Here is a 206618-nt window from a genome sequence, read left to right on the forward strand (position 1 = left end):
TCTGGATTATCCATCTAATTTTATAGGTGTGGACATGCCTTGCTTGTGATGATACCTATGTGCTGGTCATAGGACATATCCTCTGCTATACTAACACCAAGGAATTTAAAGCTATTGTCCCTCTCCACCTCTGTTCGCTTAGTGAGAACTGATTCATTGTCCCTGTAGTTAATCATCTCTTTGGTTTTGCTGATGATGTTGTGTAAGAGATTGCTGAGGCACCATTCAACCAGATTGTTACAAGGATCACCCCAGTAATAATAATTAGTGAGACGCAGAGAATCTGTATTTCCTAACAAATGAATTCTATTGTGTTAACTAAAAAGCACGTGGCTTCACAAACTAACTATGTGTGTAAACCCCGCTGGAAGCCCTGACCCTCCATGAACAGTCAATGAACAGAAAAGGTATTACCCTGGAAAGGAGTCTACGCTGGCCAGGTGTTTCTGGTGGTCCTGATCTCCACGTGTCTTTGGGTCCTCCATATGTTTGGAGTCTGGTCGGTGAAGAGCTATTGCCCCGATGTAATTGGAGCTCCTGACTCTTATAGTGTTCCTTATTAGTTGAACAGGTGTATCTCCATCCCATTGGCTCAAGGTCACCTAACCAACCTGGGTTACCACCTTACTAGTTCTAGTCCAGGGATACAATCAACATTGTTTCATGGTTCTGCCCACCCCAGCCTTGTGTATTTATGTCTTTCAACTCTGACAGGTCCAAACCAGTTAAATGAGGAGACTCAGTCAGAGTTTAATGAGATTACAGATTGCTTCTTTTGTAGTTCTGGCATTCATCAAATCCACTAATTGTAGACTGTAGTTTCTTCTGGCCAATATCTCACTCCTCTTGATTCAAAGATACTTACCTTAGAATCATTATCCTCTTCTCATTCAGTGGAATGCCACGGAACCCCAGTAGGTGTGCAACACATACGTTCTATAAATAATATTAACATTTACTTACTGAATTCACACAACGTTATACTGACAATCATCTCTGCTGTTTCATGAAAGCATTATCCTCTTTTTTCCATTATTTCAGCCTTCCATCTTCTCCGTTGACATACATTGAGCAATGCAATTATCAGGGTACATAAATTAGTATTAAGCAGTATGCAATACTATTCTCACCCAAGGATGTTTGTTCCCCAATTCCAAAACTTACTCCAAAAGCCTGAGTTACTCAGTATTTCATTTGCCTTACCAGCGTGTGTTTTAATAACTTGAGTGTGTTTTGTCCACTGATGGATTTTCTCCCTTGCCTCCGCCACAGCATGTGTCCAATCTGCAGACAAGTGAGGAATTGCTGGCAACTCAGTAACAACATAGTCCCATGTTTATTGATCTGTATCCGTGAGTTAGAAATGGAAGTTCTCCATCATTACTGTGTCACCTGCTGGCTGAGGCAAGGTTCATCTTCCAGTGGCCAGATCTAAAGTCACATTCCCTATGGCAATATTGTGACTTTCCAAAGGGCATTGTTTCCATCCCTTGGTATAACGTGGCTACTGTTGCTATATAATATCTGTCCCACCAATTCATATTGTACGAAAGACTGATTATTCACAGGCAGAATAGACAATGAACAATTCTCATAGGTACTGAAACCACAATTTGTAAGTGTCTGCTTTGTCATTTCTTCTGGACAAGACCAGTGGTCTCCCACTTGATGGCATCTCGATAGATCTATCCCTTTCCCAGTACCACTCGTAACAATGTATGTTGGTGGATTACTTGAGGAAATCCATGTATTCTCATGATATTTACTAACATTGTGAACCCTTTTCAAAGGGTAGGTTGAATTATTTCCATGTCAGGGAATGAATACTGCTTTGCATTAAAACCTTCCTTTACCATCATCACAGGTACCCAGTACTCTAATGGTTATTGTAAAACTTCTAAAATGACACAATGGCACCCTTTCTTGAACCCATTCTTTTAGATGCTCATCTCAAACCCAATTTGGTACTTGATGTGCATCAAGTTGTCATAAATTAGTGCCAATCATGTCAAGCAACCGACTACACAATGTAGCAAAGATCTCAGTTTTCTGCATTTCCTTAGACATGACATCTATGCAGTCAATAATCAATTTTGTTGTTATCTCCCTCCTGTATGCCAATTCAACACCACCTTTGATTCAGCCAAGCACAATGATGTCATCAGCAAGTTTTAAGTACTATATTGGGGCTGTACTTGGTCACAGAAAAGTAAATAGAACAGGGGGGCTAAGCACACAACCCTGTGGTGCATCTGTGCTGATGGTGACTGTGGAGGAGATGTTTCCAATCCATACTAACTGGGGTCTGCCAGGCAGGAAATCGAGGATCCAGTTGCACAGGGAGGTACCGAGGCCCAGGTCTTGGAGGTTAGTGATGATCTTCAAGGGGATGATAGTATTGAATGTTGAGCTGTAGTCAGTGAAGGGCATCCTGATTTACACATCTTCATTGTCCAGCTGTTGCAGAGTTGAGTGAAGAGCCAATGAAATAGCACCTGCTATTGACCTGTTGTGCTGTCGGCAAATGCAATTTGGAGTTGTGAATGGACATGGGTGCTGTAGATTTATCAACAGACATCCTAAGCTGAAGGCTGGAGATGAAGCAAGCGGTTGGACTGAATGCAGTGTCCTGAGGAAGTCCAACAATGTGCCTGAGTCTGCAGTGTCTGGCCTCCAATACACAGGTAAGTCTGGTGCCAGATTTGCTTCCACTCACTGGATAAATTTTCTTATAGCTTTTGTTTTACTGCATAACTGTACCTAGCAGAAATATGACAGCTTCTTTCACTCTTTCATAATTTATCCAGGAAAAGAGTACCAATAAATCAGTTCAAATGTTCTTTCTGTCATTGCAAGTCATGCTTATAATTCAACTTAAACCCTCTTCACTCAATCAGCATAAGGTTTATTATCACTGACATATGGCATGAAATCTGTTGTTTTGCAGTAGCAGTACAGCGCAAAGAATTAAAAATCTATAAATTAGAAAAATAGTGCAAAGAAGGAATAATGAAGTGTTTATGTAATCTGATGGTGGTGCAGAAAATGATGTTCCTAAATCATTATTTAATGGATCTTGAGGTTCCTGTACCACCTCTTTGATGGTGTATTAAGAGGCCATGATCTAGATAAAAAGGGTCCTTAATGATAGATGCCTCTTTCTTAAGGCATCTTGAAAATGTCCTCAGTGGTGGGATTCCAAGTCAATATGTGGAAAGTTAAAATCACCTACTATAACAATGTTATGTTTCTTGCAAAAGTCTGTGATCTCTTTACAAACTTGTTTCTCTAAATCCTTAGGATTGTTGGGTGGTCTGAGATATAGCTCCATTAATGTGGCCATATGTTTCTTATTTCTCAGTTCCACCCATAACGCCTGACTAGTCAAGTTCTCCAGTCTGTCCTGACAGAGCACTACCGTGACATTTTCCCTGACTGGTAACGCCACCCCTCCTCCTTTAATCCCTCCTGCTCTGTCTTGTCTAAAACAATAGAACCCCAGAATTGAGTTGCCAGTCCTGCCTCTCCTACAACCAAGTCTCACTAATAGCTATAACATCATAATTCCAGGTTTTGATCCATGCTCTGAGTTCTTCTACCTTTCCTACTACACTTCTTGCTTTGAAATATACACAGCTTAAGACACTAGTCACACTATGCTCAATCTTTTGGTTCCTGACTTTGAGGTTTTACCAACATCTGCCTCCACGCACTGTTCTGGTACTCCTGTTCCCATCCCCCTGCAACTCTAGTTTAAACCTCATTAGGCTATTAGTACCCCTCCAGTTCAGGTGCAAACCCTCCCTTCTGTACAGGTCTCATCTTCCCTGGGAGAGAACCCACTAATCCAAAAATCTTATGCCCTCCCTCCTACACCAACTCCTTAGCCACGTATTAAACTTTATAATCTTCCAAGCTCTGCCTCACCAGCACATGGCATGGGTAGCAATCCTGAGATCACAACCCTGGAGGTCCTGCCACTTAACTTAGCACTTAACTCCCTATGCAGAACCTCATCACTCATCCCTCCCATATCATTGGTACCTACATGGACCACAGCCTGTGGCTGCTCACTCTCCCGCTTAAGAATACTGAGGACTCAATCTGAGATGGCCCTGACCCTGACAGTAGGGAGACAATGTACTTGCCAAGAATCTCATTCTCATCCACAGAACCTCCTGTCCATCCCTAATTAATGAATCGCCTATCACCACAGTGTGCCAGAGATCCGACCATTGTGACTTTCCTCTGTTAGGACCCCCACCTTCCCGACAGTATCCAAAGTGATATACCTGTTGTTGAGGGGGCAGTATTTATAATTACATCAACGTGCTGGATCTAGAATTCATCCTTTGAGACATTGACACCCAGGAATTTAAAGCTGCTCATCCTTTCCACCACTGACTCTTCAATGAGGACTTGTGTTTGGTTGTCCAGCTTCCCCTTCTTGTAGTCCACAGTCAGTTCCATGGTCTTGCTGACATTGAATGTAAGGATGTTGTTGCATTACCTTTCTTGCAGCTGATCTGCTTCACTCCTTCTCGTCACTGCCTGAGATTCTACTGTAAATAGTGATGCTATGGATGGTGTTTGTGCTGTGCTTAGCCACATAGTAATGAGTGTAGAAAGAGTAGAGCAGTGGGCTTAGCATGCATCCTTGAGGTGCCCTGTGTTGATAGCAAGGAGAAGGTGTTATTACCCATCTGCATTTAGTAAATTTTGGGACACTTTATTTGAAGGTAGTTTAGCAACTATGACTGATTATACTATTGAACTAGTATCTAGAGTTTATTTTCACTTAAGCAGCTGGGGGATTTAGATTGGAGTGATTAAATAAATCTGGAATAAAATATCAGTGATGAAGCTGCTAAACTGTCATTAAAAACTTATAAATGTCATTCATAAAAGGAAATTGACATCCTTACCTGATCTAGCGTAATGTGTATGTGACTGCAATAAGTTGATTCTTAACGGCCTTCTGAATTGGCTGTGCAAACCACTTAGTTCAAGGGTTTGATAACAATTCTAGTTTAACCCATCCCATCCTCCACGGTTTTTACACTGCCCAGTAGACACTTTAAGCCACCTTTTATACATGTGGTTTTTATTTATTTATGCACATTTTATTCCATATCCATCCTTTAATCTCTCATTTTATTCATTTTATGTATATATAATTTATTCTTCATAACGGCTAAATTTTTTTTCTGTTGTTCCAAGTCACGACCTGACCAACACACCTCAGTAAATTCCTAATACATGTAAATGTATATGATGAATAAAGTTGATCCTTGATTTTAAAAAAAAAGCGGGTCTACTAAACCCCAGCGATTGAGATACATACAGTCCCTATAAAAAATATTCACACCCTTGTAATTTTTCATAGACAATAGACAATAGGTGCAGAAGTAGACCATTCGGCCTTTCGAGCCTGCACCGCCATTTTGAGATCATGGCTGATCATCTACTATCAATACCCGGTTCCTGCCTTGTCCCCATATCCCTTGATTCCCCTATCCATAAGATACCTATCTAGCTCCTTCTTGAAAGCATCCAGAGAATTGGCCTCCACTACCTTCCGAGGCAGTGCATTCCAGACCTCCACAACTCTCTGGGAGAAGAAGTTTTTCCTTAACTCTGTCCTAAATGACCTACCCCTTATTCTCAAACCATGCCCTCTGGTACTGGACTCTCCCAGCATCTGGAACATATTTCCTGCCTCTATCTTGTCCAATCCCTTAATAATCTTATATGTTTCAATCAGATCCCCTCTCAATCTCCTTAATTCCAGTGTGTACAAGCCCAGTCTCTCTAACCTCTCTGCGTAAGACAGTCCAGACATCCCAGGAATTAACCTCGTGAATCTATGCTGCACTTCCTCTACAGCCAGGATGTCCTTCCTTAACCCTGGAGACCAAAACTGTACACAATACTCCAGGTGTGGTCTCACCAGGGCTCTGTACAAATGCAAGAGGATTTTCTTGCTCTTGTACTCAATTCCCTTTGTAATAAAGGCCAACATTCTACTAGCCTTCTTAACTGCCTGCCACACTTGCTCATTCACCTTCAGTGACTGATGAACAAGGACTCCTAGATCTCTTTGTATTTCTCCCTTACCTAACTCTACACCGTTCAGATAATAATCTGCCTTCCTGTTCATACTCCCAAAGTGGATAACCTCACACTTATTCACATTAAACGTCATCTGCCAAGTATCTGCCCACTCACCCAGCCTATTCAAGTCACCCTGAATTCTCCTAACACCCTCATCACATGTCACACTACTATCCAGCTTAGTATCATCAGCAAATTTGCTGATGTTATTCTCAATGCCTTCATCTAAGTCATTGACATATATGGTAAACAGCTGTGGTCCCAATACCGAGCCCTGTGGCACCCCACTAGTCACCACCTGCCATTCCGAGAAACACCCATTCACCGCTACCCTTTGCTTTCTATCTGCCAACCAGTTTTCTATCCATGTCAATGTCTTCCCCCCGATGCCCTGAGCTTTGATTTTACCCAACTATCTCCTATGTGGGACCTTATCAAATGCCTTCTGAAAATCGAGGTACACTACATCCACTGGATCTCCCCTGTCTAACTTCCTGGTTACATCCTCGAAAAACTCCAACAGATTAGTCAAGCATGATTTACCCTTGGTAAATCCATGCTGGCTCGGCCCAATCCTATCACTGCTATCTAGATATGCCACTAATCTAGATATGATCTAGATTTCATCCTTAATAATGGACTCTAGCATCTTCCCCACCACCGATGTCAGGCTGACAGGTTGATAGTTCTCTGTTTTCTCCCTCCCTCCTTTCTTAAAAAGTGGGATAATATTAGCCATTCTCCAATCCTCAGGAACTGATCCTGAATCTAAGGAACATTGGAAAATGATTACCAATGCATCCGCAATTTCCAGGGCCACCTAGGCCATCCAGGGTACCCTAGGATGCAGACCATCTGGACCTGGGGATTTGTCAGCCTTCAGTCCCATCAGTCTACTCATCACCGTTTCCTTCCTAATGTCAATCTGTTTCATTTCCTCTGTTACCCTATGTCCTTGGCCCATCCATACATCTGGGAGATTGCTTGTGTCTTCCTTAGTGAAAACAGATCTAAAGTACTCATTAAATTCTTCTGCCATTTCTCTGTTTCCCATAACAATTTCACCCAATTCATTCTTCAAGGGCCCAACATTGTTCTTAACTATCTTCTTTCTCTTCACATACCTAAAAAAGCTTTTGCTATCTTCCTTTATATTCCTGGCTAGCTTGCGTTTGTACCTCATTTTTTCTCCCCGTATTGCCTTTTTAGCTAAGTTCTGTTGTTCCTTAAAAACTTCCCAATCATCTGTCCTCCCACTCACCTTAGCTCTGTCATGCTTCCTTTTTTTTAATGCTATGCAATCTCTGACTTCCTTTGTCAACCACAGTGGCCCCTTTCCCCCCTTTGAATCCTTCCTTCTCTGGGGGATGAACTGATTTTGCACCTTGTGCATTATTCCCAAGAATACCTGCCATTGCTGTTCCACTCTCTTTTCTGCTAGGCTATCTGTCCAGTCAACTTTGGCCAGCTCCTCCCTCATGGCTCCATAGTTTCCCCTGTTCAACTGCAACACTGACACCTCTGAGCTGCCCTTATCCTTCTCAAATTGCAGATAAAAACTTATCATATTATGATCACTACCTCCTAATGGCTCCTTTACTGCAAGATCGCTTATCAAATCCTGTTCATTACATAACACTAAATCCAGAATAGTCTTGTCCCTGGTCGGCTCTTGTACAAGCTGTTCCAAGAATGCGTCCCGTAGGCACTCTACAAACTCCCTATCCTGTGGTCCAGCACCAACCTGATTCTCCCAGTTCACCTGCATGTTGAAATTCCCCATAACTACTGCGACATTTTGCCACATGCCAATGTTAACTCCCTATTCAACTTGCATCCAATATCCATGCTACTGTTTGGTGGCCTGTAGACAACACCCATTTGGGTCCTTTTGCCCTTACTGTTCCTCAGTTCTATTGACACAGACCCTACTTCTCCTGACCCTATGTCCCCCCTTGCAAAGGACTGGATCTCATTCCTCACCAACAGGGCCACCCCACCCCCTCTGCCCACATTTCTGTCCCTACGATAGCACGTATACCCTTGTACATTCATTTCCCAGGTCTGATCTTCCTGCAGCCATGTCTCCGTTATCCCAACAACATCATAGTTACCCATTCGCACCTGAGCCTCAAGCTCATCCGCCTTATTTCTGACACTTAGTGCATTCAGGTATAGAATTTTTAGCCCATTTCTCCTCTCTCTGTTTGAATCGCTGCCTATAGCTCCCCGAACACCCATCGGGCTATACGCCCCTAGAATTTTGTTGTCCTTCCTAAATTTACTTATTCTTTCAACACATTTAACTTCATGTTCCGTCAGACCATCCCTCTGTACATGTGTCCTCCTTATCACTTGTTCCGCCTCACCTTTCTCTGCTACACACTTAATATTCCAGAACCGTGTAGTCCCCAACTGTCCTTTATTCTTCCTCTCGCTATCCTCTCTCACATTCTGGATCCCTGCCCCCTGCAAATTTAGTTTAAACCCCCCCCCCCCCCAAGAAGCACTAGCAAACTTCCCTGCAAGAATGTTTTCATGTTATATTGTTTTACAACATTGAATCACAGTGGATTTAATTTGGCTTTTCTTGACACAGATCAACAGAGAAAGACTCTTCAGTGTCAAAGTGAAAACATCTACAAAGTGATCTAAATTAATTACAAATATTAAACAAAATAATTGATTGCAGAAGTATTCACTCCCTTTAACATGACACACTAAGTCACCACTGGTGCAGCCAATTGGTTTCAGAAGTCACATAATTAGTTAAATGGAGATCACCTGTGTGCAGTCGCAGTGTTTCAATTGATTGTAGTAAAAATACACCAGAATCTGGAAGGTCTAATTGCTGGAGAGTCAGTATCCTGGCAAAAACTACACCATGAAATCAAAAGAACACTCCAAGCAACCCTGGAAAAAGGTTATTGAAAAGCACAAGTCAGGAGATGGATACAAGAAAATTTCCAAGTCACTGAGTATCCCTTGGTGTAGGGTTATGTCAATTATCAAGAAATGGAAAGAATATGGCACTGCTGTAAATCTGCCAGCTTTTTATAAGCACTATATCTCAAATGTGTTTATATTTTTAAAAAACCTACAAAATCCACATTACCTTATTCAAGAACAGCAGTTTCCATCTAGACTGGATTACAGCAGTGGTTCCCAACCTGGGTCCACAGTCTCATTGTTAATGGTTTGGTCCATGGCATAAAAATGGTTGGGAACCTCTGGATTATAGGAACAAAAGTCTTCTTAGATTAGTTGTATATGAAATATTTGTATCATTCCTTTACCCTTATTTGCAATAAGTGTTTTATGTCATTATATAAGGAATGGTACAAACATTTCATATACATGCAACGCCACCTTATTGTGGGAAGGATGTGGAATCTATAGGGAGGATGCAGCAGAGACTTACCAGGACACTGCCTGGATTAGAGAGCATATTTTATGAGGATAGGTTGAGTGAGTTAGGGCTTTATCTTTGGAGCGAAGGAGGGTGATAGAGGTGCACAAGCTAATAAGAGGCATAAATAGAGTGGAAAGCCAGAGACTTTTTCCTCGTGTGGAAGTGGCTAATACAAGGGGGCACAATTTTAAGGTGATTGGAGGAAAGTTTGGGGGGGGGATGTTAGAGGTAGTTTTTCTAACACACAAAAAAACTAGTAACTGGGTGGAACACTGCTTTGGTGGTTGGTGGTAGAGGTAGATACTGTACATTAGGGATCTCTTGGGTAGGTGTGTGAGTGAAAGAAAACTAGAGGGATATATGGGAAAGAAGTGTTAGATTGTCCTAGAATAGCTTAAAAGGTTGGCACAACATTGTGATCCGAGAGGCCTGTGTTTTTTGTTCTAAAATAACGTGCAGAGCTCCAATGGGCTCCTGTGTTTTATCAGGTCTAGGATCTAAAGACGGGTTAACACACCATGAATGTTTTCTGATGAGAAGTTTTGTAACAAGACTGCTGCTGTTGGCTTTAGCAGCATAAAAATGCTTGTAAAACTGTGAGATCAGAGAAGCAATTATAACTAAAATCAACTAAATTTAATGGAAAGAAAGATTCGCAAATATATAACTGAAAATAGATCTAATACCGCTCGTGTTAGATAGTGCCAGAACTTGAAATTATTTCGACATAAATATGTCAGCACAATCGTTTCTAGTAATAGCCAGATGGTGGCGCCATATCCTCAAGTTTCAAGCCTGCAGAATGCTGGCGTTTTCGAAGAAATTTTTTCTGCCTTCATCGTGAGATTAAACAGAAGAACAAATACATCAGCAAGAGAATGTGAAGTGAGTAAACACAGACAGCACTGCAAGCATACCCTGCCTAAACTCTGGAGCAATTCTGTTGCATAAAAAGTGCTTCCACAGTCTAAATTAAGTTTGCCCAATTGGTCTCCACTTTCTCTGCAGGGAAGCCAATTCCAAACACTTTGAAGAGGCTCAGACAAGGTTTATTTTTAGCTCTCGATAACCAAGAAGCTCCATACTTTTAGTCATTTTTTAGACCAATGACAGGTTTCATAGCTCCATGTGTAGAAGGCTGAACCTGGACACAGACTCAGAAGATCGAGTCAGTCCTAACAGATCCCGTACCCAGGCAGACGAGGACGTGTCAAGTCCTACCTGGGATCTTCATCCACTTCGATTGGATTATCGTGTTCAGTTCTGGTTGCCTCATTACATGTAGGATGTGGAAGCTTTAGAGAGGGTGCTGAGGAGATTTACCAGTATTCTGCCTGGATTGGAGACTACGTCTTATGAGGATAGGTTAAGTGAGCTAGGATTTCTCTCTTTGGAGAAAAGGAGGATGAGAGGTGACTTGGTAGAGGTGTATAAGATAGTAAGAGGCATAGATAGAGTGGACATTCTTGTGGGCATCCAGAGTAGATACAAAGAAATACAATGGAATCAATTAAAAGTTATACACATAGATGGGCAGACAACCAATATGCAAACGAAGACAAACTTTTCGAACATTAAATAAATAGCTAATATGAACATAATTTATGCTTGTATTCCCTCAACTGACATGGTGGGATTTGAATTCATGGTCGAGAACTTTTGCATACTGGGCTAACCACCCAATCACCACGTTAAATGAACCCACATGCTTCCCAGAAGACACCACAGGCTGTACCTTTAAATGGTATCCTCAGGATTCCTAGAAGTTATTGGCAAGTCTACAGCTGGAGCTGTTAGCAGGGAGTGCAGCCAAATAGGATGGAACTGGGGCTGTGAGCAAAGCAAATGGAAAGGAGACAAACATATCCAGACCAGATGTTGAGTGCCACGGTCTTAGCACACTGTTTTCAGGTACAGTGACATCCTATAGGGGCTTCAATCGTTATAGAAGTGTAGAGATCCCTGTGGAGCAGAAGGGCATGGATCTACATTGACTGATTCAGGTTTCTTCAAACATATTCACTGCCCTGATGCATTTCTGTGAATAAGGATCAAGTTGCCTTAAAACTCTAATCATCCTGCTGGGACCTGCAGTTTGAAGCCAGTACATGTTGTGCCTTCTTCTGCCCTTTGGTGTCATTGACCCTCCCACAACCCTACTACCCTACTTCCCCCCCCCCCCCCCCCACCCCAGCTCTCTTTTACTGTTTTGTATTTCTGTATGGAAATGTCAGAATATGGACTGATAAGGGAAAAAAGTGTTTGAAAATCAAGATGCAGATTTATCATGTGTACATCGAAACACATATGTGCTAACTGGCACAACCTAAGAATGTGCTGGGAACAGCCCACGAATGTTTTGCCACACATTCTAGTGCCAATATAGCATGCCCACGATGCTCGGCAGAACACAGCAAGCCACAAAATGATGACAGCAAAACAAGCCCTGTTCCTCCCTCCGTCCCCAGGACAAGGCTGCTTTCAGCCTCCAACCTCCAGCAGTCTCGGCTTCAAACTCACAGACACTGGGCCTTCCAGTTCCCAGCAGACTTGCAGAGATTCACAAACTTGGACTCCAGCCAACAAGCCTCGAATTCCAGGCTTCCAATTCGACCTTCAATCCTCAACATCGATCCCAGAACCTGCCAATCTTTGGAACACTAGGCCTCAAACTCCAGACTCACCAGTGACAGGATCCCCAACACTAGGCCTCAAATTCTGGTTAAAACCCAGCTCAAAACCCATCGTCTACTGGGCTGCTATGATCCCTATCCTCCTGAATGCTACTGAGTTGTATGTGACTGTAGAAAACATCTCAAACCACTGGGCAAACACCAGCAAGGGACTGGACAAAATCCTCCCAATTCACTGGCAGGATATGCAAACCAATATCAAACCTCACTACTAGACTAGCATCACCAACAAAAAGGTTCTAATCACACTCAGTTGTCTGCACATCTTCGACAACAGATGTTCCCCTAAACAGACACCACAAGCTCCATGGTGTCAAGATTCCAATATTCTTCTCAAAGCCACCTTTTTTGCGAACACCTTCTTAGCGTGTTCTCGAAGCTTCCTTTAAAAAGTGTAAGATCCCCACCAATCGCAGGAGTCCTGGCACATTGATATTCAAAATGCTGAAGCAGCCGTGGAGTTCTACTGAAAACTTCAGAGTGGAAACCCAATTGTAAATGGCAGAAGCAGCACCCCACCTACAAACTGCACACCGACCTGCTACTTCAAGCACCTCCCACTCTATTTATTAGCAGCACATTACTGTAGCGGTTAGCTCAAATCTTTACGGCGCCAATGATACAAGGTTCAATTCCCGTTGTTGTCTATAAGGAGTTTGTGCGTTCTCCCTGTGACCTCCAGGTGTTCCGGTTTCCTCCCACATTCCAGAGACATATGGATTGCTGAGGGTTAGTAAGTTGGCACTGGAAGTCTGGCAACAATTGCAGGCTGTCCCCAGCACATCCTCAAATTGTGTTGGTCGTTGATTTCGATGTGCATGTGACAAGTAAAGCTGAACGATCTTCTTTAGCAGCATGCAAGATCCTTCAGTCATCTTAAAACCCACAGAAATGGAGTGGGAGAAAGTCTTCTTCAACACCAAGGGATGATATAAGAAGAAGAGAAGCCTAAGAAATGTACTGACAAAGGTGTAATCCAGATGTAGTGATGTTGTCTCTTGGAGAGACAAGAGACAGCAGACACTGGAAGATGGAGGAACAAACAATTCTGCAGGTTAAGCGCCTTCTATATAAAAAAAAAAATTTTTGTCTCCGATCAGAAACCCTGCAGCCATGTTTGGTTTTTAAACCTGAAATGTTGACAAATTGTTTTCCTTCCACAGGTACTGCTTGACCCACTGAATTCCCCCCCCCCCCCCAGATAGTTCAATGCTTCAGGTAGTATAATCTTAGATTGTCTGCCAGTTGCAAAATTCCCAAGTTTCCTTTTCATTGAAGTTATTTCATTATTGTTGTTTTAAAAGGTCAAAATCAGAACATCAGTAGATTCACACATTATGGTCTCTCTTTCCTTGCCTTCAGCTTTTATTTGTGGAATAAAGGGACTGAGCAAATGCCTTTTGTTTCTCATAATGACTATTTTCTGAAATGATTAATTGGCAATATTGCGTTACCATCACATGTTTTGATGCAGATTTCATTGTCACTCTGCAAACCACCTGAAGAAGGCTTTCCCACATCAGAATCAGGTTTAATATCACTCGTAAATGTCATGAAATTTGTTGTTTTGCGGCTACAGTACATTGCAATACATTAAAAAACTATAAATTACAATAAGAACCATAATAAAAAATAGGTAGTGCAAAAAAAAAACAGGAGAAAAAAATACTGAGCAAGTGTTCATTGTCTATTCAGAAATCTGATGGTGGAGGGGAAGAAGCTGTTCCTGCAACGTTCAGTGTGTGTCTTCAAGCTCCTGTAGCTCCTCACTGATGGTAGCAAAGAGAAGATGGCATGTCCTGGTTCGTGGGTGTGCTTAATAATGGATGTCACCTTTTGAAGGTTTCCTGGTTACTGGGGACGTTAGTGCCCATGCTGGAATTGGCTGAGTTTACAACTTTCCGCAACTTTGTCCAATCCTGTGCGGTGGCCCCTCCATACTAGACGGTGATGCAGCCAGTTAGAGTGCTCTCCACGGTACATCTGTAGAAATTTACGAATGTCTTTGGTGACGTATCAAATCTCCTCAAACTCCTAATGAAATATAGCCGCTGTAGTGCCTTCTTTGTAATTGCATCAATATGTTGGGGCCAGGATAGATCCTGAGAGATGTTGACACCCAGGAACTTGAACATTAACAAGACATCATAGTGCATTGCTGCCTGCAGAATTCCAGAGCTCTGGCATTTTTCCCAACACTATCCATCGTCTGACTGCTTCTTGTGAGGCTCAATCAATAAAATTGGAAAACCTTTATAATTTGGATCCATTTGCTCAACTTTCCAATAGATTCCTAACAGGAAGTATGAAAACAGAACTAGAATATATTTGTTCATTACTTTGCCATTTCCCATTCCCCTATTATACATGCAGTGGTCACTTTACCTCCTGTACCTAATAAACTGGCCACTGAGTGTACGTCTGTGGTTTTCTGCTGCACTTCGGCATGCTGTGCATTCAGAGTTGCTTTTCTGCATACCGCTGGCTGTAAGGCGTGGTTATTTGAGATACTGTCATCGTCTTGTTGGCTTGAACCAGTCTAACCATTCTCCTCTGACCTCTCTCATTAACGAGGTGTTTTTTGGCCCACAGAGCTGCCGCTCACTGGATGGTTTTTGTGTCTCATACCATTCTCTGTAAACTCTGCAGACTGTTGTGCATGAAAATCCCAGAAGATGAGTTTCTGAGATTATCAAACCACCCATTCTGACACCATCAAGTCACTTAGATCACATTTCTTCCCCTTTATGATATTTGGTCTGAACAACAACTGAACCTCTTGACCACATATGCATGCTTTTATGCATTGAGTTGCTGCCACATGACTGGCTGATTAGAAATTTGTATTAATGAGCAGGTGTACCTACCACTGCGAGTAAATTTCCTGTTGATTCAGATTATAGAGAATCTACATTTGACTTCACTATTTTGTTTTCTTGCTGTTTCCATGCTATAACAGTCAATGACTTAAACTTCCCTGGTCGGATTTGAATTAGTTTCTGCAAATCAATAGTCTTAGTGTCTTAACGTGGATCAGGAACTTAACTAATCACTATGCTATATTATAATAACCATAAGACGTAAGAACAGAATCAAGCCATTGGGTACATCAACTATGCTATTCCTTCATGGCTGATTTATCATCCATTCTAACCCCGTTCTTCTGCCTTCTCCTCGTAATTGATGCTCTTACTAATCAAAAACCTACCAACTTCTGCTTAAAATATACCCGATGACTTGTCTTCCACAGCCATCTGTGGCAATAAAGTCCATAGCCTTACCACCCTATATGGCTAAAATACCTCCACGTCTCTGTTCTAAAGGGACCTTCTTCTAATCTGAGGCTGTGCTCTGGTACTGAACTCTCCTGCTATTGGAGGCATCCTCTCCACTTTCACTCAATCGAGGGCTTTCAAGATATATGCGATGAGCTTCAATAAGGTACCCCCTCATTCTTCTAAACTCCGCCAAGTACACGCTCAGAGCTGTCAAGTGCTCCTCATACATTAACCCTTTCATTCCCGTGATAATTCTTGTGAACCTCTGGCGGACCCTCCCCAATACCAGCACATATGTTCAAGTTGCTAGGTGAGTTGTCCTTATTAAGAAATTAAATAGACTTTAATTTTTAGAAGTAAAAGAAGGCAAGAAATTGGAATAATTAAACATGCAATTAGATGCTTAAGTGTGCTGCAGGTTTCAAAAGGCTGAAATTTGACACTTTATGCCTGTGCTATTCCAGATTTCCTTTGAGAGGCTTCTGGTCATCCATCAGGGGGTAGATTTGGCAGAGAAACACATACAAAATGCTGGAGGAGCTCAGCAGGTCAGGCAGCACCTACGGAGGGGAATAAACAGTCAATGTTTTGGATGAAGACTCTTCATCAGAACTGGAAAAGAAGGGAGAAAGATGTCAGAATAAGAGGTGCTGGTGGGAAAGAACTACAAGATGGATGGAGATAGGTAGTAGGAGGGGTGGATGAAGTGAGAAGGTAGGAAGGGATAGGTGGAAAAGGTAAAGGGCTGAAGAAGAAGAAGGAATCTGATAGGAGAGGAGAGTGGACCATGGGAGAAAGGGAAGGAGGAGGGACACCACACTGAGAGGAGAAGAGAAGGGGTTGGGGGTGGGGGAGACATTGCCAGATGTTTTGTAGCCACTGATCCACAGTGTCATGTCTTCCGGCAAGATGGCAGCATGTTTGATCCCACCAACTTCCATGGGGTCAACCAAAGGTGCTATTGTCTTTTTTTAAAAACATATTTTTCACGCTTGCAAGACTCAGCTGGACATTCAGAACTTAAAGTACTGCAGGTCTACCCCTGCTCCCCATCAGTGAGTTGCTCGTCGACAGAAAAACTGAAGGAGCTGGACTCGGTGCAGGTCGTGCTGCTTCCTGCGTCGGAGGAGTTGGTGCATGGACGCGGTGTGCAGCTCTAAGAGCAAGTCATCATCTTGAGGGCTATCCTTGGAATTGCACAACTCTGCTGGACATTGTTAATGTTGGATGCAGCAGGTCCAGTTCACTGATTTATTGGCGGATGGCACGGGGGAGTTGCGTAGCCTTGTTCATAGCAAGAACCAGGCCTCAGGCCGCAGTGCCTCCTGTTTACAGCTGCCCGGGAGAGAGGTGTTGGAGTCGGTGCTCTGACCCAGAGGCGGTGTGGCATGGTGTCCACGTGGCTCCCCAGTGTTCACTTGGCAGGAGACAAGACAAATTGCATTGGTCTGCAGATTGCTGCAGTATTCATGGACTCAGGGCCTTGGACTATATTTTTTCTGTGGTACTGTATTTTACTAATGTATCATATGTGCTTGCTATCTTTATTATGCCTTGTGCTGTGTGTCAATATCAGTACTGTGTTTTGCATCTTAGCCCCGGAGTAACAGAGTTTCATTTGGCTGCATTCATGTATGGTTGAATGACAATTAAATGATGTGGAACGGGGACACTTCTTTTTCCCTTATTGGGGGGGAGAGAGAGAGCCGGTGGTATGTCGAATTACCGGGTGAACGAGTAGTCTTTGGGGTACTGCGAGTCTGTGTCTTTATTGATGCTTTGCTGCACACTTGAGTGCTCGGTGGGAGCGCTGATGCTTTTTTGCTGGGGGGGAGGGGGATTGTTGCCTTGCTGCTGCTTGTGTGTGGGAGGGGGGAGCTGGGGGAGGCTTTGGGGTCTAATGTTTAACTGTCATTCATTCATTCTTTGGGATACTCCAGTTTTCGTGGACGTTTGTGAACAGAAAGAATTTCAGGATGTATATTGTATACATTTCTCTGACATTAAATGTATCTATTGAACATAGGAACGTAGAAAACCTACAGCGCAATGCAGGCCCTTCGGCCTACAAATTTGTGCCGAACATGTCCCTACCTTAGAAATTACTAGGCTTACCTATAGCCCTCTATTTTTCTTAGCTCCATGTACCTATCCAAAAGTCTCTTAAAAGACCCTATCGTATCCACCTCCACCACCATTACCGGCAGCCCATTCCACGCACTCACCACTCTCTGAGTAAAAACTTACTCCTGACATCTCCTGTACCTACTCCCCAGCACCTTAAACCTGTGTCCTTTTGTGGCAACCATTTCAGCCCTGGGAAAAAGCCTCAAGTTCAAGTTGAATTTGACTTCAGGAGATTTAGGTCATTGAGAGAAAATGAGTGAGTAAAGCAGATTTTATTTTTGGCACGATGTTTCAGAATTACTCCACTGTTTATGTAGTGCAGGGGAGGAAAAACAAGTCATTAACAACATTCCACAAGATAGGTAAATCGTCAAACACCGACAATAAATCAATACCGTATGGTGAAGGAACAATTCCTGTCAGATTATTCCTTCCATATGGTTTCCGTCAATGATAGCTCAATGGCATTCTTAGATAATACTCTGGAACATTTGACAGAGCCCAGTGAGAGAATGAAGTCGAGAGCTAACAGCAAAACTTCCAACCTAGAGACTGACGTTGCTGTGTTTGCACAGTGATGCCTGACAGTATAATCCTTTTATCCTGGAGTCCAACCACAAGCTAATTCTGCTGCTAAAATTGACATTAGCATAAGTACTTGTTCTGTGGTCAGTTGAGATGCCCACTCTGTGATAATCCTGACCTGCGGAACATTCATCAGAACAGGATTTATTTTTGTTGAACTGCCCATTGAACAAAAGTGAGCCATTAGAGATCAAAATACTCTCTGGCTCAATTTCCAGTTTATGTTGTACAGTATTAACTGATCTCTTGGCTAAGACATTGGCAGCAATACTGAAATTAACCTGAGAAGCTAGAGTTGGCAAAAGATCCATTCTGATACAAACAGACAAAGTGTGTTACCTAAAATGGTTGAACTTGTCATTGAGCCCAGAGGGTGCAACGTATCTCCATATTCAACTCCTCACCTGGATTACCAATATAATTCTACCATTCACGATTCAAATCATCTTCTTCTTGGGCCTTTAGCTCCCATTGGTGCAGAGGCCATTGATGACCTGCCATCTGCATCGTCCAAAGTCGATGATATAGTTGGAGTTCATCGATGTCTCTGCTGTCCGTTGCATCCGCTGTACAGGAGATTGGCCTATACAGCTTCTCCAGAGCCCTGTTGGCCGGCTTTGGCTGTTTCCACCTCTCTCGATGGAGATGTAGGGTTGGACTTTGAGAAGCACAATTCAAATCAGTTCTGTGTTCTCAATCGGCGCACACAAAATGCTGGAGGAGCTCAGCAGGTCAGGCAGCATCAACGGAGAGGAGTAATGAACCCACGATTCGGGCCGAGACCCTTCATTAGTGTTCTCAAGTCACTGTTTGCATTAGACCCTAATCCATGCTTAATGCCAACCAACAGCACATGCACACTATTGATCTTATCAGCACCTGCAGTTTTGTCTTTGATCTTCATTTGCTCTTGGCTATCGATCTGGAAGGATAACCACAATGCTACATTAACCCTGTGTTACATGTCCAAGAAATGTTCCGCTTATGAAAAACAATAGCTATCCCCAAAAAAACTGCACGTGCATCAAAGCAGATGCACCATCAGAATCATGGAGTTATGCCTCAACTGGTTATGCTGATCAAGATTCCAATCTGAGCTAGTCCCACTTGCCTGTGTTTGGCCCATCTCCATCTAAACCTTTGCAGTACATGTACCAGTCCAAGTACCTTTTAAATGTTGTTAATGTACCTGCCTCAACCACTTGCTCTGGCAGCTCATTCCATGTACCAACCACCCTTCTGGGTGAAAAAGTGACACTTCAGAATTCTATTAAATCTCTGTCCTCTGCCTTTAGTTCTCAGTGAGTACAGCTAGTCCGTCACAGGCAAAGCAACCCTGAGCACTTTTATAAGGAGCGCTGTCAAAAGAAAGCAACATCTATCATCAAGGTCTCCCGTCACTCAGGCCATGCTCTCTTCTCACTGCTATCATTGGGCCAAGGGTACAGGAGCCTTAGGATTCCACACTGCTAGGTTCAGGAACAGTTATTACCCTACAACCACCAGGTCCTGAACCAGCATGGATAATTTCACTCGCCTCAATGATGAACTGAATTCACAACCTACAAACTCACTTTCAAGGACTGCATCTCAGTATTATTTGTTTCATTGTTTTATTATTCGCACGATTTGTCTTCTTTTGCACATTGGTTGTCAGTTTTTCATAAATTCAATTGTATTTCTTTATTTTCTTGTAAATGTCTGAAAAAAAATTCTTAAGGTAGTATACGGTGACAGATATGTACTTTGATAATGAATTTACTCTGAATTTTGATTCCTCAACCTGAGGAAAGAAATTGTGTGCCTTCACCCTATCTACACCCTCATAGATATATACATCTATAAGATCACTCTCATTCTCCTTTGCTCCAAAGAAAACAGTCCCAACCTGCTCAACCTCTCTCAATACCCCAATCCTTTGCATCATGTCAAGATCCTCATAAGTCCCTTCTGCACTCTCTCCAGTTTTCCTCAGCGCCTTTCCTATACCAGCATGACTGAAACTGAACATAATATTCCAAGTGTGACCCCACCAATGTCTTGTACAACTGCAACGTAACATCTCAATTTTGGCAGGACAAGGGTCTCCGCCTGAAACGTCGACTGTACTTTTCTCCATAGATGCTGCCTGGCCTGCTGAGTTCCTCCAGCATCTACAGATTGTCTCTTGTTTGTGATCTCAATTTCTATAATCAAGTTCTTCACTAATGAAAGCAAGTGTGTAGGAAACTCTCTCACCACCCTGTCTACTTGTGACACCACTTTCAGAGGAACAGGTGCATGTACTTCTAGGTATCTCTGTTCTAAGCACTCCCTAGGGTGCTACCATTCACCGTGAAAGTCCTACCCTCATTTACCTTCTCAAAGTGGAAAACCTGAATTAAAAATCATTTGCCGTTCCTCAGCCCACTTACAAAGCCGATCAGGATTTCTCTGTATATCGCAATGACTATCTTCACTTATTTTCATGTCATCTACAAACATGCTAACCGTCCTTCCAGTTACATTGATTTGATTTATTGAGAGCACAATTGAAAGAATGACTTGTCATCCCTGAAATTAGTTATCTCTCTCTAACTCAGATTCAGTTTTAAATCCAATTCAATATTACTGCCAATGTATATAACATATTGGTGGCAGTATTATCCAAGAAGGGCTGCCAAAATAATTGTGTTTAGCTTTGGACACCTTTGACAATCATAAAATTGTTAAATATACTTGGTGGCTACTTCATTAAATATTTCCTGTACCTAATAAATGGCCACTGGGTGTATGTTCGTGGTCTTCTGTTGCTGTAGCCCACCCACTTCAAGGTTTGATGTGCTGTGCATTCAGAGATGATCTTCTGCACACCGCTATTGTAATCCACATTTATTTGAGTTACTGTTGCCTTCCTGTCAGCTTCAACCAATCTGGCCGTTCTCCTTTGACCTCACTCATTAACTAGACATTTTTGCCCACAGCAGATGTGTTTTTTTTTGCTTTTTTAGAAACTGTTGTGTGTGAAAACTGCAGGACATCAGCAGTTTCTGAGATATTCAAACCACCCTGCCTGCACCACAATCATCCCATAGCCTAAGTCACTTAGATCACATTTCTTCCCTGTCCATGTATTTGGTCTGAACAACAACTTTGACCATGTCTGCATGCTTTTGTATGTTGAGTAACTGCCAGATGATTAGCTGATTAGATAATTGCATTAATGAGCAGGTGTACCTAATAAAGTGGCCACTGAGTGTCTATTACTAATGTTTCAGTGTCAGTGTGTGAGCTGCTTGGAATTTTCATGCCAATCTTCTGATGTGAAGAAAAATCAAGGTTAATATAACTAACTTTTATACAAAATGTTTTTTTTCATTGGATGATGTTTTTAGGAAAAAATTATCCTCATTTTTGTAATTTTCTCCCTATTTTTCTTTGTTCATTTCATCTGAATTCTACTGTTTAGCATGATCACTGAGGTTAAAGATTCCAAGGCCCCTGAAACCAAGTACTTCCTAAGCATAAATCTTCTTTAGCCTTCTATTCCCTGCTGAAAATATAGTTTAGATTCCCAAACTTGTTGGGTTCCTGTTAACAAAAAATAGCACTGTAGATATATGATGGGTTAATCTACATCTCCAAGAAAGGAAGAAAGCCAAGAGGAGATCTATACATGTACATTCTTGTGATAGTAGTGTAGTGTGATTACTCCAGTTGAGTATGATGTTCTCCTGAGGGGTTGTTTTCCAAGACGTTAGGGTGGATTCCCTGAATAGAGAAGGGAGAATGCCTGTGTATGACTTTGTTTAATGTGGGGAACCTGATGCACAGACACGGTCCTTGACAGATCAGGATCAGGGTCCAGTGGCATGGACTGCAAAACAACTGGGGACCCTTCACTGCTGCAGCTTTCCTCCATCTTCACTACCATTGTGATGTGTCATCATCTTCTGCCAATTCCACCGCTGAGGTCTTGGTTGGATCACTCTTTGTCTGAAACCTCACCCTTGACCTTACCACCATGGACCCTTCCATGAGCTAAGTGCCAGGTGGCATCACTCTCAGAGGATCTCACAAGCTTCTCCACTATCTCAAGGTGAAGATCCTTGGAGGAGGATTCCTGGCTCAACTTGCAGTTACACTTGATAAATAAATATGAATGAAGATGAATTTACTTCCCTATTTCTAAACTCCAACCCTCTCACAATAAATGCCATTATCCCCCCTAACCACCTGCCTGCTAACTTTTATACTTCATCAAAGGAAAATCCACAAAACTCTGTAATTCACTCTACAGCAATTTTTCTCTACTTAAATAATAGTCTGCCATCAGATTGTTCTCACTAAAGTAGAGAAGCCTCACACTTTCCCACATTAAACTCCAAAGTGTGACTATGATTTCACTGGCCCAAAGGAAGGTGCTTGACTTTGTTTTGAGAAAACAACTTTGCTTTCTGTATTAATGAACATAATGTAGGAATCAGCTCCTGAGTGTTGCAGTCACTGACAGGATATGATTCTGCAAGGTAGTCCCCTCTAATGAAAGAAAAAATGAAATGTTCACACATACTAAAAACCTGAGTTTAGTCACCCCGCCACTTTCTATGTAAAAATCATACCTTAGAACATTTCTTGGCAAATTTTTCTATCAAAGTGGTTTGCCATTTCCTTCTTCTGGGCAGTGTCTTTACAAGATGGGTGACCCCAGCCATTATCAATACCCTTCAGAGATTGTCTGCCTGGTGTCAGTGGTCACATAACCAGGACTTGTGATATACACCAGCTCATACCACCATCCACCGCCTGCTCCAATGACTTCACGTGCCCTTGATCAGGGGCAAAGCAGGTGCCACACCTTGCCCAAGGGTGACCTGCAGGCTCGCGGAGGGAAGAAGAACATTACACCACCTTCGGTGAAGACTTCTCTCCATCCCACCACCCAATTATAACGTTTGGTAATATGGAAAAAATTATTTTCAGGCAAACATTGAAAATGCTACAAAATCTCTTGAGCACTTTTTTTTTAGGCATTAGGTTCGGATTTATTTCAAGATTCAAGATTGTTTATTGCTACAAGAGTAAAGGAGAAGAAATGATTGTTATTCTGGATCTGATGCCGCATAAAAAAATAAGCATAAAGAGCACAACAAAAACACCCACATTAAATATAAATATGAAAGCATTCCTATAAAACCCAAAGTACGACTAACTGTTATATACGTAGAGTAATTGCATGGAATTCTATTTGTATGACTTAATATGTTGCAACACAACAGGCACCGGAGTCATAAATATTCTAAATTAAATTTCTATGAGTAAAGAGTTTGAATATTTTAATAAACAAGGAACAGTGGGGTTGGGGCACCTGAAAGCCATAAGACCATAAGAAATATGAGCAGAATTAGGCTATTTGGCCCATTGAGTCTGTTTTGCCATTCCAACAAGGCTGTTTTAAATCCCTCAGTCTCGTTCTCCTGCCTTCTCCCTGTAACCATTGATGCCACTTACTAATCAAGAACCTATTAACCTCTGCTTTAAATATACCGAATAACTTGGCCTCCACAGCTGTCTGTGGCAATGAATTGCACAGTTTCACCATCCTCTGGCTGAAGAAATTCCTCCTCATCTCTGTCCTACAGAGACATCCTTCTATTCTGAGGCTGTGCCCTCTGGTCCTAGATGCCCCCACTATAGGAAATGCTCTCTCCACATCCACTCCAACTAGATCTTACAATATTTGACAGGATTCAATGAGATCCACCCCCCCCCCCCAAACTCCAGTGAGTACAGGCATAGAGCCATCAAACGCTCATCATACATTAACCCTTTCGTTCCTGGAATCATTCTCGTGATTGTCCTACAGGCCCTGATTTGAAAGATCACATTTTTCACCACTGATAAATCTCTTATCACAATTGTCATCCATGGAGGAGTTACATTTTCATTCATTTTTCTTTGATGCCACGCTTGGCTTTCCAAATGTTCATAGACTATCAGCCTATTCCATTCGTGCGTGGGATACAGCAGTCAGTGATGTGACTGACAGATGGTGTATAATATCAGAGGTACAAATGCATTGAGGGAATGGGGTGAAAGTCAAAAAGAGTTTTTGATTGCAAAGAAGAAAATGATTTTTTTTCAAAGAATTAACTTACAAGGTCAATAAATTTCTCATCATATAAGTCAGTGGTAATAAATCTCATTGTGGTTCTGAACTACTCCGTGATTGTTACTGGTATTGATTCCAATTTAACAATTCCAATTCAATAATTCAAGAACAGCTTCTTATCCTCTGTCATCAGATTTCTTAATGGTCCATGAACTTCATTATTTCTGCTTTCTTTGCACTATTTGTTTTTGTAATTTGTAGTAATTTTATGTCTTTACTGCTGCTGCAAAACAGCAAACTTCACCTCATGTACTGTAAGTCAGTGATAATAAACCTGGCTCTGATTTAGTTGTTTTATAGAGTCTGAAAGATGATTCATCATGAGTATTTTTTTAACAATCTAAAAATACACTATTTTGTCAAACACTTAAAAAAACAGAAAACAACAATGAACACATCTAAAAGGAGAAAATAAGAATATTGCAGCCTTTTCTGCATGGTATAAATTGAGCAAGAAGTATGTGTCATGATATTACTAAGGATGGTTTACTTAACTGATATAGATAGACTTGTAAGATTTCTGACAAACTTTGCTTGAAACCCTACTTGCTGAGCAATTTCAGTATTCTAATTCTGTACACCTTACCTCTGGGAATGTAAAGGTAGTTGTTTTGACTTGTTAAATCAGTGTTTGGTGTACAACATTTACTACTAGCTGTAGTGAGTATAAGGAGGTCACATGAGGTTGCATGAAAGGGAGTGTCTCTCTACGGTAGCCAAAAAAACGATGCATATTTTAGAGCATAATTCACTTCTGGAAGCTGTTACATAGAATTACAGCATGGAAATGTGTCATTAGACTCAACATGTTGGCATTTCTGCTTCATATGACCCTCCTCCCACTTTGCAACAACCTACTCAATTTACATAAACCATTACTTTCTCTTTATCTCATTACCTCTACGGCACTCTGTGCAGAGTCTATCTATGTTCTATCTACCCTTAGGAATAGCATTTCTCCTGATTCTTTATACATGGGCATGGCTTCCATTTTTAGATGACTCCTATCTTCTCTATGTCTACCATAAGACCATAAGATATAGGAGCAGAATTAGGCCATTTGACCCATCAAGTCTGCTCCACCATTCCATTATGGCTGATTTATTAGCCCTTTCAATCCCATTCCCCTGCCTTCTTCCCATAACCATTAACACCTTTACTAATCAAGAACCTATCAGCCTCCACTTCAAATATACCCAATGACAGCCGTCTGTGGCAATGAATTCCATCAATTCACCACCCTCTGGCTAATCAAATCGAATCCGATTCATAACATTGACCTTCTCGGCCTTACCTAAGAGAAAATGTCTTCTGACTGCTCATCCTTCCCAACAAATACAACCTCTCATTTGTTGCATCGGTCTCAGAAGTTAACTTCTGCTTCTTCTCCAGGGCCTTATGGTTAGAAGCTCATCTAATATCTTGACTATTAAAAGATTAAAAGATGATTAACATATGGTCATTAAAAGATGATCAACATATGGTCAATTGGTCAATGTTGCTTGTGGGGAAGTAATTATTGCGTGACCAGCCAATTCATCCTTAGCAAGTACAGTTCCAACACTCATTTGGGTTTGGGGCCTTGGCTGTGGATGGTTGGTGTCTCTCAGCAGCAACTAATAACATGGAATGATAAGAATTGAGGTTCCAGAATGGAACTGGAGGGTATATCAAAAAATCAGACAGTGCAGGAAGTATGATAATACCCTTCTGAGCTTAGATTGAACTATTAAATTAGTGATATACCTACAGGAAAGATATCAAGAAGAATACAGAGATAACTTACAAGGACTTGAAGACCTGAGTTACTGAGAAAGACTGAATAACTTATGATTTTATTCCCTGGAGCCCAGGAAAATGAGGAGCGATTTGATAGACGTATGCTAAATTATGAGTGGTATAGATAGGATGAGTGCAAGTAGGCTTTTTCCACTGAGGTTGAGTGATACTAGAACTAGAGGTCATTTGTTAAGGGTGAAAGGTGAAGTGTTTAAGGGGAACATTAGGGGTCATTTCTTCTTCAGAGGGTGGAATGAGCTGCCAGCAGAAGTGGCAAATGTGGGTTCAATTTCAACATGTAAGAGAAATCAAGGTGTGGGGACTATGCAGAATAAATACTTCGGCACAGAGCAGATGGGCCAGATGGTGTACTGTATGGATACTGTGCTGTAGTGTTCTACTAATAACTCCAGTCCTCTCCAGTATGCCAATTAAGAATGATGAGGTTACCTGTCAAACCAGTCATCTTTCATGCATGCAATGCTGTCTCGAACAACCCTAACCTTACATAGAGATAGATCCGCACAGAAATTTTAAATGGTCATTTGGGAAATTCTATTTCAGTATTTTGTTCTCTCAGCTTGAGTCTCAAATTTCTGGTTGTGTATGGGACATGTACATTGAAGCACCGAAAGATGCAGTGAGATGCGTTATTTGCATCAACAGCCATCACAGTCCGAGGATTGCACTGTGGGCAGCCCGCAAGTGTCACCGTGCAACATAACATGCCTACATTTCACCAGCCGTACTAACCCCTACTTTTTACTGAAATGTGTGACCGAACCAGAGCACCCAGAGGAAACCCACGGGGAGAACATTACAGACAGCAGCAGGAGCTGAACCCCGATGGCTCATGCTGAAATACATTATGCTACTGTGCAACACCGGCCCTAACCCTGAGTAAGTATCATGTCTTGAAAGTGGTTATCACTGACACATCAGATAGCAGCAGCAAATTATGTAAAATCAAGGCCCTACCCATCACTTTACAGCCTCCACCATACCCGCAAGAGAATCTGCACAAGCTGGAAATCAAGACTAACACACACACATACACACACAAAATGCTGGAGGAACTCAGCATGTCAGGCAACAGCTATGGAGAAGAATAAACAGTCAACGTTTCAAGTCGAGACCCTTCATCAGGACTCAGCCTCCATCACTCTCCATCTTTCCTTCCCCCCATCTGACTTCACCTGCCTGTCAACCCCCTCCTCACCAATCACCCGCTAGATCCTGCACCACCCCTCCCCCTCACTTCTTTTTAATTGGACATCTCCCCTCTACCTGGACCTGAAACATGCTCTGCTTATTTCCCTCCATGCCTAATGCCTCATACTCCAGCAGCTCATTTTATTTTTAATGCCAGATTCCAGTATCTGCAGTCTTTTATGTGTCTCTATGGAAATTAAGTGAATGGTTTGATTCACAAGGCCAGTTGTTATTTTGCCAAACGACAATATAAATTTGAAAATAAAGTCTGGAAATGCTTGGGTCCGACAGCTTCTGTAGAGAAGCCGTTTATGACCTTTGGAACAGTGAAAGGATAGAATTCAAGGCAACACACACAAGATGCTGGAGGAACCCAGCAGGACCGGCAGCATCTGTGGAAAAGAGTACAGTCAACATTTCAAGCCAAGACCCTTCAGCAGGACTGGAGAAAAAAAGTTGAGGAGTAGATTTAAAAGGTGTGGGGGGGGGGGAGGAGAGAGAGAAAAACACAATGTGACAGGTGAAATTGGGGGGGGGGAGGGATGAAGTAAAGAGCTGGAAAGTTGATTGGTGAAAGAGGTACAAGTGGGGTGAGGATCTGTTAGCAGGGGACAGAAGGCCACGGAAGAGGGAAAAGGTGGGAGGAGCACCAGAGGGAGGTGATGGGCAGGTAAGGGAGAGAGGGAATAGATAGAAATCAAGTTTGAGCCACACTGGAGGAACTCAGCAGGCCAGGCTGCATTAAACAGACAACCTTTTGAGTGGAGACCCTTCATTAGGACTGGAAAGGAAGGGAGAAGAAACCAGAATAAGAAGATACGGTGAAGGGAAGGAGTACAAGCTGGCAGGTGATAGGTGGATGGGGAGTGAGAGGTGATAGGTAGAAAAGGTTAAGAGTTGAAGAAAGAGGAACCTGATAGGAGAGGAGAGTGGACAATGGGAGAAAGGGAAGGTGGGGCACCAGGGGAAGGTGATAGGCAGAAGAGAAGGACTAAGAAGGGAACAGAAAAAGAGTGAAGGAGAAGGGAAAGGAATTACCAGAAGTGTGAGAAATCGATAGTCATGCTGTCAAAATCAAACTTGCGTTTTGGTTGTAGATAAGTGGGTGAGGAGAAAAAGGAAATGTCCGTGATAGGTCGGAGACCAAGAGAGACTGAATGATGTGAAAGGTAGTGTGGCCACTGGAGAGGCAAAGGTTCGTTCAGTGCATGTGATCTGACTGAGGTGTAAATATAAGGAAATCATTTTCAAAGGAGAGAGGGAGGGAGAGAGAAGACATACTGGATCTGTGGGTTTACTAGAAAAACTTTTATCAGAATTCCAAACCAATTACCTCTTTCACATCCCCATCCCAATGGTACTGCAATGTTTTCAAACCTCTCCCTCTTTCATTGACTGAATTGAATTGAAATGAATGAATGATCTTTATTGTCATTATACAGAGGTAAAATGAAACTCTGTTTAGCTTCCTCTCAGGCAATTAGATAAAGCGGTAGATAAAAACAAACAGTAAAAAAAATTAAAAAACAGTATTTAATATATAAGTAGCAGAAAATAAGTTACAGCAGCACCAGAATGTCACAGTAATGCACAAAGTGCCGTTGGTGCAAGTATTTGAGTCCTTGTGTGTGCTCACAGTTTCAGTCATTGTTCTGTGGGAGTGGTGTGATGGAGGCCACAGCTCTGGGGTAGAAGCTGTTCCTCAGTCTATTTGTTCTGGATTTTTTCATCCCTTGTCACACACACACACACACACTTTATCACTTAACTTTGCTTTTTGTATTACTGTGGTTTCCTCCACTGTACCTCATACAATTCTTTTGCTTTGCACACCTTGTTCTATTTATTTTCATGGTGTACTGTACACACTCACACACATATACACACAGTGGATTCTGGTTAATTGGGGAAACTGTTTATTTGGGAAACTCTTAAAGAACAAAAACTGTTCAAGGAAATAGCCGGGATTCCCTTCATTTATTTGGGACACTATGCCATTTAATTGGGGCAGGAGACCATAGAACAGTTTCTAACTAGCATCAGCCACGTGCACTTGTGTGGTCTTTAGACACTACACAGTGCTTAGAGCAATCAGTTTTAAAATAGTATCAGTTGTACATGTTTGTGTTCAAAAAGCAGTGAGTTTTGTCACTGATAGTTGATGAGAAATAAGTAGTAGATAATTCAGAATAGTTTTATTCACCATAGTTTCAAGTATTCAGGCTTGGAGATGCCAGAAATGGCTGGGAGTGAAAATGAAATGATTTCACTTCTTCAGCACATTAGGAATTATGGAAGTATTAGCAATGATCTTGAATGTTACAATGAAAATGAAGATTTGGAGGATGCAATCATCTGAAATATTTAATTGAAGTCCACAAGTAGTTACACAGTTAAATGGGAAGTTGTCTTTTTTATGGCTTTTAACTATTTCCATGAAACTATGGTTAACAGGGGCACGCACTTAATTGGGCTAAAATGCACTGGGCCTGATCTGTCCCAATTAACCAGAATCCACTGATATATATCTCCACCAGGTTCCGCTCCTGTACCTAATGCACATACAGCATGGTGCAAAAGCCTTAGGCACATATACAGTATAAAGCTAGGGTGTCTCAGACTTTTCCACAGTCCTGTATTTCCACAGTCAATGGGCAGCAGAGAGCGAGTTTGTAAATCTGGCAGGGGCAAAGGATGTTGAGAATGATGAGGGTGGAGTGCCACAGTAGGGGTGTGGGACAGGTGACACAAAAGGACTGCCAGGGGCAGGGATTGTACTGGTACGAGCACACCTAGCACTGAGACACCAGGGCAAGTCGTTTTGTTCCAAACGGTTGGTTTATTGATCAATACAGAATGTCTCTTTGGTGCTTCCTGCTCCCTCCCCCTCTCCCCAAGCTCAGTCCACAAGAGAGACCCCTATCAAACCCAGGTTTAACATCACTCGCATGTCATGATTTTTTTTTACAGTGCAATACATAAAATTATTACAGAACTGTGCAAGAGTCTCAGGCACCCTACCTATATGTATGTGCCTAAGATTTTTGCACAATACTGTCTATAAATATACATTCATGGCCACTTTATTAGGATGGGCTACGGCAGCAAAAGACCACACTGGGTCTTACCCCTGTACCTGCGGGTATGTGTGTGTGTATGCGCGCACACACACATTATATATACGTAGACACATATATACTGTGTGTGTATACACACACACAAATACTGTATATACAGTATAGTACATATATTTGTCCGTGTATGTGTGTATAGAAATTTCATGTTAGCAAGGAATTCCATTGTATCCTAAACGACCCAAAACGCCGCTGATACTGGAAATTGATACAAAAACGGAATGCTAGAGATACCTATCAAATCAGACAGCCGCTACAGAAGGAGACAAACAATGTTACAATTTGACGTTCTTGCTTTAAGTCTAGTAGTTCCTACGCAAACAGTTGAGCGTGTTCACTGTGAAGCTCAATTTTCGATTTACGCCATCACCGTGGCAAGATTTTGGTTTCTCGGTAACTCTCTTTCAGCTGAGGGAGCTTTGGAATTTCCGGAAGCGGATGAAATAATCCTCGCCACTCATTGAACCCAGGGTTCTTCCTGGGGCGAACCATATTTGGATGCAAAACAGGGCATTTTTGCTCAAACCTGCGATCTGACTCACCGCAAACTATAATTTATCGCAATCACTCCCCTTTAAGAATCAGTCGTGCCTGGCCCTTTGCCATATTTAGATATTGTGAAGTGCGCGTTGATCGCGGGCGCGCGTTTCGCGGGGTAGGAATGATTATTACGTTGGTGGAAATGTTTCTCCTCTTTCTAAACATCCCATACTACAGCGACTAAACGCGGGGAAGTGGAGTTTGAGACATCTGGTTTAAAATCATCTCTTTCGTTCTGAGCTCTCTCCTTTTGTAATCATGTATTTAGTACAACTCACATCACATATATGAAAAATACACCGTGGCGTGGAGCAGCCGAGCAAATCGAGGAAGCCGGGAAAACTTGGAACTCGATTGTACAAGCCGACCCGTAATTGCCCGTGGTCGCACGCCAGACCCAGAACCCGCCCCTTTAAATATCACGCGTCCGGCTTCACCCAAGCCCCGCCCTCACCACGTTGTTCCGTTTCTGTTTTGTCAAACACAATTTTTACTCTCTTCCGCAACCTCTGTCTCCTGATCACCACACCCTCCCTAGTCCGAGTCGCCACCATTTTGTACTTTTCCTGCAAAAACATTGTACCTAGCGTTGTAATCCCCGCGCACAAACCAGCCTCCAACCGCACGTAGACCTGTGGCACCGAGGGAGTAACGCGCCGATCGCAGAAATTACACTTTAAAAAACGCTACAATAAAATCTACAATAAACATCTAGCGAAAGATTTCACTGGAAATCATAAAGGCTCGCAATCTTTCTGTAGTCTCGTTGACCGTGCGGCTTGATTTTAATGGAAACCTCCCCCAGATTAACGCGGATGGGCGTCCATGTGAAAATACTACTGTTAAGCTTTCTCCAGCCCGATTGGTGTGACTGTCAGGGCGGATCAAGTCAGATGCAAATGAGCAGTGCGATCAGCGCTGTGCTGGTTGTTTGCAAAGACTGGTGAATTTCCACCGAACGCTGCAGCTCAATTGGATAAATTATAGCCTCGGGATTGTTATATAGTGTTCGATTGTGGAATTCGACCGTGGATTGTTTCCATGTGGAGTTGCAACCCGATTCTATGAAAAGAGGCGCCAGCAGCCAAGGAGCTTTTGTGTTGAATCGGAATTGTACTGAAACATCGCCCGCCTGGCAGGAAGATCTGGGACGTGGTTTGCATCGGACTGTTAGTGGGCAGTGTTACCGCTTGTTGTGATTGCTGGATTTTGGGGCTGTGTACTGCGCCATCTTGAGACTTTCCCCCCCACCCCCCTCTTTTCCCTCCCTCCCCCCTCCCTCCCTCATCTGGAAGATTCCGGGGGCTTAAAGGATATTTCGTTGTCCTCTTGATTTGGTCTATTGGGCCTGTTTAAGGCAACCAAATTAAAACTTAACGCATTTGCCCCCCCCCCCGTGCTGGTGTCTCACTGCAAGAAAAGAAAAATCGCCCAGTGTTTTTTTTCAAGTGATTGATAGGATCGAGTATGAGTATCGAAACACTGCTGGAAGCTGCGAGGTTTTTGGAAATGCAGGCGCAACAACAGAAAACACGTGGTAAGAGAGCGCGTGGATGTAACATTTCTCTCTCCTCTGACCAATGCGGATGCTTGTCTCTTGCACTGACTCGAGCCCAGACAATCCATCTAGCCTTTCGTGTATTGCACGAGCCTCTTTAAGTGTAGCAGCCTGAATGTTACATTTTATTGTTACAAATGATAATGCTGTTACAATTTGAAATAATGTTTCTGAGACTGCAGAACACATTTAAAAATCATTTTATACGATATGTAGCCGTTGCAGTAAAAACCCTAATCGAGATAAATTACTACTCGATATTATTTAAGGAATCGTTGCATACGACTGGCAAATGTATTTTTACGTGCAAGACCGCATATATTAAAATTGACACGTGGAAATGTTCTGATGTTGGGTAACGCCGATAAACCCAAGTACTACAAAACAGCAATTTGCAATGTGTGTTTGAGGATTTTTTCTCTGAGACAGGGCGGAGACAGGCGTGCAAAAATACTGTAGTCTGTTTGCATAATGACGCATGGTGGTGAGGGGAGGAGGATGTCATTCGGTAGTCTTTTTTTATTGTCGCTGCGATGTTCCTCTGTCGTGATTTTTTTTTGGTTAGGAAGCGGGATGGTGTGTGATTGTTGGCACGACGGAGGGCGCGGAGTTGTAAGATGCACCGTGGTCGGCGGTGCCGCAGCTCCGGAGCCCCGTCTCCACGAGCTTTTGTTAATAATAGTATCAGTGGTGACGTGTCTGACTCCGCCCACTACCACGTGCGCCGGGGCAAGCCTGTCTCTAGTAAATTTCAGGCCAGTTACCCGTTCAGAGCCCAGTCTGACGATTAGTTATTTACATGTGGCGGTAGCATTCGTTCCAACCGCCGATTGATTCTGTTTAAGGACCCTCCCTCCCTCTCCCGGCATTTAAACGCGCTGCCATCTTCTGTAAAATTCCAGCTTTCTGTCATTACAATTACATTTCCCTTCTCCGGGAGGGGAATGATTAGACTGGTCAAATCTCTTTCCAGCTGGATTTTGCGAATGCCACTCCACCCCAAAATAAATAAAATCGGTTACAATCTAATCCCGTAAAAGCCAAATTGGAATTATTAATGAATGCTATAAAATTGTACGTAATTCCTCTTGGAAGGGATGGGTATGCAGTGGTAACGTGCTCCCTGCTTGTCTTTGAAGTCAATTCATGGATTTTTTTCCCTCTTAAACTGAATGCACGGAGGTTCCTGCCTCCTGTAACATCAAAAACTGGGAGTGATTTCTCCCCCTTTTTTTATTCTAAGTAGTCGTCTTCTTATTGACAGCAGTTTTTTCGATTATAGTAGTTTTCCAGATCTGGTGGATGATGACGAAGGGGCCATTGAGCCTAAATTAGGTTCAATATTTTGGTATGTGACACACACACACACACACACACACACACACACACACACACACACACACACACACACACACACACACACACACACACACACACACACACACACACACACACACACACACACCTACACCTACACCTACACCTACACGGTCAGGCAGCATCTACAGAGAGGGATAGAGAGTCAATGTTTCAGGCTGAGATCCTTTATCAGGACTGAAAGGAAGGGAGGAGAAGGGGGGGGAGGAAGGAGTTCAAGCTGGAAGATGATAAGGTGAAAGCAGGTGAGGGGAAAGGTAGGTGGTTAGGAGAGGGAGGGATGAAGCAAAAGTGTTGCCCCCTTCTTCCCCTCCACCCCTCCTCCCCCCAGTTGACTATGCTTGTAGTGTTAACAAGCAGGGGTCAAAAACTGAGTTACTGTAGGGTATAGTACCAGAGCAAAGATCTCGGACTGTGATCTAGAGATCTGGGGCAACCAACTGGCAAATGTTAGTTCAAACCCGATGGGGGGGGGGGGGTAGAAATATCAAATGATTAAACAAATCTGGAATAAAAATATGGTTTTAGTAATAGTTATTGAAGCTATGACAACTGACTGGTTCACTAATTAGTGGAAACTAATTGTCGGTGTCTTTCAGGCATGTTATTGATATCAATGCATTCAATTCTACAGTAATGTGGTTGATTTAGTGGGTTCCTTAAATAGCCGCCAAGTCACTTACCTCTGGCAATTCAGGAGAATCAATTGATGCTGGCCTTAACTGCAACTCCTAAATGTGACAAGTATAAAAGAATTTTCTCTTGTCATTTTTGAAAAGATTAAAGAGATCAACTTTCGTCATCACATGTACATCAAAACATACAAGGGGACGTGCTGTTTGCCTCAGTGACTAGCACAGAAAAGATGTGCGGTAGGGTAGTGGTTGGCACTTAGCTTTACTGTATCAGCGATCTGGGTTCAAATCCTGCCGCTGTCTGTAAGGAGTTTGTACGTTCTCCCCTGCCATTCATCTGGGCGCTCCCGTCTCCTCCCACGTTCCAAAGACGTACCGGTTGATAGGTCGTTGTAAGTTGTCCTGTGATTAGGCTAGGGTTAAATTTGGGGTTGGTGGGTGGCAAGGTTCAAAGGGGAGGGAGGGCCTGTTCCGCGCTGTTTCTCAGTAAATAAATAGACGTGGCGGGGCCAGCGTTCAGCCTTTCCACGCTTCCGGTGCCAACGTAGCATGCTCATAACTTACTCGCACTAGCTCGTACGTCTTTGGACTGTAGGAGGAAACCAGAGCACCCGGAGGAAACCCACATAGTCACAGGGGGAGCTTGCAAACTCCTTACAGACAGTGGCAGGAATTGGACTCTGATTGCCGGTGCTGTAAAATACTGAGCTAACTGCTCAGTGAAAGGTACTGTCCTTAAAGAAGGAAACGTGAAGTGGAATCAGTGTTAACTTGCTCTCTTTACTGGCCATTATCAGTGAGGAGCTCGATTGGAGAAATGGTCAGTCAAAGTTTATTTATTTACTGAGGGATACAGAGTGGAACGGGCCCTTTCAGCCCAATGAGCCACACCGCGCTGTACCCACTTATTTTAACACTCACATAATCCCAGGATAATTTACAATGACCAATTAACCTACTAGCCCCTACGTCTTTGGAATGTGGGAGGGAACAGGAGCACCCGGGGGAATCCCATGTGAGTCATGGGGAGACTATGCATGCTCCTTACAGGTGGCACCGGAATGCCCCAAGATGTTAGCGCACTGTGCTCACTGCTACGCTCCCATGGCGTTACTTTCACATGGCTGAAGATACAGTGAAACACTTAGATTTGCATGCCATCATATGTCAAATGTAAGTAAAATTGAGGTAGTACAAAAGGGAAAACAATAACAGACTGCAGAATAGTGTGTTACAGTTATGGAGAAAATGCGGTACAGGCAGACAAGGCCACAGTAAGGTAGATTGAGAGAATAAGAGTTTGTCTTTTAACAGTAGGGTGGGTGACGGCCTTGACCCTGGTGGTGTACGTTTTCTAGTCTCTTGTATGCTCTGCCTGATGGAAGCGGGTAGGGGAGAGATGGGATGGGTCTTTCATTATCTTGGTTGAGGTAGCAGGAGGTGTAGACAGTCCATGGATGGGAGGGCTGGTTTTCCTGATAGACTGAGCTATGTCCACAACCCCTTGCAATTACTTTGGTCTTGGGTAGAGCAGTTATCCTATCAAGCTGTGTACTGTACCTGGGCAGAATGTTTTCAGTGGCACCATCTGAAAAATGGTGAGGGTCAATGGGGACGTACTGAATTTTCTTAGTTTTCTAAAGAAGTAAAGGCGTTCATGTGCTTTCTTGGCCGTAGGATCTGTGTGGTTGCAACAGGGTACAGGTATCTGTGTGCTTTCTTGGCCATAGCGTCTATGTGGTTGTGCCAGGACTAGCTGTTGGTGATACTTACACCCCGACACTCTTTGTACCATCAGTATATACAGAAGTGCTCTGCTTCCTTAAGTTAGTAATGATCATGTCTTCAATTTTGCTGACTGTGAGGGGAGGGCTGCTGCTTTGCTACCATGCCACTCTGCTTTCTACCTCCTCCCTATACTCCGTCTCAACATCGTTTGAGATCCAGCTCGCTACGGTGGTGTCATTGCAAACTTGTACGTGGAGTTAGAGCACAATCTGGCCACATTTTGTGAGAGCATGGGGCAAAGAGTAAGAGGCCGAGGGTGCACCAGTGAAATGTGTGGTTTTGCAGATGCGTTTGGGGTCAGTCTGCAGGTGCCGCCACGTTTCTGGTGCCAACAAAGCATGCCCGCAACTCACTACTCCTAACCCTAATCCGTGCATGTTTGGAGTGTGGGAGGGAACCGGAACACCCAGCGAAAACACACGCCGTCACAGGGAGAATGTACAAACTCCTTACAGACAGCGGTGGGAATTGAACCCTGATTTGAAGCTGACACTTTAAAGCACTGGGCTAACTGTTACTCTACTGTCCTGTCCTGGCTGGGGTCTGCTGGTCAAGAAGTTGAGGGTCCTGCTGCGAAGTAAAGTGTTGAGCCTTCTGTCGAGGAGTTAGGGGGTGGAGAGTGATGATTGTTTTGCATAAACATTTCAACCATGATAAACATCTATCTGACAAAGAATACTTCAGCTCCAAAGAGTGAAAGAAGAAATAAGTTTCGAAAACAGCTACTTCCCCCAAGCTGTCAGGCTGATCAACACCTTCACCCATTAGCCTGACCCACAGGCTTTCCACCACCACCACGTACACATCACCGAGTAGCATTTACATTCAGTCTATAGATACTTGTTCATTGCCTTTTGTAGGATTACTTTCAGATTTTTAAAATTATAGTCTTTACACTTATTGTGTTTTATGTACTGCATTGGATCTGGAGTAACAATCGTGTGCTGAAGAATGACAATCAACAATCTTGAACCTTGCAGAGCATTCTTGCCATGTAATAGAGGATATGAAACACAGCCTACTTGCTGCCTGACTGGATGTTACTTTGACACAAGCCAGGGCCTGGTCAACCCCGGCTGGGTCGCCTGGGTGAGAGGTCCCTGATGTTGAGAGACCCAAACACACCCGATGACCCCAGGCTACATCACTGGCGATGTGCCCCGGTGCACCTTGGGGTGTATCTCAACATCATAACCAAAACAATGCTGACTGTCGACTTATATGAAATATTGTCGACTTGCAAGAGATTAATGGCACGTTGTGGGAGACTGGCTGTGGTGTTTTTTTACAGTGCTAACTCTGATGTACTGGTTGCTTGTGTAGAGTTGTACAGTATTGGAAACAGGCCATTCGGCCCCACCCATTCATGTTAACTGTGTTGTCCAGTGAGCTAGTCCCATTTGCACGTGTTTGACCTGTGGTACTCTAAACCTCTCCCATCCATGCACTTACTTAGATGGCTCATAACTGTCACCTAAATACCCGTCTCAACCACTATTTCTGGCTGCTCATTCCAAATTCGCATCTCCCTTTGCTGCCTCTGTTTCCATTTTAAATCACTTTCCTTTGATCTTAAACCTACGTCCTCTTGTTTCTGTCACTCACTGGGGCTGAAGATCACTATGTGCTCTCACCCTGTCTATACCCCTCATGACCTTATATACCTCTAGTGGGTCACGCCTCAATCCCCTACGTGACAGGCAATAAAGACCGGGTCCACACAACCTCTCCTTATAAACCAAGCCCCCAAGTCCAAGGCAAATCTTGTCTGCATTCTTTCTGGTCTAATGGAATGTTTCCTATATTCAGGTGACCAAAGCCTTACATGAAAAGGAATTGTGCTGGAAATATTTGTTAGATTATGGGGGTTATGACCCAAGAAAAAAAAATGGCTGGAGTTGCTTAGCACTTTAGTGTAAGGGTGTTTATTAGGTGTCTCAAAATCAATTTCACAAAAATTAGTGAAAATACTGCAAAGAAAACTGCCAATATTTGCAAAAAAGGCACCTACCAGAAAACACAATGATAGCTCTGTACTATTTTGTTCAGTGTGAACTCTGGCAGTGCTGATCTCTCACTCCTCCCGAGGGCATAGAGCCCTGTTTCATTAGGCACAGGACATACAATTTTTAATACCCGCAAAGTTAACTTAAAAATACACACAAATTAGAACATGGTGCACCCCAGGATGTAGATAAAATCATATTACAAAATAAATGGAAGAATCTACCTAAATACACAGTATACAAACAATATACAGTCGGCCCTCCTTATCCGCGAGGGATTGGTTCCAGGATCCCTCACGGATACCAAAAAAGTGCTGGAAGAGCACTTCCGGGTTTTCTCGATTCGCGGTTGGTTGAATTTGTGGATGCGGAATTCGCGGATAAGGAGGGCCGACTGTACACACATCTCCATTGCTGAAGAAATGGAATATTCTGTGTGTGGTGGGAAAGACACCAGAAAGCCAATCCGATCGCATTGGCTCAGTTTAGGACCCATATCTGGGGAAGACATTGAATTGTGTGCAATCAGTGCAGTGATGTGTGTCTGTGTCCCACAACCTGAGGACCTGAAGGATGTTGCTGCTGACCGTCCATTAAACTTGGCCACGGCTGTGTAGGGAAAGGGTTCATACTCTGCAGCTGGAAAGAACAACCAGAAGAGAGCCAGGAGAAATGCACCCATGGTTACAGTCACTACCACATATACATGTCCCATCTGCGATAGAACTCGTGGGTCCAGGATAGGACTGTATAGTCATCAAAGATCTCACCGTTAAAGGAGTGGACATTGTCATCGGATTCCAGTGGACATCTGAAGAAGAAGTAAAGAATGCGTTTACTGCAAGTTTTCCATCATAATATTCAAGGCCCAATAGCAAAGAGAGGGAAGCGACAAGTTCAAGGTGATGTATTTTCGAAGGTCAACAAACGTAAAATAAAGGTAGGGCAACAGAGCAACAGGCACAATAATGCATATTGCTAACACTGAAAGTAAAATGGCACTTTTGAAGCAAAGGTGTGATATACATCCAGTGGCTACTCTCTTAGGTAGACCTGTACTCATTGCTCATTAATGCAATCGGCCAAGAGTTTATTGAGAATGGTGTGTGAATGGTTTACTCCCTACATAAATCTGTCAAAGGTTCTTTTAATTAATTTCTTTTGTTTGCTTTGCAAGGTGTAAAGTATTCCTTAAATCTCCTTTGGTCAAGATACAGATTTCTTAGAGTGAGATGCTGTCTGGTTAGAATGAGAATAGGTGGAGGCTATTGGAACCTTGAATTTGCTCTTTCATCCATTAGATCAAGGTAGACCATGGATTCCATCTACCTCCCCCGAAACCGGAGATTTTCAGAAATGCTTTCCAGGGCGGATATTTTTGAAAAATTTATTGCTGCTTGAGCAGATCAGTGTGGACGGGGTAACCGGAGAAATCTGAAAACGCTGACAGATGGCAGCGCGCTATTTCATTGTTTTCTTGAACGCAACCTAACAATTTCAGAACAGACGGCAACGAGACTGAAGCCAGAAGAGTTAGAAATGTACTCACCAAATACTTTGACCCATAACTTACTGAATAAATAAGTATACTGTACTCACTTTGCCCTGTTTTCTGTCCTTGCTCGTATGAAGGTGGCTTACCTATTTATGCAAGTACTTCTTTAACAGTAGATGTGTAACAGCCGAATGTAACATTGTATGGAAATACAAGATAATACAGATGCAGACATGTTTTACACATTTAACAAGGTGCTTTATTAATACAACAGAGTTAGTCATTTTTTCAATGTTCGTCTTCAGCCGGGTCAATCACTCTGTGAACTCCCTGTCGGGTGCCGCCGTACACTCCAGTATTTGTTTTTTTCAGTTTTACGTTCTGCACTAGAGCCAACAGCCGTTTTAAGTTTTTCTAGTCTGTAACTACACAAACACGCACTTTTACGGCGAGATTCGACACCAAACATGTCGCTTGTTTTCGGTAGATGTATCCTGCGCATGCGCAGCAGGAGGAGATTCGCTGAAATCTCCGTTTCAGTGTGGATAGAAATATTTTCAAAAACGCATAGTGTGGACGCCTATAGTTTTTACGCGAAACCGACGTTTTCAAAATTATCCAGTCTAGTGTGGATGTAGCCTAATCGTGCTCCTGTTTTGGAGGGAAGAGTGTGGGGGTGGGGGGCACACTCTATTGAGAGGAAAAAGACTCCATCCTGTCAATAGCTCACAGAAATTTGCAACTCATCACTTTGGCTGGTGTGAAACACACTGTTTTGATTCACATCCTCTGAGAACGAGAGCTGACTATCTCCACATTCTCCCTCTCCCCCTCACCGCCCCTCCCCCCCACTGCCCGTCTCCCTCACCACCCTTCTCCCCCTCAATAGACCCCTCCCCTCTCCCACTCACTGTCTCTCTCTCTCTCTCTCTCTCTCTCTCTCTCTCTCTCTCTCTCTCTCTCTCTCTCTCACACTTGTTTGAAAATTAGAAATTACCTGAGTGAAGGAGCAAACTGGTGGCAGAGGAAATAAATGAGTTTTTTGTCATCAGAACACCATGTTGCAGTTTTCTGTCTCCTCATTGAACGATCTGATATGACTCATTGACAAGTTGCGATTGTACACATCTCCTTTGATGTAGGAAAGTGTAATCGGCAGGGGCAAGTGGAAAATAGAGGTTGTGCCCTAGGCACTGTTAGAAGGAATAATCAAAAACAATTGAGTAAAGGATTTGAGTCTTGAAGGAATGAGTTTATGAACTGGTTGGGTTTTTGGTCAGGAGTTCCAAGCCACGGGCCGTTGTTGGTTAAAGGCTTAGCAGCCAGAGGTGAGAGCTTCTTGACAGCCAGTGGAACAGATGAGTATGCAGAGATGATAGCAATGGACAAAACTATAAAGGTAAATCCGTTACAGATTTAATATAGGACATGAGAAATCCAAATTCAGTATTCCTTTCTCAGATTTAGGCCCAGATTTGTGACCACTTGTTATCTGTGACATGTACGTTGCAACATGCAGTGAAATGCTTTATTTGTGTCAATGAAAACGCAATCTGCCGATTGTGCTAAGGGCAGCTGGCAAGTGTCGCCACATTTCTGACATACCCGCAGCTCACTAACCCTCATCCGTACATCTTTGGAATGTGCGAGGAAACTGGGGAACCCGCGTGGTCACAGGGAGAAGGTACAAACTAAAAGCGACAGGAATTGAACCCCAATTGGTGATCACTGCTATATGTTTTAAAAAAAAGTTTAAAAAATTTTTATTCTTTCATACAAGTGGTTACGGCAATACTTTCACCAATTGGGGTTGAAAATCTGAGCACTCCGAGTTAAATGAAGAAATGTCATGGTTTAACTAGGAGCACTAACACTTTTCCTATGATGTCAGTTTTTAAAAAAAATTTTTCTATACAGTATTCAAAACTAAAAGAAGTTGAATGTGGGAGGTAGAAATTTATTCTTTATGCTAATAACTTGGTTTGGGTTTCTTGTTGAATCCTGTTGTTATCTGTTGAGCCATTTGGTTTATTTGCAGAGCAGTGGAAACATTATTTTGCATCTTGAGCTGCGAGTGACCTTTAGCCATGCTTTACTCACAAGTTGATGTATGGGTGATAATGCTCTGGTTTACAGCCAAGTGGGGATATTTTATGGCGTTTTATTTGCTCTGTGAAAGAGAGGCAACCAAGTCAGCACTGTGACATGTTGCCACCACAGTCAGCAGTTGCTTCATCCATTCTATCTTAGTCCAGTCGGGAAACACAATGTCTGTAAAAGTCCAGGTCAAAGTAAGTACATTATCAATCTACATATAGATTGAGAGGCCACTTTGTTAGGTACAGGAGTGGAACTTGGTGTGGTCTTCTTTTGTTGTAGCCCATCCGCTTCAAGGTACGACGTGTTGTGTATTCAGAGATGCTCTTCTGCACCCCACTGTTGTAACGTGTGGTTATTTGAGTTACTGTCACCTTCCTGTCAGCTTAACAGTTTGGCCGTTCTCCTCTGACCTCTCTCATTAACGAGACATTTTCACCCACAGAACTGCCACTCACTGGATGTTTTTTGTTTCTCGCGCCATTCCCTGGAACCACGAGAGACTGTTGTGTGTGAAAGTTCCATGCAGAGGGATCCCCGCTCTCCACTGTCGTCTGGTGATGGGAAGTGGGATTGGGAATGTCCCCAGGCTCAGCCATGAGGTCACGCACTGTCGACTGTCTTGTCGCTGTCTGCGACGTTTATTCAGCGGCGGTCTGAAGTGTGCACAGGGGAACAGTTCACCACAGGTCATCGCTCCCTAAAAGGGAATTAAGCTCATAGATGACAGTGAATGAATGAATCACTTGTATTACACCGAGCTTCAAAAACACATCCCCAATCTCTACATCCAGCTCTCTTGTTGGGGAGTTTCTCATGCAGGTAGCTGGGGAAGAGATGGCAGCTGATACAAAGAGTCTTAATTTCACAGGGGTGAGGAAGGGGAAATTAGCCGTGGCTGCTGATCTTTCTTGCTGGCCATTAAGCATCAATGACCTGGAATGTTAGCTCTTTTACCTCTTCCCACTGATGTGCCCTGACGAGCTGAGTATTTCTAGTATTTTCTATTTTTATTTTGGGCTTCCAGCATGCGTAGCTCTTCGCAGTTGCCTGCCAGGAATCCAAAAATCAGCTACGATATAAACTGATCTGAAAGCCAATGTTTACTGAAGTGGTAATTAGACAGCCACCTCTGCTTTGGAGAGATCTCAAGCTAGGAGCCAGAGCTGTCCTAACTGATGCATTATGATAAAGCGATATACAAAAATGAACACTCCCACCTCATTCCTGCCATTGATTTTTTCCCCCAGCACCGTGGCTGGTCTGTGATCCTGATCCACTTTCACTTGCTGGTACATTTTCATCCAGTGACAGGCATGTTACAAGCTCCTCATATTTAATTGTAAGGTAGGTCTGGCACTGCATGACGTGGCCAATGGTCACGTCATGATTAAAGGATTGCCTCTTCAACCTTGCACATGGTTTTAACTGGCTCATAACCCATTGAAGACTAACCCAGCTGAGAGATGCAAATGGAGGTGAACACTGTGCCAGTCTCCTAATTCCTGATGAAGGGTTTCAGCCCGAAGTGTCGACTGTTTATTCCTCTTCGTGTATGCTGCCTGACCTGCTGAGTTCCTCCAGCATTTTGTGTGCATTGCTCTGGGTTTCCAGCGTCTGCAGAATCTGTGTTTGTGCTGTGCCAACCTTTCCAACATAGATGGAGGCAGTCAGAAGAAAAGTAATTCAAATCTGGTGCAAAAGTAGAGAGAGAAAAAACCGAAAATGCACTGGGCAAGGAGAGGAATAAACGGTACAAAATGTACTTTTTGTACTTGTTTTGACTGAGCTGTCTTGCATTTTATTTTCAGCAATATGTTGCTTGTGGCTTATGGAGGGGAAGCAGGTGCTGTTAAAGTTCAGAGGACCTCTGCCCATCTGATAACCAGTGAAGAAAAGCTGCAGATACGGAAAGGAATTTGGAAAGTTCAGTTTTTGCAGTGCAGGAGCTTTCCTGGGATTGAGTTTCAGGTGGAGGGGAGAGGGAGCTTTACTCGTCATTTAGCCTGTGGACAGGAGGGGACTGAAACCAATACTGCACAGTAGAAGTGTGATTGAGATTCCCCTTCTCATTTGAGGTACCCCTCATTCACAGAAATAGAAGAATCATAGTCTGAATGAATACTATCATGTTCTTGTTTCCGCTGTCTGAACAGACGTGAAAGTTCAAAGTAAATTTATTATCAGAGTATGTGTATGTTGCCACACACTGCCCTGAGATTCATTTTCTTGCAGGCATTCACTGTAGATGCAAAGAAACTATGAAACTATGAACAGTGAAAAACTATGCACAGATGACCACTGTGAAATACAAAAAAAGCAAACAATAGTACTAAATAAATAATAATGTTGCGATCATGAGTTTTAGAGTCCTTGAAGGTAGGTTGTGGAACCAGTTCAGAGTTGAGGTGGGTGAAATTACCCATGCTGGTTCAGGAGCTTGATGGATGTAAGGTGATAACTTTCTGAACCTGGTGGAATAGTTACATGGATACTGAAGTATGCAACTATTTGTAGGCTGAGTAATTTTGTTTTTCTGTTTCTGAGCATTTCACCTTCTTTGGTGGTGGTGGGGGGAGTGGGGTCTTTGCACCATGTCCTAAATGTACGATGAATACACTGTGGAAGGTCAGAAGTATTTCAAAACAAAAGGACAGGCATTTGAGGTGAGACGGGGAAAGTTTGAAGTGAATGTGTGTGGTATTTTTGTTTCAACACGGAGAGTGGTAGGTGTCTGTAGTGGTGGAAACACAAGTGACACAGCAGTGTGGTGGCTAGCGTGACGCTTCACACTGCCAACGAACTGGGTTCGATTCCCGCTGCTCTCTGTAAGGGGTTTGTACATTCTCCTTTAACGTCTACCGGATGATGCTGAGGGTGTTCTACGAGGCTGTGGTGGCCAGTGCTATCATGTTTGCTGTTGTGTGCTGGGGCAGCAGGCTGAGGGTAGCAGACACCAACAGAATCAACAAACTCATTCGTAAGACCAGTGATGTTGTGGGGGTGGAACTGGACTCTCTGATGGTGGTGTCTGAAAAGAGGATGCTGTCCAAGTTGCATGCCATCTTGGACAATGACTCACATCCACTCCATAATGTACTGGTTAGGCACAGGAGTACATTCAGTCGGAGACTCATTCCACCGAGATGCAACACTGAGCGTCATAGGAAGTCATTCCTGCCTGTGGCCATCAAATTTTACAACTCCTCCCTCGGAGTGTCAGACACCCTGAGCCATTAGGCTGGTCCTGGACTTATTTCCACTTGGCATGATTAACTTATTTTTATTTAATTATTTATGGTTTTATATTGCTATATTTCTTCACTATTCTTGTGGTTGGTGTGGCTGTAACGAAACCCAATTTCCCTGGGGATCAATAAAGTATGTCTGTCTGTCTCCCCATGACCGCATGGGTTTCAACAGGTGTTCCAGTTCCCTCTCCCATTCCAAAGTTGTATGGGTTATGGTTAGTAAACTGTGGGTATGCTATGTTGGGCTCTGGAAACGTAGGGACATTTGGGAACTGATCCCAGCATGTTTTCGGACTGTGTTGGTCATCAGCGCAAGTGACGCATTCCACCGTTTGTTTCAATCTACAGGTGATAAACTGAGCTAGCATTTCTTGCCTTTCTGTAGGTGCGTACAAGAGGCTGTTAGACATAAAGGAAATAGAGGGGAAGGATCATGAAGAGAATTAGGTTGGTTTGGCATTGCGTCAGTGCAGATGCAAGTAAGGGCCTGTACCAGTGCACTTCTGTTCCGTGTTCCAAGACCTGTCGGTAACTTGGTTTCTAACTGTCACATGTACGAGGTAGAGTGAAAAACTTGCTTTACATACCATCCATACAGATCAATTCGTCACAATGGCGCGTTGAGGTGGTACGAGGCAAAGCTGTACCAGAATGCATAATGGTGACACAGTCCAGACAAAGTGAAGCGCTGGTGAAAAATGTCTGCAGGTACCCCCGCCAGCTGATCTGCGCAGGATCGAAGGATGTGGCGCGGGGCACCATCTGGACCAGTTGCTTTCTGAGGGTTCACTCTCCGGAAGACTGATCTTACATCTGCGATAGTAACTGTGGGTTCAGGTGCACTGGAGACTGGTGGGCTGGGTGGTGACACTCTGCTCAAATTAACTACAGGACTGTTCCGGGTTCTTTAGTACAGACGTTCCCCTTGGGGCTCGAATAGTACCGAGTGTATACTCTGTCTATGTGAACTCCACGTTTATTTGTGCACTAGACTTGCATTATCAACCCAGTTCAAGTGCAACTTGTAATTGTCAGATCATTATAAAAAGTAGGACATGCTGGTTTCTTCTGTCAACTTGCAAACACCTGCTAAATTACAAACTGACAGCAATTCCTCTCCAAACAACCTCCAGATGAGCTGCCTTCAGTAATGAAATGTTACAGGTACAGAACTCTTTAGGCACAGTTTTATTTATCATAGAGGTATCTGCATACATTCCCAACCAGCCAGCAAGCAATTTGTCTGTGAGCCATCCCTGGAAGGAGAAAGGAGTGATTTTATGCACAAAACTTATATCTGATTATTCTCCACTCACTCTATTTTGATGGTGAAATCAACAAGGATCCCTTAGAAGGTATTTTGTGTGTGTTGCCCCAAATCAGAGGTTCCCAGCCTTTTTTATGCCATGGACCCCTACCATTAACCAAGGGGTCAGTGGACACCAGGTTGGGAAGTCCTGCTCCATATAAATGGCGCAGCAGGTTTTTCAGGGACAGATGGCCGACTCCTGCTCTTAAGTTTTATGTTACCTTGTCACATTAAATTCCCCGTTACATAATGCATTTGAACTGAAGCATGATGGCAGAATATAGTATTAACAGTAAGACTCTTGGCAGTGTGGAGGATCAGAGGGATCTTGGGTTCCGAGTCCAAAGGATGCTCAAAGCAGCTACGCAGGTGGACTCTGTGGTTAAGAAAGCATACGGTGCATTGGCTTTCATCAATCGTTTAGGAGTTTAGGAGCCGAGAGGTAATGTTGCAGCTATATAGGACCGTGGTCAGACCCCACTTGGAGTGCTGTGCTCAATTCTGGTCGCCTCTCTACAGGAAGGGCATGGAAACCATAGAAAGGGTGCAGAGGAGATTTACAAGGATGTTGCCTGGATTGGGGAGCATGGCTTATGAGGATAGGTTGAGTGAACTTGCCCTTTTCTCCTTGGAGCGACGGAGGATGAGAGGTGACCTGATAGAGGTGTATAAGATGATGAGAGGCGTTGATCGTGTGGATAGTCAGAGGCTTTTTCCCAGGGCTGAAATGGCTAGCATGAGAGGGCACAGTTTTAAGGTGCTTGGAAGTAGGAACAGAGGAGACGTTAGGGGTAAGTTTTTTTACTCAGAGAGTGGTGAGTGCGTGGAATGGGCTGCCGGCAACGGTGGTGGACGCGGAAGCAGTAGTTTCTTTTAAGAGACTCCTGGACAGATATATGGACAGAAAAATAGCAGGTTTTGGGTAACCCTAGGTAATTTTTCAGGTAAGGACAAGTTTGGCACAGCTTTGTGGGCCGAAGGACCTGTATTGTGCTGTAGGCTTTCTATGTTTCTATGAAGCATTACGCTACCTTTCCATTAATAACTGCCATAAGATTTCTTCCTCTTGAGGAAGCCTGGCAAATTCAAAGTTCAAAGTACATGTACAACCTGAGATTTGTTTTCTTACAGGAAATACAATAGAATTCTGTGAGAAACTACATCAACAGGCAAAGACTGACAATCAACCAATGTAGTCAAACTGTACAAATAAAGTAATACCGAGAACAAGAGTTGTAAAGGGTCTCTGAAAGTAAGCCTGTAGTTGTAGAATCAGTTACACTACTAATTCTTCTATAAAGCCATTGAGAAATCACAAGGAAGGCCAGAGAGTCACTTTGGGGGTTTCCAGTGGTTGGCAGCAGAAAAGATTGTGAAGCAAATTGTACTCTAATCCTGTGACACCAGTGTTGGGTTTAAATTGAAAGCAAACTCAGATTGAGAGCAGTAAGTGAAAAACGGAAGTTATCCTGCATCACTGTTCACTCTCTAAAACACCCGATGGGCTACAGAGTGCTTTGGACGCCCTGAGATCATGTAGGGTGTGTTATTCTTTATAGGTGAAAGATTGACCTCATAGTTTGCCCTTTTTTGGGGAACTTTTGGAACTAAATTCAAGTTAATGAGTGGAGCTTGTGGATTAAGAACAAAAATGGGGAAGTTGGTGCTTCAGTCTGAATGTCAGAATAACAGTGGCATAAACAATGCTACAGACACGAATGTAACCACATTGCCTTTCAGTTTCAGTCACATTGTCAGCTCTGTTCATGAAAAATGCCCAGAGCCATCCATGAGGTTTGATAAAACTTTTTTGAACCCACTCAAATGAGTCTGTTCACCGTCCTCAGAAGCTCAGTTTACAAAGGGGAAAAGGCCTTTTTTCATCATCAGTTACATAAATTTAAAAAAAAGCTATTTTGCTGGTAGTAGACTTCTTAGTCATGTTTGTTCTCGGCTTGATTTTCTAAGTAAGAGAAACCTGGGAAAGTGCCCGGGCTCATCTTGTAGCATATCATCAAAGTTCCAAAGAGAATTAAAACAAGAAGCTGAGGTTATGTGAGTCTAGGCAGGAACTTTAAGACTGTCCATTTTGAAGAAGAAGAATTTACTTCAATAGCATATCATATCCTTTGAATAATGTAAAGAACTTTAAATCCTTTGAATTACTTTTATATACGATATGTAATTAGGGGCCACTTTATTAGGTACACCTGTACACCAGCTTGTTAATGCAAATATCTAATCAGCCAATCATGTAGCAGCAACTCAATGCATAAAAGCATGCAGACATGGTCAAGAGGTTCAGTTGTTGTTCAGAGCAAACACCAGAATAGGGAAGAAATGTGATCTAAGTGACTTTGACCGTGGAACGATTGTAGGTGCCAGAAGGGGTGGTTTGCGTATTTCAGGAACTGCTGATCTCCTGGGATTTTCGCACACAACAGTCTCTAAAGTTGACAGAGAATGGTGCAAAAACCATCCAGTGAGCAGCAGTTTTGTGAGTGAAAGTGCCTTGTTAATGAGAGATGTCAGAGGAGAATGGCCAGACTGGTTCAAGCTGACAGGAAGGCAACTGTAACTCATAGATAACCACGTGTTATGATAGTTATGTGCAGAAGAGCATCTCTGGATGCACACCATGTCAAATCTTGAAGCAGATGGACTACAGCAGCAGAAGACCATGAACATACACTCCATGGCCACATTACTAGGTACAGGAGGTACCTAATAGAGTAGCCACTACATGTATACGTCGATGTAGTCCGACTATAATCTTTAGATTGACTGAAGGGTTAATACTGGACTCCTGGAAAAGTGTGTCTTTTCCTGGATTCCAAAACTGGCCTGGGTTCCTCTACATCCTCCAGGGAGGCTAGATGGGGCGTCGGTTGAATGGCATATCTGAAAGTCAGCATCACTAGGGGTGTATGACATTCCCCACCTCCCTCCCATTCAGCTCCGCAGTATTAGCCTGCACCTTGATGCTTAACTGGGGCTCGGGCTACAGCCTTATGATTTCCAGCACACTCCGTCGATGCTGGAGCAGAGTGGTGGAAGCTGAGGGGATGGAATCAGTGACCGCTAGAGTCAGACCGTCAATTGCGACCAACTGCGGATGCCACAGGAATAAACAGCTCACTCTGCTGTTTAAAGATCCAGGTTAAACAAAGATGGATTAAATCAAAAGATTCCTTATTTGATGGCTAGACTAGAGAGCCAATCTAAGTTATTACACATTTAAGCTTTTTAAGTCTGAAAGTAGGACATATATTCCATTACAATCTAAGCTCAAGTGAAGATGCATTCAGGTCAAAGTATTTACCTAATACCCAGGATAATCTACTTGAGAGTGTACCTAATATGATTTGTATTCATGTTTCCCTAATTATTTTGAAGAAGAAGGGTATTGTTATATCAACACTGCTATTCAGTTGCTTGATAGTAGGGCTTGGTCATTGTTGAACTTATGACTCAGAACATTCTATGAATACAATGCCAATTTAGCCAGCAAAAAAAGGGTTTAAAGATTAGGAAGATAAACTACAGCAGCTTCTCCTGGTAACAGAAGGATAATTATCTTTAGGCAAAGGGTAGTGATTGAAAGATGGTGATGTATATTATGCCTGTAAAATTATTGTCTCTCCAGAGAAGACAGCCCAAGTTTGCCCATCGTCTCATGTTTTCAGGTGGCATCTTGGTAAACTTCTGTGCCCTTTCCAAACCTCTACTTCCTTCCTGTAATGAGGTGACCAGAATTGCACTTGTGGTATAGGCACAGTGCCTTGCGTTGACTGCTGACTGAATTGACAGAGCAGATTTATTTCAGTTCTGAGTCTTATTGATGGACATCGTAACTGTGGTTTGAATGCATTTGCCCCCATTTTCGAGATTCAGAGTAAGTTTATTATCAAAGAACATGCATGAGGCATTGAGAGAGGTTGAGCAGGTTAGAACTTTTTCTCTTTGGAGCTTAGGGGAACGAGGGTGATCTTCTAGAGATGCCGATATCTATGGGGCATAGCTAGGGTGAAAGTGCACCATCCTTTTCCTAGGGTTGAGAGTAAATTTATTATCGAAATACATATATGTCACCATATACAACCCTGTGATTCATTTTCCTGCAGGTTATTTACAGGAAAATAAAGAAATACAATAGAACTTGTGGAAAAAAAACTATACAGAAATAAAGACTAACAAGCAACCAGTGTGGCTCTGGTGCAAAATGGGGACCTCACCATCCAGGCCATGGTCCCTTCTCGCTGCTGCCATCGGGAAGGAAGTACAGGAGCCTTAGGCCCCACACCACCAAGTTCAGGACAGTTATTACCCTTCAGCCATCAGGCTACTGAGCCAGTATGGATAACTGCACTCACCTCAACACTTAACTGATTCCACAACCTGTAGAGTCACCATCAAGGACTCTACAACTCATGCTCCCTGCTGTATCTCTCGAGCTTTGTACTTGCACATTGTCTCCTTTTGCAAACTGATTATTTGTTGGACTTTGTGTGTAGATTTTATTCATTGATTCTATTGTGTTTCTTTGTTGTACTGTAAATACCTGCAAGAAAATATCTGGTGATATTTACATATTTTGATAACAAATTTACTTTGAACTTTGATTATCTTTGGTCAACTGATGCTAATTTTCATGTTTTACTTTTATTGATCTGGTAGACTTAGGCCATTCAGCCCACCGAATGTTCCGCCATTCAATCCTAGCTGATTTTTATTTTATTTCCACCCCATTCTCCCCACAAACCCCTAAGCGTTAGTCCTCTTATCAAAGTCATCTTGTGTCTTTGATTTGCAGATGACCGTGAGACACGGGACAGCCTCCTGTCGGAGAGAGAGCCAGAGCGCGGCAAAGTCAACCATGAGGTCAAGCCCGAGCTGCAAGCTGCCCCCACGCTCCTGGTGCAGAAGCCATTACCGCCTCCAGCCTCCGCCGCCACCACAGTCGTCGTGTCGCACGTGGTCAGCCCCTCGCTAGCCCCGTCCCCCCTCCCGCCGCAGGCCGCGCAGCACCACCAGCCGGCACGGAGCCCCACCGGCAACGCCAGAGAGGTTTCGCCCAGCCCACCTGTGCTTCATCCCTCTCCGATGCCTGCCTTCCCTGACCCCCACCCCGGTCCAGCGGTGGTGAACAGTGCTCCCCAGCAGCTCCCAGGATCTGTACTGGCAATCCCACCACATCATCTCATCCAGCAGTCGTCCCTGCCACAGCAGCCAGGTGGGCTTAAGTCGAGCCCCCTGGATGACGGAAAGCCTCACGATCAAAAGCGAAGACCTGGGGGGTAAGTGGCGACGATTCTATAGAGTATCTCATCCATTGCCACTTTCCTCTCCTACCGATCTTTCCGCTTAACCGACACCAAACTTTAAACACTAACCTGGCTTGCTAGCAGCTAATTTCCAACAGTTTATGGGTGGAGGATGAAATGGAGAGTATTATAGGTTATCCCCACTGGATTCTGTTCCTCAGAATCGTTTGTAAGGTGAACTGTACGTAAGTCAGAATTGAACACAATCGGTGCATGGGAGAGGATCAGGGAAAGAATGATGGAAGAGCTCGCATGCACTGGGTGAGATGGCCCTGCTCACTCAGCAAGTGAGAGAGACTGTTCAGGTTCTCACTCTGCCTCCATCTAGCAGGGTCCCGATGAAGAGTCTCAGCCTGAAACGTCAACTGTTTTACTCTTTTCCATATATATATATAGAGAGAGAGAGAGAGAGAGAGAGTGTGTGTGTGTGTGCTTTTTTTCCTTGGATTTCCAGCATCTGCAGATTTTTCTCTTGTTCCCGATTGTTTTGGTTCAAAATTCAAAGTAAAATTTATTATCCGAGTACATACATGTCACCACATACAACCCTGAGGTTCTTTTTCCTGCGGGAATACTTAGCAAATCTAAAGAAATGTAACTGTAAACAAGATCAATGAAAGAGCAGGAGTGCAGAAGACGACAAACTGTGCAAACGCAAATATGAATAAATAGCAATAAGTAACAAGAGCATGAATTAACATGATAAAGAATCCTTAAAGTGAGATCATTGGCTATGGGAACATCTCAATAGATGAGTGGAACTGTCCTCTTCTGTTCAACAGCCTGATGGTTGCGGGATAGTAACTGTTCTTGAATCTGGTGGTGCAAGTCCTGCGGTTCTTGTATCTTCTGTCTGATGGTAACAGCGGGAAAAGAGCACGGCCTGGGTGGTGAGGATATTTGATGGTGGTGGGTGGGTGAGGAGGCAAGGCATGTAGAAAGAAGGTAAAAGATGCCTGCAGACCTGCAGCAGAGGGCAAATCCAGCCCCCATCCATCCCACCGGTCTCCCAAACGCTCCATCGTATGTAAAGTGTGTCCATAAATTGGACTTTTTGTAGCCGGGTGCCAGACCATTGTAGGTCTGAACAAGGCGCAAATCTTACAGTAGTCTGAGAAGTTTTAACTGGATGCCCTTTTCTGGTGTAGTGACATCATCAGAATCTCTGGAGTCATACGTTTAATGATGGAACCGTAGCACAATGATTAGCACAGTGCTCTATGGCACCAGTGTCAGGGTTCAATTCCCGCTACTGTTTATGAAGAGTTTGTGTATTCTCACTGTGATCGTGTGGGTTTCCTTCGGGTGTCCCAGATTCCCCCCACATTCCAAAGACGTACTGGTTAGGTTCGTAGGTTGTGGACGTGCTACGTTGACACAGGAAGCGTGGCCTCACGTGCGGACTGCCCCCAGCATATCCTCGGACTGCGTTGGTCAGTAATGCAAACGATGCATTTCTCTGAATGTCTTGATGCTCAGTGGATGTGTGGCAAATAAATTTAAATTATCTTTGATCTGTTTATCTGTCTCGAGTATAATGTATTGTTTTTGAAATTAGACCCAGGTGACTTCCATGTTCTAGCAGTTGGGGCAACAGAAATTTGCCCTTATGGAGCAATAAATCACTGTCAAAATGTCTGGCATACAAAATAAAGTTCTTCTCTTGTTCTTCTTCTTGAGCCCCATCACCCCTGTGGCAAGACCACTGACAGTAGCTCGCCAGAATTCTCTGTCCTGGGCCAGTCTATTGAGTTGTTCCCCAGGTGTAGCCCGTCTCCAAGGTGTATCCTTCCTCTCTCAGGGATGAGGTCTTTGGCGCTTCTGTTGGCATCTCTGTAGCACTGTGTTTTTATGGGATGGGGTTACTAGCTCCATACCCAACCCTCCTCATTTCGCAGCCGTGCTTGGGACCATCCATGGCGGAGTTAATAAAAACGTCCTCTTACAAAATTTATGTGGGGGAGAAAACACGCATAAGTAACAACCACAGCATTACATCTTTTTTCATTTCTTGACACGTGCAGAAAACATTGCTTTACGTTGCAGTGAATTGTGCTAGGGCCCACTTTCTAGGAATGCGACCCCCTGTAGCATGGGTAGGTGAGGTTCCCCTGTGTGGGAGGTTGATATTTCCTGGTTTGGTTTCACTGTAGTTGTGTTGGTGATGGCAGCAGTGTGGGTAGGTCTAGATTCAGATTCAAATTCATTTATCGCATGTAGAAAGTACATTTATTTTCAAAGTACGTATACATTATACCATCTTGAGCTTTGTCTCCAAACAGACCATAGAACCATAGAACATTACAGCACAGAAACAGGCCTTTTGGTCCTTCTTAACTGTGCCGAACCATTTTTCTGTCTAGTCCCACTGACCTGCACCTGGGCCATATCCCTCCAAACCCTTCCCATCCATATACCTGTCCAAGTTTTTCTTAAATGTCAAAAGTGAGCCCGCATTCACCACTTCATCTGGCAGCTCATTCCACACTCCCACCACTCTCTGCATGAAGAAGCCCCCCCCTAATGTTCCCTTTAAACTTTTCCCCCTTCACCCTTAACCCATGACCTTTTTTTCCTCTCCTGGCCTCAGTGGAAGAAGCCTGCTTGCATTCACTCTATCTATACCCATCATAAATTTATATACCTCCATCAAATCTCCCCTCATTCTTCTACGCTCCAGGGAATAAAGTCTTAACCTATTCAACCTTTCTCTGTAACTCAGTTTCTCAAGTCCCAGCAACTTCCTTGTAAACCTTCTCCGCACTCTTTCAACCTTATTAATATCCTTCCTGTAATTAGGTGACCAAAACTGCACACAATACTCCAAATTCGGTCTCACCAATGTCTTATACAACCTCACCATTACATTCCAACTCTTATGCTCAATACTTTGATTTATAAAGGCCAACGTACCAAAAGCTCTCTTTACGACCCTATATACCTGTGACGTCACTTTCAGGGAATTATGTATCTGTACTCCCAGATCCCTCTGTTCTACTGCACTTCTCAGTGTCCTTGTATGTTCTACTTCAGTTTGACCTTCCAAAGTGCAATACCTCACACTTGTCCTAATTAAACTCCATCTGCCATTTTTCAGTCCATTCCTCCAACTGGTCCAAATCCCTCTGCAAGCTTTGAAAACCTTCCTCACTGTCCACTACACTTCCAATATTTGTATAATAAGCAAATTTGCTGATCCAATTTACCACATTATCATCCAGATCATTGATATAGATGACAAATAACAATGGACCCAGCACTGATCCCTGTGGCACACCACTAGTCACAGGCCTCCACTCAGAGTAGCAATCCTCCACTACCACTCTCTGGCTTCTTCCATTGAGCCAATGTCTAATCCAATTTACTACCTCTCCATGTATACCTAGTGACTGAATCTTCCTAACCAACCTCCCGTGCGGGACCTTGTCAAAGGCCTTACTGAAGTCCATGTATACAACATCCACTGCCTTCTCTTCATCCATTTTCCTGGTAACTTCCTCGAAAAACTCTAATAGATTGATTAAACATGACCTATCACGCACAAAGCCATGCTGAGTTTTCTAATGAGTCCCTGTCTATCCAAATACTTGTAGATCTTATCTCTTAGTATTCCTTCCAATAATTTACCTACTATCAATGTCAAACTTACCAGCCTATAATTTCCCAGCTTAATTTTTGAGACTTTTTTTAAACAACGGAACTACATGAGCTATCCTCCAATCCTCCGGCACCTGACCTGTGGATATCAACATTTTAAATATTTCTTCCAGGGCCCCTGCAATTTCAACACTAGTTTCCTTCAAGGTCCGAGGGAATACCCTGTCAGGTCCTGGGGATTTATCTACTCTGATTTGCCTCAAGGCAGCAAGCAACTCCTCCTCTTTAATCTCTATAAGTTCCATGACCTCCCTACTTGTTTGCCTTGTTTCCATAGACTCCATTCCAGTTTCCTTAGTAAATATAGATGCAAAAAACCCATTTAATATCTCTCCCACTTCTTTTGGTTCCATAGATAGCCGACCACTCTGATCTTCAAGAGGACCAATTTTATCCCTTACTATCCTTTTGCTCTTAACATACCTGTTAGGATTATCCTTCACCCTGACTGTCAAAGCAACCTCATGTCTTCTTTTAGCCCTCCTGATTTCTTTCTTAAGTATTTTCTTACTCTTTTTATACTCCTCAAGCATCTTATTTCCTCCCTGTTGCCTATATATGTTATACATCTCTCTCTTCTTCTTCATCAGAGTTCCAATATCCCTCAAGAATCAAGGTTCCTTATTCTTATTCATTTTGCCTTTAACCCTGACAGGAACATACAAACTCTGCACACTCAAGATTTCTCCTTTTGAAGGCCTCCCACTTACCAATCACATCCTTGCCAGAGAACAACCTGTCCCAAGCTATGCTTTTTAGATCCTTTCTCATTTCTTCAAATTTGGCCTTTTTCCAGTTTAGAACTTCAACCCGAGGACCAAATCTATCTTTATCCATGATCAAGTTGAAACTAATGACGTTATGATCACTGGAACCAAAGTGTTCCCCTACACCAGGGGTCAGCAACCTTTACCACTGAAAGAGCCACTTGGACCCGTTTCCCACAGAAAAGAAAACACTGGGAGCCGCAAAACCCGTTTGACATTTAAAATGAAATAACACTGCATACAACGTTTTGTTTTGCCTTTATGCTATGTATAAACAAACTATAATGTGTTGCATTTATGAAATTGATGAACTCCTGCAGAGAAAACGAAATTACATTTCTGCATGCAACAAAAACATGTTGACCTCCGAAAAAAGACGTTGGGTTGAAGGTTACTTTTAAGTAAAATACTCAACGTCTATTTGAGTCCTTCTTGTATTTATGAAAAACGCCAAACTTAAATTTGCCGCCAGCAGCAAACCAAAAATAACGTCAGCCAGCTGTCAACCTGAAAAATAAAAGGACTATTTCACTGAACAATGAAAGCATATGAATATACGTAAAATAATAGGCAATTAAAATATTTATCATCCTTGTTCAGGTTGACTCACACCTGACAATGCAGTCGTATTCAGTAGGGATGGATCGATGCTTAGGGGAGTGACCAGGAAGGATAATGTGTTTTTTTCCTCTCTGAACTCACAGAAGCGTTTCCCAAACGATGTTTGCATTGCGATGATTGCCCAATGTAAATACTCCGAATTTATCATGTCGTGACCTTTTTTGAACTCTCTCAAATTGGGGAAGTGAGACAATGTGCCTTTCTGTAAATCTCTGGCAAGCAACGTCAACTTGCGCTCGAATGCCAAAACATCCTCCAACATGTGCAGGGCTGTACGTCCTTACCCCGTTGAAGAGCTGTGTTCAGCGTGTTCAGGTGCGCTGTTATGTCTACCATGAAGTGTAGCTTTTCCAGCCACTCTGGCTGTTCCAGCTCAGGAAAGGTGAGCCCTTTGCTGCCCAGGAAAGTTTTCACTTCTTCCAGACACGCGACAAAGCGTTTCAGCACCTCCCCTCTGGACAGCCAGCGATAAAAACACGTTGTAGCGGTTGCTACACGCAGTCAGTAAACTGCAGTCAAAGATAGCTTTATTCGAACTAAACAGCCTTGCTTTTAAGCCTCCTTCAACCCGCCCCCCATGGGCGCGGATGCTGCAAAAGACACGTACTCACAAACCCCCGTAGGCTATCTCCCTTAGCCTGAACGCTGGCTAATTGTGAGCCGGTTCGGATGTGTCAGGAAATGGGTCGCCACAAAGTCTTATTTAGATTGTACAAGATCACCATAATCTTCAAATTTAGATTTACATTTCAAAAACTAACAAACTAACATAAAATACATTTTAATTAAATACTGACCATGTAGCGGTGTGCTACACGCAGCGCTAAAATTACGACACGGAGTCGGTAACTGCAGTCGAAGGAAAAAACTTTATTCGAAATCTTCAGCCTCACTTTTAAGCCTCCCTCAACCTGCCCCCCATGGCGCAGAGGCTCCAAAGCTCTGTGCTCGCAAACCCCCGTAGGCTATCTAATTGTGAGTCGGTTCGGATGTGCCAGGAAAAGGGTCGCCACAACCAATTATTTCCCAAAGCAACAGGGAGCCGCAGCACAGACGTAAAAGAGCCACATGCGGCTCCGGAGCCGCGGGTTGCCGACCCCCGCCCTACACACACCTCTGTCACCTGCCCTAACTCATTTCCTAATAGGAGATCTAATATTGCATCCTCCCTAGTTGGTACATCTATATATTGATTTAGAAAACTTTTCTGAACACATTTCACGAACTCTAACCCATCTAGACCTTTAACAGTATGGGAGTTCCAATCAATGTGTGGAAAATTAAAATCCCCTACAATCACAACTGCAGTTTAAACAAAGAACTTGCAGTCTCCTGCAGTTGTCTGTTATCTCTCTGCAGATTTGCTTCTTCAATTCTCGCTGACTATTGGGTGGTCTATAATACAACCATGTTAATGTGGTCAAACCTTTCCTGTTTCTCAGCTCCACTGATATGGCCTCAGTAGTAAAGCCCTCTAATTTGTCCTGCCGAAGCAATATATTCCCTGACTAGCAAAGACATCCATGAAATAAAGAAACCCCGAAGATCCCTTAATAAAAAAGACCACCCAGCATCCAATGTGCAGAGAAAAAAAACACATCATGCTCACAAAAACACATTAAGAAAAATAAAATAATCTGTAAAAAAAAAGACTGTCAAGCACCCAATGTGCAGAGAGAAATAAACACGTTATGTAGACAAAAACCACAAGTAAATAGCGTTCTGAACTGAAGCTCGCAAAGAGAGTCCCACAGTTCGGCATAGGTCAGCGCAGAGCCCAGTAAACCCCGCAGAGCAGCGCTCTGAACCGGCCCATCCCTCGCCTCGGCGACCTGATACCCTGACCTTTTCAATCTGGTCCAGTGCCTGAATCGATGTCCAAGCGTCAGGTTCAAACGCCTCGCCGTACTCTGACCCCCCCCACCGCCTCAATTCGGCCTGTAACCGACCTCTCCGTTAGGGCCCTGCGCCCAGGCAGACATCAAAACGTACAGTGAGGTGCATCACTTGCACTAACAACCAATGCACCCAAGGGTTGTGCCGGGGGGGGGGGGGGGGAGCAGCCCGCAAGTGTCACCACGCTTTCCAGTGCCAGTTAAGCAAGTTCTTTGTTTAAGCTACTTATTGGAATGGGCAGACTGGAGGATGACTTTTCAAGTAGACAGCTTGTGTCTCCTTTCTCTACAGTTTGCAGTTTTTCCACAAACCCCTCAGTTACTGTTGGGTTCCACGGCATAAAAAAATGGGAATCCCTGGTTTAGAAGAATAGGAAGTGATCTCATCAAAGGTTCCAGAATTCTTCAACAGGGTAGATAGATGCAGGGAGGGTGTTTCCCTTTGCTGAGGAGACTGGAACCTGAGGTTTTAGTCCCAGAATAAGAGAGCACTTTAGACCGAGGTGATGAGACGCCTCTTCACAGGAGAATAAACTTTGGAACCCTCTCCCCAGGCGACCACTGTGATTGATCAGATATCTGGACGTAAAGGAATCCAGAGACGTGATGACCATGGGGGAAAATGGTGCTAAGGTGGATCAGCCAAGCTGAAAGGGCCAGTTGTCCTACTCATTATCACCACTTGTGTACATTCTGACGACAAGGGAACTTCCCCACTGCAGCATTTATCCAGGAAATTTAAGGCTCAGTGTTTGCCTAACTTGTAGAAAAGCAGGGTGACACAATTCTGTATTGTTGTGTTGTTATTGTGTTATTTTACACATATATTAAAGGGGTGGCAGGGTGGATTTACATCTCTACCAAAGGAGGTGTGAGGCACTCCTTCCCTCCACTAGCCTGCAGGTCACCCTTGGGCAAGGTGTAGCACCTGCTTAGACCCCCATCAGGGTCACGTGAAGCCTCGGGAGCAGGTGGTGGATGGTCGTATGAGCAGCCGGTGCATAATCACAAACCCTGGTTATGCAACCACTGACACCAGGCAGACAGTCTCTGATGGATATTGATAATGGCTGGGGTCACCCATCTTGTAAGGACACTGCCCAGAAGAAGGCAATGGTAGAAACATTTGCCAAGAGCAATCATGGTCATGGAAAGACCATGATCACCCATATCATATGACATGGCACAGAACGAACAAACGATGTAAAAGCAAGAATGTGGCTAGATACATTGAGGAGTCAAGAAATGGAAAAGCAAGCATAATACTCTATGTGTCAATTGTTAAAATTAACCCATTCTAGTCATATATTCTGTCAATTATCTTATACCAACCCAGGTACAGTGGCATTGTAGTTAGTGTCAAATTCCAAAAAGAAAACTAATGGATGCTGGAAATCTGAAATGTTCAGCATGTCATCAATGGGGCAAGAAGCAGAATTAATGTTTCAAGTCAAACACCTCTCCAACTGAGCAATTCCAACATTTTCTGTTTTGATTATAGTTGTTAAGTAACAGGGCTAGCACTTCAAAGCGCAAACACGAGGAAATCTGAAGATGCTGGAAATTCAAGCAACACACACACAAAATGCTGATGGAGTGCTGCCTGGCCTGCTGTGTTTCACCAGCATTTTGTGTGTGTTGCTAGCATTTCAAAGGCTGGGACTGATGATGGACCATACATTTAAATGCAGAGAATGAAATAAATCTAAATGAGGAAGCAAGTTTCCATAAGGCATAGGAGCAGAATTAGGCCATTTGGCCCTTTGGGTCTGTGCCACCATTCAATCATGGATGATCCTTTCTTGCCCCCCCCCCCCCCCACAAGCCCCATTCCCTGGCCTTCTCCCCATAACCTTTGCTGCCTTGTCCAATCAAGGACATATCAAGCTCTGCCTTAAATACAGTCAACAACCTGGCCTCCACAACTGCCTGTGGTACACCACCCCTGGCTAAAGAAATTTCTCTATTTTTGTTTTAAATGGCCACCCCTCTATCCTAAGGTTCTACTCTCTTGTCCTTGACTCTCTCACCATGGGAAACATCCTTTCCACATCTACTCTGTCTAGGCCTTTCAGCATTCAAAAGACATCAATGAAATCTCCCCTCATCCTTCTAAATTCCAACAAGTACAGACCCAGAGCTGTCAAATGCTCCTCGTATGAGAAACCTTTCATTTCCGGAATCCCTCTTGTGAAGCTCCTCTGAACCCTCTCCAATGCCAGCGCATCTTTTATTAGATGAGGGGTCCAAAACTGTTCACAATACTCAAGGTGAGGCCTCACCGGTGCCTCATAAAGCCTCAGCATCTCATCCCTGCTGTTGTATTCTTGATCTCTTGAAATGAATGCTAACATTGTATTTGCCTTCCTCACCACCGACTCTACCTGCAGGTTAACTTTTTGGGTGTTCTAATAGTTTCATGTTTCTATTAGATTGGTAGTGATGGAGTGGGGGGAGAGCAGCTGCTCTACTTGTTTTAGCCTAAGAGCCTTCAGACTCACCAGTCTGACTGAGTATTGATCCTCTGAAATGGCCCAGCAGGTAAAACTCCATCTTTAAACTGAGCGTTACCTGCTGGGTAATTATCTGATCAGCCAATCGTGACAGCAACTCAGTGCGTTAAAGCATGCAGACATGGTCAAGGGGTTCTGTTGTTCAGGCCAAACATCAGAATGGGGAAGAAATGTGGCCTAAGTGACTTTGACCATGGAATGATTGTTGGTGCCAGGCCGGGTGGTTTGAGGATACTGCTGATTTTCACCACAACAGTATCTAGTGTTTACAGAGAATGGTGTGAAAAAAAAACAGCCAGTGAGTGGCAGTTCAGTGGACAAAAATGCCTTTTTAATGACAGAGGTCAGAGGAGAATGGCCAGACTGGTTCAAGTGGACAGGAAGGTGGCAGTCACTCAAATGACCATGTATTACAACAGTGCTGTGCAGAAGAGCATCTCTGAAAGCACAACACATTGAACCTAGAAGTAACTGAGCTACAGCAACAGAAGATCAGGAACATACACTCTGAGGCCACTTTATTAGGTGAAGCAGGTACATAATGAAGTGGCCACTGAGTGTATAGTACATTCATTCATTGAGTCAATCCAGTATTAACCCCATAATTTTCTTTCATTAGGAAAGAAAGCCCAAAATAACCTTTTATATTAAAGTCGGTCGGTTATATAATGATGATGAGGATTAAAGATCTGCTTTGTAGTCTTGGTCGCAATTAAATCTTTGACAGCTTTGAGTATAAATAGCTGCAGGCTGCTTTAATGCTACATCTTAATAAATTAAAATGAGAAGGTTTAAGCTGTAGTTTGATCAAAGCCAGTATCCTGCCAATTGCTCCAAGTCAGGAGTATTTCTGAATGTGTGGAATTCCTCTGTCTGTTTTCAGTCCAGAAAACCTTGTCGTTTTTTGATGTCTTCTGAGAAAGGGGTTAACCCTTACACATACTGTCAAGATGAAGCCACACTCAGGTTGGAGGAACAACACCTTATATACCACCTGGGTAGCCTCCAACCTGATGGCATGAACATTGACTTCTCTAACTTCTGTTAATGCCCCTCCTCCCATTCTTACCCCATTCCTGACATATTTAGTTGTTCGTTTTTTTTCTCTCTCTCTCTGCCCATCACTCTGCCTGTTCTCCATCTCCCTCTGGTGCTCCCCTCCCCCTTTCTTTCTCCCTAGGCCTCCTGTCCCATGATTCTTTCCCTTCTCCAGCTCTATACAGAGCTTTCGCCGATCACCTTTCCAGCTCTTAGCTTCATCCCACCCCCTCTGGTCTTCTATTATTTCGCATTTCCCCCTCTCCCTCCTACTTTCAAATCTCTTACTATCTTTCCTTTCAGTTAGTCCTGACGAAGGGTCTCGGCCCAAAACGTTGACAGTGCTTCTCCCTATAGATGCTGCCTGGCCTGCTGTGTTCCACCAGCATTTTGTGTGTGTTGTTGGGAATTCCTTTTTTTTGAGTAAAGCTCACATTTTGAGTGACTTCTGCAGAGTCTAACAGTGATTTTGTTAAATGCCATAACAAAATGTTCTGGATATCCAGGAATTTAAACCATCAGCCACATGTATATATTTTTAAAAAATCTCCATTCTTCTGAATTAGTTTTTGTGTCTCTGGCAGGAAGGGTAGTGTTAGACCTTGGCCGACAGATATTTCAAGCAATTTGTTGCAAGAAGGTTTCTTCAGTCTAATGAAAGACCCTCTACCTGTTGAAGCAAATATGGATCTTAATTCACAAACAAGAGAAAATCTGCAGATGCGGGAAATCCAAGCAACACACACAAGATGCTGGAGCAACTCAGCAGACCAGACAGCATCATAGATGCCATGGACCAATACCATTAAACAAGGGGTCCGTGGACCTCCAGTTTGGAAGCCCCTGCTTTAGAGTCTTTGCATAATACAGCATGTGCCTTTTGGCATATTTTGTCCAGGCCAGTCAAGATGCCCATCAAAACCAGTCCCAATTGCCCACCTTTGGTCCATGTTCCTCTAAACCTTTCTCATCCATGTACTTGTCTGAATATCTTTTAAATATTATTATTGCAAAGCACAGTACAGGTCCTTCAGCCCATGATGCTGTGCTGACCAATATAAACCTACTTCACGCTCAGTCTAACTCTTCCCTCCTACACAGCCCACAACCTGTAATTTTCCTTACATCCACTTGCCTAAGAATCTTTTGAATGCCCCTGTTGTTTTAGCCACCACCACTGTCACCAGCAGTGCAGTCAGACACCAAAATGCCATCTCTGACGTTTCTTCTAAACCTTCCTCCACTCGCCAGATGTCATCTGGTGTTGGCCACTGTGGCCCAGCAGCCTGTTCCCTTTATCTATGCCTCTCATTATCTTAAACACCTCTTTCAAATCTGTCAACTCATTCTCCCATTGGCTCCAAACGTGTTTAGATTATAAGGTTCTAAACTTCATTGGAGCAATTTTATTGCCATATGTTTCTGGGTCCCAATTTTATCGTTGAGCCAGGTCCTGGACTATTGTGTGCAGTCACTTTGGTGACCGATGCATGGAACGTTTGTTGTTGCCTGTCTGTAAAGAACCACTTCTCTGCCTGGCACAGTGCATTGGGTGAACCCATATTTCACAAAGTAGTGATGTATTGTGTTTTTACAAAGGTTTATTCACCCTCAATACACTATTCAATAAATCTGGGCTTCAGACACTATTGGCAGTTTCAAATTAAAATTTGATTATAACTCTCAGAACACTTTTCTCAGAAATCCACCCTTGTATGGATAGAGCCTGCATGCTTCTTCTCTTAGGGCCCCTGGGCACGAATGTAACCGTGGACAAGAAGCAGGCAAGCAGCTCGGGTAGCACCTTTGACTACCCACCATCCGGACCCATAACTGGCCAGTTTGGCCAAGTGATTCACTGGTCTCAGCATGAAGCAATTCAACAAAGAACCGACAAGGCCAGTAACTTACATAGTTTACTTGAATGTTCCACTAGTCAGTGAACTCTTCAGAATTTTTTTGTTTTAAAGCGACACATCGATATTCCTTTTCTATTCTTAATTAGGCTAGTTTATTTTTAACATATTGTCTGGAAGGTTTAGCTCTAAGTACACCCTCAGAAACAGAATCTCAGGGTTGTTTGTGGTGGCATGTATGTACTCTGGTAATAAATTTTGCTTTGAACTTTGAGTTAATGTCAGTAATTACTGATGAACTATGGATCTATTTAAGCCCTGCTGGAAATAAACTGGCAGTTCCAAGTTGCTATCAAAGAGAGAGAGTGTGTGTGTGTGTGTGTGTGTGTGTGTGTGTGTGTGTGTGTGTGTGTGTGTGTGTGTGTGTGTGTGTGTGTGTGTGTGTGTGTGTGTGTGTGTGTGTGTGTGTACACATTCCCGAGATTCATTTTTTGTGGGCATTCTCAATAACCATAGAATAATAACCATCAGACAATCAATGAAAAACCGCTCCAACTTGGGGGTTCAACCAGTGTGCAAAAGACAACAAACTGTGCAAATACAAAAATAAAGAAATAGTAACAATAAATAAATAAGCAATAAATATCAAGAGCATGAGATGAAGAGTCCTTGAAAGTGAGTCTGTCAGCTGTGGGAAAATCTCAGTGATGGGGCAAGTGAAGTTGAGTGAAGATATCCCTTTGGTTCGAGAGCCTGATACTTGAGGGGTAATAACTGTTTCTGAACCTGGTGGTGTGAGTGCTGAGGCTTCTGTATCTTCTTCCTGAGGGCAGAAGAGAGAAGAGAGTCTGTCCTGGGTGATGCTGCTTCCCCAAGACAGCATTTTATGTAGGCAGGCTCAATGGTAGAGAGGGCTTTATCCATGATGGACTGGGCTGTATCCACTACATGTTGTAGGCTTTTCCATAGTAGGGCACTGGCGTTTCCACACCAGGCTGTAACGCAGTCAGCCAATATGCTCTTCACTACACATCTATAGAAGTTCGTCGAAGTTTTAGATGACAGGCTGAGACTTCGTAAACTCCTAAGGAAGCAGAGATGTTGCTGCGCTTTCCTTGTAATGGCTGGATCCAGGACAGGTCTTCTGAAATAATAACACAGGAATTTAAAGTTGTTGACCCTCTCCACCTCCGATGAGGACTGAGCTCTGGTTCCCTTCTCCAGGAGTCAATCATCAGCTCCTTGGTCTTGCTGACATTCTGTTAATATTTGAGAATCAAAACTGAATCTGATGAATATCTACCATCATCTTTCAAAAGACAACTGTTCCAGTCACTCTAAATCTGAAAGGAAGACACCTTACTTTCCTGACATCAATTACGTTAGCCCAGTAAGTTCAGATTCTGAACTTTTACCTTGGGGATTAATTTCTGGTCACATTTATGGAGGAGCCAGGTCTTTACAAAAGCAAAGGTCCCAGACACAATGCAGTGGGCAGCTGACGAGCTGTTCTGTTCATTACTGTGCCTTGCCAGTAAAGAAGTCTCCTGTGAAGTCAGTGTTTCATTTGTGTTGGAAGTCAGATAACGATGAATACTAATATAAAGTCTGCAGATTAAAGTGAGAAAGACAGGTAACATGGGCATCCTCACTCAGTTACTTCCCTTTTCTGTCAATTTTTCTCCCCGTTGGTTGTGCCTTTTTTATACTAATTCCAACATTGACATTGATGGCTCTTAACACTTTCCTCATGACTTGGAGAAACTAACAAATTTTTCATGTTTTCCTTTTCACTTCTTGCCTAAAAAACATCAGATCTAACTGTTTTGTGGAGTGCCTTGCAATATATTCGGGTATGAGTATATACCTAATGGCCACTGAGTGTACGTTCAAGGTCTTCTGCTGCTGTAGCCCATCCACTTCAAGGTTCAATGTGTTGTGCATTCAGAGATGCTTTTCTGCACACCACCGTTGTATTGTGTTGTTATTTGAGTTACTGTCGCCTTCCTGTCAACTTGGACCAGTCTGGCTATTCCCCTCTGACCTCTCTTATTAACGAGGCGTTTTCACCCACGGAACTGCCGCTCACTGGATTTTTGTTTTTTGCACCATTCTGTGTGAACTTCAGAGACTGTTGTGCCTGAAAGTCATGGGTCAGCAGTTTCTGAGATACTCAGGTCACCCCGTCTGGCACCAACACCATTCCACAGTCAAAATCACTTAGATCTTTCCAAGTCTGATGTTTGGTCTCATTGACAAGGCATTTTTGCCCACCGAACTGCCAGACACTAGATGATATTTGCTATTTGCACCATTCTCTATAAACTCTAGAATCACATCTGAGGAATTCATTGCCATGGATGGCTGTGGAGGCCAAGTCACTGGGTATATTTAAAGCAGTGGTTGGTAGATTCTTGATTAGTTAGGACGACAAAGGTTACAGGGAGAAGTCAGGAGGATTGGATTGGGAGGGGAAATAAATCAGCCGTGATTGAGTGGCGGAGCTGATTCGATGGACCAAATGGCCAAATTCTGCTCCTTTGCCTTACAGTCTTATGAACCTTAGTCTGCAAGGTGCTAATAGAGCTAAAAATAACTTCAGAAAAAAACTACAAACTGGGGATTCCTCAAGATTATTATTATCCAGCATCAGGTTGGTCATAATGTAACCCATAATCAAATTGGTGATAAAGATTTGTTGACTTGGAATATTTGTAAAAACAAGTACAGTGGTGGGAGGGGGTGAGGCAGGGGGCTCCCAGTACTCGTGGAGTGGCACCTTGATGTGACTCATCGAGTTTAATGGATAGGGTTAAGATAATGAGGATACGGAGGGCACTCGGTTTTGAAACCAGTGGAGAGATAATCTGCAGCACCCAATGTTGATGTCAAAGTCTTCAGACTGGAATAGATTTTGCAGGAAATATGGAAGGGTGTCAGCCAATTCACAGGCCACGCAGAGAGTGAGAGTGATTGAAATGCAGAATACACCATCTCAGTGGGTTCTTGGAACTGTTGTAAATGAACGTGAAAATGACAGTGCGACTTTACACTTTGTCTCATTACATTGATTTTTGTGAAGTTTACTTGACTGACCAGAACGATATGTGAACAATTCATTTTTTTAAAATTTCAGGGCAGGGACGCGGGAAGTCCACAACAAACTGGAGAAGAATAGGTAAGTACTGTCTGATATCGGTGTTCTGTCTGGATGAAAGATGGAGGAAGTGGCTTTTTTAAAGCAGCTAGAGTTTAATCTGTTTCCTTTGCATTCCTTGGTTCACAGGCGTGCTCATTTAAAAGAATGTTTTGAAACATTGAAAAAGAACATTTCCAATCTGGACGATAAGAAAACATCAAACCTAAGCGTTTTGCGGAGTGCCTTGCGATATATTCAGGTATGAGAAAGATTTTAGTAACTTTTACAGAGCTTCAAAGGAACTTGAACATTCAGACTGCTGTGTCTCATTGTATTTTGTAATGTTGTGGCATTTCTGTGGAAAGTATTTCGGAAAAAGCAGTTATATTTGTGGCTAATACAATTTTCTTTGGGAAGGTTTATTTAAAACTTTCCATTTTCTGATTTCTAAAATTTAATGGTCTGGTTGAGGCTGCATTAATTTTATTCTATTACTCTAGAAAAGAAACTTTGTTTTGGAAAGTACGTGATTAAATGAAACTCCTCAGTCTCTGTGATAAATAGATGATATTGTAGCGGTGTGCTACACGCAGTGCTGAAATAACGACACGTAGTCGATGAGCTGCAGTTGCAAAAGAGATTTATTCGAACTTTGCAGCCTTGCTTTAAAGCCTTCCTGATCCCGCCCTCCCCGGGCAGGAATGCTGTAGGGGGCGAGTATTCACAGTCCCGTCCTGCGCGCGGGCTTTACCCCTTGCTGGTGAAGCAGACTTGGCGCCCTTTTTGGGACCGGCCTCTATGCCGGCGCGCGCCGATTTGTGAGCCGGTTCAAGTTGTGATGGATTCTAGGTGTGGGCTGGCAACTGGGCTTCACCCAGAGAGAACGTTTGAAAGGTCTCGGCGTGGACCAGTCTCTTCCTTAGCAGGTCGACCAGTAGGCTGTGAGTCCGCAAGAAGTCCGTGCCCAGGAGTGGTTGGGCTACGGCAGCCAGTGTGAAGTCCCACGTGAATCGGCTGGAGCCAAACTGTAGCTGCACCGTACGGGTGCCGTAGGTCCTTACTGTGCTGTTGTTCACGGCCCTCAGCGTGGGACCCGGTGCCCTGTTGCAGGTGTAACTCGTCGGAGGTAAGACACAGATCTTGGCTCCGGTGTCGACCAAAAAGCGGCGTCCCGACCGCTTGTCCCACACATACAGGAGGCTATCAAGATGGCCAGCCACCATAGCCATCAGTGGCGGCTGGCCTTGGCGTTTCCCGGGAACTCGCAGGGCAGGCTACAGCCGTGGGCTTCTGCGCCCCACCGCTAGTGGTAGAAGCACCATTGTTCGTTGGTCTCCTCACCCCTCCCTCTGGGGTTAGTGGGCTCTGCTGCTGGGCCTGGTCTGGTCTGCTGCTGGGAGCGTGGCCTGGTGATCTATGTGATGGACGCCCCACTCTCCTTCTTGGCTTTCCACAGCAAGCCTGCCCGAGCTGCCACCTTCCAGGGGTCGCTGAAATCTGCGTCGGACAGCAACAGGCGTATGTCCTCGGGCAGCTGCTCCAGGAATGCCTGCTCAGACATGAGGCAGGGCTTGTGTCCTCTGGCCAGGGACAGCATCTCGTTCATCAAAGCCGATGGAGGTCTGTCCCCCAAACCATCCAGGTGCAGTAAGCAGGCAGCCCGCTCGCACTGTGAGAGTCCGAAAATCCTTATGAGCAAGGCTTTGAATTCCGTGTATTTGCCGTCCGCTGGGGGAGACTGTATGAACTCCTCAACCTGGGCCTGGTCGAGGGAGCTCACCACGTAGTAGTAACGTGTGTCCTCTGAGGTTATCTGCCGAACATGGAATTGGGCTTCTGCTTGCTGGAACAATAGGTGAGGTCGCAGCATCCAGAAGCTTGGCAGTTTTAATGAAACTGCATGAACAGATGCAGCGTCGTTCATCTTCGGCCCAAATATTGTTTGGACCGTCGGGGTCACCAATTGTAGCGATGTGCTACACGCAGCCCTGAAATCACGACACGGAGTCGATGAGCTGCAGTTGCAAAAGAGATTTATTCAAACTTCGCGGCCTTGCTTTAAAGCCTTCCTGATCCCGCCCTCCCCGGGCGGGAATGCTGTAGAGGGCACGTATTCACTGTCCCGTCCTGCGCGCGGGCTTTTCCGCTTGCTGGTGAAGCAGACTTGGGGCCCTTTTTGGGACTGGCCTCAATGCCAGCGCGTGCCGATTTGTGAGCTGGTTCGAGTGCGCTGGGAAGTGGGTCACCACAATATTACAATTTTTCCAGAAAGTAACTCAATGGCATCCATGCAGGATTTGAATTAAAGCCGAGACAGTTTTCAACATGACCAAGTAAAGTATTGGAGTTAAGCTCCAGGAAATCAATAACAGGAATATCAGGAAGTAAACGTGTGTAAGGTGTTACTCAAAGTTAATGAGGTTATATAGTCATATTATGAAGAGTTGAGATGACTAAGTGTGCTCTTAATAAGTCTGTCATTGTATTGCAAATTTTAAACTTGAAGGTCAGTAAGATTTTTAGTGAGAAAGGCACAAAGGTTAGCATGGCTGTAATGGGCCGAAGGGCCTGTTTCTGTGAGTCTACTATGTTAGGATGATGTTGCTGTTTCCAAACCTGGTATCCACTTCATTTCCTGGCAGAGCTGGTGGTAGAGACTGAAATATTAGGGACATTTAAAAAAAAACTCTTAGAGACATAGATGGAAGAAAAATGGAGGGCTATGTTGGAGGGAGAGGTTAGATTGATCTTAGAGCAGATTAAAAGGTCTGCACAAGATTGCGGGCTGAATGGACTGCACTGTGCTGTAATGTTCTATGTTCATACATGTATTCACCACTTGCCCTTCAAATGGAACTAGAACCATATAATTAGCTAAATAATATATGTATCTGAAACGATATAGTCAATTATTTACACATATATGCAGTTTAAGTTCAAATGGTCATCTTGATCTTAACTTCAGAAGAGTTTTTAACTTTAGTTTTGCAACCAACATAGCATATAGCCCACCCTAACATGGGGTGCTGTATATTTAATATTTGAGTAATCTTGTGTGTAAGCATTCTTGTTTGTTTAAATTATTCATTAGGAATTATATGTAGAAATACATGAATTGCAGAAGTCATCATGCTGTCGTGTGATACGTGCCCGCTTGCTTAAAGTAAACATTTTGTACTCCTGTGTCTTCCTTTTAATTAGTTTAATGTTTTGAAGTTACAAAATATCACCGAGGTTATCTCCTCGAGAGGTTGTAGGGAGGGTAGGAGGCCAGCTATTTTGTCAGAATCAGGTTTATTATCACTGCATTACATGAGGTAAAGTTCATTGTTTTGCAGCAGCAATACAGTATAAAGGCATAAAATTAATATGAATTCTAAGATAAATAGTTCACGATAGAAGAACAACAAGATACTGTTCATGGAATCTGATGGTTGGGGAAGGAGGCTGTCTAGGCTCCTCTGCCTCCTCCTTGATGATAGTAATGAGGAGACAGGCAAGTAAACATTTCTACTTTATCATTTCTGTCATTATCAACATGAATGTTATTCAGAGTAAACTCCTCACCTCCTGTTTTAAGGCACAGATTAAATCCCCTTATAAACAAACTCCTTACAGACAGTGGTGGGAATCGAACCTGGGTCGCTAACCACTACCCTACTGTGCTTCCCCCCCCCCCCCCACTGTACACTGTATACATTATCTTCCTTGTAGAAAAACAAATAAAACTTCTTTCATGTATAGACTGCCCCTGTACATTTGTTGATTGGCCTTTCATCCATTTTGGTTAGTCTCATGTCCCTCCTGTCTGTAGTGAGCCCCAGAGGAATGGATTTAGCCACTCTCAAATTGGCTTCCAGAAGACACCTTCAGAAATGCCCAAATTTTAAAAGAAGGAAGAGAGTCCAATGTTGATTGTGAGAATTAAAGCTTATCCGTACTAAGGGATCTAGAGAATTGACCACAAGATTATTGTCATGGTAACTGTTTAGTTGGTAGCACTGTTGACTCTTATTAAGAAGATGGTGCTTTCAAGTCCTACAGAGGAGAGTTGGACACCATTTTTTATTGCCACAAAAAGGGCCACTTTATCTCTAGTGCAGTACAGAGGAAAGATGCACTCTCAGAAATGTTACCTTGTAGTTGGGATGTTAACCTAATATCATCCATTCAGAAGGATACTAATGTCAAAGGACAAGGAATTTGTTACCCTGCATCCACATATGACCCTGCTTCAAGCCAAAGAAAACAGACTAAGCTGTTGTCACACGAGTGAATCTGCAGATGCTGGAAATAAATAAAAACACAAAATGCTGGCAGAACTCAGCAGGCCAGACAGCATCTATGGGACGAGGTAGTTGATGCACCATCAATAACTCTTGGAGATGGGAGGCAAACAATAGGCTTTCATTAGCTGCAACCACGACCACAACATCTTGGAGACTGAGGGAGGAGCAGTGCCTCCAATCGCCTTTATACAGGGGTCTGTGGGAGGAGCCACAGGAGCAGTCAGCAGAGGGGCGTCTCCAGACAGGTATACACATAGTTTACCACAGTAGTGACAACGTTTCGGGCCGAAACCCTTCATCACTCCTGAAATGTCGTCACTACCTCCTCCCATAGATGCTGTCTGGCCTGCTGAGTTCTGCCAGCATTTTGTGTTTTTATTAAGCTGTTGTCATGTTGTGCTTTCTGTAAGCAAATTGGCTGCAGTGTTTTCCACATTACTGCAGCTCCTACAGTTGACAGTTTATGAGGGGAAAATGTTTCTGGACATCCTGAAAGTTACATGAAACATGTTGTAGAACTGCAAGTCTTCCTTTCCTTCAAGATCATTGTTTTCTTGTGCTGAGGTAACTGAGGGTTGGGGATGTGGGAAGGCAGTAATTCACAGCATCAAATCACTCATTTCTCTAAGCTTCTAAGAGGAGGAAAATTTTCTAAGGAGTCCTGCATTATTGTTACATAAGTGAGATAAATTGCCCAATAATACATAGTTCGGAAATGAATGGTCCATTTCATCAACTTAAACATTAAAAGAATGCACTGGCATTTAGAAAGTATCTATCCTCCGTCTTGGGATACCCCGAGTGTTTAGCAGTCACTACAGTACTTCTTGAATAAGTAATTGGTTTCTTATTATCGCGTGTACCAAAGTACAGTGAAAAATTGTACTCTTGTCTTATATAAAGAATGTATTATTTTAAGTTGATCCAATACTACTTTGGATCATGTTGTATTAGAAGTAGCTCCACTTTTTTTGACTTTTTATGATTCTTCATTATGAGCAACTTTATGTTGTTCTTAGAATAATTTGCATCTTGAACGGTGTAATGTTTTCTAATGCCTCGGTGTGTAATTTCCTTTTTTGCTGTTTATCCTTTGCTGTTCTTTTAATTAAATATTAAAATCTTCTAATGCAGATAAATTGGGTTTTAATTTTGAACTACAATAAGTCCCAAATTATCACAGAAATCTAAAATGGAAATGATTTTTTCACATTTCCCATCGAAGAACTGTCAACTGGTCATTCATTTTGCGCCATGTCGTATGACATGGTTGATCATGGTCCTTCCATGACCATGATTGTTTTTGGCAAATTTTTTCTACAGAAGTGGTTTGTCATTGCCTTCTTCTGGGCAGTGTCTTTACAAGACGGGTGATCCCAGATATTATCAATACTCTTCAGAGATTGTCTGCCTGGCGTCAGTGATCGCATAACCAGGACTTGTGATGTGCACCAGCTGCTCAGGCGACCATCCACCACCTACTCACGTGGCTTCACATGACCCCGATCAAAGGACTAAAGCAGGTGCTACACCTTGCCCTAGGGTGACCTGCAGGCTAGTGGAGGGAAGGAGCACCTTCCCTCCTTTGGTAGAGACGTATCCCCACCCTGCCGCCGTATTGCAGTAGCTGCTGTTATGTAAGCACAATGTGACAAACCTACAATAAAACAACAACTATTGTAATTTCTTTGTAATATTTCCTCACATTTTCTTTTGTAATCGGTGTTTTATTTGAAATCCTGAAATACTATTTCACTTTAATTTCTGATGTCATTACCGTAACTCACAATAATTTTAGCTCGTCTCAGTGGTAACTTTGTTGACTTAGAAGCTTTTGTGTTCTGACAGCACTTTGGGGCATCGGTATGTAATCTAGACACATTGTTGAAGGTGTCTATGATGTTACCTGTGCTTCCTTCTGCACATATTTGGCCTGACTTGCAGAGGGAGTATTTTTGGCACTCTCTCATTTTATTTGCCTTCTCTTGTCCTCCACAAATGATGTGCTGAGAATCATCAAAATGTGCGGGATTGGGATCAGAGGTGAGAGATTTAAAAGGTTAAAAGGGCATCACGGGCAGCTTCATTCGAAGGACATACTTTAGAAAGTGCAGGCAGAAACGGTGGTTGAGGTTGGTATGTTAACATTATTTTGAAAGTCTATCATGGACAGGAGAGGTGTCATAGAGAGGAGGGGGCTGTTGTAGAGAGGAGGGGAGGGGTGTCGTAGAGAGGAGGGGGGTGTTGTAGAGAGGAGGGGAGGGGTGTCATAGAGAGGAGGGGGGTGTTGTAGAGAGGAGGGGAGGGTTGTCGTAGAGAGGAGGGGAGTGGTGTCTTTGAGAGGAGAGCAGCGGTTTCATGGAGAGGAGTGGTGTCATAGAGAGGAGGGGAGAGGTGTCATGGGCAGGAGGGGAGAGGTTTCATGGAGGGGAGGGGAGACGTGTCATAGAGAGAAGGGGAGAGGCTTCACGGGAAGGAGGGGAGAGATTTCATGGAGAGCAGAAGAGAAGTTTCGTGGACGAGACAGGAGAGGAGAGCTTTATGGTCAGAAGTAGTTTTGAGGGCTATGGGTCAAACAGGGACAGATGGGACTAGCTCACTGGGCAATACAGTTGGCATTGACAAGATGGGCCAAAGGGCCTGTTTCCATGATCTATGACTCTGAGAATAAATTCTTTCTTTTACTTGGTTATTGTGCAGTGTAACTTTATAGTGTTATTATCCTTTATCTGCTTTACAATCTTCAGGTGCCTGACACGTCATTGTGAATCATGCTAGTCAGACTACAGATTGTAACTGTGCTGGCGAGTGGTGTTATGAGGGTTAAGAGGTATGATCGTGCTGATAATTGTATGCTGACTGGGAGATGATCAGGAGTGGTTCTGCAAGAGTTTGAAGCAGATCTTAATAAAGTGTGCTTGGTCTTGCTTCAGAGCAAGTCACAAGTTTAAGTAATTTTTCAAATTAATAGTTATCTCTTAAAACCATGAAAAGTGCAATTTAGATTTTAATTTGTACACTTTGGGATACACGTATAGCTATGACATAGAAACATAGAAAAACGACAGCACAATACAGGCCCTTCGGTCCACAAGCTGTTCCAAACATGTACTTTAGAAATCATCTAGTGTTACCCATAGCCCTCTATTTTTCTAAGCTTCATGTACCTGTATAGTCTCTTAAAAGACCCAATAGTATCAGCCTCCACCACCGTCGCCCAATCCACACACTCACCACTCTCTGCATAAAAATCTTACCCCTAACATCTCCTCTGTACCCACTTCCAAGCTCCTTAAAACTATGCCCTCTCGTGCTAGCCATTTCAGCCCTGGGAAAAAGTCTCTGACTATCCACATGATCACTGCTTCTCAACATCTTATACACCTCTATCAGGTCACCTCTCATCCTCCATCGCTCCAAGGAGAAAAGGCCAAGTTTACTCAACCTTTTCTCATAAGGCATGCTCCCCAATCCAGGCACCATCCTTGTAAAACTCCTCTGCACCCTTTCTATACTTTCCACATTCCACTTCCCCTTACTGCCCTCAAGCTGAGGAGCTTGCTAATCATTTTCAGTCTCTGTCATGTGTATGTGTGGAGTCACATATGAACCAGTTAACCCTGCCTAATGGACATGAATGAACCACATATGTTCTTAATGAAAATCTGAGGGTCTTTGCTTATACAGTGGATTCTGGTTAATTGGGCCTTTGGTTAATTGGGACAGCCACTTATTTGGGACAAAGAACAAAAACTAATGGAGAAAATAGCCGGGATTCCCTGATTTTATTTGGGGCAACATACTACTTAATTGCTCGATACGTCAGCACGATAAACTGCCAGAATGGTGAACCACGTTCTCAAAGCGATTGAGGAAAATCTACTGATATTTTCAACTGCCGATGAAGTGAGGGCAAAGGATAACCTTTTAGAGGCAGTACAATTTGTCATTAATAGTTGATGAGAAATGAGCAACAAGACAATTCAGAGCAACGCAAACTAAGTGCTGTAGGAACTCAACAGCTCAGGCAGCATCTACAGCATTTTGTGTGTGTTTCTTTGGACTTGCGGCATCTGCAGAATCTCTAGTGTTTTATGACAATTCAGAACTGTTCAAGCATTCAGTCTAGGAGATGCCAGAAACAGCTGGGCGTGAAAGTGAAACAATTTCACTACTTCAACAACTTCGCAACTACGAAGAATTTGAGGGTATCAGACATCATCTTAAATGTTACAATGAAAATGAAGATATGGAGGATTCAATCATCGAAGCATTATATCAAAACACCAAAGCAGGATATAGAAAGATGAGAAAAGTGATGAAGATAACACATCTGAACTTGAGCTAGTGACTGCTCAGGATGCCAGGAAATTTATTGTTGGTTTTCAACACTACTTCATGTAGGAAGGCAATGAAAGTAGTCTATTACAGTCAATCAAAAGAATGTGGCAACATACACTGAATTAATTCCTCCGTCAATAACTAATAGGAACCAATGCATAGTTTTATAGTACTGTTGTATTATTGGTATTGCTTTAATTTGTTCTATATTTCATTTAATTACATCAATTATTCAGCTAAGCAATAGTTTGTGTGTTTTTATTAATACATCTGATTTGCTTTAAGTACTGTATGTACAGTAGTAGTTTGTTCCTTATCCAGTGTTAGATGGGCCAGTACTCACTGGAGTTTAGAAGAATAAGGAGGTATCTCATTGAAACTTATCAAATATTGAAAGGCCTAGATAGATTGATGTGGCGAGGATATTTCCAGTAGTGTAGGAGTCCAGGACCAGAGAGAACAGTCTCAGAAACAAGGCTATTTCTTTAGAACAGAAATGAGGAGGAACTTGCTTAACCAGACAATGGTGAATCTGTGGAATTCATTGCCATGGACAGCTGTGGAGGCCAAGTTATTGGGTATATTTAAAATGGAGGTTGTTAGTTCTTGATTAATAAGGGCATCAAAGGTTATGGGGAGAAGGCAAGAGAATGGAGCTGAGAGAGATGATAAATCAGCCATGATGGAATGGCCTAGCTTTGCTCCTATGTCTTATGCAGAGACTGTTGCAAAAAGGGGGCTGATTGCATTTCAGCACAGTTATTCCATGGGTAACTGGCAGCTTTCAAACTGCATGCCCTTGGATTTTGTTTCTGTTTGTGTTTTCAATAGGACTTGGCATATTTCCTGGGATGCCTCAAGTTAGATCGAAATGGAATTTTAAAAAAAAGTGATTCCTTTTTTTTCTCATCTTCTCTTTGTCCAACCCCTTCCCCCACTAGATAAAATTTGTGTTTCAGGTTAGCTTGATCTCCTACCTTTTAACTCTTCAAATTAATTCAATTTGTTCACAGATCGGTTTGTTGGCAGACAGACAGCACAAATTTACAGATTCTGGATAAATTTCATGATTGCTACAAATCCCTTTTAACATGCCAGTCTTTTGACTCCTTTGCAGTATCAAGACTGAACATTGGGTACAATATTATTATATAGAAAGAACTTCCATTTGTAGTTCTGTTCATGCTTCCGAGGGTTGCAAGTGTGTTAAAGCCAATGAACTAATTAATGGAAGTGTGGCCATGGTTGTGTTGATAGGAACACAGAAAACCATTTCAGAAACTGAATCAGAATAAGGGTTTAATATTACCGGTATATGCTGTGAAATTTGGTGTTTTGTGGCTGCAGTAAATTGTAATATTTAGTAATAAAAACTTATAAATTACAAGAAGAAATATATATTAGAAAGTAGTGCAAAACAAGAGTAAAATAAATAGTTCATTGCCCATTCAGAAATCTGATGGTGGAACATTCCTAAAAAGTAGAGTGTGTGTCTTCCGGGTCCTATAACTCTTCCTTGAATGTCAAGTCGTCACTTTTTATTGTCATTTCGACCATAACTGCTGGTACAGTGCATAGTAAAAATGAGACAATGTTTTTCAGGACCATGGTGTTGCATGACACAGTACAAAAACTAGACTGAACTACATTTTAAAAAAAACACTAGAGAAAGCTACACTAGACTATAGACCTACACAGGACTGCATAAAGTGCACAAAAACAGTGCAGGCATTACCATAAATAATAAACAGGACAATAAGATGTATCAAGGGCATGCCTTGGGTGATGGGAGTCAATGATAAATAGTGCCTTTTGAGGCACCACCTTTTGATGACTCAAAAAGGGCCTTTCATTGCTTTGTGATAAACTGTGTTTATGATGTGCCTGAGTGATTTAACAATTAGGCATGACTGCAAGACAGTTCTGTGGAATCCTTTTCCTTCCAGCTAAGAAGCCAGGTGAGACCTTGGCTAAATATCTCATTTGAAAGACTATGTAGAACATCCTTAGATCTGCACTAATGCTTAAGTCTTTGGATAGAACTCAATGCTACAAACTTTGGACTTGGACTCTGTCTAAGCTGTGGTCCCGTAAAGTCAGAGTGACATTGCACTGTCTCAGTCAACAAATGCCACTATAACCTTGTCCTAGCCATTGTGCCGTGCAGTCATACAAGAGGCTGCAAGAATGGCTGTATGACAGACTCTATCTGAATGTTCTTCCCGGAGATTTAATTTCATTTTTAGGGCAGCAACCAATCTGTGGGTGTGGGACAGAGTTCAATTCAGTTTTGAATTGCAGTAAAAGTTGGATTAATGTCAAAATTTAAAAAAAAATTGGGTTAGTATTAATCTTTACAGCAATTTAGCCTACTGTTATATAACATTAGCAACACGCTGCTGTCTTTAAGGAGTTTGTACATTCTCCCTGTGGTCACGTGGGTTGTCTCTAGCTCCTCTGGCTTTGTCCCACGTTGCAAAGACATACAGGTAGGATTAGGGAGTTGGGGACATGCTTTGTTGGACCCAGAAGCACGGTGACACTTCCTGGACGCCCAACACAATCCCTCACTGATTTGATTTGAAGCAAACAGCGCAATTCACTGTAAGCTTCAATGTACAAGGAACAAATAAAGCCAATCTGTTTGTCAACACAGAAACAGCCATGTTCTGCATTTAAGGTGCTTGTGATGATGGTTTTATTTCTGTTTACACCAGACATTTAGACAGAAAACAGTTCTGGACAAGCATTGAACTACAAATCTCTCTCATTGCACAAGAATGAAATTTTTATTCTCTTTTTTTTTTGATTCTTTTGTTTATTAGACAGTTTGTTTGTGTGTTATTAACTTAATTGATTTGGGTCTTGATACGTCTCTGCAGCTAATTCATTCTGTTGAACACCAGCTCGTCAAATCCCCTGATTTTGGTATTGCTAATTTCAATGGCCTGGGTCTCATTCTGAGGAATTTCTTATCCAATCTCATCACTGTCCTGTCTCCATTTTCACACGGACCTGCACATACGCACACATGCATGTGCATGTCTTTTTTTTTCATGTCTTTTTGACTTGGTGTTTACTTCCTCTTTAACATTTCAAAACCATTTCAGAATGCATTTCTGTCGCTATATTTTAAAATGATCTCTGTTGTTCTTTAGATTGAAAATTAAAGCATCCCCTGGCTTTTCAGTTGGCAGAATACAGACTCGGAAGTGCAGATTAGTCTGCTGGCATACTGGCTGCACTCTGTAGAGCAGTGTGAACAGCACTCTCTGAGGCATTAGATTTTGAATAAGAGTAACTTCAACCTCTGCGACATATAATGTGGAATGTGCTTCTGAAGTCGAGTGCAGTTCTGACTGCTCCAAACTCCAGTTCAAGCCTAGGTGTGTGTTATTGTCCTGGCTGCCCCAACAACCTCCGGTCCACACTCCATTCAGCTTTCACCTTTTTCTGGTGGGGACTATGGGGCTTCTGCAGCAGAATCTTTGGCCAACCGTCACACGGGGGACATAGAAACTATCGTGAAGAATCTACGGGAGACGCAAGAGACAGCTGATGCTGGAATCTGGAGCAACAAACAGTCGGCTGTAGAGACTCAGTGGGTCAAGCAGCGTCTGTGAGGGGAGGGTGAAGGAATTGTCAACACTTTGAGTCAAACAGTCCTGATGCAGAGAGTCAACATAGAGTCATAGAGCATTACAGCACAAAAGCAGGCCCATCTAGTCCATGTCAAATCATTAATCTGCCTAGTTCCGTTGACTTGCACCCACACCATAGTTCTCCAAACCCCTCACATCAGCATATCCATCCAAATGTTGACATCAACCCCGTATCCGCCACCTGCGCTGGCAGCTTGTTCCACACTCTCACCACCCTCTGAGTGAAGAAGTTCCCCTTTAAACATTTCACCTTTCACCCTTAACTCTTGACCTCAAGTCGTGCTGCTTGGCCCACTGAGTTCCTCTAACAGGTTGTTTGTCACTGAGCAAAGATTCTTCTGTCAGCTCGGTGGAAATGAGCTAAGTCAGCACTGGCTCAGGGTCGAATGTGAGACTTTCCAAGGCTCTACAGCTGCAGCATAAACTTGCTGAATCATTTAGAAAGTTGCGTTATGGAAAGAGACCAGTATCTGTTGAAAATGCTGCTATTTCTAGTCAGGATGTTGCTGTGTTTTGCAGCAACGACCAGCATTAGTTTACAACCTTACTTCCAGATTGCTTCCATCAGGCAGTGTGGGTGTAGAACTATGTGCAAAAACATGATCACCGTGTACGATAACAACTGTATTTTCCTTTTGTGTGTGGCTCTGCTAAATGAGGGACTGATTTCTTGTAAACAGCATATAATATAGGTATGTACTAACTTTCTTTTATATAAAAAATTGATTCAATTGGATCCAGAGAATAAAATAAAGTTAGGTCAACAAGAGTTCTTCCTATACCCCCAACCCCCAAAAAAAAAGACACACACACACACTCTCTCTCTCCCCCTCTCCCTCTCCCTCTCCCCCCTCTCCTCTCTCTCACTCTCCCCTCTCTCTCTCCCCCTCCCTCTCCCGCTCTCTCTCTGTCCCTCCCTCTCTCTCTCTTTCTCCCTCCCTCCCTCCCTCCCTCCCTCCCATAATAACTTTATTTATATATTACCTTTCATACATTAAGATAGCCTGGCCAGTGGTGTAGTGGCATCCACACCAGACTTCGAGCCAAATGGTCCCAGGTTCGAATCCAGCCAGCACACTTTCCATCCGTGCTGGGTTGAGCATTGAGCTCTCAACTCAGCCTGGTAAAAAACAAAGGTGCTAAAAGAAATAGCAAAGTTTCTGCCCAGTGCACCGCAGGACAGGGAGAGGAACAACAACAAATCATTAAGATGCAAGCTCAAAGGGCTTGACATAGATTATAAGGACGAATCAATAGTCTTAAAAGTACGAGACAAAATTAAATTAAAAATCATAAGTAAATACAAACATTATACTGAATAAATTGTAACCAAATATACCAAATTATATAAATGTAATCAACATCTCCAGGCAATAAGTAATCCAAATTTTTTTTAGAAGTAGGTTTTTAGAAGTGTTTTGAAATATTTCACAATACTAGTCTGGCATATCACAGTCGGTCAAATATTCCAGGATTTTGGTGCATAAGAGCAAAAGGCTGCATCACCAGTTCTTATATACTGGGACCTAGGAACACTAAGCAAATCAGTATTCATGGATCAAAGATTACAATTAAAGATATAAGGGAATAGACGCCCCAAAACATGTTGCCTTCTGATCACGAGGTGAGGTCATTTGAATAGATAGCACTGTAGAGTAGCTGTTAGCAAAATGCTATTACAGCACCAGTAACCTGGGTTCAATTCCAGCACTGTCTTTAAGGAGTCTGTACATTCTCCCTGTGACCACGTGGGTTTCCAGCTTCCTCCCACATTCAAAATCAGGCGGGTTAGGGTTAGTAAGTTGTGGGGTCAGCCTGCAAGTGGAAGCATGCCAACCGCCTCCAGGCTGACCCCAGCGCAATCCCAGAATGTGCTGGTCATTGGCACAAACAATGCATTTCACTTTATGCTTCAATGTACTGTAGATGTGGAACTCTATCTTTCTTAAAAAATTTTATTTTATTATTGAGGTACAGCGTGGAATAGGCCCCTTGAGCCATCCCCTTTCAGCAATCCCCCGATTTATTCCTAGCGTTGGAAGAACCCAGGGGGAAACGCATGCGGTCACAAGAAGAACATTATAACGGGGTCGTCTGTAGTGTAAAGCATTGTGCTAACCAGTACACTACCATGCCGCCTGGCAAATTTGTGGAGTATCATGCCAAGTACACCCACAAGTTTTGTGTATATCAATAGATGTCACTTCTGGATCATTTGGTGCACTCAAGTGTCCAATCTCTTTGAAGCTCGTCTCAAGTCTTGAATCACATGATGGCCTGGACATTGGAACTAATTAAGCATAATTAGGAATCATTCTTGGGACATTTGGCCCTGGAGAGGATTCTAATAACAGCTGGTTTATGAATTTGGTGGGCTTTGTGGAGATCAGGCTGATGGTATCTCTCCATTAGGTCTAAACAGAAAGCCAGGGAGTTTGGTCTTCATAGTCGGGAGTTTGAGTTGAAGAGCTGTGGGGTAATATTCTAAGACCCTGGTTAGTCCACACGTGGAGTAGTGTGTGCATTTCTGGTCACATCAGTATAGGAAGCACGTGGAAGCTTTAGAGAGGGTGTTGTTGAGTTCCTCTCCAAGTCTTGTGGCACATCAGGCAGCAACAGGCCAAAGGTGTTGACCCTTAAGCCTGTGTTGGCCTACGGAGACAGCGACAATTTCATCATTGATTAGACTCCTTCACTGGGAAACTTGGGCAATGTCTCTGTCTTCCAGTACCTCACAGAACAGTACTACGCAGTAGAGGCCCTTCAGCCCACGATGTTTTACCCTACTCCAAGATCAATCTAATAGCTCCCTTCCTCATAGCCCTCCATTTTTCTTTCATCCATGTGTCCATCTAAGAGTCTCTTAAATCTCCCTAATGTATCTGCCTCTATCATCAACTCTGGCAGTGTCTTCCACCTACCACTCTGTGTAAAAACAAAATCTACCGTCTATAATTTTCACCAGTCATCTTAAAATTATGCCCCTCTTATTAGCCATTTCCATCCTGGGAAAATGTGTCTGGCTGTCCACTCTATATCCCTTATCATTTTGTACACCTCTATCAAGTTACCTCTCATCCTTCATTGTTCCAAAGAGAAAAGCCCTAACTCTCACAATCTGTCCTTTAAGACATGTTCTTTAATGCAGGTAGCATCCTGGTAAATCTCCCCTGCACCCTCTCTAAACAGCTGGTGTAGTGTCCTTGCATACTTACCATCTGCTAGGTTGAGCATCAAGCTAGCAACTTGGGCCTTGTAAAAACGGACAAATGCTAAAGGTTGCTGCCTGATGTGCCACAAGACTTGGAGAAGAACTCAACAACGCCCTCTCTAAAGCTTCCACGTGCTTCCTATACTGATGTGACCAGAAATGCACACACTACTCCACGTGTGGACTAACCAGGGTCTTAGAATATTACCCCACAGCTCTTGCACTCAAACTCCCGACTAATGAAGGCCAACACTCCATGCACAACCTTAACCACCCTTTCTGCTTTGAGGGATTGATGAACATGGTCTTGTTCTGGATCTTTTATTCTTAAGAGTGTGGTTTCTATAGAAAGTACAGCCTGCCAAAGGAACTTCTTTTGCAAATTTTGTGCTTAAGGCCTGCTGTCTCTCATGGTATTGAAACTTGTCTGATATAACCTAATTGCCAACCAGAATTGTGTTGTGTTTTTCTGAACAAAAAGCGGTGCACTGCTGGAACCTGGTGTCTGTGCTGAAGCAAGTGTACTTTTGCAGTAAGCACTGTAAGTAATATTTAGAGTGCACAACTTTGTTACTGGAGTGATGACGGTGCTCTTTTAGTTAGAAAGAAATAGATGTAAAATAGGAAATAAACTGTCTCTGGAGAGTGCAGACAACAGAGCTTATTAAGGCAATTGCTTCTTTTGTGTCTTCGGGCCAGTTTTGAAAGTCGTGCCGAGTGGGGGTTGGTGCTCAGGGTACGGACTCGCGTTCCAGAGCTCGGTGAAAGTGAATTATTGATTGTTGGTGCAGCTGTGGGGACAGCCTTTTGTTTAGCCATGATTTCAGCCCCCTTTGTGCTTTAACTGTGTCAACCAGATTAACAGAGGAGGATTCTTCCAGTGGGTACTCAAATTTGCAACTTAATAGGTGAAAGTCAAACATGAAGATCTGCACATTAGCTCAAGCAAGATAAGAAAGGGGGTTGTTATCCAGGGGGAATGCTTTTCTCCCCAGATGCAACAAATGTTTTTGTTTTAACAAAAAAATTAATTGCTGTTTTACAGTATTGCACAAATACCTCTCAATATATTAGAAAAATGCACAATTATTATGTTAAATCAGCGATTCAGTTAAGCAATATTTTTGTTAAGAGGTTCAACATGGTAACAGGCCCTTTGGGACCAATGAGCTGGCTATTGACACTCGTGTGACCAATTGATCTATGAAACTGTCTGCCTTTGGAATTTGTGAGGAAACCGGAGTGCCCAGAGGAAAACCATGCAGTCACAGGGAGAACGTACAAACCCCTTACCGACAGCGGTAGGAATTGAACCCAGGTGGCTGCTGCTGTAACCCTTTGCGCTGACCATTACACTGCTGCGCTAACCAAACAGTTGGCAGATGATGATTTGAAAGCATTAATTCTGCCCCTGCTATGATCTTCTTCTTAATACAACTCCGTTTTCATGCTTAAAACATCCCCATGTAATAGTGCTTGAAAAGGGTTGTGTAGCAGTTAGCATCACACCATTAGTGCCCCAGCGACCCAGGTGTGAGTGCACTGCTGTCTGTAAGCAGTTTTTATGTTATCCCTGTGAATGTGTGGCTTTCCTTGAGTATCCTCCCCACTCCAGTGATGTACCAATGAGGTTGATTGGTCACATGGAGAGTAATTAGGTGGGCCTGGACTTTTTAGGCTGGAAGGGCGCGTAACCGTGCTGTATCTCTAAATTTAAAAAAATATAACAATTAATAACATCCCTTCCTGAAGCAGAAAAAATTGAGTGATGGGGAAATCTCTCATTTGCCATTCCCCAACCCTTGCTTTAAAATCTGCGCGCACTTACAAATATTCACAACATTGACCTGTTTTTACTGACTAAATGGTCTTCATTAAGTTCTACAGGGATCGTTTCTTTTTACGTTGTATGCCAATGGCTTGGATGACGGAATTGAAGGAAGCTGCAGACAATATGAAGAAAGATAGGTGGAGGGATTGGTTGTGTCGAGCAAACAGGGAGGCTGCAGAAGGTCTTGGGCAGATTGGGCAAAGAATACAGTGTCTGGAAGTGTGTGGTCATGCACTTTGGTAGAAGGAATGAAAGCGTAGAGCACTTTCTAAATGGGAGGAAATTCAGAAATCCGAGGTGCAAAAAAGACTTGCGAGTCCTTGTGCAGGATTCCCTGAAGGTTAATGTGAGATTGAGTCTGGTGAGGAAGGCAAATGCAATGTCAGCAACACACACAAAATGCTGGAGGAACTCAACAGGCCAAACAGCATCTATGGAAAAAAGTACAGTCAACGTTTTGGGCTGAGACCACTTGGCAGGGATCTTGAGAGGGCTAGAATGTAAAAGTAAAGATGTAATGCCAAGGCTTTATAAGGCATTGATCAGACTGTACTTGGGGTATTGTGAGCAGTTTTGGGCCCCTTATTTAAGAAAGGATCTGCAGACATTGGAGAGGGTTCAGAGGAGGTTCACAAGAATGATTCTGGGAATGAGAGAGTTACTATATGAAGAGTGTTTGACGGCTCTGGGCCTGTACTCACTGGAATTTAGAAGAGTGAGGTGGGAATCTCATTGAAACCTATTGAATGTTGAAAGGCCTAGGTGGAATGGATGTGGAGAGAATGTTTCAGAAAGTAGTGGAATCTAGGACAATAGGGCACAATCTCAGAAATGAGGGACTTACATTTAGAACGGAGATGAGGAGGAATTTCTTTAGCCAGAGAGTGGAGAATCTGTGGAAATCGTTGTCACAGATGGCAGTGGAGGCCATGTCACTGGGTATATTTAAGGCGGAGGTTGATATGTTCCTCATTAGTCAAGGCATGAAAGGTTACAGGGAGAGGGTAGGAGAATGGAATTCAGAGGGAACTGGTGCAGCAGACTCAGTGTGCAGAATGTCTTAATACGGTTTCTATGTCTTATGGCCTTATTGGAAGAATCCACCCATCATATACACATTCAGAGCATTTTGGACCTTTCCCCAATTTTAAATTGGGCGCAGTTGTTGAAATAAATATTTAATGAGAACAAGGTTACTTTTAGTGCAATGTCATTTTATTTGTGTTATTTTTGGCAAAGGAGCACCTTAGACTTTAATTATTTGGCAAGTGTAAAGAGCCAGTACACATACTTGTCAACTGATCTCGGGAAGCTAGGGCAATGTGTTTGTTGTTAAGTCAAAGAACATTATTTCATGATTATAATGCTCCTTTATAATTTGGTACTGTTATTTTTTTTAAATTTTGCACCTGTTAGCCCTTCTTACAACTTACTTTTACCTTTGTTCTGAATACAGGAAGAGATTGGCATTGAATGGTTTGTACCTAAGTGTGAGTAGTGCAACTGGCTTGGTGGGTACTGATGTTGCCTGAGTCAAACTGGTCAAAGTTCAAAGTAAGTTTAGTATCAAAGTACGTATATGTCACCGTATACTTCCTTGAGATTCATTTTCTTGCAGGCATTTATAGGAAAATAAATACAGTAGAATTTATGGGAACTGTAAAGACTGACAAATAATGTAAAAAAGAAGACAAATCATGCAAATAATAAATAAATAGTTAATACTGAGAACATGAGTTGGAGGTCTGTTCGAGTCTGTAAGTTGAGCATTGAAGGTGTAACCTGTGATCTGTGATTCCTGGGGTGGTCTGAAGTTGGAGGGCCGATACCTGTGAGTTTTAGAGCCTTGGGGCTATGGACAGGAGGACTGGAGGGAGTCTGTCCTGGGTTGGAGGCCTGTCTGTGAGGGAGGGGGTGGATGGGAAAGCAGCTTGCTTTCCTGCTTTTCTCTGTTGTTCAAGTCAAGTTTATTGTCATTTCGACCATAAACTGCTGGTACCGTACACAGTGAAAATGAAACAACGTTCCTCTGGGACCCTGGTGCTACATGAAACAACACAAAACTACACTAGACTATGTGAGACGGCACAAGGCTACACTAGACTACGTAAAACAACATAAAAACTGCACTAGACTGCAGTCCTGCACAGGACTACATAAAGTGCCCAAAACAGTGCAGGGCAATACAATAATTAATAAACAAGACAGGCACAGTAGAGGACAAATTACAATATAATAATAAAAGATGTAGATGTCAGTCTAGACTCTGAGTATTGAGAGTCTGATGATGGCTTGGGGGGAAGAAATGGGAGCCAGAATGCTTTGGTACCTTTTGCCAGATGGCAGGAGGGAGAAGAGTTTGTGTGAGGAGTGCATGGGGTCCTTCACAATACAGTTAGCTTTGCAGGTGCAGCGTGTAGTGTAAATGTCTGTTATGGTGGGTTGAGAGACCCCGATGATCTTCTCAGCTGGCCTCACTATCTGCTGCAGGGTCTTGCAATCCGAGACGGTGCAATTCCCGAACCAGGCAGTGATGCAGCTGCTCAGGATGCTCTCAATACATCCTTTGTAGAATGTTGTTGCTGAGCGTTGTGGGCGTGCTGTGTTGGCACCGGGATGTGTGGAGACACTTGAGGGCTTCCCCCAGTACATCCTTGGGTGTGCTGCTTGTTAATGCAAATAGCACATTTCACCGCGCGTTTCGACAGGCATTTGATAAATTAATCTGAATTGCTGAGGTCCACTGATATCTCCTGTCCTTCCCAGATGACCGTGCATTCGTGAGCTCTATGCTTCTGTGTTTTGGAACTTTACTGGGGGCACCATCCACTCCTGAGGGCTTGCTGTTCTCTTAATTGGCGCATGGCCTCTTCAGCTTACCTCAGTCAGGAAAGGCAGTGAAGTCTGTTGTGCTCGGGAATAAAGAATGAGTCGCAATTGAAATTTTTGAATATTTTCTTCTATTCTTGGCTCTACGTGGGGTGTGGTTTTGTATTACAGCTGGTTTTGACAGCTGCACCATTAACTACTGATTAGAAAGAACTCAGGCTGAGAACCGCATGAAGATGTAAAAGTGAAGTGAATTTACCAGCTGATTAATTTTCAGGCTAACAAATTCCCTGATCCCAATGTGCAATGATCCCAGAACGGCTACTCTCTTCTTGAAATGGATTGTGTAGGGTTTAAGATGTGGGCTTAGAACTATTATTGTGTAATGTGGGCAGCGCCCTGGTGTAGCTGTCAGTGCTAGTGACCCAGGTTCAGTTCCGCTGTTGAGTGCAATTCTCCCCGTGACTGTGTGGCTTTCCTCCTGGTGCTCCGGTGTCCTCCTACAGTCGGAAGATGTACAGGTTGGTAGGTTGATAGGTCACATGGGTGTGATTGGCCTGTAACCTTGCTGTATCTCCAAATAAATACGCTGAAAAAGCCTTTGCATTTTGACAATTGTGATCTTAAACTCCTGCAGAAACTGGAAATACTCAACAAGTCACACAGCATCAGTGAGGTAAACAATTAACATTTCAGATCCACGGACCTGAAACATTAGCACTTTATTCCTGTTCACCGCCTGACTTGTTGAATGCTTTGAATACTTCTTGTTCTTGATGTTGTGAATTTGGAATTGCCTGCAACTGAGTGTCCCCGATTCTGTTTCTCAGCAGCGCGATTACTGATTGGCTGCTTCCAATAAAAGTCACTCATGTCACTGCACTAACACAAAATGTTCTTGGATTGGGTTATATAATAAAGTTCATTGTCCTGAGACTTGCCAAATGCCGCTGGAGTTTCCCGACATCTCTGATACAAAAATAACCCCCTGGATGCTGTGTTAAAGGGCTTGTGGAGATTGTAGCTAATTGCTTATTTTCTCTCTCAGACTCCAAGTGTGTATTGTTACTGTTGCAGAGAATAGCTCCATTGTAGACCGCATCTACTTTCTTATACTCCAGTCAGTCAGAAAATGGTTAGGCTGCGACATCCAAACAGAAAAACACCCGAGTATAAATTTAGTACGCATTCCAGACTAGAGACGAAGCGCAAAATTATCTTTTGGGGAAGTAAAGCGTTCTTTATTTTTTGTTTGTTCCTTCTGTAATTGCCAACGAGACTGGTTTTGAGATCAAACAAAATGTTTTTTTAAGAGAAGGTTGGGTTTCCAAAGTTCAAATTCTGAAGGTAAATATAGATTTTAAAAACAGAGGGGGCAGATATTCCCTGAATTCTTTTGCACGCGTCAACTAAAATAAAGACAAAAAGATAAGTATTCTACCCGCACAGTAGATGTTTTAAAATGCATTTGTCACGCACGCGATGGAGAAGTAGGCAGGCGGGGGCGGTCGGGTTCCAGCCCTTCCCTTCCCTGGATCACGGCTAAATCTACCGCCATTTTGTTCCTTAATATCAGCGTGGAGCAATGCAGTTATTTTTCATCTCCCTTTGCAAAGTTGACTTCAAAATTGACAAAACCGAGCTCCAAAAAATGTTCGAAGCAATAACCTGTACGGCGTTTTAATTGTTATGAGGAAGGGCTTCCCTGGATTGGTAAATAATGCAGCTTTCGGGGTTGGGGGGGAGTATCCACGATGCAGATGGGTTTAATCTGTGGACTGACTGCTGGTGGCCCTGCCGACCTGAGAGTTGCGCAGCGCGAACCCCAGCTGGAGCCTCCGCCACGTGAACACCGAGCACATGGCTACTCCGGGCCCGTGACGTCACTGGCCCCGCCCCGCCCCGCCCACGTGACCCGCCGCTCCAGCTGGCTCGCCGCTGACACGTCGCCCGCCCGGACCCGTCCCGGTTCCGGGTTTGCTTCGGTTATGCACTGGGCTCTCCAGCGCTGCACTTTCGGGCGTCGCTGTTATTTCTCCCCCCCCCCCCAGTTTACAATGCATCATTTACGAATGAATTACACTTGCTGAGAGCGCGCTTGCAAGCTGCTTCCTGGCGGAATCACTTTCACAGAGTTTTATTTCCCTGCTTCTGTCTTCCCCCTCCAGTGACGCTTGCTTGTCCGGGGATTTCCACCACTTTTTCACCAGACTCGTGACTCCCTTTTCTACCTCTTGAGCGCCCTTTCTCCCATACGGCTATTTCTCGCTTTCAAATTCAGATTTTAGATGTCAAGTCAAGTCACTTTTATTGTCATTTCGACCATAACTGCTGCTACAGTGCATAGTAAAAATGACACAACGGTTTTTCAGGACCATGGTGTGATATGACACAGTACTAAAACTAGACTGAACTGCATAAAAAACAGCACAGAAAAAACTACACTAGACTACAGACCTACCCAGGACTGCATAAAGTGCACAAAACAGTGCAGGCAGTACAATAAATAATAGACATGACAATATGGCAGTAAAGTGTCAGTCCAGGCTCTGGGTATTGAGGAGTCTGATAGCTCGGAGGAAGAAACTGTTACATAGTATGGTCGTGAGCGGCCAAATGTATTTATTAACCTGAGGATGTGCTGGGAGGAGATGTGAAAACATGACGTCTGGCATTGCAGTGCCAACATAGGTGCCCATCATGTTCACAGAACAACAGCAATGAAGCAACAATAGCTGGACAGGTCCTTTCACCCCCCCCCCACCATCCCACCCATACATACAGACAGTCCCCTAACCTCAGGACAGACCACCTCCAGACCTCCAGCCCTCAATGGGCTTGCACAATTGCATTATTGGGCCTCTGACTTTCCCAGTAGGCCTGCAGACCCAGGGTCTCCACTGTTGTGCCTCGACATCTGGACTTTCGAGATGCTGATTATGAGGACCCCAACCTTCAGGCCTCAAACCCTGGTCTTGCCGACTGGTGTAGCTAAGGGACCACCGGCCTTTTGTGCCTCCTGCCCTCACAGAACTCCTATCTTGGGACCTGCTGAGGGGAGGGGTTTCCCAGCCCTCATCCTTATCCACAGTGCTCACCGGATGTCCTCCATCATAGGTCCATGTCACTGGCCTTTGAGCACGGAGCAGAGGCCTAGGCTCCTACCTGGCCTCTAACTCCCCCATCCCCCCCCCCCCATAATCCCATACCTAAACCCCAACCTCAGCCCCAACTCCCCTCTTTGGCCCCAAAACCATTCTACAAACCTAAACAATTGAGCCACAGTTACAACGGAGGCCGCGGCTCACCGTCTTATTGACGTGATTGAAGGCTGTCCTCGCCTTGTTTGGTGTTTGCTATGTGAGTGTGCCAGTGCATCACAGATGGATGATGGTGGTAAGGGTTCAGTCAGAGCCCCAATGTGGGAGGGGAGGATGGAGGTTTAAGCCTGAGTCACATGTAAGACTCGTGGTGATGGTGGTACATTGAAGGGTACCCTTCCCTTGCCTAACTCACATCTCCCCAAACACACGCTATACTCCCAGTTGAAGGGAGGTCAGCAAGCCCCTGGTGGGCAAAGGGAACACTTTAAAGATAACATCAAAATCAGTTTGAAGGAGTTCAACATTGCATATAAAAACTGGGAGGACATCGCACCCAGTGGATGCACCTATTCAAGAGGGAGCTGGGTTACATGACAGCGATCACGCTGTGCCACTGAGAACAAGTGGTAGTTGTGAAAGGAGAGACTGAACAATTAAAAGACCCGACCACGAACCACAGTCAGCACTTACTCTTGCCCTCACCGCACCAGAGTATGTGGATCCTGGACTGGCCTCTACAGACACCTGAGGACCTGCCAATAGACAACCCCCAAGGAGAACATCGTACCAATTGGAGTTATTATACGAATACAACCCTTCTCCAGATTTGACTGAACTGACTGTTCAGTGAAATCCAACTTTGAGATGCTCAAAGCGTTAAGCATAGTTGCTCAAAGTAGAAGTGATATTTTCATGGTGCATTGCTTAGCCCCCGCTGTCATGTAGTAGAGACGAACGCAATGGGAGGGGTGCGGCAATGTAGCAGTTAGTGTAATGCTATTACAGCACCAGCGACCCGGATTCATTTCCCACCACTGCCCGTAAGGAGTTTGTACATTCTCCCTGCGACCACGTGGCTTTCTTCTGGGCTGTCCAATTTCCTCCAAACTCCAAAGACTTTTGGGTTAATACGCTAGTTGGTCACATGGGTATAATTGGACTCGCTGGACTGGAACGACTCATTACAGTGCTGTCTCTCTAAAAACGTAAAAAATGACAACCATCAGTCTGCAGCTTAAAATACTATTTTAAAGTTATCTAAACACAACAGCCGGGAAAGAAGTGTCAAAAAGGAAGTGTCAAGAAATAAATGTATTTAGTTGTAATTAACCACAGGCGCTTGAAGAGTTTATTTTTTATGTTTAATGGTGTTCAGAGAATTCTGAAACTTACTGCTTTGTTTCACACGATGATCAAAACTTGTTCAAGTAAACTTCATTATCAGGGTCCATGCGCGTCACCACATACAGCCCTGAGATTCTTTTTCTGTAGGTGTACTCAACAAATCTATAGAACAGTAAACTGTAAACATTAAGAACTGTAATCTGTAAACAAGCTTTGCAAATGCAGATGTAAATAACAATAAATGCCGAGCTTGAAATAATAATATAACAGAGGCCTTAAATGGGTGTAGTTATCCTGTTTTATTCAAGAGCCTGATGGTTGAAGGGTAGTAACTGTTCTGGTGCCTAGTGGTGCGAGTCCTGAGGCTCCTGTACCTTTTACCTGATGGCAGGAGTGAGAAAAGACCATGACTTGGGTGGTGACGATCTGCTTTTCTACGGCCCCTATCCGGGAATAGTGTATGTTTTGGGCCAAGACCCTTCATCAAGACTGGTGATGGGTCCCGTTGAAAGCTGACGGCCCACAACATCACCTCTTTGTTCCTCTCCATAGATGCTGCCTGATTGGCTGAGCTCCTCCAGCATTTTGTATGCGTCTTTTACGTGTTATTGTACCCACCCCTACCACTTCCATATACAGCTCATCCCCTTACCCACCACACTGTGAAGAATTCACCCCTCAGGTCTCTTTCCACTCTCATCGTAAATCTACACCGTCTGGTTTTTGGTTCCTATTTCCTAGGAAATTCATTCTATGTCTATTTTAGGCATTTTGCAGTATGTGAAATGAAGTATGGGATTCATAAAATGAGTAGGAATTGAAACGCCATAAGCTAACTAAACAAGGTTATGTTGGTTAACTTTAAAAGAATTTACATGCAATAATTTGGGGAAATGAAAATACACACATGATAAAACAGCTGATGAGTCAGAGAAGTTTTGTCAGCATAATGTGAAATTCTCACCTACACATTAGGCAATGAAGCTTGTCATTTTTTGAGATCAAAACTGCAGATGCTGCAAATCTGAAACAAAATCAGAAAATGTCCGATATACTCTGCAGGATCTGCTACGCCTGTGGAAACAGAAACAAGGGTCAATATGGCAGGTTGGCAAGGGACAAAGGGAGGATGGGGAAGGGGTATGCCTCTGACTGGATGACTGTGGAGGTCAGTTGTCATCTGATCAGTCAGTGAATGGGAGCAGTTAGAGAGCGAAAACGTAGCTAAGAGAGTCTGGCATTTGCAAAATGCAGAGTGGGAAGGTGTACCTTGAAAATCAGGATGGCCGTGTCCTCCACTACCAGAAGAAGGGAAACTACAACAAGTTGAGCTCAGATGGATGCCTGATGCAGACTGGAAAACCAAGTTAGAGCATAAGACACAGAATATAGAGAGCGTTGGTCCATGATGTTTTAAACCTTTTCTGAGATCTATCCAACCTTTCCCTCCCTATTATTATTTCGATCCGTGCACCTATCTAAGAATCTCTTGTATTCTCATAGGACATGCTCTCTAATCCAGGCAGCATCAACCTCCTCAACACCCTCTCTAAAGGTTCCGCGTTCTTTCTATAATGAGGTGATTAGAACTGAGCACGATATTCCAGTTCTGGTCTAGCCAGGGTTTTATAGAGCTACAACACTGCCTTACAGCTCTTGAGCTCAATCCCCTGACTAATGAAAGATGATGCACCGTACGCCTCTTAACCACCTTATCAACTTGCACAGCAGCTTTGAGAGATCTGGAACATGGACCCAAATATCAATAAGAGTGTGAGAAATAGGAGCAGGACGAGCCATCTGGCCTGTCAAGTCTGCTCCGCCATTCAATAAGATCATGGCTGATCTGGCCATGGACTCATCTCCACCTACCTGCCTTTTCCCCACAACCCATAATTCCCCTACTGTGCAAAAATCTATCCAACCTTGAATTAAATATATTTACTGAGGTGGCCTCTACTGCTTCATTGGAGCTTCATCCCTCTGTTCCAAAAGAAAATTTGCTAAGAATCTTGTCATTAACCCTGCATACTCTGCCTTCAAATTTGACCTTTCAGATAGAACTCCACTTGGTCATTTCTCAGCCCAGCTCTGCATCCTGACAATGTCCCTTATGACCGATGACTACTTTCTACACTATCCAAAGCAGTGCCAGTCTTCCTGTGATCAACTTCAGATGAAATTGTTGAGTTCTGTGTGAGTACAGGAGGCAACACCAATGCAGTTGTCAGTTTACCTGAAAAAGAGTTCAGGGGCCTGGCCTGGGTAGGACTGAAATGAATATTACCTCACATATCCCACCAAGAGAGAGTAATGTGTAATGTGGGGCCCACGTGAAGACCCAAAGGTATACCTCTGATCCTGAGGAAGCAAGTGGAGTTGTTGAATGTGAGAACATGTTCAACCTGGCGAACGAGTACATTGGTGGAGAGGAACTGGTTGTGCCTGTACTCAAGGAAAAAGCAGAAGGCCCTGAGGCCTGCTTGCCATCATGGTAGAGATGAGTCTGTTGGGACCAGGGAACTGGGAGACAGTAAATGCGGTGGAGGGTATTGGAGGTGTCATGGTCACAAATGGGAAGGGGACTGGACCAGAAGACAAAGGGTAGAGATAAGATGGAAAGAAATCAAGAGCATGGTGAATCAGTGGGTCTGAGTGTGGATTTAGGCCAGGAGATAGAATTGGGCCATGTGGAGCAGGTTCATTTTGTGACTGAAAGCTGTTGAGGAAATTAGGTGCATGGCTGTCTGGATGATCATGGCCTGACAGTCTATGGTGGGACCATAATCTAAAGAATGGTATGAAGAGGTGACTCAGAACTGTACATTGAGCCCCTAAGAGATAGAGATCAGGTTGGCAGACCACAGCAGCAACATTTATATAAGCAGATTTGATATGATATTTTCCATTTTACCTTCTCTATCTAGTTTTGGGAGTGGAGACCATATCCAGCCTGACCTGCCAGGCTTGTCCTCATGCTCTGCATTTTGCAACATCAGACATCCCACCTCTCCCGGAAGTTCCGGGAGTCTTCCGCATATTGATAGCGGTTCCCTGACGCCCGCAAATTATATACAATATGTGATTGGAGAGGGAGCATCCTGATTGGTCTCTCTTCGTGCTAAGTAGACCTATCAGTTTTCTCTGTGGGCGGGCTTGACAGTCGACCTCAAAAATAATGACAGTGTTGCTCGCTGCGCTGTTTGCAACAGTGACTTTTCTATTGCCCATGGTGGGTTAAATGTTGAGGTGAGTTTAACAGGTGCCATTCGTTCATTAGCATAGCTAACATTATTTAAACTAGCTGGCTAGCTGCTAAGGAGCTACTCTACTGATGTCCTACGTGATGAGGCCAAACTCCCTGTAGACTTGCTTAAATTTGTAATAGAATAAAAAAAGACTCCCATGATAATATTTATATCATGAATATAAATATCCATGATAAGTATATTTTATCATGTACTTATGATAAAATATATAAGTACATATTTTAATGTCACATTTTCTGTATATACCCAACTTGGTTTACAGATTAGACAAAATCACTAAACAAAGTATTACTTATACACTTGGAGGTCGACCGGAGGGGGGGGGAGATATGGGGCTGCGAGGGGCAGGGGTGCTACCTCCCTGAAATGAGTTTTTGCAGGGTGGGATGTCTGCAACACCCACATTTTTACCTCCTTTCTTTTGCCCCCAACTGCTCCCATTGGCTAAACAACCTTGACTGCAATGTATTCCTGGTTTTGTCCTATCAGAGACAGCCCTTGCTTGCCCACTCTCCCAACAGTTGACATCTTGCTTTTGTCTCATTTACAGTTCTGAAGTAAGGTCTCCAATCTGAAATCTCCATTTATTTTTATATTTATTTAGAGGTACAGCATGGTAACAGGCCCAATTATACCTGTGTGTCCAATTAACCTACTGACCCACACATCAAAGTAGCAGGAAACTGGAGCACCTGGAGGAAACCCACGTGGCAATAGGGAGAACATACAAACTCCTTACAGGCAGTGGCTGGAATTGAACCCAGGTTGCTGGTGCTGTCGTAGCATTACATTAACCGCTGCAATGCAGTGCCACCCAAATGTTAACTGTTTCTCCTTCCACAGATGCATCCTGACTTGCTGAGAGCTTGCAGCATTTTCTGCTTTGGTGTTACCTTGCAGGGAGAATAGTTCGTCCCAGTTTTTGAAGTTCTGGAGAAGTTGCAGCAGTGTGCGTCATGGGTTCAAGGGGGTGGGAAATCGGCATTTCCACTTTTAGCTCTGTACATACAGGCTCCAGCAGTTGTGGTTACGTTTACAATCTGATAGTGGATGCTGACGCTAGCACACAAATCAGCAAAACCTGGATCAAGGGAACAGTTCACCAACGAGTTCCATTCTGAGTATTCACTGGAATGTTTATAATGTTATACAATAGGAAAAGTGCATTAAATGGACTATTAGTTTTCTCACTGGATTTATTGTCCAGATTCTTGCTTGTTTTCTTTTTGCACAATCAAATAATATTTCTAATTCTAACTGGTTCCCACTGGTGGAGGAAGGCGTTTTTACTATAGATTGTGGATTAAGTAACAGTACCTATAAGTTGTGGTTGCCATTACATCAGTCTTCGAGCAGAGTAATATTTCCAGAACTGGTATTACTCAACAACAGGGTGTTAGTTAGTTGACCCTGCATTACTTAAGGCAAGCAGAGGAATCAGAATCAGGTTTATTATCACCGGCATGTGACCTGAAATTTGTCAGCTTAGCAGCAGCAGCAGCAGTTCAACACAATGCATAATATAGAAGAGGAAAAAAACAAATAAAATAAAAAAAATAATAATACTAATAATAAGTAAATCAATTACAGTATGTGTATATTGAATAGATTTAAAAAACGTGCAAAAACAAAAATATTGTATATTAAAAAAAAGTGAGGTAGTGTCCAAGGATTCAATGTCCATTTAGGAATCGGATGGCAGAGAGGAAGAAGCTGTTCCTGAATCGCTGAGTGTGTGGCTTCAGGCTTCTGTACTTCCTACCTGATGGTAACAGTGAGAAAAGGGCATGCCCTGGGTGCTGGAGGTCCTTAATATTGGACGCTGCCTTTCTGAGACACCGCTCCCTGAAGATGTCCTGGGTGCTTTGTAGGCTAGTACCCAAGATGGAGCTGACTAGATTTACAACCCTCTGCTGCTTCTTTTGGTTTGTGATAGGCTATCACGGAGCGACCTGTGGCACACATGCAAATTCGCAACTTTCCTTTTTCTCACGCCTTGCCTCCCAACACCTCTCAATCTAAAAAAAATGATTGTAGTTGGTTCTCCCTTCATGTTGTGACTAGTCACCTGAGAGTGCTGCCTCTCTGTTCTTCTTTAAGTTAATGCTGTGTGATGATGCTTTGAGGTGGCAGGGTAATGTAGTGGTCAGGACAGTTGCTGTACAGTGCCTGCAATCACCGATTGGGGTTCGATTCCCATAGCTGGTAAAAGCAAACTGTGCAAATACAAAAAGAAAGAAAAAATATATACCAATAAATAAATAAGCAATAAATATTGAGAATATGAGATGAAGAGACATTGAAAGTGAGTCCATAGGTTGTGGGAACAGTTCAGTGAAGTAGAGTGAAGTTATCCCCTCTGGTTCCTGCCACATTCCAAGACGTACAGTTATGGTTGGGGTTGGTAAGTGTGGGTGTGCTGTGTGGACACCGGAGGAATGACAGGCCTTCCATAATCCTCGCTGATGAGATTTGACACTAGCAACGCATTTCACGCTATGTTCCAATGCGCATGTGACAAATAAAGCTAATCTTTATCTTTGCCTTCCCTTTGGATGCAGGTTAGGTGTGGATTTAAGGCCTCACTGAAGGTGCCAGCCTGCACCAAGTGACCAGAGAGGGGTTTGAAGCCTCAAGCTTCTGACTCAGAGCCCACCTGTAAACCAAGCTGACTCCAAATGATCTACAACATACTCCCAGTAGCCACTTTATTAGTGAAACCACCCCCTCCCTCCCCCACCCGGTTTCTTTGGGCTGCGTAGATCTAGGGAATACACACTCAGTCCCGCCCCAAACCCCAGTTTACCCTGTTACAACTCAGGGCCAACAGACAGCACACTGCATATGATTAAAGGAATTATACTTATAAATCTTAACTGAACTAAAAAGGGTTAGTAAAGAAAAGGAAGCAAAAACCAAGATGGGCCCATTATAATTAAACAGTCAAATGTGCACAAGCTGGAGCTCAGCTTCTGACAGACATATTCTCCGATCCTCAGTCGATGTCGGCACCCTTGCTCCTTCGAATTACAGTCCCCCACTGGGTCAAATCCTATGACCACTTCTCTCCAGCATCTTCTCTCTTCATCTTTCGCTGAACAAAGGATCCCAGCTCACTCCAGTGTCAGGCACTTAACTTAAAAACCTTCTCTCATGATTGGATGGCTCACACTCCAAAGCACCCATTATCATTAGCCATAACCCAAATACTGCTTCTACAGAAAGACCATTACATTGGCAGGGAAACCTTTTCCAGAGTGTTACGTTAGGTACACCTGTACCCATGCTTGTTAATGTAAATATCTAATCAGCCAATCATGTGGCAGCAACTCTATGCATAAAGCATGCAGACATGGTCAAGGGGTTCAGCTGTTGTTCAGGCCAAACATCAGAATGGGGAAGAAATGTGATCTAACAGACTTTGACTGTGGAATGATTGTTGGTGCCAGACAGGGTAGATTGAGTATCTCAGAAACTGCTGATCTCCTGGGGTTTTCACTGACAACAGTCTCCACAGTTTACAAAGGACAGTGCAAAAACAAAAAAAAAATTCTAGTGAGCAGCAGTATGTGGGTGAAAGTGCCTTGTCAGTGAGAGAGGTCAGAGGAGAACGGCCAGGGGTTAAAGCGGACAGGAAGACTCAAATAGCCACACGCTAAAACAGTGGTGCGCAGAAGAGCATCTCTGAATGCAAAACAAATCAAGCCCGGAAGTGGATGGGCCACAGCAGCAAGGGACTGTGATCATACACTCAGTATTAGGAGGTGTCTAATAAAGTGAGATGACCGAGTGTATATTGAAAAGCAGAGAGCCGCCTGTGCCCTCTCACCATCACTGATACTGCAAACAATCATACCTGTTGCGTTGCTAGTGTTGAGGTGCAAGAACATTGGTGGCTTTAATGGCCTCCTTTGACGTCTTCTTGGGAGGTGCGTTTTTGTTGTTTTGAGTAATTACCCAGCTGTAATCTCCGGGAGCAGTTCAAGTGATGTAATGAGTCACTTGCACGTTGGCTCTTCCTGGCCGTGGTCGATTATTGTCAGGATATCACTTCCAAGCAATCAATTAATTATTGTTGATGAGTTTGCGAGAGGAGATTCGGGTGAAATCTTTAATTCTGCAACTCTTGCTCTCACTGCTTGAGGACTGACTAACGTTTTAAAAAGTATTTTGCAGGAGGTGACAGGGTAATTTTATTTTGATCTTACACAGGAGGAGGCTGAAGATTGCTGGGTTTGGTCATTGGTACAGACTGTGCTGGCTAAGTAATTTATTAATGTGACAGGAATATTCCAAGGGCTGTTAGTTACTTAAGAAATACAGAGCAAATCATGAGTCCTGATGAAGGGACCTGGCCTGAAACATCAGCTGTTAATCCCCCTCTTTAGATGTTGTCTGATCCGCTGAGTTCCTCCAGCACATTGTGTGTGTTAATACAGAGCAAAGCCATGTGGTTGCTGGATATACAAAATAAAATGTGAAATGCAGAAAGGCAGTATCCATGGAGAGAGAAAAATCACTCTTCCTAGTTGTTGATCTTTCATCAGAACTAAAGTCTTGTCCGGGTGTATCTAGAAAGGGCAACTTTCATCAGAACTAAATACTTGTCCGGGTGTATCTAGACAGGGGAAGTTAAACTGGGGCTCAAGGACACAAAAGTCCTTAAATGTTTCACTTGTACGTCATTGAGTTGCAGTTTTCTCTATATGCTCCAGCGGATGCCTCTGCATGCGTGTGTGTGTGTGTGTTGATGCTTGTGCGGCTAAGCACAGCTCCAGTGCCATATTCAAGTTTGCTGATGACTCCGCTGTCTGGGCCGAATCAAAGGTGGTGATGGATCAGCAGTAAGGAAGGAGCTTGAAAATCTGGCTGAGTGGTGCCACAACAAGGCCAACGAGCAGATTATTGACCTCAGGAGGAGGAGAAGCCAGAAGTCCATGAGCCAGTCCTCACTGGAGGATCGGAGGTGCAGAGAGTCAGCAACTTCAAATTCCTCAGTGTTATTATTTCAGAGGACTTGTCCCGGGCCCAGCATATAAGTGCAATTACAAAGAAAGCACAGCGGCACCTCTATTTTCCTTAGGAGTTTGTGGAGATTCAACATGACATCTGAAATTATGGCAAATTTCTATAGTAGTGTAGTGAAAAGTATATTGACTGGTTGCATCATAGCTTGGAATGGAAAATCCTACAACTCGTAGTGGATATGGGCCAGCCCATCACCGGTAAAACCCTTCCCACCACTGGGCTCCTCTACACAAAACGCTGTCTCAAGAAAGCAGCATCCATTATTAGGGACCTACATCACCCAGGGTGCGCTGTCTTCTTGCTGCTGTCATCAGGAAGAGGTACATGAGCCTCAGGACTCACACCACCAAGTTCAGGAACAGTTACTAGCCCTCAACCATCAGGCTCTTGAGCCAGAGGGGATAACTTCAGTCAGCTTCACTGGCCCCCATCACTGAACTCTTCCCACAACTAATGGACTCACTTTCATGGACTCTTTGTCTCATGTACTCGATATTCACTGCTTATTTATTTTTTATTATTTCTTCCTTTTTGATTTGTACAGTTTGTTGTCTCTTGCACACACTGATTGAGCACCCAAGTTGGTGCGGTCTTTCATTGATACTGTTATGGTTATTATTCAATTATGGATTTGTTGAGTGTTCCCTCAAGAAAATGAATCTTGTTTATGTGGACATATATGTACTTTGGTGATACACTTACTTTGAACTCTGAACTTTGTATAAGTTACAGTGACTGCTAAAGTGATGAGGCTTGTTCATCCGCTTTAATATACCCAGTGACTTGGCCTCCACAGCCATATGTGGCAATGAATTCCACAGATCCACCACTCTCAAGCCAAAGCAATTCCTCCTCTTCTCAGTTCAAAAGCAACGTCCTTGTATGCTGCAGCTGTGCCCTTGGTTCTAGACTCCGTCGTGATAGGAAACATCCTCTCCGTGGAGCCTTTGGAGAGGAAGCAGAAGAGGGTTACCAGGATGCTGTCCAGATTAGAGGGCCTGTGATATATGGAGGGGTTGGACAAACTTGGGCTGTTTTCTCTGGAGCAGAGGAGACTGAGGGGATTTTTGATTGAGGTTTATAAGATTATGAGTGGGAAAAATAGACAACCAGTATCTTGAACACAGGGTTACATGTCCTCATTTACCACAAGGTATAGTCATAGCACTTCTATAGATGTGTGGTGGAAAATGTGCTGACTGGCTGCATTATAGCCGGGTATGGGGACACCAATACCTTTGACTGGAAAATCCTACAGTAAGTAGTGGATTTGCCCCAGTACATCGTGGGGAAAACCCTCCCAACCATTGAGCACATCTACTTGAAATGTTGCCATAGAAAAGCAGCATCCATCATTAAAGATCCTTACCTCCCAGGCCTTGCTCCTTTCTCACTGCTGCCATCAGGTAGAAGGTATGGGACGCGCACTACCAGGTTCAAGAACAGTTAACCTTCAACCATCAGTCTCTTGAACAAAAGGGGATAGCTACACTCATTTAAGGACTCTGTTATATTGTTATTTATTATGATTTATTTATATCTGCATTTGCACAGTTCATTTACAGATTAGTTCCTGATGTTTACAGTTTACAGTTACTGTTCTGGAGATTTGATAAGCATACCCGCAGAAAAAATAATCTCAGGGTTGTATTTTGTGACATGTCTGTACTTTGATAATGAATTTTATGTTGAACTTTGAAGCATGAGATGTTCTCTCCACATGTAAACAACCAGCACAAAGTGGCATGAGGTGCCAACCATAATAACTTTTAAGCTTTAGCTGCTAGTTAGTAAGTTATTGGAGCTAATTTTCCCTCTAAATGCCGCATACTTGTTCAATAACCCCCACTGTACTGTGTAGCTTCCATGGAAACTAAATCTTTTTAAGCAGTGGAGCTGGGATTGAGCATAGTTTACTGAGTTGGTCAGTCCACAATTTATATGGAGCGGGCTTGGAGTGATCTCAGTTTGTACGATTCATTAATTCAAGTCAAGTCAAGTTTATGGTCATTTCGCCCATAAAGTGCTGGGGCAGTACACAGTCAAAACAAAACAACATTCCTGCAGGACTGTTAATTGTGGCCGTTGATTTTGTTTTGTACATGGAGCAGCGTTCCAGCGCCGTGGCCCAGATGTAGATGGAACCGGCTGACTGCTTGCTGCCACTCATTGGCCACGTTGCCCTCATCGTGATTGGGCGTTGTCGTGTCAACATCACATAGTCCAGTTCACCTTTCCTCACTATTTATCACGCCATGAGCTCAAAGAGGAAATGAAGTGAAAGGGGTTCAAAAATATGACGCATCAAATGTTGAAGAAACTGACAGAAGTGTTGGCTTTAGTACCGAAAATGGCACTGTTGATTGGTTTTCTCCAAACACAAAAGATTGTGCAGATGCTGGAAATCCAGAGGAACAAACACAAAATGCTGGAGGAACTCAGCAGGTCAGTCAGCATCTATGGAGGGGAATGGGCAAGCTCAGAAATGGTCAGTCCAGGTAAAGGGTCTTGACCTGAAGCATTGACATTTCTCTCCATAGATGCAGCCTAACCCACTAGGTTCCTCCAGTGATTTGTGTGTCCCGATTAGCTGATGGCCCAATTAACAGAATCCACTGCGTATAAGTTAGTGCAAATAAAAGAGCAAAATTATGAGGTAGTGTTTATGGGTTCATGGATCATTCAGAAATCTGATGGCAGAGGGGAAGAAGATGTTCCTAAAATGATGAGTGTGTGCCTTCATCCTCCTGTCCCTCCTCTCTGATGGTAGTAATGGTAAAAGTCAGAACAATACAGCACAGAAGTGGGCCCTTCGGCCCATCTAGTCCATGCTGAAACCATTTAAACTGCAGATAAGAGTGCATATCTGGGGTAGTGAGGATTCTTAATGATGGATGTTGCCTTCTTGAGGCATCACCTTTTGAACATTTCCCCATTATTGAGGGTGATAGTGCCCGTGCTGGAGCTGTCTGAGTTTATAACCCTCTGCAGTCTTTTCTCATCCCGTGTGTTGTCCCCTCCATACCAGACAGCGATGTAACCAATCAGAATGTTCTCCACAGTACATCCATAGACATTTGCTTGAGTCTTTGGTGACTTACCAAATCTCCACAAACTTCTAATGAAATGTAGGCACAGGTGTGCCTTGTTCGTGATTAAATCAGTATGTTGGGCCCAGTTGCTGCCTTTGTCGTCCATGTTGCACGGTAGTTAGTGCTGCTGCCACAGTGGGGTCAGTTTGCATGTTCTCCCCGAGACCGTGTAGATGTCACTTGGTGCGTGCCAAGGACCTGATGGGGTTGGTGGGTTAATTGCCACTCTTACCCTTGATGTAGGTGAAGGGTAGAAGGATACTTACTGTCCATCATGCTGCTAGTGTTAAGGGCAGCAGTGAAGGTCCTCTATGTCTGGTCAACACACGCAGGCCAGGCAACAGTTTGGGCCGAGACCCTTTGGCAGGACAGGAGAAAAAAGATGAGTGGATTTAAAAGGTGGGGGAAGGGAGGGAGAAACACGAGGTGATAGGTGAAGTTGAGAGGGGGAAGAGTGAAGTAAAGAGCTGGGAGGTTGATTGGTGAGAGAGATATAGAGTGGAAGAAGGGGAAATCTGATAGGAGAGGACAGAGGGGTATTGAAGAAGGTAAAAGGGGGAGGAGCACCAGAGGGAAGCGATGGGCAGGCAATGAGATTAGGTGAGAGGGGGCAAAGGGGATGGGAAATGGTGACGGGGGGCATTATCAGAAGTTCAAGAAATCGATGTTCATTCCATCAGGTTGGAGGCTACCCAGACAGAATATAAGGTGTTGTTCCTCCAACCTGAGGGTGGCTCGTCGTGACAGTAGGCGAGGCCGTGGATAGACACAGAATGGGAAGTGGAATTAAAATGGCTGGCCACTGGGAGATCCCTCTTCTTCTGGCGGACAGAGCGTAGGTGCTCAGCAAAGCGGTCTCCCAATCTACGTCGGGTCTCACTGATATACAGGAGGCCACACCAGGAGCACCAGACACCATATACGATCCCAACAAGTTCACAGGTGAAGTGTTGCCTCACCTGGAAGGGCTGTTTGGGGCCCTGAGTGGTAGTGAGGGAGGAGGTATAGGGCAGGTGTAGCACTTGTTCCACTTGCAAGGATAAATACCAGGAGTTAACTCAGTGGGGAGGGACGGATGGACAAGGAGGTCTCTTGGGGAGCGATCCCTGCGGAAAGCTGGAAGTGGGGTGGGGGAATGGCACGCTTAGTGGTGGGATACCATTGGAGGTGGCGGAAGTTACGGAGAGTTATGTGCTGGACGCAGAGGCCGGTGAGATGGTAGGTGAGGACAGGAGGAACTCTATCTCTGGTAGGGTGGTTGGAGGATGGGGTGAGAGCAGACATGCGTGAAATGGAAGAGATGCAGTTGAGGGCAGCGTTGATGGTGGAGGAAGTGTTCAGGGCTTCATTCATTGTATCAGTAGCTCCTTCTTGGTTTTCACTGCTGTCATTCATCCATGTTCCTGTGGAGACCCAGGATTACCGTCACACGCAGATGTAGAAGGATTCTCCATTGCTGTTTCCATAACAATTTTGTTATAGCATTCAGGCTTGTTAGCCCTGAGCGGAACCCCCAAACCTGGAGGACTGGTGGACCACTGTCAGTATGACCTCTAACCTTCGACCTGTTTGGTATGGGTGACCCTTCCAAGAACAAAAGCATAGATCCCTGACTCCAGCCAGCGTAGCTCTCTGGGTCATTGAGGTTCACAAGCCTCCAAACCACAAAATGGTTGTGGCCCTCTTCGAGGGGTAGGGGGATAAATAGTGAGTTTATGGGTATGTGAGAAAGAACAGGTAATAGGGGAGTAAGTTAGAGAATTAGATTGATGGGATAGGTCTGAGAGCTGTCATTGACTCCAAGGGCCAAATGGCCACGTCCTATATCACAGCGATATAAGAGTACGAGAAGGCTACAATTTTGGGAAATAGTGTATGTCACTACTCCAGTGATAACACCTTGTGGTTAAATTGATGAGAAGAGAATTTGACTGCGAAATGGTTCCACTGGACATAATACGGCAATATTCAGTGAAATGTTTTCATGGTATTCATGTACCATTAAGGAACTTTATCTTTGTCCATTCTGAGGAATGTTGTTGTACAATATTTGCCCACAAAGCAGCAGAAGAAAGGAGCCTGTGCATAACTTTGAGGTGTTCGAAAATTATTAAGCCTCACGTGCTCACTGATTTTTCTTTCTTCAATAAATCACATTTTTTTCCCCCTCTCTGTATTTTCCCTCCTATTCGTAATGAGTTGATTTGTTGCTGGGTGATGAGGTCTCTGACAAGTTACCCAAGGAAGATTTATTAGTCTGAGCTTTGACACTGTGCCAGCAGATACCACAGCTGTTTGCCTACAGTGCTGTCACCCTGTTAGTAAGTTTTTTGCTCAGTGAGATGTAGCAAGTACGCTACTTAACTTCCTCCTCTCCTGGACACCCATAGTTCAGATCAAACAGCAGATCTGGCCTGGGACGTTCCTACCTTTATGTTGAAGTTGTATGGGAATTCATAGAACAGTAAATGGCTCAGCATGGTCTAGATGGGCCAAAGAGCCTGTCTGCTGTTCTAATGACTCTAGTACAGTACACTAGAGCCCCTTCAACCCACAATGTTGTGTTGACCTTTTAGACTACTCCAAGATTAATCTAACCCTTTCCTCCTGCCTAGTTGTCCATTTTTCTTCCATCCATGTGCCTATTTAAGAACCTCTTAAGTGTTTCTGTTGTGGTAGTTAATGGGTAAATCCAATGCAACCAGTTAGCCACTGCCACATGGGAGTTCACAACATACTGTGCAAACAGCGGTATGCAGAAAGTTCAGTTGAACAGCCTGCATGCTGCCATCCTGGTGTGCTCTGCACCCTCCCCCAACATCAAACATAGAAACATAGAAAATAGGTGCAGGAGTAGGCCATTCAGCCCTTCAAGCCTGCACCACCATTCAGTATGATCATGGCTGATCATCCAACTCAGAACCCTGTACCTGCTTTCTCTCCATACCCCCTGATCCCTTTAGCCACAAGGGCCATATCTAACTTCCTCTTAAATATAGCCAATGAACTGGCCTCAACTGTTTCCTGTGGCAGAGAATTCCACAGATTCACCACTCTCTGTGTGAAGAAGTTTTTCCTCATCTTGGTCCTAAAAAGTTTCCCCTTTATCCTTAAACTGTGAGTCCTCGTTCTGGACTTCCCCAACATCAGAAACAATCTTCCTGCATCTAGCCTGTCCAATCCCTTTAGAATTTTATACGTTTCAATAAGATCCCCCCTCAATCTTCTAAATTCCAGTGAGTATAAGCCTAGTCGATCCAGTCTTTCTTCATATGAAAGTCCTGCCATCTCAGGAATCAATCTGGTGAACCTTCTCTGTACTCCCTCTATGGCAAGAATGTCTTTCCTCAGATTAGGGGACCAAAACTGCACACAATATTCTAGGTGCGGTCTCACTAAGGCCTTGTAGAACTGCAGTAGAATCTCCCTGCTCCTGTACTCAAATCCTTTTGCTATGAATGCCAACATACCATTTGCCTTTTTCACTGCCTGCTGTACCTGCATGCCCACCTTCAATGACTGGTGTACAATGACACCCAGGTCTCGTTACATCTCCCCTTTTCCTAATCGACCAACGTTCAGATAATAATCTGTTTTCCTGTTCTTGCAACCAAAGTGGATAACTTCACATTTATCCACATTAAATCGCATCTGCCATGAATTTGCCCACTCACCTAACCTATCCAAGTCACCCTGCATCCTCTTAGCATCCTCCTCACAGCTAACACCGCCGCCCAGCTTCGTGTCATCTGCAAACTTGGAGATGCTGCATTTAATTCCCTCGTCTAAATCATTAATATATATTGTAAACAACTGGGGTCCCAGCACTGAGACTTGTGGTACCCCACTAGTCACTGCCTGCCATTCTGAAAAGTTCCCATTAACTCCCACTCTTTGCTTCCTGTCTGCCAACCAATTCTCTATCCACATCAATACCATACCCCCAATACCGTGTGCTTTAAGTTTGCACACTAATCTCCTGTGTGGGACCTTGTCAAAAGCCTTTCACCTCTTTCCAAATGTGCTGTTATCACATCTTTGATAACCAACTCTAGCATTTTCCCCACCACCGATGTCAGACTAACTGGTCTATAATTCCCCGGTTTCTCTCTCCCTCCTTTTTTTAAAAGTGGGGTTACATTAGCCACCCTCCAATCCTCAGGAACTAATCCAGAAACTAAGGGGTTTTGAAAAATTATCACTAATGCATCCACTATTTCTTGGGCTACTTCCTTAAGCACTCTGGGATGCAGACCATCTGGCCCTGGGGATTTATCTGCCTTTAATCCCTTCAATTTACCTAACACCACTTCCCTACTAACATGTATTTCCCTCAGTTCCTCCATCTCACTAGACCCTCGGTCCCTTACTATTTCCGGAAGATTATTTATGTCCTCCTTAGTGAAGACAGAACCAAAGTATTCAATTGGTCTGCCATGTCTTTGTTCCCTATGATCAATTCACCTGTTTCTGACTGTAAAGGACCTACGCTTGTCTTGACCAATCTTTTTCTTTTCACATATCTATAAAAGCTTTTACAGTCAGTTTTTATGTTCCCTGCCAGCTTTCTCTCATAATCTTTTTTCCCTTTCCTAATTAAGCCCTTTGTCCTCCTCTGCTGGTCTCTGAATTTCTCCCAGTCCTCAGGTGTGCCGCTTCTTTTTGCTAATTTATATGTTTCTTCTTTGGACTTGATACTATCCCTAATTTCCCTTGTCAGCCACAGGTGCACTACCTTCCCTGGTTTATTCTTTTGCCAAACTGGGATGAACAATTGTTGTAGTTCATCCATGCAATCTTTAAATGTTTGCCATTGCATATCCACCGTCAACCCTTTAAGTATCATTTGCCAGTCTATCTTAGCTAATTCACGTCTCATACCTTCAAAGTTACCCTTCTTTAAGTTCAGAACCTTGGTTTCTGAATTAACTATGGCACTCTCCATCTTAATGAAGAATTCAACGATATTGTGGTTACTCGTACCCAAGGGGCCTCGCACGACAAGATTGCTAACTAACCCTTCCTCATTGCTCAGTACCCAATCTAGAATGGCCGGCTCTCTAGTTGGTTCCTCGACATGTTGGTTCAGAAAACCATCCCGCATACATTTCAAGAAATCCTCTTCTTCAGCACCCTTACCAATTTGGTTCACCCAATCTATATGTAGATTGAAGTCACTCATTATAACTACTGTTCCTTTATTGCACACATTTCTAATTTCCTGTTTAATGCCATCCCCAACCTCACTACTACTGTTAGGTGGCCTGTACACAACTCCCACCAGCGTTTTCTGCCCCTTAGTGTTATGCAGCTCTACCCATATCGATTCCACATCCTCCAGGCTAATGTCCTTCCTTTCTATTGCGTTAATCTGCTCTCTAACCAGCAATGCTACCCCACCTCCTTTTCTTTCCTGTCTATCCCTCCTGAATATTGAATATCCCTGGATGTTGAGCTCCCATCCTTGGTCACCCTGGAGCCATGTCTCTGTGATCCCAACTATATCATATTCATTAATAATTATCTGCACATTCAATTCATCCACCTTGTTATGAATGCTCCTCGCATTGACACACAAAGCCTTCAGGCTTGTTTTTACAACACTCTTAGCCCTTATACAATTATGTTGAAAAGTGTCTCTTTTTGCTTTTTGCCCTGGATTTGCCTGCCTGCCACTTTTGCTTTTCACCTTATTACGTTTTGCTTCTAACCTCATTTTACACCCCTCTGTCTCTCTGCACTTGTTCCCATCCCCCTGCCACATTAGTTTAAAGCCTCCTGAACAGCAGTAGCAAACGTTCCCCCTAGGACATTGGTTCCAGTCCAGCCCAGGTGCAGACCATCCTGTTTACACCGGTCCCACCTCCCCCAGAACTGATTCCATTGCCCCAGAAATTTGAATCCCTCCCCTTGCACCATTTTTCAAGCCACGTATTCATCTGAAATATCCTCCTATTTCTACTCTGATTAGCACGTGGAACTGGTAGTAATCCAGAGATTATTACCTTTGTGGTCCTACTTTTTAGTTTATCTCCTAACTCCCTAAATTCATCTTGTAGGACCTCATCCCGTTTTCTTACCTATATCGTTGGTACCTATGTGCACCACGACCACAGGCTATTCACCCTCCCATTCCAGAATGTCCTGCAGCCACTCAGAGACATCCTTGACCCTTGCAGCAGGGAGGCAACATACCATCCTGGAGTCTCGTTTGCGGCCGCAGAAATGCCTATCTATTCCCCTTACAATCGAATCCCCTATCACTATAACTCTCCCACTCCTTTTCCTTCCCTCCTGTGCTGCAGAGCCACCCATGGTGCAATGAACTTGGCTGCTGCTGCCTTCCCCTGATGAGACATCTCCCCCAACAGTATCCAAAACAGTATATCTGTTTAGGAGGGAGATGACCTCAGGGGACTCCTGCACTACCTGCCTACTGCTACGCTGTCTAGTGGCCACCCCTTCCCTTTCTGCCTGTGTAGCCTTTACCTGCGGTGTGGCCAACTCACTGAATGTGCTATTCACGACTTTCTCAGCATCGCGGATGCTCCAGAATGAATCGAATCGCAGCTCCAAATGCTCAATGCGCTCTGCCAGAAGCTGCAGTTGGACACACTTCCTGCACACATAGTCGTCAGAGACACTGGAAGTATCCCTGATTTCCCACATGCTGCAGGATGAACAAACCACGGGGCCGATCTCAGCTGCCATAACCTACCCAATACTTGCCTCAACTTTTGAAACTTTCTCCTTTGAAAGGAACTTACCCGGCCTCACCTCACTTGGAGTGAAGCTCGTCCTCAGCCTCTTCTCGTCGAAGCCTCTCGAGTCAAAGCCTGAAATCTCCACTCCCTCACTGGCCTGCTCACTCACTGGCCGCTCTGCTTGAGCTTCCCCTCTATTTATTTGTTTGAGATTTTCAAACTGCTAGGTCACCTGACCTTGATTGCCCAATCAGCTGCTTTCTGCTGAATCTGAGCTATTCAAATCTTGATTGTCTTGATTGCACAGTCCAACTGCCAGAATCTCTCAAGTCAAAGCCTCAAATCTCCACTCACTCACTCACTCACTGGCCACTTCCCCACAAACGCTACGTCTGGTATGGAGGGGCTACTGCACAGGATCAAAAGTAGCTGCATAAGGTTGTAAATCTAGTCGGCTCTCATCTTGGGTACAAGCCTACAAAGTATGCAGGACGTCTTTAGGGAATGGTGGCTGAGAAAGGCAGTGCCCTTTATTAAGGACACCCAGCACCCAGAGCATGCCCTTTTTTCACTGTTACCATCAGGTAGAAGGTACAGAAGTCTGAAGGCACACACTCAGCGATTCAGGAACAGCTTCTTCCCCTCTGCCACCCAATTCCCAAATGGACATTGAATCTTTGAACACTACCTCACTTTTTTAAATATACAGTATTTCTGTTTTTGTACATTTCTTAAAATCTATTCAATATACGTAATTGATTTAATTGTTTATTTGTTATTATTATTTTAATTTTATTTTTTTCTCTCTGCTAGATTATATATTGCATTGAACTGCTGCTGCTAAGTTAACAAATTTCAGATCACATGCCGGTGATAATAAACCTCATTCTGATTCTGATTTTAAGTTTGCAATGCATCTGCCTCAGCCACCACCCCTGGCAGCATGCTTCATGCTCCCATTTATGTTCGCTGCATTAAAACTCAGGAATTGAGGAAGAAAGTGATTTCGCAATCAGTTTGAGCATTGCTCCTTTAGTGGGAAGATACAATAAGTGGCCACAGAAGCATGCAAAATATGAGTGCATAGTGCAGAGGTCGGCAACCTGCGGCTCCGGAGCCGCATGTGGCTCTTTCATCTCTGTGATGCGGCTCCCCGTGGTTTGTTAGTTTTTGAAATGTAATTCGAAATTTGAAGATTATGGTGATCTTGTACAATCTAAAAACTTTGTGGAGACCCCATTTCCCGGCACATCCGAACCGGCTCACAATTAGCCACCATTCCGGCTAAGGGAGATAGCCTATGGGGGTTTGTGAGTACGTGTCTTTTGGAGCATCTGCGCCCACGGGGACGGGTTGAGGGAGGCTTTAAATCAAGGCTGTTTAGTTCGAATAAAGTTACCTTTGACTGCAGTGTCTTTATTTTAGCGCTGCGTGTAGCACACCGCTACAACGTGTTTTTTATCGCTATTAATATACATCACCACTGCCAATGCCTGACACCCGCCAGTGCGCGCTTTCTTTTAATTCTTCGATCCAAGGTAGGCTAACTATGGAGTAACCTTCAACCCAACGTCTTTTTTTCGGAGTTCAAAATGTTTTTGTTGCATGCAGAAATGTAATTTCGTTTTCTCTGCAGGAGTTCATCAATTTCATAAATGCAACACATTATAGTTTGTTTATACATAGCATAAAGGCAAAAAAACCCGTTGTATGCAGTGTTATTTCATTTTAAATATCAAACGGGTTTTGTGGCTCCCAGTGTTTTCTGTGGGAAATGGGTCCATATTGGCTCTTTCAGTGGTAAACGTTGCCGACCCCTGGCATAGTGTATCCAACATAAAAACAGAAAATGATGGAAACACCCAGCAGATTAAACAGCATCTGTATAAAGTGAAGCAGAGTTAATGTTTCTGATCCAAGCTCCTTTTGTCAGTACTGGAGAAAAGAAAACAAGTTAGTTTTAATATGCAGTGAGAATGGGTTGGAATGGTAGACAAAGGGTAGACACTCTGATGAAGTGAAACCAAGGCTACCTTGGGGATAAGTTGTAGAAGTCATCTGGTTGATTGAACACAAGAGACTTGTAAATAAGATATGGATGCATGGAGTTGGAGGAAGTGTATTGGCATGGATAGTGGATTGGCTAGCCAATAGAAGGCAGAGAGCTGGTATAAATGGGTGTTTCTCCAGTTGGCTGTCGGTGGTGAGTGGGGTGCCGCAGGGCTGGGCCTGTAGCTGTTTACCATTTACACTGATGATTTGGAAGAGGGGACTGAGTGTAGTGTAGCAAAATTTGCTGATGGCACTTAACTGAGTGGAAAACAAATTGTGCAGAGGATGTGGAGAGTCTGCAGAGGGATAGAGATAGGCTAAGTGAGTGGGCCAAGGTCTGGCAGACGGAATACAACGTTGGTAAATACGAGATCATCCACTTTGGAAGGAATAATAGAAGAGCAGATTATTATTTAAATGGTGAAAGATTGCAGCATACTGTTGTGCAGAGGGACTTGGGAGTGCTTGTTCATGAATCACAAAAAGTTGGCTTACAGGTGCAACAGGTTATTAAGAAGGCAAACAGAATGTTGGCTTTCATTGCTAGAGGGATTGAATTCGAGAGCAGGGAGGTCATGCTGCAACTAACACAGGGTACTGGTGAGGCTGCACCTGGAATACTTTGTGCAGTTCTGGTCTCCATACTGGAAGGATGTACTGGCTTTGGAGGCGTTGCTGAGGAGGTTCTCCAGGTTGATTCCAGAGATGAAGGGGTTAACCTATGTGGAGAGATTGAGTCACCTGGGACTATACTCTCTGGAATTCAGAAGAATGAGAGGGGATCTTATAGAAACACAAAATTTTGAAAGGGGATAGATAAGGCAGAAATAGGAAAGTTGTTTCCATTGGTGAGTGAAACAGGGGGCTCACTAGGGGACATTGCCTCAAGATTCAGGGGAGAAGATTTCGGACGGAAATGAGGAGAAACGATTTTTCCCAGGGAAGCAGTTGAGGCTTCTTCACTAAATATTTTTAAGATACAGTTAGATAGATTTTTACATAGTAGGGGAATTAAGGGTTATGGGGAAAAGGCGGGTAGATGGAGCTAAGTTGATGGACAGATCAGCCATGATCTTATTAAATGGCGGGGCAGGCTTGATGGGCCGGATGGCTCCTCCTGCTCTGATTTCTTATGTTCTTATGTTAAAGGGGGAAATTAGGAGAATTTGTGCTGGAATGTATTATGTGGATTTAATCAAATCTCTGGCCTCTAATCAAGCCTGCAGTCTAGATGAACATTCGTTGTCGCCCTGTCAACAGATTAGAACATGGAACAGTACTGAACAGGAACAGGCCCTTCAGCCCACAGAGTTGTGACACAGACAGACAGACTTTATTGATCCTGAGGGAAATTGGGTTTTGTTACAGTTGGACCAACCAAGAATAGTGTAGAAATATAGCAATATAAAACCATAAATAATTAAATAATAATAAGTAAATTATGCCAAGTGGAAACCATCTAAACCATAAATCAAACACCCCCCCCAGAAAAACTAATCCCTCCTACCTACACAATGTCCGTATCCCTCCATCTTCCTCACATTCTTGTGCATATCCAAATGTCTCTTAAAAACCCTCTCTTGTATTTGCCTCTACCAACATACCAGGCAGCACATTCCAGCAGTCCACCACTCTCGGAGTACAAACCCTCACATCCCCCTCTCACCTTTAATGCCCTCTGGAACTAGACATTTCCGCCCTGGGAAAACGATACTCACTGTCTGTCTATGCCTGTCCTAATCTTATAAACCTCTATCAGATCTCCCCTCGGCCTCCACCACTCCAGAGAAAACAACCCAAGTTTGTCCAGCCTCTCGTTGTAGTGAATGCCCTCTAATCCAGGCAGCATCCTGGTAAACCTCTTCTGCTCTCCTTAAAGCCTCAACATCCTTCCTATAGTAGGGTGACCAAAATTGTATTCCCTCTAATTCAATCATATTTATACTTAACTCTCTTCCACGATTACACTTGGAACCATGGAGCTGCACGGCCCACCTCCTCTGTGCCGAATGTTATTCTCTTTGACCTGCACTTGGACCTTAGCCCTCCGTACCTTTCCCATCCACTTAACTACCCAGGGGTCTCTTAAACATTGCATTCGATCCCACATCTACCTCTTCTAATGGCAGCTCCATAAAATAAGGCTTTGTTTTACTTGGTGATGTCGTTATAATCACTGATCGTATTGCAGCTGAGGGCTGGTCCTGTCAGGGGTGTTTGATGGCTCGGGGCTATTCTCTCTGGAGTTTAGAAGAATGAGGGGGCACGGGAATCTCATTGAAACCTATCAAATATTGAAAAGCCTAGAGAGAGTAGGCGCAAAGAGGTTCTTTCCTATAATGGGAGAATCTAGGACCAGGAGGCACAGCCTTAGAATACAAGGACGCCACTTTAGAACAGAGAAGAGGAGGAATTTCTTTAGTAAGGGGTAGTGAATCTGTTGAATTCATTGCCACAGGCAGCTGGTGAGGCCAAGTCATTAGGATATTTAAAATGGAAGCTGATAGGTTCTTGATTAGTTAGGGTATCAAAGATTAGGGGGAGAAGGCAGGAGAATGGAGTTGGGAAGGAAGATAAATCAGCCGTAGTGGAATGGTGGAGCAGACTTGGTGTGTTGAATGCCCTAATTTAGTTCCTGTATCTCATTAGAAAAATGCCTTCTTTTCATGCAATAACATTGATTGTGTTATTGCAAGATAAGAAGAAATATTTTTTAAATAAATATTCCTCCTGATGCTACAATCAGTCATCTGGTAAGCTCATTTTTAATGAAGTGGAGTAAGTGGGGTCTTGGCAATAAAGTGTGGGTGTGCATAAGCTACTTTGTAGAAATTTTTTAAACACAGCTGTAGAGAACAAGGAGTCAGAGACGTCTCTCGTTAATGAACTATGGAAAATGACGAGACAGTTCCCAATGAGGCCAGGAAGGAAATCTGGAATTCCACGCGTGTGGAGCAGCTTGTGTTTTCAAGCGAGAAGTATCAAAAGCCAGGTTTGCAAGGCAAGTGCACATTAAACTGTTGATCGGACTACTACTTTATCACACTGACAGATTTTAACATTTTAGGAGCATTTAACTTGGAAATAATTTGCAAATTCGTGGTAGTATGAGGGGTATTTTTTTTAGTGTCCATTATTCAATCTCATTTCAATTTACACTTGAGCCCATTTTTAATGTGGTGGACTGATCCTATTTAAGGAGGAATCTCCTGGCATTGGGGACAGTTCAAGGAATGTCCAATGGACATTGGTAGTACAAAATACTGTACGGCCAGTTCATTAGCTCATTGACAGGGGAGCTACAGGCCCTCATACCGCAGCGTCACTTGTTGCAGCCATCCAGGGGAGATGGTTCCAGAGGCGGTGTGGGAGGGGACAAAGGTGCGCGGTTGGGGGCTCACCTTGGCAGGCAGGCTCTCACCATTGGCGCTGCTCTCCAAGGTTCACTCCCTGGAAGACTAGCTGGACTGCCTTCAATCTGCAACTGACCCAGCGTGAGGTGAGGGACTGCTGCAACATGGCTCCATGCTCCATGCACCATCAATCTTCAGGTCATGCCACTCAGGGACCTGTGCTAATATAATTCTGTGACTGTATGTGCTGGTTAGTAATTATATGTGCTGTGTTTCACTGCATGTATTGTACGTTGTACCTTGACCCCGGATGAATGGTATTTCTTTCAACTGTGTACAGATGAATGACAATAAACTTGAAATTGATTTCTGGATGAAGGAGTTATCATATGAGGATCAGTTGAGAGATAGACCATAAGATATAGGAGCAGAATTAGGCCATTCAGCCCATTGAGTCTGCTCCACCATTCCAACATGGCTGATTTATTATCCCTCTCAACCCCATTCTCCTGCCTTCTTCCCTTAACCTTGACCCCTTACTAATCAAGAACCTATCAACCTTTGCTTTACATCTGTATCTTGTATCAGTTTGTATCTGTACTCACTGCTGTTTAGTGAGATCTTTCTGAAGCATAACTCTTCCAACTGAGCTTGACAAGATAAAGGATGAGAATATACTCCCTTTCCTCCCACCATGGTTTGTATAATTATGCCTTCTTTACTAAATTATCACTATCCACTCAGTCTGAAATCCCAGGGCCCAAGGAAACTTGTTTTGAATGTGGTTTTGTGCACAGAAACTGGGAAAAGGAGGGAGGAGGTTGAAAACCAATGTTTTGTTCATTCATATTGTTTCATACTGGCAGCTTGCCACATTAACTCCCTCCTGTGGGAGGGGTAAGTCCTCCAGCCATGCAGGTCACATAGTGGCATCTGCCTGTTTTTGACTTGTCTCTTGAATCAGAATTGGACTCGGGTTTCGACCAACTCTCAGCTTGTTTGCGGGAACGCGAACTGGTGGTACAGAAACATGATCCGTTCTCACTGATCTCGGTAGAAGAGGACACCGCGGAGGTTCTGGTGCAGGCAAACACGAAGCAGGCACGAGAGTTTTTGGAAGCGTGGTTCTCTTCTGATAAACCCGTAAACAAACATTTTGAAATAGATGCCATCTGTGAACCCCTAAGAGCCAAAGAAACGCAAACCAATAGAATTCAAAGGTCAGCTGAAGGGGTAGCCAAACAGGACCGAGGCAAGCAAACAGGGGCCTGAGTAAACACAAGCACTCCGAGAGAAAAACACCAACAGCTATACACTGAGAATGTCCATTGACTGGTGATGAAAAGTCTGAAGGCTAATTGCCAAGATTGGCAAATGTCACCACATCAATCATTGACATACGTTGTGAAATTTGTTGTTTTGCAGCAGCAGCACAGTGTGACACGTAATTAAAAAAAACTTTGAGTTGCAATAAGAAATACATATATTTAAATTAAATAACTAGTGCAAAAAGAGAGGGAAGTATACTGAGCTAGTGTACATGGGTTCATTGTCCATTCAAAAATCTGATGGCAGAGGGGAAGAAGCTGTTCCTAAAACACTGAGTGTGTGTCTTCAGGCTTCTCGCTGATGGTAGTAATGAGAAGAGGGCATGTCCTGGGTGATGGAGGTCATTAATGCCACCTTTTTGAGGCATCGCCTTTTGAAGATATCCTTGTTGCTGGGTGAGTTGACAACTTTCTGCAGGTTTATCCGATCCCGTTAAACATACCGGACTTCACAATGCAGGACGGGGTGGGAGGTGATGGGAATCTTGACCTTTTGTCGTGCAAAAGAGTGAACAACAGTTGTACTGGGTGGCAGAAACTTCCACCACCTCTAAAAAGTAGCTGGTAGAGGCCTTCAAAAGCCCAAATCCACATGGCGCCAAACCACTGGGAGGTGTGAGTTACCTAAATGGCCAGCATGGATGGGATGAGAAGAAGCGGAACACACTGTGCATAATTATTTGTGATCTTATAGCCATTGTATTTCATCTCCAGTCTTCAAGAAAAGTGACTGAATTACCGACAGTAACTGGAACCCTGTCTGATGATTCACCTCGTCCCTTAGAGTAGAGACCAATTAAGACCATAAGACATAGGAGCAAAATCAGCCAAGTCTGCTCTATATGTGATCATGGCCAAATTAATATCCCTCTCAACCCCATTCCCCATTTGACACCCTTGCTAACCAAGAACCTATCGACCTCCACTTTAAATACCCTTGATGACTTGGCTTCCACAGCTGTCTGTGCTGGTTAATTCCACAGATTTACCATCATCTGGTTGAAGAAATTCCTCCTTATCTCTATTCTAAAGGGACGTCCTACTATTTTGAGACTGTGTCCGCTGGTCCTAGACTCCCCCACTATAGGAAACATCCTCTCCACGTCCACTCTACCTGTGTCCTCTGGTCCTAGACTCCCCTACTTTCGGAAACATCCTCTCCACGTCCACTCTAACTGTGTCCTCTGGTCCTAGACTCCTCCACTATAGGAAACATCCTCTCCACATCCACTCTATCTGTGTCCTCTCGTCCTAGACTCCTCCACTATAGGAAACATCCTCTCCACGTCCACTCTATCTGTGTCCTCTGGTCCTAGACTCCTCCACTATAGGAAACATCCTCTCCACGTCCACTCTATCTGTGTCCTCTGGTCCTAGACTCCTCCACTATAGGAAACATCCTCTCCACGTCCACTCTATCTGTGTCCTCTGGTCATAGACTCCCCCACTATAGGAAACATCCTCTCCACGTCCACTCTATCTGTGTCCTCTGGTCCTAGACTCATCCACTATAGGAAACATCCTCTCCACGTCCACTCTATCTGTGTCCTCTGGTCCTAGACTCCCCCACTATAGGAAACATCCTCTCCACGTCCACTCTATCAGTGTCCTCTGGTCCTAGACTCACCCTCTATAGGAAACATCCTCTCCACGTCCACTCTATCAGTGTCCTGTGGTCCTAGACTCCTCCACTATAGGAAACATCCTCTCCACATCCACTCTATCTGTGTCCTCTGGTCCTAGACTCCCCCACTATAGGAAACATCCTCTCCACGTCCACTCTATCTGTGTCCTCTGGTCCTAGACTCCTCCACTATAGGAAACATCCTCTCCACGTCCACTCTATCTGTGTCCTCTGGTCCTAGACTCCTCCACTATAGGAAACATCCTCTCCACGTCCACTCTATCTGTGTCCTCTGGTCCTAGACTCCCCCACTATAGGAAACATCCTCTCCACATCCACTCTATCTGTGTCCTCTGGTCCTAGACTCCCCCACTATAGGAAACATCCTCTCCACATCCACTCTATCTGTGTCCTCTGGTCCTAGACTCACCCACTATAGGAAACATCCTCTCCACATCCACTCTATCAGTGTCCTCTAGTCCTAGACTCACCCACTATAGGAAACATCCTCTCCACGTCCACTCTATCAGTGTCCTCTGGTCCTAGACTCCCCCGCTATAGGACACATCCTCTCCACATCCACTCTATCTGTGTCCTCTGGTCCTAGACTCATCCACTATAGGAAACATCCTCTCCACGTCCACTCTATCTGTGTCCTCTGGTCCTAGACTCCCCCACTATAGGAAACATCCTCTCCACGTCCACTCTATCAGTGTCCTCTGGTCCTAGACTCACCCTCTATAGGAAACATCCTCTCCACGTCCACTCTATCAGTGTCCTCTGGTCCTAGACTCACCCACTATAGGAAACATCCTCTCCACGTCCACTCTATCAGTGTCCTCTGGTCCTAGACTCACCCACTATAGGAAACATCCTCTCCACGTCCACTCTATCAGTGTCCTCTGGTCCTAGACTCCCCCACTATAGGAAACATCCTCTCCACGTCCACTCTATCAGTGTCCTCTGGTCCTAGACTCCCCCACTAAAGGAAACATCCTCTCCACGTCCACTCTATCTGTGTCCTCTGGTCCTAGACTCCCCCACTATAGGAAACATCCTCTCCACGTCCACTCTATCTGTGAACTCTGGTCCTAGACTCCCCCACTATAGGAAACATCCTCTCCACGTCCACTCTACCTGTGTCCTCTGGTCCTAGACTCCCCCACTATAGGAAACATCCTCTCCACGTCCACTCTACCTGTGTCCTCTGGTCCTAGACTCCCCCACTATAGGAAACATCCTCTCCACGTCCACTCTACCTGTGTCCTCTGGTCCTAGACTCTCCCACTATAGGAAACATCCTCTCCACGTCCACTCTACCTGTGTCCTCTGGTCCTAGACTCCCCCACTATAGGAAACATCCTCTCCACGTCCACTCTACCTGTGTCCTCTGGTCCTAGACTCCCCCACTATAGGAAACATCCTCTCCACGTCCACTCTACCTGTGTCCTCTGGTCCTAGACTCCCCCACTATAGGAAACATCCTCTCCACGTCCACTCTACCTGTGTCCTCTGGTCCTAGACTCCCCCACTATAGGAAACATCCTCTCCACGTCCACTCTATCTGTGTCCTCTGGTCCTAGACTCATCCACTATAGGAAACATCCTCTCCACGTCCACTCTATCTGTGTCCTCTGGTCCTAGACTCCCCCACTATAGGAAACATCCTCTCCACGTCCACTCTATCAGTGTCCTCTGGTCCTAGACTCACCCTCTATAGGAAACATCCTCTCCACGTCCACTCTATCAGTGTCCTCTGGTCCTAGACTCACCCACTATAGGAAACATCCTCTCCACGTCCACTCTATCAGTGTCCTCTGGTCCTAGACTCACCCACTATAGGAAACATCCTCTCCACGTCCACTCTATCAGTGTCCTCTGGTCCTAGACTCCCCCACTATAGGAAACATCCTCTCCACGTCCACTCTATCAGTGTCCTCTGGTCCTAGACTCCCCCACTATAGGAAACATCCTCTCCACGTCCACTCTATCTGTGTCCTCTGGTCCTAGACTCCCCCACTATAGGAAACATCCTCTCCACATCCACTCTATCTGTGAACTCTGGTCCTAGACTCCCCCACTATAGGAAACATCCTCTCCACATCCACTCTACCTGTGTCCTCTGGTCCTAGACTCCCCCACTATAGGAAACATCCTCTCCACGTCCACTCTACCTGTGTCCTCTGGTCCTAGACTCCCCCACTATAGGAAACATCCTCTCCATGTCCACTCTACCTGTGTCCTCTGGTCCTAGACTCCCCCACTATAGGAAACATCCTCTCCACGTCCACTCTACCTGTGTCCTCTGGTCCTAGACTCCCCCACTATAGGAAACATCCTCTCCACGTCAACTCTACCTGTGTCCTCTGGTCCTAGACTCCCCCACTATAGGAAACATCCTCTCCACGTCCACTCTACCTGTGTCCTCTGGTCCTAGACTCACCCACTATAGGAAACATCCTCTCCACGTCCACTCTATCTGTGTCCTCTGGTCCTAGACTCACCCACTATAGGAAACATCCTCTCCACGTCCACTCTATCTGTGTCCTCTGGCCCTAGACTCCCCCACTATAGGAAACATCCTCTCCACGTCCACTCTACCTGTGTCCTCTGGTCCTAGACTCCCCCACTATAGGAAACATCCTCTCCACGTCCACTCTATCTGTGTCCTCTGGTCCTAGACTCCCCCACTATAGGAAACATCCTCTCCACATCCACTCTACCTGTGTCCTCTGGTCCTAGACTCCCCCACTATAGGAAACATCCTCTCCACATCCACTCTACCTGTGTCCTCTGGTCCTAGACTCACCCACTATAGGAAACATCCTCTCCACATCCACTCTACCTGTGTCCTCTGGTCCTAGACTCCCCCACTATAGGAAACATCCTCTCCACATCCACTCTATCTGTGTCCTCTGGTCCTAGACTCCCCCACTATAGGAAACATCCTCTCCACGTCCACTCTACCTGTGTCCTCTGGTCCTAGACTGCCCCACTATAGGAAACATCCTCTCCACATCCACTCTATCTGTGCCCTCTGGTCCTAGACTCACCCACTATAGGAAACATCCTCTCCACGTCCACTCTATCAGTATTCGAAAGGTTTATTCTTCATTCTTCTAAACTCCCGTGGGTACAGGCCCAAAGCCATCAAATGCTCCTCATACATTAACCCTTTAATTCCAGGGATTATTCTCATTCAGGTGTAGCATCTCAGCAGTGGACACAGTCTAGAACAACTAGTTACACATTGAAAGTGAATTAAACCTGGACTTCTGGGGCTTTACCATTGTCACTGGTTGCTTATTTCAAAGGCCTGTTATAGGTGATTTACTGTACATCCTTGTTTTTGTTTCTTCCCTACCACATTGAATATCCTGTGGTTCCAAGTTGTGTCAACACATCTCCGCCTAAAATCAAAATTGAAAACAAAAAGTTTTCATTTTATTAACTAGACAGAGATTGTGCCTTTGTTCTATTTATTGTTTTGTTTGAACAAGCTGACTATAACATAGTGTGAATTGCTTGGGGATGAATTAGCTGCACTGCCATCCAATTGGAACATCAACTCACAGATAGGGTGGGGAATTTGACACGTTGCTAGGAGCATGCCGGGGTGCCTGTTACTCTCGCGCGCTCTCTCTCTCTCTCTCTCTCTCTCTCCCTCTTTCACACTGTATCTCTCACTCTCCCTCTCCTGTCTTTCTCTCTCTCTCTCTTTCTCTGTTCTGCTCTCACTCTTTCTTTCTCTCTGTCTCTCTCGCGCTTTTTGCTCTCTGCAGCTGAAGTTGAAACCCCGATGTGGTTGCTGTGGTGTGAGAACACTGTGCTGCTGTGTAATATACTTTTTTTTTGTCTTCGGTCTCTCTCTAATTCGCACCTTCCTCCTCTTGCTTTCGCTTTGCACACTGCCTGTGACGTACAATGTTAACCTTCTCTTCGTGGATAAGCTCAGGCATGCAGCTAACTGCCAGCCAGCCACAGAGTGCTTGGCAACTGCCTGCCACCAGGCAGTATACAATAGTGTTTCCCTTGCACCCTCAGAGAAGAGAGCTGCATTATATCAGTTCAGAAGCCCCCGATAGGGCCTCTCGCATTACTGTACTTCCCCCACCCCTCAGAGAGAGACAAAAATTCTATGGTCTAGCAAGTTCCAGGACGGTGTGAAGAATTAACGGCTGATTGTATTTAAATATAGTATAAATCCCAAATTACAAGAATTGTTAATGAAATATGGCCTAGTTCTAAATGCAGTCATTATAAAGCCTGACAGATTGTAACTGCATTCTGCCTTTTGAATTTTTTTTTTGTTTTTTTTAAAAATATGGTTTGAAGCAGGATTTTTAGATGTGGCTGCTCTTTTTAAGTGTCTCACATTTTGTCGCCTCTATTAAATTTCTTCTCAAGTGTATAAACATCAGACTTGCAATATAAATTTTTGATGATCTGGTCAGTCGCTCTTTGCAACTGATTAGTATTGCAATTGAGTTTGCTTTCAAGAGAGAGAAAAATTAATTTGCAAACTTGAAAGCAGCGAATTCCCTCCCTACAATTTCACAGGCAATTAGTTTTGGGTTTTTCTTTTGCATCTTCTGCAATCAGAGTGGCAGAGTCTCGCTCGAACTGGAAGGTGGAATTATCTCACGCTGTTGCTGTCATATTCAATCAGCGAGACCTTGGCGTGTGGCTCCATCGCCGCAGCTACATCATAACATCACTGTGCTGTTGCCATGGTGACGGGTGCAGATGGATGCATGTACTTTAATGGGAGGAGACAGGATGAAATAGGTGCTTTCACAGTTAGATGTTCCTTTGTCAGTCCTGGTGGAAAGAAGAATCACAAGTGGGTACATTGCGAGCTGTAATTTGGTTTTAACGATTTTGTAAGTGGTTGAGCACTCTGAGCTACATGCCTCATTCAACACGTCTAGACTAGAAACTTCGTGGCTCAGTCATGATTGTCACCTGTGGCTGAAAGGTGGCAGTATCAACTTTCGAGACCGACAGTTGCAGATTATGTTCTCTCCATGGTACGAAAACCTAGGCTGGCCATTGCAATGTCTTTTAGATGAGACATTTCAGAGATTACCAGCCACTGTTATGTCAATGACCAACACCATTAAGCAAGGGCTTCGTGGACCCCAGGTTGGGAGACCCGTTAGATCAAGATCTTCCCTCCCAAACTTGGGTGAGTGATCCTGTGTTAGTTAACAGAAGAGCAAGGACTTCTTCGAAGTGTTGTGGTAAATGCTGGTTGAAGGATTAGACCAAAAGTATCACTATCTTGTCAGCAAAGTTAGCTGCCATATTTCCTTCTTTGCATCAGTAATTACACTAAATCCTCTAACCTGATGGCATGAACATTGATTTCTCAAACTTCTGGTAATGGGCCCCCCCCCCTCCCCTTCACTATTCCCGATTCCTGTTTCCCTTTTTCACCTAATCTCCTTACCTGCCTATCACCTCCCTCTGGTGCTCCTCCTCCTCCCCTTTCTTCCATGGTCTCCTTCAGCCCTTCACCTCTTTCACCAATCAATTTCACCCCCCTCCCCCTCTCCCATTTCCATGACCATGTTGTCCACTTGTCCACGCAGACCGCATTGCCCAGCAAGCTAGTCCCATCTGCTTAATTTGGCCTTTAGATTTCTCCTGTCCACGTACCTGTCTACGTGGCTTTTAAATGAGCTGGATTCGACCACTATTTCTGGCAGCTCGGTTCAAACAAGCACCACCCTTTGTGTGAAGAAGCTGCCCTTGTGTCACATTTAAATCTCTCACCTCTGGTCTTGTTTTTAGCACCCCCGCCCTGGGGAAGAACTCTCTGCGCTCTCACCCTACCCATGTCCCTCATGATCTTACTCAGGATTCAAGAGAGTTCATCATTCTTCAGGGCACAAGTGTAAAGAAATACAAAATGATTGCTAATCCGGATCCAGTGCAGCATCTAAAAGAACACAGTAAGCATAAAAACATATTTAATATGAAGGCAATCCTATAAAACACAATGCACAAGCAACTTTTGAGTGTAGCCACTCAAAAGTTGACAGGTTGTACATAAGTGATTCTAGGTGCAGGAGTACCTGAACATCTGATAACTCTTGACAGGAAATGAGAGAGTGAGTGACAAGGTGACTCTTGGCAAGAGGAAATCTTCGAGGTAGCAGCAGGGCAGTGAAGATCTGAGCAGTGGAGCATAAGCATAAAGTGTCAGAGTGTGGCCACTTGTTCCTCTGTCATCCCAAATTCCAGGGAATATAGTCTTAGTCTATAAAACCCCTCTGTGTAAATCAGGCTCCAAAGTCTGTGTATCAGGTTAGGAAATGTTCTGCATGTTCTCTAGTTTACAAGAAGCTACAAGAAGGGTCAGAGCCGTCTCTATTTCCTGAGGAGACTGAGGTCCTTTAACATCTGCCGGACGATTCTGAGGATGTTCTACGAGTCTGTGGTGGCCAGTGCTATCATGTTTGCTGTTGTGTGCTGGGGCAGCAGGCTGAGGGTAGCAGACACCAACAGAATCAACAAACTCATTCGTAAGGCCAATGATGTTGTGAGGGTGTAATTGGACTCTCTGACAGTGGTGTCTGAAAAGAGGATGCTGTCGAAGTTGCATGCCATCTTGAACAATGTCTCCCATCCACTCCATAAGGTACTGGTTAGGCACAGGAATACATTCAGCCAGAGACTCATTCCACCGAGATGTAACACTGAGCATCATAGGAAGTCATTCCTGCCTGTGGCCATCAAACGTTACAACTCCTCCTTCGGAATGTCAGACACCCTGAGCCAATAGGCTGGTCCTGGACTAATTTCCACTTGGCATAATTTACTTATTATTTAATTATTTATACTTTTTATACTGCTATATTTCTTCACTATTCTTGGTTGGTGCGACTGTAACGAAACCCAGTTTCCCTCGGGATCAATAAAGTATGGCTGTCTGTCTGTTTAATAGCATCTTTTCTATAATTGAGTGAAATAAACTATGCATCCCGGGGTGTGATGAAAGCTGCAAGAACGTTAGCCAGTTTTGGTCAGGCTGGTGCTAAGGATTCCTCGTTTGGCTTCCAAGATTCTACGCCTGAAAATGAGGAAGCGGTTACGTTCGCACTGGCCAGCTCCAACGTTGTGTCCAGCAGCTCAGATAGGATGTCTATTCTGCCAACTCTTGTCAGGTCAGTGTAGAGCTGAAGTCCAGCCTTGTGTAGGGAGGCAGAGGGCGACAGATGCATGCATAGTTTGCACTGCGCTGTGTGTGAATGAGGTGGGCAGGAAAATAAAAACCACTCATAGAAAGACTGCATAAAGGCTTCCTTCATTTGACGGTGAATTGTATTTGTTTTTTTAAAATTCCGCCTATTCTAAGGCTCTTTAAATTGAAGCCAGTGCTTTTAAATGAGAACAATTTTCCTGGAGCTTTTAGTTAAAACATTGTAATTGGTATATTAATATAATAATGCTTTTTAATTAAATAATTTAAGCCGTTTTATGTTAAGAAGAATGTAATGGATGATTTTTCTTCTTGGGCCCTTTGCTCCCAGTAGAGAATTGGCCTTCAAAGATCTCGTATTTCCGTCGTTGTTATAAAGTCGATGGTGTGGTTGGAGTTCATCAGTGTTTCTGTAATCCATTGCATCTGCTGTACAGGGGATTGGCCTGTACAGCTTCATCAGAGCCCTGTTGGCCAGCCTTATCGACCTCCACCTCTCCTGACGGGGACTTTGAGAGGCAATGGCTTAGGATGAGCTCCCAGGATTGAGGAACAACAGTTGGAGGGTCTGTTAATGCACTATGCATACAGTGGTGCGTTACTGAGTATGCCATGCAGTGAAGCCTGGTGCAAACCCTTGCCTTTTTCCCCTGCAGATGCAAATGCAACAATGAACACCTCCCCCCCCCAACCAATCACCTCGGGGTTAGAGCAAGGGGTTTACCTGCTCAGTACTCCTTTGCTGGTGGTTCCCAATAGCCGTCCCCTGTACACCCAGGTCCGATAGTATCATGCACCTGTAGCATTGTGGTGCGTGCTGTCGGCTTCCCCCTCATAAGCGAACTTGTTACCAGGGAGAAACCTGTGAGGCGAGCAGAGTGGGCCAGGTATACCTGAGAGTGCTCTGAGCACCGTAAAGGAGTTGTGGAGTCATGCAGCATAGAAGCAGACCCTTCTGGTCCATGCCGGCCAAGAGGGTCCCACTGGATTGCAATTGGTCCACATCCTTCCCAACCTGGGATCTGCGGACCCCTCCGTTAATGGTAAAGGTCCACGGTGGAAATCCTGTTCTAAACCCTTGCTGTCCATGTACCTGACTAAGTACCTTCTGACTGTTCTTAATGTACAGCACCTGCCTCAACCACCTCCTCTGACAGCTCATCCCACACGCTGGGTGGGAAAGAAAATCCCCTCAGCTTCCTATTAAATCACCTTAAACCTTTTGCCCTGAGTTTCTTGATTCCCCCCAGCCCAAGGAAAAAGAATGTGTACATTCAGTCTGTCAGTGCCCTGCAGGTCAGCACTAAGCAGGGTAGCAGTTCCGCTGTTCCTCACTTGCGGTGGTCCCTTTACACTGGAGGTACACCTCAGCTGAGTGATTACCTCGAAATCACGCTCAGGGTAGCCAAAGAGGAACTTCCCTTAACTTTCAAGATCTGTAGTTCTTCATAAGTGTTTTTTAAGAATTGTAATCTCTGATGCCAGAAGTAAAAACAGCGGCCATTTGTACACACCAAGATTCCATAACCAGTAAAAAAAATTTACGAGAAACAGATGCCAGCATAATTTGTTTAATTATTGACCAGAGAGCCAAGGAATTTCATTTGCTTCTCCTTAAATGGTGCCTTGTAATTTCTTTTAAATATATTCACCTGTGGGACAGGTTTGATTAAGCAAACAGGCCTCTTTAACACGCCAGTTTTGAAGCTACACAGCAGATCTTCACTGCTGGTGATAGCTTGGGTGTGGCCCCAAGTGCTCTTATTTAGTAACAATTTCCTTGCAATTAATATTGCAATGACTCAAGTATATCAGTGTCTTGTTTCTGTTTTTTTTAACCAGTTGTATGAAAAGGGAATCGGACACCATTCTCAAAGAGTTTTGAATAGGTTATCGAATTGCCAAAAACGTTGTTAGTGTTTCCTTGGTGAACTTTGGGGGCTGAGGAAGAGGGACTGAATCAGAATTAGAATTTATTTAAATCTTACATCCACCCCACAACATGAGGGAGTAAAAATCTTTGCGTTATGACGCCGTTGCAATGTACAGTCGTGTACATTTAAAAGCCTAATGGCTTGTAGAAAGACAGTGTCCCATAGCCTGTTGGTCCTGGCTTTAATGCTGTGGTAGCATTTGCCAGACGGAAGCAACCAGAACAGTTTGTGGTTGGGTTGACTGGTGCCCCCGATGATCTTCCAGGCTTCCTTTCTGTACCTGCTGCTATAAATGTCCTCAGAGGAGGGAAGTTCACGTCCACAGATGCGCTGGGCTGTCCGTACCACTCTGCAGTGCCCAGCGATCAAGGTTGGTGCAGTTCCCGTACCAGGCGGTGATACAGCCAGTCGGGATGTGCTCAGTTGTGCCCCTGTAGCAGATCTTGGGGATTTGAGGTCTCATGCTGAACTTCTTCAGATGCCTGAGGTGGAAGAGACGCTGTTGTGCTTTTTTTTTTGCCACACAGTCTGTGGGTACAGTCCAGGTGAGATCATCGGTCATGTGTGTACCGAGGAACTTGAAACTACTCAACCTCTCAACTGCAATCCCATTGACATTGATCAGGCCAAGCATGTCTCTGCTCCGTAAAAGGAATTTAAAAGACTCTCCTACCGCCCCAGCTACTTGGCAGTGTAGAGGTTAGCTTGACACTATTACAGCTCAGAGCTTCAGAGTCCGGAGTTCAGTTCAGGTGTGGCCTGTAAACCGTGACAGTGTGGGTTTCCTCTGCGTGCTCTGATTTACTCCCACATACCAAAGATATGCTGTTAGTAGGTTAATTGGTCATTGTAAATTGTCCTGTGCTTAAGTGTGGTGAAATAGATGTGTTGCTGGGCGGTGTGGCTTGTTGGGGCTGGAAGGCCTTGTTCCTTGCTGTATCTCTAAATAAGTAAATAGATAGATAGATAAATGAATGAGTGCTTAATAAATAAAAACCTTTGATAATTGACATGTGGGAAGTGTTCATATGACAATTTATTGTAATAATCTTTGACTCAAATAAGTAATCAGTATATGCCTGGCACAAAATTGTACACTATTCTGTGTAGGCAGTAAAGCATTCAGTAATTATCTGATTATCCTACCAGTTCTGCTGGTTTAGCTGCAGTGGTAATATTAGGCAACAATTCAAAGTCAATGTAAATTTATTATCAACGTACGTAACGTCACCATATACTGCTCTGAGATTAATTTTCTTGCAGCCATTTACTGGAAAATAAAGAAATACAATAGAATATGTGAAAACTATTCTCCAACTGCTCCCGTGGAAGGGGGGGGGGCTCAGCAGGTGCTAAACCTTGCCCAAGGGTGTCCTGCAGGTTAGCAGAGGGAAGGAGCACAGTGCGCCTCCTTTGGTAGAGATGTATCTCTACCCTGCCACCAAACTGGATATTTAGGTATTTGGATAGACAGGAACTTATTAGGGATGGTCAACATGGGTTTGTGCGTAACAGGTCATGTCTGACCAATCTTGTAGAGCTTCTCGAGAAGTTCCTAGGAAAACTGATGAAGGCAATGCAGTGGATGTTGTCTACATGGACTTTAGCAAGGCCTTTGACAAGGTCCTGCATGGGAGCGGGTTCAAGGAGTGGTTGGAGATGGTTGCCGCTCTGACTAGAGGCTCATGACTGGTGTGTGCTGCAGGGATCGGTGCCGGGTCCATTGTTGTTTGTCATCTATATCGGTGACCTCAATGATAACGTGGTAAACCGGATTGGCAAATTTGCAATGACATCAAGTTTGGGGAAGTTTGGACAGTGAGGAAGACTTATCAAAGCTTGCAGTGGGATCTGGAGCAGCTGGTGAAATGGGGTGAAAGATGGTAGATGTAATCTAATGCAGACATGTGTAATGGATGCTTGGAATGCGCAGTCGAGGGTGGTAATAGAGCCAGATCCGTTAGGGTCATTTAACAGACTCTTGGATAGGCACATGGATGAAAGAAAAATGGGCCATGTGGGAGAGAAGAGTTAGGTTGATCTTGGAGTAGGTTAAAAGGTCAGCACAACATTGTGGGCTGAAGGGCCTGTACTGTGCTGTACAGTTCGATATTCTGCATTCTTTGCACCACTGAGGCTAATTTTAGTTTTTAAAAAATTGGTCAAAATAGACTGAGAAGAAAGGATATTTGGTTGCAAAGGTGCCATTTATTTTAACTTAACAACTTGTACGTGCCGTGATTTTTAAAAAAAAGTAATATGCAACTTCAGATTTGCATATTTTAAATTAAGATATTTGCTGAGCCCACGGAGTGTACTTATCCACTGAGTCATTGAGGTAAGAAGTAAGAAACATGTCCATGTGTGGGAGACTGAGTCACACAGAATAGAAGGTCTCAGATACCCTGGTCTGCCCCGAGTTGAAATCAATTCATTTGGACGTAAGTATCGATTTCAAGCTTGATCTATAGTCATACAACACCGAAACAGAACCATCATCCCACTGATTCCATGCCAAGCAGCAGGCGTATTGTACTGAAAACCAGAATGATGCCTCATCATTAATTATAGTTGTCTAAACATGCTGATTTTGCAGCAACTTAACAATCATGGATAGCGGTTTATGTTTGCATTTGTACAGCATTGTTCATAAACATGATTGCTCCAAGATCCCCGAAGGTTAGCTTGCAGGTTAAGTCTATGGTAAGGAGAACAAATGCAACGTTAACACTCATTATGAGAGGACGAGAATATGAAAGCGAGGATGTAATACCGAGGCTTTATAAGGCACTGGTCAGACCACACTTGGAGTACTGTGAGTAGTTTTGGGCCCCTTATCTAAGAAAAGATGTGCTGGCGTTGAAGAGGGTCCAGAGGAGGTTCTTGAGAATGATTCTGGGAATGAAACGGTTAATGTATGAGGAGCGTTTGATGCCTCTGGGCCTATACTCACTGGAGTTTATAAGAAGTGGGGGGGGGGGGAACCTCATTGAATCCTAGTGAATATTGAAAGGCCAAGATAAAATGGATGTGCAGAGAAAGATTCCTATGGTGGGAGAGTGTAGGACCAGAGGGTACAGCCTCAGAATAGACGGTTATGTGTTTAGAACAGCTATTGGTTAAAGAATTTCCTCTTAGAGGGTAGTGAACCTGTGGAATTCATTGCCACAGACATCTGTGGATACAAGTCACTGGATATAGTTAAAGCTGAGGTTGATAGGTTCTTGATTAGTCAAGGTGTCAAAGATTATGAGGAGAAGACAGGAGAATGGGGATGAGAGGGAGAATAAATCAAACATGGTGGAATGTCAGAGCAGACTTGATGGGCCGAACGTCTTAATTCTGCTCCTCTCATAGTTAAAGATACTTCACAGTCAATAGGTTGCTTTTGAAATCCACTTGCTCTTGAAAGAGGAATTAAAACGAGGAAATATTTCACCAAGTTTACACACTATATTGTCCAGACGACTTGTTTCAGTGACACACCAACAGTAAATGCTGGAACTACTCAGCAGGTCAAGCCCTTCTCATGATAACTGACTGAGGGAAAGATTTTACCCAGGCCACTCCTCTAATCGTCCTGAATAACATACCATTGTTTATCTATATCTGAGACTGCGGATAAGTTCTTGGCTTAATATTTCAGTTGGCTGCTCTGACAATGCAGCACTGCTCTGCTCCACCAATATCCCAGCATGACCATCTGCTTAAATCTCTGGCACGGGGCTTGAACTCAACCTTCTGACCCCTGCTGACGCCTGAAATGAGGCAAGTTATCTGCAATGGTCTTTTGCGCTCGCCAAAATTTATCAACGCACTGCAGCTCGAGTAATTGACCAGGTGCCACAATGCCTGTAATGGAGACACCAGAGACTGTAGTTGCTGTAACCTGGAGGGGAAAAGCAAACAGGAAGTCGAGCAGTGTCACTTGGGGCGATGGTGGGGAGCAGAAGGCATTGTCAGTGTTTTAGATCAAGACATTCCATCCATCATTTTTAGTTTGCTCCTATAGATATAATTGATAGATACAGCACTTGTCTAATGGTAGCCTGATGCGATTCTTTCAAGCAAGTGGTCCACCCCTTTGAGAAGATGATGGTTGAACCACCATCCCAGACTGCTGCGGTCCTTCCCGTGATGGAACGCTGCCGTCAGTGAAGTATTTCCCAACAGTTTAAACCCTGCAGATAACAAAATACCTCCATGTCAGAATGGTGTACGACTTGGAGTGTGGCCGTTGGATGGTGATGTTTCTATACATCAGGATGTGCACTTAAACGGTGTCTTGAAGATGCAGAACACTAAGTTATAACTATTCAATAAAAATTGTATTTATACAGAACTGTACTAAAATCTTAGAGACATAAGAAAATTCTATAAAGTGAAGATGTTTTCAAAAATAATGAAATGGAAAGTTTCTATCAAAAAATTATGATACATGGATTCGAGAGATGCTTGCCCTTGAGGAAGTACAGGGCATCTTCTTGATGGTACACAGTTAGCCACTGTTTGATAATGATGGAGCCTGGTGGGATCTCTTCTGAAAGTCCACCCATTATAATACACCGAAAAAAAGAGACATTACATTCAAATCAAGTCAAGTCACTTTTATTGTCATTTTGACCATAACTGCTGGTACAGTACATAGTAAAAATGAGACAATGTTTTTCAGGACCATGGTGTTACATGACACAGTACAAAAACTAGACTGAACTACATTAAAAAAAAATGCAGAGAAAACTACACTGGACTACAGACCTACACAGGACTGCGTAAAGTGCGCAAGAACAGTGCAGGCATTACAATAAATAATAAACAGGGCAAGGTGTCAGACCAGGCTCTGGGTATTGAGCAGTCTCATAGTTTGGGGGAAGAAACTGTTACATAGACTGGTCGTGAGAGCCCGAATGCTTTGGAGCCTTTTCCCAGACGGCAGGAGGGAGAAGAGATTGCATGAGGGGTGCCTGGGGTCCTTCATAATGCTGTTTGCTTTGCGGATGCAGCGTGTAGTGTAAATGTCCGTGATGATGGGAAGAGAGACCCCGATGATCTTCTCAACTGACCTCGCTATCCGCTGCAGGGCCTTGCGATCCGAGATGGAGCAATTTCCAAACCAGACAGCGATGCAGCTCAGGATGCTTTTCTTATTCTGCCATCTTCCCCTTCCTTTCCAATCCTGAAGAAAGGTCTTGGCCCAAAACTTCAACAGTTTATTCATTTCCTGCTGAGTTCCTCCAGCATTTTGCATTTGTTGATTTAAATGGGGGGATACAGTAGCTTATTGATTAGCATAATGCTATTACAACGCCAGTGACCTGGGTTCAATTCCTGCCTCTGGGTGTAAAGAGTTTATACTTTCTCCCCGTAACCACATAGGTTTCCTCTGGGTGTTCCAGTTTCCTCCTACGGAGAGCTTAGTAGGTTGGTTGATCACATGGGTACAATTGGACAGCATTGGCCCAATAGAATTTCATGTTCCTACTGTTCCCAAAGTGAATTATAATCAGTAAAATACATCCATGGTGTTGTCTCATTCTGTCTCTTGAAATAAGGATGACTTGTTCCTCTCCAAGGTGAGTGGTTTTTGAAATGGGTAATGAGGCCAGTGTAGAAAATGTAGACTCCTCCACAGATGGGACAGTTGAAGGGTTGGGTAGCTTGTAGCATGGTCCAGTCCTCCGACAATTCCCTCCCTGTACTTTCAGTGAGGGATTTGAAGTTGTCAACACCATCCTGACTTGACGATGTCATATCAGAGGACTGGTCCTGAGGTCCGTATGGAAATCCCATCACAAAAAATACGCAACAGCGCTTCTACTTTCTTCGAAGCAGGCGTAGATTTGGCATATCACCTAAGTCCTTCTACAGAGGCACCTGACTCGACCAGGAATGGAAATTCTACAGAAGGTGGTCGATACTGCCCACGCAAAGCTCTCCACACCACTGGGCACATTTACAAGGAGTCAGCGTCCATTGCCAAGAACCCGTATCATCCAGGCCAAGTGCACTTTTTGCTACTACCATTGGTTACAGGAGCCTTAGGTCCCACACAGTCAAGTTCAGAAACTGTTACTACCCTACAACTATCAGGCTCCTGAACCAGTGTGGATAACTTCACTCACCACTATGCTGAAGTGGCTCCACAACCTATAGACTCGCTTTCAAGAACCCTAAGTATTATGTATTTGTTTTTTAAAAATTATTGTATTTCCACAATTTGCCTTCTTTAGCACATTGATTGTCAGTCTTGTTACGTATAGTTTTTCATAAATTCCACTGTATTTCTGTAAATTCTTGCAAGGAAAAGGAATCTCAAGGTAGATGGTGACGTATATGTATGTCAATAGTTAAGTTACTTTGATTTTCAAGATTTAAGATTGTTGAATGTCATTTCTAGGACACAAGTGTAAAGGGAGAACAAAATAATTGATGCAACACAAGACACCCCCCCAACAAACGATTAAGAAAACAATAATAATTTAAAAAAACACAATAAATATGAGTACTTGAGATAGTTTATATACATAGATTGACTTATGCCCATAAAGCAATGCTAGGCACAGGAGTTTTGTCTGTACAAAAGGTGACTCTAACAGCAAGTGATGAAGTAGTGGTGATTGGGAGTGTGGTGGGGTGGGTCAGTGGGTGAAGATGTTGATCAGCCTTATAACTTGGGGAAAGTAACTGTTTTTGAGTCTGGTGGTCCTGGTGTGAATGCTACATAATCTTCTTCTTGATGGGAGTGAGACAAACAATCCATGAGCCGGGTGCAGTGGGAGCCTTCATGGCATTACTGGCCCTTTTCTGGCACCTTTCTGTATATGCATCCTGCCCCTGATGGTTGCTGGGCTGGTGCCAGTGATGCATTTGACAATTTTGACTACAAGTTGTCGAGCCTTCCTGTCCGTCATAGTCCAGTTGTTTGAGTTTGACTTAACTTTGACTGCACCTTCTCCACCTTGAGAGGTCATGGTCCAGTGCAGATGCACATTTCTTCGGTCTATGACTACAACTTGAATCTTTTTAAAGTGTAATTACCTTCTTAAAATAAAAGTAACCCCACAGGTAGCACCCTTTGATGATCTGTTGCCAGGCAATGCCTTGAGAACTGATTTAACATACACAAAATACTGGAAGAACTCAGCAGATCAGGCAGCATCTATAAAGAGGAATGAGCAGTCGATGTTTTTGGCTGAGAACCTTTAATAGGACTGGAAAGAAAAAGTGGGGAAGCTGGAGTAAGAAGGGGGGGGAAGGGGATGCAGTACAACCCATGTAGCATTGGAAAGCTTCGGGAATCACAGAGAGGGAGCAGCGAGAGAAGGCCTCACTGAACTCCCATCAAAGAGAAGATTTAAACATCTTCAGATGGGCATTCCTTACAGAAGATACCTTACAGATTAGTTGTTAACCATTGTGAGTCTGTAAGTTAGAAAATAGATAATGTGGGAGGGCTCAAGTGCCATTTGGCATTCAAAATCAAAGTAAGTTTACTATCGAAGTACATATATGTCACAATATACTACCATGGGATTTTTGCCGGCATTCACTGTAGAATAAAGATATATAACAGAATCAATGAAAAACAACACACAAAGACTGACAAACTATCAATGAGCAAAGGACAAACTGTAAATACTGTACAGATATAAATAATAACAAATAATAATCATTATTAAGACTTGGAGACGTCCTGCTGGAAACAAAGAGGTTCCTCATGGCATTGCAGGAGCAGGTGGTTAACACAAAAATTTATCAAAAATAAAAGACTAAAAAGTACAAGATGCTAAATGCAGAAAATGCCAAGAGAAACCAGAAACAGTCCAGCACATTACAGGATACATCAACGATTTAGATAAAGGCATTGAGAATAACATCAGCAAGTTTGCTGATGATACTAAACTGGGTGGCAGTGTGACATGTGATGAGGGTGTTAGGAGAATTCAGGGTGACTTGGATAGGTTGGGTGAGTGGGCAGATACTTGGCAGATGATGTTTAATGTGAATAAGTGTGAGGTTATCCACTTTGGGAGTAAGAACAGGAAGGCAGATTATTATCTGAATGGTGTAGAGTTAGGTAAGGGAGAAATACAAAGAGATCTAGGAGTCCTTGTTTATCAGTCACTGAAGGTGAATGAGCAAGTGCAGCAGGCAGTGAAGAAGGCTAATGGAATGTTGGCCTTTATTACAAAGAGAATTGAGTACAAGAGCAAGGAAATCCTTCTGCATTTGTACAGGGCCCTGGTGAGACCACACCTGGAGTATTGTGTACAGTTTTGGTCTCCAGGGTTAAGGAAGGACATCCTGGCTGTAGAGGAAGTGCAGCGTAGATTCACAAGGTTAATTCCTGGGATGTCCGGACTGTCTTACGCAGAGAGGTTAGAGAGACTGGGCTTGTACACGCTGGAATTAAGGAGATTGAGAGGGGATCTGATTGCAACATATAAGATTATTAAGGGATTGGACAAGATAGAAGCAGGAAATATGTTCCAGATGCTGGGAGAGTCCAGTACCAGTGGGCATGGTTTGAGAATAAGGGGTAGGTCATTTAGGACAGAGTTAAGGAAAAACTTCTTCTCCCAGAGAGTTGTGGGGGTCTGAAATGCACTGCCTCAGAAGGCAGTGGAGGCCAATTCTCTGGATGCTTTCAAGAAGGAGCTAGATAGGTATCTTATGAATAGGGGAATCAAGGGATATGGGGACAAAGCAGGAACCAGGTATTGATAATAGATGATCAGCCATGATCTGAAAATGGTGGTGCAGGCTCGAAGGGCCGAATGGTCTACTTCTGCACCTATTGTCTATTGATCCTGCAGCGGTTTAACTCAATGTGATTACTTACACAGACACAATCAAGAGGTAAACGTTATTCACAAAATCTTGCTTTAAAACACAACCTCATAAAAGACACCATACTTTAGTATCAATACAATCCTGAACCAGTTTTAGAGTCAGAGTCATACAAATTATATTATGACCGATCCGTTATTTCAGATAGGACGATCTTCAATAACCATCCAGATATAATAATACAGGATAAACAAGCAAGATCAACTTGCTTAACAGCTAAACCCATTCCAAACACACACAACATCCAGAAATCAGTCAGTGAAAAACACCGAAAATATACTGAATTAAAAGGAAATTGAAATGAACATGAACAAGGTATACATTGTCCCAATAGTAATATCTACAACTGGTATCATCCCTAAGTCACTACACAATTGCATTAAACAATTAGGCCGACACAGCAGTATCTTTGTAAATCTCCAGCAAGCCACTAAACGCTACTGGAATAATCTGAAAGTTTCTATCAATTGAGAAATGAGTATGCCTGGCTATGCCTGAACCTCAGGTTTTACCAGCTTGAGCTGAGAAAAAAACTCAAAATTAATAATAAATAAGTAAATAAATAATACTGAGAACATGAAATGTAGAATCCTCGAAAGTGAGTCCATAGGTTGTGGAATCAGTTCAGAGTTGAGGTGAGTGCAGTTATCCATACTGGTTCAGGAGTCTGATGGTTGTAGGGTAATAACTGTTCCTGATCCTGGTGGTGTGAGACTTAAGGCATCTCCTTCCCAATGGCAGCAGCAAGAAGTGAGCATGGACTAGTTGGTGGGGGTCCTTGATGATGGATGCTGTTTTCTTGTGGCAGTGCTCCTGATTGATGTGCTCAGTGGTGGGGAGGGTTTTTCCTGTGATGGACTGGGCTGCATCTCACTATTTTTGAATTTGGGCATTGGTATTTCCATTCCCGGCCATGGTGCAACCAGACAGGATATTCTCCACTGTATGTTGTTTGTCAAGGTTTAAATGACATGCTGAATCTGTGCAAACTTCTCAGTAAGTGTAGGCATCGCCGTGCCTTCTTTCTAATGGCACTTACATGCTGGTCCAAGTATAGATCCTTTGAAATGATAACGCCAAGGAATTTAAAGTTATTGACTCTTTCCACCTCTGATATCTGAAGGAGCGCTCGCTCCCTCCTTGCTCTTTAACCTCTGGGGATTTCCATTAGGCAATTCTTTGGCTCTATAGATGTTGCAATGATAGACAAAGCATAAAATTATGGGATGGGGAGGGAACAGTTGGCTAACCTGAAAATCATCCGGTAGGGAAAGAAAGTGGGAAAGGATGATATGAGCTGATAATGTTGATGAAAAGCAGAAAGGCAGAGAGGGAGGTTTCCTCATTTACCCAGAGTAGCACAACAGGCTGAGATAAATATGCAGTCATTGCTTTGTTTTTGGCTGGAGTGCAAGAATGCTGCAAATGGAAGCTTGTGCTCTGACAGTGCGTCATGATTCAAATGCGAAAATGGGATCACTGCCAGTGGCAACTTTACAAGCTACACAGCGGGTAGGCAGCTAAACCCAGAGCATTACTTCAGGTTCACCTAAGTTCCAGGATTGCAGAAGACCATGGGGTCATGGAAGTGTATTGCATAGAAGAGGCCGCTTGGCCCATTGTGCTTGTAATTGCCAGGTAATTGCGCTGGAATTCCCAGCTCATGATCTGCAGGGGTTTTGTTTTGGGTTATAGTGCACCAAATGTCCATCCTGCCACTTTTTAAATGTGACAGAGGTCTTCCATCAGCCTCCCAAGAAGTGAGTTCCAGACCTCCACCACTCATAGAGTCATAGAGCTCTACTGTACAGAAGCAGGCCTTTCAGCCCATCTAGTACTTGCTGTTTTGCCCAGTCCCATCGATCCACAGCCCTCCATATCCCTCTTATCCATGCGCCTGTCCAAACATTTAAAGCTGTATCTACCACTTCGATCTAGCAGCTTGTTCCCACACTCACACCACCTTCTGAGAGAAGTATCCCCTCAGAATCCCATTAAATATTTCTCCTTTCATCTTTAACTCATGATCTTTAGTTCTAGTCTCATCCCACCCAGGAAGAAAGAAATCCCTCAAATATTCACCCTATACCACTCATGATTTTGTATATCTCTTTAAGATCTTCTCTCATTCTCCTACGCTCCAGGGAATAAAGTCCTAACCTATTCAGCCCTTATCTATAACTCTGGTCCCCAAGTCCTTTTATAAATCTGCTGCTGTGAGAAATAGGTTCTTTATCTCGACCAGGTTATTGCTTTGCGCACTTTGACTAAAACGTCCCTCTAACGAGGACAACCCCAGTCAAGCCAATCTTTTTACAAGTATAATTCTTCAGACTCGGCATTGTAAATCTTTTCTCAACCTCTCCAATCTTGTTGCATCTTTTTTGTAAAGCAGTGACCGGAACTGTACACAGTACACTGGCTTAGCATAGCTGGTGTTTTGTAACATTCTGGCAAGACTCCCCCCTGCTTTTGTATTCCACGCGTTGATAGCAAAGGAAAACATGCTGAGAGTCTTTTAAATCATACCTGCCCTACTGCATTCAGGAACACACTGTTCCTGTACACTGGCCATTATCCTTGTACATATTGTGCAGTCGGTTGCCTACTTTGCCAGAAAGTGTTTTTCCTCACAATGAGTAGCCATGGAGGAATGCTGGAAGGAAGGTTTGAAGGCAGGACACTGTTCTGAATATTCCTTTAAATTGTTACTTTTTTTTCAAGGTTCAGGATTCAAGATTGTTTAATGTCATTTCCCGTACACAGGTATAAAGGAGAACAAAATAATTGTTATTCCGAATTCGATGCAGCACAAAAAACACAATAAGATAAAGAATAATAAAAGCAATAAACATAAATACATAAGATAACTTAAATATGTGCATTGATTGTGTGTCCATAAAATGACACTAGGTACAGTAGAGTCCAAACGAAGGTGACTGAAAAGAAATGATAAAGTGTTGGTGGTGTGTTGTGTGGAGGAGCACATTAGTGGCTGGAGGTGTTGGTCAGTCTTACTGCTTGGGGAAAGTAACTCTTTTTGAGTCTGGTGGTCCTGGCGTGGATCGTACATAGCCTCCTCCCTGATGGGAGTGGGACAAACAGTCCCATGAGTTGGGTGGGGTGGGGTTGGGGGGGGGGGTTGGAATCTTTTATGATGGCACTGGCCCTTTTCTGTTTGACATCTTTAACATTGTCCTGAGTTTAAACATTGAGTTTTGCACAGCTCAGTTCTCTGAAATTAAATATTATGTTCGGTCTTATAGAGTATATTTTAGCAAGGTCATTGTTTGATCAGGACCTCTATCCAAAGACAAAGCTGTATCTAGGAATGGATCATGGGACTGTAGTGTGTAGTTTGTGACTGTGTATCCACCCTGATCACTGGGGATTTGGAATAGATTATTTGGAATAGATTATAGAGTGGAAGCACTCTTTCCAGCAAATATCAAAGGATTTTTTTTTGTTTCATAGGAAGGTTGACATGTACTGGATGGAATTTCATTAACTAACTGTCAATTACATCACACACTCTGATTTGCAAATAGATAAAATGCCTTTTTCCTCTTGCTGTCAGATATCATCTTTCTGTTTTGGTATTTACATCTATAAACCTCACTCAAAGGTCACTTTATTAGATTGTTGTTCCTTTCCGCTTTGTGGGTGCAGCCTTGCCATTTCTTTAGCATTTTGACTGTTTTTTACGAGGCCGAGTTGCTAGCTCGACGCTCGACCCAGCACGGATGGAAAGCGTGCAAGGAGCTCGCCGGACTCGAACCTGGGACTACTCACCTTGAAGTCCATTGCGGATGCCGTCACAGCACCAGCCAGCTAACTTCAGTAGGTACAGGAGGAGAACTCAGTGTGGTCTTCTGTTGCTGCGGCACCTCACTTCAAGGTTTGACGTGCTGTGCATTCAGAGATGTTCTTTTGCTCACCACTGTTGTAACATGGTTATTTGAGTTACTGTCACATTCCTGTCAGCTTGAACAAGTCTGGCTATTCTCCTCTGACCTCCCTCATTAACAAGGCAATTTCGCCCACAGAGTTACCACTCACTCTAGAGACAGTTGTTTGTGAAAACCCCAAGAGGTCGGCAGTTTCTGAGATACTCTAACCACCCTGTCTGGCACCAACAATCAGTCCATGGTCAAAGTCACTTAGATTCTGACGCTTGGTCTGAACAACAACTGAACCTCTTGACCATGCCTGCATGCTTTTATGCATTGATGTGCTGCCACATGATTGGCTGATCAGATATTTGCGTTACGTGTAGGTGTACAATGCCTAATAATCAGCGACTGTAGATTCCGTTTAATGGATTTTCTTTTACCCTTCGATCCTAAAACTTCACCGGGCTCTTGAGCAGCAAGTACCCCTCCTTGGAGGGGAATGAACAGTTGATGTTTTGGGCCAGTACCCTTCATCCGGACCTGATGAAGGGTCTCAGCTTGAAACATTGACCGTTTATTCCCATCCATAGAGGCGGCCTGACCCGCTGAGTTCCTCCAGCATTTAGTGTGTGTTGCTTTGGATTCTCAGCATCTGACAAATCACTTGTATTTGTAAGCATCTCGTCTTCCTGACTCCGACAGTGGTTTACTACACCATACTTCGGACTTTTTAAAGAAAATTTAAAAAAAAAACACAGGTGCTAGTAATCTGAAATAAAAACACAGAATGCTGAAAAATAGGAAGTCAATTGAGAAAAAGCGGAGTGGACATTTCAGGTTCATAAACAGAAGAGGTTCTGCAGATGCTGGAAATCCAGCGTAACACGCACAAGATGCTGGAGGAGTTCTGCAGGTCGGGCAGCATCGATGGAAATGAGCGCACAGTCAGCATGTTGGGCTGAGACCCTTCATCAGGCCTGGAAAGAAAGGAGTCAGAAACTAGAATAAGAAGGTGGGGGAGGGGGGGTGAGAAGAGGTGACAAAGTGAAGCCAGGGTGGGTGGGGGAGAGGAGGGGGCGATGAAGTAAGAGGCTGGGAGGTGATGGTTGGAAAGGGCAAAGGGCTGCAGAGGAAGGAATCCAATAGGAGGGGAGAGTGGGCCATGGGAGAAAGGGAAGGAGGAGGGGACCAGAGGGAGGTGATGGGCGGGTGAGGAGAAGAGAAGGGGTAAGAGGGGGAGCCAGAGGGAGATGATAGACAGGTGAGGAGAGACCAGTGGGGAATAGAAGAAGAGGGAAGGGGGAAGGGAAGAACATTTTCGGAAGTTGGAGAAATCAATGTTCATGCCATCAGGTTGGAAACTACCTAGAAAGGGAGAAAGAAGCCAGCAAAAGAAGAATAAGAAATAGCATTTCAGGCTGCAGGCCCTTAGACAGAGTTGGGAGTGAGTGAAAACAAGTTAGTTTTCACTGTTACTGCTTAAAGCTAACTCAGTTTATCTCTTTCCCAACTCTAAAGCAGAGCTGGGACTTTTCTCTTTGGAGCGTAGAAGAATGAGAGGGGACTTTATAGAGGTCTACAAGATTATGAGAAGCATAGATAGGGTGGATAGTCAGTGCCTGTTTCCCAGGGCACCAATAGCAAACACCAGAGGGCATATGTACAAAATTAAGGGAGGGAAGTTTAGGGGAGATGTCAGGGGTAAGTTTTTTATACAGAGGATTCTGAATGCCTGGAATGACTTGCCAGGGTTGGTGGTGGAGGCTAAAACATTAGGGGTACTTAAGAGCCTCTTGGACAGGCACATGGATGAAAGAAAAATGGAGGGTTATGGGGTAGTATGGGTTTAGTACTTTTTTTATGGATTATATGGATCGGCACAACATGGAGGGCTGAAGGGCCTGTACTGTGCTGTAGTGTTCTATGGTAAAGACATCTTTGACCTGGACCATTAACTCAGATTCTCTATCCAGAGATGGTGACTGACCTGCTGAGCATTTCCAACCTTTCCTGTTTTTAATTCCATCTTTTAAGCCATGGAAGTCCTTGACATTGATTCCAAACGCCTACCTCCTGTTGTTCCTCTTCCAGAGGAAGAGATGTGACCGCTGGTGTTACCAAGCTCTTCTTCAGTTGCACATTTTACTTCCTCTGTCTTCACTTTAATGTGGCAATTCACGGATGCATGTTAAGTATTTGAAGAGGGGAAAAATTGCTCAAGAAGAGAAGAAAATAGGAGATTAGGCCCCTCAAGCATGCCAGGCCATTCAGTGTGACTATGGCCGATCTGCCCAGGCCTCAGCCTCTGAGACAACCCCCCTCATGGCATTATCGCGTCAATCAATAAACTGGGGGATAACTTATAGCAACGACTTTACTATTATATAGCACTTTATTAAAGCGAAGTGCTGAGAAATAGAGGAAGTTTGTTTTGTTTATTCAGAGATACATACAGAAACAGGCCCTTCCAGGCCAACAAGCCCATGCTACCCATGTGACCAATTGGTCTACAAACCCGAATGCCTTTTGAACGTGGGAGGAAACCGGACCACCTGGATCAGACCCGTAGAGTCACGAAGTGAGGATGCAAACTCCGTACAGATGGAGGAGGGAATTGAACCGGGGTCGTTGGCGCTATGATAGGGTTATGCTAACCACTTTGCTACTGTGCCACCCCATTTCTACATCCTCTTTAAATATTTACACTGATCTCGCCTTCACATCTGCCAAGGGTGAAGGATTCCAAAAGTTCACTACCTGCAGTTCTGTGGGACAAGTACAGAATCAAAGAATCAAAGTCAAGTATGTGGTCGTATCCACAAGTACAGTATACCCATCAGCTGTGAAGCAAAAAAAGCACAACAGCATCTCTTCTGCCTCAGGTGACTGAAGAAGTTTGGCATGAGCCCCCAAATCCTCAAGACCTTTTACAGGGGCACCACTGAGAGCATCTTGAGAGTATCACCGCCTGGTATGGGAACTGCACCAGCCTTGATCGTTGGGCGCTGTTGAGAGAGTGGGACGGGCAGCCCACTGCATCTGTGGACATCTGTGTCCTTCCACTGAGGACATTTGCAGCAGCAGGTGCAGAAAGAAGACTTGAGAGACCATCGGGGATACCGGTCACTCCAACCACAAACTGTTCAGCTGCTTCCATCTGGCAGACCCTACTGCAGCATTACAGCCAGGACTGACAGGCTACGAGACAGCTTCCTCCACCAGGCCACCAGATTTATAAATTCACATGTCTGTTCATCGCGATGGAGAGATAACTCAAAGATATTTACTCCCTCACATTGTGGGATGGATGTAACATTTAAATCAATTCAATTCCAATGCAGTGAAAAGCTTATTTGCGGCCGCATCACAGGCACAATATTCACAAGACAAAAAACATAGATTATATACTCTATTTTTACAGCTGGAACAAAGAGCCGAAGCCCATTGTAATGCAAAGTGTTGCTCTACCGAGACAGTGATTGGGATTATGCAGGTTGCTGCAAGAACCAAATGGTTGAAGGGAAGTAACTGCTGGAAGTAACCTGGTGGTGTGGGACTTTGGGCTTCTGTACCTCCTACCCTTCGGTATGGACTGGATGTTTGATGGATGTTGTCTTCCACAAGTGAGCATGGCTAGTAGTAAAGAGGCAGCATAGACACAGGAGAAGCCAATTGGCCTCGTTCCTTAGCTACGGTGCAGTGATTAATTAGCTACGGCACATTATAATCTTGAAGATGACCTAGGCCCCTCCACCTCCTGATGTGAGATGGAGAATAAATTGGGGTGATAAGGCTGTGTAAACCGGACAGAGTTATTAAATATTCAACCCTGTATTTGGGTTATGTATGGAATTTTTCTTTGGAGGAAGTGAGCTCACTCTTGCTTTTGAAACCTCTAGTAACTGTAGATGAATAGGGTGCTTTACAGATGAAAGCAGTCTTTTCAGGAATTTCAAACCATGCTGACTTTGTGCTCGTGACTAAGTGGGAGAGGAAGGGCTGTCTGTATGAAATTAATGAACCCATCAACCTTTCAATTCTTATTACATGAAATCAAAGCCAGTACCTGCCACTTGGCCCATAAATCTCCCATACAGGTTAAAACTTGTTTCACTAATCTAAGATCAAACCAAGAAACATCAGAACATCTTGAAAGTTGTTTTGATTAAAACTCCTCAAAAGAAGGCAGCTGTGTTGTTTATTAATTCAGGATGTTTAATCTGAAAGCTGAAATGAAGAGGGAGAGCTAATTTTTCGCCAGGGTGTAAGTTATGATGTTACAGTAGAGCTGTGGTGTCTAACAGCATCCAAAACCTGCCACAAAGTTCAAGCATTCTGAACTCCATCTGCAACCCGAGAAGGTGCTGAACTAACGCTCCAGACAATAATGATTTTCTGTTAACTTGCAGATTTGTTTGTGCTACAGAGAACCATTCAAACGGCAGCACTTCGATAACCACGGTTATAGAATTTGCAGAGGTAGCCTAGGAAACCTTTACAAGTGTTAGCCTTGCATTGAATTGCACTGTTCTGCCTAATTGCCATGGTCTTTCATCTACTTCTTCCTCTCTCCCAATTCAAAAGACTTTGCGGCCCAGCCACGCCGTACATAGAGACGGGAAGGTTATGTAGCATTACCCTATTACAGTGACAGCAACCTGGATTCAATTCCTGCTGCCGTCTGTAAGGAGTTTGTACATCTTCCCTGTGACCGTGGGTTTCCTCCGGGTGCTCCGGTTTCTCCTGCATTCCAAAGACATACAGGTTAGTAGGTTAATTGGTCACATGGGTGTAACTGGGCGGCGTGGACTTCTTGGCTTGTTACCATGCTGTATCTCTTAAAAATAAATAAATTTTTACTTCACCTTCCTTGATTTGAGTAGAAGAAACAAGAGAATCTGCAGATGCTGGAAATCCAGAGCAACACACACAAAATGCTGGAAGACCTCAGCGGGTCAGGCAGCGTCCATGAATGCATGGGCTTCAGTTGGTTTGGATTACTCAACTCTGGTTCATGGAGCTAAATTGCAAACAGGCTTGCCTGTCAGAGACTGTGCTTGTGAATGACCTGACCTGAGTAGTTCCCCAGCCATCTCTGGTTGGGTCTGAGTGCACTATCTAATCCACAACCTTGCCCTCTGACCTGCCTGTGTATGTGATATCATACGTTCTGCCTGTGACCACTGGGCACTCTGGGTTCCTCCCACGTTCCAGAGACATATGGGTCAGGGCGTGTAAACTGTGGGTGGAAGCATGGCAAAAACTTAGGGGGGGGTGCTGTTCGCAGTACAATCTTCAGAATGTGTTGATCATTGATGCAAATGACGCACTTCTTGATGTGCATGTGACAAAGCTAATCTTAATCTTTTAGGTGACTTTGAGTAAATATTGGCTACAACACCAGGGATAACCCCCTTGTCCTGCTTTGAGGCAATGTTTTCAAGATGGTTCATACTGAGAGAGCAAAAGCAAGTTTCACTTTAGCATGAGAAGGATGCCTCCAGTCAGACTACACCGCACTAAGGGGTCAGATCTTCCTGAGAGGTGAGGATCTTAGCAACCGTGTCTGTCACCTAGTATGCACTGTGATTTAAAATAAGTTCAAGTTTATTGTCATTCCGCCGCACACATCTATACAGCTAAATGAAATAATATTCCCTCTAATTTATTTTTAAACAGCTGCGCGAAACAATCATTTCCGTGGGCAAGAAATCTTTACATGGCCTACAAGCTGCGTGGCACTTTAAAAGTTAGTTTATATGAAAGAAAATTCCAGCTGCGCAGCAACAAAGGCTACGTGCGTGGGAGCATTTCAGCTACCGCGTGGCCACGCACCCGCGCAGCTTAGACAGAAGTGTCTGAGACCAAGGTGCAAAGCGCAGTACATATATCACAAACAGCACATAAAATAATATTAACACAATAATTATTCTTTATTCTTTGGAGTGTAGAAGTTTGAGGGGGGACTTGATAGAGGTACTTAAAATTATGAAGGGGATAGATAGAGTTGACGTGGATAGGCTTTTTCCATTGAGAGTAGGGGAGATTCAAACAAGAGGACATGAGTTGAGAGTTAGGGGGCAAAAGTTTAGGGGTAACACGAGGGGGGATTTCTTTACTCAGAGAGGTGTGGAATAGCTGTGTGAAATGAGCTTCCAGTAGAAGTGGTAGAGGCAGTTTCGATATTGCCATTTAAAGTAAAATTGGATAGTTGTATGGACAGGAAAGGAATAGAGGGTTATGGGCTGAGTGCAGGTAGGTGGAACTAGGTGAGAGTAAGCATTCGGCACAGACTAGAAGGGCTGAAATGGTCTGTTTCCATGCTGTAATTGTTATATGGTTATATAATATTAACAGATAATTAAAAATTTTGCAGGTGTACTGACATAAAGTAGATTTATGACATATATTTAAATAAACAGCTACTGGCTAGTTGTATATTTAACTACATCGTATGTATCTGTTGGCCCGGTCGTAAGTAGTAATGTGAACCGGATGGCAGCAGAATGGTCAAAACCTTATGCTTGAAGACAATTGTTATGTTTGATTTGAAGATAGAGGTGTTTTTTTGTAAAAAGCCAAGTGGAGATTTTGCTGCTTTGTATCTCACTGTACAGACAACCTCAGGGTGATGCGTGCCAATATTGCAGCATTTGTGGTGATTGCACGTTAATATCATTCAACATGAAACATTTATGACCACAAGGAGCCCTACTCCCAGCAATTTGTACTCGGCAGCTTTCATTAGCTGCCGTTTCCAAATGAGATTTGCAGGAAAATCTCTGAGAAATTTCTTTCTGATATCTAATGGCAGTCATCCTCCATTATGCAGTTGTACTGTTTGCCAATTGATAAACGGGAGTCAGTTGAAGATTGTGGTCTTGTGGATAACAATGATTCAGTGCATTGTTGGTCTTTGCTGTTTTCAATCATTGCCTGAAGCATTTTGTAGTTAGCAAAACTGAAAATGACTGTGTGTAATTTACTGTGACCTGCCTTTGTAGATTAACAGAATCTTCTATTTACAATGTTAAACTGAAGCTAACGGTAATACGTGACAATCAGATGGGGCCATTCCTGCTGTAATCTCATACCACTTTTAAGGAGACTGTTGCAAGAAACCTTTATTACTTTAGGCAGAAGTTCCACTCTGTTCAATATTAATGGAAATTTTTGTGTGGTTTTATTGAGCTGTGGTGCTTTTGTACATTTTTTCAAAATTGAATTGACATAATTTGGTCAAAATTGTTGAAATGTTGCTGAAATTGCTTATTTTAAAAGAGAATCAATATTTTTTCTGTAATTTGTTGTATCATTGCAGATAAAGGTTTCTATAAAAAGCATCAGGTTGAAAGTTTAGGTTTCGGTTTCACTGTCTCTATATTGGACGTGGTAGTGCTGATTCCTATCTGAATGCTGTAGATGTTAGGGTCTACCAAGCTAGTAGCTTACTAGCATAATAATCAAGATGTTGACTTTCATACAGATGCTGATTAAGTGTCTCAGCCTGAAACGTTCACTGTTTGCTCCCCTCCATTGATGCTGCCTGGCCTGCTGAGTTCCTCCAGCATTTTGTGTGTGTGTTGCTTTGGTTTTCCAGCACCTGCAGTATCTCTTGGTTCTTCTACAGATGGTGCTGACTTTATTGCACCCTGTGATTTCACTCTGCCTCCATTACAACATTTTAAGTCACCGGCCTTGTGAGAAAGAGCAAGCTACAGGGGAAAGAAGTGCCGAATCAGATTGATGGGAATGCTGTGAGAGCTAGCAGATACTTACTGGGCAGAATGGCCATGAATGATAAAGAATGGTGAATGTAATTTGTAATTGTTTGTTTTTGTCGCATGTACAGAGTAGCAGTTTTGCATGTCATCTAGACAGATCATTTCCTATATCAATATGTTGAGGTAGTACAAGGGAAAAGCAATGTCAGAATGCAGAATGTAGCATTACAGTTACTGAGAAAGTGCAGAGCAGGCAGACAAATAAAGATGCAAGGACGAGGTAGATGGTGAGGTCAAGCGGTCTGTTTAATACTCTTTTATCAGTGGGATAGAAGCTGTCCTTAAGCCTGGTGGTACGTGCTTCAATGCAATTGTATCTTCTGCCCAGATGGGAGGGGGGGCGGGGGGGGGGAGAGAGAATTGCCATGTTTTGTAACTTCCACACATTAAAGTAATTCAAAGGATAACACGGGAGTCCGAAACGCGGGTCTAACTTCAAGCTTGCTTTAAGCGAGGCGTGCACGTATCATGTGGCGTGTGCAATTCACGTATTTGTACCTGTGAATTATTTAAACGGACAAGAATGCTTAATTCTTGGAGGTTTTGCATCTCAATCTCAGGCGTTTGGTGGAGCCAGAGGTTGTCTTTCCGAGACTTGAGTAGCCGACAGAACTGGAGGGCTGCAGAAGTAATCCACACAGAAGATTACTCAAATATTACTGAAATATCAAACGCACAGCAGGACTGTCTGTGCTGGGTGGGGCATTTGATCATGTTGGCTGCTTTTCTGAGGCAGCGGGACGTGTAGACAGAATCCGTGGCACAGGGGGTGGTTTCCGTGATGTGCTGAGCGTGTCCACAACAAACCTGCAGCTTCTTGCAGTCCTGTGCAGCGAAGTTGAGAAGCCAAATGGGACGCGAAGGGCACTTTACTCTTAACACTTTGATGCCCTAAGATTTTCTATAATCTGTCAGCACTTGGCACTTATATTGACGTGCGATTATTGCTCGGTTTAATTAGTTGTCTTAGCTGCTGGGGAATCCTGTCCATGAAAGAGTCTGTACTGAAAGGACACTTGATTTTGAGATATCCTTGAACTTCTTTCTTCGATTTTCATATCTGCCTGTCACAGAGAATCCTCTCTTCAGTAAGAACCATGCATCCTTTGTGTATTTATCACGGAAATTTATATGAATCCTTTTTTGGACCAAAATTTCTCCTGTGTCTTTGTGAAGCATCTTCTCAAAGTGCTAAAGTCCTTGTGGTGAAGATGCTTTCACAAAGCATGACCTTCGGATACTGAGCTGTTCATACAGCAGTCACAGACTTGCTACAGAGAAACTCCTTTGCACCAACGGTAGCATAGTGGTTAGTGCAACGGCCTACAGTGCTAGTTGTAAGATCAGGGTTGGATTCTTCCCACCTGTTGAAGTTATTTGGCGGAATGCCTCAACGCCAGAACAGCTCAGCAAGAAACATGAACTCCCTTGGTTAGTAGTAGGGTCGCCCTCCCTGTCAGATCCTTCAGACTACACTCAACATTTCTGCTGTGAAGGTGGGGAAACTTTTATAGATGTGTGGTGAAGTGTATATATTGACTGGTTGCCGTGTGATCTCGTATGGAAACACCAATGCCCTTGAACGGAAAAGCGTACGTGAAGTAGTGGATACGGCCCAGTTGATCGCAGGAGAAGACCTCCCCACCATTGATCACATCTACACAGAGCTTAGTTGCAGGAAGGCAACGTCCATCATCAGGGACATCCACCACCCAGGCCAAGGGTTCTGGCACAAAACGTCGACTGTACTCTTTTCCTGGCCTGCTGAGTTCCTCCAGCGTTTTGTAACGAGACCCTTCGTCAGTCCTGCTCCTTTCAACGGATGCTGCCCGACCTGCTGAGTTCATCCAGCTTGTTTGTCCGTGTTGATTTGACCACAGCATCTGCAGTGTACTTTGTGTTTAGCATTTTGTAAGTGTGTTGCCCACCCAGGCCATCCTCTCTTCTCACAGCTGCCAACCAGAAGAGTACAGGAGCCTCAGGACTCACACCACCAGGTTCAGCAACAGTTATTACCCCCCTACCATCAGGCTCTTGAGCCAAAGGGGATAACTTCACTCAACTTCACTTGCCCCATCATTGAAATGTTTCCACCACCAATGGACTCACTTTCAAGGACTCTTCATCTCATGTTCTCAATATCTATTGCTTATTTATTCATTATTATTATTTACGTTTCTCTTCTATATTTGCAGTTTGTTGTCTTTTACAAACTGGTTGTCTGTCCTCTTGAGTGTGGTCTTTCATTGAATCTATTATGGTTCTTGGATTTACTGAGTATTTCTGCACAAGAAAATGAATCACAGGGTTGTATATGGTGCCAACTATGTACTTTGTAATATGTTTACTTTGAACTGGTTGTCCATCTCTTATGGTATGTATTATGATTAAAATCTACACTTAGTGGCCACTTTACTAAGTACCTGCTCGATAATGCAAATGTCTAATCAGCCAATCACATGGCAGCAACTCAGTGCATAAAAGCATGCAGACATGGTCAAGAGGCTCAGCTGTTGTTTAATCATAATGCATACAGGAATAATTATTACCCCTCAACCATCAGGCTCTTGAACCAAAGGGGATAACTTCATTCACCCCATCCCTGAACTGTTCACACACCCGGACTCACTTTCAAAGACTCTTCATCTCATGTTCTCGATATTTATTGTCTATTTATTCATTATGTTACGTATTCAGGGAACAATAAATATATGAGTTAGGCAAGGGTTTATATAATAAATAACACGTTTATTAAACATTGAAAACAAACCCCCCAAAAGTAAACAAACACTAACGTAACCGGAAACAACTGCTGTGCGGCAGCTTAAACAGTTCTTAAAGCGATGTTGCAAAAACAGTTCTTTAAAGTAGTATTGCCAAAAGTTCAAAAATGCTCTCAGTCCATTCAAGGGAGAGACTTTTTAAGACGATTTAAATTCTCTTTCACGTCGTTTTGCTTCGATCCCCGACGTCGAACTTTTCCCACAAAGAATTTACGAAACAAAACAAAACGGCTTAAAGGCTTTCCTTTATCACACTATCCTCAATCTTCTGCTATCCCGCAGAGATTAGCACGAGAACAGTCAACGAATTCCTTCCAAATAAGGATTAAACAAGGTCGAACCCGTTTCACCTTCGTAAATCGATTCTCCTCGATCTTTAACTCCTGAACTCCGATCTTCACTCTCCACTGATCCTCAACTAGCAGTATTGTAAAGAAACTGCTGGCAATGACCTTTTAAACTTTAGGCATTAGATAAAACTTCATCTTTCAACTAAACTGCGTCATAACATTAAATCACGCAGTGGCATGAAGTCAACATGGCAAATCCAGCCACGAACTGCCCCTCCTCACAGGGTGGGGTCTTCCTTTTATAACCTGTAAAAAAAAAAGCTGTCACATGATCTCTACTGACGGGAAAATGACATCACTCCACCATCACAAGACCATTACCTCAAGTCCAGTATAGCTTCAACCCCAGTCACGTGACAAGGGTACCACTGTCATGTCACGAGTACGTGACAATTATTATTTGTACTTTTGTGTCTGTTGTCTTTTTCCCATTGGTTGTTTTGCACATCTGTCCTGTTGGGTACCACTTTCATTGATTCTATTATGACCAAACATCAGAAGAGTGAAGAAATTTGATCTAAGTGACTTTGACCGTGGAATGATTGTTGGTGCCAGACAGGATGATTTGAGTATCTCAGAAACTGATGAACTCCTGGGATTTTCATGCACAACAGTTTACAGAGAATGGTGCGAGGAACAGAAATCATCCAGTGACCGGCAATTCTGTGGGTGTGAGCGCCTTATTAATGAGAGAGGTAAGAGGAGAATGGCCAGACTGGTTCAAGATGACAGGAAGACGACAGTAACCAAGTAAGCATTCGTTACAACAGTGGTGTTAGCTGGCCGGTGGTGTAGTGGCTGGGTTGAGCATCAAGCTAGCAACTCTGTATCGTAAAAACAGTCAAATGCTGTGGCAATGGCACAAGTGCCGCCCATTGTGCCACAAGGCGTGAAAAAGAGCCAAGAGTGATGTGTAGAAGAGCATCTCTGAACGCAGAGCAAGTCGAACCCTGAAGTGAGTGGGTTACAGCAGCAGAAGAGCACCAACATATAGACAGTGCCACTTTATTAGAGACAGGTGTGGCCATGGAGTGCATCTCGGAAGTATAAAAATAAAAGAGCCGTTCACATTGTAAACAGTGGAGCAGCAGCACGAAAAGGCCAACTCAAGCTGTCTCTCACAGCGCTCTGCAGACGGTCTGACAAACTGCTATCATACGCTGCTCTGCTGTTTGCACACTTGAAGGAGTAATCTATGCCCACTTCAAACATCATACTTCTGAAGGCTGAGATTGCTTCATCTCCCTTTGGATGGTAGAATGGAGGATATCAAAGGAAGCAGAAGGGACAAAGTGTTCAGTTTTGTTATCTAGACTGCCATGTATTAAAATTGTAGTGACACCATTACCTTCCTATCCTCTCCCCTTAATCCATTGACTCTTTTTAAAAGCGACCGTAACTCCAGCAGCTTCTGGTTTGGAGAATTCTAAATCTCAACAATTGCAAATGGCTGTATTCCTCCATGGGTCCGGGATTGGCTAAAGAATTGAATTGCATTTAAGTAGCACCTTTCCTGTGCTTTTCTCAGCTTCCCAAAGCTCCCGTCAGCAAGGACCCCCAACATCCAGGCCATGCTCTCTTCCCGCTGCTGCCATCAGGGAGTTAGTACAAGAGCCTGAGGTTCCAGGTCACCAGGTTCAGGAACAGTTGTTACCCCTCAATCATCAGGCTCCTGAACTAGTGTGAGTAAATTCACTCGCCTCAACTCTCAGCTGAATTCCAGATTCTGTGGACTCACTTTCAAGGACTCTACATGTCCTCAATATTATTTATTACTTATTTATCTATTATTATTATTATTATTATTATTATTTTACTTTTTGTATTTGCGCAGCTTGTTGTCTTTTGCACATTGGTTGTTTATCCATCTTTGTGGGGTGTAGTTTTTCGTTGATCCATTGTGTTTCTTTGTATTTATTATGAATGCCCACAAGAAAATGAATCTCAAGGTAGGGATATGGTGATACATATGTACTTTGATAATAAACTTACTTTGACTTTGAAAGCAGTTTACAGAGAGTGGAGTGTTTCTGAAGCATATTTACCACTGTAATGTAGTAAATGTAACAGCAAATGCACACTGCAAGCTCCCACAGAGAGCAATGTGATAGAAATCAAATAAAGTTTTCAGTTATGTTGATTATAAGGGTATGTTTCTAGGTTCACACTATAGATATAATTTGAAGGGTTTATTAAGTATCGTTGTCTCCTTGGGGTTGAAAAACTAGAATAATAATGAAAGACAAACACAGAGATTTGTGCATTAGTTTCTTCACCCCAGTGTTCATAAAACACTGAAATAGGCCATTCAGCCCAACTGTTCCATGCTGTCTGAGATTCCCATTTAAAATAGTCCTATTAATTTCCCTGCTAGGTCAATTTCCCTGTAAATCTTTCCTTATTCATGTACTTGTCCAAGTATCTTTTAAATGTTAATGACCCTGTTTCAAGCAATTCCTCTGGCAACTCATTCTATATACTGGCCACTCTCTAGGACTAAAGGTTACCATTAAATCTCAGACTCCTTTGAAATCTCTCCCCTCTCACTTTAAACTCATGGCCTCTATTTCTTGATTCCCCAACCCTGGAGAAAAAGCCCCAGGAGAATTCCCCAACCCTGTCGTAATCTGGAACTCTGAATATAATAATGAAAGTGCTTTGTGGTCCCAATGAACATTGTTTCATTTGGTTGTATATATGACAGTAAACTTCAACTTGAATCTGAAAGTCCAAAGTCATCCATGCCAGGGAAATTAATTTGTTGCAGTCTGTCAAACTGTGGTAAATCCCGTTAATTTCCACACATGGGGCATACAACATTATTAGTAACTTAACAATTAAAACGTCAGCATTTATGTGATGAATTGTTTTAAGTCCCAAGCTTCACTCAGCACAACAGACTTGCACTTCAAAGTTACATTACTAGAGATGAAGTTGTTCAGGATGTTTTGAAAGGGATGTGAAAGGTGCTATACAAGTGGAAACCTTGTGTGTTTTTGTCAATAAAATAATTGTGTGTTTTGGGAGTGCAGGGAATCTGATACTTTCAGCGCCAGGCTCTTATTTCTGAATGACACAGCAAGAACTACTTCACAAAGAGATTATATGATTCATATCGAAGGTTGATTGTTCTCCTTCGCTCCCTGGTGGTACTGAAAAGAAATGGCTTCTTCCACTTCAATTCACAATCTTTTTATCACTGCCAAAGATGCCATTGATCCCAGAGTTGGCAGCAAAACCTGTGTCTTAAAAAGAGTCTCTTATCCTGTATTGACAGGGAAGAGGCACCATCGGAGGTTGAATTTTGTCCAAAAGCTCTAGTCACAGAGGGTATTTGAAGGAGGACAAGTAGAGGGCAGCTGTAAACTGGTCAAACTTGGTGTTAAAAACATGCACTTAGTGAGCACAATATTAAGTACTGAGTGTATCTAATAAAGTGGCAACTGAGTGTATGTTCATGGTCTTCTGCACACCACTGTTGTAACGTGTTACAGTCACCTTCCTCTCAGCTTGAACCAGTCTGGCCATTCTCCTCTGACCCCTCTCATTAACAAGGTGTTTTCACCCACAGAATAGCTGCTCACTGGATTTTTTTTGGGTTTTTTTTTTTGCACCATTCTCTGTAAACTCCAGAGACTGTCGTGTGTGAAAATCCCAGGAGATGAGCAGCTTTTGAGATACTCAAACCAACCTGTTGGGCACCAACAATCATTCCATGGTCAGAGTCACTTAGATCACAGTTCTTCCCCATTCTGAACAACAACTAAACTTCCAGACCGTGCCTCCAAAAGACGGTGTCCATCATTAAGGACCATCATCACCCAGGACATGCCCTCTTCTCATTGCTACTGGTAGAAGATGGATGCGCCTGAAGGCACACGTTCAACAATCCAGGAATAGCTTCTATCCCCTTGCCATCAGACTTCTGAATAGACATTGAGCCCATGAACACAACCTCACTACTTTTTTATCTCTCTTTTTGCAGTCTCTTTTTAGTTTAACTTTTTAACTGCATATATAATTGACAGATTGTACTATTATACAGTCTTGATGGCATATTGTGCAAAATCTGCTGAGTGTAAATACAAGTTTTCAAGTTTTCTGCAAAACAGTTGACGCAGTTCACTCATGCTGGTATGTGATTAACTGATTAACTATAAATCTGCTGGAGACTTCGAAAATAGTAAATGCAGTTTCAGAGCTTCCCTGGAATCCTTGAAAGTATTGTGAGACTTCTTAATAACCAGGAACTTTCCATTACTGTGCAGTGAAAGATGTTCCAAAAAATATGGGGCTCCTCTGTTTTAAACAGCCGAGTCTGTGCAGTTTGTCCACACAATTGACCTGGTATTGGCAGGACATCCCCAGCCTTTTATGATACGAGATGTCTGAGCGTGCACAAAACATTTCAGGAAGTCATTCTGCCAGAAGTTCAAAATTAGGATCAGGTTAATTTTCACTGACATACACTCACATAATTCTTACTTTCCTAAGTTATTGTGTGTTACGTGTACAACAGTACTTTACACCCTGGTCCAGAGAAACGTCTCATTTAGTGGTATACATGACAGTAAACTTGATGTGATGATACATCATGAAGTTTATTATTTTTCAACAGCAGAACAGTGCAATACATAAAATTTACTATAAATTACATATTTATATATATATATATATATAAAAGAGCAAAAAGAGAACAAAATAGTGAGGTAGTGTTCATGGGTTCCAAGGACTGTTCAGAAATCTGATGACAGAGGGGAAGAAGCTCCTCCTAGAACATTGAGTGTGGGTCTTCAGGTCCCGGCACCTGCTCCTTGATGGTTGTAATGAGCAGGTTTAGAGGGCTGATTTAGCTGGTCTTGGTCAGATCACCAGTGTTTCTTTTTGCTAACTGCAGCTATGGAGTGTGTTGTGACTGTGTGCAGAGGTCTGGTGAGATGTGGGTTGGCTGGTGTTAACCCAAATGATTATTGAGACCGTCTGGCCTATGAATGAACAAGTTATGTAACAAGGAAATAGGCCATTTGGCCCAACTCGGTCATGCTGACCACTGTGCCTGCCTAAGCTAGACCGTTTTTGGCTCCTGTCCTCTAAACCTTTCCTGTAGGTTTAATAATAGCTACATGTGAAAAGTTGCTACGGACTCCCTGCCAATTACTGTGGATCAGTGTACACATAGATGTCAGTTCCTTAACTTCCCAGCAGCTGTGAATCCTGGAAGAATATTCCTTAAAAAGAGTTTGTAATTAGCCACGCAAATGCTCGTTGATGAAAATTAATTTCTGCCGGCAAACATATTGGAATTGTAACCAACTGGGATGAGTGTATAACTTTGCTATTGAAGGAGATTATGTCTTCATGTTCTCCATGCGATTGGGTCTCAGATGTTGCCTGGCAACATTAGTGAATGAACATTATGTTTAATTTAATTATAATTGCTCCCAAAACGCAAAGTTAATTTATTATTAAAGTACATGCTGTATGTTCACTATATACAACCCTGAGATCTGTTTTCTTGCAGGCGTACACAGTAAAGAAACACAATAGAATCAGTGAAAGACTGCACCCAACAGGATGAACAGGCAAGCAATGTGCAAAAGACAACAAACTGTGCACATACTGGAGAAAAATAAATAATAATAAGTAATAAATTAATAAGCAACAAATATCAAGAACACAAGATGAAGAGTCGTTGAAAGTGAGTCCATAGGTTGTGGGAACAGTTCAGTGTTGAGGTGGGTGAAGTTACCCACTCTGGTTCAGGAGCCTGATGGTTGAGGGCTAATAACTGTCCCCGAACCTGATAGTAGGGTCCTGAGAGAGTCCTGCACCTTCTATCCTGATGTCAGCAATAAGAAGAGAGCGTGGCCTGGATGGTGGGAGCCCTTGACGATGGATGCTGCTTTCCTGAGATGTCGCTCTATGTAGATGTGCTCAGTCGTGGGGAGGGCTTTACCCGTGATGGACTGGGCGGCGTCCACTACCTTTTGTAGGCTTTTCCGTTCAAGGTCATCAGTGTTTCCATACCAAGCCACGGTGCGACAAATCAGTATGCTCTCCACCACACATCTATAGAAGTTTTTCAAAGTTTTAGATATCATGCTGAATCTTGGCAAACTTGTAAGGAAGTAGAGCCGGCTGCCATGCTTTCTTTGTAATAGCACTTATGTATTTACAGATTCTCTGAAATGGTAACACTGAATAATTTAAAGTTGCAGATCCTCTCCACCTCTGATCCCCCAGTGAGGATTTGCTCATGAACCTCTGATTTTCTCTTCGTGAAGTCAATAATCAGCTCCTCGGTCGCGCTGATATTTGTACCCCACCAACCTCCATAACTTCCGCCACCTCCAATGGGATCCCGCTGCCAAACGCACCTTTCCCTCCCCCCCCCCCCCCCACACTTTCTGCTTTCTGCAGGGATTGCTCCCTACACGACTACCTTGTCCATTCATCTTTCTCCACTGATCTCCCTCCTGGCACTTATCCTTGCAAGCGGAACAAGTGCTACACCTGCCCCTATACCTCCACCCTCACTACCATTCGGAGCCCCAAAACGGAACTTCCAGCTGAGGTGACACTTCACCTGTGAGTCTGTTGGGGTCGTATACTATGTCGGGTGCTCCTGGTGTGGTCTCCTGTATATCTGTGAGACCCGACATAGATTGGGAGACTACTTCGCTGAGCACCTATATGTTGTCTGCCAGAAGTGGGACCTCCCAGTGGCCACCCATTTTAATTCCACTTCCCATTCCCATTCTAGTATGTCTATCCATGGCCTCCTCCACTGTCGCGATGAGGCCACACTTAGGTTGGAGGAACAACACCTTATATACCGTTTGGGTAGCCCCAACCTGATAGCATGAATGTCGATTTCTCAAAATTCTGGTAGTGCCCCCCTCCCCCCTTCACCATTCCCCATCTCCTTTTCCCTCTCTCACCTTATCTCCTTGAACACCCATTACCTCCCTCTGGTGCTCCTCCCCCCTTTTCTTTCTTCCATGGCCTTCTGTCCTGTCCTATCAGATTTCCCCTTTTCGAGCCCTGTATCTCTTTCACCAATCAACTTCCCAGCTCTTCACTTCATCCCTCCCCCTCGCAGTTTTGCCCATCACCTGGTGTTTCTCTCTCCCCTCCTCCACCTTTTAAATCAATTCATCATCTTTTTTTCCTTCAGTCCTGCCGAAGGCTCTTGGCACTAAAAGTTGACTGTGCTCTTTTCCATCGATGCTGCCTGGCGTGTTGAGTCCCTCCAGCACTTTGTGTGTGTTGCTCGGATTTCCAGCTTCTGCAGATTTTCTCTTGTTTTTGTTGAGTAAGAGATTGTTGTCGTGGCACCCCTTAGCCAGATTTTCATTTTCCCTCCTAAATGCTAAATGCCGTGGAATCGGTTCAGCATTGAGGTGGGTGGTTCAGAAGTCTGATGTTTGAAGGGTAATAGTTGTCCCTGAACCCGGTGGTGCGGGCCCAAGTTAAAGCGATGGGTTGATGTCTGATGCTACTGGTAGGACATAGTGCCAATACCTCACCCCCATGTCCGAGAGGTTGGTTACAATGTGAGACCTGCTAAGTCTTTTTTTAATAGGCACCATTGGGTGAGAAAGATCTGAGGCCACTGCAGCCACTTTTGAGAGTCACGTGTTGTCTTTTAGGGCCTGTTGTGCTCAGCCAGTAACAACTTGGACTTCAACCCAGAGTAAATTGGTTGTGAGGTGATGTCATGACAATGCAATGCCACCTAATCAATCAGCCACTCTGTACATTTTTATGTGTGTGATGTGCATGTGTGTATACACACACACACACACACACACACACACACACGCACATATATATATGTATGTGTATGTGTGTGTGTGTATATATATATAAAATATGGGCAGGGTGCATGTCACTCTGCCAGGGACATGATGCTTGGCACTTAACGGTGGCATCTTGAAGGCATTTTGAAGGCAAGCTGCTTGTTCTGAATAGGAATGCCACTTACTTGTGAGACCTGGCCGTGCATGTGGATGGTAAGTAGCCCGTTCTCCCAGTTGTACTGGGGAGCTGATAGAGAAAATTGATAAAAGGAATTGTGAGAGAAGATCTAGTGTACTGCTGGACAAAAACAATGCAGGGGCGTGTGTACTATAGCAGGGAGAAGTCCATATTTTTATGAAAAACAATTCTTGTTGTTTTTCTAACAAGTTGAGTTCTTAGTATGACAAAGTTATCAGGCTTTTGAATTGCACTGTGATTAGCCTTGGAACTGGGAAGATCAGATAAGCTCAGTCAGACATCCTCTGAAAAAATACTGAAGTTTCATAGACTGTGACTCAGAATTCTGTCTTTCCAAGCAGCCTCTCTCAGGATGTTCTTCAGAGGCACCTGTATGTCCAGTGGTTGCTGTGCAATTGCACACGTGTGACCAATTAACCTCCCAACCCGTATGTCTTCGAAATGTGGGACGAAACCAGAGCACCCGGAGGAAACCCACACTGTCACAGGGAGAACGTACAAACTCCTTACAGACAGTGGCGGGAATCGAACCTGGGTTGTAGATTCTCTAATAGCATTATACCAGCTGCTACTATGCCACCTGTTGATGAAATTAAAAGTAAACCACCTGAAAGTGCTGAGTACTCCCGTTCTATTGAACATCTGTTAATGCTGTCCCTGTCGGAAGTGGGTTTGTTTGTAGATCCACAAGGAAAAGTAAGTTTGGGAGGTTGTTTGCCCATCCTGGTACAGGAATCTAGATGTTTTTGACATGCACTTCTTATCATTTTAATTTATGTGATGTGGAGGATTTACTCCAGCATGAGATCATGAAACTGTGACCTTTGCAAGTTGTAATAAACCACAAAAAGACAGCAGGCTTACACCAGCAGTTTTAACAGAGGGCAGATGGTTGAGTCATGTCACATGATACCAATGGCAAGAGGTCAGAATTACCAACTTTGCAAAAATTTGGAAAAATTAGTCAGCTGCATCATGGGTTCTAGCCTCTGCAGTATCCCAGATTATCTTCAAGGAGCTTCAGAAATGCGGTATCCATTATTAAGGACCTCCACTACCCAAGACATGCCCTCTTCTCTTTGTTACCGTCAGGTAGGAGGTACAGAAGCCTGAAGGCACACTCTCAGTGATTCAGCAACAGCTCCTTCCCCTCTGCCATCCGATTCCTAAATGGACAATGAACCCATGAACACTCATTAATTTTTTTATTTCTGTTTTTGCACTAATTATTTAATTTTTACTATTGATTATATTTTTACTGCAATTGACTTTTTAAATATATTTCTGTTTTTACATTATTTTTAATTTAATATACATATTTATACTTATTGTAATTGGTTTATTTTTTTCTACATTATTATGTAGTTCATTGTACTGCTGCCACTGCGTTAACAAATTTCACGATGTATGCCGTTGATATTAAACCTAATTCTGATTCTGAATAACCAAGCAGCTGTTGGGGGAAAAAAGTCGACAATGATCTGGAAGTTTGTTGATCTCTTGAAGACACTGAACTCAGTTTCTGAGCTGTGAGTCATTGGTTGCCATGCTATTGAGCAGAACAATGCCTGGTCACCTTGTATAACCCCGCAAAGAGCAAACAGCCATAAATTATGAAGTCACAGAGAAAATAAGGCATTAATTGTGTTAAGATGGCTGTAGCCAGTAGGGAAGCATCTCATTTCACTGGGGCGGCATGCTAATGTAGCTGTTGGCGCGATGCTGTTACTGCTCGGGGCGTAGAATTTGGAGTTCAATTCTGGCTCTGTCTGTAAGGAGTTTGTACCAATGACCACGTGGGTTTCCTTCACGTGCTCCTGTTTCTCCCACAACCTAAAGAGGAACTGGTTGCTAGGTTAATTGGTCATTGTAAGTTGTCCTGCGATTAGGCTTGGGTTAAATAGTTGGGCTGCTGCGGTTGTAGCTCATTTGTCTGGAAGGGCCTGGTCCACATTGTATCTCTAAGTAAATAAAAAGTAAATAAATATCCCAGTTTTGAATTTTTTTCTTTTCGCCTTCTTGAGATACAGAGCAGAAAAGGCTCTTCCGGCCCTTCAAGCTGCCCCACCCTACAACCCCCGATTTAATCCTAACCTAATCACAGGACAATTTACAACGACCAATTAACCCACCAACCAGTGGGATGATGTGGGAGGAGACCAATACGGTCACGGGGAGAGTGCCCAAACTCCTTACAGGCAGCGGCGGGAATTGAACCTGGGTCGCTGGTACTGTAAAGCGTGCTAACCAGTACACTACCATAATTTGTTTTTACGTTTCTTTGGTGGCATCAGAATCAGAATTATTACCGGCATGTGACATGAAATTTGTTAACTTAGCAGCAGCAGTTCAATGCAATACATAATCTAGCAGGGTGGAAAAAATAATAAATACAATAAAAATAATAATAAATAAACAAGTAAATCAATTACAGTATATGTGTATTGAATAGATTTTTAAAACGTGCAAAACCGTAAAGAAATGTGAGGTAGTGTCGGAATCGCTTGGCAGAGGGGAAGAAGCTGTCCCCATGGTTGGAATTGTGCACAGTGCCTTTAGTAACCACCCTTCTGAAGTGTCTGACCCCTTTTTCCTGTCGGCATTTCGGCTCACCTAATGGTTGGAGACTACAAAATTAAAGGATTTTTTTTCCTCTGTTGCTCCCGGAGCTCAGGATTACACTGAATAACAGGATGGGTCTGAGGAGCAGGATTTGTTACAGCAGCAGAATATTGCCTGCCTCTGTTTAGATTGACGCAGCAGCAACCAAGATAAATGGTTATTAGCTGAAACTTGAAAGGAGTATGTCTGCGTAAAAGCACTTAATTAGCAGGCTGGACTGGCTGAGAGGCCGGTTTTCAGAGATGTTGTAAACATGCAGTGGTCTCTGTCTCCTTGAATGCAGCTAGTAACTGCATAACATTCTTCAGCTAAAGGACTTCCTCTTGGACAGGAGGCAGGCTGCAGATTAAGCCTGGTCACGCAATGTTGATTTGCAGGCAGCCTGCCTCTGTGACAGGAGGTAAATTCTCAAGTAATTGAAGGCTTTGTGCTTTTTTTTCCCCCTCCTCTGACCTGATCCCTGGTTCAGTTAAAATGAAGATACAATCTTTGGTTGTGGCAGTTCAATCAGAAGCTGAGTAAATTAATTTACTTGAGGGTAATTAATTAATTCTCTGATGCTGGTGGGAGGGGATTGGGGGAGAATCGCAAACTAGATTACCCTGCTTTAACATGTTGTCCTTAATAGGCACAGCAGCCTCTTTTCAAATGCTCAAGGGCACAGTGAGCTTGGTGCTATTTTCCCTGTTCATCCCATTTTCCAAAAAATGTCCTCACTTTTACTGTGACCCTGACAAACGTTGCACAAAGGCACAAGATTCTGGAATCAAAATCAATCGGAGCCATGACTGTCAGCCATTTATAATTAAGGTGGCACAGGTTTATCATCATAACGAGAAGAAATTTGGCCATTGGGTCCCTCAGACCTCTCTTGCCCTCGTTGCCATTTATTCATTAGGTGTTATTCAGAGATGTAGTGTGGAGGCAGAACAGGTCCTTCCAGCTTGACGAGCTGAGCTGCCCAGCGACATACCTATTTAAACCTAGCCTAATCACTGGGCAATTTACAAAACCCAATTAACCCACTAACCAGTACGTCTTTGGAATGTGGGAGGAAACCGGAGCACCTGGAGGCAGCCCAGGCATATCATGGGGAGAATGTACAAACTCCTTACAGATGGTGCCAGAATTGAACTAACTCTGACACCCTGAGCATTAAGAATGTGGGGCTAACCGTTACACTACTGTGGCGCCCTTGGTTGATCGGATTTTGTCCTTAACTATACTACCCTGTTCTATATCCACAATCTTTGCTTATACTGCAAAAATATATCTACCTCCACATGTATCCTGCTCAGTAAACAGCATATAGAGCCCTCTAGGGCTGAGAATTTAAATATTCACAGCTTTCTGAGATGAGAAATTCTTCCTTATGTAATTCAGCCTGGCCGACAGAAGAATTATCCCCACAGTAGCCTGTAACGTCTTCTCTGAATTTTATTTTTCGTTGTAGTCACCTCTTACGTTCTGGATCTATACAGTGCACAGGTTCAATCTGCTGATCACTCGTCACAGGCAGCCCATTCATCCCAGGAACCTTTACTACACCACATCCAATCCAGTGAACCTTCAGTACACTGCATCCGAGACAATTATACACTTCCTAAATAAGCAGATCAGAACTGGTCACACCAAATCCCTGTGTGGTTGTAGTAAGGGTTTTGTACTCTTACTCTGCTCAGTGTCTGATAAATGCTGACACTCTGTTTGCTGATTTTATTATTTTCTAAAGCTTCTTGCTTGCTGCTGTTCTAATAATTTTCTCTTCTAAGGCAGCACGGTAGGGTAGTGCTCAGCACAACACTTTACAGTACAGGCGACCCCGGTTCAATTCCCACTGCTGCCTGTAAGGAGTTTGTATGTTCTCCCCGTGACCGCGTGGGTTTCCTCCGTGTGCTCCAGTTTCCTCCCGCAGTCCAAAGACATACCAGTTGGTAGGTTGATTGGTCATTGTAAATTATCCTGTGATTAGGCTGGGGCAGTCATCCCACCCTGCAAAAACTCATTTCAGGGAGGGAGCACCATCAATTTGCGGGAGACTCCCGGGAGAGGTGGGATGTCTGCAGTAGAGTAGCTCCTTAGCAGCTGGCCAGCTAGTTCAAATAACGTTAGCTATGCTAATGAACAAAACTCACCTCAACATGTCTTTTACATTTTAACCCACTATGGGCAGTAGAAAAGTCACTGTTGCAAACAGTGCAGCGAGCAACACTATCATTATTTTTGACCCCTATTAGGCAGGAGTACACTTTAGTGTAGTCTGGGGTGAAGTGCATTTTATATTTTCTTTTTTTTGGAACACGCTGCCATGTCGCGCGCACGCGCTCTCTCTCTCTCTCCCCCTCCCTCTCCCCCTCTCTCTCTCTCCCTCTCCTCCTCCCTCTCTCTCTCCCTCCCTCTCCCCTCTCCCTCCCTCTCCCCCTCCCTCTCCCCCTCCCTCTCCCTCTCCCCTCCCTCTCTCCCTCTCTCCCTCTCTCTCTCTCCCTCCCTCTCTCCCTCTCTCTCTCCCCCCTCCCCCTCCCTTTCCCTCCCTCTCTCCCTCTCTCTCTCTCTCCCCCTCTCCCCTTCTCTCTCCCTCTGTCTCTCTCTCTCACAAAAATCGATTTCTGGGATATTGTATATAATTCACGGGCGTCAGGGAGCCGCTATCGATATGCGGGAGACTCCCGGAACTTCCAGGAGAGGTGGGATGTCTGCTAGGGTTAAATCGAGAGTTGCTCAGCAGCGTGGCTCAAAGGGCTGGAAGGGCCTATTTAACGTCGTATCCCAATAAATAATTAAGTTGGACAGTCTCACACTTCACCATATTATACATATGCATTTGCTAATTTTATGTTCACTCCCTTAATATGGGTCTTCCCCAGTGTGTTGACCCCCGACTTATAGAATGTAGCACAGCTCAGAACAGGCCCTTCGGCCCATGATGTTGTACTGACCTTATAACTTACTCTAAGATCAATCTAACCCATCCCTCTTACATAGACATCCTTATTTTTTCATGTACAACTCATTGATAAGCACGTGCTTTGGAGACTGGCGGGACAAATTTGCAGGTTGCTATGGAGCTGTAGGCATCTTTTGTCGTATGGGAATTTGGTGTGTGGCCACACTTCTGATCGGATTACTAACAGTTCACAGAAATGGAACTCTGCAGTAACTTTGGGAAGGACCTGTCTGTGTCTACCCTCTAATTAGTTATTTAAATGAATTCATCGTTTTGAATATGCGCTTCCTTTGGATATTCGGTTTGTTCTTGCAGTGAGGAGGGAATCCACTCCACGTTTGTCCTTACGCTAGTGTGAAACTTAGTGTCTATATCTTAGTCCTACAAACACAAATTTAAATACAAGAGATTCTGCAAATTTTGGAAGTCCAGAGGAAATAACACAAAATACTAGAGGGATTCAGCAGCTCAGGCAGCATCGATGCAGACGAACAAACGGTCAATGTTTCGGAGTGAGGCCCTTCATCAGAACTGGAAAGGGAGAGGTTAGAAGCAAGAATGAGAAGGCAGGATGAGGGGCAGGAGTACATGCTGGCAGGTGATAGGTGAAGCCAGGTGATGGGTCAAGTCCGTTGGTGAGTGGAAGTGAGAAACTGGGAGGTGATAGGTTGAAGAGGTAAAGAGTTGAAGAAGAAGAGATGGAATTTAATGCAGACAAGTGTGAGGTTTTGCATTTGGGTAGGACTAAACAGGGTAGGTCTTACACAGTGAATGGTAGGAGTGTGGTAGAACAAAGTGATCTGGGAATACAGGTCCCATAATTTGTTGAAAGTGGTGTCACAGATAGATAGGGTCATAAAGAAAGGTTTTGGCACATTGGCCTTCATAAATCAATCTATTGCATACAGGACATGTAATGCTATCTTGAAGTTGTGTAAGGCATTGGTGAGGTCTAATTTGGAGTATTATGTGGAGTTTTGCTCACCTACCTTAAGGAAAGATGTAAATAAGATTTAAAGTGTAAAGAGAAAATTTACAAGGATGTTGCCAAGTCTGGAGGATTTAAGTTATAAGGAAAGATTGAATAGGTTAGGACCATATTTCTTAGAACGTAGAAGATTGAGGGGAGCTTTGATAGACATATACAAAATTATGAAGGTATACATAGTGTAAATGCAAGCAGGCTTTTTCCACTGAGGTTGGGTGGGACTGCAGCCAGAGGTCATGGGTTAAGGGCAAAAGGTGAAAAACTTAAGGTGAATATGAGGGGAAGCTTTTTTTACTCAGATGGTCATGAGAGGGGTGGAATGAGCTGCCAGCACAAGTGGTGCATGTGAGCATGATTCTATCATTCAAGAGAAGTTTGGATAGGCATGTGGATGGCAGGGGTGTGGAGGGCTATGGTCTTGGTGCAGGTTGCTGGATGTAGGCAGTTTAAGTGACTTTGACATGGACTAGATGGACTGAAGGGTCTGTTTCTGTGCTGTAATTCTCTATGACTCTCAGGGATCTGATAGGAAAGTGGAAATTGGGAGAACAGGAAGGAGGAGGCACACCAGAGGGAGGTGGTGGGCAGGTGAGGGATATTTGTTGTTGAAATGTGGGTGTTGTAATCTCCTCACGTGCATGTCGTAGGACAGTTGTACATCTTTATAGAGGTAGTTCATATGTAAGGCAGAACAGTTAACCTCTGTACAAACCGAGCCATTGTGCTACAGCCGCAGACTGAATCAGTGCTATGTTGTGACACAACACGAACCTTCTGCCCGATAGGTTTGCAGTGTGAAACAGCCAAGCATTAGTTCTTAACGTCCCCTCTGCAGCAGCATGGACACACCCTGCCACAAAGCCGTCCACACCTGCAGTTCCAATTTGTCCATTTACCACATTTGGCGCTTCAGCTAAAGACTTCTTCCTCTCCTTTGAGCCATCTAATATCACCATCACTTCAGTTTGCCTAATCCCTCTCTTCTCAGCTTTTTACACTCCTGTCTCCTCCCCCAGTCCCATTCCTTGCCTCGCTTTCACCATCTCTTCCTTAGAAGAGATCAGGGACAGGCTGCCCTCGATCCCAGAGGTACATACTTCCGGGCATTTCTATCTTCTGCCTGCTGGGACAGGAGAGAAGAGGTGGATTGTGCTGGCTTCTTTCCCGAGGCAGAGAGGTGTAGAGTCCACAGAGAAGAGGCTGGAAGCAAGACCCACTTGTTAGCTAAGCACTTCTGTACAATACAGTAATCAAAAGACACACTTGGTCCAGAACAGATAGACACAGCAGATTCTACGAAAGGCATTATTGAATCATTTGGGTTTATATGACAAACATATTGTTATTTTTAAGGATCGCATTTAAGGATTCAGTTTTTCAGCATCCCTGGTTGGATTTGAACATGCTCACCTGCTCCAAATAGACATATATGGCAGTGAGAGAGCATTGCCAGAAGAAGCTTTCATCTCAATCAGACTGTAGCTGGACTCTCCATTTGTCCTCTAATATGAATGTCAGTGATCCCAGGACATTAGCTGAAGAAGTATAGCACTTATCCCCAGTGTTTTAACAAGAGTTTATCCTCCAGTCATTATTTCTGAAACAATAACTGGTTAAAAAAGGATCTAGTGCTGTCCCAGCGTATAGGATGAATGAACTCTTCTCGGGCTTCCAGTCAGGTACGGTTATCGATTTTAACCAACGTTTCGATGATAAGCTCCGCCATCTTCATCAAGGATGATGCCTGGGCATGTCTAGTGTGGTGGTTTTTATACCTCTAGTAAACACAAAAGTACACTGCAGATGCTGTGGTCAAAGCAACACGTACAACACGCTGGAGGAACTCAGCAGGTCGGGCAGCATCCGTGGAAACAAGCAGTCAACGTTTCGGGCCGAGACCCTTTGTTTCCACTGATGCTGCCCGACCTGCTGAGTTCCTCCAGCGTGTTGTACGTGTATTTATACCCCTGTGGCCTGTCCCTTATGATTGGCTAGTCCTCATCCAGTTAGGTTTCCACTGTCCCACTTTGTTAACAATCGAATTCCAGTTCTTACTTAGAGGGAGACCTTTGTCTTTGTTAAAATTATTTTCCTCTAGTTTTACTTCAGTGTGTCTTCCACCAAGCAGACCTAAAAGCCATTTGTTGTTGTTGTTCAGTCGTTACGTAGAGTCCAACTCTTCATGACCTCATGGACTCCTGCACACCAAGCCTTCTTGTTGGGAACCACCTCCCTAAGATTCCCCAAGGTCATCACCTGAATAATATTATCTATCCATCGTAGCTTCTGTCGCTTCTCCTTCCTATCCCTTCTGTTTTAGCCAACAAAAGCCATAATACCTGGTTATTATAATGATGTACACCGCCATCCACTCTAACCTGGAGCACTTGGCAAACATCAGCATTAGAAGAATGCAACTTCTGGGAAGGGTGCGCTGGGGACTGTGCACATGCTTCTGTCTACATCGGTGGTGTTGAGGTTGAGAGGGCTGTGAGAGGTGTGAACATCACCAACAGTCTGCCCTGATCCACCACAGCCAGGAAAGTTCACCGACACCTCTATTTCCTCAAGAGGTTGAAGAACTACAGCACATTTCCACTGATGCAGCATAGAAAGCATTGTGTCTGGACGCACGACGCCTCGGTGCGGCAACTGTCCTACACCTTTACCGCAAGAAACTGCAGAGAGTTGTGGACACAGCTCTGCACATCACACGACCCAGCCTCCTCCTCCGTGATCTCTGTCTACACTTCTCCTCAGTAAAGCAGCCAGAATAATCAAAGAGCCCTCCCATCCATGGCAACCTCTCTTCTCCCTCCTCCCATCGGGCAGAAGGTACAAAAGACTGACAGCACGTATCACCAGGCTCAAAGACGGGTTCTGTCCCACTGTTATCAGCTTCTTGAACGATAAGATGGAGTCTTGGCCTCACAATTATGATGTTGCAGTTTGTCACTTTCTCAGTAGCTTTTACACTTTATTCTGCATTGTTATTGTTTTATTCCAGCTCAATGTGCTGCGTCATGATTTGATCAGTATGCAAGACACTAGCTTTTCACCGTACCTTGGTGATGTGACAATAATAAACTAATTCCAATGCCTACTGCGGTGAATGGGATCAGTGCAGGTTGGCAAAAGGGCTAGGATTGACGCAGTGGGCCGAAGCGCTCACTTCTGTGCTGTGTGACTCTGTGATTCTAAGGCTACTGGCAAGCGAATGTCTTCCTTTCACTCTGGACAGATTGGAGGCCGGAGTCCCTGAGAAACGTCCCCCAGTGGGATCTTCACTACTTTTGTTCTCTTTCTCCCCCAAGACCTTTGCAGAATGAAATCTAAAATAGAGGGCCATATTTTAGGCAGGGTGTGTTATAAAACAGACTGCTTCATTGTTGATGGTGGAATTGTCTGTATTTTTGCTGGAGGTCAGATTTGGAGCAACTCTGCGGGTTGAGCAGCATCTGCGGGATGAAAGGAGCAGTCAGTGCTTCGGGTCAAAACCATGCACTTGGAGTTCCGGGTGGGACAGTAGTGTGGGGGCTAGCGTGACGATTTACCGTGCCGGCGATCACTGATCCGTGTTCAATCCCTGTGTGTTCTCCTTGTGACTGCGTGGGTTTCCCCCAGGTGCTCTGGTTTCGATCGACACTCTGAAGACGTACGGGTTAGGATCAGTGAGTTGTGGGCCAGCTCGGCTGGCATTGGAAGCATGACAACACTTGTGGGCTGCCCCCCCCCCCAGCAGATCCTCAGACTGTGCTGGACATTGACGCAAACAGCACATTTCACTCTATGCTTCGATGTACATGGGACAAATAAATCTAGTCTTTAAATCTCTGTAGCTGGACAATACGAGCTGAAACAAGGAGCAATGATTCACTGCAAGGAATTCCCTTGATGTGTGCAAAGTTCCTTGTAGAGTCCAGTATGTTGCCCCCACAGTTTGTATTCCAGAACCGTCTGCCCCTTCAATCTGGAGGCCTGGTGTGCCTATAACTTTCTGACCCCAGAAGCAAGCCTGGTACCTTTGCAAAGTGCAGCCACTGACTGTACACACTTTCTGGTTAAATAGTGCAGACAGTATAATCGACCTTTCCCAGACGAGGCTGAAAACCCTTTTAGCGCTCAGCATTAGATTTCTGATTGAGGATGGCATGGCAACCGAGAACGGCAGTGGGTCGCGGTGTGTTTCTGAGAACCAAGGAGTATTGATTAGCGCCATGGCAACATTTTTGTTTCCCCAAAGCCGGGCTCTTGAAAACAAAGTGCATAGGTGGAACGGTAGCTTTTTAAAGCAGGCGGCTCATACTGCTGTCCGCAGCTCAGTAACTAACAACTTGTTCTTCTGGGCTTGGGGGGGAGGGGGGTTTGTGGAGGAAATGGTTGTGGGAGGGGGGGCAAACAGTCCGTGAGCAGGGTGTGTGGGATCCTTCATGATGTTACTGGCCCTTTTCCGGCACTTTTGTGTATACATGTCCTTGATGGTGGGTAGGCTGGTGCCAGTGATGCATTCTACCTGTTGTATAGCCTTCTTGTCTACTGCCATGCAGTTTCCATATCAGACAGTGATGTGGCTTGTTAGGGTGCTCTCTCCTGCGAGTTTGTGGAAGGACGCGAGTATTGCTGTGCGTTGCTTGGCTCTCTTCAGCACCTCAGAAATTAAAGGCACGGTGAGCTTTCTTAAGACTGTGTAGGTTGTGTTCTGGGACCGTGAGAGGTTGTGTGTGGTGTCCGCTCTCAGGAGCTTGGAACTGCTCTCAGTTTCCACTGCTGTGCCGCTGACGTAAAGAGGGGTACGAGTGGTACGAGTTCTCCTGAAGTCGATAACCATCTCCTTTGTCTTGTTGACGTTAAAGAAGAGGTTATTTGCCCGGTACCAGGCCTCGGGTTCTTCTGCCTCCTCTCTGTAGGCTCTCTGGTCGTCGTTGGTGATGTGTCGTGTCATCGGCAAACTTGACCATGTGGTTGCCTGAGTGTTTGGCCATGAGCAGGGCGCACAGCAATAGGCTCAGCACACAGCCCTGGGGGTCGGGAAGGAAGGAGCGATTGTGCACCCTGACTGACTGAGGTCTGTTGGTTAGGAAGTCCAACACCCAGAGTATTTAGACTGTGGAGGAGGAGGTCATTCACCAAGGTCTGTGTTGAATGCCGAACTGAAATCCAGAAACAGCGTTCTGACATCGTGTCGTCGTTTTCTAGGGGTGTCAGGGCCAGGCGAATGGCAGCTGAAGTAGAGCAGTTCTGTTGGTAAGCATGTTGATGAGTGACCAGTGTGACAGGAATGTGTTCAAAGCACTTCCTGAAGATTGGTGTCAATGCCAAGGGGTAGTAGTCATTTACTTGTGAAGGCAGAGAGCTCTTTGGCACAGGGATATGATGGCGGCTGATATGACGCAGTCTAGCGGAAGTATGCATACCAATGGACGGACGACAGGAGACTGCAGACGCTGGAATCTGGAATGAAAAAGAAACATTGTTGGAGGTACTCGGGTCAGACAGAGTCTGTGGAGGGAAGTGGACAGTCAATCTTTTGGGTTGAGAGCATGTACAAAATGCTGGCAAGGAATAGAGTCAACTTTTCGGGTCTCGGAAAAGGAGTCTCGGCCCAAAACATCGACTGTATCGTCATTTCCGTAGACGTTGCCTGACCTGCTGAGTTCCTGTGTGTGTGTGTGTGTGTGCGTGTGAGAGAGAGACTCTCTGGATTTCCAGCACCTCATGTTCCTAACATAGAGGGAAGGCAGCCAACATAAAGAGGTGAGGGAAAGGGGCTGGAGCAAAAGCTGGCAGGCGATGGGTGCATCTGGGTGAGGAGCAGTGATAGGCAGGTAGAGAAGGGGAGAGTGGAAATAGCCATAGAGGCTGGAGGGGGAGAGTGGTGGGAGGGGGCAACAGAGGTCTGCAGGTGATGGAATCCAATAGACAATCAATAGCAGTTTCCTAGGGCCTGCATTGTACACTACATTTGTACAACATGGCATGCATTACATTAAGGATAAAATTTCCAGCATTTGCCAATTAATCGTTCTCACTAAGCTGTCACAATGTTTCCTGAGCATCGTTTTATTCTGAAGTACTGTGTTGCCACTGTTACTGCAATCCAAATGATCCCTAGTCCACAAATTAGTTATCCACAGAAGACTTTAATAAACCAGAGATTAAGATTTAAAATCAAAATCCCACCGTTGTGAATTATGAAATTGAATTTAATAAAACTGGTAATGAATTGTTTGGCTTCTGAAGAATGACCATGAGAGCCGCTGGGATGTTTAATTGTATGACTGGGCTATGATAGCATAATAGCCTGGATTGTCCCAGAGGCATGAGGTTTGATTCCAGTCACGAGTGGTGAAGTGTAACTATATAATTAAATAAATCAGGAATGAAAAGCTAATATCAATACTGGGGACCATGAGACGACCAGAATATCACTAATAGTTGGTAGAGTTGATTAGTGTCTTTAAGGGAAGAAAATTTACCATTTTTACTTGATGAGGTCTCTGTGTTGTTGGACAATCCAAGGTTGTCGATTTTTATTGGTCTGCGAGATGGGCCAATCAGCTGGGAGAGTGAGTGCCAGCCTTGCTGTGAGGTCAACAAGGCTGTAATAAATAATTCTGCGAATGACCCATCAATGTTATTTGTATGTCTGCCTGAATGCCTTTTAAACACTCACTGGCTTTCCTCTGACAGCCTGTGTTAAAATAAAACTATGCTCTCTTATTTTTGATGCCACAACCATGGGATAAAATTTTAAATACTGATACAGGTTCAAGGACAGTTGGACAGGTACATGGATAACTCTCTTATCAGATTCCTTCTTCTCCAACACTTTTCCCACCCACCTGGCTTCACCAATCACCTTCCAGCTAGCCTCCTTCCCCTCCCCCCCACCTACTTATTCTGGCATCTTCCCCCTTCCTTCTCAGCCCTGAAGAAAAGTCTCGGCCTGAAATGCCGATTGCTTATTCATTTCCGTAAACACTGCCTGACCTGCTGAGCTCCTCCAGCATTTTGTGTGTGGTGCTTTGGATTTTCTCATGTTTAAGGTATTTAATTTATTTATTTTTGTGTTTGCACAGTTTGTTGTATGCCCAGTTAGTGCAGTCATTATGGTTTTGTATTTACTGTATATGCCCACAAGATGACTCTCAGGGCTTTATACGGTGACAATTATGAACTTGGATAATAAATTTACTTTGAAACATGAGTTAATGGGGCTAGCTTAGATGGGCATCTTGGTCAGCATGGACTAGTTGGGCTGAAGGGCTTGTTTCTAAGGAAGAATGAGCATAAAACAGAACAGTACAGCATAATACAGGCCATTTGGCCCACAATATTGTGCCAACTTTCCAGCTTACTCCAGCATCAGTCCAACCCTTCACTCCTACATAGCCCTCTATTTTTCTATCATCCATGTGCCCATCAAAGAGTATCTTAAATGCCCACAATGTATCTGCCTCAATTACTACTCCCGGTAGGGCATTCAATGTATCCAACACACTCTTGTGTAAAGAAACTTACCCCTGAAATCACCTTAAAATTATGCCCCCTCATGCTATCCATTTCTGTCTGGGGAAAAAGTGTCTGGATGTCCACTCTGTCTGTGCCTGTATCTTGTACGCCACTATCAAGTCACCTCTCATCCTCCTTTGCTCCAAAGAGACAAACCCTTGCTCCCTCAACCTATCCTCATGAGATATAATCCAGATAGCATTCTGAAGGTAGGGAGGTACAGTTTCTTGCCTAAACTTAGGTCCCACTCAACGTCATTGAAACACTGCTGGATTGCTGTTTACCGAAATTTACTTTTTCTAAATATACTGGTGGCTATTCTGTGACGTATCTCCCAGCCTGTGGAGTGCACTGGCAGGCCAAGCAAAGGTGCTACAGTAGTGGAAGTCTGGCTTTCTTGTCAGAGGCCCCATGGGCACATCCGGTGTTGTGAGAAGCTAAATCTGAAACGAGGGAAGATGTACGGTTCCTCCTATCGTCAGTCTGGAGAACCCACCAAGCCAGTAAGGTGACATTCTTGTGAAGAACCAGGACTCACTACCTTGTACCGTGAAGTAGGTGCGCTTTCTGTGTTCAAAGTGCAGCAGCGTGCTTGGGTGACAAAGGACATCGGCAACCCAGGCCTCCGCCCTGCACTCGAAGGCCAGCGAGCCAGAGGCATGAGGGCCAGCCAGTAGGCATGCCTGGAGCTCAGCCTCGGAGGCTGGGGTCTTACCAGCGTCAATTCCCGAAGATCGGAGACCAAAGGTTGATCGGACGTCTGGAAGTTGAAGCCCAAACGCCCTGGAGGTGGAGGACTGTCCATGTGTGTGGGAGGAAAGAGGCGTGTTTTGTTGCTTGCTGTGTCCTGTTTTGTTGCTTGCTGTGTCGCTCTGCCGGGCGTTGCGAGCGTGCTGCGCTGGAGTCAATTGTCTATACGCGGTGACTCTTGCGGGCGGCCCCCAGCGCATCCCTAGGCTGTGTTGGGCATTGACGCCAGCAGCACACATTTCACAGTATTTTTCTATGCACACATGATAAATAAATCTCTATCTGAATCTGATTTTCCTAGTTTGTTCAGGTCATGGTTTTCCTAAGGACACTCAAACTCACATTGGCACCATGCCCAGACAGTAGATATATGTGTGCACGGTGCCCCAGTGATTTCCTCGTTTCTGGCTTTGTGTGTAAGTTTATCTTCTGGCAACCCTCTCAGTAACAGTCCACCGTGGAACATCGGGGCAGCCAAGGGCAGAAAGGAACCTATACCCCCACTGGGGAAACTGTTGTACCTAGGCAGTATTACAGTTGGCAAACGCAGCTTCTCTTCACTGGCCTCGCGTATGTGCCAGTGCAGGAATGGATGTTGTAGTAATGCGTGCAGGCTTGCTGGGGGAGTGTAAAGTCATCGTGCACTGGCAGCTGGCCAAGTGGTTTCCTGTAAGAGCCGATCTGAACGGCTGCCACATGTGCTGTAAGCTCTCGCAGCCCGTGGGAGGGAGTGGAGGGGAGGAACTCCAGTCATTACTCTGTGTGTCATATTGAAAGTGCAAGAGATTCTTGGCGTCTCATGGACCGGGACGAGGGCCAGAGCAACTTAAGAAAAAAGGAAATGCTGCCTATCGGAAGGACCTTACTGTCACTTTGTGCTTTGGCTTAAATTTTCTCTTCCTAGCCAGAGTGGATATAGGGAGTCTAGGATCTGAGGGCACAGCTACAGAATAAAGGGACGCCCATTTGGAACTAAAATGAGGAGCAGTTTCTTCAGCCACAGGATGTTGAATCTGTGAAATTCCTGCCGCAGAGGGCTATGGAGGTCATGTCACTGGGTATATTTAAGACAGAGGTTCTTTGGTTTAAGACCGGTAAGGGAGTTGGGGTTTACAGGGAGAATGGAGTTGAATTTTTTAAAAATTAGCCATGATTAAAGGATGGGCTTGATGGGCCAAATGGCCTGGTTCTGCTCTTAAATCTTACAGTCTTCCTTTCATAATATCAATTCCCACATATTGTCCTTTTTACTTCCTCTCCATAGTGCTCTCGCCTGTTGTTGACAGGAAATCTGCTGATACTTGGTACCTCGGACAAGTAACTGCTGCGTGAAGGCTGGGCGGTGACTCTTGTTGACCTGGCCGCGTACGTACGCTTGTCGGCACACTGCAGTGAAAGCAAAACAGCTGTTTTCCCAACGACCGCGCGACACTGGAGGGCGGAGCACGGATTAACTCTTCGAGAGCAGCCATTTGTTCCCAGCCCCCCAAAAAAAACCTATTTTGATTTAAGACCCAAGAAGTGCAGGTGGTGGAGATCTGAAATAAAAGCAAAAGTTCTTGGAGGTGCTCAGTGGGTCAGGTGGCATCTGCGGAGACAGAAACAGTTAATGCTTCAGGGCTTTGTCTCTAATCAATATGTCAACTATAAAGTGAGTGCCAGGTTCTCCCTGCCCTGTCTTGAAAGTTAATTTATATACTTAGGTTACGGGCATTACTAACAAGGCTGGCGTTTATTTGCAGGCACTGAGAACCCCTTGAACATTACTTGCTCTGGCAATTCTGAGGAATTTAAGGGACAACCCGGAGCAAGTGTGGAAGGTCTGTTGGCAGATTTGCTTCCCAGGGAGACACTAATGTTTGGATTTTTTTTGTAATGACCGTCGACTATCACTACGATTTTTTTCATTGCAGGTCTCTTTAGCTTATGGAGTTTATATTTTAAACTCTCGCGTGAGTCAAAAAGCAAAGCCAGTAGATACCAGCCCATCCCAAAGCGGTGCAAAATCTAAATCAATAGAAGCACAGGCATTAGCAGAGAGCTTTGATAGAACCCATATCCTGAATGTTATTAAATACTTATTTATTGTATTTGCACAGTTTGTCATCTCTTGCGCGTTGGTTTTATTTATTAGGTGATAAAGCACAGGGGTGACCCTTCTGGCCCTTTGAGCCACACCCCCCCAACAACCCAACTTACCCTAACCTACGCACGGGACAGTTAATCTACCCGATGCGTCTTTGGACCGCAGGAGGAAACCGGAGCATCCGGGAAAACCCAAACGTCCCGTAGGAAGGGACCCCTTACGGGGGATGCGAGGACTGAACTGCGAACTCCAGTGCCCCCAGCTGCAATAGCGTCGTGCTAACACTGTGCTACCATTGCAGTCAGTTTTGTCCGACTTTGTTTGTGTGTAGTTTTTTCCCATTGATTCAATTGTGTTTCTTTGTACGTACTGTGAATGCCTGCAAGAAAATTAATCTCAGGGTTGTGTATGGTGGCATACATCTACTTGGATAATAAATTTACCTTTAACTTTGAAACAAGATGGCACAACAAGCAATAGCCTGTTCTACAACATAAGGAAAAGCAGCAGAAGCGGGTCTGTTAAGCTCCTTAAATCCTCTGTGTCATTCACCAAGATTATGATTGATCTGATCTTTGCTACATTCATTCCCCAGGCTGACACCCATTTCTCACTGTCAAAAAAAAACATTCATCTGTATAGCCTTAACTTATTGAACAAGTCAGCTCCCATAGTTCTCTGGCAGGAGGGAATTTCAGCTGGTTGCTGCCCTGTAAGAAATACTTTATCGTCTCATTCTTAAGCAGCTGACCCCTTGAATTGAGATCACCTCCCATCATCTGCCCTGTGAGACCCTTAGATTGGAAATACCTCCCATTCGTCCAAACCCCAGAGTCTCAAACGCTATGGGCTGCAAGTAAGTTTTTCATTGCACCTGTGCATGCACGTACTTGTGCATATGACAATAAACTCGACATGAGTGCAGGCCGTGTCTAAAGATTAGCTTTATTTGTTACATGGGCCTGGAAACGTACAGTGAAATGCAAAGTTTCTTGTGCCAACGACCAACACAGTTCAAGGATTGTGCAGGGGGGAACCAGCAAGTGTGGTCACCCCTCTGGTGACAACATCGGGTGCCATTCATTGGAGATGGGGAGGGAGGGGGTGTATCACACATTTTTCTCTAGATCAGGGCTTCCCGACCTGGATCCATGTAATCCTTGCTGAAAGGTTTTGGTCCATGGCATCATAAAGCTTGGGAGCTCCTGCTCTAGATAGTGTTAAGAAACCTTTAGGGTTTTTGTGTACAAGCAATACCTTAACTTAATATTTCATCCAAATTGTTGTAGCAACTGTTGCTTACTTCTTCTTGCAGAAACATGGCTCCAAGGCAACATTGATCATCAGGTTATGTCACACTCAGGAACTTGTGCTAATATTATTATTTTGTGACTGCGTGTGCAATAGTAACAATATATATTATGTACGACTGTAAGTACCGTGTTTTGCACCACGGCCCTAGAGGAACAGTGCTTTGTTTAGCTGTTTGAATGGCAATTAAACCTGAACTTGCCAATAGAGATCCGTCTGTCAGTGAAATATCTGCTGAAGGGTTGGACTCACAACTTTGTGTCTCTGGAACATGATTGGCTGAACCTTATGATGATCTGTTCTCTTGAAGAGGTGGTTACACTTGGTAGTGTGTGGTCTCCAGCTTGGATTGGGGGGGGGGGGGATGCATTAATTATCATCACTACCATTGGGGGGGCAGTGTAACAATTTAATGTACCCATTCTTCAGTTGATTGAAACAGCGTCTACCCCTTGGCTAATTCACTTGCTCAATTAGTGAGAAGACCATAAGACATAGGAGCAGAGTTGGGTCCATTTATTTTCCCTCTCAACCCCATTCTCCTGCCTTCTCCCCGTAACCTTTGACACACATGCTAACCAAGAACCCACCAACCTCCACTGTAAATATACCCTTTATATAGAGCTTACCTCTCTTCAGTTGTTTGGTATGAGTCCAAACCCTGGTGCTTCTCATTGGTCCAGAAATTCTGTTACTCATACACTGAAGCACTATGTAGCTGAATCTCCACCACTCAATGGCCCATCTCCCTCTGTGTGTGACTTTTGTTCCCAGTTGTTCTTCGTCTTTGATCTGCTAAAGGTTCCACTGCTGAGTTTAGTTCACAAGCTGATCCTTCTCCGGGCCCACTTTGTGACTGTGTGCCGTGTGACCCGTGTGAAAGCACGCAGTATATTTGCATAGGATGGCGGTCTGCAGAGTATATATGCGCGGGCCTTGCAAGTAAATGATTGTCATCTGCTCTCTTAAAGACCAAAGGATTAAAAAAACATTGATCCCTGGCACCTCTCAGCCCACAGGAGGATTGCACACATATGTGGTGTCTTTCATGTTCTTTCAGGCTGTTGAAATCCTTTAGAACTCCAGTTGCTGTTGTATATTGGAAATGTCATTTAATGTCATTCAGATTTAGTTATCACATGTACTTTGAAGTATGCAGTGAAATGCTCATTTGTGTTAACAACAATCACACCTAACTGTAGGCAGGGGTTGCCAAGTACTCCAAGATAGCTTGTCCACGATGCTCAGTGAACACCAAACACAAGCATCAAATCGTTAACTGCAAAACAAGCCGCTTTTCTCCCTCCTGCCTTGCGCCTAACCAACCCACACAGGTAGGTCTCCTGTCTCCAGGCGTGAGCCATTGCGATTCGAATCGGCCTTCAGTGAGAGGCCCCGGACTAGCTGATGACAGCACCCCGAATTCCAGGCTCAAACTCCCAGCGTGCCAACTGACCGGCCCTCATTCCTCCTGCTCGCACAGACATCCGATGCCAGGAATGCACACAAATTGCTGGAGGAACTCAGCAGGCCAGGCACAAAGCGTCGACTGTACTCTTTTCCTAGATGCTGCCTGGCCTGCTGAGTTTCTCCAGCATTTTGCACGTGCTGCTGGGATTTCCAGCATTGGCAGACTTTCTCTTGTTTGTGTCCTGATCCCAGGACTCACCGATCTGGGACTGCCCGACATCCATTGATCTCCTTTGTCATCAGTCCATGCATTCCTTTGAATAAAGACACCTGGTGTGATAACAAAGCAAGGTGTCCTACCACGGAGTCAAAATTTCAGGTTATATTAAACCAATTTCTGCTTTCCCAGGCTTATATCACAGCCTTGAAATTGCCTTGTGTATCTTGCAGGTCTAAAATATATCCTCTCCTCGTTAGAAGAGCAGTTAATTTTGTTTCAGTGCCTACTCTGCTGCTCTCAAGTGTTTCTTTGGCATCATTACACCACATGAACTTCTACATTGTATGAAGTTGATCCTCATGAAGTTCAAAGTTCAAAGCACATTTTTGTTTTATTGAGATACCGCAAAGGGCCCTTCGAGCTGCGTCACGCAGCACCCCCTGATTTAACGCTGGCCTAATCACAGGAGAGTTTACAATAACCAATGAAGCTACCACGCTGGCCAGTGGTGTAGTGGCATCCTCACGGAACTTCGAGGCGAGTGGTCCCCGGTTCGAATCCAGCCACTGCATCATTTCAATGAATCTGAACCTGAAAATAATTCTTTAGAATCAGCATTTGGAACTGCATAGAAGTTATCCTAGTTTCAAATTAGTTCCACTCTCCTTCCTGGTCTTTCTTTCAAGTATAAATCCATTATTTGGTGAAAAGTTGTCATTGAATCTGCTTTCACTCTTTCTAGTTCTTAGACAATTCCCCCAGGATCGAAGGAGTCTTGCTTCCACTCTGGTTTAATCAGTCCTGGGATGAAGAACAAGTAATTTGCAATGTTGTGTGCACCTCCTGACATTTGCACTGAGCTTCTATGTCCTCCCAAGTTGCCGACTTTAATTTTTCAGTATGCTCCTTCTCCGCTTGGGTCAGTGGTGGGCCAGGGATTCCCAGGAGGCTGAGGGGATGTGCTTTTTTTTCCCACAGGGAAGCTTTGAGCCTTTTCTTCCACTCGTCTAATAACACCTTTCAGTGACCAGGCTTGGAATAGAGTGCACATTTTGGGGGTGTGTTTTTGGGCACTCTCGGAGGCAAAGGGGAATGCAGGTGCTGGGATCTGAGCAAGAAAGAATATATTGGAGGAAAAGCTGCCACCATAATCAAAGACCTCATCCACCCCAGACATTGTCTCTTCTTGTCTCTCTCATTGGGCAGGAAATATAAAACCCAAAATTACATATCGCCAGGCTCAAGAACTGCTTCTAGCCTGCTGTTGTATAAAGACCATCAAATGGAATTCTTGTAGGATAACAAGCACACACCAAAGTTCCTAAGGCAGCACCTTCCAGACTCTCGACCACTATCATCTGGAAGGATGAGAACAGCAGATACCTGGGAACACCACCACTTGGAAATCCCCCTTCAAGTCACTCACCAACCTGACTTCGAAACATATCGCCGTTCCTTCATTGTCGCTGGGTCAAAATCATGGAATTCCCTCCCTAACAGCACTGTGGGTGTACCTGCACCTCAGGGACTGCAGCGGTTCATGAAGGCAGCTCATCGCCACCTCCTGAAGGGCAACTAGAGATGGGCAATAAATGCTGGCATAACTGGCAATGCCCACATCCTGTAAGAGAATAAATAAAAAGAAAATAAGATGATCCCTTGACCTCATCATCGACCTCATCATTGTCTTGAACCCTACTGTCTACCGAAGCTGCACTTTCTCTGTAACACTCCCTTGATGCAGAGATGTGTGTAAAATGATCTGCGTGGATGGCGTCAAATAAAAGCTCTTCACTGTACCTTGCTGCACGCGACAGTAATAGACCAAAGACCAAGTCCCAGTACAACAGAAACAACTGTACACTGAATCCATCGGAGTGGCCATCTGTGAGATATCTGTGGGTGGTAGGGTTAGCGCAACAATTTACAGCAGCCAAGGGTAAGTTCTGGATTCAATTCCTGCTGCTGTCTAAGAGAGTTTCTATGCTCTCCCCGTGACCATGTGGGTTTCCTCAGGGTGCTCCAGTTTCCTCCCACGTTCCAAAGACGTACCAGTTGGGGTTGGTGAGCTAAGTTGGTACCGGAAACGTGTCGACACTTGCAGGCTGTCCTAGCACATCCTTGAACTGTGCTGGTCGTTGACGCAAACACTGCATTTCACTGTACGTTTCGATGTACACGTGATAAATAAATTCTAATCTCTTAAAAACTTGAATGTCAAGTGGGTCCTCCTTGCATTCTACATTTGCAAATAGGTTTTGTCTTTCCATGAATGAACAGATAGCCAAACAGTAGTGGTTCCATTTGACATGTGTGTAGCCCTATAACCATGGTGAGGCTTGAACGTATTTATTCCTGGTGCAAACTGTATTTCTCATCATAAGCACTATGTTGAGCCAAGTCACTTGCATGAAAGGGACTATAATGGATGTTTGCAAAAACTCACAAAAGTAGGTGCTTATTTTTACAGTCACTTCTTAGTTTTAAGGAATAAATAGCTAATACTTCCCCTTGGCCGCTTTAAACACCATCTCCACTCTTCGCAAACTAAGCCCTGATACAGTGGGAGCTCTCCTCGCTGTTCAATCAGTTTTTGCATGTGCCATTGTGTGTATTAGTAAGTGGGGGAATCAGTCACCTTTGGCTTTCTTTAGAAGGATCTTATGCACTTTTTGTATATAGTGAAAGCTACTCTATGTAATACAAAACCATCGCACGTGTCCCCAGTGACACCACGTTCAAGAACTTCTGATATCTCTCAACCAGCAGGCTCTTGAACCAAAGGGGATAACCTCACTCAACTTCTCTTGCCCCATCATTGAAATATTCCCACTACCTATGGACTCGCTTTTAAGGACTCTTCATCTCATTTTCTCGATATTTATTTATTTTTTTATTATTCCTTCTTTTTGTATTTGCATAGTTTGTTGTCTTCTGTGCACTGGTTGTATGCCCAAGTTGGTGCTGTCTTTCATTGATTCTATTATGGATTTATTGAGTGTGCTTGCAAGAAAATTAATGTCAGGGTTGTATATGGTGACATATATGTACGTACGTTGAACTTTTGCACCTTAAATTACGCCAACTAGACCAAGAATACATGACACAATCCCAGGACAACAGAGTGGGTGAATAAGGATACCAGTAAATTGTAAGGGGGAGCAAACTGGCCAAGACTCCCCTTCCATTTGCATCAGGTTACTGCCGCTGGGGAGAATTGAGTGCTGCGAGATATGCACAATGGTGCTTATCTTTGAGACTGTCCAAAACTGAGCCACAAGGAAGCTGTAACTGGGAATTATACAAGTTTTCACACAACCAACCTCCAGGAGAGAGCATCCAGGAGATTCCCAGAGAATCTCACACTCTCCTGATATAATGCTTTATACTTCTTCAACACAAAGATAACAAACAGATTCGATTGCTGAGATCGCCTCCTTTAACATCTTGAATACAGTGGATTGTGGTTAATTGGGCCATCAGTTAATCAGAGCAGTCACTTCTTTGGGACACTATCTTGGTTAATTGGGACAGGAGATTGTCATCAAACAGGTTCTAACTAGCATCAGTCGTGCATCAGCCATTTGATGCTACACTGTGCTGAGAGCGAAGAGTTTTTAAATAGTGCCAGTTGCATGTGTTTTTGTTTGAAAAGCAGTGATTGTTGTCACTGATAGTGGTGAGAAATAAATAATAAGACAATTCAGAACTGTTTTGCTCACTGCAATTACAAGCATTCTGGCTTGGAGATGCCAGAAATGGCCAAGAATGAACAGGAAATGATTTCACTACTTCATCAAGTTAGGACCTTCGAAGAATTTGAAGGAATTGACAATCTCCTTGAATGTTACAATGAAAATGAAGATTTGGAGGATGCAGTCATCGATAGCATTATATGAAGGCAGTCCATTATCTACACTAGGTGTCTGTGCTGATATTGTTCATTGTGTACAGTGGATGCATTCCTCTGTCAACAACTACCAGAAATTAATACAGTTTTATGGTATTCTAGTACTATTGGTAGTTTAGTCATTTGTTCTGTATTTTATTTAATTACCTAATTTGTTACTCAGTTTTATACCTTTCTAACTATTTTCATGAAACTTTGACTGATTGAGGTAGCCGTTTAAGTGGACCAAAATGGACTGCTCCCGATGTGGCCCAATTAATCTGAATTCACTGTATTGTCAGGTACACTTACAGAATTACTTATCTACAATGGTAGCACATCCCAACTAGTAGAACCCCTTTGAATATTCTGTTTCAAAAGCCTCTGAGTACAAATTCCACACATCGAGAATATATCTCTTGTGTTACAGTGGTGAATTATGGCTCCATGAATATATAATTAACCAGATGATTAAGTGACAAAATGGATCTGTCTGAACTGTAGCTTCTGTGGCAGGGATACACCTTTAACTATATACTAACAGCAGGAACATTCATCTATTGTCTTTCATAGAGTTCTGGAATACTATGGCACAGAAACAGGCCCTTTGGCCCATCTTGTCCGTACTGAAATATGCTGCCAGGTAGTTTCAATGGGACAGTATCAGAATATCCCACAGCCAATGATTGGGTTCATTAGCCATAAAGTATTGGTTGACAATTAAATTGTGTGCTGGTTTTATTTCTTGAAGTCGGGTTCTCATTTTTATTAATGCATAATTATGTTACCCATGATGTCGTAACTCCAGACTTATCTCTAACAGTCTTTGTCAATTCAAATTGCCGTCAAATTTCCTGCAGAAAATGGTGATTACACTTCTAAATTACATCATTGTTTGGATGTCCTTTGGATGTCCAGAGGTCATGAAAGATATTTACTAAATACAAGGCCATCGTTGTCTGTCCGATCCATTTGCTGTGGTAATTCTCCTGTGTCCAATGGCTATTATTCACAGTCCCACTGGTGTTTGTGTCAGTCTCCACAGGACCCTAAAGCCCAATCTGGCTGCCAGGTTGCACCAACCAATGGGAGGCCAACGAGGAGTAGTTCTTTCTCTCACACTGTGCAAAAGGCATCTGTTTACATTTTTGCTGCATCCTGGTATTGCTGGTTACCCAAACACCACCCTAAACTCTCATTCCTTCCAACAGCATCAAGTGTGTATATTTACACCACATTTGCCTCCCTGGACTACTTCAGCAGCATCTACCAAACCCACAGGTTCAAAGATCAAGCAGATAGATGCGTGAAAACACCATCCACTGTAGGTGGCCCTCCAAGCTGCCTGCCAACTTGACTTGGAAAATGCATCATAAGGACTGCAGCAATGTGTCAAGGAATATGAGCCTCCTTGTAGAAGGCCAACATCCCATTGGCTCCTGGTAACCTTTGGCCCTTGACCCTCAAAATGGAGGAGAAGAATTCAGGATGGTATCAGTGTCAAAGTCAAACTAAACTTATCATCAAAGTACTTAAATTTCACCATATGCTACCTTGAGTTTCATTTTCTTGCAGGGATTTACTGGAAAATAAATAATTACAGTAGAGTTTAAGAAAAACTATACATAAAGATTGACAACCAATGTGTGAAAGAAGACAAATTGTGCAAATAAAAAAACAATACTGAGAACATGAGTTGTAAAGAGTCCTCGAAAGTGAGTCCATAGGTTGTGAAATAACTTCATTGTTGAGTTGAGTGACGTTATCCACACTAGTTCAAGAGCCTGATGATTGAAAGGTAATAACTGCTTCTGAACCTGGTGGTATGTGATCCAAGGCTCTTGTACCTCCCACCAGATGTTAGAAGAGAGAAGCAAGCATGGCCTGGATGGTAGAGGTCCTTAATGATGGATGCTGCTTTCTTGGGGCAATGCCCCATGTACAGTGCCTATAAACAGTGTTTCATGTTTTCATGTTTTATTGTTTTACAATATTAAATCAGAATGTATTTAATTTGGCTTTTTTGACACTGATCAACAGAAAAGATGCTTTCATGTCAAAATGAAAACAGATCTCTACAAAGTGATCCAAATTAATTACAAATATAAAACACAAAATAGTTGGTTGCATAAGTATTCATTCAAGTCAGTATTTAGTAGATGCACATTTGGTAGCAATTATAGCCTTGAATCTGTGTGGATAGGTCTCTATCAGCTTTGCACATTTGGACACTGCAACTTTTCCCCATTCTTCTTTACAAAACTGCTCAAGCTCTGTCAGAATGCATGGGGATCGTGAGTGAACAGCCTTTTCAAGTCCAGCCACAAATTCTCAATTGGATTGAGGTCTGGACTCTGACTTGGCCACTCCAGGACATTAACTTTGTTGTTTTTAAGCCTTCCTGTGTAGCTTTGGCTTTTTGCTTGGGGTCATTGTCTTGCAGGAAAACAAATCTCCCAAGTCACAGTTCTCTTGCAGACTGCATCAGGTTTTCCTCCAGGATTTCCCTGTATTTTGCTGCATTCATTTTACCCTCTACCTTCACAAGCCTTCCAGGGCCTGCTGCAGTGAAGCATCCCCACAGCGTGATGCAGTCACCACCGTGCTTCCCTCCTGGTGGCCTCTCTCACTAGTCCCCTTCTGGCATGGTCACTTAGCTTTTGAGCATGGCCTGCTCTAGGCAGATTTACTGCTGTGTCATATTCTTTCCGTTCTTGATGATTGACTTAACTGCACTCTGAGGGATATTCAGTGACTTGGAAATTTTCTTGTATCCATCTCCTGATCCGTGCTTTTCAATAACCTTTTCACGGAGTTGCTTGGAGTGTTTTTTTTTGTCTCAGGATACTGACTCACCAGCCCTTGGACATTCCAGAATTAGTTATGATTTTACCACAATCAATTGAAAAGCCTTAACTGCACGTGCTGATCTCTATTTAACTAGTTATGTGACACTTAAAACCAATTGGCTGCACCAGTGATGATTTGGTGTGTCATATTAAAGGCGGTGAGTACTTATGCAATCAATTATTTTATGTTTTATAGAAAGAAAGAAGAAATTGCCTTTCAATTCACGAGAGAGCATAGGCCATCAACTTTTTTGCTATTGATGTTTCTGTAGCAGGCAATTTCTTTTTTTACGAGGTTGAGTTGCTAGCTCAACGCTCAACCCGGTACGAAAGGAAAGTGTGCACGGGAGCCGGCTGGATTCGAACTAGGGACCTTCCACCCCAAAGTCCAGCGCTGATGCCACTATGCCACCAGCCGGCACTTTATGTTTTATATTTATAATTAATTTAGATCACTTTGTAGAGATCTGTTTTCACCTTGACATGGAAGAGTTTTTATCTGTTAATTAGTGTCAAAAAAACACAAATTAAATCCACAGTGATTCAATGTTATAAAGCAATAAAGCATGAAAACTTCCGGGGGGGGGGGGTGAATACTTTTTATAGGCACTGTAGGTGTGCTCATTGGAGGGGAGGGCTTTGCCTGTGATGGACTGGGCTGCATCCACCACTTTCTGTAGACTTTTCTGTCCCTGGGCATTGGTATTTCTATATCAGGCCGTGATGCAACCAGTTAGGATACTCTCCCCTATGCATCTATAGAAGTTTGTCAAAGTTTTAAATGTTATGCCAAATCTATGCAAACTTCTTAGAAGGGGAGCTGTTGTACCTTCTTTGTAATGCCAATTTTGTGCTGGTCCCTGGACAGATCAAGCATCTCAAGATCACACAAGGCCCTGAATAAGTGCCAGGGGGGAGTTCAACTCTTGCTCGTTAGGCACCTCTAGTAGAAGAACGTCGTTCCCACATTAGTCTCGTCAGTCACCTTTGACTTCACAAAGCTGTACTGAGTTCAAGCCATCTTCATCCAGAGGCACCATGAAGAGATAAAGTTGAAGCAAGATTTTCTTACGTTTGTTCTCTGACACCCTTGAAATTGGATTGGAGGTGAACCGGAATCAGGTTTAATATCACTGACGTACAGCGTGAACTGTGTTGTTTCGTGACAGCAGCACGGCACACTTCATTAAATAAAAACTACTGTAAGTTATAGTAGGAAATATATAACTAAAAAAGAGAGCAAAATAGTGACGTGTCATAAACACGAGGAAGTCTGCAGATGCTGGAAATCCAAAGCAACTCACACAGAATGTCACTCAGCAGGTCAGGCAGCATCTGTGGAAACATTTCAGTCCGAGACCCTGATGTCCTGAAGAGAATTAGTGACGTGACGTTCATGGGTTCAGAATGTTGAGGGCAGTGTGGGCTTGGAAGTCAGCCTGTATTTGTGGGCCCAGAGGGATGGGGAGCATAGGGGATGTTGTTACGTTGCTTGTGTTTTGTTTAACTTAGCTGTGTTTTGTGTTGTCCTGCCGAGCTTTGTGAACATGCTATTTTGATGCCAGAGTGCCTGATCTGAACCCCCAGCACATCCTGAGCTGTGTTGGTTGTTAATGCAAACAATGCATTTCACTGTACGTTTCCATGTACTTGTGATAATTAAATCTGGATCTGAGTGTGTGCTTTCAGGCTCCTGTACCTCCTCCCTGACGGTAGTAATGAGAAAAGGGCATGTCCTAGGTGGTGAGGGTCATTAATGATAGCTGCTGCCTCTTGAGGCGTCACCTTTGAAACGTTGGGATTGCATGGTCTGTATTTAATACAAGAAGCTGTCAGAATGAGAATAGTATGAAGGGCAGCTAAATGAGCACCGTGTGCTGGTATTGAAGTGGTGTATGTATATTATCAGTTGTTATATAATTTTCAAAAACAGTAGATCGCATCTCCTTTAGCTGAGATTAAATTGACAGCACACAGAGTGAGCATGCAAAGTGACACCAATCCATAACAGCAGCAAGAATAATTGGACAAGCAAATGAGCTGTGTGGGGTCAGAGGAGCAGGGTCCAGTTACAAGGCTTAGTCTGTCACCTCTTTCTGTTATCAACCCAGTTGGAAATGGAAATGTTGTAATTGATGATGAGTCAACTGTATTCATTGCTTTGTATGGATGACATAACTGTTCATTTTGAAGGAATTTGCTGAAGGGAACCTAACCATGTTCAGTTGTGGGTTCATCAACCAGCAGTGGGTTGGTAACTCAGTAGGAAGTATAGGAATTGGAATACGCAATTAGGAATTGATCCAATCACGTACACGATTAGGAATTAATCCAGTCACGTACACGAATAGGAATTGATCCAATCACGTATGCGATTAGGAATTGGTCCAATCACGTACATAATTAGGAATTGGTCCAGTCACATACATGATTAGGAATTGGTCCAATCACATACACAATTAGGAATTGGTCCAGTCACGTACATGATTAGGAATTGGTCCAATCACATACACAATTAGGAATTGGTCCAGTCACGTACATGATTAGGAATTGGTCCAGTCACGTACACGATTAGGAATTGGTCCAGTCATGTACACAATTAGGAATTGGTCCAGTCACGTACATGATTAGGAATTGGTCCAGTCACGTACATGATTGGGAATTAATCCAGTCACGTACACGATTAGGAATTGATCCAATCACGTATGCGATTAGGAATTGGTCCAGTCATGTACATGATTAGGAATTGGTCCAGTCATGTACACAATTAGGAATTGGTCCAATCACGTGCATGATTAGGAATTGGTCCAATCACGTGCATGATTAGGAATTGGTCCAGTCGTGTACACAATTAGGAATTGGTCCAATCACGTACATGATTTGGAATTGGTCCAGTCATGTACACGATTAGGAATTGGTCCAATCACATACGTGATTAGGAATTGGTCCAGCCACATACACGATTGAACTAATTCCTGTACTCCCCTCTCTCACCTAACTCCGTCTTTCTGAAAATCATAGTGGAGAGGAAAGGTTTAGATTGGGGGGGTCCTCAAGGTTTTTTTATGCCGTGGGCCCCTACCATTAACCAAGGGGTGCGTGGACCGCAGATTGAAAGTCCCTAGTTTAGAGGGTATATGGGGCAGGCAAATTGGAGAAGATTTGATGGGCATCTTGTCAATATGGATGAGTTGCACCAAGAGACTCATTTAAGAAATCAGAATCAGGTTTATTATCACTGGCATATGTTGTGAAATGTGTTGTTTTGTGGCAGCTGTACAGTGCAGGACTTAAAAATTACTACTAAGTTACAATAAAAAGTGAAATAAATAGTGTAAAAGAGGGATAGCGATTCAGTGTTCATGAGTTGGTTACGGACAATTCAGAAAGCCATTGCAGTAGGGAAGAAGCTGTTCCTGAAGCATCTCCAGGCTCCAGTACCCCCTCCCTGGTGGTACTAACGTCCTGGGTGGTGAGGGTGATCAATGATGAATGCCATCTTCCTTCCGTATGTTTTATTCTGTGAACACAAGAAAGTCGGCGGATGCTGGAAATCCAAAGCAACACACACACAATGCTGGAGGAACTCAGCAGGCCGGGCAGCATCTACGGAAATGAATGAGTAGTCAATGATGCTAGAATGAAAAGGTGGAGGGAGGGGAATCTATTCATTTCCGTAGATGATGCCTGACCTGAGGAATTCCTCCAGCGTTTTGTGTGTTTTATTCTATGACTCAATGCTGTTAGGCTGCACCAACCCTCGCCCCACTGTGAAGTCTTATTGTGCTCATGTACAAGTGTTTGAAAATGAATGGCTTTTATCCTTCCTGTCTGCTGTTGGCTTTATCGATTCAGATATAACCAGAGTTTGAATCTTTCTGTTCTTGTTTTTTTTTGGGGGGGGGGGATGTGGTTTGGTTTATTCTTGAAGATTAGCAGCAAAACCAGGAATTTTGTTTGTTCAATGGATGATCAAGATGCATTGACTTTCAGGCTCCAGGAAGCACAATTTAATTGGAATTGTAGAAACAAACACACACTTCTGACTTTACCTTTAATTAAGTCTCATACAGTTGCAAACATATTTTAGTCTTTCACCCAATTTCTAGCCGAACTCTTTCTCTTCATTGTCAAAGATTGATAACATTGGCCAGTTGTTTCATGTATTTAATGTTTCAGTACTGTTTGAGTAATATTGTAAATGTATTGTTTGATTAAGCATTCTTCTTAATTTAAATAATTAATTCATAATTTTCATTATTTAATTAAATAAGTGAATTGCGTATGTGATATGTGTGTGCCTCACTTAAAGTGAACACAAAATTAGACTTGCATTTCGACTCTTGTCTTCTCCTTTCAATTAGTGTAATGTTTTGGAGTTAAAAAACATAACAGGTTGTCTGGACACTCTGAAATGTGTGCATGGCAGTCTTAAAACAAAATGCAAATTCCACATAATTGACATTTATAGTCAGTACTGTGTTTTACTGCTGGGGTAACACAAAATCCAATTTAAACTTTGGAAGGATACAGAGTTCTTTAGATTGTTGCTCATCAGTTAAAATGGAAAATTTAAGCCCTGGGTGTAATCCAGGTTTTCTCGCCGTCCTTGTACTGAGGGAGCGTTTCTCATTCTTTCAGACTAGGCCCACGTCCCATTTCTCTCAGCCCGGAGAGGCTAATGCCGCCGGCACACTGGAGTGATGAGTTCAGGTAGAGAAAAGCCACCTTCATTTGAACCCATCTCACCAGTCCTTGGCTTGTTCCATCTTGAATAAGCACATCGTGTGACCCTTCTTATCTGATTTGCTTCTAGACTTTAAAAAGGAAAGAGAAGGAATATGAGCACGAGATGGAGCGCCTTGCAAGAGAGAAGATTGCCTACCAGCACCAATTAGCAGAATTGAAGAAGGAACTAAGCCAACGGATGGACATTCTTGAAATTGATCGCATCCTCCACCAAACTGTGCAACTGGAGGACGACCAGGGTTCTACCTCAACCGCGTCCGGTAAGACACGGGTAAAGGGACGAAATATCACAGCAGGCATTTGGTGTGGCCTGCTGGGTCAACACTCAGCCCGCAAAGCTGTGATAATAGGCTTTGCTTCCAAGTTCCCGCAGTCGTACGGGGCAATTTCATTACAACCAATTAGCTGGCAGAACAAGAATGAAATCTGGAAATCGTAAATGAGTATGGAAGGTTCTGCAGATCAAGTAGTTTCTGAGGGAAAAGATGCAGTTGGCATTTCAAATCCTGGGCCTGAAATGGTAATTCTGCTTCTCTTTCCACACATGCTGCCTGACCTGTTGATTGTTTATTTACTAGTTTCTGAGTCTTGGTTTAAGGAGAGGCAGTACAAGTAGCCTCACCCCCAGCCACCTATCTTCCCCTCACCTGCCAACTTATACACCTTCCCCTTTCTCCACTTCGTTTTCTGGCTTCTGCCTCCTTCTGTTCCAGTCCTGATGAAGGGTCTCGGCCCGAAACGTCGACTGTTTATCCCTCTCCCTAAGTGAGCTCCTCAGGCATTTTGTGTGTATTGCTGTACAAGCAGATCGGATGGCAAAGAAGAGATGCAGCATGCTTGCCTTCATTGTTTGGGGGCATTGAATATCAATACTGGGAAGTAAGATTGCTGTTGTTGAAAGCTTTAGTCGGGCTGCATTTGGAAATGCTACGTGCAAATCTGGTTGCCACACTGCAGAGGAGATGTGGAGGCTTTGGAGAGGAGACAGAAAAGGTCCACCATGATGTTGTCTGGATTGGAGGGTATCAGTTACTGTATAAGGTTGTTACAGCCAGGGGATGGTAGTTTGGACAAGCTCCCACTACCTATTAAATGCTCCCAATGGCGTGCGCCTCAAATAGCCTCTGATAACCAAGTCCAGGTCCTGGCCTTCATGTGTGGCTTAGCAACTTAGCCCAGCGGAACCATTTCTACTGACAGGAGAAGGGCCAAAGGTGGGCTTTTGGCACCTTAAAACCGGTTGCTTTGGGCAGATGGGGCTTGTCAGCTGTAGTTAGCAACTCATCTAGGAGAAGGAAAACTCTGATCTCAAGCCTCCACTGACCTGTGGCTATACCCACTCATGGGGAAGGCTTTGGGAGTGAACCACAAAGAAAAAATCCGGAGTGAGAGTCCCTAAGGCAGCCCTACATCGAGTTCCACGCTGTCTGGCAATTCTGTGATGCTGCTGGTACCAAACTGTAGCAGTCTCTGCCCTTCTTTGGGTTCATCAGATGTGTGGGGGAGGGGGCCTTGCTACATGGGCAACAGCTTGTTCTCCATATCGCACTGGCCTGGCTTGTGTATCTAGGCAGCTAGGACACAACATCCACGATCGACTTGACTGACGGAGGCCTACGGATAAAGCTCAGCGACTTTCTCTGGAGTGTCAGAGTCTGAACGGTGACCTGAATGAAGTATATGAGATTATGATAGCTCTCGATAGGTAGGTACTCAGAATCTTGTTCCAGGTTTGGAAATGTCAAATACTAGAGGCCGTAAGTTTAAGTTAAGAGGGGAAAGATTTCAGTGGGATCTAAGAGCCAAGTTTTATCATGCAGAGGGTGGTGGGTCTATGGGATGAGTTGCAGAGGAAGTGTTAGAGTTGGCTGTGGTTGCAGTGTTTAAGTGACAAGTACATCGATGGGAAAGATTTCAAACGGGTTCCCAACCTGGGGTCCACAGACCCCTGGGTTAATGGTAGGGGTCCAGGGCATGAAAAGGGGTGGGCACCCTGGTTTAGATGGATATGGGCTAAATGCGGGCAAATTAAGTCTCAGGGATCAGGAATCGAATTTATTCACCATATGCATTTACATGTATGAGGAATTTGCCAGGGTGCATTGGTCAGGGTGTGACATACAACAAAAAATCCACATTCAACGATTATGAAGAAGATTAAAAAAATACAAGTTTAAGACAGGAATATGGAATAAAATGTGCATAAATACATAACTGTCAGCAATACTAGGTATTTATAATGTCAACAGCATTATAAAAGTGGTTTCAAGTGTTTACACAGCAGTGTAACAATGGAGTGTAAGAGATGGAGGGGTCTAACTGGAATAGTTGATTAGATTAACTGGGGAAAGAATCTTTTGAGGTGGCATTCAGTTTTTGCTTTAATAGCTCTGTAGTGTTTTCCAGAAGGGAGCTTTTGGAAAAGGTAGCTTGCAGGGTGGTTTTTTCCTGCCTGATTCTTTGCCCTGGACACATACCAGTCCTGCACTGATGGTCAACTGCTGCCAAAAACCTTTTCTGCTGAGTTGACAGCTCGCTGTAGTTTTCATAAATTGTGAGAGGATGCTGCCTCAAGCCAGACGTCAAGGGATGATTACAAATTTCACGACATATGCCCACGATATTGATGTGCCGATGCTCTCTATGAAGGCAGTGTAGACTTGCACCAATAGGTTCTGGGGAAGATGGAACTTTGCCAACCTTGGTTGACATGGATGAGTTGGACCGAGGGCCCTTTTGCCACACTCTATAACTCTAAGTGCTATTTCCATGAGGGTGCAACATTAAATTCAACATTTTCAGATTACCAGCCTTTCCTATTTATAGTAGACTTGGCCAAGCTGTAGCAGTCATTGTCCATGGGAACTGCCTGACCAACTGAGTATTTTTAGCATTCCCATTTAGATTTCCTGTGCTTTGTATCACACTCTCGTTGCCAAGCAACACACACACACACACACACACACACACACACACACAAAATGCTGGTGGAACTCAGTAGGGCAGGCAGCATCTATAGAAGGAGATAAACAGTCGACGTTTCTGGCTGAGACCCTTCATCGGGTCTCTGGCTACCTATCTCTGGCTCTCATAATTTTAATTTCTTCTATCGGGTCACCTCTCAGCACCTGGCACTCCAGAGGAAATTATTCAAGTTCGTCCAACCTTTCCTTGTAGCTGATGCTCTGTAATCCGGGTAATGTCATGGTGAAGCTTTGTTGTCACCTCTCCATAGCTATAGTGTGGCAACAAGATTTGCACGCAGTACTCCAAATGTGGCCAGGCGGAAGGTTTATGTAGCTGCAGTCTTACTTCCTAATGTTAATACTCAATACCCCCAAGCGCTGAAGGCAAGCTTGGCATTATTTCTTCTTTACCACCTTGAATACTTCTCCTTCCTCTTTTCTGCCAGCTCTTCCTGCCTGTATCTCCCCCAGGCAGTTCAGCTATGACTAAGAACCCATCGCCACCTTCTGTCAGCCCCATCATCACTTTTGTGCATCACTCGGCCTCAAGGTCTCCACCCTATTACAGACATCCCCTTTGTTCTCTACACAACACCCTCTGCATATTTGATTTCTGACATTCAGGTGCAAGGCCATCAACCCAAAACATTAATTTTATTTTTCTGTCCACAGATGCTGAGGGTTTCCAGCATTTTCTGTTTCTACCTGATTTCTAGCATTGGTATACTTCCACTTTCAATTACAGGTAGTAGGATTGAAAAGGGCCTTTCGGCCCACTGGGTCTGTGCTAACCATTGAGCACCCATCTATTCGCCGTTTTACTCTCCGCCCCCGCCCACTTCCCCATCAACTGCCTGTGGATCCTACCACTTACTTACAAACTAGGGATAATATTCAGGAATCAGTTAACCTTCCCTCTTGCATTGTCTTTGGGACTGGGGGAGGAAACCAGAGCATTTGGAGGAGACACACATATTCACAGGGTCACCAGTGCTGTGTGAGGTGGTAACTAGACTCACTGCACCACTGAACCTGTTGTGAATGCAATTAGATTCTGTCTCTTCTGAGGAGCAATGAAGATTATTTAAATTTAAAGAAGCACTTGTCGAGTTTGTTAGAAAGGTGGCAGGGGCCAGAACTGGCCAGGTTCATGTAAGTATACGAAGCTAATTGCCTCCTATTTTTTTATTGGCATGATGTGCCTTTTGTGAAGATTGTCATGACAACCAGCTTGGATGACTTGGAAACAGCGGAAGATTTTTAAATGAGTATTCCTGAAGGTTATTTATTAATGTATTGTGCTGCAATTGTGCAGTTCCTTATTTGCTAACAGGGTGTGGAATTTTTTTATATCTCTTTTATTATGGAAGGGATGACTGTATGAAATGTATACGCATTGCCTTTTGTATTAAGCATTCGGTTGTACTATTATCAGCTTGGTGTCTTGCAGGTATTTATTATAAAATCTTGGAAATGATTTATAATTTCTTATAATTCACATCCTTCCCTTAACCTCTAGTTTCCCTGATGTGTGAGTGATGTCCACAATTCTCAGCAATTTCTTGCTTCTTTGGGCAAAGCAGTTGCCATATCAAGCTGTGAAAATGAATTATAATTCATTATAATTTAATCGTATAATTCGTATGAATTAAGAATTATAGGAATTTATCTTGTAAAATTTCTATATTAGGAATTTCAATAAACAATGAATATGCAATATTTCCATAAAAAGAAATATTCAATGAACAAAAAATGAATTATGGAATTTTTGATTTCTAATCGGGATTTTAAAATTCCATAATTAATTTTTTTTTTAAATTAGTAACTGTATACTGGATCTTAAAAAATTATTTCTCCTTTCCTTTCATTAAGGAAAATATTTGTTGTTTATTGACATACAGTGCAGAACTGGCCCTTCCAGCCACTTTACCCAGCAGTCCCCCAATTTAACCAAAGCCTAATCACGGGACAATTTACAATGACCAGTTAACCTACTAACCTTTGCATCTTTGGACTGTGGGAGGAAACTGGCGCACCGGGAGGAAACCCCAAGGGAGAATATTCAAACTCCTTACAGGCAGCGGTGGGAATTGAACCCAGGTCGCTGGTACTGTAAATTGTTGTGTTAACCACTTTTCGCTACCTTGCCACCCTGTAATTGCGTTATCAGTATTTTAGTCCTCACGCCTGTTCATTCATTCAGTGAGATCCCGATTGATAGACGGTTAGCTCTATCTTCCTATTCCTCCCCTCCCCCCCTTTTTCCTTGATACCTTTCGATTGTACAAAAGAATTTATCACCTGCGGATTTCAAATTAACAATCCTACCTTTCATTGGGTGTCCCAAAATTCCTGCCGCATTACGTGAGTGGATATCAGAACCTAGGTACCTGTGCCAGGCTCAGGGAGACCGTACTCTGTTTGCTGGGTGTGGGTTGGCTTGTGTGTATCTGGTGCTCAGAGTAGATCATGTTTTATTGAGAAAGCTCAGTACCAGATCAGAATGCTAAATAGCATATTCAAAATGCTCATATTCATAGTGTTGAACAGGTCATGTCAGGAAATGATTTTTAAGCCCTTGGGTTGAAGTCAGGTTAAGATTGGCTAAGGTCATATTGGGTTGGTTGGTAGACTCTACTGCCTATATTGCAAGAAAAGGTGTGATAGAAGAAATATGAGACAGGGGAAATAATTTCCCTCATATTTCTCATTGGATATGTCCTTGCAGCGTAAAAGGAGATTTTGGAAAGATTGTTTGGTTTCCATGACATGCTGAGCGATGTTCGGAAATCTCAGCAATTTCTTGCTGCCTTGGGCAAAGCAGTTGCTGTGCCAAGCTGTGATGCATCCAGATAGGATGTTTTCTGCGGTGCATCGATAAAAATTAGCAAGGGTCAGCAGGGACGTGCCTGCATGAGAATGACACAGTGTGAGGCCTTTAGGCTCAGTTGATTCCTACTAATCCCATGAATCGGTACAACCTGCTCTCTCCCCCACTCCCACCAATAAACCTACCATCACATCCTTGTGACGTGGGAGGAAACCTGGGCACTGGGAGGGGAACCCTCGCTGTCACAGGAAGAACGTACCTACAGACAACATGTGAAGTCAGGATTGAAATGCAGACGCCTGGAGTTGTGAGACCACAGCACCATCTGCTGTACCCCTTTTATATATTGTGTATGTTAATTATTAAGATTCTCTGTGCCTGGTTCAACAGCACATCAGACCAATTCCTGCAGGCAAATTGGATGGAAGTTTCCATTGGAAATGTTTGAGAAGGGATGAGAGGGACACCGAGTTATAACACAAAAACAGACCCTTTGGCCCAGCTCATCCATGTCTTCGTCTAAATGCCTTTTAAACATTATAATTGCTTTAGCTGGCAGCTTGTTGCATACACACACCGCCTTCTGTGTGATGTGGTGGCCCTCTTTTTCATCTGTATTTACCCCTCAACACCTCTCATCCTTTACAACCTTTGCAGAGGAAGCTCCTCCAGAGAAACCAACCCTGAGTTCATTCATTCATAATGTGCCCTGATGTCGGGTAGTCATGGTCTTGACCAAGAAAGTTCTTGGCAATTTTTTTTTTACAGAAGTGGTTTGCCAATTCCTTCTTCTGGGCGGTGTCTTTACAAGATGGGTGGCCCCAGCCATTGTCAATACTCTTCAGAGTCTGGTGTCAGAGGTCGCATAACCAGGACTTGTGACATGCACCGGCTGCTCAAACGACCATCCGCCACCTGCTCCCATGGTTTCATGTCACCTCGACTGAGTGGGCTAAGCAGGTGCTCCACCTTGTCCGAGGGTGACCTGCAGGCTAGCAGAGGGAAGGAGCACCTTACACCTCCTTTGGTAGAAGCGTATCTCCACCCCGCCACCGACAAGCTCTGAGGGGAGGGTGTGAAAACTGGTGAGGCTTCTGATCTGTAGCCAACAGCCCCCATTGCTTTAAATCTGGTTGGTGCATCCACAAGTTGACTAGGAGAATGGCACACCACAAACACACGTGGTCCTGTGTAGTTATCACGTGTGTGTGGGGAGCTTTCTTTTTAAAATAAAATTGGCTGAGGGGACGTCCCATCATCAGGAGTGCTTAAAATTGATAGCTTATTTTTTTCCTTTAAAAATGATTGTTTTAACTTTTTCTTTCATCCATTTCAGAGGGTGAAGATAATGTCACTGATGATATCGAAGACACAAGGCCCATGAACACTCTGACAAGAACATCACACCATGAGCTACTCAAGGCCAGCTCCTCTGCTGGCGCCCACCAGCCGTCACTGCTACCCCAGTGTGTGTCTATCCCTCATCAGAAGCAACCTCAGGCCCAGGCACAGCTGCAGGTCCAACCACAGGCTTTGATTCCGCCTCAGACGATAGTACCAGCACAGACTCACCTCGTGACCGCATCGGCGCTGCAGCCGACGGTCATCGCCCACGCCGCGCCCGCCTCCCATGCCTCGGTGATCCACACGGCCGTCAACCACGCCAGTCAGGCGAAGCATGTCGCCCACATCGTGCCGGCCACCAGCAGCTCCATGCAGCTGACCACCGCCGCTCAGCCCATCGGGCATATCACTGTGCACCCTGCCTCCTTAGGCCATGTGGCCCACCTGGGGCGGCAGCTGCCCCCCATGTATCCACAGCCGATGACAGTCAACCAGCCGGTCGTGAGCCATTTGACGCACACCATCACCCACCAGCAAGTGAACGGCACCGCACCCGTTGGCCAGCAGACCGTTGTGACAAAGCAGTCGGTGGGTCCCCAGGTCGTACACCAGCAGATAGTTGGCCAGACCGTCCTGAACCCAGTCACCATGGTAACCATGCCATCTTTCCCTGTGAGCACTTTGAAGCTGGCCTGAACCTGGAGGAGCAGCAGGCCTCGAAGAAGCAGGAATTTCAATCTGAGAGAGAAAAGACAAACACCACACATTTTCCGTGTTACTGCAGTACATTCCTGACGGCATGGGTGTGGGTGGGGAAAAAAATCGATCGGAGATGGATGGTGTAGTCCAAGTGTCAAACGTCACCAGACTGGCACAGTACAAGCTGCTGATCAGAGGAGTCTGATTAACAGCTGTCCTTGGCAGCCTTCCTGTATGTACATGTGAGTGTGTGTGTGTGTGTGTGTGTGTGTGTGTGTGTGTGTGTGTGTGTATACATGGGTGTGTGATTTGATCGTGAATTTACAGAAAGATGTTAGTAAAACTTCTGTGTTCTTTTTCCTCCCTTCCCTGCAACTCAACTCCCTTCTCTCCAGAAATAAAATCTGGGTAGACGTCACCGTGATTGGACGAGGCATTGAAATGGAGAAAGGGAAGGTGGTGGGGGGGGGGGTTGGGGGGGGTAGTTGTACGAAGGAGGCCTTAGTGGAGTTGAGCTTCACTGGATAGGGTTGGTACACAAGGTATCAATAGCAAGAAGATGTTAATTCTTCCCAATTAGGTGCCTGTGTGTGTGCGTGTGTCTGTGTGTACGGAGTGAAATGCATGGCCTGGTATAGTTGTGGGGCAGGCCCAGACGTGTCGCAGGTCAGAGACCAAACCAGGGTCCGTGCCCCCCAGCTTCCTGAATTTATTTTTAAAGTTACTTTGTGAGGACCAATTAAAAAAAATTGTTGCAGTGTTTGCTTTAAGTGCACCTTCTGGAAAATTGACTGCAACGATGGCAACAAGCAAACCCACCCAGAATCTGTTAAAAGCCCTGGGCCACATGACTAGACGCTGGCTGGGGGGGGGGTAGGGGGGGAGGGAGACAAAGTTAATCATATTGTTACAGTCCTGTTGTAGCTGTGTCTGTAGGACTGAGTGGCTTCCTAAGCTTAAAGTGAGTTTGTGTCAATGAACTGTTTAAGGCTGGCATCATTACTGTGTGTGTTATAAATGCAGTGTCTGTCATATGGGGAACTTTTTATTTAAAAAAAAATCAACTTTTTTTTTGCAATAAAGATTTCTGCTTTCTTTGATTTAGGCCCAGAATTAGGGTCTGATTTGACTAAAGCCCAATAAATGAACTATCATTGACCCTTGCCCAACGATTCTTTCTGAGGATTCTGCAGTGATGAAGCCATCATGTTTAAGTATTGTGGGGTGTGCTTTACCAAGGGCGTTCAGGTAAATAAAATCCTGTAACTATACTGGAGAGCTTTGTACCCGTACTTCGATTTATGTCATTCACACGAAACATAACCCTAAGTTTAAAGTGAATATGTTATATGTAGACGTCTCAGGTAATTTCATGAATTTCTCGGATTAATTTTTTTAAATCATGGTGAAAATACTCGGAAGTGATCTGCTGTGCACTAATCTCATCGAGGGTCGCAGTGCAGCAGTTTAAAACCAGAGCCTGTCTCCTCAAAGTTGATCGTCACAGGATTCTGAATCGGGAGCTGACGATACTCGGTACATTCCAGTGCTGCTGATTTGCTTGCACAGGAGGGATCATGCTGCTGTTGAGGAAAGTTGACGTGGAAGATCTGTCACTGCTGTATTCTAGTGATCAGTTTTCTTGGTGCTAGCCCCGGCCCAGATGCCAGGGTTTTTGTTCCTTTTCTCTAAGATGATAGTTGTGTACCCAGTCTTTAATTCCACTTACAAAGCTGGCATCTGCTCCAGTTACTCATGGAGTGTTTATGTAATAGTTAAGCACTCTAATTTTAGCTATTTCTAACTATCACTGGTTAAAATGTTTAAAAACAACTCAGGATGCTGAGATACAGTGCAGGTTGCTGCTGCCAGGTAGTAGACCAAAGCCATTTGTTCCCTACTACATGAAACTGATGATTTTTAAATATACACACTCAGTTGCCACTTTATTAGGGACTCCTGCTTGTTAATGCAAATATCTAATCAGCCAATCATGTGGCAGCAACTCAATGCTTAAAAGCATGCAGACATAGTCAAGGGGTTCAGTTGTTGTTCAGGCCAAACATCAGGATGGGAAAGAAATGTGACCTGAGCGACTTTGACCATGAAATGATTGTTGGTGCCAGACAGGGTGGTTTGAGTATCTCACAAGCTGCTGACCTCCTGGGATTTTCACGCACAACGATCTCTAGATTTTACACAGAGTGGTGTGAAAAGCAAAAAAAAACATCCAGTAGGTGACAGTTGTGTGGGTGAAAATGCTTTGTTAATGAGAGGGATCAGAGGAGAATGGCCAGACTGGTTCAAGCTGACAGGAAGGCAGCAGTAACTCAAATAACCACACGTTACAACAGTGATGTGTAGAAGCGCATCTCTGAATGCACAACACATTGAACCTTGAAGTGGATGGGCTACAGCAGCAGAAGACCACAGACATACACTCAGTGGCCACTTTATTAGATACAGGAGGTACCTAATTAAAATGGTCACTGAGCGTACATATAGTTTGTGCACCTCTTTTAATTCCAGACCATCACTAACACCAGTAGTGTAGGAATTGTTTTCATGATTTTTTATTGCCTTTTACAGAGTAGTCGTACAATTGCGGCAGTGGTGTCCCCTTGATGGGCTGTGCACTTACTCCACGCCTCTCATGTCTCTTCACAGTGCTGGACTAGAGTCAAGCTGAGCAGGGTCTTCCTCCCCCGTTGACTCTGCCCAGCCCCTTCCCCGAACAGTGGCTTCACTAGTTAGGAGGTAGGACGGAGGGGATCTCATTCCTCCATTGATACAGGTTGCTAGTTAAATGTCGAGGCACTTAACCACAAACTGAGACAGTTAAAAACTGTTTCCCATTTGAACTTTTAAAGTAGTTCATCTACAAAATTATACCTATGATGATAAAACCAGGAATGCGTATAATAATAAAGCTAAGAAATAAAATATTTTTAAAAATGCACCGGGGAGGTAACCACGCACTAAAAATTAGGATCTGGGCTGTTATATGAGTTAGCTAAGATAATTTGATGCATTGAGCAAAAACTTATTTAAACTAAATTTATTACAATATAAATGAGCAATACTGGGAGAATAATATAAAGTAAGATACAAAACTACCCTAAAACCAGCAAAGCAAATATATATTTCCATAAGAAGCTGAAATATTACTAGTACTTATGAGTGTGGTTCTAGCAACCCTGTCGAAGAAGGCCTTGTAGTTAATAATCAGACAGCAATCCAGGGCACACATTAGTTTTTGGTAAACGAATCCCTTGGGCGTCTAATGATGAATCCTAGCAAAGCGATGGTAGCAACACCACAAGTGGGCTTAATGGTCTTTTCCAAATATCAGTACTTGTTAGATTTTGTAGTGCCAAGTGATCCTGAATTATACCCAAGTCTCACAGGGATATAGACGACTGCCACCCAACAATCTGATAAAAATTGTGTCCAAGACTCAGGAATGTCCGATTTAAAAATAATATAACTGGCAGCAGAAACAAATAACGTGACCATTCTACAAGTCCTTACAGTATTGGGTTTAGCAGGATTCATGGAAAATGTACAGTGTAGTTTTCAGTCAGGGATTCCCAACCTGGGGTCCGTGGCATAGAGAAAGTTGGAAACCTCTAAGTAAATGTGAGATAAACAGATTGTTTAAAAGATGTAAAACCTTTTCTTCCATCAGAAGTCATTTCACAATAAGGGACTTCAATTTCCTGATGATCTAGCTGGGACCATAACTCAATTTCTATCTCTTTCCAATTATTCTCCAAGATCATAAGCTTCTCCCTGACTGAATCTATCCCTAGTCACATTTCCACAAAAAGCTAACAGTTCAAAGTAAGTTGAATCATGCAGGAAAACGCAATGTTTGAGTAAATTGAGGTTTATATTGTAGCAAGGTGGAGTCAAGCTGTTGTGTGTATTTAAGGCAGAGATTGATAAGTCCTCGATTGGTAAGAGGATAAAGGGTAATGGGGAGAAGGCAGGAGAATGGGCTTGAAAAGGAAAACCAGAGAAGTCTCAGTGGTCTGAGTGCTGCTCCTGAATCTTATGATCCCACAAACTGGGAACACAAACTCACCAACTTACCTTTAGTTTTCCCAAAATCGGTATATTTTTAATAATAGATGTTGGCCTTTGAGCTTCTGGTTTGGTGGATGGGGGGTCATAAATCCACCATCCCTGAAGAATATAAAATCCCATCATTAACACTAATAAGTAGACATAAAAATGCCTTAATGCTGCATTTAAAATTAGTGAAAAATAAAATGGGAGATGAAATATTTTTAAGATTAGTTCATCCTTCTGGATTGGTTGGGGTCTTGACCATCCTACCCCATGCCTTGATCGTCCACTGGTGTAGCACCTGATTCATGGGTCGACCTGGCACTCAAGTACTTCTCCCCTTCGCTAGGCCTTACAAGTTCATCTTAGAGTCATAGAACACTACAGCACCGGAACGAGCCCTTCACTATGAATTTGCCTTGTCCCGTTGACCTGTACCCTGCATAACCCTCCGACCCACGTACCTTTTCTAGTCTCTCTTAAACATTGAGATCGAACCATCATCCGCCAGTTCCGTTGGCAACTGGTTCTACACTCTCATGACCCTCTGAGTGAAGAATTTCTCCCTCTTGTTCCCCTTAAACATTTCTCCTGTCACCTCTAACCTGTGAAGTCTCACCCAACCTCAGTGGAAAAGGCCTGCTTGCATTTACCCTTTCTATACCCCTTATAAGAACATAAGAAACAGGAGCAGGAGTAGGCCATCTGGCCATGGGCTCATCTCCACCTACCTGGCTTTTCCCCATAACCCTTAATTCCCCTACTATGCAAAAATCTATCCAAACTTGTCTTGTATACTTACTGAGGTAGCCTCCATTGCTTCATAATTTTGTATAGATTCATATATCCCCTTATCAAAAAGCCAGTTATCAATGACATTAATAAAGGAAACATTGCTTTAAAAGTTACATAAAAGCCTCCAGTTTTATTGGTTTCTACCTCAAGGCCAGTCTTCCTACAAAGATATTCGGGCATCATGAGGTCCTTTGACATTCCCAATATTTTCCAGTCAAATTAAAGGCGATGGTTCTGGTTGGTGATGGGATCCAGCACTTTGGATCATGTGGAATATTCCAGCTCTACCAGCAAAAGCAGTCAAGTTCCAATATTTCTTTTAACACTTTCAGTTCGTTATCGCCTCACAACAAATTTCCCGACAGGTGTCAGTAACTCTTGATTCTGATCCTTGATTGGTTTTGGTTGCTCAGCCACAAGGGAATCACAGCTCAGCCCAACTCTTAATGCTCGTAGGTTTGCAGAAGCGCTGGCCGGCAGCCAGGGGAAGGCATCCTGGAGGATGTTTTTTTGCTTGTCTCACTAATTTGGGAGTGTTGACGTGGCACAGAGATCAACACTTGACTTTGATGCTTGTCTGGTACTGTTGTGTCACCCAGGACTTGCACCTGAAAGACTAAACTCTTGCTGGAAATTGCCTTACGGCTTTTTCAGACATTATTTGCAAACTGCGGGCCACGCTCATTCCCAAATCTCTGTAAATGTCGTCTGTTAATATAATCAGTCTTGTTCTGCGGCTCGCTGAAATAACACACAATGTAACAGTAAGGAGCAGGTCTTACTAAATGTTTATTCTTGATGCCTACTATTGGGGGTTCACTACTCACCCAGCCCCTGTTAGCCCTGTTTAATTGCAATTGAGGTGCTGTTTCCAAGGTACTTCTGCATTGAAACATGGTGACATTTCAAACGAAAGAAACCGTTTTGCAAAACTTATTGGCAGATTTGTTTTCACCGTAGTTTCAATTCCCTTATGATCGTACCTGAACCGAATAGTCTGATTAAAGAGAGCTCAAAACGAGACGGTTGAACCCTTTTTAACTGTTTAGTGCAAGGGCCTATGGATACATAATTGTGCACGTCCTATATTTTACGTCAGTGCTGTTAATGTTCAAATGCACTTATCTGGCTGGCTTTCTTTAAATCTCTGGGGTTTAAAAGTAAACTCTTCATGGACTGAAGACATTATTTCCAGGTAGATTAATTATTCCAAATCTCCCTCTATTTTCCTTTGCAATTAAACTAAATCTTCTGACCATAGTTATCAGGTAGCACTGGGGGAGTTGGGCTGAAAGTAAATGGATCAGTGTCCCTCCTCCATGTTGCCCTCAGTACCCAACAGTAATGTATGTTTTCTTTGTGTCGCCCGGACTCTTCAGCCGTGATATCTTCATGGTCGAGTGGTCTGTTAATGCTTTTTATCTGGGTTCATTCACATGGCGACAAGCTTCCTGAACCAAGCAATATCTAAAATGAAACAGCAGCATCTTGGAGAAATTCGATCTACAAGTTCCAGAGTAGGAGAACTGATTTGTTTTAAATCAAAAACACATGGTTGGGGAGCTCTTATGATTTCATAATCCCACTTATAACATTAGAAAACAATTTTACATCAAGAAGAAAATAAAATAGAACAGATGGGGGTTTTCTCACTGCAAATGGAAGTGTGGATTTCTGGTTTGTATGGTTTGTTTGCTGTAGGAAAGGCTATCCAATGAAATGTTCTTAAGGAGGAGCTTAGCACTGAAGATTCATGTTGTTAGTCCGTTGAAGGATGGCGCGAACACTGTACCCCAAAACGTTCACGTGAATTGGCTTGGAACAGCAAAGGAAGCAGACTGAAAATCAGAAACCTTGTGGACGCTGGAAATCTGTAACAAATACAGGAAGTGCTGGGGGAAGTCAGCAGGATGGGCAGATGCTATGAAATGAATAACGTGCCTGGCCTGCTGAATTCCTCCAGCATGTTCATGTGTGTCACACACACAATGTCCTGTCTAACACATCTGCAGATTTTCTCATGTTTATGTGTTACTCTGGATTTCCAGCGTCTGTAGAATCTCTTGTGTTTAGGACGGGCTATATCTGTGGAAAGAGAAGCAGTGAACGTTTTTGGTCTGTGACTGGGATCCATGGACCCCTTGGTTAGTGGTAGGGGTATATGGTATGAAAAAGGGTTGGGAACCCCTGCTATGACAGATCTGGGGAAGGGAATGGTACAGATTAATTTTCAGTAGGAGGTGGTGGGGAGATGTGTAGAACGAAGGTTATGTCCATGATAGGATGAGTCGAAATGCCGGTTACCAGCAGACAAAAGACTCTTGGTCTGTGTAAAGCATCGTCAAAAGAGGTCTGCTTCAGTACAGCTGTCACGTTATCTAACTGCGCTCCCCAGTCACGTGACTTGCACCTAAGCTCTCTATGACATACTCTCTCAGTCAGAGAGCCACACGCACTGATCAGCAATGCATAACCATCAGCTGCTTTTATTGCATTGGCCTCACCAGCTCCAAGAGCCTGGCTGACACATATATTTGTCACCAGGCTATAGCCAACTGTTTGACAGTTCAAACCCATTTAGTACAACTCTTTATCATGATAAGCAGCTTCCACCTGGAATGGGCTTTACAGTCACTCGATTCACAGACTGTTTTGTGATGACAGAGCAGACTCAATGGGCCAAATGGCCTACTTCTGATTCCACGTCTTGCGGTCTTAAATGTCAAAGGAGTTTTTATGAGTATCTGACACCAAAAGCGAACCAAAAAAAAAGAAATTGACTGGGACTTTAATTGAACAAAAAAGAAAGCAGAATAATTTCCCCCATTAGAGAGACATTACTTTTCTATCATTAATGTTTGTGGTGAATGCCTTCACTGTGCAACAGCTTTTGTTTAAAATATTGAGGGGAAAATGTTTTTAAAAAAAATCTTTCTGTGAAGATTTTTGAAGTGTTTGAATGGACCAGGTGTGTGGGAAAATATTCGTGGATTTTTGTATATAATGTATTTTTACTATTTAGCTGTAATATAATAGCTTTCGTTCAAAAAAATCAGTATCAATGTGTATAATATTCTCATATCCATCTATCAAGCAAGATGCACTTGCCCCAGAAACTATAAAATAAAGATACACCTGCACTGACCTGGCTTCTGCAAGTTTGATTCATTTCTGAAGTATGAGGTGATATTAGAACCTTTGCTCTTGCTTTTCTCCATGTCTCTGATTCTATTCAGACTTTTCTCACAGAGTCACGGTTAATGCAGTGAAAAACTGGCCCTTCTGCCCTACTCATCCATGCTGACCACCAAAGCTAGTCCTGTTTATCCGTGTTTGGTTTTGCAAACCTATCCCACCCATCTACTTGTT

The 206618-nt window shown here is 43.8% G+C and overlaps 1 protein-coding gene and 1 long non-coding RNA gene across 5 annotated transcripts; one reads left to right on the plus strand and one right to left on the minus strand.

The window, feature by feature from the left end:
- Positions 1–30434: 30434 nt before the first annotated feature.
- On the plus strand, positions 30435–206393 carry mnta (MAX network transcriptional repressor a). The gene is made up of 6 exons (XM_059973463.1): positions 30435–32562; positions 51355–51838; positions 67349–67390; positions 67499–67610; positions 190612–190804; positions 197677–206393. Exons 1-6 carry the CDS (start codon positions 32493–32495, stop codon positions 198378–198380), a joined length of 1605 nt encoding a protein of 534 aa, XP_059829446.1. The 5' UTR covers positions 30435–32492; the 3' UTR covers positions 198381–206393.
- On the minus strand, positions 88740–101722 carry LOC132396077 (uncharacterized). Of its 4 annotated transcripts, XR_009512840.1 has the most exons (6): positions 101629–101722; positions 99088–101204; positions 97300–97447; positions 92927–93036; positions 92011–92124; positions 88740–91815 (listed from the first exon to the last, which is right to left on the minus strand). It is a non-coding gene; the product is annotated as an uncharacterized LOC132396077 (long non-coding RNA). The 4 variants fall into 4 exon arrangements; XR_009512841.1 differs by lacking the exon at positions 97300–97447; XR_009512842.1 differs by having other exon boundaries at positions 92931–93036; positions 97300–101204.
- Positions 206394–206618: the final 225 nt, after the last annotated feature.

Source organism: Hypanus sabinus, chromosome 6 (genome assembly GCF_030144855.1).
Source record: "Hypanus sabinus isolate sHypSab1 chromosome 6, sHypSab1.hap1, whole genome shotgun sequence".
Taxonomy (NCBI): domain Eukaryota; kingdom Metazoa; phylum Chordata; class Chondrichthyes; order Myliobatiformes; family Dasyatidae; genus Hypanus; species Hypanus sabinus.

Coding starts and splice junctions, on each gene's coding strand:
- mnta (XM_059973463.1), top strand. CDS start 32,493: ATGAGTATCGAAACACTGCTGGAAGCTGCGAGGTTTTTGGAAATGCAG. Junction 32,563..51,354: donor GCAACAACAGAAAACACGTG/GTAAGAGAGCGC, acceptor TTTGATTTGCAG/ATGACCGTGAGACACGGGAC. Junction 67,391..67,498: donor AACAAACTGGAGAAGAATAG/GTAAGTACTGTC, acceptor CTTGGTTCACAG/GCGTGCTCATTTAAAAGAAT.